This window comes from Crocodylus siamensis, chromosome 4 (genome assembly GCF_052110815.1).
Source record: "Crocodylus siamensis isolate JL-2025a chromosome 4, ASM5211081v1, whole genome shotgun sequence".
NCBI lineage: Eukaryota > Metazoa > Chordata > Crocodylia > Crocodylidae > Crocodylus > Crocodylus siamensis.
Window position 1 is genome coordinate 63,825,125 of NC_143398.1, and position 275,428 is coordinate 64,100,552.

Genomic DNA, 275,428 nt, shown 5'->3' on the forward strand with positions numbered 1-275,428 from the left:
CCTTAGGGGCTGCACGTGGCTCCAACCATGCCCCAAGCCTTGCAGATGTACCAGACGTTGTCATATCAATTCTCCCCTTGGCACCCTCACGTAATGGCCTGCACCCTCACGGACGCTCCCTGGCTTGTCTCAATCGCCTGCGCCCTCACAGACGCGCACTGGAGCCTTATCTGCAACTGTGCCCACACTGGGGTTCCTCGCCTGTGCCGACTCTCGCCCGGGCTTTCCTCACGCCCACCTGCACTGGGGCTCCTTGCAATTGGGGCTCAGGTGGCCCTAGCCATGGCTGGCCCCCAAATCCCCGCCTTGGGTCTACAAATGCCTGTGGGGCTCAGGCAGCCTCAGCCTTACCTGGTCCCCAATCCTCTGTGCCCCTTCTCAGGGCTGGGCTCAGTGCACCCCTGAATGTTGTTCCCTCTCTGGTACTGGGGTCCCCACACTACCGTGGAGCCCCTATGAGGCCTCATCCAACCCCTATTACCCTCACCCAGTCCTCCGGTCTTATAAAACTACAAAACAGAAACCTCAAGCCCCTGGGCTACAACGTAAACTCTAAGCCATCTGGCTAACCATCATTCAACTCCCTACCAAGGCTTCCTCCACCCGGTATTCTTAGACAAAAGCTGCTCAGACCATCAGGCTTTCCTACTCTGCTTACCCCAGCAGAGCTCCTTCTTCCTTGGCTGCAAGTGGGGAACTGCTTCTCTGGCCTCAGCCTGGATTACATTTATATAGGTCAGGCCCTGCCGCCTTCCGGTCAGCTGACCAACTGCAGTTGCCCCAGCAACCGGCACCTGTATCTCTTTGTAGGAGCAGGGCACTCCAGTGCCCTGCGACACACCTCCCCCCTTAAGTTTGAGACTCACTAGGAGCAGGGCACGGAAGTGTCCTGCAACAGCTGATAAAGATATTAAGGACAGAGCCTTGGGGAATGCCACTGGTCACAGAGCACCATAATGATTAGCTTCTATTGACTACTACTCTGGATCCGACCTCAGAGCCAATTTCCCAGCCATCAGGCTGTGATGTAGCTGAGGCCACAGTTGGCCAATTTTTCCATGAGGAGATCATGGAACACCAGATCAAAGGCTTTTTTAAAGTCCAGATATATTATGTCAATCTCTTCTCCCTTGTCCAGGTGATACATCACCTGTTCATAGAAGAAGATGAGATTGGTCAGGCAAGATCTACCCACGACAAACCTGTGCTGGCTGTCCCTCAGGATGTTGCCATCAGCTAGTTTATCAAGAACAGTCTCTTTGATAATTTTCTCCAGAATCTTACCAGGGACTGAGGTCAAGCTGCTCAGCCTGTAATTCCTGGGATCTCCTTTCTTAAAGATGGGTACCACATTGGGCTTCTTCCAGTTTTCAGGTACTTTGCTTGAGCGCCATGAGTTTTTGAATATTTTTGCCAATGGTTGGGCTATGACACCTGCCAGCTCCTTGAGTACTGTAGGGTGTAATCTGTCAGGACCAGCTGACTTTAAGGTATCTAGCCTCTCAAGGTATTCCTTTACAAGGTCTACACTGATGCTGGGCATAAATATGTCCTCACCCTGGGCAGTCCCTTTGGGCTGATGAAAGACTGATGTGAAGTGCCCATTAAGCAGGTTGGCTTTTTCCTGGGTGTCAGTTATCAGTCGTTCCATTTGGTTCAGCGGGGGCCCAATGTTACCTTTGCTTTTTTTCTGACTTCCTACATATCTGAAAAAGGACTTTTTATTATCCTTGATGTGGGAAGCCAGATGGAATTTGGTTGCAGCCTTGGCTTTCCTGGTCCACTCCCTGCAGGCACGGACCAGTTCTGAGTACTCCTCCTTGGTGGCTATTTCATGCTTCCATCCTTTATAAGCCTCTCTTTTTATGCATCATGGCGTTTTGCAGGGGTTCGGAGATCCTAGGTAACAGCCCTAAAACAAAGGTCTGAATAATCATGGCAGGGAGGCTAGTTTCTGGGTCCTGACTGCCAGAATGTACGTTAAAGGTTTGGCGAGAATAGTAGTCAGCAGGATGTTCTTCTGGCTTTTGCTTGCAGGTGGAAATTGTGGACCAATCTGTTTTTTGTGGGGAGACCCTGGGGATGGCCTCAAGGACCTGTTTATACAGGTTCAGCAGATGGTCTTTGCTGGGGTCTTGAGGAGGCCAGTTGGCCGCTTTAAGGAGAGTGTCATTCTGGTCTCCAGGAAGAAGACCACTCAGGAGCATTTGAATATTGCCATGGGTTGGCTTATAAACCTCAAAGACGGTTTGGAGTTTTTGAGCAAACCTAGTAGGGTCATCGCGGAGTTCAGGGAAGGTAGTTGACCAAAAGACGATTTCTGATAGTGAGAAGGGGGCATGGACCACCACGGGTTGCCCCCCTGGCACAGGGTATTCTCGGAGGGGATACTGTGTCCCAACAAGCTTTCCGCCCCGGTGAGTCTTCCTTACAAGGGATCTCTGGCAGTCTATCTTGGTGGTGGCATTATTTTGGTTCCGCAGGGTCAATTTGACCGGGATATTCTGCTGGTCTAGGGAAGCTGAATGTATGGTCCATCCATCTTGATGGTCCAGGGGGATGTCAATTCTAAACCAGTCCCCTGTGGGAGAATCAAAAGTGATGGTAGCAATGGGAGACAAAGGACCAGGGATAAGGGTTGGTGGAGTTGCCGGGGAAGCCGGCACAGCAGACGCAGCAGTGCCTGAGGCCACGGGACTGGTGGGCGGTGGTGGGAGCGGGACCCAATGATCCAACAAATCATCTCGGGGTGGGTCATCTGATGGTGGAGGCAAAGCAAGATAAAGCCTAGCCAGATATGGTGAACAAGGGGCAGACAGGGTCGGCCCTTGACACTGGAGATCTTTAACCTGATTCTGAAAGTGATCAATTTGCTTCTTAAATTTTTCTTCATTATCCTTATAGGAAGCCACAAGGGAGCGCTCATGGCGCTTTTCAGACTCGTCTTCCCATAGGTACCAGGCTTCCATTTGAACAGGGTACTTGCTTTCCAAATTTTCTTGGAGATGTTTGAGGATATGATGATCCTATGACGCATCTCAGGGCCAGCGCAATCTGGGGTCACCATTGGTATACCGGTTTCATTTTATTAAGTACTGCGTTGACCGGGACCCATATTTCAGATACATAAACTGGGTGGGATCCCACAGCAGGACCTTACAGGTCCTGCTACCCATTGTCACGCCTAGGACTTAATGACGCTGAAACAAGCAGGTACTCACCTGGCCAGGGATTTTTCCAGAGCCAAACAGACGGATGGTAGATCAGGGTCCAGGGTGCGGAGGCCGCAGAGCTGAAGAACTGAGTCAAGGATAGCCTTCTCGGAGCAACAGAGTTGAAGTGCCAAGACAAGGGTTCTACTCGAGGCGGTCTGTGTGAGGACACATCCTAGACGAGCCCCCAAGATGATGAGGAAATTCAGACAGGATCACTGTTTGGCTATCAGAAGCACTTTATTTTGCATGGCCATGGGAGAACAGCAAGGGGCAGCTCGTTCTCAACAAAAACAAAGCACAGACTTCTTTATATACTGATAAATCACATACAGATCAGCCCCCTCGTAACATACTCTTGGCAGTCTGACAGCGACTCATCTTGCTGAACCAGGCGCGTTTTCTCCTGATAAGCTTATCCTGAAGGCCACTGTGTTGTTCTCGCTTGGCCTTCACCAAAATCTCCCACCCTATCTCGACACGTATACACTCCTTTCAGTACTTTTCCATTCCTCATCACCCTCTGGCCTTCCTCCTGGGGGTGTGGTGGTGCTGGGCAACTCTATGCCTGGGAGGGTGCTTCTCTGTAGGCATGCCCTGCAAAAGGGGCAGCCCTTGTTTCTGGTCTCTGGCTGAGTGGCCTGTGCCTTGTGTTTCAGGCCCAGAAGGTTGTGAGCCCAAGGCTGGGGGTGTCTGTGGCCAGAGGGCGGTGCTGGCCATTTTTTTTTCCCCTCCCTACCCCAACACATGCAAGCTGCTATGGGCCCCAGAACCAAGTGGACTAGTGGCAAGGCTCCAGGCTGGAAAAGTGCGGGCACAGAGGGAGATGATCCCAGTATGAGGGAAAAGTGGGCAAGGAGCTAAAAAACTTCCTTGGCTAAACAGGGAAAAACAGGGAATCCTAAGGGCAAAAAAGAAGGCTTATAGGCGGTGGAAGCATGGGGAGCTACCAAGGAGGAATATATCCACTTGGCCCACACTTGCAGGGAGACAGTTACAAAGGCCAAAGCAACTACAGAGCTGAGGCTGACAACACAAATTAAAGACAACAAAAAGTATTTTTTTAGCTATGTAGGGAGTAAAAGGCAGGTACAGGGCAGCATAGGACCCTTACTGAACAAGAAGGAGCAATTACTGACAGGGGGGACAAGGCTGAGCTATTCAATGAATTTTTTGCCTCCGTGCTCTTGAACAGGGGTCAAGATAAGTCTCCAAATGGGTTCTTAGATGGGCATCAGTTGAGGTCCCTTCTGACCCTACCATCTACGAATCTATGATAGTGTTCAAATACACTGCATTGTCCCTGACAAATGAGGAGTTACGAACCACCCAGGCAGGTAGCCAAGAAAATAGACTTAAATCAGCTGTTCTGTGAACAAGGGGCTTCCTGGAACAAGGAAGTTTTTGAACCCATATGTTTGAATCGCTGCTAGAAAAGATTGAGCTGGACACATTTTTTGTTACCTCTCTAATCTTCTTATTAAATTATACTTACTTATACAAAATTGACCCCCAAAATGCATGTGATTAGCAAACCTTGGTTGAGTTGGGTTTTGTGAATTTAGGGATTTGTGTAGGGGCTTTTTGGTGAGGAAATACAGAGGAGAAAGGACAGTAGAGGATATTGACTGAGTGGTTTTACCAACTTGCAGTAACTAGTAAGAAAGATTCCAAGATTATACAAGTATGTTGAAACAAATTAATTCAAATTTCGGCTCAGTGGAAGTCAATGGAAAATTTTGTGCTGACTTCAACCTGGTCAGAACTTCCCTCGTTAATATATCATCAATTTATATAAATTAATCCTATAAACCAGGAGTGGCCAACCTATGGCACGTATGCCACAAATGGCCTGGGCAAGCCCTGTGTGTAGTGTGATGGGCTAGCTGGTAGTGACTTAGCCCAGGGGTTTTGACAGTGCAAAAGATGATCGGAGGACTTGAGATTTCCTTTCCTCACCAATCTGGTAATGATTTGGCCCAGGGGTTTTGAAGGAATAAAAGATGACTGGAGGATTTGGGATTCCCTTTCCTCACCAATCAGGTCCCAGAGACTCACCCTCCGTGTCCCCTGATTGGCCCCCTGGGTCACCTGGAGGGGGATAAAAGGGGCAGCATGGCTGACTCAAGGGAGACCAGCTAGGGACCACAAGGAAGGAGCTTCAAAGAGCTGGCAAGAGCTGGGCTAGCGGGGTGGGAGCAGTTGCCCCAGAAGCACCTGAAAGAGCGGGACCTGCAGGCAGCAGTTGGACCCTCAGCAGCGCAGCGTGCAGCTGGCAGGAGAGGCTCCCCAGCTCCAGCAAGGATCTGAGCAGCAACCTGAGAGGTTCCCAGCCCTGCTTCCAGGTCCTCCAGTAAGAGGTGAGGCAGCTTGTAAGGCCAGGGCTCCAGGAAGGCTGAGACCCCTAGCAGCTTGGCATGGCACCAGCACTAGCGGTTGTGTGGTAGAGTTTCTGCACACCACGTGGGAGATCTGAGTTTAAGTCCTAGCTGTGGTGGCTTGGGGTGAGTGAAGGAATAGGGAGAAGTCTGTCTTGCAGTTCTCATTGTATTCTTCCTCTCCAGGTACCTAGGCCCTATATTCCTTGTTATTTGACATTTTGTGCTTTTTATATTTCGCCAACCAGTAGTTTGTTCTGCTGTTTGTGTTTTATGTTGTGTTAACCCTCTCTTTTGTCAACTGGATGAATATGTCTATGATTGTAAGTGTCTAACCTTTGTTGAATCCTGCCCCCTCGGGATGTTGTAGTGTCCCCTTATATTCCCTGGTTTATGCCTGTTATGTTCCCAGTACTGTTCTCTCATCAAAAGGTATATGGTTATGTCCCCATTAGTGATCTGGCTCTGCTCTGTAGGGGGGGACAGTCCCTACACCTCCCACAGCGCTTGTGCACCTGCTTTGATCCCTTCAATTGGAGAGGGGGTTACAGTAGCATATGGTATATCAGGGTGGGGCCAGGCAGTACATTGGCACATCATACCCGGAGAAAAAAGCAGAGAAGCAGACCAGGCAGGCAACACAGGGCTGAAGCAGAAAGCCAAGTAGCAGATTGGGCAGAGGACACACACCACAAGACAGGGAGCAGAAGCAAAGCAGCAGACTGGGGAGGAGTAGGGGATTGGTGTGGTGCTGAGAGGTTGCAGGGGTTATTTGTGACATGCCTGTCAAAAAGATTGGCTCCCAGTGCTATAAAGAAATGAGCTAATTGCAGAGGGGATACTCAAAATACAAGAGGTCAAAGAATCGTAGTGATGACAGACATTTTAAACATGTCTGAATTTGAAATGTGGATAAGTAGAGATGTTTAAATCATAAAATCATAGAGAAATAGGGCTGAAAAGGATCTTCCAAGGATCATTCCTATCCAAAACATCCCATGCAAACTATAATCTAAACTCTACATAGGTTGTGCTGTAATGCTCATCTCAGAATTTTTTCCTGTCAACCGTGTAGTTATGTGCCAAACTAAGCATCCAAATACAAGATGATAATTTTGGTGGGGTTACCATATCTGAACATTAAGTTTGGTGACACAGCAGTAACTGAGATGGGCTTGAAATAAAAAACTTGATCTGAATTTCTGGGGTTTGCATTCTCTTCTTTTAGCTTAGCTGCTTCTGTGACAAGTTAGTAGTCTGCGTTAGACTCTGTTCCCCCACACATATCCCAAGGTGAAATCCTAGCCTTGCCAAACTCAGTAGCAAAACTCATAGGCCAGGATTTCTTTGCCAGTGCTGGAGTGTAAACATACCAAGCAATAAATGCCTCACTCAGCGAGATGGAAAAGAACCCTATAGATAAATGACAGCATTTTCCTGAATTACACCCATTTTCAAGTCATTACAATTTTATTTTTATAAATGTTCATTTTCTCTGTGACAAGTACCAAACAAGCTGTCCCAACTTAATACTGCTCCTAGACTCACCATTTTTGCTATAATAAGCAAATGCTTTCTTGTTTCAGTGAAAGCATTGCTCCTTGAGATGCCATGTCCAACAGTAAGATGACTGAGTCATTCCAAGGCATAGTTAATTATTTCTGTCTTCAATCTAAAGAAAATTAGTGCAGGGTTTTGTCATTTCAGGAGCTGATGTGTTTCAATTATGGGTTACACAGAGTATATCTTAGTGATACTCCAGAAAGAGCAGTCAGTTATAGGGTCTATTTTTATTAGTGCCACAAGAAAGCAAGAACTGCAACAGCTCATCAGGATGTGAAAATGAAACACAATAATGACATTCTCAGGCAAACAGAAACCAAAAAGCCATGTGGCTTTTTTTCTCCTTTTTGCATTTATATTCATAAGGTATTGTAGGAGATACCGTCTATTTAAACAGATCTTTGCTTTACCATACATAATTAAAAATCCCCCAACGCTCTATTACTCTATGCTGTACATTCAGGTGGAAAATAAGAACACAGTATAAAAGTACTGTACCATAATTCTACTTCTGCAGTACCCTACTCAATTTGTATTAGTAATACAATAGTGTTGAACTGCAACATATGTTCTTTCAATCAGCTTTATCATAATGCTTAAAATATACGCTTTCCAAAGATTTAAGCATGCTTTTCAAACATTAATTTAGAGCACAACTACTGAGTAGGCAAGCATTGCTAGCTAAAGGAACAGATGGGCCTTTACACTCTCGCTTACACCAGTGTAAATCAGGAATAAGTATAATGATGCAGGGTAAGTGAAAGCAGAATCAAGATTACTGAGTTTATTTCTACATTAGAAATGAACCAAACCCATTTCTTACAAAATTAGTATGTATGTGTGTGCAAGGTACATATGTTAAAATACGTGTGTTAAGTTTACACAATACACTACTACCATTAGGACAGTATTCTGTGTCTGACAGGGCTTTAATTTATTATCCAGTTCATTTAAGGGGGAAATGAGGAAGCTTATTTTTGACAGGTAAAATTACAGAATGCTACATTGAGAAACAACCTAATCTTGCTGCTTTTGTCATTGATGGGAGTTTTGCACAGATGTCTGGAGGAGGAAAGCTGGGCCCAAAGGCAGGTTTAAAAAATGGAGATTTGTTTTTAAGGTAACACCTTTAGATTTGGAAGTTTACCTTCAAAGAAGGGCCTGTCTAGTGGATGTTTGTTTGTCTGAAGGCTGGGGGAGTTGTATCTTAAAAAACAAAAACAGAAAAAGAACACATTTGTGTACTAATCTTCTGTGCCGAAGGCTATTTTCTCTGTACCTCTATACTGGTACATGGTATCACAGAAGGCAGGGTAACATAAAAGCCACAGCTCTGTGGGGGCTTTTGCTCTATGATGGCAGTTTTTTGCAAGGGGCTTGCATGCAGTGTAAATCAGTGCAGAATTTAGCCCAGAGACTTTGAGTTCCCTCAAATATCTTAAAAGATGTAACCCACGTAATAACATGCAATCCTTTCACAATCCAGCCAGCTCATCCTTGTTGCCCTGGATTCTGAGTGTAACTCGGAAACCAAAATTTTCTCTGTAGCTCCCAGGGAGCTCTGACTCCCGGCTTGGCACACTCCCTGGCCTGCCAGGGAACAAGAAATATGCAAGAAGACGTACATCTCCCCATGCCCATATATGGAGGTGGCTGCCACACCAGCTGCAGAGCTGAGCTGGCTGAATGAAGCAGCAGTCACATCCACACGTGGGAGAGAGCTCTCCTGGGGCCTGCTACAGATTCTGCATCTTCACAGGCAATTGCCCTTTAAGAGAAGCATGCATGTATCTGCTTCTGCTTCAGCAAGCTCTATCTTGCCTGTACCAGACAACTTTGCCCATCCCTGCTGCTAGCAATGGTGTCAGTAGTAGTGTGGTCCAAGCATATTTCCCCATGTCATGAAGATCAGATGCATCACTTATACAAGGTACAACAATTTCTAGTGTGGTTTTATTCTCAATGGCCAGCTCCTTCTGCAATACATAGCTAGACCCCACCCCAGTCCTACTTCTGCCTAATGGAAGCAGAAGGCAGGGGATGGTCCTGCTGAGCTGCCTGCCAGCTCAGGTGTAACTGGCACATGAGCATCTCCCTTGTCTTTTCACAGAGAAAAGAGCCTGGAGGTCCTGTTTCTGTCATGATTGGCGCAGTCTTGAGCTTTTTTCTGGGATCCTGACTATAACAGGGGCTTACAGCAGGCTCCAGACATCCCAGCAGTGATCAGATAGGCGGGTGGGAGAAGCTAACACACAAAGATTGCTCAAGCTGTCAGACGTGAAGATAAGAAGAGCTAGAAGCTGTGGTTTATTAAACTGCTAAGCGATGACACTGACCGCTGTGACTTGCAAAGAGGGAGAAGACATGAAAAGGAAGGAGTGGGCTTCAGCAGCAGAGAAATGTTTGAAAGGGAATCAGATTGGCCTGCCTGGAGGAAATGAGCTAACTTTGTCTTGATCCCAGACGTGGTTGAGTTTTAAAGGGGGCTGGGGAACACAATTAAAATGCTGCTTTTTTGGAGGCAGCCCTGTGTTGGGAGATGGATTTGTTTTGGATGGATTGTTTGTGGGGGTGGGGAGGTTACTGGCTTATTGATTTTGTTTCCCTTGGACCTCTGGTCAAAGAAGGCATCTTATTAAAGTTGTTTTCTCTGGCTAAGGTAGGGATTTCCAAAAGGAGGGGGAGGAGGAAGAATCTGTGGGACCTTAGCTTTCAGAAATAGGCTCACACTGTGTAAGGCAAGCGTGAAGGTTGTGTGCTAAGATGGGCCATCTGGACGTGGCTACAAGCAGCCAGGAGACAAAATGCGAGCATCAAGTGTGTGTGAATGGAAATCGGGCCTAGGTGGGAACACTGAAACATCTGCTCTTCTGGACTCCTGTCTCTTTTGGGAGGGATAGCATTTATAGGTCCAGCTCGGAGTGAAATCTGCTTCAGAAACATCTTTGCCTCCAGGGGTTTGAAAGGGATGTTTTCAGTCAGGCTGGACTGGGAAGGAAGTCTGGGTAAATGAAACACCTGGATAGTGGAAGAAGAGGAGACAGGAGAAAAATATTGAAAATAACTAATGGTACTGAAAAGGTGGGATGGGAACCCCTACTGGGGGGAAAAAAAAATTCAAAGTCCGGTTGCCTTGGGGATGACAGTGACTACCATCTCCTGGTAGCCTCCCTTATGTAGATGTAAAGCAAAACTAGACGTCTCTAGCAAAGCAATAAGGAACCCCTATTAGGCCTTCCTTACTTCACAGGAACATGATTCATGAAACCAAAAGGGGGCAAATTTAATCCCCAAGGCAGGGGAATACTTCTTTTTTGGAAGTTCTCAGGTGACTTTTTCATGGCAGCAATGGAGCCAAGAGAGCAAGGTCTGTACAGATATGGAGGGATATCCACCTGATCAGGATAAACACGTCACCATTGTTCAGAGGGTGGAAAACCCTGAGGGTTTATAACTGCAGCTCCGATTTCTAGGGCCGGGATTAAACCTTCCCTGACTGCAGAGGATCCTATAACTTCCTCCTGCAAAGTTTTACGCTTTCCTCCCTAGCACTGGGTGACGGCCTGGGCCTGAGCTGACCGCTGCTCGGGTGGCTTTTCTTACGAGGTGGGGCTCAGCTCCTCAGGTAGCCGGCCAGGGCCAGGAGCCTCCTCCTGGGGACAGCAGTGATGGCAGCGGCCTGAACTTCCCCGAGGTGTCCTGTCCGCAGGCTCCCCCGCACCCGCACGTCCTGGCCCCTCTGGCCCGGGACCTCCCCCTCTGGCCCCAAGCGGCCCCGCCGGCCCCTTCACGCCCCTTCCCCGGGCGCCACAAGCTCCGAGGCAGCGCGGGGAGGAGCCGCGGGCGGGGGCGGGGGCGGGGGCGGAGGAACTTCATTGCCGGGGCTGGGAGAGCGGGGGCCCCTCCCTGGCGGGGCCGGGCCGGGCGGGGCTGCAGCCGGGGCCGGCCGCGAGGGGGCCCCGCCGGGGAGCAGTGGCAGCAGCAGCAGGACCGGGGCTGGGGCCGGGCGTTTGTTGTTGTGCCCTCTGCTGCCGCCGCCGCCGCCGCCGCCGCGCCCCGCCCAGGGCTGGGACCGCCTCGCCCGGCCGCCGGCGAGAGATGATGGTGCCGGCGCCGGGGTTAGCGTAGCCGACCCCCTCCTCCGGCAGCCGGATCGCAGTCACCGCCGCCTGCGGCTTCCCCGGCGCGGAGCGGGCAGGCAGCAGCGCCGGAGGATGTCCGCCCCCGGCCGCGGCAAGAAGGACAAAGAGATCATCGCGGAGTACGAAAGTCAAGTGAAAGGTGCGTGTCCGTGGGGGCCGCCTCGGCCCCCCGTCGCAGCCAGGCTGGGGGGAGCGGGGCGAGGGGCCGTTCGCGCCCCCCGCGCCGCGCTGCCCCTTCCCCGCCGGGCTTTGAGGCAGGGGCAGGACGGGCAGAGCCTCCCTCCGCTGCCTCCTGCGTGCTCCGTGGAGCCGCGGGGCTTGGCTGCGCTGCGGGAAAGGCTGGGCATTGAAAGGGACAATAGGAGCCTTGCCCCTTTCCGGACCAGCCGGGCTACAGCTGCCAGGGCGGCTTCTTACCTAGGCGCTGGTGAGGCCAGAAGCCCTGCACCCGGGCTTGAGGTGCCTCATCCCTGGGAGGATGGCTAAAGCCAGGAGCTGTGCCGCTGCTCATATTCCTCAGCCCTTCTTTCTTTGCCTGTTAGCGTCTCTCGGGAATTCCTCTCTTCCAGCGAACATATTCGTACACGTGCATTAACGACAGTGTCCCTTAGTACCTGCCGGTTCCCCGCTACTGATGCTTGTCAGTGAAGATGGAGGTGAAGAGCTGTTCCTTTTCCAGGCCAATGTTTTATGGTCAACTTGTAACATGTACTCCGGACCGCGGATGCAGACGTGAAATGCTGGCTGTTAAGTTCTACCCAGGTCTCTAACAGGGGTTTGTGTTCCCAAAATGACGCTCTACAAAAGCTTGCATTTGGGCTCTTGATTCTGTTATGAGACGTGGGTCCTGAATACTGCTTGTGTACATTCAGCTTCGCAGACTTCAGGAGCATGGGTGGGATTGGGACTGGTGGATCCAAAAGAGGGTTTTGGAAAACTGGGTATAGACCTCTGCAGCTGTGTATGCACTTCAGGAGTTCTGAAGTCCATCTGCTCTTGAAGGCCATCTGATCTCCTGGATCCTGCAGTGAGGTCAGGTTTTCCAGTGACATGGCTCTTCAGGTTCATTTGTCAAAACCATAAGCCTTCTATGAGAATTGTACCAGTCTGGTTGAACTTTCTCTAGGGAATATTTGTCAGGGTGGCAAGAGTCTGCTCCAAAGTAGGCAAAGCGTCAGAGGTTTGGTTGCTCGTAAGGGCGTGTGAGAACAAATCCTTCAACCATGGGGCCTTTGACCATTCTGAGGCGGCTTGGTCTCTGGGCTTTCACAAAAAAGCTCTGGAAGGTCTTGGATTTGTCCTGATGTAGAATGAGAACATTTGGGAAACCTCTCTCTTGCAGGATATGCAAACAGTTGTAGTTGTAACAGTTACCAAATGTGTGCAGTAGCTAACTGTTTACCACTTTTATTTTCCTAAATAAGGAGAAACTGCAGGGACATGGAGATAAGGGCCTATGCACTCCCCTGTCTATGCATTTCAAAAAAACCATGCTAATTTTTAAACTCCCTCTCACTCTGCCATCCTCCTTTCTAATTGCTGCTCCTCCATGCACTTGTAAACCGTGTGTATTCGGTACTTTGACTGGTTCACCTTTGTGATGTCTCTAAATGAATATAACGATCGTCTTGAAGCATTTATGTAGTGCAGTGATTCTCACCAGGGTCCCCTACAATCAATATTAGCATGGTTAGGTATGCAAATATCTACATGGGATTCACAAGATAAGCCCAGAGATTTCAAATAGGAATCCATAGTGTCAAAAACATTCTGACCTGTTGTGGTCTTTCTGAATTCTCTGCAATAGAAGAATTGCTCTGTTATTTTTCCGTAGTAAAAAACTGAGCGAAAGAAAGCTAAAAGCTGGGATTTTCTCAAGGGGTGGCAAGGTTCAGAACCACTCACATAGTAGGAAAAGCTTTGTAGAAAGTCCCTCTAGGACCTGTGGTTGTAGGAACAAACTCTTTTTCTGTAACCTGTATCATTAAGATATAAAGTCTGTCTTTCTTATCGGAACTCACTTTTCTTAATGTTAAGTGTTCTTAATGTTTTACCAAAGCAGAACTTCTATGCTAGATAAATAAATGTAGACACAAATATTCAAGGGTCAGAGTCTGGTCCCCAGTATTGTCTGTCTTGTCATGAGATACCAAGATACCGTAAAGTGTCCTAAATGAGTTGAGATTCCAAAAGGGATAGAAAGATGGATAAGTTTCTTTTAGTTAATGTAACACCGGAACATCACCTGTAAATTATTTGTCTAGTGCAGGGTGTTATTGGGGTGTATTAGGAAAAGTGGCATGGTCCAAGCATTTCTGCCTCCAGTGTTTCTTGATCAGTGTCATTATGGAGGGGTTATTATTATCAGCACCTGCTTAAGCTGCCTCAGGAATATAGGGAGAAAAAAAGTGGCAACCTGGCCACTTGCATTTCCTGGTATATGCAGAGCTTGGGCTCGGGCTTGGGCTTGGGCTCGGGCTCCCGCTCCCTTTGCCCTTTTCTGTATCTAGGTTCTCAGCCCAGTGTAATGAGATTTAAGGATTTGGGTCCTAAACACTGAACGTTTTGAAGCTACAAGCGTTCCAGAATTTGCCAACCTAATAACGTGTGCATTTGCGTGAGCCTTGTTGAAAGTTGTATTTGAATATGCTTCTGAGCAAGTGGGCCTCTATTGTACTTGACAAGTATACATGGGTGCCATATATGGAAATGAGGATTTACAGTGTCATACTTTACATATCTTGCTGTGTTGCTAATGTCTAATAGTTCTGCTTCTTATTCTAGGAGTTTATGGTGCCAGTTATTTCTTTGGTGGTGTGAACTGACAGTTATTGTAAGCATACACTTCTAGTATTATCCTAGAGTCATTGTTATAGGTAAAGTCCAAACGGGAACAACAGAAAACCTGTAATTTTTATTTACTTGGGTAACCAAATAGAAAGGGAATTTTTTCAGTGATACATGTAAATATACCAGACCAGTTTCACCTAATTGCACATCTGACATGAAGTATCTTGAGCTACTACTGATTCTACTCTGTTGTCTTTTAAACATGACTTCTATTAGCAGGGGTAAAATGATGAACTCTAGAAATAAGACTCTGTTCACCTTAATTCCTAAATGCTTTGCAAAGTTAAGGCTACAAATTTTTGTGTCTACATTCTGAAATTAAATCCATTTAAACAAATTCTTCCCCTGGTGTTAAGTCCCCGGGCTTTTTGTGGGTGTGTAACTTGTTGATTCATTGGAGGTGAGACCTATTGGCATGATGAGCAATTTCTATTGTATTGTAATTTTGATCTGTCAGAAATAGGTATTTCTGTGACATTAAGTAGCTCTCATGAGGACTAGTAGGAGTTTTTTCATCTCAAGTTTATTTTGATGGTAGGTTTTATAGATGGTCTTAAATTACTAGTAAGAATATTTGGCAGTGTGTCTTAAAGCTCCTACACTGGTTGGATAACTGAGTGAAAAGGTTCTGATGCTTTTGATTATCTCTCTTACTGTGGACCACACATTGCTGCAAGTTCTATGAGAGCTCTTGAAGACTTCAAAACTTATCTTTTCTGTTTGTTTTTACTGAGGGCAAAAAGCCTTCAAAAACTGGTGCGTTCATTTTTAAATAGATAGCATCAGTGTAAGGTACATAAAGGTACAGCAAAACACTGATCTCCCAAATCCTAGAAAATTCTGTATTTTCATTTTAACACCGTATTAAATGTGCTCCTTTAAAATGCATTGGGAGAAAATTCTACTTAGTGAGATTTGCTTTTGACTTTACCAACAATAGTATTACTCCTCTGGAGCATCCGAGAACAAATCCCCTTTCGTACCTCAGAACTATGCCTGGTACTCTTGAGCACCGAGACACGTGGCCAGCGCCTGCTCTGATTCATTCTAATTCAGACAAGTTGGAGCAGACTCAATTAATTGAGTCTGCTGGAACATGCTAATTAGTCTGTGCATCATGTGTATTCAGCATCCCTGCTCTTCAAAATGGCAGCAGGGGCACTTTAACTAAAGCTTGTTGAACGAGCTTTAATTAAAGTGCCTCTGCTGCCATTTTGAAGTGTGGGGATGCTAAATACACAACATGCTGTGGGTGCTTTAATTAGAGTGACTCCTTAAGTGTGTTCAATTTGTACTACATGGGATTCAGTATCATTCCTTCCTCCCCCTTCCCCCCCCCCCATAAATTCTGAATAAACAGTAAATTTGCAGTGAAGAAAAAAATGAAACAACATTTTGATTGATCTGAAACTTCATTTTTTATTTATTTAATTTTTTTTTTAGAGCTCTGTTTTGTGGTAAAGTGTTTGAAATTTAGGCTGGATAAAATAGCACTTTTATCACAGTTGAATGATATGTCAAGGTCATAAGGGAAGCAGTGCAGCAGAATCAGGAATAGGCATGAAGGCTTACAATGTTTAGTCTTGCACCTTAACAGGGTGACTAGCTTTTCTTCATTCTTGTTTCTATCTCTTTTTTTCAATGGACTTTAGGAGTAAGTGGAATCCTAGTTACCTCAAGAACATGTGAATAGACAGCCAGTGATGATGAATGTGCTTGGTCAGATAATCATCTTTATTTTTATACAATATATAAATAACATCAGTTCTTAATAATTGATTGTGGATATAACATTTTATTATGTTTATAATTCTTGTTTATAGCCATGGTTTTCTTGAACATTAACAGTTAAAGATACAACTTTTCTTGCTGTGGTTAAACACTATTTGAAACCAATGCAATTTGGATCCTATACAGTGGTTTCTTCTGATATTCTTTCCAAGTGTTCCTTCTCCACAACATTTCAGCATAGCATGATTTACAACCTTACTGTGCAAAGGTTCATTTAATGTCTTGCCGTTATCTTTTATTGGTAACTTTTTATGAACTAAAGTACCAGTTGCTAATAAAATTAGACTTACAGCTTGGTAATGGCTGTGGTAAGACAGAATGGCTTCTCAATTTTATTTCCTTCTGCTTCAAATTTTTGCTTAGGTTAATTTTGTTTTTTATGAAAATTGGTTCCCTTACTAATCAGAGGTAGACATTAGCACTAGAAAAATTTGGTCAGCAGTATGAAGACAGAATAAGAAATCTGTTGACCATTACACAGGCTCTTAGGTCTCTGACCATGTCCTGGCAGCATCGAAAGTATGTCTGTTTTGGATGGGACACCTCACTGGGATGATACACGAGCACAATGAGGAGCAACAACATATTGTTCCATTAACAATATGTCCATGGCTTCTCACCTAGGCATTCCCAATGCTACTCCAGTATTTAACTGGTTCAGTGTCTCACCTTTGGCCCCTCTGGTCTTATTAGTGGAAACTAATGTTGCCACTAACTTGTATTAAATTCATTTAGTTTCTAATCTGTTCTTACAGCTCAGCTTTCATGGAACAGTTTAGCCTTTCAGAGTACATTGTCTTGTTTTCTCTGTCAACAGCTTGCATAATCATGTTCATGTATCAGGATTCTTTGCGATCTGTGTGCTGATTCCCTTCACTTTCTTGGGTTCTGTTGCAGCATTTCCTCATAGCCAGTTTTTCTCTCTCGAGTCAAGTACCGGTCATAACTGTCTTGAGGCCTTTTCTGTGTTGTCTACCTCAGTCTCAGCTGTGTTCTGGAGGCCCAGCATTTGTGGCAGGCAAGTCAAATCACCATTCTTATCCCTTCATCTCAGGGTTAAAATGAATGCAAACTGTGATGGCAGTTCCTCTGTGGAAGCTGGGCCAGAGGTAGAGGCTGGAGATCAGCTCTTTGTATGGGTCACTTAACTGGTCTAGACTAACAATCTTCATCAATTTTCAGAAAGCAGAAATGGGGTGGGGGGACCCCTTGTCACCTCTTTGATTTTCCTACAAGTGTGGGATTGTTCCTATGGTACATTTTCTAATATCTTAATCCAATTACAAATGTCTTGTTATATGAGGCTTTTATTGCTTGTCTTGGAATATTCATCTGAACCTGAAGAACTAACTTTATAAGGATGTTTTTTGGGTTTTTTTTATTGAGTTTATTCTGCCTAATTTTTCTTTTTTCCCCCCTCACCGTTTACTCAGGATGTTGAGGTTAAGGAACCTTTTTTTTTTTCTCTCTTCCTATAGCCAGTCCACTGAGCAGTTGATTCTGGGTGAACTAGTTTTCACAAACTGAAGAAGATATTGTCTTGAGTGCCCTCAAGCCAAGAAATGCTGGTAGCTTGGAAAATACTTAAATACATATATGTTGGTAATATCCATGTGATAAACTGAAGAATTCTATAGGTTACTGCACATTATACTTTGGAATAATGAAATCATAGAAAATTAGGGCTGAAAGGGATCTCAGGAGATCATCTAGTCTAATGCCCTGCTCAAAGCAGGACCATCCAACGATATCATCCCAGCCAAGGCTTTGTCTAGCTGGGTCTTAAAAACTTCTAAGGAGAGAGATTCTACAACCTAGAGCCTATTCCAGTACTTTATTGTCCCTTGAGTGTGTATGCGCTTCATGTTGGCACGCAGTAATAAACCTCAGTGCCTATGGTGCCAGAGTTTATTGCTCCTGGGCATGCTGTTGGAACATTAAGCCAGGTCAGAGCAGCCCTGCCTGGCAGGGGACCTAGGGGGTCAGCCTGCCAGCTCAGGGCTGCTCCGACTTGGCTCAGCATGCTGCAGAGGGACTGACTGGAGACATGAGGATGCTCCAGTGTAGAGCTAGCCAGCAGGAAGCCCTTGAACTGAAGCACCCTTTTGCCCCAGCCGGCCCTGTCAGTGTTTACATGTATGCTGCTGCAGAGTTTATTAGTTTCCTGCAGCCTAATAGGGATGAACATGTAGATATGAAACATTTACTGAGGAGCTATTAGTCTACTCTGCAATAAATGTCTTATGTAGATGCATCCTCTAACAGAGAGATTTTCCTAATATCAAATCTCAACTTCCCTTGCTGCAAGTTGATATTGCTGTTCCTTATTTGTCCACATCCTTTCTGTAGTGGGGAGCCCAAAACTGGACACAGTACTCCAGATGTGACCTCACCAGTGCCAAATAGAGGGAAATAAGCACTTCCCTCTATCTGCTGGTAATGCTTCTACTAATACAACCCCATATGTTGTTAGCCTTCTTGGCAACAAGAGCACACTGTTCAGCTTATTGTCCACTATAATCCCTGGGTCCTTTTCTGCTGAGCTGCTGCTTAGCCAGTTGGTCCTTAGCCTGTACTGGTGCATGGATTTGTTCCGTCCTACATGGAAGACTTTGGAAGTGTCCTTATTGAAACCCATGTGAGAGCGTTTGGTCCAATGCTCCAAATTGTTGAGGTCTCTGAGTCCTAACCCTACCCTCCAACATATCTACCACTTCCCCCCAGTTTGGTGTAATCTGCAAACTTGCTGAGGCTCCCATCTTCCAGATCATTGATGAAGATCCTTAACAAAATCAGCCCCAGGACCAACCCTGGGGCATTCCACTTGACACTTGCTGCCAAATAGACATCAAACCATTGGCATCTACCCTTTGAGCTTGACAGTCCAGCCAGTTTTCTATCCACCTTACAGTTCATTCTTCTAACACATACTTCCTTAGCTTCCTTATTGTGGGAGATGATATAAAAAGAGGGGGTAAAAAAAGGGGGTAAAAAGAAGGTACCGGGTAACGTGGGGCCTCTGCAAAACATGCTAGGAAATCTGGTCATCACACCAGATGACAAAGCTAACTTATTTAACAATTTATTTGCCTCCATTTTCCTGATCAGGGACCAGGTCACCCCTCCCACTGGGACCCCAGCAGGCCTCAGGGGAGGTGCACCCAGGCCTAGGGTCAGTGAAGATCTAGTCAGGGAATTTCTGGAGGGACTGGATGTATTTAAATCAGCTGCTCCTGATGATCTCCACCCCAGGGTGCTGAGGGAATTAGCAGAGGTCATTGCGGGACCCCTGGAACAGCTTTACAAGCACTCGTGGTGCTCTGATGTGGTGCCAGAGGACTGGAAAAGAGCCAGTGTGTTTCCCATTTTCAAAAAAGGGAGGAAGGAGGACCCAGGAAACTATAGGCCAGTTAGTCTTACCTCAATCCTGGGTAAGCTTTTTGAGAGAATTATCCTGGCGCATGTCCATGCAGGGCCAGCAGGGGAGATTATGCTTAGGGGAAACCAACACGGGTTCATTAGAGGCAGGTCCTGTCACACCAGCCTGCTGGCCTTCTATGACCAGGTCACCAAATGCTTAAATGCAGGGGTAGCAGTGGACATAGTCTTTCTGGACTTTCGGAAGGCCTTCAACACTGTCTTTCACCCCAGTCTCATTAAAAAACTAGGGGACTGTGGCATCGACACCTACACAGTCAAATGGGTCTCTGACTGGCTGGAGGGCCACACCCAGAGAGTGGTGGTGGACTGGTCATTTTCGACCTGGAGGGATGTGGGCAGTGGGGTCCCCCAGGGCTCGATCCTCGGGCCCACATTGTTCAACATCTTCATCAGCGACTTGGACGAGGGGGTAAAAAGCACCCTGTTCAAACTCGCTGATGACACTAAGATGTGGAGGGATGTGGGCATGCTAGAAGGGAGGAATGGGCTGCAATTGGACCTAGACAGGTTACAAGGGTGGGCGGATGAGAATAGGATGGGATTCAACACTGATCATTGCAACGTGGTGCCCCTGGGGGGGGGAAGAACCAGCAGGATACCTACAGGCTGGGGAACTCCCTTCTCATCAGTGCAGCGGCAGAATCATTATTGATGCCAAAATGAACATGGGCCGGCAGTGTAGGGACGGGGTCAGGAAGGCCAACCACACCTTGTCATGCATCCACAGATGCATCTCAAGCAGGTCCAAGGAGGTGATCCTCCCCCTCTATACAACGCTGGTTAGGCCGCAGCTGAAGTACTGCATCCAGTTCTGGGCACCGTGTTTCAGGAGGGATGTGGACAACATGGAAGAGGGCTACTTGCATGATAAAGGGCAGCAGGTCAGGCCCTATGAGGAGAGGCTACGGGACCTGAACCTGTTCAGCCTCCACAAGAGAAGGCTGAGGGGGGATCTACTGGCCTGTTACAAACTAGTCGGGGGACCAGCAGGCATTGAGGGAGTCCCTGTTCCCCTGAGCACTGTCAGGAGTGACTGGAAATAACAGTCACAAGCTGCCAGAGGGTAGATTCAAACTAGACATCAGGAGATGATGCTACTTCACTGTCAGGGCGGCTAGGATCTGAAACCAACTTCCAAGTGAAGTGGTGCTGGCTCCTACCTTGGGGGTCTTTAAGAGGAGGCCTTGCTGGGGTCGTTTGACCCCAGTACTCTTTCCTGCCATGGCAGGGGGTTGGACTTAATGATCTGCTCAGGTCCCTTCTGACCTTACCAACTATGAAACTATGAAAAAGCCTTGCTAAAGTCAAGGTATATCATATTGGCTGCTCTCCCAGCATCCACTGAGCCAGTTATCTCATCATAGAAGGTAATCAGATTGGTCAGGCATAACTTGCCATTGGTGAATCCATGCCGACTGTTCTTAACCACCACCTTCTCCTCCAAGTGCCTAGAAATGGATTCCTTGAGGACATGCGCCATGATTTTTCTGGAGACTGAGGCATGAGGCTGGCTGATCTGTAGCTCCCTGGATCCTCTTTGTTCCAGATGGGCACTATATTTGCCTGTTTCCAGTCATCCGGGACCTTTCCCAAGAGCCATGAGTTTTCAGCAATAATGGCCGGTGGCTCTGCAGTCACACTGGCCAGCTCCCTTGGCACCCTCAGATGCATTGTGTCTGGCCCCATAGACATTACACACCCAGCTTTTCTAAATAGTCCCTAACCTATTCTTTAACCACTGAGGGCTACTTTCCTTCCCCGCAAACTATGCTGCCAGGTTCAGTAGTCTGGGAGCTGACCTTGACTGTGAAGACTGAGGTAAAAAAGGCATTGACTACTTCAGCCTTTTCTGTATCATCTTCATCTGTCACTATGTTGCCTCCCATGTTCAGTAACGAACCCACACTTGCCCTGCTTTTTTTCTTGTTGCTAACACACTTGTGGAAACCCTTCTTGTTCCTTTCACATCCCTTGCTAGCTGCCACTCCAGTTGTACTTTGCCCTTCCTGATTTCATCCCTGCCTGTCCAAGCAACCTTCGTACACCCCTCTCTCTAGTTGTTTGTTTCCCAAGCTCTGTGCACTTTTGTACAGACACCTGGGATAACCAGCTAATTATCCTACTTTCTCAGAAAAAATGAGAGAGCCTCCCCTGTTGCCCCTACTTTTTGTGCCTCCTCCAGGTCACCCACTTTGGGGTGTTGGTCTCCATCCCCCTGTAAACCTAGTTTAAAGCCCTCCTCACTAGGTTAGCGAGCCTGTCTGGGAAGATGCTCTTCCCTCTTCGTCAAAAGGATCCTGTTTCTTCCTAGCAATCCTTTTTCTTGGAACAACATCCCATGGCTGAAGAAGCCAAAACCCTTCTGGTGACACCATCTGCACAGCCATGTATTGATCTTTAGGATGCGCCTGCTTCTGCCTGGGCCCTTCCCCTTGACTGGAAGAATCAAGGAGGATGCCACCTGAGCCCCTGTCCCCTTCACCTGTGATCCCAGAGCCCTGTAGTCATGTTTGTTCGGCTCAGGGTTGCCCCAGGCAATATCATTGGTGCCCACATGGATAAGCAGCATGGGATATTGGTCACAGGGCCAGATGAGTCTCAGTAATTGTTCCATGACATCTCAGATCCTTGCTCCAGGAAAGCAGCAGACCTCCTGCAACAAAGATCAGGGCAGCAGATGGATGCCTCCATCCCCCGCAGAAAGGGGTCTCCAACCACCACCACCCATCGCTTCCTTTTGGTGGCAGTGGTCTCAATCCTCCCAACCTTGGGGATGCCTGGCTTGGCATCCTCTGCCAGTGGAACATGCTCTTCCTCTCTTGCTAGGGTGTTATATCTGTGCTTCAGGCAAATTGCTACAAGTGGGGATGACAACTTCCTTCTGTGGCCAAGGTTGTAAGCTTCCAGCTTCCACCTTTCCTGGGAGTCCATACCCTCTTTTTTCTCTAGCACTGCCTCTGGCATTCCTTCCTCTGCAGTCCTAGGGTCTCCTTCAGCATCAAATTAATGAAGTTCTCATGGCAAAGGATGCTTTGGAGCCTCGCCACCTGCTGTACCTTTCTCATCTGCTCCCTGAGGGACACTACAAAGAGGCACCGCTCACATCACAGACACTCTCCCACCTGGATGTCACTGGAAGGAACCTGCAAGCTGCCGTCTCCACAGCGCTAAACTAGGGCGGAAGCCTGGACAGTGGCTGGTCCTGCCTAGACAGACCTCACAGCTGTAAGCAGAGAAAGAGCTGGTAGTGACAATGGCTCTGGCATTGCAACATCCTCCCGCCATTTCTCTGGGTCTCTGAATCTGCTGCCTCTCTCTGTCTGCCCCCTCTCTCTAAGCAAACCTTACCTAGCAAACTCCCCTGTAAACTGTTTACTAATCCGTCTCCTTCAGGGCTGTTCTGTCTGCTGAAGTCTGTGGGGTTTGGGGGTTTCTGTTGTGACTTTTTAATCTTAAAAATATACCAGCATACTAGGGAAGTAGAATGTCATGCCCACCCTCTCAAATGTGACATTCTTCAGACTGAAATGCAGAGTAGGTGGTAGGCAGTTTTTTGAACCCTAACACTCTTCAGGTCCACTATCAACACCCTGGAACTAGAAATGGGGACCTTTTATTTCATTAGAAAGGGAAGATAAACTGTATTTGCTTCTAGCTCTGCTAAGTTCTGGAATATTGGATCTGAAAATCATATTATGGAGAAACATTTGTGTGGCTCAAAGCTGCATCCTGGCAAATTAAATATTCTTCTTTCTGAAAGGTGGCTTCCAGGGATAAAGAAGATCTTCAAGTCCTCTGCCTGTAGGGTGGACAAACACACTGTGCTCAGTAGTTCTTTCTCATGAGGTGAACTTAGTTCCATTCATAAATCAAACCTGGGTAACAAAGCAATCTAGGTTTAAAGGAATAAGTTGATTCCCAAGACACTGTCACTTTCTTTCACACCCTGCACCCTTTTATAGCTTTTCTTATAAACGCTTGTGCAAGAGAAGCTCTCCTCTGTCAGGAAGGAAAGCTGCTACATGATCTCCAGTACATATGTATTAATAAGAGCATTAAAAATTCTGTTCTAGAAAATATAATACATAAATTGTGGATTATGGCATGATATAAATGTCAGTGGCATGACTTTGGAATAATCTGCTGCATGCAAGAGATCCAAAAGATAATTTTGCAGGGCATGTGACAATCTGAACAATGCTGGTGAAATCCTTATGACACTACTTAACTTGATTATACTTTTTTGGAGAGCATCTACATGCATCTTAAGATGCTGAAGGGGAGAAGGGTGAGTAATTATTAACTTGACATTTGGAGAAAAGCTGTTGGTTTTTTTTAGTTTACCTAAATTGGTAGAAAAAAGTAATCATGCCATATACATTCTTTAGTCTCTTTCTGGTTCATAGCTGACTAATAAGAGACTGAAACAAATTTAGATTGTGTTTTAAGAGGTTTTCCTACAAATGTCCGTTCCCAAGCCTTCATACTACTGAGAGGTACTGCTATCAAACACAGAACATGAACAGGAAAACTCTTAAACTTTGAATAGATGCTCTACTTGAAATGACTTGGAAATATGGAACATGACTATATTTACAGGAACTGCCATTAGAACCTTTATGATACAGCATTTCCTGTAAAGCTTATGTAAAACAAAAAACAAATGCAGCTGACTTATGGAATGATCACTTCCAGGAAGTAATGATTGTGACCCCTTATATTTTTTCTCCCACAGTGGCTAATTATGTAAGTGAACATGACATTTTCATGTAATGGACTGTCCAGATTGCTTAATGAACATGGTTTTTTGTTTTGTTGACATGTACCACGTGTGGTGTCCTATAAGCAGCATATTATTTATTTCTGTAAGGAGCTTTGAAGTTTTGTCACCATGCTCCTGTGATCTTTTGTTTTTATTTATAGGCCTACTAAATGGAACAATAAGTAGTTATGTAACTGGGGAAGTTGAAAAGAAAAGTTGATAAGGAAATTTAGTGGTTCTTCATCCCCCCTTTTAATCAAGGTACCTTTTAATGTGGTAAGTGGATAGTAAGCGGGAGGTCATTTCAGCTCCCAAAATTGCCTGGGTGAAAACCAGAAGGACCAATACATTTTTATGACACTAGCAAAAAAAAAAGTGTAAAACATTACAGCAGAAATTATCCCTGTCTCTTACTATGTTAGTTTAAAACAGCCACAGTTGTTTTCATTCAACTCTCTGCATCCCTAAGTCCTTTTATTTCATGCATTTCTTCTCAAACCTACATCTTGTTTCAGTAATTTGTATAGAGTATAAGTTTAAAGAACTGTTAATTACTAAAGAAATATTAATTACCCATAATTAGTTTTACTTGGATTTCAGTTAACATGGTGAGGGAAAGCACTAAATTACATTGATATGGATGTTTAATGTTTTTTGTCTTGTTGACAGAGTGTGGAAGGAGAAGAAATTGGAATATATCCATCTCCGGTTTAGAATCTTCCAACTTTCCTCACTGTTCAACAATCAGGTCATGTTAAAGAGAATATAGACGATGCATAATTGATAGTTTTATGAAAAAGATGTATGATGTGGGTACTGACAATGAGAGAGAGGTTGGTAGTCTCTTAGTCTGAAGTTTAGGTAGGGGCTTACCTTCATAGACTAACTGAATCAGATGCATAAGCTTTTGTGGCACAGCTCACTTCATAAAACACTATGATGAATTGAGCTGTGGCACATAAAAGCTTATGCACCTTTCTGATTCAGTTAGTCTATAAAGGTGTGCTGTATCTTGCCTTCTACAGTGATGGAGAAAGGGCTTGATAGCCCAAGAGGTCCCTTCCAGTCTTATATTCTCAGAAACTTCCCTATCATTGCTTGTTTTATGACAGCAAGGTTATGCACCTCACCACTGCTGTTCCCTGCTTACTAGATGCTGCATAATGCATGTCTTTTTAAGTAAAGCAAACCTGGGACTAATGTAAGCTTATCAACTTTACTGTTGTTCTTTTTTAAACGTATTTAGTTACATATTCAAATATGTAAAAAAAAAAAAAAAAATAGGGAACTCTTCCTCTCTTGTGATACTTAAGTATTAACTTATGTTTCAAAGGTATACCAAATAAAATTAATACCTGTCATTAGTCTTATGGGATCACTGGGTTTCATATGTATTTAAAGGCTCACATTCTGATGCTTATGCTAGTGGAAGTTTAAATTCCAGTTATAAGAATTGTATATAATATGTGGCTTTGTTCATAATAGTTTCCTTTATTGGTGGTGTTCTGTTTTTCCAAGTAACAGTTTACAAAATTAGTCAGATCCTGAATGTCAAAGCAGAAAATAGAACAGAAGTGTTAATCTCCTCAAATACTCTTAAATTAAAATCATAATGAATTGCAGACTGGGGAAAGGTCTGCTGCCTAAAAAAGAGCGATTAGAGAGTCTAGCAGCAGCAGGTTCTATATGCAGAAACGTGGCCACTGATTGTTTTCCCCCTACCCCTACATTATGAGCTTATTGTCCCCAAAGGAGATGGCTTCTTAATAGCTCTTGCTTCCACTCTGCCAGATGATTTCTGTTGCAACAGAGCTTCATACACGTCCCTGTATATCTGTCTTGTTTAGTTGAACTCATGATATTGACTTCTATAATCCCTTTCTTGTCAACCATTTGTGCGGCCAAAAATCATTATGGGTCAAATCCTTAAGTTATTGGGCAAAACTTCTATTTGTATCAATGCAAGTTTTACCTGAATAGAGGCAGAATAAGAATTTTAGTGTTTGCTCCAATGATTTTATTTAGAAATAAAATGACAGTAGGGGACTTGTGTACTGTAACTTTCAATTTGTCCCGATTTTAAATTTATAGTTGCCAGTTGAGCCCTAACCTTCCATTCACATACTGCTATACCTGTAACTTCAAAGTATCACCAGAAACTGAATCTGAAGAATGAAGTTGCCAAAAGAGTATTTTATTTTTCCACATTTCTCTTTCCTTTGTATTGCTGTGTTGCATCCTTCTTTTGAGGCGTCTATCATACTTTCAGATGGCTAATGTTATACAGTTGTGCCTCGAGATAAAGTCTGGGGAAAAGATGGTGAGTTAAGAAACTGAGTATCTGTCTCGGGGCGGGCAATTATTTTGGGCATATTACTGAGTTTTGGCAAGCCATCGAGGGCTGCATGACAGGCAGCCCATGGCAGACAAATATTAATTTTCTAAATTTTTGAGGGGCCCCGTGGGCCGGATAGATTGGCCTGGTGGGCTGCATCTTGCCCCCGGACCGCATTTTGCCTGCTCCTCATCTATCTCCACATAGATGTCCATAGTAAAGCAACCCCAGAAGAAAAATACAAAAATAAATACAGCAGAAATGTGTTTTTAAGATTTCATTTACTTGTATCGGCATCTTTTCAAAATGCTGTTTAAGAGGAAGTTGAAACAGACGCATAGTTTTGTTAATGGGCATTTGTGTCTGACAGTGGATATTTAATTCTTAAATGCAGCTTATTGGCACACTTTAGTATCCTTTTTGTTGTTGGACCTCTTTTAATAATAAGAAACTTGATTGTTATAAAGAAGTTTGTTTATGTATGAGATGCCTGTTGTAGGTATACTGTATGACTTGGAGAAAATCTCCACAATGTAGCATTTGGTATGGCTGGGGGCTAGTGAAATAACAATTTTTTTTCACTAGTACCAATGACATGAAAGTAATTAATATGTGAAAAAGAACCTTTTGTTAAAAAGAAGCTTCTTGCCAATATTGCAGAGAAGAGCTCTGGCCTATGAAACCTTAACAAAGTCCTATAAAGTTATAAAGTTGATTTGGTACAGCAGAGCAGGAAAACTAAAAGTTTTCCTGAGTAGAAATGAAAGCTCATATTTCATAGGAGAGTTGAAGGTGGACACTTTACAAGATTTTACCACCGTCAACTCCTGTGAAATATGAACTTTCATTTTGACCCAGGAGAACTTTTACAATCCTTTCTCTGATGCCTGATGAAGGGCACTTGTGCCCAAAAGTGTGCAATTAAGGACTTTTTTTTGCAAAAATCTAGCTGGTTTAATAAAATATATCACCTCTACCAGAAGTCTTGATTGCTTTTTCCTGTAGACCAATATGGCTACAACCTAGATACCTTAAAGTGGGAAGACAGAGTACCAAACACAAAGGTATTAGATTTATTTTTAGTGTATGACAATGCAATGATTACAAAGAAAGGAAAAGCATATTTATATTATGTCCAAATTTTGCAGTCCGCTGATTGCCTCAGGTGTAGTATGTGCAAATTCAATACAGTTCCATTTAAATGCATGGAGTAGGCATTCGAAAGTGATGTGGTCCAAAGTCTGAAAAGGAGCACCACAGTCACAGTTCACTGAGCTAGTCCAGCCCCATTGATGTAACAGAAATCGATGTCTGCTGCGTCCTGTTCCGATTCAGTTGAGAGAATACCAAAGATGTCTAGGGAGCTGATCCAATGGTGGGATTTGTAATAATAATTTCTGTATTAAGGAGTGAATCGAGCCACTCTTACGTCCAGGCATCTTGGATGTTAAATGAGTTTTGTTCAAGTTGAATTGCTGTCCTCCAAGGGGGGTGTCTAGTTTATAATCTTGGAGGCCGTGGGTTTAAAAGATCGTTGTACATAGGCAGCTGTTGGCTATTTTTTATTTTAGTCTATAATTTAGTTAAGGCATCTTTTTCTTCTTAATGGGGGAGGATTCATGTTACAAAGAATAGGGAGCCATTGAAGAGAGGTGGATCAGATTGTTCCTGTAATGATTTGTGGTGTTTGGTTGAGCTGTATGTCAACCTTATCAGTATGAACACTGTTTAACCAGATTGAGGCACAATCTTCCACCAAAGAATAAACCGCGCTAAAGCTGTTGTTCTAAGTGCATTGGTGTCAGCTCCCCAAGAAGTCCCAGTGAATTTCTGGAGCAAATTATTATGGGTTTTTTTTAATTTAACTGCTGTCATAGTTAAATGATTTTTAGAGGACAATGTTCTTTCTAGGATGATTCCTAAATATTTAGGAGTACCATTATAATGTAGGAGCTGGTTTTTGAAAACAATAATGACTGACACACTTAGAAACCACTATCAAGAAGATGAGGTTGCGATGGATTGGCCAAGTCTCCTCCCATTCTGACCATATTTCCAAGAATATTTTGTACAGTGAGATTTGAGACAGCTCTAGAAAGCGAGTTTGTCCTCTATGGTGGGACCATGATGTATGCAAAAATTATATGAAGTCATTCAGCATCAATATAGAAAGCTGGGAGAAGTGTGCAGAATCCTGTCCAATCTGGAAGAAACATCTGGCACTGGGTGCAACTCATCATGAAGCGGCTTTGATCCAGCGGATGAAAGCAAAGTGAGAAAGCAGAAAGCAGCATGCTGTAAATTGGGATTCCAGCTCAGACAACATATGGATCTGTGAAACTTGTAACAAGCTCTGTTGCTCCCGAATTGAGCTTGTCAGCCACAAATGGATTCATCAGGCATCTGACTAGACCTCTTATGTGTACATCCATGATCCAGAGGATTGATGGTTGCTTACTAGCAGTTTTGCAAAATGATTCAGAAAGGCCAAGGACTGAATAAGGACTTGGGGCCAAGTTCATTCTTCGGGTGTTTGGGTGCTACTTCAGGTACCCAAACCAACATTCAGGTGCAGCTGACATGATCAAAACTTTCTGAGCATATAGCTAGTCGAAGAGATGCATGGCCTTTTTTTTCTTTTTTTCTCTGCTAATTTTTGCCACGTGGCATGGGTCAAAACAGCCTAATGTTGACATTTCTGAGCCACTCAAAATTGTAAGTCTTGCCTAAACCCCAGGCGGATTCTTAAGTAAGGTGCTAAATCACTCCACTTGCCTGTAGGGGCTGATCTGGTATATATTTTTAGAGCATTCTTGTTGGCCAGAATGGTTGACTGTGCCCCCTTACCCATAACTTGGTGGTTGGAACACTTGTGTAGATGCAGCCAGTAAGAACCTATGTGCTTTGTTGTGGAGTAGACCAATTAGCTGTAAAGTAAAGTGTCACTGTCTACACATGTTATGGTATTAGGTTGCAGTAAACTAATTTATAGTGTGGTAAAATAGTACTGTCTCTGATAGTACTATCTTAGGCCAGGGTAATTTACGTGTAGATGCTGACCACAGGCATAAAATGCGCCAAATTCCTGCCAGCTGCCTAGCTGTACAGCTTTGCACTTTCAGCACCCTCGTGCCCTAGCCAGCCTCTCTGCAACCCAGTGCTGTCACCTGGAACCTGGGGCAGAGCAGGGCAGGAGGGGCCCTGGCATAAACTGTTCCACTCCAGCTCAAATTGCTGCTGTCCTGGGTGCATATGTAGATGCTGTGCCTGGGAGTAGTTTACTCTGGCTCAAACTGCTCCAGAGTTCATTCCTCTGAATTAATTGCACGTGTAGACATACCCAAGCTGACTAATTTGGAGCTAGACTTAAACCCATGTCTCCTCTGTCTTTTTTTGAAATTGTTGCCAACAGCATAACTGTAGAGTGTTTTGGGGTGGCTCTCCTGTTCAAGCTGTTTCACATTCTGTGTCTCAATAAATATTTCATTATGCTATAAAGAGTGAGGGTGATTCTGTAGCTGGGTTGTTAGGACACTCACAAGGGAGAGTCAAATTTCAGTTCCTGCTCTAATGGGCGTGTGCTACTGTTCTACTTCTCTGGGTATATAAATGGACTCCCAATTCAAGATAATTGTACCAACTTTTAAAGTAAAAGATAATTTTGCCTTGTAAGTAAACATTTTATTTATTTTACTTAATAAATTAGTATGAAAAATCCAGAGGGTGCATTACTTATTCAGTGAACCACTGAAAGTAGCAATGTCCAGAATAAGTGATAATGGAAGTAAATCCTCTAGAGAAAAACCTCTGCATCGATTTAAGACTTCTGTTAACATTAAAGCACATAACTATAGATTGTATCTAGATTGAAATAAATGGGTAACTGTATTTATTGGCAGGGGGCTGGTTCAGAAGTGTGTGAACTATTATTTGTCTTTGCACAGATTATTAGCACCTCTTTCTTTGTATGAAATTCACAAATAAAAAGGTGTTCAAAATTAAATGAAAAGTCTCTGTAATTTACCTCTCTCTTGTCTTGAAGGTTTGTTGTATTTGGTTTGTAATTTGCTATTCTTACTGCAGAATCAGTTACCTCCCATGTGACCAGTCTGCCCACTGATTGCCTGAGTCCAAGGCTCAGAAACAGCCCTCTTGATGGTGATCAAAATCTTCTGCCGCAGATGCTGTCCCTTGTTCTAGTTGGTTTCGGTGAGCAGTCCAGCAAACAAATTTATCCAAATAAATGTTTGTGGGAATTGGAAGAATGGAAATAGCTTGCAAATAATTTTGAAGCACATTTGCAGCATTTACTTGATCAAATAACAGCATTTGTTTGTGGTAATCATCCAGCTATAGTCATAAATGCTTTTAGTTGGAGGGAGAACTGACTTAAGTGACCCTTCAGCAGGCAAGGTTCTTTGGGTAGATGTGATATCTTTTATTAGACCATCTGAGTAGTTGGAAGAGAGGTCTTAGCAAGCTTTCAGGTGCAATCACCCTTCTTCAGGCATAGGGAGTCTCTGCTGTTTTGAGACTCCAAGGAATGAAAGAAGCTAAAAGTGTGACAGGATGTCTGTGAGACTGTAAATAGGTAGAAATTAGGAAAACAAAAGGTAAAGCAGGGAAGGGGGAAAAAGGCATGGGGGAGGAGCCAAAATTAAGTGACCCTTCATCACTCATGACAATTAACCAAGATTGTGACTTTCAGAATTGTGCCATGGGAAAGCATGCAGTACTTCCGATTCCAGCTATATTTGAAAATTGATCTATTTTGCAGATCTTTTTTCTTCCTAATAGGATGCTCTTTGTTCCCCAGCCTTAATTCTACATGTCCAATGTGAAGTAACTGAAAAGCTGTGTGTGAAGTGGCATTACTCAAGTGCATGCTTCAATATCAGGAATAGACAAGGAGAATGAAATATCTGAAAAAAAAATTAAAACCTGTAGAGAGCTTTGAAAAGACATTTTGGTATGCTTCTGAATCACTGCCTTCATGTTTCTGTTCTCAGAGTATGCTTTCTTTATGGAAAGAAATGCAAAACTCTAGAACTCTTGGTTCAAAAGTGATACCTTTTATTAGACCAACTAAGAAATTGTAAAAAACCCGTCTTTTTCTGCAAGCTTTTTTGGGCATACATGGCCTTCCTCAGGCTCAGGGAAAATTAAAGATGGTAAAAAGTCCCCAATAGGTAGAAAATAAACTTCATTTTGCACGGAGGAAATTGAAGACGGAAGTCTGTTCCTCTGCGTCCATGAAAGTGTCTTTGTGCGTTGCTCTTTGATGGAATTTCTTTATGGAAATTTATTTAATTGCAAATTTCTTTTTAGAAAAATATTTTTAATATTACAGAGACATCTCTTCTGGGTCAGTAGCAGTTCTTTTTATGGTTTTTTCTTTTAACTATTTTAAATCTTAGTCCCTTTTCTTCAAGTAAAGTGATGAATCCAACTTTATTATCTCTCTATATGCACTCAAACTGTAAGGATTTGTTTTAACCCATTGCTTTCTGAACTAAGACATCAGACTTGCAGAGCACCTGGGGGTCACAGGATGTTGGCTTATCCTTCTTGTGGCCACCTGTTATCTTGCATTCAGAGAGCTAAAAATATACTACTTCCAAATACAAGCTTTCTAGATTGGCAATTTCTGTAGTTGCCACAGAAATGCTATTTGATTAATAGGAGATTAGTAATATGAGGAATCATAGAAGAAATGCTCTCCTAATCCTTTAGCTGGAAGCAAAGCTGGAGGCCAAGTCCCATTCTGTTGGCAGGTCTGTTGTAAATACCTTTGAAAAGAGAGAGTATTTTTAAGTGTAGAAGCAATGTGTCCTTACCAACACAGTTGAACTCTTAGGTTCATATATATTTTTAACACTATGAAATATAAAGCAGTACAGTAAAATCTCCACTGTCCGGCATTTAACTAACCAGAAATTCCATTAACCATGGGGCGGGTGGGAAAGCTTGCATGCAGTGGCTGCCACTGCCAGCCACCCTGCACTGTTGCTCTGCGTGCAGCCTCCGCCACCCCACCTCCTCTGCTCCATGTGCGGCCGTCACCCCCATTTCCCCCTGCTTCATGTTTTCTGAAAACCCCTGCTGGGGGGTTTCGGATAAATGGACTCTTTACATAACTGGCAATCCCCTTATCCCAGGGATGCTGGATAATGGAGATTTTACTGTGTTTTATTTTGATGGCATCCTTAACATGGTTTATTTTTCTCAGTGGGCAGTCATTTAGAATTGCTTTAGCCCCTGTTTTTCAGTGCAGTGACACTGATGCACGTGATGCTTCAGGTGCTTTAACTAAAGCAGCTCTTGGACACCTCCCCCTCCTCTCCCGCTCCAGAGCACATGTATAAATGCCCTGTCAGTCAGTGATTCTCAACCTTTTCAGACACAAAGAATGCCTCAATATTTTTTCTAAATTTAACAGCATCCCATTTCAAAAATTGATGTCATGTATTGACTGTGAAAGATTTAATAGAGCAGTTTTTCTGTTGCAAAGAACTCAGGAAGACCACAACAGGTCTGAAAGTTTTTGATGTTGTGGATTCCTGTTTGAAATCTCTAGGCTTATCTTGTTAGATGTGCAGAGACCTACACCATATATACAGTGCTAATATTATACATCACCTCATGGCACCTTTATCAGGATGTCGCACCATCCTTAGCTGAGAATCACTGCTTTAGACCAGAATTGAAACAAGACAAGAACTACTACTTGACTTTTGATGCAACTGTAAGAGTAAAATGCGCTAGCAGTGTTGTGAATACATTTGTGTTTTATGAAATCTTTCGATTACGGTTGATATTGCCTATTTAAAACAGTTGTATTAGATACGTTTTAAATGTGCTGCATGCTATTTTACTTGTCTGTGTGTACAGTTTACATGAAATAGTCTAAGAAAAAGTAAGCTTTAAAAAGTAAAATGACTTTATCAGAGACTATTTGTGGAGCTACAACAGAGAGGAGAAGTTCATAGGTTTCATAGACATTAGAGCTGGAAGGGGCTTCATAAGATCATCAGGCCCTGCCCAAGGGGCAGGAAGTCAGTTAAGGTCAAAGGATCACAGCAAGATAAGCATCCAGATGTTTCTTAAAAGTATCCAGAGTAGGTGCTTGCATTACCTCTGGAGGGAGTCTGTTCCAGGCCTTGGGGGCTCGGACAGTAAAGACGTTTTTCCTTATGCCCTGCCTAAAACAGTCTTGCAGGAGTTTGTGACTGTTGGACCTTGTCATCTCTTGGGGTGATCTGGTGGACAGGCGTTCCTCTAGATCCTGATGCACACCCCTTGTGTATTTACATTCTGCCACCAAGTCACCCCTGAGCCTGTGCTTCTCCAGGCTGAAGTCCCAAAGCTCACATCCTTTCTTCATAAGGCCTGTTCTCTTGCCTTCTGATCATGCATGTGGTGCTCCTCTGAACTCTTTCAAACTTCTTAGCATCCTTCCTAAACTGTGGAGCCCAGAATTGGATGCCGTACTCCAGTTGCGGCCTCACCAAGGCTGAGTACAGCGGGAGGATGATCTTGTGGGTCTTGCTTGAGATGCATCGGTAAATGCCAGCCAGAGTTTTGTTCACTTTGCCAGCTGCAGCATCGCACTGGTGGCTTGTGTTCATCTTGTGGTCATGACCCCCAAGCCTCTTTCGATCATAGTGCTAGCAAGTGTAGCACTACTAAGCCTGTAAGTTTGACATGGGTTTTTATTCCTGAGGTGGAGCATCTTGCATTTCTCTGTATTGAATGCTATCAGGCTTTCATTTGCCCACCTTGTAAGCCTTTCGAGGTCAGTCTGGGTTACCAGCCTGTCCTCAAGTGTGAACACTCTTCCCCAAAGTTTACTGTCATCAGCAAACTTAGCCAGTCCGCTTCTGACACCAGTGTCCAGATTGTTTATGAAGACATTAAAGAGTACTGGTCAGAGAACGAAGCCTTGGGGGGCACTGCTTGTCACTAAGTGCCATGTTGATTCGGTTCCATCAATTACCACCCTCTGGGTCTGACCTTGGAGCCTGTTTTCCAGCCATCAGACAGTTGAGTAGTCAAGGCTGCAGTTGCCCAATTTTTCCATGAGGACATCATGGGACACCAGGTCAAAGGCTTTTTTAAAGTCCAGATAAATTATATCAACCTATTCCCTTTTGTCCTAGTGATGCGTCACCCGGTCATAGAAGAAAATGAGGTTGGTCAGGCAAGACCTACTTGCAACAAACCCATGCCTCAGAATGCTGCCTTCTGTTAGCCTGTCAAGAAAGGTTTTTTTGATAAATTTTTTCCAAAACCTTCCCAGGGATTGAGGTCAAACTGACTTGCCTGTAGTTTCCGAGGTCTTTTTTCGTCCCTTTCTTGAAGATGGGCACCACATTGGCCCTCTTCCAAACTTCAGGTAATTCACCCAAGCACCGTGAGTTCTTGAATATCCTTGTCGGTGGCTGTACTTTGATGTCTGCCAGTTCCTTTAACACTCTTGGGTGCAATCTATCCAGACCAGCTGATTTGTGGGGTCCAGCCTCTCAAGATGCTTCTTCACAAGATCCACACCAGTGGTGGGTATATATTCATCATCACCCTGGTCATCCCACACCACATTAGGCAGTGTGGTCCCTTTGGTCTGGTGAAAAACAGATTCAAAGTAATTATTAAGCAGACTGGCTTTTTCCTGGGTGTTGGTAGTTGGCTGCCCCAGCTGGTTTAGCAGGGGTCCAAAGTTACCCTTGTTTTTCTTTCGACTCCCCACATATCTGAAAAAGGACTTTTTTTCTTGTCCTTGATTCATGTAGCCTGTTGGAATGCATTTGCAGCCTTGGCTTTCCAAGTTCACTCCCTGCAGGTGCGGACCAGTGCAGAATACTCCTCCTTAGTGGTATTTCCTGGCTTCCATCATTGATAAGCTTCTCTTTTTTGACATAGGAGGTCCTTGAGTTCCCTGTTGAGCCAAGGGGGTTGTTGAGCCCTTTTACCACCTTTTCTACAGATTAGGATGGACTCCCCTTGTGCTTCTAGGATCGCTTCCTTAATGAGCAACAGCTCCAAATGAACTCCCCTCTCTGTGAGATCATGGCCTCTCAGGGCCTCAGGAACAAGCCTCTTGAGCTTATGAAAGTCAGCTTTCCTGAAGTCGAGGACTACTGCATTGCTGGCTGACTTGCCAGCTTTGCGATGAAAAGTAAAAGTGATCAGCTCATGGTCACTGTCACCCAACTTCCCTTCAATTCTTAGTTTGGCCAGTACCAGGTCCAGCAGCGCTTTACCTCTTGTTGGCCCATAAACTTCATAAAGTATTTGACCATCACTTATATCTGTGTACAGCAAAATGTGAAAAGTACAGTCATGCTAACCAAAAGGCTGATGTTTTTGACATTTTAATCTCTTAAACCTTCAAAACATTTGTGTACATCAGAGGACTTTTAAATCCACTGCATAGTGTTTTCACTGTCTCAGATAGTGTTCAAAAATTGTAGCAGATAAAAAAGGAGTGATCAGAAAGCTTAATGCAATCAGAACATCATGACCTGTTATGTAAAGCAACATTTGGCAAGGCCTTCCCAGCTGCTGTAAATGAATGCTAACAGTGTTTTATCAGATGCTTTACTATCCTTATTACATAATCTGAATATTTATGACCCTATTAATATGTTTAGCTGTGAAATTACAATGTTGATGGAACAAAGAATCCATATAAAATGAAGAAGCCGAATTATTCTTGCATGGGGCGGAGTGAGAGAGACCCTGTGCATGTTAAAACACTTCAAGTTCATAGCTGAGAATGAACTTGTTAAACATCTTGAATTCTCTAACCATTTCAGACAAAAGGTACATTTAGTAGAAAAGCACTGTTGAACATCTATATGTACAATATTAAAATATGTAGGTCACTAATATAATGTAATATTCTCATGCAAGCGAACTCCCCAAACCATGTAAACATCTGTGATCTACCAAATATCCTTTTGCTCTACAAAATTTTATTTTAATCCACTCTTATCAAGATGCTTATGACTCTAGTAGTCTAGTATCCTGGTGCCTCCTAGCTATTTAGAAATGCAGATTTCTTCCTTCACATTCTTTAAAATAAATTTCTTGATTAGTTACAGGCTTGTGGGGGGGGGGTACTGCCTGAGAATGGCTTAACTGAAAACTGAGTTTTATATTTAGCTGGAAAGTGGTGAGGTCCTTGGTCATTTTTATCTTACATGGGTCAGTTCTATGGTCTGATATCAAGCAGCTCCTGTGAATGTTTTTGTTCTGCATTTTAAATCCTTCCATTATTGGTCAGTATTTTTATTTCTTTTGTGAAATGTAGTTGCCATAAAAGTTCATGTTTTGCAGAAGAAGAGGGAATCTTTTAGAAAGCCAGTGACAATTCCACAGAGTGCTCTGATTGATAGTGTAGAGATACAGGATTTTTTTTTTACTACAGTGTACCTATTACCGAGATATCAGAATAACAGGATTTCTGGATGCCTCTTCTAAGTTTTGTGGTGTTCTCAATTTTTATCTGCTATTTGTGTGTCTGTGCTCTTATGGGAAGGTTTATTTTCATTCAACTAAAATAAGACATTAGAAATATGAAGAAAACTAGTGTGTTGTCAGGGATGTTGGATTTAAAAGTAAAGTAATGAATGAGTGATCCTTCTGGATTATTAATCTCTCTCCCCCCCGCTCCCATTTTTGGGCTCCAAGCCAGTTCGTTGCAGCTACTGTGAAGCTGCAAAAGGGCTTTCTTCCTTTATAAGGATTAGAGATTTAAATATGTATTGTTCTTCTGGGTACTATTACTGAGCAGTCAAGAAAGGTTCATAATAGAACAAAGAAACCTGTAATTAAGATAGGAGTTTCAATTGCATTCCTTCTTGCTTTGTGTAAAAGAAACTTGCACTAAATCAGATAAATAAAAACACTGACTAGGGTGGTAGAACCTTGGAAGTAGCACATCTGTTTACAAAGTTAAGTACTGAGTTTATAATAAACCCATAATTTTTACTCGGAAAGCTCTTTACTGTTTCCAGCTCTGCTCCTTGCCCCTCCTCCCCAAATGGCCATGAGTTCCAGCTTGGATATTTTTTTCAATTAAAAATAAAAAAATGTGTGGGGGGAGAGTAAAGAAGACATTCAATGTTACAACCTCTATTTTCACATTTGTGGTTTTAAAGCTACATTCTGTAGCATTTTCTTGAGCATTTAAAAAAAACAGACAATAAATTTGGCTTGAATTTGATAATATGGTACTGTGTACCTAGTACATTCTGGGTACAAAGCTCTACTTTAATGAAGGCCCTGAAGTCAATGAGGCTCTGTGCAGCCTCTGCAGTCTGTCCTTGTGTAATGAATTGCAGAATTGGGGCCTCTGAACAGTGACATTTTACGGAACCATTGAGGCCTTTTAACTTGTTTAAGCCACTTTTTTTGCAGAAATGTGGACTATAAAGGCTCAGCAAGTTACTGAATTTGGGAGGAGTTTGGCAGTTCTTATACTTTGGATTATTTTTTAATAAACATTTAAGTACTTTTATGTGGATTTTTCCCCCCTGCATTTGCTTAACTACTGTTGATGTTGCTTTATTTCATGTAGTTAACTGAGGAGTTATTTTATTGTCTAACCTGGATGTGTTTTTGACTGTTTTACCACGTTGGGCATCCCACAACTGTTGTTCTACTTGTCTCATTCATGTGACTGCTCATTCCTATGGTATTTAGATACCAAATACAGTAATTAGAAATAAATATCGTCAGTTTGAAAACTACAGCTGATTGTATTTTATTCCTTAAGCAGAAATGATTTATCTGTGCTTGAGAGAAGGACAGAATTAGAAATGAGACGCTCCTTTATACATTTTATTGCCTTTTCTTGATAGAGAGAACTGCCTCCTCTCAAAAGAGATGTCTTAATGGCCTTTTTCAAGGGACTAATCAAGCTTCCACTGAAGTTTAAAGATTGCTATCGACATTCCTGAGCTTTGGATCAGGTTTGAGAGGAGGGAAGTAGAGTTTCAAAACCTTGTACCATAAATACCCCAGCAGTAAAGCAGAGCTCCTAGCTCCAGAAGCTAAAATTCCCTGTGGACAGGAATGTATGTACTGGGAATGCAAGTTTTTATTTTTATTTAAGAACAATTCCTCTGTGTTAAAGGCAAAACACAATGCTGTCTCACTCATGGAGTTGCTACAGTGCTTGCAAAATTAATAGTATTGGGAAGCCTGAAAACATTCTCCACAATATTTTGTTGCATTTGTTTTGATTTTGAATTAAATTTAATTTGAAATGGTAAAGTACTGCAGGGTTTTGTTTGAGTGTTTCATGTTTCTGAAGTGATGTCAATATTAACAGATGATGCCATCCCTTTTCTCAGTTTTTCTTTTATCACTCTATAGAATTTCTTTGTGTGAGAGAGAGTGCTGTAACATATTTATAGGGTGGGTTAAAATAAGAAGCTCTCACTACACTACATCTACTGATCATAAGATATTTCCATAATGGAACAGCCATTTTGAACAAAAGGATCTGTGCATCTTCCATATTAAGTAATGTTTAGAATTTCAAGCCTGCAAATTGAATAAGACTAGAATCTTTATACATCTTGTCAGCAAATTGGAAGCTATCAATCACAGCCACAGATGAAAGCTAGCAAGACCTACATCTGTCATGTCATTACAATGACGCTGGCACTACAGTTCCATTGTTTAGATTTAGGGTCAGGCCTGCTGAGTTCTCTTGTTCACTGTATCCTGAATGTATCCATTTTCATTAAGTTTCTCAAAGCGACAGTGAAAGACTCTGCAGGGCTAGATGCAGTGGTGTTGAACCTAAGGTAGTTTATAAGCTGCAAGAGTGTTTCACAGTCACAGACGGTCACACCAGCCTACCACCAAAACTGCTATTGAACTAATACAAAAATTAGGTACAAAAGGTCACTTTTTACTAGCCAGTAAATGAGCTGAGTTTACTGTTGCTGTGAGCTCACATTGTTAAAGGCTTTGTGCATGAGAAAAATGGCTGTTGACAATTTAGTTTCCAAGCCTGAAAATGCTACTTGTAGTTCTGAACTCCAAGTACTTCCCTGGGTGAATAATACTATCTGACTAATAGTAAGTGGCATTTTGCAAACTATTTTCATTCAACGTGCAGATGACTGCTATACCAGGATATGTCTAGCACTGACAGCAGTAAGCAAAAGCTTGTTCACAGGCTAAACAAGGCGTACTTCTGTTCTACAATTCCATTAAAGGAAAATTTCTTTGACTGTATACAGTTAAAAATATTGGGAGCATTAGTCACTAAGTGTTTTATGTTGGACAGACTCTAATGCTGTTACTAGTGCCCTCATGTAGATTTGGTACAAAAACTGCTCAATTTTCTGACTTAATAAAATGCCTAATTTCATATGATTATCACCTGCACTACAAGAACATATAGAGCGTCAGAACTTTAAATGAATAGACTTTCCAAGTCTCTCTTCTATAGTAAATATGTTAATATTTTTTCCTGAATTTTTATAGAAAACAAGTCATAAATATAGATATGTCTGTGAACAATGGAGTTGTCGAGACAAAAAATACTTTCCCTTAACAAGATGGGAACAACTTGCAGCAGTGGGGGAGGTTTGCTTTCTATTATGTCTTAGCTAAACCCAGCGTTGCTATCCTTACAGTTGAGGAATACTGGCAGTGGCTTATCTGTGAGCCTATCGGCATAAATTCTTAATCAGATAGTTTTCACACTTGAGCTTTAAGACCAAGCATGCTGCCTTTGCATCGCTTGCAGCTAAAAAATATTCATTTGTATCTTTGTACACTGTCTACTATATAGTTATTAATTAGTTTACATGAAATCTCTCACAATATAGATTTCTTCCAGATGATGTTGGTTACCATTTAGTCACCTGGACCTGTTGTTAAAGCATGTTTCCTTTCACTTGATTTGTGTTTTTGGTTTTTTTTATTAAATTGCATTTCCTCCTCCTCTTCCCCCAAGTGATATGATACTCTTGGTAACAATACAAAGTCTTTTAAGGGTGTTTTGTTGCAGTGAAACTGTTAAGGAAGATCCTGCCAGAGTAACTCATGTAACTTCATTAGATTGGATCATTAATAATTTTAAAATGTTTTAATACATTCTTGTAAATGGTATAGAGGACAACTTGGTTGCAGGACTCTTTCATGTTATCAGAAAGCAAATATTTTACTTTCACATTTTCTTTAATTGGATGTTTTTAAAACTCAAACTTGTAAACTCTTAACTACATTTTAAATTCAGTATAATCTACCCATACTGTGGCAGGCTTAGGTATTCTGCCCTCCCTGGACTCTGGTACCCCTAGGGGCCAGACTAGTTTGCCTTTGTTCCCCTCTTTATCTGACCGAGCCCCCTCAGCCCAGGCCCTCTTCCTCAGACTCCAGGTTCCTAGGCCCCAGCTCCCCTTGTCTCTAACCAGCCCAGGTCTTACAATCAATAGCACCCCGGCACCCTGCCATGTATTCTCCAGACTTTCTTTATGGCCACAATCCAGTCCGGTGGTCACAGACCTAAATGAAGAAGAGAAAACCAACCCACAAAAGGCTAACCATCTGATCCTAACTCAAACTCAACCCCCTTAGGGCCATAAGCATTGTTACCTTCTTAAGGAGTAGCCCCAGCCCTAGGATATCACCTTTTCCCCTGGCAACCACCTCTGCCCCTAACTCCTTCCCCTGCATCCTGGACTACCCACCCTTGCGTAGAGAGCGGGCTTAGCTGCAGCCAACCCCACACCTCCAGTCAAGGGAGTGCTGCCTCTGGAGATGTGCCTGGCAGTTCCTACTAAGCCTTACAAGATGTTGGGCTGTTCTTGCTCTGTAGCCTTCCCATGGTTCTTAGCAGGCCCAGGCCTCAAGGCTAGAATTTTTGTTGGGGCTGGCTGTTGTAGCCATCTGCCTCTGTGGGCTACAGGAGTCCTGCTCCTCCTCTGTTTGCAGTCAACCAGGTTGGGGTTCCCTGTTACACAGGTATCAAACAGGCATCACATTTGTCTTGAGACAAAAACAGTTCATACATCCATGTCTGTTGTCTTGGGATTCTTCTTCTTCTTATGTCTCTGCCTACACTTGACCATTTTGTTACACATGCTTGTGCTTGTTTATTGTGCTTTGCAAGATCTTTCATTGTACGTGTACCTTCGAGTAGCTGGCATTGTAGCAGGTGTTGCGTAGTGTCAGGCTGTGTGCCACAGGTGGTTGAACCAGTGTTATAGTCACCCAACCACTAACTTCATTAGTTCCTTCAAATATCTGACTCTGGTACATAGGTAGTTGAGACATTGCCACCTTTGCCATGGTTTGTCAGCTCCTAGTGGTGAAGACTCAGCTGCTGGAATGTACATATTTTTGCTGTTAGGTCTTTTCTTCAGCCTCTTGTTCCACATCTATAGTTGTCTCTTTAGGCATGGCATCAAGAGGTTGGCAGCTTGTGAGGAAGCTCCTGTGTGACTTCAGACATTTGTGTGCTGTGGGACGGTTGTACAGCAGGTGTCTTGTATCTTCAGTTTGTCGCCATTGGTGCGCCATTGTGTGCACAGCATTAAAAAGTTATTGAATAGCATGATTTTTATTGTGTGCAGCTGCATATGCGCACAGCTTAGAGAGAACGCTTCTCACAATTCCCCACACACCCCACCATACACACACATGCACCCCCACACTCCACACACAATAGAAAAGAGTAAGACTGTATTGTTGAGTTATGATGCAATCCCTTCTATATACACGAAACTAACACAAATCTGTTCTAGGAGGTATTTGACTTTAAGTGTATGATTTGTTTTCTTTCTGGTTCTAAGAAGGTAACCCTTTCTCCTAAAAGGAGTATTTCTGGGGGTCAAGGGGAGGGATTTCTGGTGGCAAAGATCAGAGGTTAAAGGGCAGGTCTTCTGGTCCCAATATAGTGTCCAGAGACCCATGTGGCCCTCAACAGCTCATCCAAACTTGTTAAGCGGCCCTCCGCTTGAAATAATTGCCCAGGGGCCAAGCAACAGTTTCTGCCTGGCACTGCCATATTAGCATTGGTGCTTTGACACTATTCTGAATGATAGCTTCCAGTGCATCACGGGATGTTTGAATCCTACCAGCCTAAACACTGTATACCTGCTGGCTGGCATCACCTGGCCTGACATCAGAAGAGCATTGTCCAGCAAGATAGAATTTCATAGACATTAGGGCTGGAAGGGACCTCAGAAGATCATCGAATCCAGCCCCCTGCCCCAGGGGCAGGAAGTCACCAAGGGTCATAGGATCCCAGCAAGATAAACATCCAAATTTCTCTTGAAGATGTTCAAAGTAGGCCCTTGAACCACCTCTGGTGGCAGGCTATTCCAGACCTTGGGGGCTCAGACAGTAAAAAAGTTCTTCCTTATGTCCAGCCTGAAATGGTCTTGGAGGAGTTTATGACCTTTTGGCCTTGTCATCCCTTGGGGCACTCTGGTGAACAAATGTTCCCCCAGATCCTGTTGAGCACCCCTTAAACTTATAGGCAGCCATCAGATCACCCCTGAGCCTGTGCTTTTCCAGGCTGAGGAGTCCCATAGCTCTCAGCTTGTCATCGTAAGGTCTGTTTTTCTGACCTCTGATCGTGCACAGCTCTTCTCCGGACTTGCTCAAGCTTCTCCAGATCCTTTTTGAATTTTGGAGCCCAAAACTGGATCCTTGGATTTGCTTGAGAAGCATCTATGGATGCAAGCCAGTGTTTTGCTTGCTTTACTAGCAGCAGCATCACATTGAATTGAAAGCTTATGTTAATCTTGTGGTCAATCATGATCCCCAAGTCCCTTTCATCCGTAGTACTAGCCAGCGTAGCACTGCCAAGCCTATAAGCATGCTGCGGGTTTTTCTTCTCAAGGTGGAGAAACTTTTAGTGTCTAAACACCATCAGGTTCAAATCCGCCCATTTTCTGAGCCTGTCAAGGTCAGCCTGGATTATCCTCCTGTCCTCGGGTGTGGATACTTTACCCCAAAGTTGGGTGTCATCGGCGAACTTGGCCAGTCCACTTCTGACTCCAATGTCCACATCATTAATGAAGATGTTGAATAGTATAGGTCCAAGGATAGAGCCTTGAGGGACTCTACTAGTCACAGACACCACGATGATTGACTTCCATCAACCACCACACTCTGGGTCCAACCACAGAGCCAATTCCAGCAGCCAGTAGATTGTGGTGAACCCAAGGCTGCAGTTGGCCAATTTTGCCAAGAGGTGATCAGGGAATACCAGATCAAAGACTTTTTTGATATACAACATCAATCCCCTCTCCCTTGCCCAGGTGATAGGTCACCTGGTCATAAAAGGAAATAAGATTGGTCAAGCAAGACCTACCCGCAACAAACCTGTGCTGGCTACCCCTCAAGATGTCGCCATCGGCCAGTCTGTTAAGAATGTCCTCTTTGATCTTTTCTAAGACATTCCCCAGGATAGAGGTCAGGCTGATGGGCCGGTAGTTTGTCAGATCCATTTTCCTCCCTTCCTGATGATAGGCACCACATTGGCCATCTTCCAATCTTCGGGCACTTCGCCAGGAGTTCTTGAAAATCCATGCTAGGAGCTGAGCTATGTTGCTCGCCAACTCTTTGAGTACCCTGGGGTGTAGACTGCCAGGGCCGGCTGACTTGAAGGTGTTCAGCCTCTCGAGGTGTTCCTTTATGAGGTCAGCATTGATGGAGGGTAAGGAATCTCCCTCACCTGGGCCTCCCCATCCCGTAATGGGCAGGGGCATCCCCTGGGACTGGGGAAAGACCGATGCAAAGTACCCCTTTAGCAAGCTGGCTTTTTCCTGGGTGTCGGTTGTCAGCTGTTCCATCTGGTTTAGCAGGGGTCCAGTGTTGCCCTTGCTTTTCTTCCGGCTCCCCACATATCTAAAAAAAAGGACATTTTATTGTCCTTGATACTTGTAGCCAGTTGGAGTTCTGTTGCAGCTTTGGCTTTCCTGGTTCAATCCCTGCAGGTCTGGACCTGTGCAGAATAATCCTCGTTGAAGATGGATCCCATCATCCATCCTTTGTAGGTCTTTCTTTTTAGATGCAGGAGGTCCACTGGTTCCCTGGAGAGCCAAGGGGGCTGCTGTGCCCTTTTGCTGCCTTGCTGTAGAGCTGCCCCAGCCCCTCTGCGTGTCCAGGATGTGAGTGGGCGCATGGGGTGTAGCAACAGATGGGCAGGAGCACGGGGTTCACGCTGGTATGCCGGAGCCAGTGCAAGTGGAGACCGGAGCCAGGCTGACAGGAGCTAGGCTGGGCTGCGCCAGCAGGGAGGGGGGCAGCTGGGCCAGTCCCTGCGCTCCTGCTGCCCTGCCTTGGGCCCCACTTGCACTGGCTCCAGCCCAGCTGTTGCTGTTCTCTGCATGCCTGCTTGCTGTCACTTCCCTACCATCTGCCACACCCATCCTACAGCTTTTTTGCCTGCAGCTGCCACCACTCACCTCCACCCCCTCGCCAGTTGCTTCAGCACCACGTGGTTCCTGGCTGCAGTGCTAGGACCGCAGCACCCAACCTGACCCTGAGGACAGGGGTGATTGCCCACGGTCCTCCCCTGTTTTTTCCCACCTCCCCCCACCCCCTTATCTGAGTTTCCCTCCAGTGCAGAGAGACGGGAACATCCCCAGGGTCCCAGGCCAAGAGCCTGCTAGGCACAGCCTGGGACTGGCTGGCGGGGTGGGATGGGACTGGGGGTGGGGGTGGGGCACAGCTAGCCTTGCTTCTACAGCTGTTTGGTCCTTCTGGCAGCTTCCCCTGGGTCCTACTGCCCCTGGCTCCTGTCATCTTTGACAGGCAGCCAGGGCAGATAAATATTGATTTCCCTACATTTTTTAGGGACCCTGCAGCCAGGTAGAATGGCCTAGCGGACCATATTTTGCCTGCCCATGGCTTAGCACGTTTATATTTCTCCCATACAGGGATTAATCTCGGGATAAACGCTTAAAAAATTTTATGGGCTAAGAAGTCCTAACAGTTTATTCTGGGAGTTGCAAAGTACATCTGAATAGTTATTTTGGGATTGAATCAATGGCAGAAAAGTACTGGTGCATTTAGCTGCTTGCTAAACCTCAATTAGAAGGGTGTTTGTGTGAGCACACCAATCCCTGGATAGTTCTGCTCAGGGATAGACACTAGCCCTAGTGTTCTACCAGCTAGAGCTTTGTGTACAGGATAAGTGTGTCAGAAATGTGGAAAAAGAAGATTTGGGTACTGGTTTGAAGATAAGTGATACATTGTTAGACAAGTAGGAAAAGAGACTGGCCTCAGGCTTCTTGCTTCCTGGAAGGATGTCATAGAGACATATTGATGGCTTAACTTTCTGTTTAGTTTGTGGGTTTGTTTTTCAATGTTTCCACCTTATAAAAGATCCACTTAGTTGCCCTTTGTCCCGGATATGCTTGTGTGTATGAAAGTAACTTAAGTTTATATTTCATTGCCCTTGTGTTAACCTCAATACTAACTCAGAGCATTTTTAAAAGAAATATTTTTGGATGCACTTTCATGTAAAATTCACAAAATAAAAAGCACAAAAGGGCTCCTAACCCCGTGCTGAATACGTTTAAAAGTCTATGAAAAGAGGTATTCAGGGACATGATGCAGTGTTGTCTTGCATCCTCAACACAGCTGCTTAGCAGTGATAAGGAAGCAATGCTCTATTCAGGCTGACCTTGTTTCCAAAGCTGCCTTGTCCCATGAACTACTGAAAATAAGGAAGAATTTCCTGTGACATGTTGCTAATGCTGGCATTTAAAGGGGAGTAGAATGAAATCTCTGAGCATGACACATACTGTGCCTAACCACACAGGATTTCCTGTGCTGGAATGGAAGCTTAGTGGAAGCCACATTTTTCTCTTCCTCTTAATTCATTCAGAAAAATAGAGGTCAGCAGCATGAATTGATATGGCTGCTGTTACCGTTAAAAGCTTAAATCAGCAATTGCTAATGGATGTAAGGTAATGCCAGGAGGACTGCAGGGTAACATTCTTTCATTGTAATAGAATAAAGGTGCATTGCATCTGATTATATTTAAAACTATTTCATAGATTTCATAGACATTAGGGCTGGAAGGGACCTCGGAAGATCATCGAGTCCAGCCCCCTGGCCAAAGGGCAGGAAGTCAGCTGGGGTCATAGGATCCCAGCAAGATAAGCATCCAATTTCCTCTTGAAGGGTTCAATGTAGGTGCTTGAACCACCTCCACTGGCAGACTGTTCCAGACCTTGGGGGTTCGGACAGTAAAGAAATTCTTCCTTATGTCCAGCCTGAAACGGTCTTGCAGGAGTTTATGACCGTTCGACCTCGTCATCCCTTGGGGCGCTCTGGTGAACAAACATTCCCCCAGATCCTGGTGGTCACCCCGATAAACTTATAGGTGGCCATCAGATCACCCCTGAGCCTACGCTTATCCAGGCTAAAGAGTCCCATGTCTCTCAGCCTATCATTGTAAGATCTGTTTTCCTGACCTCTGATCACGCGCGTGGCTCTCCTCTGGACTCTCTCAAGCTTCTCCATATCCTTTTTGAATTGTGGAGCCCAAAACTGGATGCAGTACTCCAGCTGCGGCCTCACCAAGGCCAAGTACAAGGGGAGAATGACGTCCTGGGATTTGCTTGAGAAGCATCTATGGATGCAAGCCAGCATTTTGGTCGCTTTACTAGCCGCAGCATCGCATTGCAGGCTCATGTTCATCTTGTGGTCAATGATGACCCCCAAGTCTCTTTCTTCTGTAGTGCTATCCAACGTAGCACTGCCGAGCCTATAAGGATGCTGCAGGTTTTTCCTCCCAAGGTGGAGAACCTTGCATTTTTCGGTGTTAAACACCATCAGGTTCTCATCTGCCCATTTGCTGAGCTTGTCCAGGTCAGCCTGGATCACCCGCCTATCTTCTGGCATGGATGCTTTGCCCCAAAGTTTGGTGTCATCGGCGAACTTGGCCAGTCCACTCCTGACTCCAATGTCCACATCATTAATGAAGATGTTGAACAGGATGGGTCCCAGGACAGAGCCTTGAGGGACCCCACTGGTCACAGGGCACCATGATGAGTGACTGCCATCAATTACAACCCTCTGGGTCTGACCACGGAGCCAATTTCCCAGCCAGCGGATCGTGGTGGAGCCAAGGCCACAACTGGCCAGTTTGGCCAAGAGGTGATCATGGGATACCAGATCAAAAGCTTTTTTGAAGTCAAGATGTATGACATCAATCTCTTTACCCTTGTCCAGGTGATAGGTCACCTGGTCGTAGAAGGAAATGAGGTTGGTTAAACAAGACCTACCCGCAACAAACCCGTGCTGTCTATCCCTTAGGATGTTAGCCTGGGCCAGTCCCTCAAGGATGGCCTCCTTAATAAACTTTTCTAAGATCTTCCCCAGGATAGAAGTCAGGCTAATGGGCCTGTAGTTAGCTGGATCCACTGTCCTCCCTTTCTTGAAGATCGGCACCACATTGGCCTTCTTCCAGTCTTCAGGCACTACACCAGAGCACCAAGAGTTTTCAAAGATCCGTGCCAGGGGCTGGGCTATGACGCTCGCCAGCTCCTTGAGTACCCTGGGGTGCAGATTGTCAGGGCCGGCTACTTGAAGGTATCCAGCTTCTCAATGTGTTCCTTCATGAGGTCAGCATTTATGGATGGTAGGGGATCCCCATCACCCGGATCTCCCTGTCCCATAGCAGGCATGGGCGTCCCATGGGACGGATGAAGACTGACGCAAAGTACCTATTTAATAGGTTGGCTTTTTCCTGGGCGTCAGTTGTCAGTTGCCCCATCTGGTTTAGCAGGGGTCCAATGTTGCCCTTGCTTTTCCTCCGGCTCCCCACATATCTGAAAAAGGACTTTTTGTTGTCCTTGATGCTTGAAGCTAGTTGGAGTTCAGTTGCAGCCTTGGCTTTCCTGGTTTGCTCGCTGCACGACCGGACCAGTGCAGAATAATCCTCCTTGGAGGTGGATCCCATCCTCCATCCTTTGTAGGCTTTCCTTTTTAGCTGTAGGAGGTCCGCTAGGTCCCTAGAGAGCCAGGAGGCCTGCTGTGCCTTCTTGCTGCCTTTCCTCTGTGTTGGAATAGATTTGGCTTGTGCCTTGAGGATCGCTTCCTTGAGAAGCAACCATTCTTCTTGAACTCCCATCTCCCTGGGGTCATGGTCCCTGAGGGCCTGACTGACAAGCCTCTTGAGCTTGTCAAAGTCGGCTTTTCTGAAGTCAAGGACTTCTGTGTTGCTGACTGACTTGCCAGCTTTACGGCGGATGGTGAAGGTGATCAGCTCGTGGTTGCTGTCACCCAGCTTCCCATCGATCACTAGGTCGCCGATTAGGTCATCCCCCGTAGCCAGTACCAGGTCGAGCAGCGCTTTGCCTCTCGTTGGCCCATAGACTTCTTGAGTCAGGTAGAGGTCATCCACGCACGAGAGACAGCTTTGCGACCGCTCGGATTTTGCTGAGTGATCTTCCCAGGAGATATCCGGGTAATTGAAGTCACCCATGACAACCAAGGTCCTGGTGCAAGCGGCCTCAGTCAGTTCCCGGGCAAACTCCTGGTCAAGCTCAGGACTTTGAGTGGGAGGTCTGTAGTAGACTCCCACCGTTGTGTCCCCTGTGCCGTACTCCCCACGAATTTTTACCCAGAGAGTCTCTAGCTGTCCATGCCGGTCGCCAACATACTAAAAGAATAACTGTGTGTGGATTGACTTCCAGAGAATAAATGTTGAAATAATTAAAAAAACCTACAACACTAAAACCTAATTCAAATTGGATAAAAACACATAGTATATTATGTGTTCATCAGTTTGAGGCCATTGGCTGCATTGCATTGTAAGTTATTTCAGTGATATAAAAATCACATAATTGAAGCAGATGTTATAAGAGTATGATAGAATCTTATATCATTACCAGGGTTACTATAAGACAATTCACTAATTTGATCCCCCACCAAAATTCAAGTTGGGGCTTTTCCCCATTCTATAGGAGCTTTAGTTAACAAATTGAATCCCCCAATTGTTCTTTTATTTTTGGCTGATTTTGTAATATCTGCTTTTAGTTTTTCATAACTAAGCCATTGCCTATGGCAAGTAAAGTAAATGTAGTGCTGTATATATTAGACAGTTTGCATTTATGCAACTGTCTTGGATTAGATGAAGTGCCTGTGGTTTTAATTGTGTAAAATGAATTGAAAAGATGGTGGGAGGGAAAAATTCTTCAGAGGGCCAGCAAAAGATGTATGTCCATGCATGTAATCTTTGGGAGCTTTTGTGGGTGGTACAGAAACTTAGTGCTGGCTGTCTGGGGTACATATAGACTCTAGGAGAGGTGAGATTGAGTTAAATAAGGCCACCTGATCTAAAATAAATTGAAATGAAGGGTGTGGGGGAACTTGGGGAATTAAGGGGAGGAAGCAGGGTCATGAGGGCGCTGGTGGGGTCTGGGGTTTGGTGGGATGTGGGGTGGGGAGTTTGGGGGGGTAGGGGGCTTCTTTTTCCCCTCTCCCCCCCCCCAACCACTCTCACCCCCAGATGAACACGGATGAACAACACCTTTCCTCCCACAGCTAACCAATCCCACCTGCCCCCCCTCCCAACTTGCTTCTTGGCTCCCAGCACCAGCGAACACCAGTAAAACCATCACTAGGAGCACCTTACAGGATGGGGTGGGGGCTGACTGGTCCAGGGGGATGGTTGCCATCTGGGGGTGGGCCAAGAGGCTTGGGAAGCTAAAAATAGCTCAGTGCCAGGGGGCAGGTAAGAAAAGTCATAGTCCTGGGGCCAGCAGCTGGCCTGTCTTAGTCCCCAGGCTGCATTGGGAACTTCATAGAAGTTCACTTAAGAGTTTCATGGGACCTGATCTAAGTTAGATGACCGCCGAGGTATAGTCAAACTGAGATCAGGCGAGCCATTTTTAGATGGATCCAACCTTCCCAAGTTTTCTGTACAGTTTACACTTAGATCAACCTCACTAGGCATCTAAATGTAGGATGTGCACCTGCGAAAACTAAATTAGATTGGGTGGCCATTTTTAATGCAGTCTAATCTCCCTGAATGTCTTTATGTACCACTTGAGGTGCTTGTATTTGCAGGGTATAAAGATTGCTTGAGAATGCTGGTATAGTTTTCATCCAGTGATTCAAGCAATTTTTATTTTAATTGTTATCATTTTCATGGCCATTAAGCTGGAAAAAATTGTCAGCCTAAGGTTGGAATAATTTTACTGAACTTGAAATAGCTTTTATTTAGCTGTAGAAATTCTGAATAACAACTCTTGTGGAACTTACATGTCTTAATGATTCACAGCGTAAATGCAACATTTCTGTTGCTGTTGTCATTTCTTCCTCAGCATCGGAGGAGAAATTCCAGAGTCCTAAGATCTTAAATTTTCAAAAGTGCTAATGAACCCAGTCTCGGGAATTTTCTCTGGAATCATGATTAAGACTTCATGGTATGCAGGGTTTGCAGGAATGGGCTCAGTCCTGCTTGGCACTTTTCCCCCATGTTATGCTAGCCAGAATGACCCCCTTCCTTTTCTTCTTTAATAAGCCTAGTTTTGTTTTCCCTTAGCTAATCAAATTGGATTATTGGAAGGATATTAGAAGCTAATCTTTATTTAACCTCTGTCCATCTTGTTTTCACATGAAAATATTTAGATGCAACTATTTTGCATATACAACAATTCCCTTTTACACAAGGATTTTAAAAATGCCACTTTACCTATATTTTGGTTTTGTACTAAATTAAAAAGAACAGAAGCATCCCTTGGAACTATCACAGATCGATCAGTATGCAAATATACTTACTAGATTAGCAATTGGATGATAGGTTAAAAAGCAGATTTTAAAACACATTTTTTAAACAAAATATTATTTGTACTTGCTTTCCCGTAATCCCATCATGAATTTATTATTTTAACAAAGATCTATTTTGGGGGTTCTGATATACAGGATGGCCCAAAAGCCAGTACCCATAGGCATGATCAATTTTTTCTTTTGTCCTTTTTCATGTGAAAAATGCACATTTCAAAAGAGAATTGCGAAATGTGTTGAAGTTAATGGTAGTCAGTTTGAACATTTATTAGAATAAATGTTATAATGCCCATGGGTCCTGACTTTTTTGTCACCCTCTACAGTAGACAGAACATTGATTTAAGTTTTTAAAAAATCTTAGTTATAGTCTCTTAAGCCATTGTGAAGTAGTAGAGATGAAAGAATGAGAGCTTTAACATGCAACTTTATAAAGGTGCTACACTTTTTATAAAATTGAAAATAATTTTAACATGAATGACTGTATATAAAATTTATGTAAATACATATGCTGTGCAGTGCATTTGAAATACCTAAAAAATAGGTGACAAAATTTATTTAATGAAAATCATACCATTGTATCCAAAGTAATGTATTGCAATTTGAAATGCAAAGATGGATGTAAAATAGAATATTAATAATACAGATTAACATATTCTCTCTTAACTCGTAAAAGACTGAGGTGTTGCTGATGTGCCAGAGAAGCAGTTGTAAAACTTGAGGTTAAATTTATACATGCTCTGTCTTCTTAAAGCAGTGGTTTTCAAATTTTTTTTTGACTCGGCACCCCTCATTGGACTTGAGGCATCCATCAGAAAATGCCAGCTCTTAGTTTTTTCACTTGTTTTTTGCCCACAGAAAAAGAGTAGAGCAGTTTTTTTGTTACAAAGAACTCGGACCACAACAGGCAGAATGGTTTTGACAGTATGAATTCCTATTTGGAATTTCTGGGTTTACCTTGTGAATCATGCTTGCACACCTAACAGTGCTAACGTTGGTTTGTGTCCCATAGTACCCTTGAAAGGATCTCAAGGCACCCCAGCATGATGCATAGGTCTGCCAACTGTTTGAATCTATTCCAGGAGGTTTCTGGAACACCAGTGTGCCTATGACACAACGCGAAGGTGCCCACATGCTTGTGTGTATCAGTTACAGATTACAGTGTGGAGAATTTGTCAGGAAGGCAAATGTATGTTACTGTTGCATTTTAAAAACCCACTGGACTACTGTATAAATTGGATTCAACATTTTAATATTTATTTTAATGAATGCCCTTATCATTTATCTCCTGGGTAAGACTCAGCAGTCTCCTGGAGATTTATATCTAATTCCTGGAGACTCCAGGGCAATCCTGGAGGGTTGGCAACTCTAACGCTGCAGCATCTTGCTTGAGAATCACTATTAGTTTCTGCTCAGCCATGATTAATATGGTTCTTACTATTGCAGTCTTAAATTGCTTAGCACTGCTTCTCAATTTGCGGTTTGGTTTGGTCACTAGAACTCCTCTATCGCTGACAAAGAGGCCACATCTCTAACCAGTTGTGGATTTTGCAGATATCACCAAGGTCTTCACAACTGTTTGCTTCAGTTGCTTCTGGTGCAAATGTCCAGAATGTAACTACTCAAGTGGGTGGAAATATACTCTGTTTTCTGTATTTGCTGCAGAAGTTCTAGGTATTGATCATTTGTACACAGAGTTCCAGATTGGGACCAAACTATTTTCAGAACTGACTTCCCATTTTAATCCACCAAATAAACTATGGTCAAACTTACTCCCAAGGATAGAACTTGTTGTTACAAAGGCAAGTCATTTTCAGGGGTGGTTCCATTTCCCTTGAGATAAGTGAAACAGACTTGGTTATGTTGAAAAAGCTGTAACAATCCACAACCTCTTTGTTTAGGGCTTCACAATTGATTAAACTGTTTATTCTTGACCTCCTATCTGACAAGTCATTTTTAAAAGTAGCAAACAACTGAGAAGGGTGTGACTGTGATTTTAAGTTGGAGTAACACATATTTACTTGCACTATATATGTACCTTCCCCCAAAAATTAGTCAACCAAAATTGGGGTGCATATTTTAAGCAAGGAAGCTAACTTACATGCTGGAATGGATGCATGGGGTGCTATCATGGCTTCTGGGAGCTGTGCTGCCTCTTCCCAGCTAAATGGAGATGGTGTGAAGCCTGCTGCTTGGGTCATGCACTCTCCCCTTGCAAACCGGGGAGCCCAGGCTTTAACCCCATAGCCTCTGCCAAATGGGCAGCAGCTGTAATGGGGTTAAAGCTCGAGTTGCAAAGTTTGCAAGGAGAGGGTGTGTGATGCATGTGCCTGGGAGCTCCCTCTGTGAGCTCCAGCTGAGGAGTGTGAGCAGCATGGCCACTCACTGGTTGGTAAATTTTGCTGCAGGAGGACCCCCCCAGTTGGCGCAATTGGCTGACTGGTCACTGTGGGGCACGTGCCCCCTCCGACTAAGGCGGCACCAGTTGCCCATGCTGTTGATGCCTGTAATCTTGTAATAAAAGAAATTGCTTGAGAGAGAATGCATTTACAGCAAAGGTTCAGGTTAGCTACTCGAGTTGATAAAAGGGCCAAAAGGAGGTTTTGGGGAAAAGAATTTAGAAAGTAGTGAGCCTCTCTTTTAGTGGGGGAAATCCAGTACGTTGCTTAGTGCATGCCTTAAATTACATCAGCACTCATTGCTTTGGTTGTGTGCTTTTCTTTCAATGATGTTTAATGAATGAATTGCCAAGAATGGTTTTGCATCTGTGGTTTATGAATGAAACATCTGATTGCATATTATCATAGTGTCCTTCCTGTTTGGCATTATGGTTTTTCTTTATTAGAAACTAACCCCTTCTCCCTTTGATTACTACCCTTTAAAAATCATATTTTCAGATAAGAAAGAATTTTTTTTGAAGAGAAAGTTGTTTTTAAATGTGTGTTACCTGACTTTACCCAAGGCTGTAGTATGCCATACAGATAAATCTAAAAACACAACATACTTGAGAATTCCATGCGGATAAAGTATGTCCTTGGGTTCTTAGCATGCAGATGTTATGCAATTGGGCTTTCAGCATGTAATTGCTATTTCACCATGCAGTTACTATCATCTTGAAATTGTGCATACAAAAGACTGGTTATACCAGTGGTCGATTGCGGAGCCTCTGACCGTCAGTCTGTCTGTTAGAGGCTTCATGATTGCGAGCAGCAGGATGCACATGGCTGAACTGAGGCATGCCCCCTGCTTTCTGGGCCAGGCTGGGTGAGTGGGGTCAGAGCCTGGGTAGCTTGTCTGGGAGGCCAGTGGGGCAGGGCGAGGGTGATAGATCCTGGGGTGCCCTTTACTTACAAAAAGTGATCTTCACCATGAAAAGGTTGGAGACCATTGAGTTAGACCCTAAACTAAATGGTTGTGAGGGCAGTTACTTAGAAAGTATGCTCAGTCATAGTTCCTTTTGTGCCCAGTTTTTTCTCCTGCCCAGGCAGGGGGTCAGACTTGAAGATCTACAAGGTCCCTTCCAACCCTACTTCTATGATTCTATGAAATCACATATTCCTAGATGGAAAAATTCTTGATTCCTATTATTAAAGAGATGAAATGCACTGTGGTACAAATGTGTGTCTCTCTGTTACATGTGTGTGACTTAAATCACCATGTTAATGGGGCTGAGTAGAAGAAAGATCAACAAATAACATACAGGCTGCCCAACAGTAGCAAGTGTCATCGTTGTCTCCCCCCACTCCCCTTTTTTATTTTATTTATAGACTTTTCGCTTTTTCTCTTTCATAAAATTCAAGTACCACAGCAGTTTAGCCTGGATGATTCTTTTATATTGTCAGTAAAAAGTAATGTTTATCAATAGTTTTCATACTTTATGCGTGTACATGTAGTAAGTGAAAGATGAAAAAATGCACGTAAATCCTTAATGTAGCCTCTTACTACTATGGGATAGTAACATCATTCTATCAGCATTTGAACTGGGGAAATTACTGGAGACTTAATTAAAATTACCAGTGATGTGTTTAAAAGAAAAAAAAAAAGGCTTCCTCCCAGCCTTGCATAATTGAAAAACAGGACTGAAAGGGTCATGAGGCAGAATCATCATTTTTTTTTTCCACTATCCCAAACACATGTGGATACATACAGCCATTCACCACACCTGTTCTACGTTCAGCCACACAAATGTAGACTGGGAGTGGTATGTGCAGCTGTTTGTAGTGCCATAGCTGTGTGGCAAACCCAGGGAAAATTAAATTGGGGGGAGGGGGGCAAGCAGGTCTGCAGCTGGGTTGTCAGTCCAAGGGTGGGGTGGATCAGGCTCAGAAAAAGCCCAGTCAAGATTAGTGGAGTAAGAAGAGAACAACCCCAGGGCTGGGGCCAATGGCTGGGCTTTCTCAGGCCCAGGGCTGCACTCTGAATGTGTACAGGTATTTACTAGATAAAGCTAACCTTTTCTTAATTTAAGCTCCCTTCCTCAGGTGAACTTAGATTGGACCACCATTTTTTGCCTGATTTAACTCCTTTAATGCCTACACAAATGGGTATTTAGATCAACCTAACTCATTAGGTCAATCTAAATGTAACAGCTCTGCATACCCTTTGGCTAAGTATAGATGGTCAAAAAGTCTGAGGCTGAATTGATTCAATCTTTGCAGGTTAGTTTAAGCTGCAGAGATTAAACTGAGAAGCAAGTGAACATGCATTCACTTCTGATTTGGAAAATGCAGCCACATGCCTGTACTAGCTCAGGCCAGAAGCCAGGGGACACTAGAGCATGCCTCTGAGCCTGCCAGGCACTGCCAGAGGGAAAAGACTGAAGCTCCAAGGCTTGTCCTTCCTCCCTGCTTGAGTGGAGGGGGTGCAGCAAGGCCCTAGCCCAGGGTTAGCAAACTGGAGGGTGGACCCCAGTCCGGGTCTACTTGGGCAAGGGGACAGTGCCTGCAAGGCTTCTGCCTCCCCACCACCCACACGCCCCTGCTCCATGCTTGAGAAGAGGGCAGCTTCTGCCAGCAGGCTGAGGAGGTGGTGGATGAGGAAAAAGGTAGTGGCACTGAATTCGTAAAAAACTTGAACAAGAATAGTCCTTTCTCTGAAGCAAGCATGTATTGAACACAGTAATTTGCAACCTCAAGCACACAACAAAGAACAACCAAAAATCTTTGCCTAAGCTAAGATACAGCCCAGTAAAACACAGTGAGAGCATACATAACTTTGTCTAACTTAAAATGCAATGTAATAAACCAAAAAGACAAGAGAAAGCCTTGCGTAAGTCGTGCATAATCCTGTTCTCCTTACAGCCAAGAACTCAGAAAGTCCTTTTTAGGTAGTTTTAGGTGTTGGAGTGGAGATCCCACAGGCCTCATCTATACTTAGGTTTTTACAGGTGCACTTAGACTCCCTTCTTCTCCTTGGGTGCCTTAACATTAGTAAGCTTGTCACTGTCACCTTTGGCAGGACTCTCGTGCCTTCAGTGTCTTTTGTCTCTGCTTAGGTATTCCAGTATCCCACCTTTTACAGGTTCTACTTTATAATGGAACTGTAGTTTTCTGCTTTCTTTGGTCACACCAACCCAAACAGTCTGGGACCCTCTCCTGTTCCTTTAGCTCCATCTCCGGCACATACATGTGATGATTGTGCCAGATCTTTGCCAACACTTCCCACTACTCAGTCTGGTCCTGCAGGGCTTGGCTCTGTGCTCACAGGTGGCAGGGGACCGGTCCCTCCAGCCCTAGTTCCCCAGCCTCTTCCTCCTCCCCCATGGCCTGGGGTAGGGTTACCATATTTCCAGTTTCAAAAAAGAGGGCACCTGCTGGGGAGTGGGGTGAGGAGAGGGGGAAGGGGTATGTGGGGGAAAGTGATATGCCCCCTGCCCCTGCACTGCTGTCAGTGCCTTGTGTTCCTGACCCACAACCCCATGCCCCCCCCAGCCCTGCTGGTGTCCTGCACTCCTGACCCGCAGCTCCCTCCTCCCTCCTAGCCTTGCTGCCTACACAGTTCATGTGTGCGCACACACTCTTTCTCTCTCTCTCTCTTGTCCAGCACGCAGAGCATGTGATTCCCCCACAGCCAATCAACTGCCCCCAGTCCCACACAAGTAGTGGCAAAGGAAAAACCTGGACAATTGCTTGCATTTTAAAAACCTGCCCAGACAATGAACAGGGGTTCAAAAAAGAGGACATGTCCAGGAAAAGCCAGATGTATGGTAACCCTGACCTGGGGGAGCTGAGGGGAATTGCACCCCCTCCCTCTCCCCTTATCAACTACTTGCTTCACTCTCTGCCAGAGGTGGGAGGGAGTGAAGTCTGCTGGTCTCCTGCCGGCTCCCTGCCAAGCAGACCCTGGTTGGGGTCCCGTGTGGGTGAGAGAAGGGATTTAAACCCCCCATCTCTCCCCTCTACCTGAGCCTACCTGCCCACACCCCTGCCCCCTCCACTCCATCACTCTGGTTAGGAAGCAGAGGGGCAGGGTCAACCTTGCTGTCTGGAGCAGATGGCCCAGCCCAGGGCTGCAAAGCATCCTGGGATGCTTTGATTTAACTTGAACCAGGAAGGGGTCTGGGACAGAAATTTCATAAACCGATTTGACCTAAATCAGTTAAGCGTGATACTCAACCAGGCTTATCTTAAACCAGTTTGTCATTTTGAAACTGGTTTATGTGCACTGAACTTCTGTTCTGTTACAAGTATAAACCAGTTTATGTGTAACTTCTGTCACTAGCCTGTGTCTAACCTGCACTTAAACTTCTAATGAAAGAATTTACAACTTCTCTATGCAAGCTGTTCCAGTGCTTAATTATTTTCATAGTAGGGAGCTTCTTCTGCTTCAGTCAATCTACATTTCCTTTGTTTCAATTTAATCCCATTACTATGGATCCTGTCAAATATGGACACAGAGAATAATTGGTCACCATCTTTTTCTTTTTTTTTTTTTTATAAAAAGCTTTTTTGTATTTAAAGATTTATCAAATCTCTCCTCTGTCTTTTCTCTACTTCTCTATAAATCTTGCCCTTTATGAAATTTCACAATGATTAGACACTTTCAGAGAGAAATAGGAACTTCTGCCTCCATTTTAAGACCCTTTTGAAATGCAATAGGGAGAGAGATGCTAATGATTCCATAGCTTCTTTTGTTTGGTATTCTGTCTTTTCCCCGCATTTCAAAGGGAAGTGCTTTTTATTTCACGAAGTTATCAAGAGAAGTATCATCAGTTCTCTTATTCATCACAGAGGTGAATATTTCTGCTAGGCAAGGTTTAAAAAAAAAGGAGGCTGTGTTAATAGCATCCTGGGAAAGAAAAAAGTAGTACTTATTATTTTGAATGTCAGATGTCCATTTCCTTCATTGTCTATACTCCACTTTTAACTGAATAGCCAGAGAAATTTTAAGAATTCTTAAGATCTTACACCATGTGTGGGCAGCTATTTGAGCTGTTGCAAGTCAAATCAGCATCCCTTCCTCTGGGTGTCCCCCCCGGTCCATAACAGCTTACCAAAACTCCCTAGGTGGTTCTGCCCCCAGCTCCAGGCTGTCACCACCCGGCGATCCTGGGGTCTCCATAGAGACCAGCCCAAGGCAGGGCATGCTCGGCCAGATGGATGGGATAGGACCTTGGGCAGGTGGAGAGCAGTGTCCAGGAATGGGGCAGGTGGACAAGGCCAGGGCTGGAGCTGAGACCATGACAGTGTGAGGTTGGGATCTGGGGCAGAACTGTAATCCTCTCCCCATACAACCCTGCCCACAGAACCGGTGCCTGTCACAGGGATGTTTGGGCAGTGGATTGTGGCTTTGTCCTGGGCTGCAGCCCCACACTGTCACTGCACCATGATCCCAATCCCAATTCCAGCCTTAGCCCTGCCTGCCTGTCTTGCTCCCAGATGCCACTCCCCCCACCCACAGCTCCATCCCATCTGCCCTGCCATGTTCTCTGCCTGCACAGGTCTAGGGCCAGTCTCCATGAAGACCCACCTATCAACTCTGTCCAGTGCCCCCAGCGGTGGGTACAGGGCAGATGGGCTGGGGTGCCTGGGCAGTGGACTGGGTCTGGTGGCTGCGGAAGTGGAGACTGGCAGCCGCCGGGCTTCCAGGAAGTAAATCTGGCCATGGCGCTGCCCCAGCCCCACTGCATGCTCAGGGGCTGTGGGACCAGCCGCACATGACATGGCCTGGCTCAGGTGGGGACTCTCTGCAGGCCAGATAAAATTCCTTGGTGGACCAGATTCAGCCTGTGGGCTGTATTTTGCCCACTCCTGTTTTCCACATATTACAAATTTATTTTCCATGGATCAGTCTGTCTCAGGCTTTCTACATGCTGCAGTCTGTGATTATTTTTGTGTGGCCTTCAGAACTTATGTTTGGTTCATTGTCCTTTAAAAGGTATAGCAGATAGACCTCCTCTTGTGGTTAAAGCAGACAAAATCTGAGAGGAGAACAGAACTGGAGCAACTTTGTAATGTGATACTGAATAAGGGCTCTGCATCTCTCAGATATCTGGCAAAATTCAAAGGCTGCAAGAGCTCCTATTACAGTGTTGTTGTTTTTTTCTTCCCTCCTCCCCCCCACACTTAAAGCCAGATATTCTCAGAAAATAAGTTTATTGGTTCCCGAACCTTAGAAAAAATTGGTCTAGCTCTTAAACGGGATTAGGAAAACATGCAGGAATTATATAGTACTTCACTCAAGTTCTCTTGTCATGTTCATCAGTATCATTGTACCTGGCATAGTTCACCATTATTTTCTAACTTTTGTTTTAGCTTCCCAGTTGTCTTAAAGTTGTACTTCCTGATTTAAACACTTCTCACGCCTTGACAGGGTTTTAATGTGCAGCACAACACCTAGGCACAGGATTATCAAATTAGCATACGCTATCTCATATAAGGTTGTGCAGTGGCACAGTTATGCCCCCTTTTTAGACCATGCCACCAGAGCAGTAGCTGGAGACTTTAAGTCTCTGAATAAAGTAAGAATCTACCCTCTCCTTTTCTCTCCATGTTTGGTAGCAACTCTTCTCCCCACGCCCACCAACCACTGCCACTGTCACCAGCTTCCCTGGGGGCAGAAAAGCTTCAGAGCTGCTGTTGCTCTGCCTTGGCTGGGCTACACAAGGAGCCCAGCTCAGCTAGGGACAGCAAAAACAGTAAGCAGGTTTGTCCTCCCTGCCTAATACTCTTGAGTATACCCTGCCAGCCTGAGCAGGCAGGAGGAACTTGCACCCCTGTTGCTGTTTCCAGCTGAGCCTGGCTCCCTGTGTAGCCCAGCTGGGCAGAAGTAGCTCTGCCCCTCCTCCCCCTCCCAGTTGGAGACAGCAGGAACAAGGGGCAGGGGACAGAATGGGAAGAGAGAGGAAGGGACATGCTGGTGAGCACAGAAGGGAAGGAAGGAGGATACTGAGAGCTGGATGGGGGAGGGGGAGAGTCTTCCCTGATCTGGGGACTTTGAAAGTCTCTGGCTGCTCTTCTGGTGGCACGGTCTACCCATCCTAATGGTGCGGGGTAGAGGTGCAGCCATCCTTGCAGTACTGGTTGCTACTTCTATACCCCGCCTTACAAGATCCTCAGTTCCCCCCATGCCTCCCCTGTGAGTGCTGTGACATCCTTTTAAGGTATGCCATGCAATATTAGCACTGCTAGGTATGAATGCCTGCACATGGCTCTCAAGATTTATACCTAGAGATTTCAAATAGGAAGCCATTGTGTCAAGAAGATTGTAACCTATTGTCATCTTTTCTGAGTTCTTTGCAACAGAAGAAGTGATTCAAAATCTATTATTTTTCAGAAGCTAAAAAGCCAGCGAAAGCTAAGAGCTGGCATTTTTTGAGGGATGCTTTGAGTCTAAAAAGTTTGAGAACCAGTGGATTAGAGCAACTGCCAGTTCAGTTACCTCTTCTGCCTCAGGTGATTTATACCTACATTGCCTACCTTCCTAGAGGTGTTGAAGTCCCTGAGAAAAGCCTGATTTCCTATTGGGTAGTTTTGGTGCCTTTTCAGTGAGCTGGTGGTGAGTGAATCTTTTTCTTAGGCCTCTAATTCTTCCAGACATGATATAAGGAAGTATAGGCACCTAACTCAGGGCTGTGAATTCTGCTGTGGCAGGAAAACACCAAAACCGTAAGAACCTCAGAGCTGAGTTTTATGACGCTGTAGACCTTTGAATGTAGGCTAAAGTTAGTGTTTTAAAGTGCTTTTAAATGCAAGTTGCCAAACCAACAAAGTATTTGGATATGTGGTGTCCATGTTCCAACTCTTGAAAATGTGACTTTCCCTGTCCATTGCCTACAGTTACTTTAATTTCCCACATCAGGCTACCATTTGTGAATAACCTGGAGCTGATACGGCCTTCAGACATAAAGGTTGTACTACATGTATGTACTGTACACACACAGTGATGTAGCTGGTAGAAGTCTTTCTCTCTAGTAGCTGTTTGGTCAGTAGAAGCAGACTGCTAAATTGCTTCCTTATCAATTGAGAAAACGTCTGCTCAAGCTTTTTTAACTGGATATTGTTGTATCATGTAGGTACATTTTATTTCTCTACTAGGAAAAGTATGAATGAAGGATGAATTTGTATATTCTGGGCCAGTGTAAAGTTTTGCATTCCGTGACTCTTTTTCTACTACAATTCAAATTGTATCCAGTTCAGGTTATTTTAAAACTGTACACTTTTCCATTAGGAATCAGTGGTGATAGACTCCAATCATGAGGGAAAAAAACTAAAAAGTTATAGTATTGAATGGCAGTTGCTCCAGTGTATTGGGACTCAACAGGTAAGGACCACGCTATCCTAACATGTCACTCTGTTACACCACAGAGAGGTTTGATAAGCCTCCTAAATCATTCTGGCAAACTGGATTCACAACAATGTGAGTTTGTTTCCAATTACGATTAGGCGTGATTTGCACAATGTTTCAATTCTGGATCTGAAGGGCAATAATCAAACTCTCTCGTGTTGTAGATTAATTCAACTATCTATTAATCATTTCCTTTCGTAAAGCAAGTAAAATAATCTCCCACTCCCACTCCCCAAGGAAAACTTTGAAGCTGAAAACTGCAATATTTTATTCAAAATAGCACCACCTGGGTAATGACAATTGTAGATTCCTTTAGGTGCTGAGTTCTTCAACCAGACAAAATCCTGTATGATTTTATTCCCTTTGTGGGGGAGGGAACACGTGATAAGAGTTCCTGATCTGGGTGAAGAATGAATTGGCGAAGAATGAAGGGAGGCATAAGGCATCCAGTATAGTTTGCAGGGGGTACTGTGGTGAGCCTTTTTATTTAAATATTACAGGTTTTAGTTGGAAAATTTTGTTTTTTGTTTTTTTAACCAAAATACCAAAATGTTCCATGGACAGCTGATGATTTTTGCAAAAAATCCTTTGTTGAAACCAATTTTCCATCAAAACTGAGAACTGATGGAAGAGTCTCATCTAGCCTCATCATTTAGGCTATGGATAGAAGTTGCACATAAACCAGTTTAAGTGATCAGAAACTGATTTAAACCTGTAACAGAACGGAAGTTCAGTGCACATAAACCAGTTTGAAAATGGCTGAAACAGGTTTAAGATAAACCTGATTGAATGTAGTATCAGACTTAACTGACTGAAGTCAAACTGTTTTATGGAACTTCTGTCCCAGAACCCTTCCTGGTTTAAGTTAAATCATAGTCCCCGAGCATGCTTTTGTGCCCTAGACTAAGCTGTGTTGTGCTGTCTGCTGCAGAGAGCAGGGCTGGCCCCACCCCTCTGCTCCCTAGCTGGACCATTGGTGGCTGGCTCCCTGGCCTCACTGATACCCTGTGGCAAACCCCAGCTGGGGTCTGAGGCCAGGGTGGGGGAGTTAAATCCCCCTTTCCCTGAATACAGAGCTGCCCTGCCCTTCTAAAACTGTGGACTACAAATCCCAGAGCCACCTGGAAGTAGGAAGAGGAAGTAACGAGCAACCCTGAGAGTCCTGTTACTGTGATTGTAGACTGCAAATCCCAGATACTTCAGGGCAGCAAATCCTCCTGGGCAGAGCATGGGCTGGGGCCTGGCCATGCCCCCTCCATTCCAGCAGGGAGTGGGGAAAAGTCTTGGAGGGCTCTCTTCCTTTGGGAGTGGCTGGCATGTGCACTCTAGCACCACCCCCCCCCCCGGTTTTTGGTTTTTGCTGCTGCAGGCGTGTGGCTGCATTTCCTGAATCAAAAGTGAATGTGTGTATTTTTGCTAATAAGTTCAATATCTGCAGCTTAGACTAACCTACAAAGACTGAATCAATTCAGCCTCAGGCTTTTTGACTGTCTGTACTTGGGCTTAGAGGTGTGTGTGCTTCTGTGTAGATGTTCTGAAGCTTTCTGCTGGTGATCATGCTTCAGTATTCTATATGGACAACCTTTTAAATCCAGTGTATGTCCAGTATATTTGGACTTGCAAGCAATTTCCCATGCAGCAGATCGGTGATTGGTTACAAATAAGTTTTTTAACTCTGTAAACTTGCCTTTGTGTTAGATTGTCTTCAAAATTGGCAGACTATAGTTCATCAGATGCTGTGGAAGGACAGCATAGAGCAGTGTATACAGTGGAGCGAGTAATCTGAATACCAATGGTGGGAAAACGGAATGGGGGGAAAGGGGGAAGGATCATGGTGGGTGAGAGATGCAAGCAAAGAACACACAGGAACAAAAGCTAATCAAGATAGTGGAATAAGAATCCCTAGTCTCTGTTTAAACCATACACAGTCCAGTTTGTAGATGGTTTCTTGTTCTGCAATTTCTTGTTCAAACTTAAAAAAAAATTTCTGACTGCAATCCTGAGGCCAGCAATGCGTTTTGGGAGGTTAAAGTGTTCTGATGCAGGCCTTTGTCTTTCTGCAGTTGATGTCAGAGCAGTGTTCATTCATTCATGCATTTGGAGATTGCCCTGTTTGTCCAATGTAGACAGCAAATGGGCATTATAAGCAGGTGGTGGCGTATGACATTGGTAGATTTGCAGGTGAATGAACCTCAGCTGTTGTACTTCTTGTTATTCAGTCTGGTGATGATGTGGTCTGTATTGATACGGGGGCACAGCAGGCACTTCTTGGGTCCATTGCAAGGCCTGGTACTCTGGTGATGATGGGAATTGGTTATTCCTTTGTGTGGAAGATGTCTTCTGAGTGCACTCATTCCAAAATGTAAATATGTTCTAGACTAGCCAAATATAATCATAAAGACACTGGACCAAGTTTTCTTACAGTGTGTTGGACTGGTAGGAAAGTTACAGCATGTTAACATCAATCATAAAATATTTTGGAACAAGTAACTTTTTCTTTAAATCATCTATTCATTTAGGTAGAATTCTGGAAGTTGAACTGTAATATTTATATTTATGGAGAACATGAATTCAAATATATGTAATTGCTGAAGATGTAACACATTAAAATACTGAAATGTTTTAGCAACAGAACAACCGATGGGACCAAGAAGATGAAAGACACATTATTTTAGCAAATGAAGAAGCATCCTAAGTCTCTCTAGTCATCAACATCTTGCATGTTTTGAAGCATATGTGTTTCATTTCTCAAATTAAGTAGAAAGGAAAAAGTTAAATGTGAGTGCATTTATGCTGCCTGAGTAATATGGATTGGAGACATGAAGGCAAATGTGCAATTACAGGAGATTAGGCTCTTAAGGTCTGATGTTTAAATCAATGGAAACAATCTTATTCACTTTATTTAAGTTGGATTGGGTCCAGGAAATCTAATTCTACATGGTTTTGAGCCTCTGAGAGGTACTCGGTATCTTCAGGCCCCATACAGCCAGTGTAAGTTGTAGAATATTTCTCAGCCTTGGCAGGCGGTGATCAAATTCTGAAGGTCTTTCTTTCTAATCCAGAATATTCTCTTAGAATGTTAAGCAGTCTAAAGCTAATGAAATGGACTCGCAGATTCAGATTTCACAGGTATATGGGCAAGAGAAGAATTCTGTGATTTGTTTTGTAGAAGCAGCAACAGTGACAAAATAAATTTGGGGTCAAGAAATACTGTATGAAAGGCAGTACAACCACATTTTGAGCATTACTGGTGACAAATGTTGAAAGTGATCATAGCAACCATCACCAGGGCGACCACTGAAATTCTGAAAAATGCTAAGGTCAGATGTGAACACTAAAAGAAATTCCATCTTGATTAACAGCTTCTGGACCTATCAATCTTCCTCTCTCCAGCATTCATAGTATAACTGAAGTAGACAATGTAACTTGGGAGAGAGAAACAGAGTGGAATTTCTTTAGAGTAAAGAATAGAAATATATACTGAAAAAACTGACAAACCAGAAAGGAAATTGTACACATGCACTCAGTATCTAAGGCTAGAATGAGGTTGGCTTTCTAATTATGTCCAAAGGCACACAGTTGCAGCAAGCTGCCAGATAAATGACTATGTTACATAATTGTGATGGATATTGTTACCATGAAGGAAAAAGTACTGACAGGGCCAGTCTAACCATTAGGCCAACTAGGTGGTCACCTAGGGTGCCAGAATTGCGGTGGGGGGGCAAAATTATATGTAGAACAAAATAACAGGAACATTATTCTAAATAACAGCCCTGGCTGGCTGTTTATAATTGTGTTAAAGTTAATGAAAAGTATGAAACAATCAATCATTGTTTTTGTTTTTATTGTTTTATTGTTCATTTCCAATATCAAATAAGTACATGTAAAAGTTTATTCTAGACTTATTTTCTTCTCTACTGAAAGTGGAGGGGGCACCGAGGTATACAATTTGCTTAGGGCACCAATTACCTTTGGACCGGCCTGAGTACTGGCATACACACAGTATAACAATTTGTCTATAATGTAATAATATATAAACAGTTTTCTATGATAAATCTAAATATTAAAAAAGCAAACTTATCTTATGAAGTTAATGATCTCATGCAAACTATCTTCTCTCTTGGGTGTAATGGGACTGTTTCCTAACACCTCAAGCTTTGAGATTTGGTTAAAGAGATTTTTGCTTTTTATTCTCAGTTTGCCAGTTGGGAGGAAGCATCTCTTTACAAATATATAAGCATCTCTTTACAAATATATAAACTTATATTTACTCTATGCCAGTGTAGAGTAAATGGAAAATTGCAAATCCTAGACTTGTTTTTCCAGGCCCGAGCTAATGGTGACTGCTGCTTCCCAGCTCCATTGCTGTCTTTTGTCAATTGCTTTAACAATTGTAAAATGACCTACCACCCCAGAATTTCAGGGACAGTGCCTGTTTCAGAGCTGCATCCCTTTAGGGCCCCCTGAAATAGGACTTCTGTCCTGAAATTGAAAAAATGGTATTAACTTGACTCTAGGTTAGGGGCGGGCAGTTATTTTAGTTAGAGGGCTACTTAACAAAGTTTGGTGAGTTTTTGAGGGTCCCATGGGATCGGAAGTTGTGCCCCTAACCCCTGACCTTTGCCACTGCAAGTTCCTTCCCTTGTATCCCAGAAATACTCTTTTGAGGGGGGAAGGGGTTGCCATCTTTGAACCAGGAAAAAAACAAATACTCTAAAAGTCATACACCTGCTATAACATATTTTAATTTTATTTTTAAAAAATTGTTGTCATTATTTGAGTTTGTGTACTATATATAGAGGTGATTTGCATAATTATTAAAAATGTTTTGGTCTTGTATATTGTGTAGTGGGGTGTGTGTGGTGGGGGCTGTTTGGGGTTTATGAAGGGTGTGGCTGTGTGTGTAGAGGGCAGTAGGGTATGCTGGGGGGTGTATGTGGGAGAGTTGTAGGGGCAAGATGTGGGTGTGTGGCATTTGTGGTGTGTGAGGGATGGTGGGGGGGGCAGGGTGAGGACCTACCTGCAGTCCCCCCCATGGTGCGCAGCCCCTGCAGTTGGCAGCAACAGGAGCAGCAAGCAGGGTCACTCAGGGCACTTGTGCCTGGCACAGGTGTTGCTGTCTGGCAGCATGCAGCTCCCACCAGCGCTACACATCTCAGCAAGGAGGGCAGCCCGCTGGGCTGCCTCTGTCACCAGGGCTCCCTGCGGTGCACATGCAACTCCCATATTTACACACCACTGGAGGGAAGCTCCAGGACTCCACCAGAAGTGGAGGGGGAGCCCTGGCCCCTGCTTCCCCACGGAGTCCCGGGACCTGTGCAGCAGGGAGCAGCAAAGGCAGCCAGCTCCAGCACGTAGAGCTTCCCTCAAGTGGCACATGAGCGCAGGAGTTGCATGTGCACAGTGGGGAGCCCCAGCGATAGATGCAGCCCAGCTGGACTGTGCTCCTCACAACAATGTGCAGCATTGGCTGGAGCCATGTGCTGCCAGGCACCAGTGCCTGCACTGGGCACAAGTGCCAAGAGCACCCCTACCTGCTAGGCTGCTGCTGCCACCGCCTGCAGGGGCTCCATGCCATGGGTGGGGGTTCCCCCCCCACCCTCCCTCATAGCCATGCTATGCCCACCCAAGCTCCATGCTGCCGCCACCCCACTGAGTACAGTTTCCATTCTGCTGCCAGCCCCAGCCCCATGCTCCACACTCCTGCCCAGCTTCAGCTCCCCTGCCTTTGCCCTCACCTCCTGCCACTTCCCTACCTGCTGCCAAGGAAGCTGAGTGGGTCCCCCAGCGACTGCAACACTGGCAGCAGCATCCTTGTCCAGAAGCTGAATGCTAGTTGGTGGGTCCATCTGCCTACAAGGGTGGGAGGAGGTGCAATAGGGTATGTTGGCGATGGAGGTGTATATGTGGGTGCCTCACTCTTGCTTTCGTAGGTGGAAGGGCTGGGCAGGGTACAATTAGTTGGTGGGTGCTGCAGGCCAGGTGAAAGTGCCCAGTGGGCTGGATGTGGCACCTGGGCCATATTTTACCTGCCCCTGCACTAGATAGCATTTTGCTGGGGGGGGTTTCCTGAGAAAGTCACAGCATGACTTAGCTTGGCACTGTTTCTTTTAGGTGGGAATGTAGCCAGAGGTTAACCCCTGAACCAGATGTATAGCTGCATTCATGTAACACTGCACTCTGGCTAATCAGCGTTGCCTTTCCAGCAGCACGTAATGGTGGCTATGCTAATCAGCTCTTTTGGGAAAAAATTACTAATCAGCTCTTTGCCTATGCTGTGGACTGTGTGAACTTGGAAGCTGCTAAGTAATCTGTCTGTGACACCACATCATGACAGCTACATGAATCGGAACTAGAATGGTATAAATCAGGGGTTCTCAACCTTTCTTTTTCCTGTGGACTGGCATGGGACCAGGATGAGCTGGCTGCCTCCCTCCTGGGGCTATCCCACCACCCAGCTTTAACCCCGCATGCCCCAAAAGCCGCTTGCCCAGGCAGACAGACAGGTGGAGGCCTGAGCGGAGGCTTGTGCCATGACCCGGCAACCAAACCTTTGTGGCCCAGTAGCAGGCCATGGCCTGGGTGGTTGGGAACCTCTGGTATAAATGACTGCTAGTTCTAGGGGTCTGTGAAGTAACCAGGACCGTGTTCCAGATCTTGCTTCCTGAACACTGGTCACTTGACCTATTATTTTGGTAGTTACGGCAGTGTTATCATCAGACTGATTTTTCTTTATGGCTTCAATGATGTCTTGCATGAGAGCTGCTTTGTTTGCTGCTTCATCATGCCTCTTTATTAACCTGTTCTTTTTGAAGTGTATTTTGGTAAATTCAGTGCTTCAGTCCATGCATTAGGTTATAACAAATTCTAAATGTATTTAATTAGTTTGAGATACACAAATATATAACTCTTGCTAATTTTATAAATAACATACAGGGATGCTTGGACTGAATCAGTCCAGGCTCTGTTGTTAATTATAGGATGTTGACTGCCTGGAGTTTGTCATATCTAGTAAACTTAATGGTCTTCTTTTTAGGTTTCAAATTGAATGCAATAAATAGGCCCCTTTGCTAACCAGGTGGGATGGTTGAATACAGCATTGACAAATGACTAATGCCAATGACTAAAATCTTTAGCATGTGTACAGGTGAACTAAAATGAGACAGTATAGCTATTTTAATATATTTCCAAGGTGGATAAAAATCAACAATTTTTTTTTAATAAAAAAAAATTGGATTTTTTTATTTAATAGTATTTTTTTGTTAAGATGCTTTTAAAAAAAATTAATCTATATAAATATGGTCTTAATTTAAGATATGTTAAAGCTCAAAGATATCATCCTGGAATAAGGATTATAGCTTTTAAGTATATACTATTTGAGACAATATATTCATGTAACCTTTTTAGAAAAGTTTTATAAATAGGTCACAACAGGCCATGGGCTATATTAGGGGCCCAATCTTATGGGGTTCCCAGAGGCTCCTCTATAAGGTAGTAAAGATTAAAGAAAACCACTCTAACCAATGGGACTCAGAGCTCAGTCTAGAACAGTGGTTCCCAAACTCTGACAGATTGTGCACCACCAATTTAAAATGGTACAACCTTAAGTACCATGAGCAAATTTTTGTCATATAAAGTAATTAAAATAAATCTGTTACTGCGTACCACTGACAAGTTGTCTGTGTACCACCGGTGTTATCTATACCACAGATTGGAACCGCTGGTCTGGAAGATCCCATTAAGCATCTCTAGGATGCTTGATTTCAGTTCTCAAATTGTGGATTTGCGTCTCCAGAGATAACATCCTTGTTAACAGCAGTTTATGGAGATGAGAGATAACACACCTGATTACCTACCAGTCAGCTCTGTTGTCTCTCTGCAAGTTTGTGTACACAGGCAAACCCTTGCCTCTCTATAAGTGCTAAGTTTCAAGAAGTTAAATGAGTAAAGAATATCAAACAACAAGAATGTACGTTTTGTAGAAAACCATGATTAAATCGAGACTTCCTGACCAGTGATTTAAATCATGACTAAAATCATGATTTAAATCAAATTCACCCCGTGCATTTCTAAAATAATGACTGCTGCTGTGCTGTGCTGTTTATATCTTCACTGAGGAAGTGTGAGAGGTAATCACGTCTGCTGTGAGAATTATCAGGTTTGCAGATTGTGGAAGTTTCTAGTAGATAATTAATGTTCCAGATTCTAGGTGCAATTCATTTTCTTTATTAGTTACCTATTCATCAGTGCTTAAAGTGAAAGAAGAAAAATAGTGGCACTCATACCTTAGAACTGTTGCAAGCTGTTTAGCAGAGAGCAGGACTGAATGTTGTGGTAATGTTGGAGCAGATGCTTGGAACATAATTCATTCAAGAGCCAAATTAAATTTCATCCTTTGCAGACTTTTATTTATTGCATTGCTTTAGTCTCATGTGAGGCATGATATTTTATTTTTCCCCTACCTCTGGGAAAAATGCTGGTATTCCACTGTTATTTGGGCAGAAGCATTTAACATGTGTGGGCTCTTGTTCGCTCAAAGCACTGCCATGGCTGTTAAATCAGACAGATCTATAATATGGTCACTTACTGAATTAGTGTTTTCTTACTCCCTTATATTTGTAATGGTTATGACATGCTTGAGACTTTAAAACATTGCCATCACGTTTTGCCTATTAAAAAATCCAAATGTAAAATTTTATTTCTTCCATTTGTTTCTTCTATAGTATCATTCTGTAGACTGTAGTAGAAATAGTTTTAATTTCATCTGAAAGCCAACGTTCTGGTAGCCTAGATGTAGCCAAGTCCCATTTTATCTGCGACACATTTCCCTCACCCTGCTACTGGAAACAAGGGAACCATTTTTGCCTTTTTACTGTGCCCAGGATCTGGCCTTTCTGCATTCACAGACATCCTTAATCAGTTATAACCTTGTGTCTATTGTGTGTATATATATGTTCCCTGAATTAACTATATCCACAATGTTTCTACTATGTGATGCTGCTCTGAAAAATGGCTATCTAAAAATGGCACCAACTTATTTAACAGATCAGCTCCCATATCTATTTTTCTTCCTTGTAGTAATAGGAGTAGATTGTACTCCTGTCAGTGTCAGCCCTGTAAAACTAGCAGATTCTAGAAAACCTAGACTCTTTTTTACTTTAATCCTGGCTCATAAATCATGTTCAGTATTGTTAAATAAATTGCATAGGTGAGGCTGTTGATGGATCCTTTTTTCTTCAGTTATGTTCTCCCTTTACTTGTGTAACAACATGGAAAGCAATTGGTTTATGCAGGTGTAACTGAGGGCACAATTTAATGACAGAAGGTTTTCACACATGTAATTGAGGGCACACCTGGAATGCAAAATCTTTTGTTAGTGATGCCCTAGAGCACATCTGGTTTCTCAGGTTGTCTTCACTGGAGACTTAGTCTGGGTTCTTTTTCAGGTATTACCTTTAATCCCCACTACCCTGTACACTTGCAGACATCTCACCAAGATGAGATGAACACTCAGTTAGGAAAACGGGGAGATTGAAGCCCAGATTCTTCTTTTACTCAAGCTAGTAGCTCTCTAATCCCACTTTGCAGTGCGAATGCAGGTTAGAGTGCGTGAGTACTGATGGCATCTTCTTCCTGTGACCAAAGAGAGAGACACGATCTCTCTCAGTTCAAAGAGAAAGAATCATCAAATGTCATAGATCACAGTGACACTAAAGAAATCCTTGTGAAATGCACAAGGTAGCACTATAAAGGATACGATAACTTGGTCTCTCACATGGTCCAGGGAACTTTGGGTGCTAAGGTTCAGGTACCTATCCCTGGGCTAGCTGTTTAGGAAAAACAGATCCTAAGTTAAGGCCTTGAACATGCAAAATGCTACACTCCAGCTCAGTTAAACTACATATAGGCACAGGTGTCAATCTATGTAGCTTTTTTTTTTTTTTTTTTTAATTTCATGGGATGGATAATTATGCTTCCTGTGCTGGCAATTTAAAAATAAATCACTATTTATCTGTAAACTGACCAAATTGTAATGCGTAATATCTTGATTTTATTGATGTGAAGTAGGTCAGGATTCAGTTTTAGACATAAAGAGGAGATAAAATGCAGCTTTTGACTAATTTAAGTTGCTCACAGGTGCAAGGAAAGGCCAAATTAAAATGGAATTTAAGATGGGATTAGTCACAGAGTTCCTGCTTGAACTGCCATTGAGTCAAGTACAGAACAGTTGGAATATGAAAATAAAGCCATTGTCATCTGCAGCAAATGATGCCTTAACACTGTTTCTTTTTAAAGCATTTCCTTAGCTCTGAGGTTTTTTGGTCTTCAGATATTTTACCTGGGATTTTCATGAAATCTCAGAGGGAGCTGGGTACCTACCTTGCCTCCCCAGGGTATTTTAAGAATCTCAAAATTCTATTTTAGAATGTTCTGGTTTTGTCTAAGTTTCCCATTTTAAATTAATTATGTTGGTACATATTTACCACCTTAACCTCGACCTAACAGAGGGTTTTGTTCTGTGTTTTACTTTTGAACTCTCACATTTATTACTACTTATAATGGAATGCACTGAATCTTCAATTATGTTAATTGCAGAATAGATAAATGAAATGCCAGCTGGGCCCTGCAAGTGTGGGGCCCATTCCCTCCACACCAGCTGCAGCTTAGGGGTCTCCTAGCACTGATCAGCACTATCATGAGCCAGCCACTCTGTGGGCCCCACTGAGTCACCCTGCCCATCTCTTGCGCGCGCGCATGCACACACACACATGCACACACACACACATGCACACACCCTCTGTCCCCCATGACTCTGCAACTCCCAAGAGCCCTGATGACAGGGTAGGACAGCATGGAGGCCCACATCCAGGCCCCATACTCTACATGCAGAGGCCAGATCTGGCTTGGAGCAGCCCCTGTGTGATGCCCCACAGGCTCCACTAGCCCATGCCACACAGCCACATGCCACCTCCCCACTGCCAATGGTAGGTGCCTGCAGAGGCCATGCATGAGCTGTGCCTTGGCAGCAGTCACAGCAGCAGGGCATGAGGTTCCCAGACATGGGTGGCCATCCCAGCTTGCCCCATGCAGGTGCCTGAGCCCTGGCCTTGGCGCCCTCCCCCAGCCTGTCCTACCTTGGCCAAATCTACACCCCAGACAGGAGGAGCAGTGCTCAGCCCAGCCTGTCCCTAAGCCACCTGTTGTTGCTCAGGAGGAGCTGGCTCAGCAAGTGTTGGTGGGGGGGTGCCAATCTAGGACTTCTTCAATTTTCACTCAGTGGCTGGGATTACAGGAGGGCCTATGAAACCTGGGACTGTCCCAGCCAATCCGGAACAGATGATCACCATAAGAGTTAGGTGCCTTAAATGCTGATTTTTTTAAAAGAAAAAAGTCAAAATAAAGGAAAAACTCTGAATCTTCCAAAGAGAGAGAGAGAGAGAGTGTGTGTGTGTCTGGGTATATATTAAAGAACTCCATATGAATATGAGTGTATGTAGATGATAAACTTTTATAGCAGTGTTCTGATTTCTTAATGAAAAGATAAGAGGCAAAAAATAAGAAATACTTTTTATATGACCTATATAGTTTTCTGTAATAAACTCATTCCAATTCATCTCAACCTTTTTCTAACAAAACATGACATGAGCTATCAAACATTTTTATAATATTTCATAACTTACCCTCAAAGTATAATTCTTCCCAATAACATTATATCACATAAGACTATATGCTTAGTAACAGGGAGAATAGGTTGTTCCTAAAAGAAAAGGGTTGTTTGTTTGTTTGTTTTTTGGGGGGCATATAAACACGTGTTAGATATGACACGAGCATAAAAAAAATACAATTTTGGATTTTACCCATATGGACATAGAAGGTAGATAAACTTAAGCTAATGACTTAATAAAACTGAATTCAAAATCTTCATTCCTACATCCATTAAACTTCAACAGGAGCCTGACTGGACGCTAGCTCCTTATCTTGTCCTTTATTGGGAATCTTAATTCTTCACTGTCTTGAGTTTTGTTTAGGATTTACAGCAAAGTAGAGTGGCTATAAAGTTCCTTCATCAGCTACAAGAACTTGGTTTTTACAGAAATAGAGCAGCATTGTTGTAAATTAGTATTTTAAATCAGAGTGTTGGGCTTCCACCCCTAGCACACACACAAGGGCACTGATATATGTTAAGATGTCTGTTGGCATTAATAACATTTGTATAACTATACCCAAGAGAGAAAAATACACCTGTTGAAGTTGGTTGTATGTGCAACATATTGGAGAAGGGACTAATCTAGTTCCTTCTCTTCCTACTAAGAGTAAGTTGCTCAGGCTGTAACTCTAAGGATCCTGTAATAAAGGAAGATAAAAGTGAATTAAACTGTTATATGGAATTGAGTGCACTTTGAATTTCAGTGTATGAGTACTTGTGTGAGGTATGATATACATAAACTCCATATCCACTTGGGCACTGAGGAAAAAGAAAATAAACACATTTTCTCTGAACAGTTTAATTATATGCTGTCACCAGGCTCACTAATACTTTGTATTGCATACCTTTATTTGAGTATTTATTTGCAGTTCTCTCCTTTCTCTATAAAAGATGTATTTTGAATATAACATTTCAGTTCTGGTGTATCAACAACTACTAAAATGATAGATGACATGTCATTTCCATCATTACTTTATAAAAAGTGGGGGGGGAAAAAAATCATAGGAGGAATTTATGTTGGTCTCTTAAGGGTCCGAGCTAAAGTAATAAATATTGTATACTCAGATACGCTCTTCTAGTAGTTCTTAACTTTTCCTATACTAGGAGCCCCCTTCCATAGAGCTGGGACACAGCTGGACTCTGCTTTTCTTTTCAAATATATGGAAAGGCCATAGTAGGGATGCGCTATCTAAGGCTCACAAGCAGACGTCCAAATTACAGTCTCCAGGCAAAAGACCTATGCTTTAAGCTACAAGAGTGTGTCAGACCACCACACCACACACAATTCTCCTGTGTGTTACACTTTTTAACTTCAACTAAGAAAAAGACCAAAGTAAATGTCTTCATCTGTATACTTTGAAGTTTTATGCAGTTATGGAAGACATACTGTGGCAATATGGGACTCCCTGCCTAGCCACAGTGCCTCATCTGCCACACCTTGTTCTTAAATAAGATGTTAATTAAGGTAGAAGGCTGCCTATTTGTGCCCCAGTGCCAGGGGGCACTATCTGTGGCTCCATAACTCCCCTACACTGCAGCCCATGCCTCGCAGATGGCATCTACTGATGTTAATCTCACCAGCCCCACACTGGGCCCCAGAATCTTCTAGTTGAGACCCCTCTAAGGTCCCTCCATTCCAGAGGCATACCCCACCTTCATCAGGCTACCTGGTTCCCTGAAACTATTTCCCCTCTCAGGTGTGGTTTCCCCCTGCCCCCCCCCCCCCCAAAGACCTTTGGCCATACAGGCCCTGGCCTCACCTCCAAGGCCAGTCAGAAACCCCAGGCCCTCCTAGCTCTGGGCATCCCTTGCGGTGGGCCCCTGGCCCTTTTGAGTGGTCTGGTCCTGGCCCCAGCATTGACAAGTTGAGGGTATTCTATTATCAGGTCTCTGAGCCTCTAGCCCTACTTTCTCTCTGGGGTCTGCCCTCTGGACCCTACTAGTGTGTGACCCACCCAGTTGTGGGAGCTGGGGTTACAGCACCCTGACCTGCCTTTCACCAGGGTGGTAACTGGCCTGGCATTTCCTGGACCACTGAGAGCCCCACCAGGCCACCCACTGCCAGCAGGGTGCAGTTTTAGGTCGTGCCCAGGGCTAGGAGCCTCCTAGCCATCCCCTACAGCTCCTCCCTTACCTCTAGAGTGTTCCATGAAGCCTTGCAGCCAGGTAGTGTTGCTACCTCCTCTGCCAGCAGCAAAATGCTCTGCTTATATAGGCAGCCCAGAATCTAAAATGGCTGCCACAATCAGGCACCTACTGCCTGCTTGGCTTAGGTCTTAAAGTGGCAGGCACCAACAGTGCCCTGCCACACACCTTCCCCCTTAAAATTGTACCTGGGGGAGGTTTCCCCTACTGCTCCTCCAAAGCAGGCTCACCTTGGAGCCTGCAAGAGCCTTCAAGGGGCAAGCACACCTGAAGGTGCCCTGCCACATACCTCCCCCCCGTTAGAATGGAATCAGGGGGGCTTCACTTGGCTGCCTTCCCTCCTGGGCTCTGCCCCAACCTACTGCAGCACCTGCCATGGGGCGAGCACCCCAAAGGTGCTCCACCACACATACTGAGGCATATTTATGAAAGATCATTGCAGGCTTGTCTCTTTCCCCAAGAACCATGATAGGGAAAGTTTTGTAACTTATGTATTGGAGAGAGAGTAGACTCACTGCATGAACTTAGGGAATCATTCATAAGCGTTGCATGTGACTCAGCTCACATCAAGTGAACTTACATAGTCATTTATATATTTTAATTTGGTTGCAATACATTTAAAAACTGTTGTTGGGGGTTTTAACTGTATTGCAGGCATTTCTCTACATAGTTGCTCAGCTTTCTTTGTTGCTAGTCCTTTGAGCATCGAAAAATATAAATGTATACTTAAGATTTATGCAACCATCTAATAAACCTGAGGCCAGGGTGCTGGCTGCATACTCAGACTTGGTTGACAGCACCTCAGTATTGGCAGGCTGACAGCATGGTGCCACACCCACTGTTTTTCAAGGTGTGGAGTCTAGAGCTGATTAGCTGGGCCAGGAGTGCTGGGTTACGGTGAAACTGTGGGGCTCCCTGCAACCTGGAAGGCTGACTGCCTTATCCCACACAGCTTACAGGGAGCTGCAGAGGAAAGGCACATGATGGCTCATCCTGGCTGCAGGAGCCCTTAACTAGGGAGAGATTTTTCTGATCCCGGGGCCCAAGTGCCTCTAGGCCTTTTAAAAACCATGTTTTTTAGCCCAGCTGCACAGTTGGTTTTCTGACAACTCCAGTGCATGGGGACCTTGCAATCAGGGCAGCTTTCCTAGATCATGGGGCCCTGGCATGCTGGGACCCTAAAAAACCTTATGTGCACCTGGGCTATACACAGAGTTTTCTGACATCCCAGGGCATAGGCCTCTGGAGGCTGGTTGGAGATTCTGGTGCAGTCCTGGAGCTGAGACTGACAATCAGCTGATTGTCAGGACCTCACTTGTTCACCAAGCACCTGGCTTTCAACATGCTAATATGGAGGGGAGCTTGGGATCATAATCATGCAATGGCGTGATTAGGGTCTCATCCATGATCCCAAAACTGCATGTCCTGTTATGCATGTGTGGCATGGCAGGAGGCACAATGGGAAGAGATCCCATTCTGTCATTAAATGAATGTGTGCCAGTAGCCTTAATGTCTCAGTTACTCGGTCATCTGCACATCTGTCCCGTCTGGACATCTCCCAGTATACCTTTATGAGACTCAAACTCCTACTTGAGCTGTCCAGACCACTCTCAGGGTGGAATTGCACAATTCATGATTCATAGATTGTTAGGGGCTGGAAGTGACCTTGCAGATCATTGGGTCTAGCCCCCCTGCTCTAGGCAGGAAAACCAACTGAGGTTAGGTGACCCCAGCAAGGTGACTCTCCAGTCTCCTCTTGAAAACCTCCAGGATAGGTGACTGCACCACCTCTGGAGGGAGTTTATTCCAAAGTCAGGACACCCTGACTGTGAAGGAGGTTTTCCTGGTATTAAGCCTGAAGTGGCCTTCCAGGAGTTTGTGTCCACTGGTCCTCGTCTTTCCCAGGGGTGCCCTAGTGAACAGTTGTTCATCAAGCTCCTGATGCACTCCTATGATATAGTGGTAAGCCGCTATCAACTCCCCTCTCAACCTTCTCTTCTTTAGGCTAAAGAGGCCCAGGTCCCTCAGCCTTTCCTTGTATGACTTGCCTTGCAAGTCCCTGATCATACGAGTGGCTCTTCTCTGGACTCTCTCAAACTTTTCCATGTCCTTATTGAAGTGCGGCGCTCAGAACTGGATGCAGTACTCTAAATGCAGTCTCACCAGAGCTGAGTACAGCAGGAGTATCATTTCCTTAGTTTTACACAAGATGCATCGGTTGATGCATGCCAGCATGTTATTTGCCCCACTGACCACCGCCTTGCACTCATGGCTCATATTCATGTGATGGTCAGTCATTATCCCTTGGTCCCTTTCAGCCATGTTGCAAGTCCAGCTGTCACCACTGAGTCTGTATGTATGTTGAGGGTTGTTTGTTCTCCCACTTTCGGACCATGCTTGGAATTGTAGCCTCCCAAAGTGTCAGCTGTGATCATTCCAGCAGGCCTGACTTGTTCCTAGACCCTGCAATTCTCTTTCTGTTAGGAAAATGATGAACAGTTTCCCATGGAAAAATGGGGGAAAACTGTGAATTTTCCCCTTTACCCAAGAAAAACACAGATTTTTCAGTTTAACAGAGAAACACGTAAATTTTGTTCTTTTGCAAAGAGCTCTGTGCAGTTTGGCAGAGTTCCAACTTGCTGGGGGGAATGGGAGGAGGGCGTTCAGGCAGGGGTGCCATATCCAAGGGTCAAAAAAAAAGCGGGGAAAAATCAACACAGCACCCGCTTGGGCAGTGCACCCTTGAAGTGTGGAGGACACCTGACAGTGTGTATTTGCAGTGCCACATACTGCACGACTGCACTCGTTTGGATGAGCCCGACGGGGCTATTGGATGTAGTGATTTCCTATATGCTCTTCTGCAGTGCTTATCTCTGTGCTGCCTTCCCTCCATTGCTATCAGCTCCCTGGTGGGTCTCAGTATAGCAACTTGTTTCTAGCAAAGGGGAACAAAACATTATAGTGCTACAATTTGGTAACTCCATTTTTTTGCAAAACTGTGTTTGCAACTAACTAGAGGTGGAAGAAACAAGATCTTTGAAGCAACTTAGCCCATTGTTTTTAAAAGTGGACTTATTCTCTGGGAAGCCGTTGCTTGCTTGCTTATTTTAACCAGTATATCTGTTGCATTTGAGCATTATAGTATCTAATAATCATTCCATTTGAGCATTATAGTATCTAATAATCATTCCATTGCCCCAGTGGTGCCTGCTCTGAGTAACTAGGCTACATATCCATATTCTTTAACTTCTTACTTGTGTCTTTTACAGCATCTATAGCCATTGCATCCCTCTTAGAGCTGACATCCATCTTTTGGATTTTGAGCTGACAGGTTGAAAGTTTTCCTTTGAAGACCTAGAATAGCTTCCTTGTGGGACTTTAGATTAGATAGTGTTGCAACTTTATGAAAACTTGTGAAGTGTTGGGTTTGGCTGGTTGGTTGATTGTTTTTTTAATGGTTAAAAGTATTGCATGTTTTGCAGACTGGTTCCAAAAACAAGAAGCAATTTCTGTATGCTCTTTGGGACATTGAAAGGCCTACCGCTGAGAGCAAACTGTTTGCGTCATCTCCAATCAAAGCACATTAGTAACCACTAAAGTAAAACATTCAGAACAAAAGCTTAAACACTTAAAACTGGAGCATAATGTGACAAAATCCCATGAAATTTATAAAATGTTAATGGAAACTAGGCAGGAATTTAATGAGGCAGTCATCCAATTTGAGTTGAACTAGTGGCTAACAAAAACTTGAAGTAAATAATTGGAAAAAATAAGTTGAAAAGAGATTGGCTTAGCAATTTGGAGAAGAAGGGAGAGAAACAATCATACTTTTGTAAGTAGTGCAATTGGAATAGGGAGAGACTTTTTTAGTTCATTTTGGGACTCCTTGTGCCTTGGAAGACCAGAATACATAGCCCACAGCCTGAAAAAGATCAGACCTAACTCCTTCTGGAAACTTGGGTTCTGTTGTCAGCTCTACCATTTTTTGGGCAAGACAATCTCTCTGTCTCAGATTCCCAACTGTAAAATAGGGATAATGCATCCTTATTCTGTTCTTACTTTGATTATAAGCTCTTTGGTGCAGCGATTGTTCCCTATTATGTATTTGTACAGAGACTAGCATAATAGGACTCCATTCTCAGTTAGGATTGTGAGAAGTTATGATCGAAATAATAATGTAGGTACCACTCAAGATCTGAGTGTTGGCATAATCTAATTCTGTAGCTGAATCAGTTACTGAGTTGAGTCCATCTTTGGGAGTTAGTCTTCTATTCCATGTCCTTTATAAACAAACAGAAAGGTTAAATTTGGAGTACTTAGCTTCCTCTGAATCATGAAAAACATTTTCATTTAATGCAAAATCATGTGAAATATAACTGAAAAGAGATCATGTCAAATCCTTTTACCTGCAGCTTCCTCTTTAAGGGAACGTGTCTGTGACCTTCTGATGTAGCATAAGCCAGATCCAAAAAAGCAAAGAAATCTTTTAAAAATAAATTTTAGGGATGGCAGTTTTATCAGTAACGCCTTTTACCATTTAGTTGTTATCATCCAGGATATGATTTGTAGTAAACAAAGTATCAGCAGTAAGATGAACTGTTTCTAGCCGTAACAGGGCACTGGGATGTGCCTGATTCTTTAAATCAGAGGCTGCTTGCAGGTGGCAAAGGGAAGCTAATGAGAGACTCACTTGACTGGAAGAGGGCTCATGCTTGAGCTATATAAGCCCAGGGCTTGCACTGGGCAGTTAGTCTTGTCCTGGTAGTTATGGAGTGAGGAGCAGAGCACCAGGACTCCTGAAATGTCAGTGGCTCTGAATGCAAAACTGCAATGCAGGGAACAAGGGAAGGTACCTGGGACAGAGAAGAGCTTGGTTATATGGGCAAGTGGCCCTGCTTAATGTTAAGCCTAGAGAAGGCTTTAGAGCCTGCCAGAGAGCAGGTGTTCATTATTAAGTTGCCCTAGTAACTTAGCCCGGAGCCCTGCAAGGTCAGGCAAGGCTGACTTAAAGGGCCAGCAACCCAGCAGGGGCTGATTGGGGCTCAGTCATGGGTGCAAGGGCCTAGAGAGTAGGAACCCAGGAATCCATGAGTCCCAGGCCTGGAAAGGGCTGGGAATGTGATCAGAGGGTCCAGGGACATGCAGGGCTGAGAGAGCATGAGACCCAAGAAGGTCCAAAGACAGGAGAAGCACCTGATTGTGGGACCTGGAGGTTCAAGAGCCAGGGACTGACAGACAGTCAGACCAGAGGGTCCATGCATCCAGGGACAGGGAGAGGGCTGGACGAGGGTCCATGAGTCAGAGGGGCTGTGAGCTGGATTTGAGGTCCAGGAGCCTAGAGAGATGGGCTGAAAGTTAGACCTGGGGTCTGGGAGCTGTGAAAGGGCTGAATATGGGACCACAGGGGTCAAAGGGCCAAAAAGGGCCAAGGGTGTGAACTGAACATTGTAGTGATAACAGCTGAGAGGCATGGGTCGTAGTGTAGGAGTGGAACAGAAGAATGCAATTTGCCCTTAAGGCTACAGGTGCCCTAGAGGGACATAGTCAGGCCGAGAGCACCTATCAGGCCTGAGGGCTGGATTAAGATTAGTGGGGTCCAGGAGAGACCCAGTGGGAAATGGTTAGACTCAAGGATCACTCTAAGGCCTGTGGGCAGCTTCCCTTAATCAACCTCTTAATAATAAGAACAAGGCATGCCAGGCGAGCAATCTAGGGACAGCAACATTAGAGTCCAAGCCAGGCAGGAGCTGCAAGGCCACTGGGGGCATCACAGCCGCCCTGTGGCTATGAGCCTGTCACAATAGCCATGAATAAAACTAACTGAAAATGTATCCAATACAGTTTAGAAATTTGCAAAAGGAGTGAAGAAGAATGGAGCTGTTCATTTATAATATTTAATATTTGCTAGAAATTGTCTACTGTCTTAACTGTCCCAGCTCCATCAGGACATTCCAGTACTTTTAATTACTACACAAGTTTTTAAGCAATGTCTTATGGCTACATCCTTTAATGAGGCTTCCATTAAGGGCTTCTGGACCCTACAGTTCCAAACCCTTTGAAATGTATCAGGCAGTTATTATGTAATATTATCTGTTACCCCAATATAGCCCACTTATTATCTGAAATAAAGGCTATTCGAGTCCATCTTCTACTCCAGTTCCTGATGTCTTCTGGGTTTTTTTAATCATTATTATTATTATTTTACACTTGCCAATGCCAGACTAGCTTCCTCAATGACAGTATCAAGTTTGCATGTGGATATTAAAATTATCTTGGTGAATAGCTTTGTCCAGGTGCTGTTGTCATATGGGTAGTTTTTTACAAGTAAAATTGTTATAATACCAATACAAACATTCAGGTACAACTAGTGTGTTCTTTCCCACTTGCTTTAGTTGCTTTCAGGTATCTGAGTTTGAGTTCCTTTTATCATTATTATTTATTTTTAGAGGTGCACCGTTACATTGGTCCAATATTCGATTGGTACTGATACAAAGAAAATTGGCTGTATTGGAAATTGGCCCAGTGGGGCCAATAATTTGGTTGATAAATGCTCTAGCATGCACTCAGCCACAGCACAGCACACAGGCAACATGGAGAGCTGCCTCCAGCTGGTAGGTCCATTGTGGTGGAAGGGGAGGGGGGAGAGAAGAGGTGTGGGGGGGGGCAAATCAACCTTCCCCAGTGAGGGAGAGGGGGCAGGAGCTGCCCAGCCAGAGTGGGACAGAATGCTGATGGGGGGCGGGGGTGGCTTCTATTGCTACTTGCACCCCAGGAAGGCATGGGGGGGCATGTGCCCCCCAGATCTGGGGGGGGGAAGGGCAGGCCAGGCTTTTCTTGCTGGGGGCTGGGCTTGGGGGAGGGGTGGGGGAGGGGGCTGCAGCCACCCCAAATTTCACCATAACTCCCAGTGCAGCTACCGCCTGCCCACCTGGCACAGCCCCGGCTCCTTCTAGCACATGAGGGGAGGCAGGGGTTGATCCAGGAAGAGCCAGGTCTGTGTGGGATGGGCAGGTGGTGGCAGAGCTGGGTGGGAGTTATGACAAAATTTGGGGTGGCTGCAGCCCCCTCCATAGCCCCCTCCCCAAGCCCAGACCCTGGCAAGATGAACCTGGTGCAGCCCTGGCTCCAGCCTGCAGCTACAGCCCGCCTGCCCCGCACAGATCCAGGCTTCCCCTACCCCCCATGCCCTCCCAGGGTGTAAGCAGCGGTGGGAGCTCCCCCCTACAATGAGTGCCCCACCCTGGTCATGCAGCACCTGCCCCTGCCCTCTCCTCCAACTGCCACACCCCTTCCCTTGCCCCTCTCCTTCCACCACAACAGCCCTACCAGAGGGAGGCAGTTCTCCACACTGTATTGGAAATCAAATTAGTTTCGACCAATATGCCTCCTTAAAAATGCCTCCCCAAAAGTCTCTATTGGTGCACCCCTAAATATTTTTTTCTTAAATGAAGTTTAAATATTGCCTGGCACAATAGAAACTTGTTCTTAAAATGGTAGCAAAAATCAGAGCTTGAAAAATTTAAAATAGCACCTTATAAGATAATATGATGAAGGTGAAAAATGATAAATGAGGAACGATCCTGCTCCCACTGGAATCAGTAGTAAAACTTCAGTGTTGCAAAATTCAGGTTTAAATTAATAGTGTTCTGTCAGTGTATTCTATAATAAATTACTTTGACCTTTAGTTTGAATTGCATCTGTTCTATTATCTAAACTTTGAAATAAAAACATATCTTGCGACAATTGCATCAGTTTGCCCAGAGGCGGATCAAGGTGAGGGGGGCAGGGGGAGGCTGCAGTTGCACCCCCCCTTTGATTCCCATTCTTCCCAAAGTTTGAAACCAACTGCCTGGGAGCAGAGTTTCTATTCAAGCAATAAGGGAATCAACTGGCTTCATGGCTTCACAAGAGAAGGCTGAGGGGGGACCTGATGACTGTCTATAAACTCACTAGGGGGGACCAGAAGGGTTTGGGGGAGACACTGTTTCCCCTAGCGCCCCCTGGCATGACAAGGAATAATGGACACAAATTATTGGAGAGTAGGTTTAGATTATACATCCGCAAGAACTACTTCACAGTTAGGGCGGCTAGGAGCTGGAACCAACTTCCAAGGGAAGTGGTGCTGGCTCCTACCCTGGGGTTCTTTAAGAAGAGGCTTGATGCCTACCTGGCTGGAGTCATTTGAGCCCAATTTTTCTCCCACCCCAGCGGGGGGTCAGACTTGAAGATCTACAAGGTCCCTTCCGACCCGACTTCTATGATTCTATGGCTCATTATAACCTACCGTGGTTCCCAAACTCTGACAAGTTGCACACCACCAATTTAAAATGATAGAACCTTAAGTACCATCAGCAAATTTTTGTTATATAAAGTAATTATAATAAATGTGTTAATATGTACCACTGACAGGTTGCCCATGTACCACTGGTGTTACCTGTACCACAGATTGGGAACCTTCTAAATCTGTCATTCAGCAGGTGTTAACACCCCTTTCTCTTTTTTAATAGTTTTGATGTTCCACTAATCAAGCTATTCTTTATTCTGCAATTCTGATGTCTGTTAGCTGCTCCTGAATATCTAGCTGTTATTCTTTGCAAAGATGTTTTTAACTCTAGCTAAAAACAATTGAACATTAACTGAGATGTGGAAATAACTTTTAGTGAGGTACTGCTAACATGCTCAAAAAGGCTAGATGTTGTTTTATGAATCTGAAACTGGTATACATTTTATTCTAATGACTACATATTATACTATCTTGTCCTTTCCAACCAGTGACCCCATGTTCCAAATGAACTTTTATTCTTATGATGTAGGAAAGGAAGAAAAATAGAGTTGCTTCTATTTTCAATAGAATTAAATAGTTATTTAAACTTGGGGAACGTTGTGATTTTGAATATTTTGATATACTAATTATTACACCTTTTAGAGTTTGATTTGTTTCTAACTGGAATTTTTTTTTTACTCTTATAATAAGCCATTCTAAATAGTTTTCCCCCTGTAACATTGTCATAGGTTTACACTGAGCCCTCAATAATGCCTTACGTTAGGGGTGGCCAACCTGTGGCACAAGAGCTACAAATGGCATAGACAGCCTTTGTGTATGGCATGCAGCAGACAAGAGAGGGGACAGGTAACACAGCAGCAGATAGGGCAGGAAACAGAAGCTGAAAGCAGAGCAGGCGATCAGGCAGGGAGCCCAGGACAAGAAACATAAAGTGGAGGAGGAAATGCAGCATGGAGCAGAAAGCAGATTGGGCAGAGGAAGGAGATAAGGGCCACTTTTTGCCCATCCCAGTATGAATGTATCTGCCTGCATAAACATCATGGGAAATCGATATAATCTATCTAAAATTGACAAAATCCTAAGGTTCCCTCTTGCCACAGGCAAACTTTCTAGGAAAGAAAGTATTCTTGCCCCAGTTATTCTTTGTATTTATATATGTGACATTTGTGAAAACAAACAGAAAAAACATAATGGTGCTTAGGGCAATTGGATGTCTGATTTTGTTGTTGTTGTTGTTTTATTTATATCCCATGCATCATTACCAGTGTTTTGTGGGTTAGGCTTTTTGATCCGTGACTCAACTTTGTCAGAGATAAGGCACCCCCTCCATTAGACTGAAGAAACCCCTCAGAAAATGCCAGTTTTTAGTTTTCACTCGTTTTTTTTTTTTTGACTACAGAAAAAATAATAAAGCAATTCTTCTGTTGCAAAGAATTCAGCAAGTCTGTAATAGGTCAGAATGTTTTTACAACTGTGGATTCCTATTTGAAATGGCTGGGTTTGTGTTGTGAATCTGATTTGTGCACCTAACCGTGGTAACATAGCATGGCACCCTGAAAGGATCTCAAGGCATCCCAGAATATTGTGGCACCCTGACTGAGGATCACTGACTAAGTCCCGGATCAGACAAGCTTATGTAAGTGCTTTTCCAGGGCTAACTACAGACATTTGCAGACGTTAGGGGGAGGTTAAATCAATTCAGAATGGCTGCCTCATCTAGGGCTAGCAGGGGGTTGAGGATCCAGCAGGCTGAAGGGGATCAGGGATCCACCAGGTGATGGGGGCAGGCTCAACCCATGGGTGAGGTGGGGGGGCAGATGTGACCCATGGGTAGGGTGGGGGTCCCTCCCCAGCAAACCTTCACCCCATCCCTCCTGCCCCTCCCCTCCCTGCTCTGGGACTTGCTTGCTGATAAAAGCAGTTGCACCCCAAGCAGCTTGTGGGATGGTTGAGAGTGCTGGCTGGTGGGGTGCAAAATTTGACCAGTTATGGGAGGAGGAGAGAGTGAAAAGAGCAGCCCCAGGGCTGGGGCCATCAGCTGGGTTTTCCCAGGCAAGGCTCTGCAATTTTTAGACCAGTTTGTACATAGGACTTCTGTACAGTTACTGGTTTAGACTGATTGCTGGTCACTGAGACAAAGTCTATAAATGTAAGTTTGGCGTCGGGGGGGGGGGGGGCTACATTTTAAACTGGGCAGATGTCTTCCCAGATGTGTGTACTTAGCCCAGAAGGTCTTAACCCGTCCACTTCAATGTGACTGTTAAATTACTTAATGTTTACTGTGTAAAACTTTTCACAGAATCAAAGCTTTACCTTTGTAGTGTGCTTGACTCAGTTGCATAAATATAATGTTATTTTTAATTCAGTTTCCAAAATCCCCCTCATAACAAATACATGTTATGCATTCAATCTTCTTTTAATAACTATTGGAGGTTTTTAATGACACTCCTGCTCTGTAAATGAGAAAAAAGAACTGGCTTAGAACATGTACCTTGTTTCAGAGTTCAATTTCATACCTCTTCCTGGGTTTCTGAATATATACTGTAGCCATAATCCAATGTTTGAATTTTGCTAACACAATCAAGCTGATATTTAAGAAACAGTTTTAAAAGTAGCCCTAGTATACAGAAGAGTTACAGAAATGGCAAAATGGTTGCCCATTCTGTATGTACACGACAGTGGAGAAACTACACAACAGCAGGGAACACTGGCAGCATTGTTGAACACACCCACAGCTATATGGAGAAGTGATGTGGTCCAATAAATGACCATATTGCACAACATGGGTTTTATTTCAAAATTGCTATTGGGTTCTGAAACACCCTTGTCCAATATTATATTCTGTCTTCCTGTTTTTTTCTTATGCAGCCCCCCTGTGCTCTAATACAGTTCTTGTTTAGCTTTTAAAAATCTTCACTTCAGACTTTACTAGAAAAGGAACAACATTTCTTTGCATCCTTTTTCCTTTAATATTTTTTCCTACTCTATATTGTTCCTCATTTGCTTCCTCTCTTCGAACAATACCAATCTCTCTAGAGATCATGTTATTTGTCATCCTGTTGTTTTGGCCAATACTTTTTCTTTGCTACACAGCTGCTTATCTTTTTAACTTTACTCACTTAAAAAATTATGAATTCTTCTGTGAAGTCATGCAGGGGATAGGGGAGAAAGTGGACGTCACTATACAGAGGGCACTGAGGTTGAGGTCTACCAGGAAACAGGAAGCACAACTTTTTATTTTTTCCTGACATCGCAGGGATGCTTCAGATATACAGTCTGATCCTAAAACCATTTAATTCAAGCAAATAACACTATTTTTGTGAGAAATCCCAGTGAAGCTGGGGCGGGGGGAGTAGGGCTGCTCATGTGCACAAGGATATATTGCATTGAGTCCTGGGTTTCAGTAAATGTTGATTTTTACCTCCTCAAAATGTACATCAATAGAATAAGCCTATGTTGTGTTATTACCCTGAGCAACTGATGTAATTTAGTGGGTTAATCATACTTAAAAGTTTAGCCAACCACTAAAAACAATCTTTAAGCCAGTTATGTTATGGGGATGGTTTTGCCAATTTGTTTTTAAATGTTAAATATATCATAATGTAATTTATGAAGATATGCCTTCAAGTGTTACCATGAACACTTACTGGGACATTTGTTTCAGACAGCATATGGCATCACCTATGAATTATGCACAGCCAACATACGCAGAATGGAGATAGCCTAAGGAAGTGATTAGACCTGTTATCATAACAACAGTTGTACATTATTTTCACATGACTGGAAAAATGCAGTTTTACTGTAGACTGGGGCTGCAATTGTTGCTTCTAGGTACAATACATAAGTACATATGAATATTTAATGGTTTCTAGGTACTATAGTATTTTAATACCTTGTTAGTTTTATTAAAGCTTTTCAGTGAACTGAGGTTGTATTTGTCTTCAGTATTGAACACAGTATTTAAAAAGAAAACTAAGATGTATTTGAAATAGCAGTGGCATAAAAATAGATGTCAGTTAATATTAATTTTTGTTAATGTTTTATTTTAAAACGTAAGTTATGCTGTAACAAAAATCACACTCCAGATGGGCACAGGTCTGAAACTACTAGTTTCTATTTTTCTTTATTTACGAAGTAATAAATATTATTAAAAGTTGTTTTTGCCTTGAATAGAAACAGCTTATTAATTATTCCTGCATTCGACCAGTAGGAGCGGTCCGTCTTTCAGTGAAAACTGCAGCCCTAAACCCTGAGAATTCCTTAGCATTTTGCTAAGGTTGAGGTATACTTCTCTGGGAGTGTATGTCCCAAAGTGCACAAATGCTCTAAATTGAGAAAGGGAGGCAAGTTTCATTATTTGTTTGCCTTCCATAGATCTTTTTTCCCAGAGGAAAAAATAACAGTAAAGATAACACTATAATCACAATCATACAATTGTCTCTGGGCACCTGGCACCTATAAAGTTTGGACTAGTCCAAAGGGATCAGGTTTGAGTGATTTTGCCATCTTAATAACATCAATTGGTAACATCAGTTACCAACAGGGGAAAAAACCATGGTGAATTAGATTTAAATTTTTTTAAAAATCTGAACTTTGTAATGGTGAAAAGCCTCTTAGAGAACTTCATTTGAGTGATTTGATTAAAATAAAACTGCAAGGGATGGAAAAGAAAGGAAAACTAAGAAGGCAAGAGAATGCGTGTTCCCCCTTCCTGAGGTTTATTTCCAGTCCAGCCCTGTAGCATTTGCCTGACCTAATAGAAATTTAAGCACCCAACAGTAATGGTGCAAACTCTTAATCTGAAGCATTTCTCTTAGCACTTTCTATTAATTAGTGTTAAAAAAAACTGCTGCAATCTACTAACTACCAGATCCAAGAACTTCACTGCATATGAACGGGTGAAGGGACCACTGAAACTGCTGTTTTGGGGGTGGAATGTTTCAGGCAGCTGATAAACTGCGTATTAGTGTTGGGAAGGGAATATGACTAAGGACACTTTTGGGGAAACCCCTGATCTTGAAAAAGAGTGATAGCCTGTTTGGAGAAAAGTGTCATATTTATACATCAGCTTCACATCCTTAAGAAAATCCAAATTAACTTTCTTGCTGAAAAAGTTGCAGAGTTAACCTATCTTTTCTGCCTTTCAACTAGATCGGGGCTAGCAAAATAGTGGATCCAACTGGTGATCAGGCTCTATTTCCCAGCAGCCCCTTCCATGTGGCTGGGGCTGGTTTCCACAGAAACCCTGGCCCTGCTATCACAGCATGGCTGCTGCTGGGGTCTCCATGGAAACTGGCTTTAGCCATGTGGGCAGGGGCTGCTGGGAAATGGAGTCTACTGCTGGTTGGATCTGGCCTGCAGGCCAAACTTTGCCCACCCCTGAAATAGATTTTAGTATTGCCCTGGCTTGCTCTGCACAGGCATCAGTTAAAGCATATGATGTATACGTGTCTCAAGACGATAGTATGCAAACCTCACTTTGGGGAGAGATTTTGATCTCGGTTACACAACTGTAGCTGGAGCAACTCTGAAGTCTTTAGAGATCATCTGGCTTTGTGTTGCTGTAACAGAATTTGGGCAAGGCTCCAATCCAATCTTTAAAAAGCCCAATGTCTCAGAAGTTTCTCTCTTGTCTATCCACAGCCCCATCTGTAAGCATTAAAGCACTCAAATTATTGTGCAAGAAGACCAGAAGATTCAGTTGCCCAGTGTTCTGAGCAGGTTCCATGTCCATCCGGTTGATTTCCGAAATTACTCAGCAAGCGCATCCACTTGTGCATTCCCATTGTGGCCCCATGTACTGCACTTCCCGCTCCTTAGTTTCTCTCAACCAGCCACCTTGGCTTGAGATGGGACTTCTGCATTCTCTCTAGACCAGTGATAGTTAACCAGTGTGCTGCAGCATCCCAGGGTACTGCCAGGTCCTTTGAAGGGTGGTGTGAGGAGATAAGCACAGGGCAAGCAGGTGAGCACTGGACAATATAAATTACTTTTTGAAATGAGGTGCCACTGAGCAACAAGGAGCTTCACTGGGCCAGGCACCTGGAAGCTGTGCCCACATAGCTACCACTTCTCCCCTCTACCCTCACTCTGTGGCTGCAAGGCAGGCACAGCTTCCAGCTGGTGGGGAACCCAGCTAGAGTTGGGCAGGTTCTAGCTGCACCTGCACTGCAGCTGGGAAGTGGAGGTGTAGGGGAAGAGAAGCAGAAGCAGTGTGAACATAGCTTCTGTCTGCCCAGCGTTGGTTCAGTTCCCCACCAACTGGAAGATGTTCTTGCACTGCAGCTTCAGAGTGCCAGGGGTGGGGACAAGTGGCCGTGGCATGAGTGCAGTTTCCAGCTGCAGCATAGCTCCCCTCTAGCTGGAAGCTGTGCTCAGGACTTAGCAAAGAAGCAAGGATGTGGGAGAAGCAGCAGCAACTTCGACACAGATACAGGCACAGGCAAACCCTTCCCAGCTGCTAATGTGATGCTGAAGCAACCCATTCTGCACTGGACTGGAGCTGAATTATTCCAGCCCATGGCTTATGAAGGTTGCCAGCCTATGATCTAGACTGCTCTTGGCCTGCAGTCGTTTAAAAAATATTTTTGTTTTTATTTTAATTTTATTCCTTGTATACCTACCTTTTGGAAGTATTCTTTTTTTTTTCCCCCCCCCCTTTTAATAATTTTTGCTACCTTTTATTGTTTTGATCTCTGTCCTTACTGAGGCCTAAGGCTTCCGTAGCCCACAATGCATGGCACTTTTAGCCATCTGAAGCTCCATTTTCTTCCTTGCATTGACCAAGATATGCTCTCACTCTTTTGGTTTTCTTGTTTTTAATTCTTTTGGCTCTTTTCCACTCTCCAGGACTAAAGCTTTTTCCATTTTGTGACAGACATATGCTGTCTTCTGAGGGAGATGCTAAGTTCCTCTTTGTTTAAGGAAGACCTATATTCCCAGAGAGTTCTCCACCTGTAAATCTTTCACATTCTGGATTAGAAATGACAGATTCTAGGTATACATTTTAAATAGGTCTATGGGTTTAGACTCTGATGCTAAAACTGTAAGGGACGTATCTTCCAGAGGTACCACTTTCCTGTTGAGACTGTCTTCCTACTCTGTACCTGCAGTGTTCTCTGAGTGCAGATCCAACCCTTCCTAATGTTCCCCCAGAAGACCTTCTTGACCATCTCCTCCTTCCTCTTATTTTAAGATTCATAGTCCTATGAAGCTCAGCAACATCTCAGTGTCAGGATCCCAACATTAATTCTTGGTTCTGTTGAAAATGTCCCAGTGATGCTCAGGAAACACAGGTGCCTAAGTCATCCTCAGCCTTGCCTAAACCAGGCAACGTACCTCTTGGGTCTTCAGGTTACATGAGCAAGCACCTGCGCATCTTCCTGCAATGAGTGAGAAATTAAAGCCTCTGTTCTTCAAGTACTCAGAGATTTCCGTGTTTACTTTAGACAATAACAAAGCTCTGACTTTTTGTTCTGCAGTGGTGGGAGGGGACCTCAGCCCTAGCTCAGTTTATTCATCCTATGGTCAGGAAAACTCTTACATCTCCTCCTTGTGTATATCTCTGATGTCATGGGCACTGCGTAAGGTGAGGCAGGACTCTCCTTTCTGTCTGATTACACTGACTCAAGTCATCCTTCTTGTTCCAAGAGTTCCTTCAGCTGTCAGCTAAGAGGCCGTCTTGCTGCTCCCACACCTGCACATTCTGCAAAGGAGGGCAATACCTAGATCTACATATGCTGCATCTCACAGTCCGGATACTGTTTGGCTATCAGTAGTCATACATTCTTATACATAGCGGGCAAGACTACTAGCCATACCTATCTAGCTTATCTGTGACTAGGTTGGTTTTTTTTTCATATTCTCCATCTCAGTAAAAAGGGTGGGTAAGATCCAGGTGCTGATAAGCTAAAATACTGCATACCTAGACAAGATCTCCTTACAGCTTTGCACTGAGATTCAGATCTCTGAATTCAATCTCAGCCAACAAATTCACTTGCCACTTTTTTTTTCTTAAAGCATCACTCTTGGTGTTTAAAGGAGTTGGTTCAGTACCTGGATGCGTAGTTCAATTAGTCGTCCCACGAAGGTCCTACGTTCCTGAGGGCTCCACCACTCCCTACACCCTCACCTGTTCCACCAGCTCTGATCGGCCGCTTGGTCCTTCCACGTGACCTCCATCCCAAGGAGAAAAAAACCAAAACAAAAAAACCAAGCACTCCTGGCCTGGATTATTGTTCCAGCTCCTGTTAGCAGAGGACAAACAAAATTGACATTTGTGAGGTCAGTCCCTCTTTTCTTCCACTACTGTCTCTATGGTGGCTCTCCCTGAGCCTGTTATTGAGGTCGTCACGATTCCCCTCATCCCATTAGGTCCATCTGTGACACCATTTTTTCTTGCGCCCCTTTTAGGGACTTTACAGTACCAAATTTCTAGAGTGCCCCTCTATAAGAGACTTTATGGTACCGTACTCTGCTGGGCTCTGCTGGCTCCCACCTGGTAACAAGCAGTTGTAAGTACTGCCAGCTCAACAGTCCTCTCTCTAGGTTCCCTCTGGGGAGCCTCACTCTCTGGAGGAGTCTCCTACCAGCTCTCCAGGTTGCTCTCAAGGTTCCCTGCAGCGTGGCTTGACTCGATCCTCCTCCTCCCGGTTCCACACTCCCTCCTCTTGCCTGTTCCCGGCTCTTCTTTATACTAGCGTTGGAGTTCCCAGCCCCTCCCCTCCAGAAACACCTGGTTAAGGAGGGTCTCTTTGAGGCTGTGGGTCTAGGGCCACTGACCCTAAGTTTAGCCCTCATGCTTTTGAGCCCTGTGACTCTCTGTCTTTCTCACAGGACTGTTTAACTTATGTGCACATTCTATGTTCTGTCTACCATCACCTCTTCCTTCAAGTCCTTGACAGTGTGATTCTGTGGTTTAGAGGAAACTGAGCAGGAAATAGCATGGTCTACACTTTGAACTCCTTCACTGGGGGTTAAGGAGAGGCCACGTGCTTCTGTATAATATAGGTACTGTTAGGGTTAATGTGTCAAGCTAAGGTGCTTGGGCCACATGTATACCCACCAGGATGAAATATGCATGTGGACAAGACATCTCAAAGAATGGTAAAGAACTGCTTTCCTGTCCCACAGAAAGCTGAGGTTTTGAAGCTTTAGTTTTGTTCCAATTAAGGAAAAGGTTGGGATCTTTCAGAAAACAAAAATCCTGAAAATGTTAAGGCTCTAAAAAGTCAAAACAATAACAGTGACCAACTTCTATACTGAAATATTTGAGGATTTCCCACAAAAATGCTGACAAAAAAGTTCTGTACATAATTTCAGTTGTTGGATTAGAATTTTCTATCAGAAAACTGTTTCCTCATAATATTCAGCCATCTCTAGTTCCTTATCACACAAAGTTCCATTGTAGAGGAATCTGGAAAATGACTGTCCTTTAAAGATTCAGTCACTTTGAAAAACAGCTATCTAAAATGGCACTTTCGTACTTATGTCACCCCTGTTTGCATTCTGTCATGTCAGCACATTTTCATGACACAGAAAAGCTTTTACTCCTTGTTTTACAAAAAACCAAAATAGCTATGTGTGTGTGACCTGTGGATTCACTTCCAAATCTGCATTACTAACAGATTTATTTACCAAGTTGTTATAGCTGGTTATATATATTTTTTTTTAAACTCAAGGCATTGCAGGTCACTGAGGGGCTAGTTGACAAGTGATGAGATTGCAAAGATGTAGTGTAGTCTAATTCGATCCAAAGAAGTTTTGTATGTAAATGGGAATGATTGAGCTAAATGCTTCTTCCTTCTCAGAACCCATGGCTAACCATTAGGAAAGCATCTTTACTTGTAAACTGAACGTATTTGGTATGGAAATCTCTAACCCCACAATGCCAGTTTCAAAAGCACTACCATGTGCGGCACCGACGGGTGAGCCTGGAGCCACGCAGGGCCCAGGCTGGCAGTGGGGCTGGTTTACAAAGTGGTGCTGAGTGCAGGGAGGCCGAAAAGCAGCCCCATGCCCGCCCCGTGGCTGGCACCCCGCACTGCAGCCACTTGCAGCCTGCCTGGGGCTACTTGTGCCTGCTCCAGACAGTCCTGCGGGAAGCCTGCCAGTGGCCAGAGCCCAGGGCAGTCCCCATTTGGGCCAGGGGAACAAACAGTGCCTGCTCCACTCTTCCCAATCCCAGAGAGAGTGGAACAGCAGGGAAAGTGCTCTGAGTCTGAGCCTCTTCCACTCTACTCATGGTACTTCTTACTGTACTCTTCAGAGTCCTCAGCCCTACCAGTGCCTAGCTTGAAGGAGGGGCTAAAAGATGTGTTTTGCTGCTCCCCACTCCTCCCAGAGCCCACCCTGCGCAGAGCAGCTGCTCCTCTGCTCTGCGGCTGGTTTCAGGAACCAGAGCAGAAGGAGCGGCAGATCAACTCCCTTCCCACCACTCGCTTCTGGGACTCCAGTGTGAAAAGCAGACAGGAGGCTGGCAGCATTTCTCTCTGCTGGGCTCCCAGTGTCAAGGTGTGGAGAGGATGGAGTAGTGGGGCAAAGCCCCCACCTGCTATGCATGCCTGGGACTCCCATGTGAGGAGTGAGTAGGGGCTTTGCCCTGCTACCCCAGGAAGAACCTTCCGGTTCCTTGCCAGCAGCAACTTCTTTTTGCCCACCCTGGCCACTTGGCTGAGTGGCAGAAGGGGCAAATTGAAGCTGGTAGAGGACACCACCGCCCCCTGCATTTGACTCCTGGTGCCCAGCAGTGGAGGGGGCTGTGCAGCAAAGCTTCTGACACTGGGAACTTGGGTAGGAGAAGCAGGCAGGGAGCAGCTGGGAGCTGCTCCTCCCAGCTTTTGCATGTGACATTGCTGGGGCTGCCTACGTGAGAGCCAAGGTGCAGTGCATGGGCACTTGAAAAGGAGGAAATGTAGCCCTCTCAAAATAAGTTTGACACCTCTGCGTAGAGCATCTGCAACAAAGTCAGTCCTCAGTTTAAGTGTGGGAACATGAACAGTTATTGCTGTATGGGACTGCATGAACTGACTGGTTTGTAAGCATGGTTACAAAAAAGAAAAATTAGAGACTAGAGAGCGTTAATAATAACAGTTTTAAAAAATCTTCCCATTTAAAAACAATCGGGAGCTAGGATTTTAGACTGGAGAGGTTAGAGGATTTTAGGGTATCTCTTATTGGACCAACTGTGTAATTGGGAGAGAAGTTTGACAAGCTTTTGGGCATGTTCTGCCCTTCTTCAGGTCTTTCCCCACAGAACCTTTGCCTCTCATATTTCTTGGACTATCAGCACTACAACAACAATTTTGGGCTTGCAACCAGGAATATACAAAATGTTTGCATCTTCATTCCTAGAATCTTCAAAAGACTAGAGACAGACATTCACAACTGATATCTTCACAAATGCAGATTAGCTGAAATTTTGCCATGTCAAGTTAGAAGCTTGTCTCACAATTTAAAGGAAAAAATAACAAAGAAACAAAACATTGCTGTGGGGTACTCTAGTTGTTTTGTTGTTTACATATATTACCCTTGGGGGGGGGGAGGGTTTCCACAGGAGAACCTCTACATGTATCCTGAATTGTAGCTCTTATTTATTTCCCTTCCTGGTCCCAGCTGCAGAGAATAGAGGTAGACAGCTGTAGGGCTCTCCTGCTTTTGAACTTGCACAATAAACTGTTTGAGACTCAGCAGATGTTTATTTTGGAAACTAAAACAGCATAACATACAGTTTCCTCTCACTGTCCCAGGTGCAGATGTTTGTATATTTGAATGCCAGAGGTGGACTTCCCAACACCTAGAACAAAATGCTTTCCTACTCATCCAAACATGAAGTAGTACAAGATAGTGTACAAACCACAGTTTGAGTTTTGAGAAAGATTAATCTAAAAGCAACAGAAATGTTAAAGATGCTGTCACTCTTTCTGGATTTCCTTGACCATTTGTTCATGACAGTGTGTACATATAGTGTGTGTATATATATGAAGTCTGTAATTGGGCACATACAAGTGGGAAAAGATATTTAGACTACAGTTGCCCTGGCTTTTCCTCTTTGTCTTGCCAGCCACTATGTTGCATGACTCTACCCTTGCCATAGGGTGTAATTCAGAAAACCACTTAGTCTTATGCTTAGGTCCATTTCTGTTGAGAAAAACACAATCAGTTATGTGATCTCAGGCAAGTCATTTTACTGATCTGTCCCTCAGTTTCCCTATGAAAGGAGTACTTGCTTTGAGATCTATGGACAAGGATCTAGATGGTGGCATTAACTATATGCTCAAGTTCATGTGGCTTGATAAAGGAAGTTTTCCTAGATTTTGGGACCTTAATACACCTATATTATCACTTTTGCATTGCTTCTCTCACCTGCAGGTACAAGGAATGGAGAATACTAGAAGGGGAAGGGGGATTTGAACTTAATCTTCAGTTTAACCCTGTAATTTTCATACTTTCAGGTCTGTTTGTAGTGGAGGTTGAGATTGTTATGGTTGTGTCGATGAATGAAGAGTCTTTGATCCTCTCACCATGTTGGAATATGTAGAAGTTAAAAAAATGAAGAGCATCTTCCTGTTCCTTTCTCTCCTTTCCCCATGATGTAATAGCAAAAGGGAGAGGGACTGTCACGTCCTTATTCCTTCTTGATAAAATAGGGGCTACAAGAGATGCAGTGTGCAAGCTACCTTCTACTCCTAAAGGCCCAAAACCTGGAAAACCTGAATAAAAGACTTTAGAGAGAAATACTTGGCTCCCTCGTATGAGAGGACAGTGAAATAATGTGCTGCTGTCAGGAAAGGAAATTCTTCTGTCATGGAACTCTGTTCACAGGGTGAAAAGCAAGCAGAATGCTGTATAGGATATCAGAAGGGTACATATTAGCAAGAAGCACTGGGGAAAAAAGAGCGATAACAAAACATAAGAAATGTGGGACAGCTTGTGAGAGGGGGAGAGAAAATGCTGAAACGGGAACAGTGGCACAAACTGGGGGCCACCTGGCATTTTGCCATTTGGTCTACACCTGTAAGCTGAGTTAGAGGATACACTGATTTAAATGACAGCAACTAGTTTCAGTGCCAGCAACAGCGACTGCCAACAGTGGTGATCCTTTGGGAATAACAACAGTGGGAAGTTCCAGGGAAAAGAAGGTCAGACAGAGCAGAGAGAGAATCATCTTTCTCTCCCTCTCGCAACACATGTCTTTTGTGAGCACTTTGTGTAATCCATTTTGTTTTTCTTCCACATAGCTAGTTTCTCCTGTTTGTTTTGTATTTTTCTGCATTGTTTTATTCATCAGCAGAAGGGAAAAAACTTTTTTTTTTTAAGTAAAGGAAAAATGTAAGGATAACTTCACAGAAATTGGCAGGAACAAAAGCAGCAACTGAGGAAATGACTGACATTTTTGGAAACTGGCTGAAGTTCAAGTTGGTGCTGTGCCTCATAAGGCCAAAGGTAATCAAAACTTACTGGGGTGGACAGAACTGTAGCAGAGGGAACACCTCAGTGTTTCAGGTCCATAAAGGAGATTATCTCCAGATTAGGTGCTTTGGGTTATTCCATAGTTGTTAGTTTTTCGTTACAGTGTTTGACCAGCTATCAGCTTGCTCCTGGAAGGTGTTTCTACAGGATCCAACTCCTAGTGGCATTCTTTTGCATTTTCTGCCTGTGGGAGTTGCAGATCTGTTGAATTGCCCATGGCTTCTATAATGCTTCTTAGCTCCCCCACTCCTGAAACATGACCTTGCTTTGTTTTGTGATCAAATTTTGTGCTGTGATATGTCCTTTTTTTGATGTGTGTATTTATAGATTAAATTATTTGGAGTATAGAGATTTTTAATTCCCATAACTACACACTTTCATGGCAAATGGCTTTCTGAGTCTTTGCTCCATTTTTGTAAGTATTATTTATATTAGAACTTGTACTGAAAACCACCTATCTTATGATCTACTGTATGTAATGGGAAAGAAGTGGATAGCTATGTTAGTCTGACCAACTTGTTGCCTATGAAAGTTCATGCTTCTCTAAACCAGTCAGTCTCAGGTGCCACCCTGTTGTACCTTCTACCTGTATGTGATGAGTCTTTTCAGTTAACGTAAGGGGTTCTTACTTTATCGCTTTTCTGACTCAAACAGGATGCTTTCTATCCTGTCTTCGGAAATGTTTTGGTTAGAATCATGCCCTTGTTGAGGTGTGAGTGGCTATGGTAAGGGAAACGTTGCCATTCTCATACAAGTCAGAGGTGGCATCCAGTTGGTGAAGGGCAGTTCGTCTCAAGTCTGGTAGTTGTAGCCTGCGGTAAGTGGACATATTGCTACTGCTTTGAAAATGAACAGTATTTGTCTCTACCTGTTCTGCGTTCATTATCTATGTAGGGACCCAGCTAGACTTCCAATTGCTGAATCACATCCCTTTAGTGCTTTGGGGAATACACCTGAGCCATAACCAGTCCTCCCTGAACAGTGCTAATATTTAAGCTTTACTGTAGCTAGGAATTCTACTGCTCTGTTGACTGGGAAATCAGGGGGGTAAATCTGGCACTTGGATTTCTCTAGTTCTGCCCAATAAAAATAGCCAGTTTTGCAGGATACAGTATTTCCTTTTCCTGAGAAATTAGTAACATCCTGACAGGCTTTTTACATCTCTCTACCTTCACGCACAAAGGCAATCACATAAAACACTGTTTCCTCCCTAGCTGTCCCTGTGATTTACCCACTTGCTATATGACACTCTTACTGGTTTCTTTTCATGTAGTAAACCCTAACCCTAACTGCAGGTATGCTTCTTTGCAGTCTAGTATCCAGAGTCACAATTTCTTATGAACATTATTATTCCTGTGTACCTTGAAATCGACCAGCAAGATAAACTCATTAAATGATTGCCTTGCCAGGAATAAAATTGAAATGAAATTCTTACACAGGAAATGAGAATATACAGGAGTGCCAGGATTTGCTGTAGCACAGATCTTTGCTAGAAGCCAAGTGCTGCCAAGTACATCAATGAACCCATCCTTCCCTCATCTTCCTTCCCCCCCCCAAAACAATGGAACCTATATGTGGAGGTGGAGGAACCCATATGAGGTCAACTTCTTTCCACCTGTCTCCTTCCCTAGCTGAGACACCCTTATTTTACATGTGCAGGACTACAGAGACTTTACCCCACCCGCTAGTTATCTGGAACAGCATGCCTCTAAGGAAAAAAAGTCCCACTCTATTTCTTGACTATGTTCCTTGACTGTCAAAAGTACTATTATAGTTGAATATGGATACAGGGCAACTCTCAAAAGTGGTTTGGGCCTTGGACTACAACTTTCAAGCTCCTTTTCTCTTGCCTTTGTTTTACAACTGATAATTCTTTAGCATGGATATAAATATATTTTTTTCAATGAAGGTAAGATAATTGATTCTCTAAAATGGATTCAGGGGCATATAGGGTAACCAACATTTTTCTTTTTGTGATACCATCCGCACAGACCTTAACTAAAATGTTCGATAACATTCATTGTCTCTTGACCACCAGTGATAATGGAAATCATTTCAGCATTACATGATTTCAACTGGAAGACAGTGATGCACTCACTTTAGTACTATTACGCTGCCAAGACCCTGGCATGTCATTTGTAGAGAAATATATTTTAATTAATGCTGCATGCAGATGCCTACCACATGTACCACTGAGAAATATGACAGCCCCTTTGCCAGCCAATGGAACAATAATGAAGCATTTGATCAGATTGGAATTGAATTATACAGGATTAAAAAAGGTTTTCTTATCTCTGGTTATGTGCATGAAAAAATATACAAATGACTGTAGTAAATCTTATCTTTGTGCCACTGCACCTATGTGTATATATATTTTTCTTTTTAATCATGTGTATAATACTAGTACATTCCTGTATGTAAGTTGTCTTCTCAGACAAAAAGGAGTAAGGGTTCCTATATCCTTTAAGAATTCTAAATCTGTTTGTTAACAGAAAATAGATTGTGCATGGAGCAAGTATTGTCAAAGAATGTTTAATGATTATAGATCGTTGTTCACTTATGCAATTGATTCACTCAGATAATTTCCTCTAATTCCTGTTAGATCTAAAAGTAAGTCCTGGGGCCACTAGAAAAATGGTATATATTTTGCAATATACTGTAAAGTCTGAGTTTCTTTTTCGAGGTTTCATTGTTTCAGGATTTCATTGTTTTGTTTCTGAAAAGGTGTAAATATGTTGTGAAACTGCAGAATACTTGAATATTTTAGTGATAATCAGTCTAAATATCTAGATGGAACATTTGTCAATCTATTCTGTGCTGTGGTAATCAATCTCGATAATATTAAAGCGCCATATATACAAAATATGGGTACCATCTTTTTGCAATTAAAAACAGAAATGTATGTTGTGGGAAGTACTCATTGTCTTTTTTAAAACCTTGCAGCTTATTCCATACTACATTTCATAATGTTATTGATAAATCAGAGATTTAACAATACCACTAACCATCATAAATAGAATGGCTGCTAGCTGGTTCTACATAACTTATCCTTGATTTCAAGAGGCTAAAACATCAGTCAGGATCATCCCTCTCCTCTTGTTAAAATGATAGAATCCTATCATTTTATAATGTTAGGTGCTTTATATTCCCATTATGATCAGAGTTCAGATGCAAAGTGGCAGACAACCTGTGTCCTTTAATGGATAAAAAGATTGATACATATTGCTGTTTTACATTGGAAGGCATACATTACTAAATTAGGCAGATGTTTACATGGAAACCTTGTCAATTTGATACCAGATAGTTCCAGGTATTGGATACTTCAAAGCTATTGTCACTCCCTAGCTCAAAGAATAGGTTTTTGTATGCTTTACAAAATGGAATTCAAAATACATCTGTTTTGAAATTTGAAGCCATTTTCTGGTCCCTTGAACCAGGAAAACCTCATTAAGTATATTGTCTATCATTATATTGCTGCCAGAAGCAGCATCCACTCATTCATGGAAACCATGTATGGTGTTGATTCAATGCCGCCTACGCTGAACATGCCTATAGAGCACCTGGCACAAGACCAAGGTTCACACAAGTAAAATATAGTGGTGGGAACCTGCCAAAAGGGTAGGTTAGTGCAGCCCATCCAAATAAGACCTGGAGCATTGTGTTGTCCCCTCAACATCAACTCTTTTTTTTCAGACATAGAGTATCTTCCTCTTCACTCCCACAGCTGAGCAGCCCCTTTTTTTTCCCATTGCCAATGATTCCTATTTCTTCACCATCCTTAAATGCCTAATAAATATCATCAAATGTCTATGTAGACAAGAGGCTGTGTTGCTTCCTCTCTCAGCCCATCACATATGACTGGTGTTGCCCTGCCCTCTGTGGGAAGGAGCTGGACCAGGCAGCACAGCACCTCATCTGCACATCCATTTTTGGAGTGTCTCAGTTCTCGTGACAACACCTTGTTCCAGCTGTGAGTGTGGGGCTAATTATCATGTGGATCTTTTGGGGATGGTATCTGGAGTACATATACATACTGTGGGGTCACCATGGCTTGAAATACTGTTGACTCTGCTGGGGCCATCCCAGTGAATTATGTTGTAAATCATGAGCCCTTTGGCTTTGAACTAATATCATGTATAGTCTGCATATGTATAGCAGATACAAAAGTGCTGCTTAAAAGTGTTTTTTATGGAATACCAGTGCTGAAGCTTGTAGCAGTTTGCAAAAAGATAATATGTATCAATCCTGGATGAACTAAGTCTGTTCCCATTATAATTTGCATATATGCACATTACTATGGGTGTGTTTATATCAAACCCATTTATTTCCCCAGTGTTTTGAATTAACGAGGTTTTCCTGTAATTAGATTTCTTGGCAGCAACTGTAAAGTTACTTTAAAATGCAGCTTGCATCATAAAACTTTGTACCCTTACGTGCAGCTTTTTTTTCCTTTTGATTCTGAGGATCTTTCTGGGTATTGCTGAGTAAGATTCCTCAGTCATGGGGCTGCTCGTTACTGAATCACAGAGAAAAAAAATATATTTGGCCTTAGATTTCATAGGCAATCAGTGATGAGCTAAGGAATAAACCCTGATCTCATCAGTACTGGTACCGTTCCTTCCCTCCCCTCACCAACACACACTTCGTAATCAGTCATGTAGTCTCCTTTCAAACATTATTTGTATCTGGTTTCAGACTGGGGGGCTTTTTAATATGAGAGAGGAAGTATAACCACACCTTATCTTTGCAGCATTTTGACTGGAGTACAGTTTATGAGTTAAGTGTAGATGATAAGTTATTGTAAAGATCACCATTTCCTGACATACAAGAATATACAATAAATTGCCCCTAAGCTAGTCTATTCAATACAAGAGTTATGATCTGAAAATGGCTTCCTGAGACCTGTTCTTAACAAGGTCTATCATATGCAGTGGGATACACCATTATCCCTTTGCATGTAATATCAGTTAGCTATAGTTTTACATATTAAGTTGACCTTATTTATTTTTAAGTAATGCACCAGTGCTGAAGCATTTGCTGCCATAAGTTTGATAAGAAATGCCCTACAATTTTCAGTAATTTATTCTACATTTCTGCTGAAGGGCTGGGCTATTGAAAAGCAAAAATGGACACCTCATGATTTACTGAACCAAAAATTCTATATTCTGCTGTGTTCAAATGTTTATCCATTACAGGCAATTGCCTGTAATGGAGTAAATGAAATTCCCCCAATTTATGAAAACATATGGGAGCTAAGAGGGGGAGCATATGGGTGTTAAGCAGAACACACTGGTAAACAGAGAGGAGTGCAATACAAGTCACAGTATTTTGGGTTCCTGTCTGATTGTTGTCTAAATGGATGATGAAGGGATTCTTTTCTTTCTTTTTTTTCCCCCCTGTCATTGCTTAAGACTCTTGCTTTCCCCTCCCTGTATTCAAGGGATCAATTTAAGGATTTTCACCTAATTCTCTTCTCTGGAGGACTTAGGATGGAGGCATGTCTGCTGGAATGGGTAAGGGACTTATGTTATGAGCCACCCACAAACTAATTTTGCAACATGACCAGAAGCTAGCGTATGCAGTTTTAAAGTGGGTATGGATCCAATGCATCTCTGAGCTTCTCTGTTTCAAATTTAAAACTGTCCTCTCACAGTGGATTCTCCAGAGAGAAAAAGTGATGATGAATCAAGCCTGTGAAGGAGGAAGGGATTTGTTACTGTGTATGAACCACTGCCAAGCTGTGCGCTTTCTTGCATAGTTAAGATGAAACAAGTGCAGGATTCTAATAAGACTGAGATGTGTTAGAGAACTTTGAACTGATTGAATGGAAACTGAGTGACTGCACAAGCCACAAGGACTAGCTATTTTTTTATTCCCTGAACAGAAATATGCAACTAAAAATGTAAATGGTAAATCATCTGAGACTCATGAAAGCAATGACAAGTTTATAAGGTCTCCCAGTTCCTAATATGAACTGCCAAGCTGCTTTTTCGCCTGTGACATATGTAATGACTGCTTTTGCCTTTTATTCTTCTGGCAGTAGTAACTGGGGGAGTGATGGGAGAAAGGACGGATATTAAGCAAAATTCTACAGTTTCCATAGAAATTATGCTGACCAAAGATGGTAAAAATAAGAATTTCCCTGCATGAGACATGCTAATATGTCAGTACTTTGTTTTTATTTTGAATGGGGTAAAAATCAAAATATTGAAACTTTTGCAGAATAAACAGTTTCAAAAAATTGTTTAATAAAAGTTATTATAAGCATTTAGCATTTTCAATCAAAGTGAAGCCTTCAGATGTTTTTGAAATTTTAAATATATTTATTGTTCCAATGAGTTTAGGAGTACCTCCAGTGATCATTCCCGGGTGTTACTTCATCCAGAATCTAGTCTTATTCTTAAGTGGCTTTTCTATGTAGTCAGAGAAGCTTAAGCAGCTATATTAATGTTTGCGGTAGAAGCTGACAGGCCAGACAAAGAGTCTTTTAATTTTGGAGCTGTCTTTCATCCAGCTCATATATTTGAGCTTCCTGTCTATTGATGTTTGGCAAGTGGCAAATCATAAAACTAACTAGATTAGAATATGGCCATCTGCCGTGGGATATGAGTGGAGCTTTTTGTCCAATAGCCCAGTGTTTAAAGCACTCACCAGCACGTGAGAGACCAATTGAACCCCCTCAGGGCGAGAAGGCAATTGACTATCCCAAGCAAGGTCTCTCCCATCTCCCAGGATTGCTCCAACTGGCATGCTCAAGGGCATTCTGTGGGCAGAGGGTCGTTCTTGAATTCACTTATTGACTTTTTTTTTTTTGTAAAAGGAGTAGAGCTCCAGTGTTTCACCTGTCAGTTGTGTCCTTATCACTAAGCTAGAAAGTCATTAGTATTTAAATATTTTCTGCAAAAGAGAGCAGCTTCAGCTGGAGTTGTGGGAGACCCTCCTCAAAATACCCCGAAGTGTGCTGATTAAGGCAGCCAGCTGAGAGATGAGAGACCTTGCTTCAAATGTACTCTGCCTAATTCATGGCAGAGATTTGAACCAGTTTCTTAACATCTGGCTGAGTGTCCTAATAACTGGTCTGTAAGGTATTCTAAAGTGGGTTTCTCTTTCTTTTCCTCTCTTTTGAGAGGCTGTCTTTCTTTGTATTAAGTGTTAATTGAGCTAGATGCAGAATGCAGCTTTCTAGTCCAGTAGGTAGGGCACTCACCTGGGATGTGGAACACCTGGGTTATAGTCCCTTTACTAAAAGAACAGCATCAGTGGGAGGGAGACTGAGTATCACCTCGCCTAAATATAGCCTGTAGTGTGGTGCTTAGAGATCTCAACTCCTAGGAGAGTAACGTGGGCTCAAATCCCCTTAGACAGAGGAAGGATCTCACACATATTGGATGAATGCTGTTTAGTGAAGGGCAGTGCTCCTAGCACCTCTTTCTTCAGCAGTTCTGTGAGTCTAGTCCTGAAAATATTTTTTCCAGTCAAAATTATTTGGCTACTCTTGGTTATACTTGAAAATAGCTTCAAGATTATATTTTTCAAAGAATTTACAGTTTATGGAGGGAAAAATTGCCCAGCTATAAGATCAAAATTGCCTGCACCTCTAACCAAGAGATTAGGGATGCTATAGTTGGCCTGGCCTTTCTGACGGCCTTTTCTGCAAACAATCCATCTATTGTTTTGTTATCTCCGACCTAGCGTAAGAATGGAATGAGAGCTTGGGGTTTGCAGAAATGAGATAGGGAGCCATCAGACAAAGTATGTGGGACTTGCAATATAAAATTCTCAAGCATTAAGCAAAGATATCACAATACCCTTTCCATTATAGAAAAGAGAAAAAGATTTTTTTTTCATGGTCATGTGTTAATGTCTCCAAAATAGGTAGAGAAAGCAAATCAGATTTAACCAAATTTGGGATTCTTCAGTTTTTCCTGTCTTCATGGAACTGTCGTTCCTGTTTAACTGTACTCTCCTTCCCCTAGCACTGTCACAGACAAAATCTATATGTAAGACTATTAAAAATCCTCAGGCAACCATATTAAAACAGTAATGATACTGTTTTAAGAGGACACATCCCTATTGCTAGCATTCAGACCCTAAGTAAGCAATTTTTATTATGTGTATTGCAGTGCCGCATAGAAGCCCCAGTCCTGGTCCACCAGGACACCATTTTGCTAGGTGCTGTACAAACAAAACACAAAAATATGGTCCAAGTTTTGGAGCTTGCATTCTAAGTAATTACACTTTCAAATTTTTCTGAATTGGCATCTATGTATATATTCATAAATGGGCCCTGCCTCCCTTGAACAAGCTGTCTTGAGAATCACCCTTCCTTTTAATGATTACTCAGTATTTGATATATGTGTTCTGTTTGTGTCTAATGGCCACAACCAAGGCAGGTGTTTTTTTATAGTGAGCTCTATGCATATGTACAATAAACAATAATCCTATTTCTCACATTAGGGACAGTGGCCAAAGTGGGAAGCTATCTGCTGTGTTCCTGAAAAAGGAAGAGCTACTTGTGAAACTTGCTGATGAATGAAGTTATAGCTAATGATTTCTAGCAGATGAGGAGGAAGAACTCTGCAGTACTTTTCCTCCCCTTGCTCAAACAATGGATAGCATGAGAGAAGCAAAATACAGCCAAAGTTCAGGGTGTGTACCTAGAGGATATCAATCCTCCTCCGACTCTGGAGGCTGGTTATTTTTATTTTTATATTCATTAAGAGTTAATAGGGTTTTAATGGGATGGGAGTGTAATAATTTATGAGGATATGGATTACAGGTAACTTGAAACTGACCTTGCACTAATAAATGTAACTGGCATAGGGGAGATGGAGCTTAACCTTGAACTTGAGAGAAATATGATGGGGTGGGTCAATACAAAATATCTAGTTCTCATTTGGGAAAAAATGGGTTGTATGCATCCCATAACACACCTGGATCAAAATTTTACCCTAGTGTAACCAAGTAATTCTCATTGGCTTCATGACATCTCTGTTCTTGCTTGACACCATGGCTACTTAAGTTCCTCAATAAAAAAAACCCTTGTGAATGTTTGGAGTGGGAGAGAGGAAGGAGGAGAGAGTTAATATTAAATTTCTAGTACAAGCACACTTTATTTTGCAGAAATCCTGTTTGTTTCTTCTTGGGTCCTTGATCTAGTTTTTATATTTTTGTTGCCTATTTTTAATTATAGTTTCAAGTAATTTATTATATGCTAAAATAAAATTTACCACCCCATATTCCCTAAGATGACTTCAGCAGCTTTCCTTTTTCACAAGATGAGGACACTTGTTTCCAGTTCCCTGTTCATAGCAGCTGCTTTCAGTGGCAGACTGCATGTTTTTTGTAGGCAGTTCAGCCACTCTTAAGTTTATTCAGTGAAGTTGGGTAGAGACCCACCAAGCCTGGTGACTTAGGGCTTGTATACTTGTGCTCCGGGACCATGGGAAGCACTTTACTTAGAGCAGCTCCAAAAACAGCTTTAATTAAAGTGCCTGGAGTGTTTCATGTCTCAGCATCCCCACACTGAAAAATGGTGATGGGCAGTTTAACTGAAGCTCACTGAATGAGCTTTAGTTAAAGCACCCCTGCCACCATTTTTCAGCGTGGGGACGCTGAGACATGAGACACTGGAGTGCACGATAATCACCATGTTCCACTAGACTATTTAATTGAGTCTGCTCCAACACACTGTAATTACAGCGCATCAGAACAGCCTCGCTACTCATGTATAGGCACCCTTATCAGTTTGTTTCAGCACTTCTCCTGAAACCTCAGTCTCAGATGCTACCTCCATCTTTATCTCCATGTAAATGGTAGGCCCAGTGTAGCTGTATCTTCCAAACAGATTCTGTGGTAAAGACTGATGCCAAGAAATAATTTAGCTTCTCGGCAATGTCCTTATCATCTTTAACTGAAGATAAAGGCCATGTTGGCAAATGGTCAGAAATCCATCAGATGCATTGAGTTTGCCCGTTTATTTCTTCTGTCCAAATTTCCTTATTTTTTCCCTTTTGCCTCTTCATCTGTTGCGTTTCTTTCTTCCAAAGGTACCTTTTTTTAATGTCACTTGCCTGTGATTGGGCACAGGTGGGAGGGGGTTCCACTTTTGCTATCTCTCCCAGCTGTATGTCTTCTGCAAGGAGCCTGGCAACTAAATTTCATGGCAGAAAGAAGTTGCATAGTGGTTTTCCTTAAATATACTATAGCCATGTTATGGATGTACTGTCTCATCTGACTTACCTGCTAAATGGATTATCAATGATCTATTATCTACAAAGAGCAGGTTTTAACTTCGGCTTTGGAGAGTGGGTGGGAGTTAGTGTGGTTCCTCTGCCAACAACAGCCTGCAAGTGTGAAGAGCATGCTGCTAAACTGCTATTCATAATGTTTATACCATCTTCTCCAGATCATTTACCTCCAATTTCACTTTCCAAAAAATTGACTTGTTCCCCCAAAGAGATCCCTTCTCCCTTGGTTCTTCCCTGCTAGATTACTAAGATGACTACATTAGTTTATTACAGCTATTTCTTGTGTCTTCATGACTATAGGGCAGTCATTAGAACTATCCATATGCCTGTCTGGAGGCACTGTGTGTTTAGACTGGAAAATTATTGCTGGATTCTCAATCATGTAGGTCCTCAACCAGGACCTTCGACATGTACACCTAGGCAGGGGTATGGAGTAGTGGAGGCTGCCCACACCTTCCATCTGACCTTTAGACCATTGAGATAAAATCCAAAGGCCAGCCCAAGTCTGGACATTCATTACCTTTGATAGCTGTAGTTATATGCATGTCTGGGAATCAAGTCCAGGTCCCTCATGTGACATACAAGGATTCTACCATTGAACCATAGTAGCTGCTAGAAGACCATGCAAGTTCTGCAATTTAACAGTAACTTAGCTGGCTCAAGTGTATCCTCCCTCTTAAATGCATATATATTATATTTCTAGTTGACATGGGTTTGACTGTACTTCAGCCCCCAAGGGGCAACCCAGGCTTCTCCCTCTACACAACAGCCACCTGGTCTCTTCCCTCCCCTTGCACTTTGCTCCTAGAGCTTTTAACCTTCTTTGTGTCACCACCTTAATTTACTAATCATTAGTTGCACCTGGTTCCCAGCCTTCCGGACAGGCAGATTATTAATTGTTACCTACCTGCAGCTGGGGTTTCAGACCCCCCCCCCCCAAGTTGATCATCTTCTTATATATCTGTTGTCTCCAACTAGTTCCCAGCACAGGGGGCTGATATTTAACCCTATATCCCCACAGTAGGATCCTCAGGGGAGCCATTCTCTTCTTCTGCTATAACAATTGAAGCTAAATTTAATTAAATGTGGTTCTCAATCCAATTTAAACTTCCCTGTAGTATGAAGCTAGAACAAAGAATCTTCCCCTGGACAGTCAAAGATTTATTTTTTTCAGCTGCAGTTAGTGAACGTTGGGCTGTCTCTATATAATTGAGTTCAACCTTGCCTTAAAGCATCCCTTTGAGAGAGATGCTTTATTTTCTCAGTTGGAAATTGTCTTTCACTGAATCAGCACAGAGTATATTTTATTTAAAGCTTAGGAAAATATATAGCGTCTTATGTGTAGGTGATATATAGAAATGCCTCTGACTTGTTATAAACTTACTACTCCATGGTAGTTAGTTATATTGAACCTATGACATGAAATTGTTACCTTTATTGCTGGCATTCTCATGAAACAAATGCAACATTTTCCCTTATACTAGCAGTTGTTGACTTTTAACTTAATTCCAATTGAAAAACTCTTACTTTAAAAATGACTTGTGTTTTTAATTCCCAATATGCAATGATTTTAATTTTTTAATGATTCATGTATTGCTGGTTAATCTTGAACATAAAAGAGAGAGGTCTTTGAGAGAATAAAAAACAATTGTACTCTAAGTCTCAGACTAATCAAAAAAGAGACCCCAACCTTGCAGTCATTTATATACCTCAATGATTTTATCATGAGCAAAGTTGACCTGAGCAGTCAATGAAATTATGGGCATTTTTACAAGTGGTTTGGGATGCAGTGCCAGGCACTTTAATTAGTGAGCTTTGCTAATTAAAAGCACCCACACATCATGTGCATGAGCTTCCCCATGCTGAAAAAATGGTGGTGAGCACTTTGAATTAAAGTTCATCAAACGTGTTTTATTTCAAAGTGCTCCACTACCATTTTTTCAGTGCAGGGACACATGGGAATACTGATGCATGTGATACAGAAGGCTGCCAGAGCGCATCAATTTCTGTGCTCCAGCAGACTCTATTAATTGAGTCAGCTCTGACCAGGCTGGGTTTCCAGCGTGTCAGAGCAGGTTTCCCGCACATCTGTAGGAGCCCCATAAGACCAGAGTTTAGTCTTATGTTTAGCCCCATAAGACCACAGTAAAGTTAGTTGTTTTTCTTATGAAAAATGTGGAAAGAAATGACTATCACTATAATGTTATCATCATGATTTTAGTCAAAGAAGAGAAACAAAGCCCACAATAGTTTTAATAATTAAAACCTATGCTTCTGTAGAAAAGTGCCTTAGTGGTATCTATTAATAGTTTGAAAGAATATGGCAATAGCATGACAAAAGAGCTACATACGTAAAAAATGCACGAGGGGTGTACTCCCTTAAAATCTAGTCCTATGGAACATTGCTGTATTCCTCAGAGGGGCCAAAATTGCATCCTATGTCTTTAAGAACATCTAAAAGTTTTGTTTTTTCCTTCACATTATGGCTATGGCAAATATAAACCTTACTTATATATTGAAGCATATTTCATTTTAATCAATTCTTTACTTAGTTTTGATACTTTTTTAAAATATGCCCCATAAATCAATGAAGGTATCTTCTGCAGTTATTTAATCCAAAAGTTTAAGAAGAGATATTACTCAAATACACAATAAATTATGTGCTTCTTACATGCTGGAAACTTATCCACAGATAAAGCAGGACTGTATTCTGTTGAGCTTTTTAACCATCTTGCTGCAGAAAAAATCACACCATTTACACAATTTTTCCAAACATATAAGTAGCCAGGGTTCATCCTGAATATTCTAATTCCTAGAAACAGACTCAAAGAGCTTGTATTTAGCAACCATCCCCCCTAAATATTAAGGATTGAAAGGGTTTTGATGTTGTGAGCTTTAATAAAAGAACATGGCCATCATCTATATTTAGGAAGGCTTTAATTTCTCCTGAGGCGAGGGTGATGTTTCAGTTCTAAGTCTGAAATAGTTTCAAAAAAGCATTGGTAGACACTGCATCATCAGTCTATCGCTATGTCGGTGCTGCTGTGCTTGACGTATCTTCCTCACAGTCCAGCCCTCTAGGACATTTGCCCTAGCAACTAAGTCAGATTTAACCCATCTTTACTGAGTTTAGGAGCAAGGAAGCTGATTAAGATCATTAGGTTTTCATTACTAGTCTGACCATGACCAACTGATACTTGATTTTCTTCCTTTGCTACATACTTGCCTTCTACACAATGTTTTAAGCTTTGATGAAAAAGAACTTTACAGAGGTTACAGTTCCAATATTATAATTCTGTATTTGTGTTCATTAATAAGACATGTTTCAATTAAACACTGTTGTACTGCCATTCTGTCTTAATATCCTACCATCAGTTGAACCAAAGGCAAAACATTACAACCTTTGAATTTGTTGAGAGGCAAGGATTTCTTAGGGTGATATCTTTTATTGAACCAACTGCATAGTTGGGATAGAGTTAGATTGTTGGAGTGGTGGGACAAAAAAAGGGTGCAAGAAAAAGGACCTAACTAAAGCGTGTTCAGACAGTAGAAGACTGTCATGTAAGGCATATTTCACAGCATCTGGGTTTCTTCCAGTCTATGCTAATGCTGCCTAGGTGTGATTTTAAAAAGGTTGTGTGTGTTGTAGTAATGCCCAAAAGCTTGCAAAGAATTTTTTCCAACTATTTAAGTTGATCTAATAAAATATATCAGATTTACCCAAAGAACCTTGTCTGCCTTAGTAATGCGTACAAATGTTGATCTGTTGTTTCTCCCATTTACATATAACTCTGAAAAGTTATATACATTGGTATGTTGGTAGGGCTGTGACTAAATGCAACATTTGTTGAAAACGGTGATGACACATAAGAGAAATTCCAGGGCAAGGCTGGTTAATGGAAATACCTGTCTGTATCTTAGTAATGACTATGTTGATGATCCCAAGATCTTGTCTAGCTGCCTGTGTCCAGGCTTTGCCTGTTCATTGCACTGTCAGGTATCAAATTGCCAGCTGTTGTTTTGATTTCTCTATCCTCTCTCTAACATCTCCTCCTCTATCTTCCACCTTTTATCCCTCCCTATCCTCACACTAGCGTGCAGGTTTTCAGACTTGCCCTTGCTACAACAACCTGTCTTATTTCATAAGGTACCACTTACACCCTATCATGTGATACAATGCTACGAACTTTATAAGTGATATGTAACTTTTTATATTATTATAAAGAAAAGGGTTGGTTTTGTGAGTCTGCTCTTGTCTACATTTCAGACATTGCTGCAAAGAAAAGGATAAGCTAAAGGAGAATAGTGTAAGTACCTTCTTTCTTGGTTGAGCACTTCAGTAGCATGAAGTGACTTTTTTCATATGGGCTTCAGGAATTTAAGCCAAATTCTCATCCAACATAAGCGATTTGGATAAATTAAGAAATTCCTTAGAAGCCAGAAAACACGTTGTCACACAAATCCTGAAAGCCCAGGTGGCCTAAATGGATTTTTAGACACCTACTGCAATATTATCTGTCTACTTGGCAGACACAGTTGCCCATTGAATCCTTGTCTATCTTCTTCTTCCTTCCTTTGTGTCCTATATATTTTTTCAAATTGGTGTTTATATTTGCCATAGTTTTTGTTTCTTATAGGAATTTCTCACAAATTGTTTTACTTCTGTTTGGTAGATTTCTCTGTCTCTTGTTGAGTGGTGAGGTGGTGGGGGTTGTTGTCGTATGAAGTTGTAGGGTTGAGTTCTTCCATCTGTGCCTTGCCTTCAGGCCAACAGATTTTCTGAAGAAGGAATTTTAGATGACCTCCCCTCCCCCATCAATTATAAGGGACAGGGGTAGGTGTGGGGAGCAGGCAACTGAAGGTGCTCTCTCCTCAGGGGAGAAGGCTTTGCCCTTAGATTCCCATTCTTTGCTAGCCAGGCTGCTATGATGAGTTTTAGGGAAGATGTACTGCAAGTACTTAATTGCTGGCACGGTTGAGAAGCTACTGCAGGAGAGAGAGCACTCAAAATGTTATGCAGGCAGCTTGCATGCCTAAGCCCATGGTCACTTGGCACCAGTGTTGTGGCAGAACAATCCAAGCAAGTTATGAACAGGCAAAATGCCATCCATTCAAATGGGTATGGCTGTAGGCAGCCAAATGACCATCAGCTGTGGCTGTGAATAGCAGGGCTTTTATCCATGGACAAAGAAAAAGCTTCTGCAGCTACATATAAGTGTACTTCTTGGCTCCTGTTAACATAGCTTTTATGTTGCATAGAAACAAAAAAGTGAGAGGCGTTCTAATGGAGTCTCTGTCCCCTTTCTGATTTTATGTGCCAGGGTCATATGGGCATGAGAAAAGATGAGCCACGGTTAAGAGGATGCATTACTGCTAATCTAGTTTCTGGATGGTTTAGCCAAAACTCAAGAAAATATTTGTTGTTGTATAAAATTCAATTTACCTTGCACAGGGAAGAGAGAACTTGTTTTCTATTTTTACCTAACTATTACATGGTGGTTATTAAAGGGAATCTGTAAATGCTCATTTCCATCATTATAATAGGTTTTAAGCTAAAATTTCCATTAACAGCAAGAGAAGAACATTTCATTTTTGTTTTAGGTAATGTAAAGCTATATACTGGTAATTACTGTAATGGGTTTGATTTATGGTTTTTTGGAAGTAAGGACACAGGTTTCAGCAGAAGTTCCAGTGTCCATCACCTTTGGCTTTTTTCAGAAACCTTTCAGATTCAAAGTAGCTCCTGGATGACTTGCAATACCATCAGCATGCCTGCTATAGTGCTGGATCAGTTGTCAGAGTCTAGAACCATGTTCCTCCGAAGAAAGAGAACCTATCATTTTTGCCAAATAGAGGTTTAAATTAATACAGAAGAGAGATCCTGTCCTATGGTCTACCGTCCCCTGCAGAAACACCTGCAACTTCTGCAGATGGGTTCGTGGCTCAAGGATTGAACTGTTAAGTCACATCAAGACACATCAGTTAGCTGTGATCTTTCTTCAGCTGAAGGACTGCCACTACCAAAATTAGAGGGAAGTCCAGAAGCAGAGTCCATAACACAGTCTACAGTCAGGATCTGGGGATCAGATGCCGAGTACCAATCCAAGCAGCAGTCCACAGTGCAAAATCCAAAAACAGCACCAAACCAGAGTCAGGAGCCAGGACACAGATCCACAGGGAGATCTAAAGCTGAAGTCCAGTAATAAGCCAAAAACCAGGGTCAGGGACCATGAGGCTTACCATAGCAAAACTGTTAACTGATCTGCAAACCCAAAGCCCCAGCTGATGTTAAATGAATAGGTAACACTCCCAGCATGCAAGCAGGCTCCTTGCTGCTGAACTGGGGCAGAGTTCACTAACTAGGGCCTGCTGCAGGTGTGGCTGCTAAGGTACTTGATCTAGGCTGGTCTGCCTGACCAGACTCTCTGGCAATTAGGCATTTGCCCAGGGACCAGCTGCACTGTGACTTCTCTCAAAATGAAGAAGTTGTGGGATTAGTGTGTCCACACATCACCCTTCCAGTTGGCTTTAAAAATTGGCTAAATGCACCACTGCTCTTCTGCCAGCAGGTGACAGGAGCATGAGCAAGCACACATCTGAGCTTGCTTTGCGTTGGTCCAGTGTCTATAGGTTCCACTGCCTGCCAGTGCTGAGCAATGCATCTGTAAGGTGCTCAAATTGCGGGTGGTGAAATTCTTGTGGGAGGAATTTTGTTGTGATTCACTGCACAATTTGTGTCCCTGACCATCTACCTGTATTTCCAATGCATTTGGGCTGCCAGTATTGTCTGTGACACAGAGCAGCAACTACCATCAGCTACCATGAATCCATATGTGGTCATTTTTTCATGGACATTGTTGGCCTGGCATCATGATTGAGTGAAAACACAGTTAAGTAGGAAAGATGATGCCAGAGGGTTCTGGAAGCAGTACTTGTGGGAGAGAAGCTTGTATGTGTGTTCACTGCCAAATTATGGGTGGCCACGGCTATGTGGGAGGTATGTCTGAAGATCCAACAGGTCATGGCTCTGCATATCAAGTACATTTCCAGCCTACAGGAGATTGTGGATGGCTTTGCTAGTCTGGGATTCTCCAACTCTCTTGAAGCTATTGACACATCATCATCGTCTTCCTCCCATGCACCTTGGCTGGGAATTCATCAACTGAGAGGGCTTATTCTTGATCATTCTTCAGGCAGTTGTGGACCACTGCAGTCATCTCATGCACACAAATGTCAGCTTGTTTGGCAGGATGCATGACTCAAGATTTTTAGGAGCTCCCTCCTCCTCGAAGTGATGGAATGGAGAGAGTTTGCCCCGGCATACCTGGTATCCAGGTGGAGGAAGTGACTGTACCCTGCTACTAATGAGCGGTCCTGCCTACCTACTTAACTCATGCCACTTACCATCCCTGGAAGTGAAGGCTGGGTCTTCTGGAGCACCAGGTAGCTTCCTGGTAGGAGAGGGCTACCTGGGATGCTGAAGACAAGGGAGGACAGGAAACTCCACGCCCTTGTTGTCCAAGCCTGGGTCCATTTCAGAGTCTGTGCCGCTCTGGCAGATGGCTGGGGAATCAGCACAGCTTAGCAGAATAGCCAGGGAGACTGCAATCTTGTTCATTGCCCAGGTTGCTATGCTGGCCTTCAGGGGCTGTGTCTTCAACCATGGTTGAGTTGAAAGTCCTCATTGCACTCCTGAGTGTAGTGGGGTTGCTGTCTTTTCGGACATAATTATATCAATGACTCTGAAGAAACAGGACGGTTCTTCATAGTGGGTTCATATAACCCTGTGCATGCCCAACACATGGTTGCCATTCTCTTTTTTCATGAACTGCTGCCTCAGTACCTTGCACTTGGACTGGCCTTGTGTCCAGTCAGTCGAGGCCCACAGTTGAGCATCTTGCAAGATTATATCTTCAGGGAAGCAGAATTGCAAGTTTAATTACTTTCCATTATCTTTTTAATTAAAAACGTTATGTCAGTCACCAGATAATATCCAGGCTGAAATAAATGCAAAGTAATTAAATGGCTGGATATTTTTCTAGGTAAACTTCATCTGGATATAATAAAAGCAATAAATTCAAGAGATGTGGAGATGGATGGTAGCTGAGTTGGGGCAAACACATTTACTTTAAAATGCATCAGTGACTAAATGTTAATGTTTCTGGAACGTAAGCTCTTAACACTGTCATTGAGATTTTTTTCATACTTTAAGTTCTTCTGGGAGATAAAATGGAAAGAAAATGGGTACATTATGTAATTCCATTGTCTGAACAGATAAAAGGTCTTGTTTTGTAGGCACCTGTCTGTGAGATACCATCTGTATTCTTAAGTAGTTGTGTCTAACTCTATCATTGTTAGCGCTATTGAATAATACTGTTTATATTATTACCCAGTGGCTGTGTGTTTCATATGATCATATATTGGTTTAATATATTTATGTATTTAATATGACTTGAATACAAAACCTTCCCAGACAGAACTGAGAAAATGTGTGGGAGACATGCACTGCCACCATCCGTGGTGCAGCTGCTTTGTGAATCAAGAGGTATAGGCAGGGCTGGATTACCACACAGGCATACTAGGCATATCTAGTGCTCCAAGTAAAGCAGGGGCCCAGTTGTACTTATTTTACATATTATAATTATTATTATTTTACATATTATAATTATTGAGTGAAAAAGTAATATAAATATACAGTATTAAGTAGGGGCCCATGAGTTTGTTTACCTAGGGCCCACTAAACGGTCTTCCGGCCCTGGGTACAGGAAATCTCTTGCTGCTGCCACCTTGGCACTTTTCAGGAGCATTAACTAATCTGAATGAACAGTAAAAATAAGAACCTTTTTCTGCAAGTGGAAAAGTTAAATTTATTTAAAGGGTCAATATTTGTGGTGGAGTTGAATAATCTTAAAATTTACCTAGTATTGTACATATACCAAGTGCACAATTCAGCATCCATTAAGGTTTATGGGAGTTTACCATTGATGTTTCGGGAATATTTGATTTGTTTCAAAATAGCAACATATATTGAAGTTAGGATAACAGGTATAATTCTCTGCTGGGCTATTGCTGATGTGATCTTTCTGTATCGGACAAGAGTATAATATACTTGGTCATGCTCTTAGATTATCAAATGTTGCGCATAGATGTATGATTGGTATAACACAGTCTACAGTATAATACTCTGTATTGCTGCAGTGTTATATAAGTAACTTTTAATAATATACATTCAGTGCACAAAGTAAAGGTAACCTTGACAAGATTATTTCTGGTTATGAATTGGCTGATGTCAGTAATTCAGCTTCATCTACTCTGTATTTAATTCTTAAAACAGTATGATCCTACCTTCTTACATTTTTTTAATAAATTGATTTAAACCTCCCATCAGAAAAAGTATCCACTGGAGGATTATAGATGATATCATGAAGCCTGACAAGAGTAAAATCTAATTTTGTACCTAATACTCTAATTGTTAGGGATGGTGTCAATCAGTCCATACATATGCAACAGTATTTTTTAAAATATGAAAATACTTGAGAATATAAATATTTTCTAGGTAATATCTGATGTTAAGGTATGCTGAGGCAGTATAATACATGATTTTTCATTAACAAAAGATTGTGACTAGTACTCAGTAAGAAGAGAGTGACTCACAAGAAATCACAGAGGTTACCAATGAAATCCTGGCCCCTGGAAGTTTTGCTATTGATGTTACTGGAAATGAGACTTGGCATTATGCACCCTGATTGTAATGTTTTATCTGTTGCTTGTTATTGAGGTTTATAGCCTGGGAATCTTGTTAGAGTCCAAGCTGTTTCTGAACCCACGAGCAGCAGTCACCACAAAGGTCTCTTCTTCATTTTGGGTTTGGGCAGAAGATTTATTTCCCTCTCTTCTCCCCCAAGGAAGATTTGTATCTGGGTCCTTGTTACCCCAAGGTTGAAAGACTGCAGTGTGAAAATGGAGTTGCTTGTGAAGATTATTAGGGAATGAAAGCCCACACAGAAAGTGATTATCTGCTTATCAAGCTATCAGAAGGCTCTGAGATTTGCACTGGCTGGCACTTGGTTTCTCAGTACAGTTTTTAAGATGCTGGTTTTGACTTAACCTTTTATGGCTTGGGCCTTGCTAAGCTGAGATGTTACCTCTCTTTCTAAATGAATGAGTACATTATATGCTAGTGAGAATGTGAAAGAAATCAATGCAAAAACTTAAGTTACAACTGAAGAAGAAGCCTTGTTTGAATTTATTGCATAATGATGGTAACAATTACATATTGAAAAGTCAGTAATAACAATACTTGTGATGACTTCTCAGATTAACTTTTTCTCATATTAGAAAAAAGTCACCTGGCCTCTGTGAATTTCCAAAGAGGATAGCCAATGGCTCCAAAATTCTCAGCCATATCCTGTCTAGCTCCGCCAGAAAGCATCTAGCTTCTTTAAGTAATCCCTAACCTACTCTGCCATTCATCTAAGCTGTTCATCTCTCCCTATCACTGCTGCTAACTGTACTTGTCATCTGGTAGCTGTCCCTATTTGTGAAAACTGGAGTACAAAAAGGCATTAAATCCTTCAGCCTTCTCTGCATAGTCTATAACTAGATTGCCTTCTGTATTCCCTAATGGATTTATGGAATCTCTGGCCTTTTGACATACCTAAAGAATCCTTTCATTACCTATGTCCCTTGCCAGCTGTATCTCAAATTGTGCCTTGACTTTCCTAATTTTCTCCCTGCATGCCTGTGAGATGCTGTGATACTCTTCCCTAATATTCTGACCAAGTTTCCACTTCTTATAGGATTCCTTTTTTAAGTTTCAACTCCTTGAAGAGACCGCTGTCTAGCCAGGCTGGTCTCTTATTGGACTTCCCATTCTTCTGTCTCACTGGGATATCTTGCTTCTGCAGTATTCAGAGAGCCTCCTTAAAGAGCAGCCAGCTCTCCTGAACTCCTTTTCCCCTCAGACTTACCTCCCAAGGGATCATGCCTACCAGGTCCCTGAGTTTGTTAAAATTTGATTTTTCTGAAGTCCAGGATCCTGTACTCTGGTGCTCTCTTCCTCCCACCCCTTAGGTCTTAAACTCCTAACATTTTCTGGCCACTGTCACCCAGGTTGCCCTCCATCTTCACATTCCCTATCAATCCCTCCCTGTTTGTGAGCAGTAAGTTGAGAAGAACTTCCTCCCCTTGTTAGCCTCTCTACCACCTGAATAAAAAAGTTGTCCTCAAGAGACTCCAGGAACTTGCTGGATTGTTTCTGCACTGCTGTGTTTCCCTCACAGTAGATATCCCAATAATTGAAGTCCCCTATGATGGCAAAGGCCTGCGATTTGAAAGGTTGGGCATCATGTTTAAAGAACATCTCATCTACCTCCTCCTCTTGATTTGGAGGCCTGTAGCAAACGCTCACAATGACATCCCTTCTGTAGCTGTGCTGCACTTCCTTCTCATCTTTGTGCAAAGGATTTTACCTTCCACTTCGTACTGCGCCTCCAAACACCTGTACATTGCCTTTATATATAGGGCAACCCCTCTTCCTTCCCCCTGCCTATCTTTCCTGAACAAGCTACATCCATCTATGACCATACTCCAGTCATGTGAACTATCCCATCACATCTCTGTAATCCCAATTGCATCATAATTCTGTGATTGGGAAGTTCTAGTACAATTCTTCCTGTATGTTCTCACATATAAACATTTCAAGTGTCTAATTGACCGTCTTATCCTCTCCCTGAGAACAATGCTAAGGTTTCCATTATTGCTTCCCTTTACTAAGGCTTTATCCAGGTCCTTCAGGCTTTTTACTTACCTCTGGGCTTTTGTTTCCATCCCCCAGTGAACCTAGTCTCACTAGGTAAGCAAGCCTGTACATGAAGACAATAGGTAAGGAAAACTTTTTCAACCTAACGATTACTCAGCTTTTCTAGTTCATGAAGTAGTAGCATAAATGAATTAGATTTCCTTTGAAATCAGTTTTTAACCATAAAGGTGGTGACTGTGACTCAATGTTAATATTAATAGAAAGAAGCTGCTTCATCTATTGAAATGCATCCACCACTGGTATGGAAGGCAACAATGGCCTAACATCCTATAATGAAGGAAGATGGAAATTCTCTATTATACCTGGTATCAGTTGAGCTTTGTGTACACTCAGAAGAGAAGATCAGATCATCAGGGAGATCCCTCAGACTCTTACAGGTGCCCTTTCCACCATGGCAGACTGAAGTAAGAACCTTAGCATGGTGAAGCACTTTTACTGCCTATACTATACCTGTTCTGCATATTGATAAAGAGCTTTTGTTTCTAGTGCCTTTAACCTTTTAACAGTCATTTATATACTTTTTTTTAGAATAAAGCACAGTGATACTTCATACAGCCATCTGTGGTGCTAGGGAATTCACTTACACTGATTGGTTAAAGATGATACTGTTGTCTTGGTGAAGTTTTCCATAACAGAAAGTCCATAGTAATTAGTAGTCCTTTGGCATTTACTGCTGACAAACAATTATGAGGACTGGTTTTGTTGTATCAGGAGGCTTTTTCTAAATCGCAGCTTTGCCATTACCATTTTTGCTAATCTATTTCCCTCCTCCTCCTCCTGAAAAGATCATCTGCACATTCTGCTAAAGGAGGGAATAAAAGGCAAAAGTTCAGGGGCAAAAGAAATAGGTGGGCTAAAGAAAAAATTTTGCTCCTTTAAAATCTGTTAGAAAACATCTTAATCCACTTCTGTGAGTGGAGGTCTCCATGGCCTTTGTGCAGGTATTAAAAATTGTCACATCTTCAGCCCTTGCCTAAGGACCCTACCTGCTGAATCTACCGTAGCAAATTCTAGTCCATCACCCTCCTTCTTGCCTCCACCATTTGCCTCCCCCCACCCTTCCTTGAGGGGCCTGAGTATCTGGAAATCACTGAATCATAGAAAAGCATGGCTGGAAGGGATCTCTAGAGATATTCTAGTCAAAGGTATTTAATCTGTGGTTTCCTTGACAGGCAACCATCTTAGTAATCATTGGGTGCCTATACACATGCAGCAAGGCTGCTCTAACACATTGCAAATAAAGATTGAGCAGCAAGGTTGAGCACGGCTGTAATTACAGCGCATTGGACCAGACTTGATTAATCGAGTCTGCTGGAGAGTGGTACTGTGCTCCAGCAGACTCCAGCGTCATGCGTATCAGTGTCCCTGCACTGAAAAATGGTGACGGGCACTTTAAAGCCCATTTAAAGCACCCCCACCACCATTTTTCAGCATGGGGGAACTGATGTATGTGATGCTCTGGGAGCTTTAATTAGAACAGCTGTCAGAGCCTCTCTAATTAAAACACCATGCCCCCTGCACTCCAAGAGCATGTGTATAAATGCCCACATTCTAGACTACATTCTACCCCACAGTCTGAGATCATTAGCTGTTTTATTATTCAAACACCACTTTCTATTTTTAAACATTTAAAACGAAGTATGTCACAGCGTGGGTTCCTAGAGGTGGCCGTGATCTCCCCTAGCGCCCCCTACTGTGCCAAGTTCACGTTAAAGCACCCTCGTTCTCGCCCACATCTTGATCTTTTATATGTATAAGGGAAGCTGCCTCTTGTCCCCTTGCACACAGTGCTCTGTTGTATCCTGGCCCCTGTTCTGTATTGTGCGACTCAGTGCACCCCAGCCTTATGGGCTAGGCTCGTCTCACAACCCCATGCCCCACAAGCGCTTGGGCTCGTCTCGCAACCCCCTTTGCCTCGGGTTACCGCAGCCTTGGGGTTCAGATGGCCGTAGCCATGCCTGGCCCCAAATCTTCTCCTCAGGGTCTCAAACCCCCTGCAGGGCTCAGGCAGCCTCGGCCTTACCTGGCCTCCAATTCTCCGCTTCCCTTCTTGGGGCTGGGGTCAGTGCACCCTCAAATGCTGTGCCCTCTCTGGTGCCGGGGTCCCCACGCTACTGTGGAGCCCCTATGAGGCCTCTTCCAACCCCTAATAGCCTCACCCAGTCCTCCAGTTGTAAACAGTAAACTGTCAACACAAACTCAGCCCCTTGGCTTTACAACATAAATTCAAGCCATCCGGCTATAACTACATTCAAGTCCATCACAGGGGTTCTCCCCGTCTCACTCATAACAACTGCCTGTGCATCCTGGCCTTTTCCTTTTCTCACTCCAGCAGAGACCCTACCCCTATGGCTGCTGGCAGAGAACTCCCTCTCTGGCCTCAGCCTGGGTTTATATATACGTCAGGCCCTGCCCCCTTCCGGTCAGCTGACCCACAGCGGTTGCCCCAGCAACCAGCACCTGTGCATCTGCATTACTACTCTGGCTGCCCTGGTAACCAGCAGCTGGGCTCCCCACTCACTGCTAGGCCTCTCTCTCCCTAGCTGTTTCTGCTGTAAGGAGCAGGGCACCTGTGTGCTCTGCGACAAAGAAAATATTGAAAAGTTAAATAGTTTCAGATACAGCACTTGCTCTCTGCTTTGCACCAACTTTTGAAGAGTTCCAGCAATATTTTTGTGTTCTGAAAATTTTTTTTCTCTTCTCTGCTGCTGTGGAAAAGACCTGCCCAAAGGGAGTAAATTACAGCAGCAAATCAGTTGTCCTGCAGTAAAATAAGGATCTTATATTCTAAAACCATAACTTTACTTACAGTCATTAAGAATATCCCCAAGGTTTCAGAGGTGGTTTTGTGGCCATAATAGACTAAATACACTTGTCTTCATCTGGCCTTTGAAACTATGCAGTCTTCACCCTGACTGGTATGTGAATGGGACACCACCTCAGAATCCCCGGTGTTATACGATGGAGGGGGCCGGAGGGTCAGAGCTTCCAAGCCGCCACAGGGTTTCCACCCTTTGGGAAACTCAAGCTGCCCTGACTTCCCTCACTGCAGATACCCAGCCCTTCTGCAGTAAGAGTAAGTAAGCACGGGTAAGAAAGAGCAGCAGGGGTGGCTGCTGAGGAGGGTGCTGTGGAAGGGATAGGAGGCTTGGTGCAGCTGCCTGCTGCCTGATCCTCTGTACCGTCTCAAGTCAGACCTTCCTAGGCTAGATACAACCTCTTTATGGGCCAGATCCGGTGAGGGAGCCATCAGTTGCCAACCCATGCTGTAAGATACAAGCTAAGCGGTTGGGCTTGAATACTTGGTGAATATTAAGTTATCAAAATTGAACAAGTTGCAAGACTTCATTTAGCCCTATTGTTACTAATAAAAAGCAAGCAACACATTTTGGCTGTATTACAATTTACATGGATCAGTCTAAGGATTTGAATTTAGTCAATGAAAATCACTGCTCCAAATATTGAAAATGGATTCATAAGTTACTTAAGGAATTGTGTGCAAAGTTTCCATAAGCCCAGTACAGGCTTGACAAACAGTGGACACATTAGATGTCTGTTAATAACCTTCCAGGTCCAATGTGTTTTCTCCTCAAGGCATATGTATGTCATGGGTACAATATTGTATTGCATCTTCTCATCCTTGTTTTAGGTATGATTCTTTTCCAGTGACTTGATTAGATATGAACTCATGATCTTTGGGTTCACTCTAGAAATGGATGGTCTCATTAATGATTAACATAGCTGCTGGTGCCTCAAAGGAGAATCAGCAACTGAAACATTCCCTTCTCCAACAAGTACACTGATTTAACAGTTTCCTGTGCTCATTCCATATCACTTCAGTATGTATGTTTGAATTCCAGTGGTTTCACAGGTTATATCTAGGACTTCATACATCATCTAAGACTCATTTGGATGCCTTAGATTCTAGTCAGAATCAGAGATGAAATAAATAATTTTGGTTTTATTACTACTTACAATTCATAGTACACAATAATGTCACTATAGCATTAATAGTGTAATGCTCTTCTATTACATATATCAAGCATGCTAAACACAATTCTGTTTGTTTATCTTCCCCATATGGCTCAGAGTAGCTTACAATAAAAGACAAAACAACTTATATAAAAACAATATTTAGTGATGCATTTGAGATCTCCTAATGCTGTTTTAACAATTAAATGATCACACAATTAAAGACCAATTCATAGAATCATAGAAAATTAGGGTTGGAAGGGTCCTCAGGAGGTCATCTAGTGACCAATCCCCTGCCCAAAGCGAGACCATCCCTAACTATATCATGCCAGTTGTCTAGCCAGGTCTTAAGAACCTCCAGAGATAAAGTCTCTTATATAGCTTCTCTGGCTAACCTGTTCTAGTGCTTTACTACCCTCCTAGTGAGGGAGGTTTTCCTAAAATATAACCTAAATTTCCCTTGCTGCAGCTTGAGACCATTGCTCCTTGTTCTGTCATCTGCCACTACTGAGAGCAGTCTACCTTGCTTCTCTTTAGTACCCCACTTCAGGTAGTTGAAGGCTGCTGTTTAATCCCCTCTCAGTCGTCTCTTCCAACTAAACATTGAGCCATTGATTACTAACCTTTGAGCCCAATCCAGCCAGTTTTCTATCCACTTTATGGTTCACTTATCCATCCCATACTTCCTTAACTTGCTTGCAAGAATGTTGTGGGATACTATCCAAAGTCTTGCTTAAAGTCAATCATAACGACTGCTCTTTCTGCATCCACAGATCCAGTCATCTCATCATAGAAGGCATTCAGGTTGGTCAGGCATGTCTTGCCCTTGGTGAATCCATACTGACTAATTCTAATCACCTTCTCCTTTTCCAAGTGCTTAGAAATGGGTTGCTTGAGGACCTGATCCACAGTTTTTTCCAGGGACTGAGGTTAGCCATGACTTGCCCTTGGTGATCCTGACTGATCCTAATCAACTTCTTGTTCTCCAGGTGTTTAGTAATGGATTCCTTGAGGACTTGTTCCATTATTTTTCCAGGGACTGAAGTGACGCTGAACAGGCTGTAGTTCCCTGGATCCTCCTTCTTCCCTTTCTTAAAGATGGGCACTATATCTGCCATTTTCCAATCATTCATGACCTGTCCCGGTCACCACAAGTTTTCAAAGATGGTATCCAGTAGCTCTGCAGTCACATTGGCCAACTCCCTCAGCACCTGAGAGTGCATCACACCTAGACCCATAGACTTGTACACATCCAGCTTTTCTACATAGTCCCTAACCTGTTCCTTTGCCACTGATGGCTACTCACCTCTCCAAACTGTGCTTCCAGGTTCAGTACTCTGGGAGCTGACCGTGCCTGTGAAGACTGAGATTAAAAAGGCATTGAGTACTTCAGCCTTTATTGCACCATCTGTTACTAGTTTGCCTCGTCCCCTTTGGTAAAGAACCTGCACTTCCCCCGATCTTCCTTTTGTTGCTGTCATATTTGCAGAAACTCTTCTTACTCTTCACATCCCTTGCTAGCTGCAACTCCAATTGCACTTTGGCCTTCCTGATTTCATCCCTGCATGCCTGAGCAATACCCCTTATACTTCTCCCTAGTTTGTTCAAGTTTCCACTTCTTGTAAGCTTAATTTTTGTGTTTTAGCTCACTGAAGGGTTCTCTGCTAAGCTAAGCTGGTATTCTGCCATACTTACTGGATGATTCATTTCTGCGCCCTCAATAAGTTTTCTTTAAAGCACAGCCAGCTATCCTGGACTCCTGTCCCCCTCAGACTGGCCTCCTAGGCGATCCTACCCATCAGTTCAATGAGTGTCTCAAAGACAAATTCATATCTTTTTAAAGGCTGTAAGATCGTTGACCTTGACTTGATAGGCCTGAGTCAAGTCCTACTTATCTCTGCTATCAAAAAAGTCCCTGTTATATAACTACTTCTCAGAGTAAATGAAATGTGGTTCCCATTGCACTGTCCCAAGCTGGCTTGTTTATTACTATGTTTTGAAATTTAAATGAATAAGTGATAAAAATAATATGAACAATAACGATGAAATATAATGATAATTGAAATTCATTGAAATATTGAAAATCTGGGGATTTTCCCAGTTAAAGAAATACATGGATGTTTTTAGTATAGTTATCCAAAATTTTAGAAAGATGTACATAGCACTGCAGAAACATTAGCACAGTGTAAAAGTACCAGATGCTAATTGTGCTTAAGCCAATGAACGAAAAGAAGAGTGGTTAAAAATGTGAAAGGAAAGCTGTTCTCTTTTTTCTGCCTTTCTAGATAAATGTAATTAAGAGGTGTTAGTTTTTTTAATTGATTGGTTTGTTTTGCAATGAGTAAGTATAGCATAATGTCAGAGAGTGTGCACATCTGTGATATATTTTGATTTACAAAAACATGTTTTGTTCTAGAGTGGTTGCTACTACAAATTCAGTATCTGCAAGCAGCTGACATATCCATGATACCTCAGTTTATCTCTCTCTCAAGAATAGGGAGTAATTGTGGAATCTCACTGATGCGCTGTGATTTACTCCTTTGTTGAAAATACTAAATGTCTAGATCCTATTGCTAAATTGCTCGCGTTATATCAAGAGTGGTATACATAACTTTAATTGAAATTTGTCCTTATATTTTTGGGCTTGATGCAAAATGTTTAGTAAACATTATTTCTAGTGCTTTTTTCCTGATTGTACTGACTTTAGTTATGCACATTTTCTTTAGAAATTCGAGCTCAACTGATAGAGCAGCAAAAATGTCTGGAGCAGCAAACTGAAATGAGGGTACAGCTTCTTCAGGACTTGCAGGATTTCTTCCGCAAAAAAGCAGAAATAGAGACGGAGTATTCCCGAAATCTAGAAAAATTAGCAGAAAGATTCATGGCCAAAACAAGAAGCACAAAGGACCATCAGCAGTACAAGTAAGAGGGGTTATGACACTCAAGCTTGTCTAGCTTTCCAGTATGAAAAGTGATTATTTTTCTTTTTCCTTTTTCTTTTCTTTTCTGTTTCTTTTGTGTGTTTTTTATTTAATTTTTCCAAATGTCCAAATGCTGTGTAATCTGGCTGCTCTCCTGCACTTTGGTTTGTTGACTCCTAGTACCCTAAATTGGTTATTATTCATATGCTACTATGACAGATTGAAACAGTCTCTTCAAATTTAGAATGCATAAATATTATCCTGAAAACATAAGTGTGTGTAAAAACAAAATGTAATAGCTGGAAGACAGCTATGCATTTTTGCAAGATGTGCACTGATTCTTTGCAGTGGAATTCCCAGAATTAGGAAGTCTTAATAACAAAAATTGGTCAACTTTTACAGGAGGTGACAGGAAGAGTGAAAAAGAAAAATGAAGGAACTGTTAACATTCTGTGTATTGCTGCATGTACACTCTTGCTTTCTCTTGATTGCTGCTGCAGGTTGAAACAAGGAAGTGTAAGCCAGTAATAACAGTGAGCTGTAAAATAGCCAAGGGAATAGTCATTTGCAAGTCAAGGGAAATTATTCCTCCTCTCTTTTGGGTACTGGTGAGGCTTCAGTTGGAGTACTCTGTCCAGGTATGGACATCACACTTCAAGAAAGATGTGGACAAATTTGAAAGAATCAGGAGGAGAACTACAAAAATAATTTAGATGTCTGGGAATCATGACTTATGAGGGAAGGCTGAAAGAACTGGGATTATTTAGCTTGAAGAAGATAAGACTGAGGGGAGATTTGATACTGGTCTTCAAATATCTGAAGGATGGTTATAAAGGAGATAGAGATAGACTATTCTCTGTGGCCACAGGAAACAGAACAGTGAACAGTGGTTTTAAACTGCAGCAAGACAAATTTAGGTTGGATATTAGGAAGAACTTTCTCACTTAGAGGGTGGTTAAACACTCAAACTTACTACCCGAGATGTCATGGAATCTCCATCCTTGAAAGTCTTTTGGAGGAGGCTAGAAAAACACGTTGCTGAGTTGGTTTAGTCAGGGGTGATTCTACCTTGAGCGGTGAGTGAACGAGAGGATCTCCTGAGATCCATTCCAGCCCTACTTTTCTATGATTCTATTTTGTACTTCACTGAGGGAAAACATGTGAAATGTGTAGCTTTTGTGCACTACAGAGCTGGTCAGTTAATAATTTGTTGATTAATCTATTCAGTGAAAAATCTGCAGAGTATTTTAAAATCATTTTCAAGACTTTTTTGTGCCTGACTTAGGACAGGACTATATAGATTCAGAATTTTATGTCTAGTCCATTTTTAGCAACTGCAGGCTCTGTGACATGTTTTTGATATTCCCAGATAGATTGTAACGTTCTGAATTCTTATGCTTTTTTCTAGTTATGCCTCGTGTTTTGTAAAACACATCTGAAAGTACTATCTAAACCTTGACTATTGATTTCAGTGGGTCTACTTCCATGTATGAAGGGGAACAAGACTTGGCTTGAATTTATATTTGCAGACATGTCACACATCCCTTGCAAAGTTGAACACTTTTTTTCAACTTTAAATGTAAATTTGTTGGGTTTATGTTTTTGCGTAACTGGTATTGCTGTATGTGATATGAGGGTACTTGTGATATGTTAATTATGTAATATATCTATACATTTTAGGAAAGACCAGAATCTCTTATCCCCAGTGAATTGTTGGTACTTACTACTGAATCAAGTGAGAAGAGAAAGCAAAGACCATGCAACTTTGAGTGATATTTATCTGAACAATGTTATCATGCGTTTCATGCAGATAAGCGAAGATTCCACCAGGATGTTCAAAAAGGTAATACATATCACATTTGATTTCAGTTAGCATTGGAAGGGAATGGTCTAACAGGTGCAGTTTTAAAGCAAGAATCAACAGTATACAAAGGAGTGCACTTGAACACATTAATATGTTCTCCAAAGCATTTTTCCACGGAGAAAATTGTTAGTGTAAAAGTAGTATGGAAAGTGCTATCTGTCATGACGACCTTGATAATGGAACAGTTTTATATCCAGCAGGCAAAGAAGACGTTCCCTTCTTTGCTCAAAGGTGTGTTTGTGTAATCAAAGGAAGGAAAAAATAGTTTGCAACTTTAACCTAGATGTGTTGTAGTGTTATTGAGCTGTTTGTAGAAATGTTATTTGGCTTTGACATGAGAGAAATTCTGATTCAGGTAGTGAGGGTCTTGGATTCCATGAATTAGGCTTGTGATCCTGAAAGTGATCTCTGGAGGCAAGGAGACAGTCACATGCTCTGCTTCCCTCAGAATACTGTCTTTTCTTCCCTTTTCATGTTGCTTTTTTTTTCAGCAACACAGCTACTGGAGCTTCATTTAAACTTTGCTTTGTACAAGTTGTACAGACATTTTTGTTTAAAAGATTAATAGTTTCATAAGACAGTGCAACTCCCTCTCTGGCACAAAGGCAGTCTCAGTTTGATGTTTGTTCGTGTGCTGAGTCTGTAGCCATCATCGTTATAGAGTTCTAAATAAAAATAGAATGTAAATACATGATAATCACTCACAGACTGATTCTGTAAGCATGCATGAAATTTACTGCAAAAATGAGTCCTCAAAGAGCAAAGTTTAAAGATACACAATCAGAGATTCAATGATGGCATTTCCTAATGGTTATCAGGATACCTGATTCTGATTACAGAATTGGAATTCATTTGACTGAGAGAGACTTGTCACCTTCTAGAAAGATATGAATAGGTAGTGACAAGTTTCAAGAATTTCTTAGTTAATAATGAAATAGTACAAATGAAAGAGTAAGTGAAATAATGTTAACCAAATGCATTGTTATATAGTAAACCTGTGGCAAAAATTAAACTAAAGTTGATTACTTTCTCACTGCTTTGTAGCTCACTCACAGAATGTCCTCTTAGATGCATAAATCTGCTCTGCACAAACTGCTGTACTAATTAATAAGAAAGTTATTATAGATGTTTAAAAAGAAAAATGGGAAAGCATTTTGAACAGAGTTCAGCAAAAAATCTACATGCTGTTTTCTCATTAATTTCAATAATAATACAAAGTGGTTGGCTTTCAGTACTGGGTCCTTTTGATTAATTTAAATATTTATGATTTAAATTTCATAAATCTGAGCTGTTTATGGTCTATATTCTTGAATCTAACACTGAAGCCCAGTCTACAATAGTTCTGACTATGCTAGCAAAACCTTCCTAGGGAAATCACAAAGTATACAAAATAGAGAGTTTGTATGAACAGCTTATACCAGTTTGGCAAATGAAACCACTTTTAGGCCATTATTACTGCCTCTGTCCTAGGAATTTTGCCAGCACGTAGGTGTAAAAAAAAAAAAAAAGAATCACATCTCACCAACATGACTATGAATGGCAAATTTTCTAATATTAAGATTTTCTAATGTTAAGTTGTTTAATAATATTTTCAAAAGCATGTACAAGCAAGGTCTTATGTTAACACAAAGCAGGGAAGGCTGACACCTTAGAGATCAGCTAGTTCAGAGAGGCATGAGCTTTTGTAGGTGACAGCTACATCATTACATATTCTAAGGTAGTAGGCACCCACTTTTTTGGCAGTTGGGCCACAAATTAGCCCCTCACCTTCCACGCCTGCCACTCAGATCCCCTTCCTCTGCCCAGTCTGCTGCTCTGCTTTTCCTATTCTGTGATTCCTGCTTGATCGCTTCCTCTGCTCTCTGATTCTTGTCCTGTGCTCTTTGCTCGATCTCCTGCTTTGCTTTCTGCTTCCAGCCCCACCTGCTGCTGTGCTTCCTGTCCCCTCCCTGATCTGCCATACACACAGGCTTACCATGTCACTTCTGGCACTCATGCCACAAGTTGCCTACCCCTGCTGCAGGGTGCTACTCTCCCCTGCCTTTTGCCTGACTTCACACCAACACAGCTAAATACTTCTGTTAAATAATGGGACTGAAAGTGTTATTGTTTACATATTCTACCTAAAAGTCAAATTAACTATCCATGAATTGAACCCTTTAAAGGAGTTTTGTTGAAAAGTTACCGTTACTGGTCTGCAGCAATCGCCTATATCGTTCAAGCTCCACATTACAAGGGTGCATAATGAGAAATGGTGGGGAGAATGGATATTTTAAAAGCATTTGTTTTAATGTATCATTTACCATATTTTATGGTGTAAAAGTCAAGTTTTGAACCCAAAAAATTATACCCTTAAATTTCCACCTTGACTTATACACCATATCAATACTTCATCTGGACCCCACACCAGCGCCCTGCCACACAGGCCTTTGGGATCTCAGGAAGCACACAGCCTGGGGGGGCACTGCCACTGTGGAAGGAAGGACTGGGCCTCACCACAGCTCAGGCTGCCCGGCCTGGCAGCAGCTAACCCCCCAGCCATGTGAGAGGTAGGCAGGCTCCACCGATTGCAGAATTGGGCCCCTTGCTGCTTTTGCCTTCAGCAGGCTCCTGCAGCCCAGAGGATGTCTGGTGCCACCTGGCAAGGGCCTGCCTTGCCCCCTGGGCAGGACGGGGGGGCACCATGAGGGTGTCAGAGTGTGCTGGGAACGGGGATGGTGTGCAAGGTGCTGAAAGCACAGGCAGCACCCACCCCTGCTCAATACCCCAAACTGCCCATGGGGCGAGGCAATCCCTTCCTGGGTAGTGTCAGGCATCATGTGGGCTGCAGGAGCCTGCTGAAGGCAGAAGTGGCAAGGGGCCTGATCTTGCTTTTGGTGGAGCCTGGCCACCACAACCTGCAGACAGGAGGCAAGCTGCTGCTGGGTCAGGCAGCCCCTGAGCTGTGGAGGAGGAGGGGTGCTAGGGTCCATTGCCATCCCCACTGCCTTCTCCTCCCACCAATGTACCCAGCCACCCTCCTGACACACACCGCCCCCCAAGCAAGGCAGGGTCAACTTATACACAGGATCTACGAAAATCCAAACTTTTTGAGCAGAAATATGGGGTCGACTTATACAGCATGTTGACTTGTACATTGTAAAATACAGTAGCAACCCCCCTCTGGAGTCAGGAATTATTTTTGGATGTTAAATGGTCCATATATCATTTAACCCTGACCTACTTCTAAAGATATTTTTGCCTTCCCCTTTATATAGAAATCACCAGGAAAAATTATTTTGATTAACTGCTTCCACTGGGTTTCCCTGTGCCTATCTGCCTCTCAAGCACAACACCCCCTCTTTATATGTACCATTCCTTCCGTAGCCACATGTAAACTCAATATTAAGTGCAAAGTTTGGGGGAATTTTTTTGCTCAGAAGACATAATTTTTGCAACTTTTTGTAGTCCTAAGCTGTCCTTAGTAGTTCAATAATTATCATTTAAATAAAGTATTTGTTTTTAAATAAAAAGTAGAACTTAGGAAGAAGGGAAGGATAATACTCAAATGAAGTCAGTAATACTAAGCATTGTATGTGGGATAGTAGGGGTTGTTTTTGGGGGGGATTCTTTGGCCAGGTGTTTTTTTTTTCTAGCGGTATAAACCACAAGTCTTTCCTGATTAGGAGACACCTCTTGCCTTTAATACAAAACAACAGCAATTATACCACATTTCTAAAGGTATCATTTGATAATGATAAAATCTTGTACTGTACCATAGCTTTTAGTTTACTCTTAAGGAATCTTATTTTCCTGTTAAGATCATAAATACTTTTGCTTGTAAGGGAACATGAAAACAAGTGTCTAATCCCTTCCCAATTTAAGTAATATAAGCTCTCATTTACTCTACTTTTCACAGTTGTACAATTAATTTCATGACTGACAAACATAGAAAAAGAGCTACAAAAAGAAAACAGGCATAATTAGATTCAATTGGTCTTTGAGCTTTGATCAGACTCGTTCATTTCAAAGCTCTTTCCATCAAGGTGGCAGCTGTTGGCTTGGATCATCTGTCTAGGCAGCAGCTCACATAGGTGTTGACTGGCTGGCAGAGTCCAATTAGTGCTACAGGTATACTGGCATCCATTCATACTTCAGCAACAATGTCAGGCAGTTACAAGTTTTGTATCATTCTTTTAAATCACAGAAAGCTTCAGGAGGTATTACCGTAGTACATTTAATCTTTCCATTTCAGTCCAGCATAGACATCCAATTTAGGGCCAGAGTTTCAAGAATATATACTTTGTTGTCTTTGGGCCCAAGAACCTAGCTTCTCTCCATCAAGAGGAAAATTAGGAGAGTCCTAGGAAACAGGAATAAAGAAACCAAAGAAGGGAAGTAAAAAATGGAAAATTCTCCATGGAGCTTGGAAACGGTATATGTAGCTTTGAATTGTTCAGTTGTATACACAGTTCATGGCGCATTACAGACTTGTTTCGGTACCATGAGATAATAAGCAGTACCATTCACAGTCATATGGATACTGCCTGTATCTGACCTTGAACAAATGGGCCTTGTAGAAACAGTGGAACTAGTTTTTTCAGCTGAGAATGCAGTGTCCAAGAATTTTTTCCTTTCTTCTTTAAGCTTGACATAGCTGGCATACCTCTCTTCATCTTAAGAAGCGAAAGTTCAGATGTTTGTTGTTGGGATTCTTGCTTACCTTGGCTCCTGAAGTGCTGTACAAGAGCATCTCAATTAAGCCTTCTTTTTTGAGGCATGCCTTTATTCAATCCTAGTTCTTAGGTAAGATTCTGATGCTTTTTCCCCATTGGTCAAGAAGTAATAGTTATATAGACAATTATGTCATGCATATATTATGGTAAGGGCAGTGTCACATCTTCTAAGTACTGACATAATTTTTTCTCAGATTATATTTCTACTTTGAATTCTTTCATTTCTAACCTCATATCATTTTGTATGAAAGAAAGAGCTGTGTTAGTCTAAATTCAGGCAGAACCCAGGCTACAGATGCAGTTTATAAACTAACTGAATGAGAGATGCATACTTTTATTAGCTTCTGATGAAATAAGTGTTTTGCTCATGAAAACCTATGCATCTCTTAGTCTACAAAGTGCATCTGTATCCTGCCTTCTGCCTTATTTTATGTTTGTCACCTGTATTTAGATTTTCAGGGTTACAAGTGGATTAATGTAATCTAATATAGGGAGTGCTAGGTAAACTCTAAGGTAAAGGCACTATGGGATCTAATGCATAGGGACCCCTGAGGTGCCTCTTCAGCTGGGAGTTTGGGTCAGCTGATCGGGCTTCCAGCCACAGAGCAGCACATGACATGCTCTCATGACTGGGAACTCTGGCAACTGACCCAGGCTCCAAGCTAGGGAAGCTTCCTTCTTCCCAGAGCCCCTGTGGCAGGTTGACTGTAGTTGCTACGATCTCCCAGCTTCAGGGAGCTCCATGCATTCTGCAGCTGGGAGACAACAGCTGCTGTGATCTCTGAGCCACTGGGGGGCTTTCCACACCCCCATATCAGCAGCTGTCTCCCAGCCATGGTGGTGCACATGGGTCACCCCAGCTGGGAACTCTGATTAGCTGACAGAGCTCCCAGCCAGCGGGGCCCCTAGCCACATGTTCAGTTAATGGAGTAATAGGAAGCAGTTATAAAATTATTCCATGTATTTTGTGGAATAACTTTGTAGCTTATTCCGTTTTTTATCACACCATTAATTGAACGTGTGGCCAGGTGACCACTTAAGGCATGATTAACTGGTTGACCGTGTCACAAGTGTAATATGTAAAGGGGGCCTTAAGTAAATGGTATGACTGTTTTCTTTTCAAATTATTAACATTGGGTCATTAGGTTCTGTCCTAGCAAGGAAAAACAACATCGGCCAAGTCACTGTGTGAGAAGATCTTGGAGGACTCCCATTGTTGAAAGACTTAGCAGGAGCAGAAATGTGACTGGAAATGGGCAGCACAGCGTGGGTGTGACTGGGCTTTTGGGTGTGTTAGCAGAGAACATGACAGTGGCTCTACTGATATTACAGTTCATTCTTATCACTTATTCACAGGACTTGTCTCTTTGGTATTTGATACCAACCGCAAAATATTATCAGTTGTCTAGGTATGTCTGCCAAGTTCCCAGGCATACTGTTTTTGCCACAGTTTTGTCTTCTCAGTCTAATGAAGGATGGGGATGGGCTTCTTATGTTCCCTTGCTCTGAGTAACCAGCTACAGAGACAGCACTTTCTGGAACAGCGAGGGAGCTCCCAGCTTCAGCTGTGGGCAAAAGAGAAGTGGGGCATTGAGCCAGCCTAAGTGAGCTGCCTGGGCAGGCAAAGAGCAGAGGTAGGCAGGAGCTGGGGGTGATAGAAAACAGTGAATGAGAAGGAAGCAGTAAATGCAAACTGCCAGTAACTAAGCTTAGCACTGTATCCAGACATTCAGTTTTTAAAGCAGTTTCGGCCAAATCTACATGAGCTGCCCAGTTTACAGTACGTCACAAATCATTTCACAACATGGAAAGAGCCAACAATCTATTTCTACCAGGGACCTGAAAATTAGGTGCATTATCCATGATTTTATATTACAGCCTAGCTTCAGCTTTTGATACTAGGGCTAAATACAGGTGCACTTACAAGCAGCTAAACTAAGGAAGGCTAAAGTCTTTGGTTGTCCTGTTAGATACATTTTAGGCTTTTGCATGATAGTTTTTTCTATCTGTCCATTGTTGTTGATTTCCCATACTTGTATTTTTGTTGTAAAGTTACTAAATGTGTACTGTTAACGGCCCCTTTCTGAGCTATGATGCCATCTGCTGGGTGTCCTTAAATGTTTTGACCATATTTAGATATGTGAAGTTTTATTCTTGAGCACTTGCTGCCTCTCCCAAAGATACAAAGCAGAACAGAGAAATTTTGAATGAGAAAGGAAATGCAGTTTTTCTTCTGTCAAAATAGAATTTAATAAGGAATTATAACCTTTCAACATGTGTGTTTAAGCCAGCTGCTATCACTTTCTATAATGGGTTTGAAAATGCTGATGAAGTGTTAGAGGGATTTCTGTAGAATCTATTGCTTTCATTTCATTCCTATTACATTCTACAGGATATGTTCATTGTACATAAGGGTAGTAGGCTAATTTTTACAGATCATGTCCCCTTTAAGAACCTCCATGCTACAACTGCAATAATAATGAAGTAATCTATCCTTCCAAACAGTGTGCTGAAGAATAAATTCTCTCCACTTTTTCGGTCTGCAAAATAGCAATACTAGTAATAAGTGTAGTAATACTAATACAGAGATGGAGTTTGTTAAAAATAAACATTTACAGTATAACAGTTTAACTGCTCAGTGTAGTATATAATGCAGTATATAATGAAGAATAGGAGATGCATCCATCTGGCATTTATTTACTTTAGTAGGCTCTAACTGTAATTAGCCTTTATACACTACTTTATACTTTTCAGAGTTCTTTACAAATATCACCTAGCTTCTCCCAGACCCAGAATTTTATGTAATTCGTTCTGTCACTTCCATCCACACACTTCTCAATATACCCTGCCCAGAAAATAATAACTAGGCACCCCCATGCCTACATCAGTTCTGCTCCCCACTACTATACTCTGCTCCTCCTTCAGCGCTCATGTACTCACTTGTCCACACTCATTCTCTCTCTTTCTCTCCCCCTTCCTCATCCTATTGACCAGGTCCATCTCCAAGTGAGTGATTACCTGCTGATCTGTCATCATGTGATAGGGGGTGCAGAGTAGTGAATCTTTTGATTAATAGACTTGTTGCATTGTCCCCTCCTCTGAAAAAGGTGTCTTAACATCTATGGTTAGTCAGTACGCAAGTCTAAGTGACAGCAGGGAGTTCCATGCTCTCTCTGGTACTTTGGTTCACCTATAACAGGCCTGTCCGCATCCAGACAGCTATTTCCAGATAGCTGAGAGTCTAATGCCACTCAGGCCACAGACTCAAAGTCTGCACATCATGTAGGTGTCTCCTTTTCCCCACTCCCTCCCACTGTGTGGCATGCCTAGCACCCCTATCCCTGCACAGCATGGACAGCCTGGCTGCCTCCCTTTCCCAGCTGCATGGACCATATGGGCTGTTCCCCTACTAGAGGCAACTTGCCTCTCCCCTGCCATGCATGCAGCACCTGTCTGTCACCACCTCCTCCCCTTGGCTGCATGCACCACCCAGCTGCAGTGCAGGCAGGCTCCCTTCTTTGCCATGTGTTCAGCTTGGACACTTCAGCCCCTCCCAGCTATCACGGTAGGAGCAAACAGGGAGGCAGAATAGCAGCCAGGCAGGAACTCACAGGCCACATGTTAACACTTTAGGGGCTGTGAGCCCTGTGGGCTGCTAGTTGGACAGTCCTGATCTATGTTTTCCTCCTGACTCACAACATCACCTGCTCTCTTTTTGCTGGTTCTTTCACTTCTGCTTGAACTTACCCCCATTTCTTACATGAAGTTCTCTTGGGATGGCTCAATGTTGATATTAGGTTCTAACTCATTTACTCTGATTAGGCCAGACTAGGATATTATATTCCTGCGCCTGGCTCTACATAATTGTCCCATTGCTGGTCCTGTCCTGGCTCATTTAGATGTATTGTATTGAATATCTTCACAGACATCTGTTCTGTCTTTCATTACACTGGTCCTAACTCCTGTGCATTCATCACTACTTTGCTGGGGTCCAGACCCAGGTGAAGTTTAAGTTTATTGTAATGCAGTTAATGCATCCAAGAAAGATTCTCGATCAGGGTAGGCAAAATGGCAGATCTGGCCAGCAGCTAGATTTCATTTCCCAGCAGCCCCTGCCCACGTGGCTGGGGCCAGTTTCCTTGGAGACCCCAACCACAGCTGCACTGTGATAGCTCAAGAGGTTGCCATGAAGAGCGGCCCCAGCCATGCTGGTAGGGTATGTGGCAGGGCAGGGCAAGGGGCTGCTCCAGAACTGCTGGGATCTGGCGGCAGGGGCAGCTTGATCAATGCCAGGGCAGAGCCCTGATCTGCAGCATGCATGCTTGGGGCAGGGGCACAAAGGCAGCAGATCATGGCTCTTCCCTGGCTTGGGACCATGCTGTCACTGCTGCAAGGAGCTGGGGCAGAGCCTAGAGCAGTGACAGCATGGTTCTGAGCCGGGGCATAGCTGTGATCCACTGCCTGCGCGCCCCCGCCCAAAGCACGTGGGCTGCAGATTGCGGCTCTGCTATGGCCCTGACTAAGCTGCCCCTGCTGCAAGATCCCAACAGCTCCAGAGCAGCCCCCTGCCCTGCTCTGCCAAGCCCTGCCAGTGCAGCTGGGGCCGGTCTCTATGGCAACCCCAGCCTTGTACTGCCACAGCACAGCTGTGGCTGGGGTCTCCATGGAGACTGGCCCCAGCCATATGGGCTGTGGCTGCTGGGAAATGGAGTCCAATGCAGGCCAGATCAAGCCCGTGGGCGAGACTTTACCTGCCCCAATCTAGATTTACAAAATAGCTCTGATATTTCATTGATCATATCGTGTGGAACCTCATGTTTCCCACTGAGTGCTAACACTCCTTTTTCTCTTTGGTTGCTGGTATATACATACAATAGTGTTTACTATTTTATAAGCTGCTTGAAGACCAACATAAGAGCAAGCATCGAGTAGCAGAGCTGAAGCCTATGCTTCAGGTGGCAAAAATGGCTGCATAAAGAAGAGCTTTTTTTACAGAGCATTTTATACAATGATGCTGGCTGTGGCTGCATTAATAATCAAGTGCATAAATACATATACACCAAACCCTTAAGCAGATTTGTATATCTATAATTTATAGAAACTCATTTTCTTTGGACACAAACCATAATGAGCCAAGATGAACATATCTTCCACTGTTTACAGTAAAAGGCATTCAAGAAGCCAAGCACAATAAATATTTTAGTTCCCTAATCTTGCTATTAACAGGAAACATGACTACCTGCCAGCTCTAGTTGAAAGTTATAGAAATGGAGGTTAGAAAGTGAATCTCTGTATCATTTTCTCAGGTCATTAAGATTAAGAGGAATTATGCCAAACAATTAACAGCTAGCAAAGCTATTCATCACTGAAAACTGACAGATCTGGGCCAGTTTTTACTCTACTTTAGTTATCTGTCTATACAGAATCATTACAGAGGGCAAAAGTTTCCTGTTAAAAATGGGTGACTTCTTTAGGGAGTAACAAGCAGAATCATTTAAGAGAAATATTTGCTGAATATTGGCACTGACTGCTCTAGAGGGTGGTTGCAGAATATGTCTCAAATACAGGAGCTATGGAATTCCACAAAAAAAAACGTAATTGGCTATAAAATTTGAGTGCAAGCCAGTCAAAAAGAGCATTGGAGTGCAATCCTATTCCAGCTGAAACTGATGGGGAAATCCTCATGGACTTCAATAGAAGCAGAAACAACAAGTTTGCAATAATATTTTTAATCTACCCTGCACAAACAGGATGCTTCCTAAAAACGCGATGTGCTGCAGTTATGCATACATGGTACATCTGTCTAATATTAGGTGCAAGTGTCATTAAACAAGTGAAGTATATGTTGTTTGTATTTAAGAATTCAAGTAATTGGTTCTCTCTTGCTGTTTTGAACATCGGGGTGCCTATACATGAGCACGGTGGCTGCTCCAATGTGCTAGAATTCCAGCACATCAGAGCAGACTCGATTAATTGAGTGTGCTGAAGCGTGGCAATTACTGCATTCCCACTGTCATTTTGAAGCACTGGGCCATGGGTATATAAGACACTCTGAGTGTTTTAATTAGCGTGGCTCTCAGAGCCACGCTAATTAAAGCTCCCTCCCTCCCCCCCACACAAGCATGTGTATAAATGCCCCAGGTGCTGGACTTTCCAGCTTCCTAGAAAAAGAAATCCCTTCCTTTGGCAATTGACAGAATACATGTTTTAGAGTAGGTCCTAATTCTGGTATACTTATGCATATGCTTAATTATAAGCATTCAATTACTCCTATGACTTATGTGGAGCTACTCATACGCCTAAAGTTAAACATGCACAGAAGTGCTTGAAGAATCAGGACTCCAATTTGTACATTTTCTGGATCCTCCCACATATAATTATTACCATGACAAGTAACAATAGAAGCACTAGGAACAATAGAGATGTAATTGTTAGCATTCATCGGGACATTATCTTCAAACGATCTATGAAAACACTTTGGGCCAGATCCCAGGTGCCTTCATTTAGGCATCAAAATGCCTAAAATTTACGTACCTTGTCCTGTGAGGGAGGTTCAGATCAAAAGGGGTAGGGCCCTAGGCTTCCTATATGGTAAATAGTATCTGCCCAGGTGCCTCTTGAAGTCATTCCAGACCACCTCAGGCTTACCTTTCTCCCAGCAGCAAGAACAGCACCTCTGCTGGGGGATCAGAGCACTCTCTTTACAGGTAGGGAGGGGGAGGGAGGGACCTCGCAGTGGGGGGAGATGGGGTAGCGCTCCAGTTGGCTGGAGCACTCTCTGATGCTCCAGGCTCCAGAGCGCTGTCAGGGAGAGCAGGGCTAGGGGGAGAAGTGGAGCGTGGTCCCTGGCCATACAGTCAGGTCGGCAGGGATCCACTCCGCGCCTGGCCCCGTCCTGAGTAGGGGTGCATCAATGGGCCCCTAAGCATTTTCAGGGGCCAATCTCAGAGGGTGGCACGTGCCCCCAGTGCCCCTCTACCAGTTGCCAGTGCTCAGCAGTCCCTGGGGTAGCTGGAGGTAGGTTGTTCTTCAACAAAAAGGGATAGAAGGTGCCTCCTCCAGCCTGGTGGTCAGGGCATTCTCCTGGGGAGCTGAAGATGTAGATTTGAAGTGAGGAGAGCCCAAAATCCTAGTCTCTTATTTATTGGGTTAAGGGTTTCTCCCATGACACTGTTGGGCAAAAGGTATATGCAACTGCCCTGGCTGTGTTTTTTGTTGGGCTGTAAGTTGTGCTGTCACCAGCAGATAGTTCTGCGATGTGATCTGTCCCCACCTAAGAAATTGGGACTTAGATGGATTTTAGATGTCTTCCACACCAATTTGGGAGAGTAGGCACTAGGCAGCTGTCCTGGCATGCAGAGTAGCCCAAGTCTAGGTGCGCAGGGATCTTTTCAGGCGCAAATGAAAGCACCTAATGAATCTCTGAACCTGAGTGGCTTTGCTGCAACTAAGAAAGGTTTCTTTGGATTATTACTTGTAATTTAGGCACTTACATTCCATCCAAGATAGAGTTACCATATTTCCAGGTCCAAAAAAGAGGACATCTGTCATGTTGGGGGGGGGGGCAGTGACATGCCGGTACCCTGCCCCTGTCTATTTTGTTGCCCCTCACTGCCAAGCCACAGTGGGTTCATGTCTCAACCAACATGGGTTCATGCCAGGCTGATCCTGCCTGACTAACCTGGTCTCTTTCTATGACCAGGTAATAAAAACCTTAAATGTGAAGGAGGAAGGTGATGTCATCTTCTTGGGCTTCCAGAAGCCCACTCAATTCTGGTGGGCAAGCTAAGGGGCTGCGGCATTGACAAATACACAGTCACATGGGTGGTAAACTGGCTCCAGGGGTGCACCCAGAGGGTGGTGGTAGACAGGTCGATGTCGACCTGGGAGGGTGTAAGCTGAGGAGTCCCCCAGGGCTTGGTCCTTGGGCTGGTGCTGTTCAACATCTTCACTAGTGACCTGGACAAGGGTGTAGAGAGCACCCTGTTCAAGTTCGCTGATGACACCAAGCTGTGGGGCAAAGTGAATGCACCAGCAGGCAGGGACCACATTCAGGCAGACCTGGATAGGTTAGAGAAGTGGGCAGATCTGAACAGGATGCAGTTCAACAAGGACGAGTGCAGAGTGCTGCACCTGAGGAGAGGGAACCAGCATTATGGTTATAGGTTAGGGGCTGACCCTCTCGGCAGCACAGAGGCAGAGAGAGATATCAGAGTCATGATTGACTCCAGGATGAATATGAGTCGCCAATGCGATGAAGCAATAGGCAGAGCCAACCTCACCCTGTCATGCATCAACAGGGGCAACACTAACAGGTCCAGAGAGGTCTTGTTCCCCCTCTATGCAGCGCTGGTCAGGCCACAGCTGGAGTACTGTGTCCAGTTCTGGGTGCCGCACTTCAAGAGGGATGTGGAGAACCTGGAGAGGGTCCAGAGGAGGGTCACTCGTATGGTTGGGGGCCTCCATGGCCAGCACTATGAGAAGAGGCTGAGGGACCTGAATCTCTTCAGTCTCCGCAAGGGGGAGATCTTGAGGGGGGATCTTGTGGCTGCCTACAACCTTATCAGGGGCCAGCAGCAGGGACTCAGGGAAAGTCTGTTCACCAGGGCCCCCCTTGGAGTCACCAGGACCAATGGCCACAAGCTGAGGGAGGATAGGTTTAGGTTAGATATTGGGAAGAACTGCATCACTGTAAGGGTGGCCAGAGCCTGGAATAGGCTTCCCAGAGAGGTGGTGCTCTCACCTTCCCTGGAAATCTTCAAAAGGGGACTGGACAGGCACCTGGCTGGGGTCTTATGACCCCACCCACCCCCAGTGCTCGTTCTTGCCCATGGCAGGGGGTCGGACTCAATGATCTGTCTACGTCCCTTCCGACTCATTGATTCTATGATTCTATGCTGTAATTTGGCTTTACTGGGGATAAAATCCCAGAAGAAGGCAACCTTGAAGAACTCTGTAAGAGTGAAGAATAAGTAACAGGGCCGAGGAGTAGACAGAAGCTGTTGATAATTGAAAATAAGTCCACTCCATGTCTGAGGGGTGTTGGTTGTAGCTGTATTCATCTAAGGACATGGGCAGACAAGGTTCTTTGGGCAAATGTAATGTCTTTTATTAGACCAACTAAATAGTTGGAAAAATTGTTCTTTGCAAATTTTCAGGCACAAACACCCTTCTTCAGGCATAGGGAAAGTCTGTTGGTATTTTTGTGCTTTCCTGGGTAAAATAGAAGCCAAAATGCAAAATGCAGGTCTGTGAAATGCAAATGCATCGCAGTAAGGTTCAAAGGAAATGGGAGACAATAGGTATGAAAAGGTACTTGGGGAGGAAGGGGAAGAAGATGATAAAATGGATGCTTATCTTGCTGGGATCCTATGGCCGCAGCTGACTTCCTGCCCTTTGGGCAGGGGGCTGGACTCAATGATCTCCCAAGGTCCCTTCCAGCCCTAATGTCTATGAAATCTATGAAAATGTAGCTGGTGAAATGCAGACAGGTTACCTGGGGTGATCAGATGGCAGGCAGCTTATAATGTGCCATAAACCTGATGTCTGTATTTAGTCCATTATTTTTTGTATCCAGTAGATTTATGGTGAAGTGAAGTTCATAGTCTCATCTATGAAAAGTATTTTGTAAATTCCCTTTGAGTATTAGAAATGAGATTGGAGAGAGAGAGTGGTTGTCTTGTGAAAAAAGTGCACCCACAAGTAATGGGTATTTTTGTCCTTGAATGCACATAAACAATATATCATTCTGGTATCCATGTCTGAGCTTCACACACAATACATATAACACACTAAAAGCATTTTTAGTGAATTTATGAGTCAGTATTTCCTGATGTTAAATGCTAATGCAAGACATATTCATTCTTAAGAATGAATCTATTGGATTGCCTATGTCTGGGGTTAACCAAGTCTCTTAATCTGGCACAAAACAAAAAATCTGATTCCATTTATTTCCATTCATTTGTTAGCCCTGTTGTGTAGCCCTTCCCAGTCTGTTTTTCTCTCTTATAATCTTGCATTTTGACTTCGTATTTAGTTTCTGTTTTAGAATCCATTTTTTAAGCTCCTTCTATCTCCCTTCTCCAGAAGGCCATTTACTGCTTGGAAAAGGAAAGGAAGAGAGGGGTTGCACAGTGTGTTCATTGGAAGTTCTGACAGTGAGATGCATGTGCCCTTGTAGCTGGGTTTAGTACTACAGCGACAGATCAAAACAAGACAAGTGTGAGCCTAGGGAGCTGCTAGCAAGCCAGTGGTCCTCTGGGGCTAGGGACAGACATTCAAAAAGCCTAAGCCTGAATTGATTCAATCTTTGCAGATTAGTCTAACCTACCTAGGCTGAATCAGTTTGTACTTGTACAGACATCCCCTCTGGACTGAAAAAATTCAGGCACATGCCTGCAGTGGCTCAGGCTAGAAGCCAAGGGGCACTAGAACAGCCCTCCCTTCCCTTCTACAGTGCTGAGCTGAGAACTGGGGGGGCACGGTCAGGCCCCGGCAGGATGCTCTGGTTAGGGAGAGGTTCCCCCCTTCTCTGGTCAGCAAGGAGCCAGCCAGGATTTATGTAGCCTTTAGTTACACAGCAGGGAACATTTATCACCCCAACAGCAAAACAAAAGGATCTCTCCATTAGTTCAAGCTGTTAAACAACTAGTACCAAAGAAGGAATGGAGGAATATTACCAGCTTAACTATTGATTAGCTCCAAAGAGCCATAAGCAACACAGTCCTGTCTGACTTTGTCCTGTCTGCCACATCACAGACTGTAGCCAGAATGTGGTATGCTAGCTAATGCTGAGAGGTGTCTGTGTATGGCAGAGGGGAGAGGGGAATCCCTGCTTAGGAGGGAATGATGAGAGGGGGGTGGTGGGGGAGTATGGGAAGGCCAGGCAAATGCCTGCAGTCTCTGCCAGAGCTTTAACCAGGAAGCAGAGGGGAGGGGCCACCTCTATGGTGCAGCAGAGAGCCCAGCCTAAAGAGAATGCCAGGAAGCTGGGGAAGTCTGGTTTAACTTAAACCAGGAAGGGGTCTGGGACAGGCATTGCATAAGCTGATTTGACCCAAATCAATTAATTCTGATACTATATTCAACCGGGTTTATCTCATAGTTTCATAGTTTCTAGGGTTGGAAGGGACCTGAACAGATCATCTAGTCCGACCCCTGCCATGGCAGGAAAGAGTACTGGGTCAAACGACCCCAGCAAGATGTTCATCTAACCTCCTCTTAAAAACCCCCAAGGTAGGAGCCTGTACCACATGCCTTGGAAGTTGGTTCCAGGCCCTAGCCGACCTGACTGTGAAATAGCGCCTCCTGATATCTAACATAAACCTACCCTCTGCCAACTTGTGACCATTATTCCTGGTCACTCCTGGCGGTGCTCGGGGGAACAGTGACTCCCCCAATGCCTGCTGATCCCCCCTGACTAGCTTATAACAGGCCACAAGATCCCCCCTCAGCCTTCTCTTTTGGAGGCTGAACAGGTTCAGGTCCCATAGCCTCTCCTCATAGGGCCTGCCCTGCTGTCCCCTGATCATGGGAGTGGCCCTCCTCTGGACCCTCTCCATGCTGTCCACACCCCTCTTGAAGTGCAGCGCCCAGACCTGGACACAGTACTCCAACTGCGGCCTGACCAGTGCCGCATAGAGGGGGAGGATCACCTCCTTGGAGCTGCTTGAGATGCATGACAAGGTGCGGTTGGCCTTCCTAACTGCCTCCCCACACTGCCGGCCCATGTTCATCTTGGAGTCAATGATGACCCCAAGATCCTTTTCCGCTTCCGTGCTGACAAGAGGGGAGTTCCCTAACCTGTAGGTATGGTGCTGGTTGTTCGTCCCTAGGTGCATCACCTTGCACTTGTCTGTGTTGAAACCCATGCTATTCTCATCCGCCCACCCTTGTAACCTGTCTAGGTCTGATTGTATCCTGTTGCTTCCTTCTAGTGTGCCCACGTCCCCCCACATCTTAGTGTCATCAGCAAATTTGAACAGGGTGCTTTTTACCCCCTCATCCAAATCACTGATGAAGATGTTGAACAGTGCAGGCCCGAGGACCGAGCCCTGCTGAACCCCACTGCCCACGTCCTTCCAGGTTGAGAAGGACCCATCCACTACCACCCTCTGGGTGCGGCCCTCCAGCCAGTTGGCGACCCATTTGACTGTGTGGGTGTCTACGCCACAGCCCTCCAGTTTCTTAATGAGAGCAGGGTGAGAGACAGTGTCAAAAGCCTTCCGGAAGTCCAGGAAGACTATGTCCACTGCTACCCCTGCATCTAATGATCTGGTGATCTGATCGTAAAAGGCCACCAGGTTGGTCTGACAGGACCTGCCACTGATGAACCCATGCTGGTTGCCCCTAAGCATGCAGTCCCCTGCTGGCCCCTCCTGGATGTGTGCCAGAATAATTTTCTCGAACAGCTTGCCTAGGATCGAGGTAAGACTAACTGGCCTATAGTTTCTCGGGTCATCCCTCCTCTCTTTTTTGAAGATGGGAACCACGTTGGCCCTCTTCCAGTCCTCCGGTACCTCTCCAGAGCACCAAGAGAGCTCATAAAGCCGTGCCAGGGGACTTGCAATGACCTGGGACAGTTCCTTTAGAACTCTAGGGTGGAGATCATCTGGACCGGCTGACCTGAAAACGTCCAACCCCTCCAGAAGCTCCCTAACTAAATCCTCGCTAACCCTTGGCCTAGGTGTGCCTCCCCTGGGGCCCGAGGGGGGCCCAACAGGGAGGTGGCTGTCCTGGTCCCTACTTAAGAAGACAGAGGCTCAAACTGGTTTCAGCCTTTTTAAAACCAATTTATGTGCACTGAACATCTGGGCTAGGGACATTCATTCAAAAAGCCTGAACTGATTCAATCTTTACAGGTTTTCATAGATTTCATAGACATTTGGGCTGGAAGGGACCCTGGAGGATCATTGAGTCCAGCCTCCTGCCCCAGGGGCAGGAAGTCAGCAGGTATCATAGGATCCCAGCAACATAAGCATCCAAATGTGTCTTGAAGGAGTTCAAAGTGGGTGCTTGAACCGCCTCCGGCAGCAGTCTATTCCAAATCTTGGGGGCTTGGATAGTGAAGAAGTTATTTCTTATGTCCAGCCCGAACCAGTCACAGTGAAGTTTGTGACTGTTCAATCTTTTTATCCTTTGGGGAGCTCTGGTGAACAGACGTTCCTCCAGATCCTGATGAGCACCCCGATAAACTTATAGGTGGCCACCAGATCACCCCTGAGCCTGCACTTGTCCAGGCTAAAATGCCCCATTGCTTTCAGCCTCTCATCATAAGGTCTGTTTTCCTGACCTCTGATCATGCACGTGGCTCTCCTCTGCACCCTCTCAAGCTTCTCCACATCCTTTTTGAATTGTGGAGCCCAAAACTGGACACAGTACTCCAGCTGCGGCCTCAAGCGGAAGAATGACGTCCCAGGATCTGCTTGAGAAGCATCTATGGATGCAAGCCAGCATTTCGCTCGCTTTACTAGCTGCAGCATCACACTGAAGGCTCATGTTCATCTTGTGGTTAATCATGACCTTAAGTCCCTTTCATCTGTAGTGTTAACCAGTGTAGCACTACCGAGCCTATAAGCATGGTGCAGGTTTTTCCTCCCAAAGTGGAGAACCATGCATTTTTTGGTGTTGAACAACATCAGGTTCTCGTCCACCCATTTCATGAGTCTGTCCAGATCTGCCTGGATCACCCTCCTATCCTCAGGTGTGGATGCTTTACCCCAGAGTTTGGTGTCATCGGTGAACTTGGCCAGTCTGCTTCTGACACCAATGTCCACATCATTGAAGAAGATGTTAAACAGCATAGGCCCTAGGACAGAGCCTTGTGGGACCCCACTGGTCACAGCGCACCAAGACAGTTGGCTCCCATCGACCACCACCCTCTGGGTCCTACTGCGGAGCCAGTTCCCCAGTCAGTAGATCGTGGTGACATCAAGGCCGCAGTTAGCCAGTTTAGCCAAGAGGTGATCGTGGGATACCAGATTGAAGGCTTTTTTAAAGTCGAGGTATACAACATCGATCTGTTCCCCCTTATCCAGGTGATATGTCACCTTGTCATAAAAGGAAATGAGGTTGGTCAGAGAAGACCTACCCGCAACAAACCTATGCTGGGTATCCCTCAGGATATTGCCTTCAGCTAGTCTGTTAAGGATGGCCTCCTCGATGATCTTTTCCAAGACCTTCCCCAGGATAGAGGTCAGGCTGATGGGCCTGTAGTTTGCCGAATCTACTTTCCTCCCTTTCTTAAAGATAGGCACGACATTGGCCCTCTTCCAATCATCAGGCACTTTACCAGAGCACCAAGAGCTCTTAAAGATCCGTGCCAGGGGCTGAGCTATGATGCTCGCCAGCTCCTTGAGTACCCTTAGGTGTAACCCATCAGGGCTGGCTGACTTGAAGGTATCCAGGCTGTCAAGGTGTTCCTTCACAAGGTCAGCTTGGATGGAGGGCAAGGACTGTCCCTCACACGGGCCTCCCTGACCCATAGTGGGCAGGGGCGTCCCATGGAACTGATGGAAAAACTGAAACAAAGTACCCATTTAGCAAGTTAGCTTTTTCCTGGGCATCAGTTGTCAGTTGCCCCATCTCTTTCCTCTTTCCCTTCCGACTTACGAGCTGGAGGCAACTCTCCACGCTGCCAGCTCTGCTCCATGATGTACTGCAGTTGTGCGCAGCACAGGCATTTATAGGCCAAATTATGGGCCTCATCAGGCCAGTATCCGATATAGGCAATTTTCTTTTTATCGGTACCAATCCAATATTGGACGGACGTATTGGTGCACCTCTAGTTTAATACAATTTCTGATCATTTAAACCGGTTAATGTGTAATGTCTGTCCCTAGCCCAACTGTTCCCATGGCTGCATTAAGTCCAACAAACAAGCAGAAAGGAAAGGTATGACTTACAAAGAACTTCCAGGTGCTTTATTTGCCACAGCATTTGCAGGGGGCAGGTCAGACTGGGATGCTTTTTATTTCTTCTCCACCTGAAAAAGTCTGTTCACTCCCCTTCCCTTATTCCCTGTTTAGAGAACTCTGCTCTAGAATCAAAATTGCTACATTTGGGTTTTCATTTGTCATTTTCACTATTCATGCAGCAGAGGAGGCTGATAAACATGGATGCGTGCACTGGGGACAGATTTCATTTCCCAATTTTTTCAGGGATTTCTTTCCAACCTCTGTCCCTGATTTATAGTATGGCTTCTGCTATATTATGCAAATATTGTGTCCCTTTTCCTGCAAAAGTATTTTTAAAATAGACTCTTCATATTTAGTTCTGCAAAAAGGTTTCCCATGGGAAAACAGATGACGTTCACTTCTCAGTTTTATGATATGTACAGAATATATCCCGTTATCATGAGCCACTGCAGAGCAAGGCTATGAACTGTTAGGAGAGCATACCAAGTAAAGCAATGAAAAGTAGGTTAGAATTTAAAAAAAAAAAAAAAAAAAAGGATTTACTTCATTTCAGGGTAGTGGTTCACAATTTATTACAGTATATCAAGTTCCTTTACTTGGACTGTAAATTACCCAGCTTGTAATACAAACCCTTTATTTATCATAAGATAGATGCTATCAATTTGGCTTTTGCAAAAATAATGAAGTAGTAAGTGCTGTTTGCTATGCAATAAAGAGGCAGAAACTAGGGATAAAAACATGCCAAACTTTAAAAAGCATAAAGAATGGTGCTGGTTTGTACCACCAATACTAATGCCTGGGAAACACTCATATGCAAGATGGATCTCACTGTGCCTTTTATATTCTTCAACCTTCTAGACATTCATCTTTATATTCAAGTTATCTAGTAAAAATTTGAAAATTATCATCTAGGTGTAGATGTAACTTTAAACTATCAAAGGTCAAAGATGCATGAAAGAAGCTGTTCCATACATTTCTTATTTCATTTTCTTTGAAAGTAAACATGATGGCATGTATCCTATTTTTCTTCATGGAACTTGGGTGTAGAAAATGTGGTCAGACTCAGTTATTCCTGCAGGTGTTCCACTGGTAGCTAAGTATATGGTAGTGGCTCTGGACATGACTTGTGTCCAGTGGTTTTTCTTTTGTCTCATATACAAGCAGTTCAGGATGTTATCCGCTATAATACTGTTTTTTTAAGAGCGGGCGGTGAATATCAGTTTACTCACAAAAAGTAAAAAGTCTCAAGTTACCACATTGTAGCTTGATTGGATGCTATGATGATTAATACTACAGGAAAAATATAGATCAGCAGTTTGCCAGAGCCTGTGGATCTTTTATGTACTTGCTTTCCAAAACCTATTTTACAAATTCCTGCAACACTTGCACAGTTGCCACTGTTTTCATCTGACTGCACTGTTATATGGAGAAATAACAGAGGAATATATTTGAATGAAACTCTAAATTCTCCTATTTTGAAACAATTGCTTCCTTTGGCTACCACTGCCAAGTATTTCTTTCTGGGACAGAAACAAAGTAAAGACAAAGTCCAGAGAATCTAAACAAAGCTGTTTTAGCTACACTTTCTATGAAATATTATGCAACTGGCTATCCGTTTCAAAGAGGATCCATGATTATGTCTTAAATAAATAATTAGATAAAGAAATAGTTGTATGTACTGAGAAACAAAAGCTACACTGGTGATAAATATGGATAGGATATCCTTCTAGAATGTCATGGTCCAAGTGGTTTATTGTATCTATGCATCATAATAGCTGTAAAGAGGAGTGTATGTTTTTTCCATTTTGAAAAACCTTATAACATTAATCTTAAATGTAAGCTTTTTGTTGGCACTTAATGTCCTGATGGGACATGGGAATCGCACTCTTAAATTACTTCTGTGTCTCCCATCAGAACTTCCTTGTTCAGCTATGGCCTGTTTGCATCACTGAATCTTTTATTTTATTTTTTTATTTTTATTTTTTTTAGTGTTCTGGGCTGCTATCAAAATGCCATCTTTGCAATCTCCATTGTGTTGGTTTTCAAATATCAATGAATGCTGAATAGAAATATACAGGAGCAAATTTCTGTTGAGATTTAAGTGACACTTTCTAATAATTTCTTTTTAATTACAGAGCAAAGAGATTGCATTCCAGCTTCATGAGGATTTAATGAAAGTTCTTAATGAGCTTTACACGGTAAGCACATTTATTTAGCTTCTGTTGCAAGACTTTCTGTGTTATGTACTTTATAACATAACAATTCACCACACAAAAATAACACAACGTTTTTGTGAACACAAAGTTAAATCATTCTTTTTTCCACATAATATGCTTACCTGAGCTGTATGCATGTCATGAGTTGCAGTCAGATAAGGTTAGTGCAGTGAACACCTTAATTATGGGTTGAAATTTTCTGCTTTATCCTCAGTACATTTTCAAATCATTCATCAGTTTTGTAGGCATTTACCTTTCAAAGTTTCAGACCTTTTACACACTCATAGTTTCATAGTTGGTAGGGTCAGAAGGGACCTAATGAGATCATCAAGTTCAACCCCCTGCCATGGGGACAGGAAAGAATGCTGGGTTCAAATGACCCCAGCTAGGTGATTATCCAGCCTCCTTTTGAAGACCCCCAGGGTAGGAGCCAGCACCACTTCCCTTGGAAGTTGGTTCCAGATCCTAGCCGCCATGACTGTGAAGTAGTGCCTCCTAATATCTAGCCTGAATCTACTCTCCATCAACTTATGGCCGTTATTCCTTGTTACTCCTGGTAGGGCTCAGGGGAACAGGGACTCCCATAGCCTGCTGGTCCCCCTTGGCCAGTTCCTAGGGCCACTAGATCCCCCCTCAGTCTTCTCTTGTGAACAGGTTCAGGTCCCGTAGCCTATGCTCATAGGGCCTGCCCTGCTGCCCCCTGATCATGCGAGTGGCCCTCCTCTGGACCCTCTCGATTCTGTCCACATCCCTCTTGAAGTGCGGCGCCCAGAACTGGACGCAGTACTCCAGCTGTGGCCTGACCAGTGTTGCATAGAGGGGGAGGATCACCTCCTTGAACCTGCTCGTGATGCATCAGTGGATGCATGACAAGGTGCGGTTAGTCTTGCTGACCACATCCCCACATTGGCGGCCCATGTTCATCTTGGAATCAATAGTGCCTCCAAGATCCTTTTCTGCCTCTGTGCTGATAAGAAGGGAGTTCCCCAGCCTGTAGGTATGGTGCTGTTTCTTCCTACCCAAGTGCAACACCTTGTACTTGTCCATATTGAAACTCATCCTGTTCTCATCTGCCCGCCCCTGTAACCTCTCCAGATCTAGTTGTAGCCTGTCTCTCTCCTCTAGCATGCCCACTAGTCCCCACGTCTTAGTGTCATCTGCAAATTTGAACAAGGTGCTTTTCACCCCCTCATCCAAGTCACTGATGAAGATGTTGAACAGTGCAGGCCCAAGAACCGAGCCCTGGGGGACCCCACTACCCACATCCCTCTAGGTCAAAAATGACCCATCCACCTCCACTCTCTGGGTGCGGCCCCCAGCCAATTTGCAACCCATCTGACTGTGTAAGCATTGACGCCACAGTCGCCTAATTTCTTAATGAGAATGGGGTGAGAGACAGTGTTGAAGGCCTTCCTAAAATCCAGAAAGACTGTGTTCACTGTGACATCTGCATCCAAGGATTTCGTAACCTGGTCGTAGAAGGCCACCAGGTTGGTCTGACAGGACCTGCCTCTAATGAACCCGTGTTGGTTGCCTCTAAGCATAATCTCCCCTGCTGGCTTCTCAAAAAGCTTACCCAGGATTGAGGTAAGACTAACTGGCCTATAGTTTCCTGGGTCCTCCTTCCTCCCTTTTTTGAAAATGGGGACCACACTGGCCCTTTTTCAGTCCTCTGGCACTTCGCCAGAGCACCATGAGTGCTCGTAAAGCCATGCCAGGGGTCCCGTGCCAGGGGTCCCGCAATGACCTCTGCTAATTCCCTCAGCACTCTGGGGTGGAGATCATCAGGCCCTGCAGATTTGAACATGTCTAGTCCCACCAAAAGTTCCCTGACTAGGTCCTCACTGACCCTGGGCCTGGCAGCACCTCTCCTGAGCTCGTTGGGGATCCCAGTGGGGAGGATGCCCCAGTCCCTGCTCAAAAAAATGGAGGCAAAGAAATTGTTAAAGAGTTTAGCTCTGTGGTGTGGTGTAACCACCAGATTTCCTAGTGTGTCCTGCAGAGGCTGTACGTTACCCGGTACCTTCTTTTTAATACTCTACAAACTTAGCTAAGCATTTTTTTTCAACTGGATATCCTAAACTTGACTCCCATGGCTGTATAGAGCCACATGAGTCTCAGGCTGGGAAGGACCAAACTACACAACTGGGCCTTCAGTGCCTACTGCCATGAATTGGCTTATTGCTACTTAGGGTAAGAGCAGACTCCAGACTGGTGTCATAAGCATCTAAATAGTGTCAAGATGGAATTTCAGTACCTGAGTTTTAAACGGTGCCAGATTAGCCAAGTTTCATCAGCCCAAAAACTCAGTAGATGCTTAAATTCTTTTGAGTCCTATATTTTGAACTCCAGAAATCCAGATAGATAGATAGATAGATGTCAGCTTCTAAACACATCCAGACTTAGATTCTTAGCACCTACCTAGGGCTTGTGGCAAGCCAGAACGTGTCTTAAATCCCTAGAATGCCCTGATCCAATAGGCATTCTCAGAGTACGCCTAACTCACACTGACAGCAGTACAGAGTGCAGCTGGCATGGTCATTTTTATTCCAAAATGTAGGAGATGAGGGAAGATGAGATGGTGTCCACCTTTTGCATAATTTCTTAGTGTTAGAGCACTTGCCTATGAAGTAGGAAACACTGATGAGGGCATTCTGCTGGGAAGAGTGAGCCCTGGGTCCTGGTCCCTTCTTCCAGGTTTATTTCTGCTTTTTAATCAACAACCATCTAATGTCAAATTCAGGAACATTCCAGGAAGCAGGAACCAGAAACCTCTCCCAGCTGAGAAACCTCATTGTTGCGCTACAAAGTCAGGCTTCCTGGTGCTTGTTCTCCTTCTCTGTCCACGACTCCTGTGCGCTTGGTTGCATACTGATCCGTCTTCAGTAAGATGAATGGTAGACACCCTCTGCTCTAGCACTGTGGTTAGGACACTTTCTTAACAACAGGGAGATGTGGGTTTAAGTCCCCTCAAGATTCAACCACTAGACTTTTGAACAAAATACCACTGCTGCTGTCACCCACACCCACTGGTCCCACTGGAGGCATTTGATGAGTCAGGTGTCTATGCTCTGGAGAAGTGTAACAGTTCAGATACATCCCTGTGCTTAACATTTCCTACTGGCTAGCTTTAGATACTTCTGCATGGTACCCTTCAGAGGATGCTTCATTTTCTGTGTACCTCAGATGCCTATTTCTGAATCATCCTTTGGAGGCTCCGTTGATCATATAGGCTCCATTAGGTTCACCTAACACTATCTAATGGAATTCATAGAATCATAAAAAATTAGGGTTGGAAGGAACCTCAGGAGGTCATCTAGTCCACCCCCCTGCTCAAAGCAGGACTGTCCCCAAGTAGATCATCCTACCCGAGGCTTTGTCTAGCCAGCTCTTAAAAACATCCAGGGATAAATATACTCTGGGTAACCTATTCCAGTGCTTTACAATGCTCTTAGTGAGAAAGTTCTTCCTAATATCTAACCTACACTTTCCTTCCTGTAACTTGTTCCCATTGTTCCTTATTCTATTGGCTGCCACCACTAAGAGCAATTGAGCTCCATTCTCTTTGGAATCCCCTTCAGGTAGTTGAAGGTTGCTATTAAAACCCCCCTCGATCTTCTCTTCTGCAGACTACATAAGCCCAGTTTCATCAGCCTCTCCTCATAAGTCATGTTCCCCAGCCACCTAACCATTTTCATTGTCCTCTATGACTCTCTCCAATTTGTCCACAATCTTTCTGTAGTGGGAGGCCCAGAACTGGACACACTACTCCAGATGTTGCCTCCTAAGTGCCAAATAGAGGGGAAGAACCGCTTCCCTTGATCTGCTGGTATTGCTACTACTAGTGCAGCCCAGTATGGCATTAGACTTCTTAGCAAAAAGCACACACTGTTGTCTCATACTCAGCTTATTGTCCACTGTAACCTCCAGGTCCTTTTCTCAGAGTTGCTGCTTAGCCAGTTGGTCCCCACCTGTACCAGTGCATGGGATTGTTCTGTCCTAAGTGCAGGACTTTATACTTCTCCTTATTCAAACTCAAGAGATTTCTTTTCGCCCAGTCCTCCAATTTGTCAAGGTCTCTCTGAATCCTAGTCCTACTCCCCCTGGTTGGTGTCATTCACGAATTTGTTGAGGGTGCTCTGTCCGAGTCACTGATAAAGATACTGAACAAAGCCAGTCCTGGGCATTCCACTTGACACTGCCTTCCAATTAAACATCAAGGCATCGACTGCTACCCTCCAAGCCCGATGATGCAGCCACTTTTCTATCCACCTTACAGTTCATTCATCCAACCTGTACTTCCTTAGCTTGTTTGTGAGAATATTGTGGGAGACCGTATCAAAAGCCTTGCTTAATTCAAGTTATATCATAACCACTGCTCTTTCCGCATCCACAGAGCCAGTCATCTCATCATAGAAGGCAATCAGGTTGCTCAGGCATGACTTGCCCTTAGTTAATCCATGCTGATCACCTTCTCTTCCAAGTGCTTTGAAATGGATTCCTCGAGGACGTACTCCATGATTTTTCCAGGGACTGGGAAGAGGCTGACCAGTCCATAGTTCCTTGGATCATTCTTTTTCACCTTCTTAAAGATGGTCATTATATTTTCCCTTTTCCAGTCATCCAGGACTTCTCCCAATCACCAGAATTTTTCAAAGAAGATGGCCAGTGGCTCTGCAATCACATCGATCAACTCCCTCAGCACCTTTGAGTGCATCTCATCCAGTCCCATGGAATTAGTCATTTGAGGCCAAGCATTTCATTTTTAGGTACTGTAGTTCCTAAGTGCAAGTGCTAAATTGGCCAGTCTGGGAGTGGCTCTGAAGACATAATCTTGCACATGTTGAAGTTGATAGCAAAACTCACATTGACTTGAGCGGCACAAAATCAGAAGCATTTGCCTAATGGCTTTACTGAACCAGAAGATTATTGCAGGATGGGGCATAAGTATTTTATTTTTGAGTTTTCTCTGATTATATTTTTTCCATTGTCACAAGTGTTTTCTGTTCCCTGTGATAGTTCCATACAGTATGTGGTTTCTTTTTTAAATCTTATTTCATAACTCATTTTATGAAAATTCTGTTGGAAAATAGTAAGGCATGGGTTTTGTTTTAGGAATTTTGTAATGGGAACAATCTTGGAAGTTTATGAAGCGGAAAATGTTTAATTATTTAGACAAAATATGGGTGCTGGGTTGGAATCGTGGGGGCATTCATTAAATAAATGATTGACTACTGCAGAGGAGTGTTTGAAGTGGTTAGGTTGGTTGGGCCCCATCCCAGATGGTGTAACTTTGTTTTTAGTTAGCTGCATTGCAGTAGTTCAGTTTAAAGAAATGAAATGGTGAGTATAACTAGAAAGTTTTTAATCACTGTCAGCCAGCTAATTAGACTGGCTGGCAGTGGGGAAATGCGCAGAGGTTTACACATTTGAATAGTTACATTTTTATTATGTTTGTTGTAAATTGAATGTAGAAACCAATTAAAACTGAATGATTTTAATTTAAAAAAAACAACTACTAATAATTAGTTTTTACACAGCTAGCCATGCAGGTGTACCCTATCTTACTTCTGTGTTAGGTGTACCAATTAGTGTTTTTATTGTTAAACCTTTATTTTTTTTTATTTTTTTGAAAAAACATGTTATTTGACTTATCTTGCAGGTGTGATTTACAAGGTTCTTGAAAGATTTTGCTTATTTTTTTAGCAACCTAATGGAGTTTCTTTACATTACAGGAAGGGAGAAGAAAGGGGGAAACCTGGTTAGATGCTGAGATCTTATTATTAAACTAGGGGGGGAGGAGACCTGCTAGAAACTGAGTTCTTGTTGAGCTAATATTTTGCTGAAGTCTTAAATGACACTGTTAGAGTGCTAAGCCCCTAGACTGTTCAAATATTAGCTTCTCTTTGGTCAGTTTTGTCATTGTTGATTAAGGTTTTATGTGTAACATAGACGCAGATCAATACAGAGATATAGATGTAATATGTACAAATATGTAATTTTAATTTAATTATATAAAATAAAATATTATATTTGCCTGCCTAGACCAGAAAGACTTTGTAACACCAAACATGTATTTGTAAACTTCAGTTGATATCTATTTTATAAGGGAACTTACCTTTATATCTGGTCAGTAATCAAGAACCATAAACAAAAGTAATAAAATTATTGCAAACTTGTCAGCATGAAAAAAGGACGATCTGTGTCTACACTTCACACTAATCAAAGGTGGAGTACTATGGATAGGTCATTCCTGGTGATTTGTTTCTTACCATGATTTTTCTTTTCAATGCAGTCCTAGGTTTCTAAAAGTGCAGTTGTAAATTTTAAATCTTTGAATACTGACTGGCATTTAGACACTCTCATGTATCTCCAAAGTACTTGTGTGAAGAAAGAAGGATTAGAATTTGTAATATACTGAAATGCCATATGAGCAAGGGCTTACCTAATAATGTTTACAATCTGTAGCATAGTTGATTATTTTATAAAAAAGGGTCTATAAAATTAATTGACTCTCCTGGATAAAAAGCTTCTGTGCTGAAAGTTGGATAAAAAGCATAGCAAGAAGAGAGTGAGATAGTATAGAGCAGGGGTTCTCAATCTCCGGGCTGCAGTGGGTTAGCTGCTGGACTGTAAGTGGCCATGGACCAACAAACCGCGGCCCTCCCCAGAGCCAGGCAGAGAGGCCACGGCTCCTTCTGCAGGGCCCACAGCAGTACAGGGTTTGGCCCACCTCCCCGCCTGGGAGTGTGGGGGTACCCTCACCTGTCTTCTGGCTGGAAATCCAAGCCATGGCTGGCTATGACTGCTGGGCTGCAGTTTGCGAGGCCGCAGCCACTTCGGGGCCGCAGTTTGCTGGGTCACGGCGTAAAAACTTTGGGAACTCCTGGTACAGAGACAGCTAGAGACTGACTCATTAAGGAAAGTAAGTTACATTTGAGAATTTCGAACAGTTCAGTGTCTTGTTACGGACTAGGTCTTGTACGTGGATCTGTTCAAGCACATGTGTCCACTTCTCTGGATGCCCATTGAGTGCCCAAGTGAATCCATATACAGGGTCTAGCCCTGGATATAATTTTAGCAAGCCTTAAAAAAACATTGCTTTGCCAGTGTGTTTCTTGTTGAGGAATTTTTAATACCATGCTGTGTTAATTACAGAATCATAGAGAAGTAGGACTGAAAGGGACCTCGATAGGTCATCGAAGGGAAGCTGGGTGACAGTGACCATGAGCTGATTCACCTTCACCATCCACCATAAAGCTGGCAAGTCAGTCAGTAATACAAAAGTCCTCAAGTTCAGGAAAGCTGACTTTAACACACTCGGGAGGTTTGTCAGGGAGGCCCTAAAGGGCCACAAGGGGAGGGGAGTTCAAGATGAGTGGTTGCTCCTTAAGGGAACAATCCTGGATGCGCAAGCAAAGTCTATCCCATCTCGGAGGAAAGGCAGCAAAAGGACACAACCACTTGGTACTGGCTACGGGGGACGACCTAATCAGCGACCTAGTGATCGATGGGAAGCTGGGTGACAGCGACCACGAGCTGATCACCTTCACCATCTGCCGTAAAGCTGGCAAGTCAGTCAGCAACACAGAAGTCCTTGACTTCAGAAAAGCTGACTTTGACAAGCTCAAGAGGCTTGTCGGTCAGGCCCTCAGGGACCATGACCCCAGGGAGATGGGAGTTCAAGAAGAGTGGTTGCTTCTCAAGGAAGCAATCCTCAATGCACAAGCTAAATCTATTCCAACACGGAGGAAAGGCAGCAAGAAGGCACAGCAGCCCTCCTGGCTCTCTAGGGACCTAGTGGACCTCCTGCGGCTAAAAAGGAAAGCCTACAAAGGATGGAGGATGGGATTCACCTCCAAGGAGGATTATTCTGCGCTGGTCCGGTCCTGCAGGGAGCAAACCAGGAAATCCAAGGCTGCAACTGAACTCCAACTAGCTTCAAGCATCAAGGACAACAAAAAGTCCTTTTTCAGATATGTGGGGAGCCGGAGGAAAAGCAAGGGCAACGTTGGACCCCTGCTAAACCAGATAGGGCAACTGACAACTGACGCCCAGGAAAAAGCCAACCTATTAAATAGGTACTTTGCGCCAGTCTTTCATCAGTCCCATGGGACACCCATGCCTGCTATGGGACAGGGAGATCCGGGTGATGGGGATCCCCTACCCCCCATAAATGCTGATCTCGTGAAGGAACACCTTGAGAAACTGGATACCTTCAAGTCAGCCGGCCCTGACAATCTGCACCCCAGGGTACTCAAGGAGCTGGCGAGCGTCATAGCCCAGCCCCTGGCACGGATCTTTGAAAACTCCTGGCGCTCTGGTGTAGTGCCCGAAGACTGGAAGAAGGCCAATGTGGTGCCGATCTTCAAGAAAGGGAGGAGAGTGGATCCGGCTAACTACAGGCCCATTAGCCTGATTTCTATCCTGGGGAAGATCTTAGAAAAGTTTTATTAAGGAGGCCATCCTTGATGGACTGCCCCAGGCTAACATTCTAAGGGATAGCCAGCACGGGTTTGTTGCGGGTAGGTCTTGTTTGACCAATCTCATTTCCTTCTATGACCAGGTGACCTATCACCTGGACAGGGGAGAAGAGATTGATGTCATATATCTTGACTTCAGAAAAGCCTTTGATCTGGTATCCCACGATCACCTCTTGGCCAAACTGGCCAGTTGTGGCTTTGGCTCCACCATGATCCGCTGGCTGGGAAACTGGCTCCCAGAGGGTTGTAATCGATGGCAGTCACTCATCGTGGTGCCCTGTGACCAGTGGGGTCCCTCAAGGCTCTGTCCTGGGACCCATCCTGTTCAACATCTTCATTAATGATGTGGACATTGGAGTCAGGAGTGGACTGGCCAAGTTCGCCGATGACACCAAACTTTGGGGCAAAGCATCCACGCCAGAAGACAGGCGGGTGATCCAGGCTGACCTGGACAAGCTCAGCAAATGGGCAGACGAGAACCTCATGGTGTTTAACACCAAAAAATGCAAGGTTCTCCACCTTGGGAGGAAAAACCTGCAGCATCCTTATAGGCTCGGCAGTGCTACGTTGGATAGCACTACAGAAGAAAGAGACTTGGGGGTCATCATTGACCACAAGATGAACATGAGCCTGCAATGTGATGCTGCGGCTAGTAAAGCAACCAAAACGCTGGCTTGCATCCATAGATGCTTCTCGAGCAAATCCCGGGACGTCATTCTCCCCTTGTACTCGGCCTTGGTGAGGCCGCAGCTGGAGTACTGCGTCCAGTTTTGGGCTCCACAATTCAAAAAGGATGTGGAGAAGCTTGAGAGAGTCCAGAGGAGAGCCACGCGCATGATCAGAGGTCAGGAAAACAGATCTTACGATGACAGGCTGAGAGCCATGGGACTCTTTAGCCTGGAAAAGCGTAGGCTCAGGGGTGATCTGATGGCCACCGATAAGTTTATCAGGGGTGACCACCAGGATCTGGGGGAATGTTTGTTCACCAGAGCGCCCCAAGGGATGACGAGATCGAACAGTCATAAACTCTACTGCGACCGATTCAGGCTGGACATAAGGAAGAACTTCTTTACTGTCCGAGCCCCCAAGGTCTGGAACAGTCTGCCATCAGAGGTGGTTCAAGCACCTACGTTGAACACCTTCAAGAGTAAATTGGATGCTTATCTTGCTGGGATCCTATGACCCCAGCTGACTTCCTGCCCTTTGGGCAGGGGGCTGGACTCAATGATCTCCCGAGGTCCCTTCCAGCCCTAATGTCTATGAAATCTATGAACCCCCTTGACTCTCCAGGGAACTAGCAGACCTCCTATGTCTTAAAAGGAAGACCTACAAAGGATGGAGGACTGGAACCACCACCAAGAAGGAATACTCTGCTCTGGTCCAGACCTGCAGAGAGCAAACCAGGAGAGCCAAGGCTGCAATGGAACTCCAGCTAGCTACAAATATCAAGGACACTAAAAAGTACTTTTTCAAATATGTGGGGAGCCGGAGAAAAAGCAAGGGCAACATTGGACCCCTGCTAAACCAGTTGAGACAACTGACAACCAATGCCCATGAAAAAGCAAACTTGCTAAATGGGTACTTTGCATCAGTTTTTCACCAGTCCTACAGGACCCCCCTGCCCACTCTGGGTCAGGGAGGCCCGGATGAGGGAGATTCCTTACCCTCCATTGAAGCTGACGTCATGAAGGAACACTTTGACAGGCTGGATACCTTCAAGTCAGCCAGCCGTGATGGTTTACACCCAAGGGTACTCAAGGAGCTGGCAAGTATCATAGCTCAGCCCCTGGCATGGATTTTTGAGAACTCCTGGTGCTCTGGTGAAGTGCCTGAAGATTGGAAGAAGGCCAATGTGGTGCCTATCTTCAAGAAAGGGAGGAAAGTAGATCTGGCATGAACATGAGCCTTCAATGTGATGTTGTGGCTAGTAAAGCGAGCAAAATGCTGGCTTGTATCCATAGATGCTTCTCAAGCAAATCCCAGGATGTCATTCTCCCCTTGTACTCGGCCTTGGTGAGGCCGCAGCTGGAGTACTGCATGCCATTTTGGGCTCCACAATTCAAAAAGGATGTGGAGAAGCTTGAGAGAGTCCAGAGAAGAGGCACGCAAATGTTTAGAGGTCAGGAAAACAGACCTTATGATGAGAGGCTGAGAGCCTTGGGACTCTTCAGCCTGGAAAAGCGCAGGCTCAGGGGTGATCTGGTGGCCACCTATAAGTTTATCTGGGGTGTTCACCAGAATCTGGAGGAATGTCTGTTCACCACAGCGCCCCAAGGGATGACGAGATCGAACAGTCATAAACTCTACTGCGACCGATTCAGGCTGGACATAAGGAAGAACTTCTTTACTGTCCGAGCCCCCAAGGTTTGGAATAGACTGCCACCGGAGGTGGTTCAAGCACCCACTTTGAACACCTTCAACACACATTTGGGTGTTTATCTTGCTGGGATCCTATGATCCCCGCTGACTTCCTTCCCCCGGGGGAGGCAGCTGGACTCCATGATCCTTCAGGGTCCCTTCCAGTCCAAATGTCTGTGAAATCTAGTCCAGCCCCCTGCCTGAGGCAAGATCATTTCTATCCAAATCATCCTGTGCAAATCCATTGTCTAAACTCTTAGAGAAAATTACACCATCAATCCTGAAAGAACACAACCCATAACATCCTAACCTGCCACAAGTAAAGTAGGGGACTATGGCAGCCAAGATCTGCTTCTGTTAAGTTTTTAATATACATTCAAAAGATCCCAGGAAGAGTGCCATGCTCCCACTACAGAGGTGTAAGAGACTGGGACATATGCAGTCTGGCCTACTGGTTAGGCCACCAAGAGAAAGCAGGGCCTGCGGCTGGGTCAGAGGGCAGGAATTATGTACAAAAGCCAGAGGGAGATCAAGAAGCAGAGTCCATCACACAGTCCAGGGTCAGGATCCAGGGATCATATGTTGAGTACCAATCTGGGAGGAAATCCACAGGGGGAAGTCCACAAACAAAGCCAAACCAGGGTCAGGAGCCAGGAAACAGAACTGCAGAGAAATCTGAAACTGAAATCCAGAAATAAGCCAAATACCAGGGTCAGGAACCAGGAAGTTTGCCACAGCAGAACTGTTGACAGACCTGCAGACTCAGGCCTCTAGCTGGTTAAATGAATAGGTGGTGCTCTCATCAACCAGTCAGGATGCTTGCTATTCCTAAACTGGGACAGAGTTCATAAGCTGGGGCTTGCTGCAGGTGGGACTGCTGTAGTATTTGGCTCAAGCTGGCCTGCCTGATTAGAGCCCCTGACAGCACTGGGCCCAGGCTGGTCTGCCTGCTCAGCGTCCCTAACAAGAGGAAGTCAAACCCTCTCTCTATACCAATCTGACCATGCGGTAAAATGACCTCCTGACCCCACATGTGGCAATCGGTCTGACCCTCTAGGTTTAAGTCCCAGAAGGAGCATTGGCACAGGCCAGTCAAAATCCCCACCCTTGGCTGTAGCCAACACCCAGTGCCTCTGAGAAAGACTTGAAAAACCCCAGACGCATGTAGCAGCAGAGGATATGGCGGGGCAGGGGGCAGTACAAATCCAACCCTTAATTTGAAATTAAGGACGAGAACAAAGATTTTATAGCTATATGACACATTTCTACCATCCACTCCTAATGCCATGGCATTCAGGCAAGCCTGACCTTTCCTTCTTTCAGAATATCCAAGCTGTGTATCAGGGTTGGGGTGGTGTTGTAGCCAGGGTGGTCTAGGAAATATACAAGAGGCTAGGATACAGCCTCATTTATCCAAAAGTGCTGAGGGACTTGCAAAACATTTTGATAAGTAGTGTGTTCGTTGCAGCTCTTTTATGGGTATCAGTATTGAATTTTGCAGAAAAATTTACACGTAGAAGTTTGGAAAATTTAGACTTAACCTAGCCTGCCAAATTAGTAAGCAATTTGTACTAGATTAGCACTGGCAACAATGCTGCGCCACGTCTTAATCTTTTGTATCAGAAAGTGTTCCAGAAATTACAGATCATCTCATGACTCTTTACTAGAAATTGAGTCTTAAATGTCTTCCTAGGTAAGTTCTTTTTAGCCAAATCATTATTGGCCTTTTAAGGCCTGGTCATTCCTGTCCAAACCATCCTATGCAAATCATTGTCTAATCTCTTAGCAAAACTGCAGTCAACACTGACACAATACAAGACATAATACCCTAACTTGCCAGAGGTAAAGCAGGGGGCCTGTTATAGGCATTGGGCACATCTGCATGTACATATTAACACACAGCAATAAATTCAGGCACATATCACACCAGAGTGTACTGCTTGCAGGTGTTGCATTTACACATGCTGTGGAGGGGCTGGCTAACAGATGAGAATGCTTCAGTGTGGGGCTAAACAGCAGGTAGCCCCCTCATTGATGCACCTTCATGCCCCAGCCAGCTAACTTAGCATCTACATCTGCATTGCTGTGCATGTTAAAAAACTCCTCAGCAGGATAGTACTTGTATTTACAAGTCCTAACCTGCTGCAAAGTTTATTAGTTTGCTGCAGCCTAATAGGGCCAGATGTGTAGATGCAGAGATGTTTACTGCAGAGCTAATTAGACAACACCACAGTAAACGTCTTGTGTAGACACACCCAGTAGGAATATTTGCATCGATTCCAGTGGCCTTTGGAGCAATTCCTTAAAGTCAATAAACAGTACTGTGTGGCCTATAAAGAAGAAGGTGAAAAATTTTAAAAAAAATCATGTTAAAGATTCCAAGACACTTGCCACCTCCTTTTGAGAAAGTTTCCAAGAGCATAAAAATAACTTTTTTTGCTCAAGGGTATTTTTAAGTATGTGAATGTGTTAGAGTAAAATGAAACTCCAAACTCAGTCCTTTGAGAGAGACTACAAAGTGATTCTGGTGAAAGTTCAATATGACAAAGCTCATAACTGAGGGAAGTATAAATTAAATGAAATAGCTTCAAAATCCAGGCATTCTCTGGAATATTAAAAACCTGTTGATACCTTTGGGGAAAACAATGTACCTAGAGACCATTCTGCTGATTTGTATTTTCTGTATTTTTGTTTTCCAGTTATCTTGCTTTTATGTGTCTGCCCTTCATGATATTTGTTGCTTAGGATTTCAGCTGCTCCACTTTTTTGTTTTGTTTTGTTTTGCCATAGTCATCCTTAGTTGGTGTTGTAAGTAGAGTAGTAGGCATCTACTTGTCTCACAAGACAATAGAATTACACTGACTGAGAGATTACTTCTCCAAACTTAATCCTAGTTTGAAAATAAAGTGAAAATGGGCAACATATATGGAGACATCGAACTGCTCACATACCAGTGGCCCCCTTTTGGCTTTGCTGGCTTAATCCAAAGGAAAGGCAGGTACCAGTACACCTGGAATCATCTTGTATAAGTAGCACTGAGTTACTAAATAGTTACCGAGTTACTAAATAGTAACTCATTAGCACTGAGTTGCTGAAAAGTACTAATAATACTTTTCAGCTTGGAGACTGGGGGAATACGGTAAAGGTCTATACAATAACGAATGGCAGGGAGAATATAGGGATGTATTATTTACTATCTCTCTCAATACTAGGCCAACAGGACAAATAAAGAAATCAGGTAGCCTGTTAAAACAAAATAAGGAAGCTCTTGTTTGTATAGTGCATAATTAACTTGTGGAACTCATTGCCACAATATGTCGTAGAAGCTGACAATTTAACCAGGTTCAAAACAGGATTAAATACATGCAGGATATGTCCAGCAGTCAATACTAAATGTGATGTTAGGGCTGCAACCTCAAAATTAGGATTTCCTAGGCCTTTAAATACCAGAAGCTGTAAGGAAAGAGGCTGGGATAGGCCCTGCATAAATCTTCCTAGCATGTGGTCTGTGCCAGTGTGACATCAGTTTGGTCTGACCCAGTATGGCATCTCTTATGTTCTTAACAGTGCTAAAAAAGGGAAATAAAATGTGTTCTATAACAGTTAATTTGGGGTCATAAACAGGTTTGTGCTTACCAAGACCTAAAACATTGATATTTTTTTTAATGTGCATCTTAGCTTAGCTTGTAAGCAGAATGGCCTAGATGCCATTCTTGCTTTAAGAGGTGTAAGTGGCTCTTAAGCAGATTTTTAGGAACATGAGTTACTAACCATAATCATATTCTACCCCACACAGCAGCCACAAAATGGGTACCAAATACATTTTATGAACCTACCTTTTGTCCTTAAAAGATTGTTCAATATCTAGACTTGGTTTACTATGCACGCTAAGAAGCAAGTCAGAACAACCACTTAGTCTCTGTCAAAGCTCTGTTGTGATCCAGTTCCGTCTGGGAAATATAAGTCCCTGATTCTCAACGATTGAATCACTGAAGCCAAGATAATGCATGTAACTCAGTGGAAGAAGAAAACTTAAAGGTTCCACCTACTTCTTGCCCAGTAGCCTAGTGGTGATGGAACTTGTCCAGAAAGTAGGAGACTTAAGTTCTAGGCCCTTCTCTTTCTGAGAGAAGAATTGACCTCATATCTTCCATTTCCTAGGAAGGCATCCTAACCACTAAGCTATGGGTGAGGTGGGGCTACACAAATCCTCTAGTCTTGTTGAAGCCGGGCCATTAGACAACCAAGCCTGTAAGACTCATGGAGTCAACAAAGCAAGCAAAAGGCAGTGTGACTATAACCTTGTGAGATAAACCCTCTCATAGGGTAGGAGCCCTGAGTTTTGGCCCCCTGTTGCAAGCATTTTTTTATCCAGTGCTTATTCATTGCAGGATGCATGCCTCCTTGTCGTCCTTCTGTGCATCTCTTGACATAGAGGTCAATACTACTATTATGTAGTGATTCAGAAAGTAAGAGAGTTATTCATCTACCTGGGCAGAAGAGAATCACATTTTTGAGGGTAGCAAACACTTACACATCTTAGTGGTAAAACAGGATCTAGGCCAGTATACTTTTTACATTTGTTTCTGTTCAAGTTTGGCTTATGACCATTTTTCATAGGGCTGGATAAATGAGGCTACAGTGTAACAGTTCACCTAGTAGCAAAAAAAGCTAGAACTTTTATTTTTGAATTAAGCCTTCAACGTATCTTGGAATACATAATTTTCTGTCACGCATAATAAAAATATTGCCAACAATTCCATGCCCAGCACATGTGGAAGTACACACTGATACCTCCCAGCCAGGCTCCTTACAAATCAAACTAGATCCGCCAATAGAAAGACCCTTTGGTCCATGTGTTCTGGATATACCGGGTCTGGTGATCCCTAAGTGTAACCCATGCCAATTGCCTGAAACCATAGGCAACGTGTTGTGGGGGGGAGAAAGGGGTATGTGCCCCCCCCGATATTGGCTGCCACTGACTTCTGTGGGTGGTTGCTACTCACCACCTCCTCTCCTTCCCCCTCTCCCCCCTCACTGCCTGTGGGCAGTCCCTGCTTGTCACCCCTCCCCACCCCACCCCGCCAACACTGTTGCCAGTGTCTTCGGGCAGTCCCTGCTTGCCACCGATGCTGCTGCCTACAAATGGTGTCCTCCCAGTCTCAGGAGGCACCAGTCGTTCATGCCTGAAACAATTGCTTTGCCTTGTGCACCTCGGTGAGCTCAGAAGTGAGGTCATGAAGCTGTAACACTGTGTGTAGAGCTCCAGATTGCTTTCATCCGGTTTTAGCATTTAAGTGGGTTAACTTCAGTGAGCGGTAGACCAAGTTGTCTTAAAACCTGGATTTGAAATGATTCCATTTGTGCTTCTCCATCCAAATAAGATCATTTTGCAGAGGGAGTTACTATTAAGGACAGGCTACGACTACTGGGTATACCAAAGGGCAGGAATCCTTTGGTTAGTTTTTTTTTTTACCTTCTCAGCTGTCCAAACCTGAAGCGATACATTACTTGTGAAAATTTTGAAGCCAGAAGATTGTGCCATCCTGGAAATTGAAAGAGTGGGGACTATGGAAAACAGATGGAATTAAATACACTTTGGGGTAGGGCAGTCTATAGCTCTGTGTGCAGTTTGTCATTTCACATATGGAAGACTTGCACTGTCAGGCATCAGATCTTTTCCAGCCTTTCTTATTCTGACATTGTCCATTAGAAATCTTTGTTTTAAAAATCATATCTAACATAAAGAACCTGCTAAAGTAGCAAGGGATAAATGTTTCATTTAATTATTTTTAAGGAGACTATTTTGGAATCTAAAAATATTTGTCAGATACGGAACAGGATCACAGCATATCTGTCATGGTGACAGCCCAGCATCTGCAAAATTATGGCCTTGCTCTTTCTCTTCAGTGAACACTTGATGGCTGATCAATAACCACTTTGGGGACTAATTAAAGTCACTATAGTGATAGATACTCTGATAGCATGTTCTGTCAATTCAGCAATTTGCCGGGTAATTGAGAGGGATATTGTACATTTGGCCAAAATATTTCTGGTTTGAATAACAGATTGAGAACCTGGGTCAGAACTCCTTACACACATGGCCAATGTACAGGGAGGCAGGCTTTTGTCCCTCTCAATATTTAGCATGCTGTTAGAACCATTGTTGCAAAACAGTGGTATGAAAGTAAAAAAAATTAAGACAACACCACTCACCTACTCCCTTTCATTATATGTTCATTCCTGCATGCTGTCTCTCCTTTTAGTTTTGCTGCTGCTGTTACTGGAAAACACCCAGTGGCAGAGCCTGAAGAAAATGGTGTCTTTCACCTTAGGGAATTGCATGAAAACAATGTCATTGAATGAATGTACAAGACAGAGAAGTGCCATCAACAAACCAACCTAGGCATAAGTCAAATGTATAAAGTAAGATCTGATTGATACATACTTTGTGCACTGATTTGACTAGGAATCAGAACTCATGATAGAGGTGATATTTTTTATTAGATTAACTCAATTTTTGCAAAAAAAATTCTTTAATTGCAAGCTTTTGGGCACAGGCACCCTTCTTCAGGCACAGGAGAAAAGATTGTAAAAGTTCTCCAAGGTAGAAATGAAAGCTCATATTTCATAGGAGAGTTGAAGTTATGGTAAAATCTCCCATTTGGAGAAGTTCAATATATATGCAGACTAGGCTCATATAATATGAACTGCCTGTAGACCAATATGGCTACAACCTGGATACCTGATTTAACTAGAGCTGTTTAGAAACAGGATTGTTATAGCAAAATAATATACTAGTGTGGACACAGCTATACCAATGTATACGTATCTGTGTAATTGTATCACACAAAGTCTGCCCCAATTTTAACTCCACCAATTTCTAAACTGATGTAATTCAAGTACTGCAAACTGTTTTGGGACTAGCATACTGCTAAAACAGAAATGTTCTTCTCTCGGTTCTCAGAATCTGAGGTGTTCATGTTACAATAGCAGGTATACATTTTTCAAAGACAAAGCAAGATTACCAGTTTCCTGGGAGATGGTCAAGGTTATGCTGTGTGAGAAGACAAAGTTGAGAACATTGCTTTAATTTAGTGTATACTGGCACGCTGTGGATTTTATAGCCCTTGCTGTGGGACATAGGCAACACATAAGGGGTGATGGGGGACGGGGCACATGCCCCCCCTTGAGATTGGCTGAAGCTACCCCTGGCTTCTGTGGGACGCACCAGTCGTTCATGCTGTGGGTTAATGGTAGAGGAAAAATAGACAAGCAGAGCTCCAGCACTGGGCTTATTGGGATTCTCAGGAAGAGCTTGTTTTAAGTTCTGGGGTACTTCATTACCGCAGATAATGGGGCTGGCTGAATGCACCAGCTTGGTTTCATATATGAAAAACTGGCCAAGAGAGAGACTTATGCTGCATCTTCTTCTCTATAGAGGTTCACGGGGGGAGGTGGCGGGGGGTGACAGGAGAAATTGCTTCAAATCTGTGGGTTTAGTTGGTTTGTAAAACAGAACTCACGTGATTAAATACTTAGAGATCCACAGCTGAAAACATGCTAGGTATAGTTAATTATTACTGTGCCCTTTTCATGGGTGGAAAAAACTGACACTGAAAAACTGCATGACTTAATGCCATGAGTATGATGGTGATCCTTGAGCCAAAAAATCCTGATTCTCTGTTTGGGGCTGGAACTCTTCCGTTAAAAGCAGAGCTCTAAACCTTCTCTGTAAATGTATCTTGTAAAGAAGAAAAAAGAAAGGGCACAATCTCTACTTTTCCTTTTCCTTTTCATGTCTCTTTTTTAGAATATTGTAATTTCCTGTTATTTTTAGCATTCGTTATACAAAACACAGTTCTTGATAAAAGGACACAAATGTAATTTTTTTTATTTTGTCTATAAGGAATCTGAAGATTTAAAGTTCTTACTTGCTATTAGAAATGCTTTTAGCACACCCAAAATGAAAGTAGTAAAGCATAACATTCAGTTAAACACATGAACTCCAAATCTGTAGAATCCAACTTTGTCACGGATATGCTGTGCCCCTGTTTCCTCTTCCAGGCCTTTGTCTTGCTTATTTAGTTTCTATGCTTTTTGGACACATGGATAGTCCCTTTTATTATGTGTATATACAGAACACAGAACAATGGGGAACTCCACATTTCGTTGGGTGTTAGTGTTAATGCAAAAAATTACAATATATCCATTCTACAGAAGGGCATAGCAACTGTGATCATATGCTTGTAAATATGCTCTAAAAGCAACTAGTTTTGAAATGCTGCAAGTTTTTGCCTTAGCTAAGGAGGGGGGAAGTGAACAGTTTGCTATTTTTTTCGAGAGAGTTCACATCTTAGTTCTGCCAATAGCTTAAATTATTGAACATTTTACATGTGCTATTAAGGATTCCCCAAAGGCTTTTTGTTTGTTGCCCAAAATTTTAAATACGAGTGTTCTCATACATGTATTCTATAGCCACCTGGAATAGCATGCAGCTGGTTTCTGAGAATCATAATATTAAGGCATATTTCCATTGTGGGGTAAGATTAATTTACCTCTATCCATCTCTGAGGCCTCCTGAGTGCCAACATATAGAAGCTCTTTAGGCCTCCCGATTATGCTGCAACAGAAGCTGCTTCTATGCCAAGAGGGTATTTCAAGGCACCTCCCTAAGAATACCTCTCTTACTGTATTCTACAACATCCTGCTGAGGCAGGAGCAGCCAGTGTATTTCCTGGCTGGCTGACTCAGAAGCTGTAAATGGTCTGCATGGCATTGGCCCAGAAGTGACATCTGCCTGATTGACAGCTTTGTCATCCTGGAAAGAAAAAAGGAGGCCACCAGCGTTGAGGATTCACACACATAGTGTTCTCTGAAACGAGTATAGAAACCTGAAACCAGGTGGTCACTTGAGCGTAGAAAGGGAGCTCCTCCACTCATTGAGAAAAGGTCTTCCCTGCCTGATGGCTGTCTGTAGCAGTGATGGGATAGGAATTATACTTCTGCTGCAAAAAGGTTAGCTTTGAAGCTTATGTTATTTACTGTTGGTGGGTTTTGTGTTTTGCTCTTCTTTTTAAGAAAGCATAGTTAGTACTGTCCTGTGTCGGCTCTTGGCCTATACAGGCAGATAATTCCAGAGAAGGGGAAACCTCTGTGAGCTGCATAAGAGAGGAGAGATTAATGGGATTAGCATAGAGAATTAGGGCGGGGGAAGTTCACATACCATTTGTTTATGTAACCTCTCCTTTCCCAACTCTCATCTGATCTTTAAGTCTCTAGATAGATTGCTTTAACCCTACGCAATAGAGAATTCTGGCTAGTCAGCAACTGCTTCATTGTAGGACTAGAATGCTCCAGCAAATCATGAATATATTCTTCAGAATCAGGGTCTCTACTAGCTTTGTTTCCTTCCCCTTCTTCTAAGAGCAGTCATTTAGGTTTGTTTTCAAACTTTCTTTTTCAGTAATCAAAGATAAGGGCTGTTAACATGCGCATGAAGATGTAAACATTTTTAAAATTGAACATAATCTAGCCCTGTTTTATTGTGCGTAGTATATGTATATGTTTGAAGTCATGAGTTGCTTTTGCTGCTCTAGAAGTTAATGATATAGATTTGTTCTTTCATCTAAAATCAATTTGTATACTGTATGACTTCTCATATTGTTTCTTACAACCTGTTGCTAAAAGATTATATTCTATTTTAATTTTGTCTGAGATGGTTAATAGCTTGATGCCAAATTATGTAGCAGCATGTTTCAGTATATCAACTATACATTGAGGGGAAGATGAGAGAGAAAGAGAAGCTAATTATTCTGCTTGCTCTCAGACTAATGCTCCATCACCCTTCGCTTTATTGAAAAGATGTTTCACAATGCTTTGAATACCTAAAGTGCTACAGAAGGATATTTACTTAAACAGAATAATAGCCCCTTTAACACTGGATATATCCTTCATTGAAAATAACTTGAGAGCAAAGCATACAGGGCTGTTTTTAACTCTTGAGATGAAATTCCACAGGAAAAAAGAAAAATAAAATCCATGAGCCTCAGACCTTGTTGGCAAAAGAACGTCATGTTTTTAAGATGATGCTTTCTCTCAGGGGCCCTGCAGTTTTTCCAAGACTAGTTTTAGATTACCATTGCCTCTTACCTTTCCTGTGCCTTCTACAGGTCATGAAAACATACCATATGTATCATGCAGAGAGCATCAGTGCAGAAAGCAAGCTGAAGGAGGCGGAGAAGCAAGAAGAAAAACAGATTGGGAGGTCAGGAGACCCTGTGTTTCATATTCGACTAGAGGAGAGACACCAGAGGCGGAGTTCTGTGAAGAAGATTGAAAAAATGAAAGAAAAAGTAAATAGTGTTTCTTTAAAAGCTTGTTATCCTGCTTCACTTGAAGTAAACCCAGATTTGTTCCAAGATCCCTTGAAACTGTAGCTTAGATTTATACAGTTCAATACTACAACATTAAACAGATGAGTCCATTTTGGAAAATACGTAACATATAATGAAATGACATTAAATAAAAAAATATGTAATAAATTAGCAGTAGTTTACAAAAAAACTTAATTGCAAATGGACTTGAAATTCAAGGAGAAAGTATTTTTTCTCCCTGCAGTATGCTTATTACATGGGTTGGTCATATATGAGGTTAAATACAAAATTATTTTTTTTCTAGAAAGGTTTTTGAATTTGTGTTCTTGGTAAGTACACAGCAGAAAGTAAAGGTTCTTTCTTGTTAACAGTAACAATCAGTACTTTTTTGTGTTTTGCTACATGATAATACTGAGGTACTGTAATTCAAACTTTCTCATAATAATATTCAATCTTTTTCTTAGCGTCAAGCAAAATACTCTGAAAACAAGCTGAAATCTATTAAAGCCCGAAATGAGTACCTACTTACCCTTGAAGCAACCAACGCTTCTGTTTTCAAGTATTATATTCATGATCTTTCAGATTTAATTGATGTAAGTACTTGATGTTTATCTATTTATTCTGTTCAGGAATAATAAGGAGCACTTTCATTGCATCTTTCATCTTCAAAGAGAATACATACAATAGTTGAAGTATACTAGTCACATACCATATAATATGTGGATCATAATAATTTTTTATAATGTAATCAATAAATTTTCCTTGAATTTTGTATTTAACCAAAAAAAAGTCTGTAGGCAACTGAAGTCGTGTCTTTAAAAATTAGCAAGCTAAGTTTTCTCCTAGGTGCCTGCAGAAAACATGTTGCCTTCTGTGTGGGCAGGTAAAGAAGCAATAGGATCTAATGCACGATTCACATACTCATACCTCCTACCATGTCATACATACACGGCAGGAGGCACAATTGTGGGATTGCACATGAGATCCCATCAGGTCTTATGATCCTGGGCTCCCCCTGCACCCGCAAGAAGCAGGTGGCCCAGAGCTCCTTCAGCTGAAGTGGATCCCAGCTGCAGGGGTGCACCACATTTCCCATTGTTGGGAGATCATAGCAGCTGCAGTCTCCTAACTGTGGGGTGTGTACCATGTTCCCCATGGCTGGGAGTTCATAGCAGCTGCAGTCCCCCAGATACAGGGTGCATGGCCAGCAGATCTCAGCTACTATAGTCTCTCATTTGTGGCTATGTATGGAACCGCCCTCCATGGCTGGGAGATCACAGCTGCTGCGATCTCCCAGCTGTGGGGGTGCACAACATACCCCTGGAGCTGGAAGATTGCAGCTGTGGCCCAGAGTCCCGCAGCCACCAGGCACTGCTATGGCTGAGTCCGCTTGACTGTGGAACTCCCAGCCCGTCCTGGGCGTGGTGCATCCCTGGGGTTGGTAGCTGCTAGCCACAGGGGAGATGCTGCTACATATGCACATTAAAGGTAGAGAGCAACCAGCTATAAAGTTAGTACACACTTTAAAAGTCTAACTTTATACCTGGTTGGAGCTTCATATGGTGAGATAGATACTTTGCACATGTAGCTGGCCTCAGTTTAGTTGTGCTGTTAATCAGTTAATTGTGCAGTAGCTATAATGTGTAGAAGGGGCCAACAGTACATAACATAGAAAAGTTTGGACACTTCCAGCTTCTGGAATAATAATGAGATACTACAAGTTAAACTGTAAAGCATTGTTTTATTCTATAAAGCAGACATATAAAAATGGTAATTTCCTTGGAAAAGCTGTTCTTTTCATATATCTAAAATAATTTCTGTTAACTTCAGTGTTAAATGTTTTTATTGTTTCCTACTCTTGTCAGCATTTGAAAACTAGCAAAATTGAATAAAATTAATCACTTATATCAGCAACAGAACCAGTTACTGATGAATTACACATCTGAAAAATGCTGAAAGCAGTGAGGCCGCACAGATATATAAGAACAGCTACAGTGGGTCAGAGGAAAGGTCCATCTAGTCTACTACCCTGTCTCTGGCAGTGGCAAGAATTGGATGCTTTAGAGCAGAGGTAGACAACCTTTTCCAGCTGTGAACCAGAATGACCCATCCTGGGTCAGAGTTGAGCAGATAGGAATGTACTGCAGCCCCCCTCCCTTGTCTCTGCCGGCATAGGGAAAACCCTTGCAGTCAGTGTTTGTTCCCAGGACAGCACAGGTAGAGCACTCACAGAAGGTGCCCCTCATCACTGAAAACTGCCAACGCCCCACATCCATGAGTCAAATCCAAAGGTTCCATGGGCCAGATCTGACCCATGAGCCATAGGCTGCTGGTCCCTGTTCCATAAGAGAAGCTTGCTAATGTAAAGCTTGAAAAAATTATGAGACACTTAGTAGACAAAATAAAAAACTCCCCTTCAGCTTCAAAGACTAAGCTGTTCAGTCTTGTGGTACTATGTTTGATTGCAACGTGGAGAACCAGCTTTCTTCTTTATATATCTTTGTAATGGAATTTACACAATCAAACTTGCTTTTGTTAGAACTTTTCCCTTCCTGGCTTCATTCTACTTTTTCTTCCTTCCTTCCATCTTACAACAGATCATGGTGGATCTTTTCTTGCTGCATTTTCAGTATTTACTATCTCTCATTTCCTCCTCCATCTTTCTTTTTCTCTTCTTTTTTTTACGTCTGTTGATTGCTCTGTTTTCTTCCCCCTGTATTCCTCTTGACTTTTCTATCTTATACTATTTCTCTTTCATTTACTCGCCATGATTCCTCCTATTCTGAAAAAATTACCAAAATTGTGAGATAATTAAACTAAAGGACTCAAGATGAGACAGAGGCAGCACACACATGTCAAGATGTCCCAGCTTATGTGCTTGCTCTCCCTGGCTGACCCTGCTTGGAGATTCCGTCATTTGTAGGCTCTAGTTCATAGACGTCTGAGAAATCTAAAGCTCCTTGATCCTTTCTTGATGCTACGAGGAAGAAGAATATCTCAGTTTTTGTCCTATTGTTAATCTCTCCCTCCTCGGGCTTTTGATTTTGAGCCCTCCTCCCTAGAAGATACTTCAAGTGTTTGTTTCCACTTTGGTCAGAAAGGCAGCCTATTGACATGCTTCATTGCATTCTAATTGGAATATGTCAGAGCAGACTCAAGTAATCGAGGTTGCTCTGTATTCTAATTAGACTGTTTTAGCGTCATCACAGTATCATGTGTATTAAGGCCCCCTGTGTTTCAAAATGGCTGTGGGGGCACTTTAAAGCTTATTTAATGAGCTTTAGGTAAAGTGTTCCACAGCCATTTTTAAACCCGTGGGGGCTTAATGCATGTGCTGCTGCAGCATTTTAATTAGAGCAGCTCTCTGGGAACTGCTTTAATTAAAATGATCCTTCCCCACTCTTGAGCACATGTATAGGCAGCCAAAGTTCTCAGCTCCAGACTGGGAAAACAGGCCTGATTCTTGTCAATTGCACTGATGCCAAGGGAGTTTTTGATAGCAGTGGTTGAAAACTGACAAGACAAATCACGCTACTGACCTGGAGTTTTCCAAAGTGCTCTGCAAAAACAAGACTTACAAAGTCCACAGACTTACAAAGACAACTTCATTAGATAACACTTGAGAATCACCAAAAAGTAGGGCTAGAAGGGGCTTCAGAAGGCCAGTGAATCCAATATCCTGCTCATCCAAAATTTGTCTAACCTAGGGGCATCAAACTTGCCCTGCCCTCTGGGCCAAGTTAATGCAGCTGTCACTTGTCCCCATTGCCGACTCGCATGCTTGTCAGGCTCTGTGCCTCTGATTCTGGTGGCAAGCCCTACTTCTGCTTGTGTCCAGCCCCTCTACCAGCTCCATAATTCAAGTGACACAGCTCTGCAAGCCAGATCTGGCCCACAGACTAAGTCTGATACCTGGTAAAACTTATTCCTAAAACTTCACAAACAGCAGTCTCACACAACTGCCAGGCACAGTGCCTCAGAACATGAAAAACACCCCAACTTGCTACTGGAGACAAAGGTACCATCAATGTCATGCCACTGCAAAGACTGGATTTTTAATTATTTTTTTAGGAAACCTAAATTTTACACAATTTGGCAGTACTTGAGTGGAAAAGATGCCATTAAATCCCTAAAGACTTTAATTAAAGGTATGCACCATTATTCACAGGTCTTGGTCATAAAAAATTGTAACCAGAAATTGGTTCAGAGCCCATTTCATCTAATTATGAGGTAGTTTAAATGAAGCGTCTTTCAGATACTCCTATTGTAATCAGAATATAAATTAGGAAAGAAGATAACAGATTTTTTTAAGTGTTTACTACTTGACAAAGGAAATACCTTTAGTAAATGGAAGCATTTTAGCAAGGTTTGGGGTTATATAATCAAAACGTGAAACATGATTCTCATTGAGTACATGTAGTGGTGAACCAGAAAAACCTCATGCTGTAAATCTACTAATGGAACATTACACTTCTGACTTCCAGATTTATGATTATTTCTTCACCCAATAATTAGATTCTGAACCTGGAAAATAATAACAAATTTATAAATTTTAGAATCTAATTATTGGGAGTCATCTTTTATTTGAGTAAATACAATATATAATTTGCTATATAGTCCATTTGCCCAATATGGGCAATGTGTTTTATAGTCATGCTCAGTGTTGGCTGCATTTAGTCAACTTCATAGGTGGTTTCCATTAACGAGCCCATGCTGCTTTTGGCAGCAGTTTAATGATCGACAGTGTATTTAATGAGGTTTCTTTGTCTGTGAATGTAAGGTAGGGCCTTTTTCCCCATGCTTATTGGAGGGGAACCTCATCTTATATTCAAGTAATTACAGTGGTTTATTATCCATTTATGCAAATAGGATAATTTTATGAGTTAACTTATATGTTAGCTTTTCTACCTTAATGGATTCATGTTATAAGATGTATTTAAATATGCTTAGTATAATCTCAATCATGCATTTAAAAAGTTCTACAAACTAATTCCTTTTGGAAGCATTGAAACATAATGAACAAGGGGTTAGGAGTCATTTTTTCCAATAAAGTTGGCACCTGAACTTTTGTATAACTTTATTTTCTCAAGTTCTTATGGAAGATCCTAAATTGCAGTTCTTCAGCTAAACTCTGAACTCATTCTGAACTGTTCAACTCACTTATTTCATTAAGAAAGCTCAGTGCTTCTTACTTAACCTGCTTCTGTATTAACAGTCGTATTAATCTTCATGATAAAAGCCAGATAAAAATGAAGTCTGAGCCTTAAACCTATGTTTTGGAGGAGCATTTTGAAAATGTAATGTTAGAGCCAACCTTTATAAAAGGAGTGGTGGGATAATTGTTGTTTTATATGTATGACTGCTTCTATTCCATTTTTATTCGGGCAGGGGAATTGGAATTATCCCTCAAATAGATTATTTCCTCCACTGGATGAACAGGAAGATTTACTTCAAATGCAAGACAGAGTGTACATTTGATTTAGATTGTATGGAAAGTGACAAAGACATGTTTTTCAGCTAAATTAAGCAACCTTTGTTTCATGTGTTGGTTTTTGAATTACAAATGTAGATCTCTAAGCCGCAGTATAGTGTACACTCCCTATTAATCTGCCTGTTTGTACTAACATCCGTCCATATGGTGAATATTATTGTTGTGTTACTTGAAGATTTCCATGTAATTAAGATGTGCCTGTAAGGTGAGAGTTCAGATTCAGATTTATAATCCAAAAGTAAATTGCTGGGCAAACAGCGATCAAAACAAAACAGCATTAACAACAAAGCTGTCTGTGGTCAGAGAACTGGAATGAATAGAATATTTCAGCTTTTGATTCTTGTCTGTTGTGGTGTTTGGGATGTGTAGGAGTTTAGAAGATGTTTAAATCAGTGTTGGTATTGCTTCCAGCCAAACCTTCAGTGAAGTTAATTTATTCTTTAAAGACATTTTGGCATGTGCTTCATTAGTCATTCATAGGTCAAGTTTGAAATTAGGCTAAATTATATGCAGCTCATCACCTTTATTACATAAGTTTCCTAAATATATGTACACACAGATCCATTTGATTTTAAATCTTAATGTCCAGATAACAGTGTTGATTAGAAAATGACCTATTTAGAATTCAAGGTCATCTTATGAATTTGCCTGCTTTTTAATTACAGTGCCATTGGAATTTTATTCTAGCTCATCAGAATAAGAGCAATCTGGTTGCTTGATTGTACTGCACTGTACTGCACTTTTTATTCAGGCCTAAATGTACTCAGGATGGGCATGAATAAATTAATTACTCACAATATTGATTCAGATTTACTTCCAAATAATGATTAAAATGCCAAATTAAATGCCACATACAAAGCTAATTTTCCCATTCCTCCCAAGTGTGTCTCTCATTAGCTTTAATCTTCCACTGCCAAAGACTTTCCAGTGGGATCTCATATCCCCCAAACGCAGTTTCTTATTGTCTACTTTTTACATCCAATTTAATCACAGACCATCTCATTTGCCCAACCTCAGTGGTTACCTATGAAAATCTTAGGCACAAGGTCCTCAACTTTAAATTATCAATGAGACAACCTTAAAAGAATCAAAAGTACAGTTTGTGTAAACATTAAGTAGCTCATTTCAACTTTCCAGAACTCTTCCTCTGAAGTTTAGGCTGAAAATTGAGAGAGACTGTTAATTAAGAATCAGTATTTACAGTCCATCATTATCCAAAAAGTGATGGATATACTTTTTTTCGTTGTTTAGTCACTGATGGTTGTTGAGTGCATCTAGATTTAAATCACAGAAAACTTCGTGCTGTCAATGGACAGAGACTGGGCATCCATTTTCCAGCTACCTCAAAATTCCATGGGCTTGTAATTGTCGTGGCTTTCTCTGTAAATCAGTGCCTGATGTTGCTAATACAAGTCTGGAAGTTCCAAAACTGAGTTTGTAGATGCCTTTGGGTTTATACCAAGTGATTAGATGTGCACCCTAGTGAAAGCAGCATTGCCTTCAATTTCTTTCAGTTTAATCTTCTGTGAGGTCTCTTCAGAATTAGTACACAAAAAAAGAAAACATCTGGCCCTATCTCCTTTCTTACCAGCATTTTAATCTATTTCTTTGCATCCAAAATAATAAATTGACTCTAAGGTTTTATTTAACACAGAAGAAGATAAAATTGAGGGCAAGCACTTTCTTTGCAAACACCTGCTAACAGCTGTATTATTAGGCTGGAAAGCTTTAAAATATGGATGTGATTAAAATAAATTCAGAACTCTGCCTTTTTTTCTAAATATAACACAAACTTGTACAGATACAGAGGGAAAAGGATCTGGCTCTACATTCTTGATTAAGAATGACATTTCTGGGGGAAATAGGGGATGACCAAAATGGTCCATGTATATAGTGCTTCTACACATGTATATGAACCATCTAAATTCATTTACATGGTGCATCTACATGTGTACTTTACTGCATAGTTGACAAATTAGCTGTGCAGTAAATCATCACCATCTACACATCTGCCGGTATTAGGGCACAGTAAGTTAATTAACTCTGCCATAAAATAGTACTGACCGTACTATCTTACGGCAGAGTCATTTACTGCACAGAAAATCACATATGGATAGTGATTGGGACCATAGCACTGGAGGGTCAGCCACACAGCCCCACTGTTTTGGCACTCTTGTGCTCCAGCCAGCCTGATGCCCCCATCCAGAGCCCAGGGCTGACTCCCCAAGCCTACTGCCAGCCTAGGGCTGCTCCACTTTGGCTAAAACTGCTGTGGTCCAGGGACATGTGCAGATGCTGCACCCAGGAGCAGCTGACTCAAGCAAACTGCACCAGAGCTTATCACAGCACATGGCAAGATGTGGGAATTATGAAGAATTTTCACATGCAAATATATTTGTAGTACATATTTAGAACATTTCTTCTGAACAGAGGTGAGAAAGGGAGCAAATGAAGAACAGGCTGCTTCAGGGCATTCTCCACTCTGTTTCCATCACTCTATAAAACTGCCTTCCACCTACAAAATTCATAGGCAAAGTGCTACAAGAGTACAAAATGATCATTCCCTTCCTGTGTCCCCCATGCCAGAGGAAGGAATCAAGTCCTTCCTTTGCACCCATCTCCCTCATAATGAGTTTCCCAAAGGATTTAAAAAGTTATCGGGCTTGATTCCTTCCTCTGGCATGGGGGAGGCAGGAGGGAAATGATAATTTTGTACTCTTGTAGCACTTTGCCTATGAGTTTTTTTGCAGGTGGAAGGCAGTTTTATAGAATAATGGAAACTGAGTGGAGAATGCTCTGAAGCAGCCTGTTCCCTATCTGCTCTCATGACACACTTTCCCTGACTGTTACAAGTCTTTCTCAAGACTACAGTGTTCCCTTGCAGGCATCCTAGTACAGTGAAAGATCCTGATGTTTTGTTGTACTGCAAAACCCTCCTTACGTGTAGTTGTGGTATAACCCGGGCTTAAATTAATTAAAACATTAATTCATTTAATTAGTTAAATTTACTGTAATTATTAAAAAATCAGCACTGATGAATGGTATCACTGGTATGCTGCTGTAAGCAGACCACCATCCAGATAAATAAGAGTAGTTGCAGTATGATTGCTTAGCAGACTCTTAGAATATTGTTGATTGAACACTGAAAAAAATGAAATCACCATGTATGCTACTGGCGTTCCACTTTTTGTAAATAAATTCAGCTGTTACCTAAAATAGGAATAGCTTAAGCCAAAGATGTTTAATTAAGCAACAAATTTAGTTTACATTTTACCAATTAAATTTCACTTAGTTCTAACATCATCATAACCCTTAGAAGAAAGGAATAAATTATGGGTTTTTCAACATGACATTCAGTGCTGGATTTATCTAAAACATGGAATATAGTATATATATGCTAAATAGGCAAACAAGGTTCTTTGGGTGAATCTGATCTCTTTTATTAGACCAACTTAAATAGTTGGAAAACTATATATGCTAAATATATATTTATTCTTTGTTTAGTGGAGAATTTGTTTTCTTTTAAACCAAAACATCTCAGACAGAGGGGAGTCATTACCTATTTAATTTAAGCACAGGAATACCAAACAGCCGCTCTGCAGTTTTTAATGCTGGCTTTACCAAAGTGTAGCTGGGTGGTCCCATACCCTGAGCAGCAGCAGCAGCGCAGTGGCAGAGGCAGCAGCTGGATCAGCAAATTGGCACCTCTGATGGCACCCTGCCTCAAATTGGCACCTCTGTTGGTGTCCCAGTCCCACCCCCCCGTAGTTATGTTACTGGGCTACACAGATTACTTGCTGTATTATCTTGGAAAAATCATATATGGCTGGGTTTTAAAACGAATCAATAGGTTCAGTAAAAAAATTAAATTGAAATCCCCGTGAGCATTACATGCTTTTGTGTGTGAAGCTCTGTTCTCTTCCAACACTTTCTTTTAATCTTCCATTTCTTCCTTTGTAAAATGGAGATAGTTATTACTAACTCTCTTGGCATTGCGGTTGTGAAGGCTGTTATTTGTAAAAAGTTTTCAAGGATGAAAATAATTGTGACACTATAAGTGCTAGTGGTTATGTACGCTTTTTTTTTTATGTCATAACCAGGAAATTTTGTTCCTGATTTTTGTTTCCCCTTCCTTTTTTGTGTTATTAGTGTTGCGATCTTGGATATCATGCAAGTTTGAACAGAGCCCTAAGAACATATCTCTCTGCAGAGTATAATCTTGAAACCTCCAGACATGAGGGTCTAGACATTATTGAAAATGCTGTTGACAGCTTGGAGCCACGAAGTGATAAGCAGAGATTTATGGAGATGTACCCCACTGCCTTTTGCCCACCAATGAAATTTGAGTTCCAGTCTCATATGGGTGATGAGGTAAGTAGTTGGTGACTTCTTGGAGAAAAGTATGATCAACACAAACAATAATACCTGTCTCCCACCAGGGAAGTTTTCATGTCTATAGAATTCTGTTTTCTTTTCTTCAGGAGGAAGCTTTATATTTACTTTTACAAAGAGTCTAGCCAGTATTATTACAAAGACATGTGTAAATCAGAAAATGAAACCTTTTGAAGACTAAGAAACATGCTATTCAGAGCTACTCGGAATACTTCTCACATAAAACAACCCTTTTTCTTATGTTTTATATGCCACAATAATACTTTCTTAGAAAGTATTATTGTGGCATATAAAACATAAGAAAAAGGGTTGTTTTATGTGAGAAGTATTCCGAGTAGCTCTGAATAGCATGTTTCTTAGTCTTCAAAAGGTTTCATTTTCTGATTTACACATTTACACACAATGATGGTGGCCAAAAATTTCTTAATATAGCATATGATAAAGTGAGCTTTATCCCAGGAACTCTTGTACTATGTGTAACTGTTTATGTTGATTAGGTTACAAGGTGCAAATCTACCCTGCCTTCTACAAGATTTTCTTCTCTAGTCAAGCTGTGTTCAACACAGGAACAGAGGAAATATTGAGTAGGGGTGTGTTATCATCACTACAGCTATTCCTATTCTGGCCTTTGTATGTAAACTTAAAGCAGTCTCAGACTTGCTCTAAACTTTGCTTGACTAACAGTGGCCCCGCTGGACCATTTTATGATCTGAATGTTACCAGGACACAAAGGATCTCCAACTGTTCCCTATTTCTGTTACACGAGAGGCCAGTTGCACAGAGCACTGACAGCTGAGGATTTCCCTTCCAGTAGGGAACCTCCTGAGATTACATGGTTAGGTGACATTGGAGCAGCACAAAGCAACCATAGTGGAGAGAAATATCGATGCCACTACATATATTTAGAATATATCTACAGCTTATAATGCATCTGTGATTTGAGGGTTGGTGACCCCATAAGCCAGATCTCTCCACAGTTATCTCTTCACTACTAATTTTACCTGATTGATCTTCAGTTCTGTCCACTCCCTTATGCTGCTTATCCACACTTTTCTGGATCATAGGAGAATAGGTCTGGAAGGGACTTGATGAGGTCATCTAGATGAGCCCCCTGCTAGATCCCCTGATCATCCCTGACCCTATTTGTTAACCACATGTCCAAAGAGTTTTAGCTTCTTTTTCTTAATGGTGTTGCTAAAATCTCCTGTCACACCAGTCTTCTCCAATATCCAGTCATTAGATGATTGCTATCCATGGAATTCTCAATGTTTTTGATGTTACTGTGCTTCTAGTCTCTGAGTCTCTCATTTTTTCAGAGTCCAGCTCCCACAACCATATTTTTTTTTTAAACTAAGTTTTGCATGTTTGAATCTCTTGTTTATAGCTTAATTTATATTTTCAGTAGATTCTTGAGTTTTAAAGACAGTAACCCCAGCTTGTGTTGGTCAATTGAATTTTTTTTCTTGAGTCTCACAGCCATTTTTGCTTCTTTGATAGGTTTGTCAGGTCACTGCCCAGCAACCAGTACAAGCAGAGCTTATGCTGAGGTACCAGCAGCTACAGTCACGACTGGCCACACTTAAAATTGAAAATGAAGAGGTGAGATCTGTGTCTGTTTATAACATGTAATTAACAACAGCTTAGGAGAGTAGCTAGTTTCTCCAGTGTCAGAAGCTAAGAAAGATAATGTAGATGACAATGGTTTAAATCTATACCATTTTTATTTAAAAACTCTACACATTTGAGTTTTTAAAAACTATACACCAGATGCCTTTATATTCTGCCTATGCAATCCCAGTAATTTAGGAATTGTACTAAAGATACATCAGTGCTGGATTTAGTCCAATAGATCAAAGAAAGGAGGGCTGTAGTTGTTCCAGTTGTTATCTGTAGTAAGGAACCAGAACGAAAACACCATTGTTTTATGCACACGTCCTTCATTCGGTTAGAAAAGGCCCTACTCCAGATAAAGTAGGTGTTTATAACAACTTAATGGCAACTTTTCAAAGGCTTCCAAATCCTGAAAGTGTACAATTTGTATTGATTTAGGTCACTTAGCTGCCTTTGGGCCCTTTGAAAATCCCATCTATTTCCCTTCAAAATGGAAAAAGCACTAAAATTTGTGTTTAAAACATGTCAAGTGCATATGCAGTTAAGAAGTTTTGTGCCAGGAAGCCACTGCATTCAGAATAACTCTCACGTACTTGCCCTCTCCCCATCTCCTAACCATGGATTTAAACTAAGAGAAACTGCTTCAAAGGATGAAGGAATTTCAACTCGATCTTTGATAGCAGAGGCAGAATCATTGCTTTGTTCTCAGGTAGAACTATATACATGTCTTGGTTAATGGCATACATAGTAAAAGAGCAGTAAAAGGCAGTCTTAGCATAAGTGCAAGTCTGTCCCCAAAAGCTGGATTATTTTCTTGCTCTATTTACAGCATGAATGCCTGAATCAGAGTCAAAACACTTCTGTTCACCTCATATAGCCAGTAGACTAATTAAAATTAAAATTTAGATAGCAGATCAAGTTCACAGTTGGGAAGATATATAGGCGAGAGAAGGTAGAAGTGCAAGATCAGGAAGGGCTTTTGGTTATTCATCAAATCAGTGCAAAGACATAAAGAGAAGCAGGAGCTCATGGTGGTAAGCCAGAGTACACTAATGAGGGAACATTCACAAAGGGGAAAGTGCCTCTAGAAAAGGAAATACATAGAAAAAATGTCTTTCTGGAGGCAAGGAGGTCACTAGCTTCACCTTCCCCACAGCAGACCTTAGATGTTTATGTACTGGCTTGCAGATTCTTTCAGCTGATTTTTTTACTGCAGAGATGCAGAATATCTCATTTCATTTCTAATCCCTGCTGTCTCCTATCTACCTAATTCTGCATCTAATGGTAGATGCTGTGAGAAGTGTGGAAGTTGCACTTTCTTCCATTTCCTGTGCCAAGTTGCACCCTTAAGTCATAAATATCACTATTATAACATATTTCATCCCGTATCAGCACTATGGCACTGCTGAACTAATTTTTCTCATGGGAGTGCATGTGGTACTGTCAGCTCCAGCAGCAGGGATACTTCTGCCTTCTGGACAGCTGACAGTACAGATCAGTGCATCAAGTCTATTTCTGTTGATTCAAATGCTACTTATGGCTACTCATTAAATAACCGTCACATTTTCCCACTTTTACTTTAAGAGACTAAATCCTGATGATGATATTAATCAACAAGTGAATAGCTCATTGGTGGGCAAAATACAGCCCATGGACCAGATCCGGCCCGCAGAAAGTCTTTGTTTGTTTGGTCTGCAGCGGGTTCCTCAGTTCCACCTGGCCCATGTGCCATCCAGCCTGTGGCACATCCTGCTGCCCCCCTGGGGCTGGGGTGGCTCTGCAGCTGGACTGCCTTTGTAGGCATCTCAGGTGGCAGTGGCTCTTTCTGGCTGCTGGCACTACCTCTTACCACTGCCAGGCAGTTCTTGCTGCAGCCAGCTGGACTGCCCTGCTGCTCTTGGGCTGCCCTGCTGCTCTTCTGCACTGCCACCACTGCCCCATGGGGCAGCCCAGAGGTGGCAGTGACAGTGGCAGAGAGGACCCATGGGGCAGCCCGGGTGCGGGCTACAGGTGGCTGCCAGCAAGAACAGCCTGGCAGCAGTGAGAAGAAGGGGCTGCTTTCCCCTGCACCAGCAGCAGGTTTTGCTCAGCTGCTGCTGTGGCTCAATATGGGCAGGCAGTGTGGAGTAGGCACAGAACAGGCCAGGGTGGGGCTGTGTGCACAGTTTCCAGCTGATCTACTGCGGCCAGGGCAAATCTGGAGTGGGTGCAGGCGGCTGTGGTCAGGGCTGGGGCTGTGTAATGTTGGTGGTGGCAGGGAGGAGCCACAGGGCACACGGGCTCTGGATAGTTGTGAAGGAGGTGCTGACGGGATTGGGATGCACCCACTGACTTGCTTGTGCACATGTGGCCTCCCCTGGACCAGCCCCTTTGCAATCAAGCCTTCTCCCAGCAAAGCCATGCTAATCCTGGGGCTTGGAGGCGGCAGCCCCAGGAGCTCATGTATACCGCACCCCCAAGCCTGGACCCTGTAGCAACCAGGGGGCTCATTGGCTTCCATGGCAACAGTGCGGGAGGTGGGGAGCATGGCAGGCCTGGGCCCTGGTGTCCCCACTCTAGTCTCCAGCGGTAGGCAGAATGGAGGCTCCAGTAACCAGGGCTGCGGGTGCTACAAGCCACTGTCAGCAGCAACAACATCCCTAGGGCTCAGCAGGCCTGTCTGCCCTGCACACAGGGAGGGCTGTCACCTTAGGGTGCATGCATGCCTGTGTGTGTCTGTCACACACACCCCACCATACCCACACATGCTTCCCCATAAACACCACACCCCCTCACACCCCTCCCCACTCACCCCCCCACACCTGCACACCCACATGGCACACCCCACACACACTCTACCACATACACATCCAGCCCCCCAACCATATCCCACACACAATATACAGAAGTAAGACTTTATTTTGAGCTATTTTGTGATTGCTTCTATATACACTACACAAACACAGGTAAGTAAGGACAAAAATATTTTTTTAATTAAATATGATACAGCAAAAGCTTTGTTATCTGGCACCTAGAGGGATGGGGGGTGCCGGATAACAAAATATGCCGGTTAACTGAGGCCCAAACAGGTGTCTTTGCCTTTTCAGGCCTCTCCCACCACATCCTGGGTGTCGCCACCCCCCCTCCTGCCACATCACTGCCACATCGCCATCCTTCCTGCAGGCCCCAAGGTACAGGGAGGTGGGCCCTGCAGGCTGCTATACCCCAGGCCATGGGGGCTTAGCGAAACTGGAAGTGCCATGGTGGACACTTCCGGTTTCATTTTTACCTTACAAGTCGGCATGCCAGTTAATAGAGCATGCCAGTTTGTAAGGTGCCAGTTAAGGCAGCTTTTACTGTAGATGTTTGATTTTTAGCATATGATTTGGTTTTTTTCTGGTTCCAAGATGGCAAACCCCCTTCCCAAAGGGAGTAATTTTAGGGGCAAGGGGAGGGACTCCTGGTGGCAAAGGTCAGGGGTTAGGGACAGGATTTCCAGTCCCAAGATGGCAACCAGGGATGGGTTGCACCTGTCAAAGGTAAAGGCTACCCTTGCGGCCCTCGACAATTCACCAAAACTCATTAAGTGGCCCTCCAGCCAAAACAGTTGCCCACATCTGCTATAGCTGCTTTTATTGTACCTTATTAAAGCCAAGACCTAGACCAAGGACCTGGTGATCTCATTTTGTTATTTCTCGACCAGCAAATAGCATCTAATTTGCTAAATGAATACACTATAGTTCATTTAGAAAGCATGCAACAGTGAAGTCATTTTAGTAATGAGTTTGCCTTTTAAGCGGCTTCTAGGATTTATTTTCCTTTCTCTTTAACAAATTGTGCTTTTAACCTCAGGTTAAAAAAACCACAGAAGCTACTTTACAAACAATACAGGATATGGTCACCATCGAGGACTATGATGTTTCGGAATGTTTCCAGCACAGTCGCTCTACAGAGTCCGTGAAGTCAACAGTCTCAGAGACATACTTGAGCAAGCCCAGCATTGCAAAAAGAAGAGCTAATCAGCAAGAGACTGAACAGTTTTATTTCATGGTATGTCTGGTACTTTCTCAGCCAGGTGACAGAGTGGAAACACCTGTAGGAAGCATCTTTTTCCAAAAATGAATCCTGAAAAGATCCTGGAATTTAAATGACATATCTAATAATCCCTTAAATCTTCATCTCTGCAGAAATTCAGAGAATATCTGGAGGGGAGTAATCTTATCACAAAACTTCAAGCAAAACATGACTTGCTTCAGAGGACTCTTGGAGAAGGTAAATGATGCAGAATAAACTGAAAAATTATTCTAGGGTGTGTGATGAACCCAGTGAAATATTTAAAGTTCGCATTGGAGGAAAGTACAGCCCCAGTGCCCTGTTAATGTAGGCCTAATCTCTTTCCCAGTCACCATTTTGCTCCAGTGATCAGACTATAAGATATAAACTGCCTTTATTTCCTCATGAGAGGTTTTTTTTTCTGTATGAACATATCTGTGGCCAAAATTATATTGGGAATGGAGCTTATTGAACAAAAGATGTCTGTTCTGATTTGAGACACAATACGCTACTGGACATACTTTGATACTAGTACTGTACAAAAACATGCTGCTTTTTCATCCCAATTTTTTTTCAGATATTTTTGTATGTATGGAGATAACATTTTCTGAATGCCCTAGTCTACATTTAGGTCCACTAGAACAGGAGTCTGCACCTGTGAATAAGGTCAGGGTCTAAAGACTGAAAGGGTGACAGTCATCCTAACAACCACCACCTGTGTGCTTCTGCTGATCAGCTGATCCATGGTACCGGGCAGAGGACAGCACTTCCTGACAGCTCTCTGCTAGACGGGCTATCGGGGAGCCAGGGGAAGCAGGTGCCTCTGCGCCTTGCCATAAGATGGAAAACTGTCTAAGCTGGAACTTTTCCCCAGCCTGGTGCAATTCTGTCTTAGACAGGTTTCACTGTATTTGGATTTTGGGTAGTATGCTGAATTCATTATTGTTCCATTGTTATAGAGAAGATACATGGATAAGTAGCTTCATTTATTGCAGATGATTCTTATTCACTCTTACTGTCTAGCCAGTGTAAGAGTTATCTGGATTTTTATAAATTACAAAGAGCACCATCCAATGCTCTGAATACCCTTTGACTTTTTTACTTAAATAACACTAATAAATAGATTTTTAATTACTCCTAGCCAATCAAATAAAATACAGCAAGAACTAACACCCCCTCCATACCAATTCAGAACCAGCCTTCATTTCATCCAGCCTCATTTCTTCAACATGGGCAAGTACCTGAAGCATCAGAGGAAAATGCAAGAAACTTCATAGGCAGATGTGAGATAATCTGCTCTTCCCAATAGGTCTCATCCTTGATTTAATAGATAGAGGGTAGGTTTAAGCCCTGGAATCTCAGATTTTTAACATCTTTTCCAGAATATGCTACCATTAATTATTCTATTCTGGGTATTCTTGTTATTCATGTCAATGTCCTTCCCCTTTTAAACTCTCATTAAATATTTTGCTTTACTGACATCCTGTGAGAGTTCTACAATTTCAGTATGCAGTGTGTGTGTAAGAAGTGTTCCCTTTAATCACTTCTGAATTGACCATCTTTTCGTTTCTCTGAAATGAATTAAGGAGAACAGAAGTTTCTGTCTTATGTGTAAGGATCACCAGGTCCAATAAATACAGTGAAGGAGAAGAACTAACAGCAAGTTTAATTGTGGAGCAGTGAATCAGCATCTGAGATCTTTCTAACTAACTACTTTAACTGAGGGACCACCTCTGAATTCTCAACCCCCATAGTCTTCCTAGTTAGGGAGCACCTCTATATATTCTATCACTACACTACCTTCTCATTATCATTAATTATTTTGCCTATTTTGTCACATCCCCTCTTTCTTATGTAAACCCAACCTTTAAATCTTTCATATGAAAAATTTTCCAAGGTTTTATTATTCCCAAGTTTAGCAATATGCTTTTTGAGACTACCTTGCACAAAGCCCTCTAAATAAGGCTGCACCACTGCGATGCATACCATGCAGCAGAACAGTATTATATTTTTTTGTGTTATATTTCATCCCATTTTTTATGTGTTATAGGTCTTTCTATACTACTCAGTAATGGCAGCAGGCAGCACTAGACTGAGACATACTGCATTTGCTTTACATCCTCTGCTGCCAAATCAGAAGTTGTATAGCCACCTCTCAAGCTTAGCATGGCACAGCATGTGCACCAGGAAGCAAAATGATTGTCTTTTTTTTTCATTCAGTTACTGAAGTGTTCAAAGAATTCTAACCTCTCATTGCAGAAACTATGCGTGCTAGATCTTGTATCACGACCATCATGGTGTTTTACTATTCATTTTTAATTATCCTTTTAACTAGTTTATATGGGATGGATGCAAGACTTATTGACCTCTGGTTCTCCAGATTGCTCCACTCTATATCTTCTGGATCTTCTTGCGCTTGTGCTGCACTATCTTGTGCAGATGTTGTATGATTTCACTTAATGTTAAACAGCATTGACGCTGGCGAATATGAATATAATTGCATACAAAAACAAGTTCCTATGTCCATAATCTACAAATGATTTTTTTTCTTCTTCACTGGACTCATTCAGGTCACAGAGCTGAATACATGACCACAAGGTAAGATGTTTTTACCTCATTTATTTTGTAGACAGCTACAGAGATAATAAAATTTAAAAATGGAAAGAATTAACAATTCTTTATGAAGCATTCGATGACTACAAAAACATTATGATGAACCAAACTAAAGCAGTTTATGCACTCCACATTTTAGTATCCAAGATAATGCTTTTACAGCAAGCACATTGATAAAGGTCTAACCAATCTATCTATTCCTGGAATTATAAAATATCCTTGTGAACTGTTTGGACAGTGTCAAATATGTGAAGTGCTGAAATGCAGCTGTTGGAGACTTAGCTTTTTTCACTGGGGAATAGGTAAGAAATACTTTTGAATAACCAAAAACTTTTCTGCCTTCTTATGTTCATCTGAGCATGATATACAGTTGAATGAGAACCAACATGGGGAGGGAGTGAGAGGTAATCTGCCCCTTCTTGAATTTAAAGCTGAGGAAGGTGCCATCTGCCCTGACTTCCTTAGTTCTCCTGTAGCAGGTATTTTAATGCGTCTACTGCAAGGGGTTACAGACATCCCACCATACTACCCATAATTCTACATAGATTCTGTTCTGCCCATCAGTTGTCTCTTTCAAATCCTTTTGTCCTCTTCCTCCACCCCATGAGCAGGTGGACTAAGAGTGCCAAAGGGGGACCACTTTCTGCAAAGACTTCAGCAAAATCCCTGGTCTCCTTTACCTCTGGGAACTGGTCCTTCTTGCCTTGATTCACACTCAGCCCCAGCTGCAGGCTGTGACAAACTAACCATTTCTGCAAACTTCTGACATTATTGTCTAAGCGCTGCTTCAGTTAATTGCCTCCCAGATTTTGCAAAGAAAGTGAAAGAACCACCAGGCCGCTACAAAAAAATCCCTCCTAACCACAAAGGAGGGATCAGTCACAGCTGTAACATCTGAAGACACAACTCCTATACTACAATCAGAGACAGTGAGGGAAGGTCAATATGTTCCAAAAAGGCCAGTGCTTTAAATTAACAAACTGAGGAGTTGGAAAGGCCAGTCAGCTCCGCCTTACTCTGGCCAGGTAGTGATGGGTAGAGGTCTCAGGAAATATGCTGTATACCCTGCATTCCAAGCCAGCTTTCCCACTTCCTTGTGGTTTAGTCAAGAAAGATCCTGCCTTGAGCAGAGAACTAATGATGTCCCCTCAAAGCTTACTTTCCTGTTTCCTGTGAGTCCAGGCAAGTCTCCCATCTGATAGCAATGGATGGAAATAGTCCATACTGTTTGTTTCATAAGGCAGCTAGCTCTGCTCTGGTATTGTTTTTGCTTCAGCTAAAGCACTTCTGTAACAAAAACATCTTCAAGGGTAGAGGCCTTCTTTAAAGCCGAGTTAAGTCATTCTGAATAGTACACCAAGCCAGATACCTGGAGCCACTTTTTGAAGTATAATAATGTTCTCTGCTCCTGCCCGAAGAACCACAGAAACCAGTTAATTTGATTGGCTCTGTAGGGGAAATGGTCATTGATTAGACACGCAATGCTGTCAAGCGCACAAACTAAACAAACTGAGTTAAGAGAGAAACACTTATTTCTGTAATCTCTTTGAGTTATAGTCATCAGATGTGTTTTGTGTAACGATACTGGGAAGACATCTTGCAGACAAAGATGTTGTGTGGGGGGTTGTTTTTGCTTTTATGTTGCTGGTGTTCTTTAATTCCTCCAGCTAATTTGCAAAGTGTTTCTTTCCTTGTGAAAAGATGTTGACTCTATGGATGTGGGAGGCTAAAGCTGTTTAACAGTTACTTGGAAATGTCCACAATTTTGTTTTTGAAGTGGGGGAGGGGTGTGATGAGCAGCTCTTATTTGCATTTAAAGTTTATCCAGCTTGAGACAATTTGTCCGCTTGATAAAAGAGGTGCTTAGCAGACTGGTGGATCCTGCTGGGGTTGGCAGGCTGGGTGGCAGTTACTGCTGCATGGTTTATGCATGGCAACACAACATTAAGCTGTTTCGGTCATTCAGTGTTTGAAGAAATGGGTAGAGTAAAACTATAGCTCAGGATTTGTGAAGTATGTCGGAATTATCCATGAGGACATTATTTATCACAGGGTTTTTTCCTCCTCTTTAACTAATTATATTACACTTAAATATTGTGAAATGTCTTTATTTGACAAATGCTGATTTCGTTTTCCCTTTTCCCCATCAGCGTTTTATTGTATTGTCATGAGCTTAATGGATATTTTTATATTATCACGTGACTTAATTCTACCTTGCTCAGTAATCATATTACCTTCCCTTAGGCCTCCAAATCTTCCCCCTAAACCCCAGAAACACAGGAAGCCCAGACCCCGATCACAGTATAATGCTAAGTTGTTTAATGGTGATTTGGAATCATTCATCAAGGTACTGGCACCAGCCATCTGGGTGGCGACTCTCAACACTTCTTACTATAATGGTCAAAACCTCATGTGAGCTGAGGTAGATCATTATGTTCAAGTCTTTCTTGGGGTTCTTTTCTTTCCCCGCTGATCAATATAATACTTCCTGAAGTCAGAGGGAAAGAGGAGAATACATTATTTACATTTACATCCCTTACCGTTTCTTTAATCAAAGTACAGATGGTAGTGACTGGCTGGGGTTGGGGTTTTTTTGGTTTTTTTAGGAATCTGTGGCTCATTAAAAGAACAGATGTAATCTTATATTCCTCTAACTGACATGATTTACTGTTTGCAGATTTACTTGAATTAAATTAGAACCCCACATAAAACCAATATGATGGTGGTTCTGAAATCAGGTTTTGATTTCCCATGACTTTAGGAATCAATTATATTGTGTGGAATTTTGAGGATCACTATTCTGTGCCTTGTATCTTTGCTGTATTTACTATCTTCTTCTTTTTCATGCTCCTATTTCTAATAATACTTCTAGTCGAGGACGAAGGAATTCTCACACCAGACATCAGGTATAGTTCTAGTGGAAACAAAGCTGCCTCTTCCTCACTATCGGATTGCATTTATGCCTGGCTTGAAATTAGCTTTCCTGATAACCTGGAAGGGGAAGTTTGCATTAAGAAATTAGATTGGTTCAATTTTGCCTGCTGTACTTCTAGGTCATGAGGTGATGAGCTTCCAATTATAAATAGTCTCTCTTACATTAGCTTCTAATCACTGATCAAAACCTAGTGGTAGACTTGCAGTCAAATGTTCCATGTTAAAGAAGAAAGTAAGCTTCCAGTGAATAAGGGGCACAGGATACTTAGCATGTGTTTTACTTAGATTGTGATGGGCATTACCATGCTGTATTAAAAGTTATATATGTTCTAAGCAGTCTCATGGTAGTGTTTACTTCGCTGTGCTAAGTATAACATGTGACAATGCGACAGCACCAGAGCCGATTCAAGACTCCAGTGTGGTGTGGGAAATGGGACTGAGAGTCATCTAATTGGTCCCAGCCCTGGCATTACATTGGAGCCCATTGCTGGTCACAAACCTGGGGTCTGGTTCACAACTCTGGTGCAGTGCTGGAGCTTGGACCAACAACCAACAAACTGCTGGTATTGTTTCCATGGGGTGGTAGCACAGTAAGTGAACATGTATTACTATGATTTGGAGATGCTCATCCCCCAAGGAATCCTAACTTTGCTACAATACAATCACACTTAGAATGATCCAGTTGTAATTACCATGTGTTTTACTGCTTGAGTGTGCAGATGTTCACATTTTAAGTGCAGTTAACATCCTAAGTGTGACGTGTTCTAAAGCCCTATGGTTTAGTTCAGCAATTAAATTTTAAAAAAGGTTATCTTAGCTGTCAACCTTCCTTTCCTTGTTATGTATCATCACTAATAGTAAATACATACTTTGCAGAACACATTCCACTTTCAGTTGCACCACTGCTGTCCGACCATCTTCTGACTGAGCTTTCAGTAACACTGTGCAACTGTACTGGAGACTGATGATATTACAAAAATGTCTTTGTGTGATAGAGACATGCAGTATAAAATACAGCATATTATGCAAGAGATAAACATTAGTTCATCAAAAATTACCTATACAGAAATAAGAGTAAACCAGGAATTAGCACACCCAAATTTAAAGATAAAATTTCACGATCATTACTGCCCTACACCGCAATCCTGCTCTTGAAATAGGAGCTCTTGGAAGAAGTCAGTAACAAAGCTTAACCCCAAAGGAAGAGCCAGTTCTAAATAATGCCAGCTCTGCAGGGGGGTAACGAAAATCCTAATGACAGATTATTCAATAACGTTTGGGGGGCAGTGTCCGACGTCAAAGGCTAAACTTTTACTGTGGAAGAATTGAATCATTTTGACCTATCCTACAACAGGTTTACAGCTAAAGAAGAGTATTTCTTTATCACATAACTGACTTGAGACATGATTATCAGTCTACAGAAGGTATCTGTTCGTAACAAATATTACATCTGAGTTCATATGGGTGGCAGGGGTCAGTGTTTGGGACACCTAACAAAATCAGATTCATAACAAATTATTTTCCAGCAAATAGATCAAAAATCTCAGAGCCATTACTTTTGTTTAGCAAAGGAGCTGGCCAATTGTGGTAGTATGGACAGAGTCAACATTTCAGCTCTGTAAGAAGGCTCTAAAAACTGTGCCTTACAACAAAGTCATTTTTATGTTAGTAATTTCTTACTGCAAACAACCCCCTTTTAGCAGTTTTACATTCTTGCGTAGTAATGTGCTAACAGTAAATGTGCCGTATGTATTCTAATGCGCTGTTCTTATACACTGACAGCCAAGGTACTTGTTTTTAAGGACTGCTGTATTCCCAGATTAGCAACTGGATTGTTTCTTATTTTACTGGTACAGAATTAATCTAATTGTTGCCAAATTGCTATACAACCTAAAACGTGATTTTGGGTGCAGGTGCTTTTGTTAATTCATTGCTATCCAGTTTTCTCTAGTCTTAAAAAAACAAAGCAGCTTTTTAGATTTTTAAAGTAAAATATGGAAATTCCCATTATTTAAAATAGCCTAATTGCTGGGATCAAGAGAGAGAAATCCAGTAAAGCATTACAATTAAGCACACCAAAACAGTAGTTAAGCCATTTCATCAAGTATATTGTACCAGATTTCACTATTTTTTTCATGTATATAAAAATATCTATATTTGCCTATTCCTGCCAGTAGTAAATTGGACAGAAAATTGTAGAGGCTTGGCTTGGAGGGTCTCTGCCTGGCCTTAATCCTAACCCTCCTTCCTTTCCTTTTAATTTAGTTTTGTCACAGAAATGAAGGACTCATGTGTAAAAGGAAAAGAAAAAGGGTGTATATTTTGAGATGCCAGGTTTTTTTCCTTTGTTTTATTTATGCTTTTGTAACTCCTTTTTCACAACTGCTTTAAAGTGAATTCGTTCATAGACTAAACAATTAATATTTGCAATTTCTTTTAAAAAATTGATTGCTTCCAAGATAATTAACCTTTGAAGGTACCTATTCATTATAAAAAGGTCATTTTTCAAGCATAAACTATAACATATTCTGAAAACTATCTTTAATTGTAATGATTCATGTCCTCAGTTCATAACTGATAACTTTTTCAGAGCTATTAACATCTCTATGGTAAATAGTATCCATTTTTTTTTAAATTCCAAAATACAGAGACTAAAGACTATAGCAGCCCTTTAAAATGCTTTAGCAAAACAGGCAAATAATACTTCTGGTCAAATACTGCCTTTCTGCCACCCGCAGTTCCTTTTCTTAATGATCGTTCTTTTAATGAAACAGAATTAATTCCACGGTAGTGATTCAGGTTGCCAAAGGCAAAATACTTTAGAAATGGGAGGTTCAGACCCTTCAGTATGTTCCATATCAGTATCAATTCCTGTTCATAATCCCATTAAAATGAATTGAGGATCAGCCTCAAAAGAGAGAAAACAGTGCATCTCACCTCTCTTTTAGTCTAGGTTCTCCTGACACTAGAAACACATAATGGATTTCCACAGAGGAGGAACATGTGCTTCTAAAGCTACACATTAATGTGTGCCCCAGGATGGGTCCAGGGCCATGCAGCCACACCCTCTTTCTCCACTGCCACCACAGATATTAGTGCAGAGGGAGCCCCCAAACTGCTCCTGTTACATTCCGGCCACAGGCTGTGATTGTGGAGGGTCTCATGCCCAACAGGGGACAACAGCAGAGACGCACAGGTTCCTCCTTCCAGCTCCCACTCCCTACCTGTCCCTTCTGCACTGGTGTCTGTCTCCCCCTCCTCCCCACAACCGGTGGCTGGGGCCAGATGCTGGAAGGAGGAACCTGTGTGCCAGCACCACTGTCCTGAGCTGATGCAGGCACAGGAAGCCCCAGAATCCACGCTGAAGGGAGCAGCTCTGCAGGGATATGGTCTTCCCATGGACAGCAGCAGCAGTGGCAGGCAGGTTCCTACATCCAGTGCCTGCTCCCAGCCAGCAAAGGACACTGAGTGGGAGGGCAGGCAGGTAGCAAGGGCTGGAAGATAGAAACTGTTCTGCTGCTGTTCCCAGCCTGGCACCCCATGTGGCTGCTTCCCACAGCTCCCAGTTGGAGCAGCTTTGCCCCCTCACCCCTAGCCTCCAGGGTAGCTAGCAACAGCAGTCATGACATTGGTGGGGGCAGGTTCCCCAACCCTTCCCATTTATGTTTCATAGATTTAATAGATTCCATAGACATCAGTGCTGGAAGGGACTTTGACGATCAAGTCCTGCCCCCTGCCCTGGAGGCAGGAAGTCAGCTAGGGTCAAAGGATCCCAGCAAGATAAGCATCCAAACGTTTCTTGAATGAGTCCAGAGTAGGTGCCTGTACCACTTCTGGAGGGAGTCTATTCCAGGGATTGGGGGCTCACACAGTAAAGTAGTTTTTCCTTATATCCAGCCTAAAATGGTCTTGGAGGAGTTTAGGACCATTAGTCCTTGTTATCTCTTGAGGCACTCTGGTGAACAGACGTTCCCCCAGATCCTGATGTACAACCCTTATGTACGTGTAGGCAGCCACCAGGTCACCACTGAGCCCGCACTTTTCCAGGCTGAAGAGTCCCATGGCTCCCAGCTTCTCATCATAAGGCCTATTCTGTTGCCCTCTGATCATGCACGTGGCTCTCCTCTGAACTCTCTCAAGCTTCTTGACATCCCTTTTGAATTGTGGAGCCCAGAATTGGATGCAGTACTCCAGCTGCAGCCTCACCAAGCCCAAGTACAGCGGGAGGATGACATCCTAGAATTTACCTGAGAAGCATCTATGGATGCAAGCCAGAGTTTTGTTTGCTTTGCCAGCTGCAACATCGCATTGGTAGCTTATGTTCATCTTGTGGTCAATCATGACCCCCAAGTCTCTTTCAGCTGTGGTGCTAGCAAGCGTAGCACTGCCAAGCCTATAAGCAGGCTGCAGGTTTTCTTCCTGAGGTGGAGTACCTTGCATTTTCTGGTATTGAATGTCATCAGGTTTATATCCGCGCACTTACTAAGCTTATCCAAGTGAGCCTGGATCACTAGCCTATCCTCAGGTATGGATGCTATCCCCCAAAGTTTAGTGTCATTGGCAAACTTGGCCAGTGCACTTCTGACACCAATGTCCACATCGTTGATAAAGATGTTAAAGAGAACCGGTTGAGGGACAGAGCCTTTCAGGATGCCACTGATCACAGAGTGCCATAATGATTCGCTTCCATTGACTACTATTCTCTGGGTCCGACCCCAGAGCCAGTTTCCCAGCCATCGGACTGTGGTGTAGCCGAGGCCACAGTTGGCCAGTTTTTCCATGAAATTGTGGAACACCAGACCAAAGCTTTTTTAAAGTCCAGATATATGATGTGTCTGTTTCCCCTGCCAACACCAGAGGTTCAAGCCTCACCTCAGTTTCATACTGCCCATCTAGGGTCTGAGGGGACATGCTTAATCTACTAAGCAAAGGAAGTAGGACAGCCTTGCATAATGGTTCTTGGTGGCTCTTGTCTGTGGAGAAGCTATTCTGACTTGCCAGAAGCACTATAGCACTAAATCCCATTTCCCAGCCTTCCAAGCCTGTCCCTACAAGGAAACACCCAGAAGAATTTGGTCCAATAGCATGTAAAATTCACTGCTGTTATTAAAGAGGAGGAGAATGAATGCACAAGCATCATGTTCATTATGTTAACATTAATAATCTATTGAAAATCCAGGAAATTCATTGCTTAACTCATTTTGCTTTAAGAATCTAAAATACATGCATGAAAGTCAGTTTTATATCTTTTTATATGTCTTAAGTTAACCTGATGCAATAAGATAAGCTGAGGATGAAGTTTCAGCTGGCACTCTGAATTTCCTTGATTTGATGTTTTTCATCAGAATCCTATTACTTTTTTGCATCCTAGCAAAAGTGAGGGAGAAATTTATTTGCAAGTCTTTTTTTTTTTTGATTGACCCTACGGAGTCTGTCTTGAATTACAGTACTACCTGTTTTCACAGACAATTTGGGGGAGGTTCTGTTTCAGTTTGCAGTATCTTCTTATAATTTTGTTTCCCCAGGATTCAGGACAAGTCATTCCCCTCATAGTGGAAAGCTGTATCAGATTTATCAATTTATATGGTAAGCTCTGAAATATGACATGTCATTCAATTACTGCCTGGCCATTTTGTACAAGGCATTTATCTTGTTGTTTTTACTCTACTTTTAAAAAAGTATTTTTAATAAGTTCTTGTTTCCCCATTATCCCTCCCCACCTTTTTTTTCAGGTCTTCAACATCAGGGAATTTTCAGAGTGTCTGGTTCCCAAGTGGAAGTCAATGATATTAAAAATTCATTTGAAAGAGGTAATTGTATTTTCGTTGGTATCAGTGGCCTGAGATACCATTCTTGAAAAAAATCTGTTAAAATGTTAGTAATTCTCATGGATTTGTAAGTTGTTTGCATGTTCTCTATATGCTGAACCTAGCAATTTGAAGATCTGTATTTTTATTTCTAGGGTAAAATAATGATTTATTACATGTTTTACTTCCTGTATCACCAGGAACATACAATTATGTTGTGTTAAACGTGTAGACAAGCCTTGCGACTCTTGCTTTAAAGTTTATTTTGCCAGTGATGAACTGCATAAGATGCCTTCTCTTTGACTTCTTTCTATTTTAAAAATTCTCAAAAGGGGAAAGATTTTATTTTTAAATGGATATTCAGAACAATACTTAACACAGTTTGAGGCTGCTGTAATTGCATCTTGTAACTACTATACCTTCTAGTTCCATTGCCAAAGTGACATCACGAACAATGCATAATATTGGTCAGAAAGAAATTATTCTATTTTAAACCACTGTTTTCAGTCCTAAGGAAACTTCAAATCCAGAGAATATGTACAAAAGATACAAGGAGATGAACATAATTTAAGAAGTGCTATACTGGGTCAGACCAATGGCATAAGTAGATGGTAGAGAGAGAGCACTGAACTGAATAGATCTGGAGTGATCTATCCCCTATTCATTACCTTCTGTGACATCCATTATCATTAGTTTAGAGATGCCAGAGGAAATAACTCCAACCAATCTGTTCAGCAGCTGTTAATAGATCTATTATCCATGAGTTTGCCTACTTCCTTTTTGAATTTTCCGTTGGCCATGCTATCTTCCTCCACCACCTCCTGTGACAATATATTCCACAAGTTAACTATGTGTTGCATAAAAAATACTTTCCTTGTTAGTTTTAAATCTATTGTAGTGGGTGTCCCCTAGTTCTAGTATTCTGGGACTCGGTGAACAGCAACTCCCTGTTTGCTTTGTCCACACATTTCATAATCTTACAGACCTCTATCCCATCCCTCCTCAGCTTTCTTTCCAATCTGAAGAGTCCTAGCCTTTTTTAGTCTCCCTTAATATGGCAACTGCTCCATACACCTGATCATTTTGATTGCCATTCTCTGTACCTTTTCTAATTCTACTACATCCTTTTTGAGATACAAAGACCAAAACTGCACACAGTATTCAAGGTGTGAGTTCACCATGGATTTGTATGATGGCATGATGATGCTTTCTGTTCCCTTCTTAATGATGCCCAACATTTTGTTGCCTTTTTGGTTGCTGCTGTACAATGAGCGGACATTTTTAGAGACCTGTCTGTAAACCTGAATGGTGTTCAACCTGCCTTAGTCTACAATTGTTGTCTTGTCACAACTGGCAAAGGAATTGGAATTTGAAGATAGAAATTCTAAGCTTGTGTTAAAATGGGGCAGTAATTACATTTTTATAAAGCCACATCCTTTCTCACAGGATCTTACAAACCATTTTTCAGTTTCCAGGAAAACGATTGTAGATCACCTTTTAATAAGAGAGCCTTGGAGAATAACTGACTTGTAACTAGCAGCCAGAAGGAAGTGTAGATGATATTTTTACTCTTGTGTATGAGCTGCATACCTTGTAAAAATCAGTTCTGATACTTGAGTAGACATTTGCAGTAGTTTTTTTTACATGAGAAATGATGCAGTACCCTCTCTATGTCCACATTTGTAGTCTGTCGCTTTACTGAACTGTAACTGTTTTCCTAGGGAATCATTGGACTGGAAGCTGTGTAATAAATCTATGAATCTTTTAGAATACAATTTAGTCTATAAAATTATACGTTCTTCAGTTATGCAGTTTGCTTATAGAGTTATGCAGTGCATATATTCCTGAATCTTCTTACTTTTGAACCCCAGAGAAATCTTTTAACTTTATGTATAATGTAAGTTACTAAAGAATAGTCTTAAGTTCTGTTTAAGTGAGAACACTCAATTATTTTTTATTTCACTAGCTAAAAATCATAATGTGTCCCAAAAATATTGATTCTGAACTTCATGACCTAAGCTATGTTTGGTTTAATTTTAGGGTGGAATTTCCAGACCAGTATTTATTAGATTACTTCTGTGCGACTTGCCACACAGTAAAAAAAAACAAAAAACCAAAACCCCCCAAAAAACCCAGCTAACTAAACAAACAAGCTTCATCATTTATACAAAATACTATTAAGCAAGAAGCGTTTCTTCTGTTTCACTTACTTTATTTTATTTTCAAGGTGAAAATCCTTTGGCAGATGACCAAAGTAACCATGACATTAACTCAGTTGCTGGAGTACTGAAGCTCTATTTCCGAGGGCTGGAAAATCCTGTCTTTCCTAAGGAAAGATTTAATGATCTCATTTCTTGTATCAGTAAGTAAAAATTCCTATTTCTTTCTCCACAGAACTTTTTTTTTATGAATAAAATAGTTGCCTAGAAAAAATGCTAACTACACTGATTTTTCTGGGACAATTTGTTTGCCATCTGCCACAAGACTGTGTCAGTTATTAGTCATACTTGCAGCTGTGACCACTCCCTTTTTCCATTGGGATTAATGTACAGTATGAGTCTTTGTTAGTACAACAGGAAGACACTCTTTCTTAGTATACAAGGGATATTTAAATTTACAGTCTCTGTTGGGGAGGGTGTTTATATTAGAGCAGACCAACTGAATGAAGTTATAAATGTGCAAAGAGACTATGTTGCATTTAACAAGGGTTTTCATAGCCTGTAGTCTGAGGCAAATGCTAGTGAATAACTAATTTATGGCCCACCATTTCATGATTCTGCACACAACCTGTGAGTGCTCCTAATTCCCTTGTGCTCTGTGGGAATTTGGAAAGTTCAGCACCTTCCAGATTCAAGCTTTTAGGATGATAATGGTTATATATTCTAGGTGATGCCTTTGCTGCTGTACGCTAGGTAAAAACACCAGTGCAGCAGAAGAGAGACTCAAGGCCTTTGATCCAATGCACGGAAACTTTACACAATCCAGGATTTGAGAGAGATGGCTGCAGGCTATCTTCAGAAGACCCCTTCATGAATTCCAGAATATTTCAGCTTAACCGGCTGGCCAGTGCAGAAGCAGAATGGGAGGCACTGGAGTTGTAGCATATAATGCTACAGCAATTCTGGGTACTAGTATTGCCCATAAGCAGGCCTGGACAGGTTGCGGTCATTTGGGCAGTTTTCCATGGCTGCCTGAGCTAAATCCCTGGGATAGCCCAGAAAGAAGAAGGCACAAAATGTGGCTTAGTAAATTCTACAGTCTAGCTCCCCTCTGTGGAAAACTTTACTCCTCAGAATTTCCATCTACAGCCTGAATGTTTCCACCAAGTTTAGGTGTCATCGGGGGAAAAAGACAATTTCTCAGATAGCTAGGATCAACCCCAGGAAGTATTTTTGTTAGGACAGACACATTGAACTTTACTATATAGTCAAGTTATAGGAATGCAGCCCAAAAAGGAGAACACCAGAGTGATGTGCAGCAGTGACCAGTGTATGTTTAACAGATTGTGGTCCATGTTCTGTACCAGGCAGAGCTCAGCATGTGCAATTTTATTTTTAGGCAGGATAATCCAGCCTGGAGGTTATGAACGTGTATGTCACTGTGCCCAGGTCTGTCTCACTTAAGATTTGCCAAAAAGTTGCACACTTTCACAGCCAGAGGTGGGAATTCTTTTGCTACCATCACTGTTTAGGCATATTAGGCCAGACAGGTCCCTCTCAACTAATTAATTTAACAAGCTACGGGCAGATAGCCACCATAAAAAAGAATCATGGAACAGACCTAAAGGGATCATGGGTCTTCTGGCCTTGGAACCTGATTTTTGCTACCTTATCAATATGGATCTACCTATCTTGAGGAGGCTGCCAGCCAATTTTGCAGATCATGTGGCCGGCTGCATTTTTTACAGGCTGAGGACAGTGAGCCCCCACCACGCCTCTGGCCAAGCAGCCCCAGGGACCTCATCCTTCCCTGCAGATTGCCAGATGGCCTGAAACTATGGCTTAATTACCCCAATTCAGCCTGGGGAAGCCATTAATCCACATATTGCTAAGCGTGGATTAATGGCTTCCCTGGGCTTAGGGTAATTAAGCCATGGTTCAAGGTCATCCCCAAGCAGCTGCACCAGCCTCCATAGAGTCCTTTCTAACAGTGGGTGCATGCACACTTTGGGCAGCAGCAGGGAAGGGGCCAGGGTTACACTGCCTTCAACCCCTTCTCTGTAGTCAGCCCCAAGGTGCATGTGCACCCACTGCCAGCATGGAGCCTGGTGCAGCCACTTGCAGCCTACTGGCTGCTTGCCACAGCTGGACTGGGCCCAGGCAAGCCCCTGCTGCCAGCCACAGAACCCAGGCTGCTCACAGAAGGTGGCAGGGAGCCTGCAAGCAGCTGCCTGCCATAGCCAGCTGGGGCCTGGGCAAGCCTCTGCCACTAACTATGGAGCCCACACTGCTTGTAGCCTCCCCGCTGCTTGCTACAAGCAGCCCTGCCTGCCCCCCACCCCCCTCTTCCCCTCTCCTCCCCCTACCCCTGTGCTCTAAGACTTGCAGGGCTTCCCTCTGCTTGCCATTAAAAGCCTTTTGGGGTTTGTTTAGCAGGGGAGAGGGGCATGGCTTTTGTTTTTTTGCAGCTAGCCCACAATTTTTCTTGGGGAAACACCTGTTTTCGCATACTCTGCAAAAATCGTACACTTTTGGGAGGTCCCTGCTTATCAGTCTGCTTATTTGAGAAGACTGAGGTTGTTTGGGCACAGGGCAATAGCATATGAGATAGCTAGCATCAAGCAGTAGTTTCTTTAGAACGGTCTGACTACTGCCTGTTTAATGGTAGTCAGTAGATTCTGTTTCTTCAAAGGTAGTGTTGACAGTCACCTTTATAGTGTGGGTCATGCAGGAAGATCTGAGTTTAGTGGGGCAGATGGCTGTGATGAATTAATGCTTTCTTTACTACATGTCTGAATAGAACATATTCTTGGAAAGACAGCGTGGTGCATTTGAACCTGCTTTTGGCTGATTTTCTGGGTAATTTTGAAGCTATGCTAGATGCATTTGATCTTTTTGTAGTGATTCAGCAAAATAAGAAAGATTCTATGTTTTACAGCTGAGTGTAACTGATTTGTTCTTGGTTTTGTGAGCCAGAAGAGTCCTCCTGGTGCCTTGATTTTGGTGCTGTGGTGACAGACGAGAGGTTGGCTCCTTTAGCTTTCTTCACAGTAATAGAAGTGGTTCATAGAAATTCTGTGTCTATCTTCAACAGTTTCAGTCTCTTAATTATTTCTTCCACAGTTTTTTCTAAGAAAGATGACCATCTGCACAGATGGGAAAGGATGCTTTATTCTAAATAGTATTTAGGAGCTTTCACAAAGTCATTGTAGTGCCTTGCAGATTCATTGAACCCTTGATCAAATTTGGTTGAATGGAGTTTTCCTCGGGTGGATTTTGGAATTTGGCAGAATCCAAGAATCTTTCTGAGCAGATCTTAGTGATTTTATATTGTTTTGTAGTGATGAGCATTTCTGTCATTGCTTGTAAGACTGGCAAGGTCTGATCAGGATACAGAAATGGTTCTTGCACTTTGCATTTGCATCCAGTCTACAGTATTGTCAGTTTTGAATAGAAATGTATAGGTTACCTGTGAGAAACCTCAGGTAGGGAATCAGGATTTTTTTATACTTTAAAATATTTATAAATCTGTACTGTTGGACTTTTTAAAACTTAGCTGCTGAGTGGCCATAAAACATGTGATTTGCATGAAACTTATGGCCATCCTTTAAATATTCTATGTATTACAATATTCATGCACACACAATATTTTTTATGTTTGCTTGTTTTTATTTTTTCCATGTCTGCTGTGTTAAGATGGAAATGAATATACCAGGGTGTACGAAATAAATTCTGATAAAAAATTCTATGCTTGCATGTTTCTTCGAAATCTAGCTTTCTGATCTAATGCAGTGTCAATTCTATGGCCCATCACAATCCTTAAAGTCAGCCAAAAGCAACCTCCTACAAGTGCCATCAGTACACCAGGTCTGCGTGATGAAAATGAATGGGAGATCAGCAGTCATTTCTCAGCTCTGGAGCTTCCTCCTTCATGAGGCTCACCAGATCCCAAGCCTTGCCATCCTTCAGATGTGTTTCAAGACTTTGCGATTTGGCCAAGCAAAACTAGAATGAGATGTTTTATTATGATTTTTCTAGTTCTCTTTTAAGTTGTGTTACTCCTCTTGTCCCTTTCCTGTTTTAAAGTTATTCTGTGTTCCTATTGTTGGTTGCCCTGAGCCATTATTGGAAAGGGTGGCATTATAAATCAAATAATAAAATTCTAGTCCCTCAGCAACATGTATTGGTATCACACATGAAGACCAAAGAATGCTAACGCAGACTGAGTCTTAAAATGAGATTGATTTAAACTCAAGGGAGCATAAAGAATTAAAATCATTACTTACATTTTAGAATCACATCACAAGAAAAACAGCATTACATTAGTGTAGATTTTTTAGTCCTCCAAAGTTCTACATCACACTAGGGAGTGGAAGATTTAAATACCTGTACTTTGCATTTTGTTTCTCTGCGGTCTTGATGGACCACAGTAGTGGTACTTTTGATTAATTTTGTTGGTATGAGTTTCAAGACCTGTTTTGTTGTGATTTTGTGTTTCAGTTTTGGGGGGGTTGTCATCTCTACATTTATATACCCAAGTTGTATACTCTTTTTATAGTGTAGTATGTAAGAGTGTTCATAGTGTAAAAGAAACTCACTGGTGTTTAGAGTTTGCCTCCCCTGGATTTGAAAGCACCTATATATTTTATATTAATACAGTCTGAGTTTAGTTTCAAACACTAGAGATCCACCGATAAAGATTGTTTTGGCTGATACTGATGGCTGATTATTAACCAGACATATCAGCTGATACTGATGCAATTGATGATATGGAGCCCAGCAGCATAAAGCCAGTAAGTCTGTGGGGAGGGAGGAATCAAGACCCCTGAGGTAAGGGAGGGAGTGGGGCAGGGGAAGGCACTGCCCAGTTGGGGGAGGGCAGGGTGCAGGACAGAACCATGAGAGTCTTATCTGGGGGGGGGCTCCCACAGCTGCGCATAACCCCTGGGGAGGCATGGTGGGTATGTGTTCACCTGGATTTGTGCATGGGACAAAGGCGGGCTGCCTGCTTCAGGGCCAGGGGCTACACCGGCCTCTTCCCAGTGACGGGTTGGACTGGGCTGCGCACAGAGTGAGCAGAGACGGCGCTGGGACCATGGGGCTATGGGATGGGCTACAGCTCCCCCTCCCAGCACCGCTGCCACTCACCCTGCCCCTGCCCACTCCCAAGTGCAGCCCCAGCCCAGCCCACCAGGAAGAGCCCAATACAGACCCTGGCCCCAAGCCCGCAGCAGGCAGCCCACCCTTGCCCCATGCACAAATACAGGGAACACATGCCCCCCCGTGCCTCCCCCAGTGGTGTGCACAGCAGTGGGGACCACCCCTCCCCATCCACACTCCCCTGCACTTCCCAGATGAGCCACCCATGGCTCTGTCCTGTGCCCCACACCACCCTGGCTGGGCAGCACATGGGGGCCTCTATTGGCTCCCCCCACGCCCCTTCCTTTCCCCACAAACTTTCCAGCCAGACACTGCTCTCCAGGCTGCCGGGCTGCATTCTAGGCCGTGTGCATGCTGCGTCTGTGCACATGCATGTGGCATTTATTGATGACATTATCAGCCACATTGGCCAAAACAAGCCAATTGCCAATAATGTTAATTTTCTTTTTATTGGTGGCAATACGATATATCGGTGCAACTCTATCAAATACAGTTCTTACTAGTATCAGCTAGTCTGCAAAATGGGAGACAGTCAAGCTAAATCTTCCTTCCCCCTTTAGTCAATAAGCTCTTCAGAACTGGGATAGTCTCTTTTCTGTGTTTATGCTGCCAGATTGAGACTTTGAGGTACCATCATAACATAAATATTTACTAATACTGTTACTAGAGGCAGTAGGAGTTTTGCCAATTATTTTAACAGGACATGACACAGATCATTTTCCTGTAAAAGACAGAAATGTCTGTAGCTTGATTAAATCCTAGTATAGTATGTACATTCTGGAAAGCTTTTTTTAAATTAAAAGTTGCAAATGCTCCCACTCTTATTTAATATAGGTTTGTGATAATGAATGTATCCATTATCACTTGGTATCTTTCTGTATAATCTGTCAAGATTAATACAAATTTATTCTCAGTACTGTTTACAAAGATCAGTGTGTTTTACAAAAAAGCAGCGGGAGGGAGAAAACTGATTCACAGAGTAACTATTCATTTTAATATGGGAAAGGGCAGAATGTCACAGATTTTATATAAAATATAATGTTCCTAATGAAAGACCCTTGGATATAGAGAATTTAGCTATGAATGTAACGCATATTTGAGGCTACTGCTATAAAATGAACCTCTTCTCAGTGAAGCCACTAAGGAATTTCTTTGCATTTACGCATACATTCCAAAGTAAACTAGCACATTGTGATCCAATGCTTTTCCTTTGGCAAGTATTTGGAAAGGGTGCTACCAAAGAGCCTATCCTTCCAGGCATTTTTTATCAAATAGATCTATAGTTACAGAGCCATCTTGTTTTTGTTTAAAACCTTTTAAGCTTAAATTGAGGCCATGTTATTGTTGCTCCAGAGCAAGTTTTCAAGGAGGGATGGGGCATACGAAGCCCATACTATTGTGGGCTTCTTTGTGTTTCTAAGGCCCCTGCCACATGTTACATATATTACCCAATTAACTTCTCAACCACACAGTAAATTTAGACCAACTACACATGCAAAGACCAGGCACACGTGCAAAGTATTTATCAAGCAATTAACCGGTTAATCATGCAATAAATTTAGATTGGCCACAGGCACAAATTAATTATCATGCCATAAAAATGTCTATCCAGCTATAATTTGAACAGGGCCCGTACAGTTGTAATTCAGCCTGAGCAGAAGGATAGCTACGACTGCTGTCAGTCCCAAGGGGTAATTCTGGAGGTATACATTCTGACATTTGTCCTCCCCATCTCCTTCCAAGGTGGATTGAGGCAAGTAAAGGAGTATTTCACTGTACCCTGGTCTCCAGAGTCATAATGCCCTCACTGCTTTGAGAGTGCATCTTCTCTCCTAAGCGTGTGTCCTTGAACTTGTGAATTATGATGGATTTTTACTATGCAATGCAGCATCTGGCTCACCTCTGTTAAACAGAAAATTTAGCCTATGTGTTGGTTATTGTAAGCCTTCCCATGCTCACATCCATCTCCTTCAACTTGGAGTTGATACACTGACAGGTGTTCATTGTGAACACAAACTTGCATATTTTTTCTTCTGGCTTACATTATTTGAATCCCTTGAGGAGAGCAGTCTATATTTCCCTATAGGCATAACTACCTTGCCTCTGAAAGTCAGGAAATTGTTTTGCTGTGTTACTAGAATACTGCCCTGTTTTTCAGAAATAAAATACTAGATTATGAACTGTCAACTTTTCCTGAAAATGTATCAGCAAAAAGTAGCAGTAAGTTTTTCTTTTCCCAAGAGATAGTGATAGGGTATTTAATTGGATAGTAACAGTACTCTGACATCCTATAATATCCTTCAAAAGCAGATCTCAGAAAACTGTAACAGCATTAATGAATTAATAAATACGCCTCTGTGTTGGGTAAGAGTGTCCATGAGCCACAAAAATGGAACCTGAAGCACAAATTGCCAAATTCAGTCATGTCATGTATTTGTGCAAGTTGTGTCAACCTCAGATTGGTCATAACAAGGATTATATATACAGTATTGTAGCCAGGTTCCTGCTGACATTCAGTGGGTGCAAAATGAGTAATAAGTTTTGGCTTCTGGGTGTTTGGCTTCTGTTGCAAATGCACTTGGACACCTACATGTCTCTATTTTGGCATGAAAAGTTTCCTAGGTATGTAGATGGAGATTTGTATTTGCAAGCAGAAACCATCCAGTTAGGTGCACACAACTTCCGTCTGAGGTTTTTTGCCATCTCTATTGGTGATGGGAGGTATTTAAACTGTACCTAAGAACCCCGTATGTCAGGAATTTGCAGATTCTGCCCAATGCCCAGTAGATATTGACAGCAGTGTATTCAATATAAAGAGCAGCCCTAAATACTTGGCTGTTTTGCAGAAGGTGGGTGCCACCACCACAGCCCACTGTGTTCAACAGTGAAAGTTGCTGTAAGTACTAAGCTTTGTTCTGAATTCAGTACAGGTGTCAGTGCAGCTATGTGCCTCCTCTCTGGGCACTCTAGATTCCAAGATAATCAAGGCTCCTAATGTGCAGCCTTGAATCGGGTATAAAGACAGCACCACTGGAGCTACTCTCTGAGCTGCTCTAAAGTGCTTTCTCCTGCCCCTCCAACTCCTGGAGCATGTGTATAAACACCCCTATTTTTGACCTACACTCACATTGGGAAAAAATGCAGTCCCTTTGTGACACTTAGGCCCTGGCAAACATTCAGGTAGAGACACTGGGACCCAGTATGTGATCCTAACAAGCACACTTCCTGTGCATGTGCATGGCAGGAGGTGCGATTTTGGGACTGGGAATCAAATACCAGCGTTGCCATATTGCTGGTGTTTGGGAAGCCCATGATCTGTCGGGAGTTGGCAGATTTTCATAGATTCATAGATTTCATCAACATTTGGGCTGGAAGGCACCCCGGAGGATCGTCAAGTTCAGCCCCCTGCCCCAGGGGCAGGAAGTCAGCAGGAATCATAGGATCCCAGCAAGATAAGCATCCAAATGTATCTTGAAGGCGTTCAAAGTGGGTGCTTGAACTGCCTCCGGCAGTAGTCTATTCCTAACATTTGGTAGATTTTGCCTAACGTCTGGTAGACATGGACAGCAGTGTGTTCACTACAAAAAGCAACCTTGAGCACTTAGCTGTTAAGCGAAAGGTAAGTAGTGCCACTGCAGCCTGCCACAGCCCTGGCACTGGCAAATAACAAACCAGTCAGCTGATCCCTGCTCCCTGCTCCCAGCCTCAGGGGGGTATTAAAGTCAAGGGCCCAGAAAGGGAAGGTGTTTGTCTTACTTCACTAGGGGGCAATGAGAGAGCAAGCTGTGACCTCCATTGATAAGCTCTAACCATACATAGGACCAAATCCACTTACCATGTGCTGACCATTTTGTGGGGTTTCCTTTTAAGCTGCTTCTGTTCTCAAACACGCAAGATTGTAGAGAGATCTTTGACTGTTTATTACCTGTTGCACGCTTCACTACTTTGGGATTATTGCTTAATTAAACCTTCAGTTTGCCTGATGTTTTCTTAATGTGCTTTAGAGGGGATATATTCCTGTCTTCATTTAAATTTAATTCTTGTTTTTTCTGCATTGCTCCTTCCCCTCCTCTGGTTGCCTTTATTCTTTTGATGCAGGTTATTCAGGCATGTTCAGGGGCAGTTCCGGGGGGGTGCAGTGGCACAGTCGCACACCCTCTTCTACAATATACCTCACATGGTTGCATGGCTGGAGCCTTGAGCTACAGTGGGAAACCTGAGGGGACTGAGCAGGGAGCAGATGAGGAAGAGGAGAACCACTGGCTTCCTACTGCTCCTGCTGTACCCAGCTAGTCCAGGGTGGGAGGAAGCTCCTGGACAGCTCCTGTATCATGCCAGCCAGGGGCTGCAGGGAGCAGCTGTGCAGGGTGCCAGGTTTGGCACAAATCCTTGTTCCTTCCTCCTCCAGTTCATTCACCCTGGGGCTCTTGCTACAGGGAGCAGGTGTGCAGGTTGCCAGGCTTAACTAGGGACAGCGGTGGCAGGTGTATAAAAATGAGTGAACACTCAGAGTTGGCAATTTGAGGGCTATCTTGAATCTAACAAGGGATTCCTTGTGTCTAAAATGCTTGAGAATCACTTGTGTAAGTATTGAGTGAATTCAGAGGATGGCCTGTAAAAATACAACCACCCAAAGAAAGAATGGAGCACAGGATAGTCAAGTACCTGACAGGGTTGAGGAAGTAGGACTGAATTATGGTACTGGAGAATCAAGGTAAAGAAGGCTTCCAACGTGTAAATCCTGTAAAGGAAGAGATATTGTACCTGGCACTAGCACAGCCAGTACTTCCCTTCACTAACTAACCTGATGGCCTTTGAGTTATGGACACAAAAGCCCAGCCTGTATCAGACACACCTTCTTTGGCAAGATAACCTTTGGAGACAGAGCAACGCTTCCTTTTCCTCCTATGTGGCAAGCAGCAGAGTTATGAATCCCTGCTGTCTGGGTCCAAAGGGGTTTCTGCATTCACTTTTCTCCTCCTTTCCACCCCACCATGGAAGCAGTCATAATTTAGCCCTTGATGTTTGAGATCCTCAGGTAAAAATGTCTTTTATCTACACTGGAAATGGAAACAAGGTGCTTCCAGAATAAATTGGTAAGTGCCGCAAGTTTACCATTTTACAACGTTCAGAGTCACAAGTAGGAGGTGCTTTCTCTAATGTCATGCTAGTAGCAACACAACTGGGACCAAAGTTACTGGGACTGAGTTAAAAATATGCCCAGCACTGCTGCCACTGTAGGGCATTTGTACATGTGCTTACGCTGCAGCACCAGGCGCTTTTAAAAGTTCTTTGCACTGCGGCACATACAGTTGTATAAGTGGCAAAATGCACATCAGCACTGAGAAAATGGTGGCAACATGCTTTTGAACTAAAACACGTCGAAACTGTTTTAGTTCACAAGTGGACTGCCATCATTTTCTGTGTGCTGACACGGATATTGCCGCTTATACAACTGCAAGCAGTGCAGCACAGTGCACATCAGCTCATGTGCAGAGCAGACTCAATTAATGGAGTCTGCTCCAATGTGCTGGATATCTGGCGAGTTGCAGCATGACAATATATGTATATAAATGCCCGTAGTACCCTCCCCAGGTAAAACATGTCTGCCTTTACAGAGAGGGAAGGGGGAGATGGGAATTTCTTCCTGGGCACAAAAGACACCCAAGGAGCCAATACAGTGCAGGATGTACGCAGCCTTTTTACCACCTTATCTCAAATCCTCCTGCTCCTCACCATATAAGTTCTGCTGCCAGTGCTACTTTTGTGATAATTTCTGCAGATGCAGGAAAAGGGGTGTTGACCCTGAGATCACAAAACACAAATGGTTATCTTTAAGGAAGAACTTTTCTAAGATAAACGCAAATCTTGATGCTGTGATGCTTAGCTTGTGTTTGGCTTATGATACAAAAATATTAGAGCCTAGAAATTGATGGGCTGGGTTTCCACAAAGGAGAAATATTTAAACATCAATAAACAAACTTTTCACATCTAAAGATCAGTTCCAGTTTGTATAAAACAAGCAACGGGAACTATCTACTATTAACACACACTGACCTCTGAGGGCGATGACTATTTGAAATGGCTACTGGAGAATATCTTGTATTCTGTAACAAATGCTTTTTAGCTGTTGACTTCACCTCCTGTTCCTCATTTCCCTGTTTCTGAATGTTAGCAAATATCCATTTCACTGCCATTAGGTAGCATGACACTAAAATTCTACTAAAATGTTGTTTAAATTATGTGACTTGCATTATTATTTTCTGGTAGACTTAAGAGCTTTATTGAAACATTAAATTGCTTTTAGCAGCGTCATTTATTTAGAAAATATTTTGAGTGAAGGGTTCAAGGATTTCTTATTCAAAACAGAGGTTAGCTGCTTTGAAAGATCACTTCCATTTGAAGTCACATATTCATTCTTAACAATGAAGAAAATAACATTTACTGTGGGGGTTTGGGAGGACTAGGAACTGATGTTGCGTGGCCCTCAGTCCTGATCAGAGTTGTTTTGCCTGTTTCAGGAACACATTTTAATAGACCAAAATGAAATGATTTGGGGAAAACATACCCCAAATACTTTGTATTTATGCATTAACTTGTTCTAGATATGACTATAGATTTACAGCTGGAGTCTGAAGAGATGGTATCAATAGAGAAAAATATGTTGGGAAGGCCTTAAAATCAGTGATGGGAAGGGTATTCTCAATATGCAAATTTAAACAGAACGCTGTTTGAAACTGATAGCACGCTTTCCTAGATTCTGAATAGTACTTATCTATCCTTGAGAGAAAAGTCCTCCATTTGAAATTTTGTGGACTACTTTAGCTTAGCTTAGAAAACTGTCATAGAGTTTCTCTGCTGATTGGCTAGACATAATTAAGAGCATGATTGTCTGTTCATTACTAAAACAGTACTTTCTCCTCCTCCAAATCACAAAAGCAAAAAACCCCTGTTTTTCACCACCCACCAAAATGTAAAAAGATTGACCAGGAACTTGTGTTAGAATCAGAGTGTCACATTTCAGTTGAGTGTACAGGCTACATCTTACTTTAAACCAGTATGTCAACAGGAGCTGAAAATATTACCTCTTTCCTTACAGGAATAGATAATCTCTATGAGAGGGCTCTTCACATCCGCAAACTCCTCCTGACTTTGCCCAGGTCAGTCCTTATAGTGATGAGATACCTCTTTGCCTTCCTCAACCAGTAAGTACCTTAAGATTCCTATCAAAATACTGTATTTTTATTTCACTTCTTTAGCTGGTATAAAAATTCTTTGTGTTTGTCCATAGTATATGTGAAGATTACATTGAAGTTTCATTTAACACAGAACTTGCAACAAAGAAAGGAGAAAAACACTTAGTTTTCATGCAAACTGAAATTTCATTTCTACTTAACTGAACAAGGTTAATAAGACTTACGAAAGTGTTGTCTTGAATGAAGGAATTTGATCTATTGCTAGAAAACACCAGAAAGGAATTGCACACAAGTGATCTGCACTGAAAATAAGTTGTGTGATTTAAAAGCAGAGTTTTTGAGAGAAATCCCCATCAGGCTTATTTTGCCCTGATGTTGGGGAAAAAAAAACGGAGCACACTCAGACAACCCAGTCACCCACCAGTAGTTACTGGATGCAGTGTTCTGGTAGAGCAGATCACAAATATTATCTGATGTGTCCACTGGGGAATGGTCATAGAGCCACAAGTGCCAAAGAACGCTTGCCCATTTTCCTTTGCCGTACGGCAATTGGATTTTCAAACTACAAACTGGGGCAGCCGATGAGAAATTAGGCTTATCAGGAAAGGAAAAGGGGGAAAAACTGAGAGAAAGTGAAAGATGGTATGGGAGAAAATTCTGTTTTACCCCTGCCCTTTCTTTTTTTTCCTAATCCCAGTACTTTCACTGTATTTATACTTATGTCATGTTCTCTGTCTGGTGCAGCGCTGCCTGCCTCCTGCAATTTCTGTTTTCTATTTTCCCTTTTTTCACCTTTTCCTTCTTTTCCTTCTTTTGTCCTTTTCTCATTCTTTCCTGCTCCTTTCTCCTTCAGATAACACCTCAGTTGCCTCCCTCACTCTCCAAAATGCAGTTCACCACCCACATTCACTCATCCTTCCATATCATTACATCTCCATTTATGCTGTGGTTCTGTCTTGCTGCTGCAGACACTTCTTCTGATGTTGTGGATAATACTTCCATCACCTCTTTGGGATTTTGAAGGGTAGCAGTTAAGATGGGAAAACATGCTTTTATTAGGGAGCCTGGTTTGATGATTCCTCTCTTACTACAGTAATCAAGTGCTGAGCCTAGGACCCTTCTTAGGCTAGGTACAGACATTTAAAAAACCCAAGGTGGAATTGATCCAAGTCGCATAGTTTTCTGTAAGTGGTGTAGTTTAGAGTGGTAGCGAATAGAACACACATTTGCCCTTGGGGACAGCGGGTGGCAAATCTTGGACCAGGTTTCACCATTTTTAAATGAGTCTATATGTGCCAAATTTCTGTTCTGTTATGGACATAGAGTGGTTTCCAGTCACTTATACTGCTAAGTGTAATGTCTGTACCTGGTTTTAAGTGTTAATCTGAATTAGCTGCTCAGAGGCCTGGAATCCTGACTGCTCTTTCTACTGCCTATAGCTCATGTACTGCTGGAAGTCTTGAGTCTGGAGGGTCTCCTATTCCAGCTGGAGTCTCTACATGTATAGATTATACTTTACCCAGCAGTGCACTATCCATGTTCTGGAAGTGCCTACAGCATAGTTAGCAGCAGCCTGGCTGTTGGTGGAAATGAGTTTCACTAACTTGTGATGACCAGCAGCACCTTGGAATAGCAAAACAAAAGAGAAATTCCTTATAAGAAATGTATAAAAGGAGCCTGGTCAAAGTTTTTTAAATATTTTGCCTTTTCTGCTAGAAATTGTATACCAGCACCTGTTTCTGGTCAGTTTTTATTTCTTTATTCAGTCTGCTTTTGAGCTAAAAATGGATGCATCTAGTTTTTGCTTCCTGGTTCCAGTGTACCTTTCACACCTGAATCCATTGGTCTACATATTCCTCCCTTCCTTCTCTCAACTCCCTGACATATGTTTGGGGTTGATTTTATAGATTCATAGATTGTAGAGTCGGAAGGGACCACAAAGGATCATAGTGTCTGGCCCCCTGCCCCTGGCAGGAAAGAGGACTGAGGTCAGATGACCCCAGCCAGGTGTCTGTCAACCCTCCTCTTGAAGACCTCCAAGTTAGGTGACAGCACCTCCTCTCTTAGAAGCCCATTCCAGATTCTGGCCACCCTTACTGTAAAAAAACTCAGTTATATCTTTTAGGACAGCAATTCCCAAATTCTGACAGACTGCATGCCACTAATTCAAAACGATACAGCCTTAAGCTACCACCAACAAATTTTTCATACATGTAGGTAACAGAGTACGTATTAAAACAACATCAAAACCTTTAGTAATTATAAAACATTGTTTTATCAGTTACAGTAGCCATATAAAACAGTTGTAACTTGGAAAAAAGACAGTGTAAACTTACCTGTCCAGAGATGCTTTAGTGGGCGGCATGAGCTTGCTTGACAGAGCCCAGTATTCAGATGTCTGGTAGGGGGCTGTGGGGGTGTGTGTGGTGTCTGGAGTCTGGGGAGAGGGAGTGTCTTTGCATGCCCTGGCAGGATGCAGGTTACTGTGGGTCAGGAGCTAGGGGCAGCAGCAGGGCTGGGGGGGCTGTGGCTTGGGAGTGACACACACACACACATGCACACTCCCCGCACCTAACAGGTAAGTCTGTGGAGGGGTAGGAGTGGGGGGAAAGGGTAAGGGTCAATCTGTACCCCTTCCTTCTCCCCAGCACACTTACCTGCTGGGTGCTGCTCCACATGCAGTGCTGCGTTCCTGGCTGTGTGCAGCAGGCTGCGTGCTGCAGGCCACGGCTGGACTCTGTGTGCAGCCTTTCCCCCGGTGTACCTCTGCGTACCACTTCCAGATTGTCTGCGTACCACTAGTGGTACACATACCATAATTTGGGAACTGCTGTTCTTGGATGTGAAAACTAAAATGTCTAATTAATTATCTTTAATATTAATGTATTAGGTCTACAGATGTTTTAGCAGGTTGAAAAGTCTCCTGTTAGGGAGACCTTTCTAGGGGCTTGTCCCATTCATATTCTTTGTCACCAGATAAGTGATTTATCAAACATACACACAAAGGCCGTAAATATAAAGATTTAGATCCAGGTTCTTTCCCTCCATCCTTTTCCACCTAAGAAACCTGAGCATGATTCTAGTAGCTACACTCTACCCCACCAGCAACCCAGTTCTCTCTCCTGAATGTAGCTGTAATAAGGACAAGATGTACCAGCACTAGCAAGAATGGTCCTGTACTCCATTATCCATGTTAACCAGGGTTATAAAAGGTTATACCTCTCATATGGTCGGGGTCAGTATTCATTGACCTCTGTGGTTAGTATTCCACAGGATCAGTGCTTCACTTTGTAAGTGTCATACTGCCTGCTTCAGATTCAACCTGGCAAAATCTTAGTCCCTCCTCTGCAACTTACTTGCTGTTTCCAACAGTAGTGGAACTGTCCCCCACCTAGCAGAAAAATCTCCATCAGGAAGTTGCAGGTGCTTCCTCATGGTACCAGATGATGATGTGTTTTTAGTAAATGAGGGGATCAGGACCCTAGTAAGTATCTTCCCTTCTTTGCCCCTTTCCTTGTTCCTGGATTGAATGTGTAGGGAACCACACAAAACCACTTTACTTAGCACATGAATAATCACAAGGGTAATCACATGTACAATACAGTTTGCATCTCAGAGTAGCACACAGCACATTAACAAAGCATGGCAGAACAAAGGGAGAATTGGATTTATTTTACCACCAGATTTTGCAGCCAAAAGCTACTGTCAGTTTGGCAGCAGCTGTGACAGCAAGGGGGCAGCAAGTGATGCTGAAGAGTGGACTCTGTCCCTGCTGCATATGGCTAGAGGTGAGCACAGCCCCCAGCAGCCATTCCATCGCCCTGTTGGATAAAAGACCAATGCACGGATTCAGCAAACCAAGGTTTATTGCATAGCATATGGATTACTGAGGCAAACTTAGCAGCTTATATAAAAATTACTCTTACTTATTTATACCATACCATACTAACCATTTACACTAAGTTACCTATCCGCGGCACTTGGAGTCATGCTGTGGTGGCCAGTTGCAGACTTTTTCAAGGTGGTGTTCAGTCAAGAGGGGCACTGGCTTTAATTTTTTCGATGTGTGGGTGGGTTGGTGTTGCTGGTTAAGACATCCATCTGGGCTCAGCCTTCACTGCCCTTTTATTTTTCATGAGACAGACTTCAATCGATGCCCAGAGATTTTTCCACCAATTACCACTTAATTCTTTACATGAGCTCATCTTTTGGACTCAGTTACTGATTACATGTTGTCTTTCCATCCTAGTCTGTTTTTTTAGTCCTTATTCATATTATTTTCACATTTCTGGACCACTACCTCCACTTTATCCTGATGGTTATCGTCGTTTACATCAAATATTTTGTATTAGTCTGCTTAATACTTGCTGCAATTATTCAGCTATCAATTACACATCCAAAACATACACACACATTCTTAATTTTTTTTGTGGGGTTTTTTACAAAATGGAAGTACATTTTAAAATGGCAATTTAACGTAAGTATACCACAGTACAGATGCAATATATTTTTTAACATATTCTAATGGCCCCCCATGCTTTCATGCTAGCACGGAAACCAGCCTCCTTGCTTGGAACATGGTTTGGGATGACTACTACCCAATTTTGGATGGCTAATTTGGGGGGAAATGTGTGTGTGGTATGCTAGTAAGTATGATGTATGTAGGTATAGCTTTTACAGTTAGGAGAAGTACACTAAGCAAGTGCCTTAAACTTTTCCCAGAGCTGAATCTAAGGCAAGAATGAACAAAAATAGTAGTGTGTATACAATAAATTTACACACTGTTGTATATTGCCAGGAAGTAAAGCACTTTCTAATGCATTTGTTGTTTCATTATGTTGTGTAAGACTAAGTGTCCAGGAAGAATGTTTCACATTTTTAGGATCTGGTTTTCAGGACAGAGATGATCTCAGAGAAAAAATAGTCTGTTTTACTCTACTATTTTTTTTGTAATAGTCTTTCACAGTACAGCGATGAAAACATGATGGATCCTTACAACTTGGCCATTTGTTTTGGTCCAACCCTGATGCCTGTTCCAGACATACAAGACCAGGTGTCGTGTCAGGCTCATGTGAATGAAATAATCAAAACTATCATCATCCATCATGAGGCCATTTTTCCAGATGCTAAGGAGCTCGATGGCCCAGTTTATGAGAAATGTATGGCTGGAGATGACTACTGGTAAGTTAGAATATTATCATTTCTGTCTTGATCTTCAGTCCATAATCATAGGACTCCACTTTACCTGAGTGACTCCCATTCTATGAGATGTGGCCACGGTGCTCAATATACAATTAAGACTATATGGATACTCTCTATCTTGGAGTTGCCCTTGGGTCTGCTAAAGAATTTCAATGCCTAATGATTTCACTGTGCCTCTCCCATCACCCCGTGTCCCTCTGTCATCTTCGCGCCGCCCCCCCCCCCCCCCGCAACTAATTTCAGTATTATTGAAAAGGAAGTCTCCAATAAGGAAGAGTTTATAATATTTAAATACATGAAAATAGTATCTAGAGGGAAGAGATGTTCATTTCTGTAGTAATTGTGTTCATGCCATGGTCTGAAGATGAAATCACATCTGGCTCTAATTATAAAATATTAATATTTAATAGTATTTGCTTCAAAAGAAAATGTCATTGATATTAGCTATAGAAGTGGATACTTTAAGCTTGGCAGCCTACTGCCTACTTCATGCTAAATTTATGTATCCATTAAGTGTTGCTTCATACTCTAATTGCCTGTATCTGCTCAGTATTGCCTATCTCTACAGTGACAGTCCCTACAGCGAACATGGTACATTAGAGGAAGCAGACCAGGATGCCAGCACAGAGCCTCACACCAGTGAAGATGGTATGTCTGTTATATTATTACATTTACCATTGACATAAATAACTTTTACAGGTGTTGCATACAGGAAGGTCTCCATTTTTCTCACTGTTTCAGTTGAAATTAAAGAATTTCATGCATGGCATTCTGCACCTTATGCCTGCATTTTTTGTCTTGTATTTTTTGTTTGTTTGTTTTTCACTCTGATCCATTTGTGTTCAGCCACCTGTTTCCTGACACCTTCCTTGGTTTGCCCGGTTACAGGAAGGGCAAGTGAAAAACTACTTCGGCCAGCACAAATTATTTTCTGATGTAACGTTCTATTTTTAAGTAACCTTTTTAACAAGATGAACTGATTAAACATGTGCCTTCAAACATTTTAGCTCAGATAACTGCCTTCATGCAGTTTAAAAAGCCATGCCTTCTAGAAGATGTAAGGATATCATTAAAATACAAAAAAAAAAAGCTATCAAACTGAAGCTATTCGTTGTAAATTTGACCAGCAAAGCCATGGCTGTCAGCACATTTTCCCTGTAGATAGACCTTTCATGGTATATGGTCTGTTTCTTTGCCACATCTGGAGCAGTAAGGAAGGGCTGGCAAATTCTAACCTTCAGGGGAGTTTAGAGAGGTGCTGTGATGGGGCGGAGGAGAGAGACATTTTAATTAGAGCAGCTCCAACAGCCGCTCTTATTAAAGCACCCAGAGCATCTCATGTATCACGTCCCTACCTCCCCAATTGATGAAGAATGGTGGCGGGACACTTTAACTAAAGCTTGTTGAATAAACTTTAGTTAAAGCACCCCCACTGCCATTTCTCAGCACAGGGACACGGATACACATGACACTGGAGTCTGCTGGAGTGCAGTAATTACCATGTTCCAGCAGACTCAATTAATTGACTCTGTTCTGATGTGTTGTAATTACAGCACATCGAAGCAGCCTCACTGCATGTGTATAGGCACCCCGGTGGTCAGCTTGGAGAGGGAGGGACTCTCATTGTTCAGCAACAGGAAAAGCAGCCAAGGGAAGAAGAGAGATGCAGGCCAGGGGGACAGGGGTTGTTTCCTGGTAAGATGAATAGCATGTTGGTTCATCTTCACTAGTTATATAAAGGCAAAACTGCCTACACAAGAGTTGGCCAAAGGACTGGTAACTATCATGTAATAACACCTAATTTTTCCAAGAAAGCATCAGTATATTCTTCCACTGAAAGTATAATGCAGGGCTGCAAGAGGCAGAGATTCACAAGAGTCTGAGCAGTTGAACCCTACCTTGTCATCAGTGCCAGGGGCATGAACAGGGGCAGCTGGCCAGGAGTCTAGTCAGAGCCAAGGCGCTGACCAGGTTGTGATACAAGGAAGCAGCAGGTAGGAACTTGACCGAGCAGAAAAGGAAGGATAGTGGGACCTTGTTAGCTACTGGTTTACCTTGTTAGCTACAGCCCACAGAAGCTGTTGAATCCTACAGGAAACTGTAAAATATTAGATGGGATCCAAAAAACCACAGCTGTGCAAATCTTGACTGTGTGAAGCAAGTATGTGGCATGCTGGCCAGTATGTGACTTTACATGAATGCTAGGCATGTTCGCTAAAGTGAAGTGGTACAAAGTATTACATTGCTTGAGGCTTATGAGGATGGCTAGCAATTTAATTATAGCTTTTGTCATTTGTTTAACTTTTATGAAATTGTCACGTGTACTTTGACCAGAGAAATAGTCATTAACACAAAACAGGGAATGCTGGGGCAGGGAGGAAGACAAGATAACTAGCACATCTGGTCCAGTTCATAAAACTGTTGAGGCCTTCAGCCAGCTAGTCCTAAATCAGTCTTTTCACCAATAAAGGTTTACCTTTTTATAAGCAGCTTTCTACAATGAAGGGGGAAGGTATGTGAATTGGCCTTCGCTGGCCTTCACCAGTGTCATTCACTGAATGTTTTTTGTCCCCCTGACATTTCATAGATTTCATAGACATTAGGGCTGGAAGGGACCTCGGGAGATCATCGAGTCCAGCCCCCTGCCCAAAGGGCAGGAAGTCAGCTGGGGTCATAGGATCCCAGCAAGATAAGCATCCAATTTACTCTTGAAGGTGTTCAATGTAGGTGCTTGAACCACCTCCGCTGGCAGACTGTTCCAGACCTTGGGGGCTCGGACAGTAAAGAAATTCTTCCTTATGTCCAGCCTGAAACGGTCTTGCAGGAGTTTGTGACCGTTCGACCTCGTCATCCCTTGGGGCGCTCTGGTGAACAAACATTCCTTGTATAAACTGTTCAGAGTGCTCACCATTAGAATGGATGACAGTTTTATTGTTTGTTTTTCAACTAACCTAAGGCTTGACTAATTATTTTTTTTGTGGAGAACAAGAAAAACCACTACAAAAGGATATTTTTAATAATTTGATCAGAAAATGTATTACTGCACTGGTGTGAGTCTGACTACTAATATGTGTGCATGTGTGGGTAAGAGAGAAGCTATGTGACTCTAAGCAGCTGCTATTGATTGGACATAGTACTTATACACTGCCCTCTGTTAGCAGCTGGATAAAGCAGATTCTAAAACTGTAAATCTTTATTTTATGTTGTAAATCTGATTAGTTTTATGCTGAAGTGTTTTTCTCCCTCTCTCAAAACTCATACCCCCATAGGAATTATTGCGTTATTGAAATGTAATCTCAAGGCTATAATGGATTTGGTTTTACTTTGGTTATTTTTATTGAAAGTATTACTGTATAAAGTTAAATTGCAAAAAAGTCTCTTCAGGCCTATGAGAAATCAGCAGCTAACATGGCCAGGCTGGTCAACAGTGGAAAAATGTAAGGTACAGGTCCACAGTGGGACTTTGGCATCACAATGCTGAGCATTGCCACAGCCGTCTTTTAGGCACCCAGCTCTTGCAATGGATTCAGAAACCCAAGTAAGCTACCCGAGTTCTTTATGCAGTGAATGGGAGAGTTAGGCACCTGGGAATAGGTTGATAGTCATCATACTAAGTGGAGGTGGCAAAATACCTGAGTTAGCTGATGGAAAATGTTGAAAAGGGGCCTGTGTGAAATCCTGCTTCTCTCCTGTATTTGCGTGCTTTTCTTCAGCCCTTGGTTAAAACAGAAGTGACTGGAATTCACAGACCCAAACCACTTCCTTGACTTAGGCACCTAAGTCATTCTTTTGGGTGCGGTGGGTCAACCCTGTAAAGTGTGGCAATGTCTATCTTTATATACTCATCCATGGGTTAAACAGGGGTAGGCAATTATCTCAGGAGAAGGGCCACTTGCGGGGTTTTGGCAAACAATCAAGGGCTGCATGACAGGCACCTGGGACAGATGAATATTAATTTTCTACATTTTTTAGGAGCCCTGCAGGCCAGGTAGAATGGCCTGGCTGGCTGCATCTGGCCGACGGGCTGCATTTTTCCCACCCCCGGGTTAGAACATTCACACGGGAAGTGGCAGCTGTAGGTTTGAATCCCTCCAAGCTAGGGAGCAATTCGAACCTAAGTCTTCCACTGTAAATGCAGGTTCCCTAACCAGTCGGCCATTTATGTTGTTTTCAGAATGAAAGTGGTTGCTTTTTGCTGTGTTGAACTCACTCCTGTTGATGTGTATTAGGTATGGTCTAACAAAGGGCACATCTCATGGGCAGGGAGAAGAAAGGAGCAAAATTCCTCACCCAAGTTCTTTTTTGGATCCAGCCATAACAGCTTAGGTACTTACAAAATTAAAAGAAAGTATGTAAGCGTCTCTAAAGGTAACATTGGCTTATTTTTCTGATAGAGGATTTGGGCCTAAGAAGTTGAAACATCCAAACTCGTAAATTTTAATCTTATGAGTAATCACATAGACCAGTGGTTTTCAACCTTTCTTGGACTCAAGGCATCCCTCGGAAAATGTCAGCTCTTAGTTTTCATTCATTGAGTACAGAAAAATAAGAATAATGCTTCTGTTGCAGATATCCCAGAAATACCACAGCAGATCAGAATGATTTTAGTACTGTGGAATCCAGTTTGAAAATTTGGGGTTTAGCTTGTGAATCATGGTTGTACACCAAACAGTGCTAACCTTATGTGGCACCCTTCAGAGGGTCTCAGAGTGTTGCAGCACCCTTGTTGTGAATCAGTGACATGGACTTTATTTGGGTTATTCACACACTTAAAGGTAAAAATATGTTTATATGCTTCTTTGGATTGGAAACACAGCAAAGCTTTCTGTTAGGGGGTAGACTCTTCACTAAGAAGTTCTCATTATGTTGTCTACTACTGAAAAAAAAAATTCCTCCCCTCCCTTTCTCCTCCCCTCCCCTGCCCCCCAAAGTTTCCCCTTCTGTTAAATCTGAAAGTAAAATCAAATTAATAAGTTTCTACACAATCTATTTAGCCGTAATTTTACTACAGAAAACCTTGGCCTGAAAGTTCATCTGAGAAAGGACTTGAACATTTAGAGAATACACTGCTATGTTTAATTTAAGCAGTTCTCAGATTATTTTATTCTGAGACTGATGTTGAAGATATTTTACTTTAGTTGGCGCCATGTAAAAGTTGACTAGATCTGTGTTCATGGGAAATGAAAGAGAATTCCCTGAGGAAGTCTCAGGCAGACCGAATTCCCAATGTAAAAATACAGTTGTTGTTGTTGATGCTTAGTGATACCTAATAAATTTATAAGGTTTTAATAAAGTTGTTCTCTTGGGAACAAAAGAAAGGATAAATAAGGCTGCAAATTATATTATTCCTAAACAAGTTGCGCTCTGATCAGCATTTTGACAAATCCAGCTATAACAAGTATCCCATAGACTTGTTTCGTTTTGATTTGTAGTCAGAGCTCTGTTCTCTCAGGGGCAGACAATCCGGTGGTGGGACGTTGACAGGGACTCAGGCTTCAAAATATGCCTCATTGCAGGAGCTTTTATGGATTTATTTTGCTTCAGACAGACAGCATGATTAGGGGAGCACAGATCAGAGTAGTCTCTGCTATTCCACCACTGAAAGGAGCAGAAGATGCCCTCTGCTGGTTCAGCTTTACCTGCCCAATTAGGGTGGGTGGCTAGGGTAGGCATAGTGCCACCTTAATCCCACCACTTTGTGCGGAAGACTTGTACCACAATTGGCTCTTAAAGTGTAAATACAGTGACTAGTATTGACATTTCTTACATCCTGGGCACGTCTGCATGAGACACTGTGTCACTGTAGCAACAAGCTATGGTGACGTAGCTCATCACTGTGGCAATGCAGCGTCAGCAGGCACTAAGCGTGACACCACCAATGCTGCATAGTATCTCATCGTTACTGCGCAGTAGGGTCGGAAATGACCTGTGCGCTGCCAGGACTGCACAGTACCAGCAGGGACTGTGCAGTCATTTAGTACTTATTAAATGGCTGTGTAGTCCTGGCTAAAGGAGAGGTCCTGTGCTAAAGCAAGTACTAAATGACTGTGCAGTACCAACTGTGTGCAGTGGGGCACACCTCTTTCCTTCACTATCTAGCGAATCTGTACACATCTAATTACAATCTATCCCTTTTCTTAAGTTGGAGGGACTATAATATGTCACTGCATAGCAATAACGTTATTAAATAGAATTTGGGGTCATAAGTGCCAAACTGAGAAGAGTTTTCTGATTAACATAATCCCTAGATTTCTTCCCATAATTCTTCAGTTTGTCCTAATTTTCCCCTCTATCTCTTTGCCTCGATCGTTAAGGATGATAATTGGCGATATCTTAGATGTCATCAGATATTGCTTGCCATGGTAGGCAAATGCCTCCAGGTATAAGACAGAGCAGTACAATTATATTTCCCTCTGAGCTGTCTTAATTATCCTGCCAGACCCCATGGCTTAGAATCATGCCAGATTCGGTATATATCATAGATTTTCACTGATTAGCTCTATATATACTCTTTCATTTACTTGAGAAATACCTGCCTGCATTGCAATAAAATCTTTTGCTCTTTTTTTTATTTCCAAGATTAACTGTCAAGATACTGTGGCTTTAATGGTCAGAGTTTTACCTGTTAAAAGATATACTAGTATTTAAAAAAAAAATTGAGGCCTGCCTGCTAAAGTGTGTTGTCAAAGTAAGGGGCACCTTGTTAATCATAGAAGTGCCCCTCTCAAAATAAGAGGAACTTATTAAGAAAAGCATCTGTGCTTGCTGAGAAGATAGTATTATTACACAGAAACACATAAATAGCACTCCTGGAAGTCAAGTTCCTATTGATTGTTGGTAGATTAACAATTCACACAGTCATTGCTGATGGACATCTTCCCTCAGACATCAAGATACAAGAGAAAGAAGAACACAAAAAAAATGGGCCCAGTTCACATCTCACAAGTATGCTACATGTTTGTAACTCCACCAGCTTGAGGGAGTTGCTTTTAACTTACTCATTTACATTTTAATGGTAAATGAAAGGAAATTGGACACGATACTGAAGTCTATATATCACTGATAATAGAGATTCTGTTCAAATTAACATGAAAGGCCACATGGGAATTTTCCTATCTGATCAGTCTGTATTTCTATCAGATCCAATACTGTTAACCACTACCAGTTGCTTTAGAGGAAAGTGAAAGTTGAACTTTACACGAGGCAATTAGTCTCCTTATTGTGAAGTCTCTTAATCTCCATTTATTAGGTGACTCGCACCATGAAGCCTCAGAGTTTTATACCTCCAGTTTATTGACCCACTTCTTATCTAATGTAACTGCATGTTCCCATTATTCACACAAGTGTCTCATCCTTCTTTTATTCACACTATCTTATTACATATTTTGACTGAAAGGAAGAATGTCCCACTCAGCAATATCATCTTATGAGTTCCAGGGTAATTATTATGTGATGTGTACATAAATGTTTTCTTTTATCAGTGCTTATAAGTTACTGCCTTTCAGTTTCATTTAAGATCCCTCTCTACTACTGTTATGCAAGTTTAAAAGATGAGCTTAATTTACTTTCTCTTCAGATGGAAGCCTTTCCATGCCTATAATCATTCTGTCACTTCTCTGCTTTATGCTTTTATGTATATTTTAGTAAGAACTGAACATGGGATTCTAGATAAGAGTGTGTTGCTGTTTGATATAGCAGCAATAAAACATTGCTTACAGTTTTTTTTTCTATAAACATTTTGTTTGTTATATCATTTTCTTTGGGTTTTTTTTTTTTTTACTTCCAGTGCTCAATAGAACAAAGACTGTCATTGAGATATTCCTAGCAATACCTACAACCTCTTTCCTAAATGTTAATATAGTTTATCTCTTGGGTCTAAAGTGTGTGTAGGTGATTCCTCCTAGTGTACTTTACCCTGATTTTTTAATACCAGGTTTCTCCTGCCATTGTGTTGCTTTTACCTCCATGTAGCTTTCTTTGTTCCTTCTGAAACTATTCAGTCTTTGCTAGCCTGGACTAACCTAAACAAATTGTACTAGTTCACAGATACGGGTTATTAACCTGATTAAATAAAGATAATGAGCTATGGGTAGCCCCTCACAGACTGGATGAGTTCTAAGGAAATAGCTGCAAACTGTAACTTTGATAAGGTACTACGGCTATATTTTAATAGTGCAGATTAAATTAATTTTTAAAGACATTCCAGCACAAAATACTAATTATAAAGAGCTGGTAGCTTTTATGATAAACCATCCCCTTGAGCAGATTACAACTCAGCAGTTTTCATTTACACAAGTCTGGAACTTCATATACCAGTTTAAATGTTAATTTCTTTCTAAATATTGCCTTAATTGTATAAAGGCACCTTTCATTTTAGCAAGCCTTATTTTTGCATTGCTCAAATCAAAACATGTAAATGGAAAACTGACGTTCTTACTGTTTTTGACCCATATTTTGATATTGTGATGATAAAAAAAAACCTGGCAAATGTGAGCTCACGTATATTAGTCTTTCATAACATTTTGAACAAACTAGGCAGAGTTGAAATCATAGCTATTCTACCAACAACCAGCTGACTAACAAAAGATCAGTTAAGATGGCCCCAGTGAGATCTAGTTAGGTACACAGAAAAGTACAGCAGCTCCCTGATATCAGTAAGTGTTCCCACTTAATTGCATTTCTAACTATGGTTACAGTGTTTGAATACATGACATGGTGCAGTGCTATGTGAAGCCACCCAAGTTTTCTGAGTTACCATAAGCTCAACAGTTCTGTTAGGGTTGCCCTTGCCAGAATTTTAGCCTGGACTGAGCACTGCACTAAAGCAGTGACACTGCTTCTGGTACTTGAGCTAGCTTATTCGGAGTTATCTTGAGTGTCTTTACTATGTCACATAGGGCCATTGGCAAGACAGAGTTTGATTAGAACAAAGGTGTTTAACCCCTGGCCTGCAGGCCAAATCCAGCTTGTGGATCTATAGCATCTGGCCTGTAGGGCTCCCCACGAGTTGGGAAATTTGGCAGCAGCGGAGCAGTGGCAATTAATACTCCCGCCCCTTTGCCACTGCCAAATTCCCTAGCCCCAGGCAGCATGGTCAGGACTGGGCCACACCCCCGTGCAGCTGGATTGGAGCCAGGCTGCTCTCTGCCCCCCTCCGTGCGACTGGATTGGGTCCCACCACACCTGATCCAAGTACCAGATCTGGCCTGTGAACAGACCAGACCCCACCCATCCAGCCCGCAAGACAAAAAGGTTCATTAGATTAGAACGTACCGCTAGATTAGAATGGTTGGGATCATTTCCCTCCTAAAAAAGAGACACTATAAAATAGATTTTTTTTTAATATAAATTTATTCTCCTAGGTGTCCACATACATATTCCTATGCATGCATGTGCAGGAGGGAGAGTAGGGCAAGCACTGGGGCTTTTGTCCAGAGACATTTTTACTTTAGCAGTATGCATACAGGCTGTTTCAGTTCTCCCACCCCCACAATGGCACAAGGGGATAAAGGGCATAGCCCTCAGTTGCCCTACAGCTATCTGGCTGAGTCAGAGCAGCCTCTTGTTAGCTACTATTCACAGTCTACACAACCCATGCCTAATACTATTTTGTCTGTCTTTTTGTTGATTTGGTTTCTTCATTCTTCTGTGTGTTCTCCAAAAAAAATCAGGTGGCAGCATGCTTAAGTAGCAGATATGCCTTCTCTGTGCTCCTCCAGACCCTGCTTAAAATACCCAGATTAACAGTGCTAAACCTGCTTTTACAGTCTCACCACTCCTCTTTATTGACAATAAGATGAGGAGCAGCCAGAGCAGTCTAAAATGACTTTAAAGGATTTCTATAAGCACTCCAGCTCCACACAGTCTGCTAAGGAACAGAGCCCTGCAAACAAAATGGAGATGAGCCTGGAAGAAGAGGGAGGGGCTGGCTGGTAGACTGCTATCAGAAATGAAAAAAGAATTAAAAAGTGTTCAAGCTGCACAAAATAAGATTATAGCTGACGTCTCTAAAGTTAAGGTATCTGCTAACAAAATCAAGGACATGACTGATGCCATAGAGTCTAAGATACAAAATACAGAAGTCAGAATTTCTGACCTGGAAGATAACCACAATGAAAAAAGTAGTGTTGGAAAAAAAAGCAGAATTCCTCTCTGATAAGGGTGAGAATCTGAAAAACAGAACTTGGAGAGCTAATCTGTGCTTTGTGAGGTTCAGGAAAGAGATTGAGGAAGACAACTTCATAAAATTCATACAGAACTTAATATAGACTGAAATAAAATTATTCTCCTCACCCAACCCTCCAGAAATAGCATGCACACGAGGCTATGGGGCCTGTAGAAAGTAAACCTCCTAAAGCTGTCTGAGCCAGATAGCTGTCAGATCCAGGACATGTGGCTGTCCTATGACATGGTCCTTCACAAATACACTTGAGTTCAAAGCAATCAGATGGCCTGCCACATGTTCCTGCCCTCTATTTAGAGCTGGGATAAAATAGAGCAGGGTGGCATCTGAGAGACTTAACTGGCTCAGAGATGCATGAGCTTTTGTTGGCAACAACCTGCTTTATCAGACCTACTGTCAGTCTCTTAGGTGACACCCTTCCCCTACCTTCTGCCTGGCTTCAGACTGACATGGCTAACTATCTCTCTGCCATTTGAAGCTGCTTCATGATTGACAACGTAATGTTAACTCTTTGGGTCTTATGTCGGCTTCAGTCTGGGTTCCCTCTCTGATCCATTCCTGACGCCCTCATGCAAGGGCCTACCACATGTCTTTCCTCCAATTCCATTCCAACCACAAGTCATTGCAAAAGTACAGTAAAAACAATCCCAAGACTTTGTGGCACCACCAGCTTGGTCCCAGGCAACACTAGTTTCAGGACTTTCTACACTTACTGCCAAGCATGTATGTTCTGCTGTCTCTGCTTCTCTCTGGGAAATGACAGTATACCACCCAGCCTTGTACTTACTCCATCTGACATGTGCTTTTCATGACGGGGAGTGCACCTGTTCCACTCACCTTTGTTATATCCTAGCATAGCGGGAAAGCTTTCCTGAGCCAGACCTACTTTAAAAAGTAGTATAGATTCTCCCTGTGGTGCTGCAAGTGAGAGATTTCTCCACTGGTGTCACCAGTCCCAGAATTGAGGTCTATCAGTATTTTCTTCATTCAATTAAAATTAGGTCTGAAAGTAATCTTCACTCACCAGGCTTAAGTTAAGAGCTGACTAGTTTTCCCCACATTGGGGTTTCTAAAAGGGTGGGCAAAGGCTTGTTCATGTTTCAAGGACCCAATTCCCTCATCTTTATGATGTTAATGCATCCACCGTTTGAGCCAATGGCATCCTGCTCACTCCAATATCTATCCATGCAGATTGTCTTCCTGGTGGAGACAAGTGAGTGATTCAAGCTCTAAAGGCAGATCCTTCTTAAAAGACCTATCAGGACATGGTGCTCTGCTCCTCTGTCACCATCCCACAGTCCTACCAATGGTTGTTTCAACCTCAGTCAGCAAACTTCATTTTCCCCAAAGCTTTACATTTCAAAATCTGAGGGCTTCTCTTCCTGCTTCTGGATGTGAAGAAAGCTCTGGCCTATTATCTGCAAAGGATCAGAACCTTTAGGATATTCCCGTGCCTGTTTGTGACTGTAGCTGTGAGCTCCAAGAGGTCGGCTGTTTCATCTCAAAAGACTCTCCAACTGAATTTCCAGTTGCATCAGACTGTTATGAACTCACACATAAGGAATCTCAATCTGTGATTCAGATGCATTCAACCAGACCTCAGGCTACTTCTGCTACCACCTTCTGCGTGATTTCAGGTCAGACATTTGCAGAACAGCAGCTTGAAGTTTGGCTCACATTTTTAGTAGGCACTATATAATTGTGGAGGCCTCCTAAAGAGACAGTCCCTTTGGTAAAGTAGAGTAGAACCCAGTCATTATTTGCCTGAGGAGACTCAAAGGCCAACTTCCAAGTGTTGTGAGCTCTGCTTTGGAGTCACATACATGTGAGAATATGTACATGGACAACTACTGCTCAAAGGAGAACAGAAAGTTACTTACCAGTAACTGGAATTCTTTGAGGTGTTCTGTTCATACACACATTTGAAGGCCACCCTCTTCCTTGAAGCATGTGGTTGAGATGAAACAGAGAAGCAAGGGCATGCAGAGAATAGCCCTCCAGTTCCTGTATCCCCTTGTGGACTGGGCTTGAAGGGAAGAGCTGGAGCCGTCTGAACAAGTAAAAGGTAAGGTTAAAATGCGTATAGACAAAAGGCTTGGGCCGAGTCCGTCCACATATGAGAATATGCATGGGCATCATCTCACCAGGATCTGGGGGAACGTTTGTTCACCAGAGTGCCCCAAGGGATGACGAGGTTGAACGGTCTTAAACTACTGCGAGACTGTTTCAGGCTGGACATAAGGAAGAATTTCTTTACTGTCCGAGCCCCCAAGGTCTGGAACGGCCTGCCATCGGAGGTGGTTCAAGCACCTACATTGAACACCTTCAAGAGCAAATTGGATGCTTATCTTGCTGGGATCCTATGACCCCAGCTGACTTCCTGCCCTTTGGGTGGGGGGTGGACTCAATGATCTTCTGAGGTCCCTTCCAGCCCTAATGTCTATGAAATCTATGAAATAACTCCACTGACTGGGAAATTACTTCTTGTAGTGGGAGAAGCTTAACATTACCTTTACACACGCACGTGCACGCACACACACGAAAAGCTGATAACTTACGAGTGGGTTCAAAAAGGCATGAGGGTCCACTCCAGCAGCCAGTGACCACTGGGGCACAGGAAGACATAGTTTTTTGCCCTTTACAACCACCTAAAGCAGTGATTCTCAGGCAGAGTGCTCGGGCACTCTACCCCTTATCCCTGAAAGGATAAGCAGGGAAGGGCAGGCTCAGGTTCCAGGTGTGAGGAGATACGGGTGGAATCAGGCTTTCCCTGCCTGGGTGCTCTGCTGCCCTACACTGCCTGACCCCTCTGCAAGGAGGTAAGACCTGTAATAAATAAAGAAGTTTTTTAAATGGGTGCTGGGCAATTCACAAAAGTGATGGTATCTAATGAGGGGTCTCTTGAGTCTAAAAATGTTGGAAACCACTCATCTAAAGGGTGGTGTAGCAGACTACCATTAACAGCTGTATGCCATATGGGAATTTCTCTTACTCAGAGGTAATATTGAAGGGGCTGGATCTGTTGGGTATTTATTTGATTTGTACAGTTAGAGCATAAAAGGTAGCTAGCCGCAAGATCCAAGAACTAGACTGTGTTTGGTGAAACGGGTTTATATTAGGTTTGTGCTTTCCACGTCTTTTCTGAATTTCTCACAACTTCTGCATTCTAAAGTCATGAAGCAGACCTATCAGGCAGGAGATGCCTACCGTTGCTAAAGAAGCCCCTGTCCATCCCTCATTTCTTTCTCACTGCTAATGATACAAAGTTTCTCCCATTTACCATCGTTAAAATGCACCACTTTCCTGTACCTTTTGCTTGTTCACTTGATTTCCCAGTGCTCCTTAGGTGATCCTTCTAGCGTGCAGCTATCTTCTATCACATGCATAAAATAACTTGCATAAGGAGATGAGTTTTACCATCTTTCAAACACTGAAATGTTCAGTGTTGAGTATGCTGGGTGGTTCCTTGTTCTGTCTGTTGGGAGGTTTTAAAAACAGGCCTAGCTATTTTCCACTTGGGGCACTGGTAACTGAGCCCCTCACACAGAGATAGGATCACTGCTTGAAATCTCTCTCAGCCATGGCAGACTTCTGTCAATTTGGTTACTCCATATGAATATCCAAAGGATGCAATAAGCACATTTTATAAAAAATGAAGCAGGTAGTCAGTTCTGGAGTATAATATCTTATGTTTTTTATCTCCTAGAATGTGAACCAGTAGAAGCTATAGCTAAGTTTGACTACATGGGAAGATCTGTACGAGAACTCTCCTTCAAAAAAGGAGCTTCCTTACTTCTATATCATCGAGCATCTGAAGACTGGTGGGAAGGAAGGCATAATGGAATTGATGGCCTTGTGCCTCACCAATACATAGTGGTTCAGGACATGTAAGAAATGTCTGGTTTAATATGTCTGCACTTTATTGGGATGTGTTGGGTAGCAGGATAACTGCAAAACATGGGAGTGTTTTGAGGGCTCAGCAACACTGAGATTTTGTCTCTAATGGGGATGGAACATTCTTTGCTTCATTTCCCTGGAGTAGTTCTCTTAATGTCATCCATGAATCAGAGAATGCCAGTAGGCTAATCAGCTATATCTTTTTTAGAACCAGTGCCACTATGTTAAAAGGAGGAGTATGCTGCTTTACTGTTTTAGTTTTACCCTCTGCTTGTAGCAACTGTTGTCATTAAGCATCTGAGTAACTGCGGCTAGATAAGTACACTTTGTATTTTTATTTTTCTACAGCACTCAGAAGTGTGCTAGGCACAGTTCAAAGATGACCTGAAATTGTTACAAGTTAAAGTTTAAGGAGGTGGCACAAGTGAAATAAAAAGAAGCATTGTTAGTGGTTATTAGGAAGAGTTAAGGTGGTTGCAGAGACGCTTTTGTTTACTTTTAATGGTACAAGATGATAGAAGCCATGATGCCTTCTACCCCTGAGAGTGACCTCTCAGTATATTTTCAGGGATGATACATTCTCAGATACACTGAGCCAGAAGGCTGACAGTGAAGCTAGCAGTGGGCCAATAACTGAGGACAAATCCTCATCCAAGGACATGAATTCTCCAACTGATCGTCATCCCGATATATATTTAGGAAGGTAAGCTGAACACAGCAGTATGTTTGCATTGCCTCTCAGCCACCAAATTATTCCTCCACTCATGCATCGCCAAGATTTCTTCACATGCTTTGTGTTCATAATGCAAACTTGTTTTATGGTTTCTATGTTTGTGCAGGCAAAGAAAGAGATCCGAACCCCCAGCTCCTCAAAGACGCCCCGGAAGAACCAATGATGGTCACTGCCCTGTACATCCACCACACACCCTCAGCAACTCATCAGTGGAGCTAGGTTCCCCCAACACTGGAAGTCACTGCAGTCCTCGAGCCCTCCTTCAGAATCGTAATCTCAGTGCAGATAGTCCTGAGAGAAGACGAAGGCCTGGGCATGGCAGCCTTACCAACATTAATAGGCATGATTCACTAAAGAAAATTGATAGCCCTCCAATTAGAAGATCAACATCATCTGGTCAGTACACAAGTTTCAATGACCATAAACCACTGGACCCAGAGTCAATAGCTCAGGTTAGTATCGTTTTTTAATGTGCCTAGGGGAACATGTCAGTGACATCTTAAGGAAGAGCATAATGCAGAACAACCAGCTTAATATTCTGTTGGATACAAAAAATCCCACTGAAATTTCTAATACAGAGCGTGGGACAGGGAAGATGAACTAGAGGATCATGTATGGAAAAGCATAGGAATAAATAGAAATTGCAGTACCAGTAAAAAGAAATTATTTATAATGATGCTGCATTTATTTATTTAATTGCCCCTGCCACTTAGAGTATTAGAAAATGTACAGCTGTAGTTTCTCAGATATGTAAATCCTTGTGCTTTGTTGAAGGTTGGTCTAGTTTGTTTAATTAATGTGCTGTTATATCAGAAACTTAGGGTGTTTCCTACCTTTGCCTCAAAGTATTGCCCATAACCATTTGAAACATGCAAATTTGATTTCAAGAGTTGTTTTGTTTCTGTATCAATGTACCAATTTAACTCTTGTAGCTGTGCATAGGTAACCTAAGTGTGAATGCAAATAACCCTGATTATGCTGACACTGTACATGTGGGAATGGTGGCTGGTCTTCCTCAGCAGTGCAGAACCTGAAAGGCACAGCTTGAAAAGGGGAAAAGAGCAGACTGTATTTACTCAAATCTTAGATGAGGGTTTATTTCCCCAGTCAGCATGGGGGGAAAGCTCCTTGTCTTATATTCACATACAGAGGTGAAAGGTGGTGGCAGGCAACTGCTGTGGCTCTGCCTCTGGCCCTGAGTTCACATTGGGGCCAGAGTCAAACCCAAAGTAACCTACTGTTCCCCCTCTGCTTCCCCTCTGCAGCTTCTGCTCCCTCCACTTCCCTCTTCCCCCTCCTTCCTGTCAGGCGTAGCTCAGCTCTGACTCAGTCTGGGTTCTCTCCCAAGCACGGAGTACATGGAAACTCTGTGCCCTACCTGGCCTGTCAACAGTGCTGAGACTGCTGCATGGCCAGCAGTGCTTCCATGTGTTGTGCTCCAGGAGGAAACACAGCCCAAGCAGCATCTGATAGTAAAGGGTGAGGGGAAGGGAGGGGGAAGAGGCAGAGACTGGAGAGTGGGGGAAAGGGGTAGATATTGTGAGCGGGGGCGGGGAGGTGGGCAGAGGCTGTGGGGAGCTGGGTGCCAGTGATGGGGGACAGAAAAGCTGCAAGGGGAAAGGGGGGGTCAGAGGGTAAGCAGGCCATCTACTCTTCCCAGCCACCTAATCTAGCAGTGCAGAGGGTATGAACTTAAGACACCATTCGATCATTAGATTCTACACCTGAAAAAAATATAACAAATGTATACATTTTCCATACGTAGAATCTAATTTGGGGGGGGGCTTAAATTCAAATCTGACTTAGATTCTAATAAATATGGTAATTCCATACAGGAGCCCTGTTATTTTGTGTTACCTCCACCCATCATATCTTACCTTCATCAAAGCTCGAGTCATTTAAGATATTATGTGAAGAGTGCACAATCTGAAATTACCACCAAATTACAAAAGCATTTTAACATTCTGCTCTGAGGTTTTAAGATGTTGTGTAATTATTGCCACCAAATTAACTGTTCATAAAAATGTTGGGGAAGAGAAAGTCTTGATCTTTTTTTTTAGCTTTTCTTTGGCTACCTAAAATCAAAGAGAAATTACAATTGATTATTCCTAGCACTTTAAGTACTAGGGTAAGAAATATTTACTGTTCTTTAAAAGTCATACACAACCCTGTGCAAATATAGCTCAGCTTATTCACACCTAGACCACTGATATTTTGTAATGGTAGAATCTGTACTTCGAATATGCACACACATATGGTTGTGAACCAGCAGGAAACACCTGCTATTTTTTTTATATAACCCACTTGTCCCTCCACACCACTGACCAAATCTTGGCTTGTTTATTTAGCAGATGTTCTTTAAATTCAAATATGCAAAATAAGTAACAGGAATTATTCTTTAAGAAAGGATCTTGTTAAACAGCATTTTGCAAAATTACTGTTGAATTGTATCTAGTATCATGCTTTTTCCACCTGAAACATAAAGCTACAATGATAAGGACACTATGGACACATCATTTATATGTAAAAACACTGAATGAGCAAAAAAGGAGAGCTTGTTGCTACCAATATTTCTAAAGCATATGCAGCATTTTTAGAAAATGAAGGCCATAATCATTCAAAATGTCTCTAATTTTAATTCCAATACACATGCCTTTCTTCCATTGAATTTACAGATTGGAAGGCACTATATTCAGTGTTCATCTAAATCTGTCAAGGCAGCTTTGAATAGCTTTGATAGAGCTTTCCAACTGCAGTTTTACCTTTGTTTAAAAACCCTTATTTTAGAATATTGATCCTGAATAGTTTAGGATGAGATAAGAGAGATAGCCAATTAAATAGCTAGCAGCAGATGGGCTAGAATTTTAACAGTTGTTGATATGTGAACGGATAGAAGATTCAGACTTTTTTAAAAGTGCGTGTTGCCAGCATACCAACAAATATTTGTACTCTTATAGTGTGGGAGTGAAATTGTAAGCTGTGATCGTCTAGGAAATATGTGAGAGGCAAGGATTTTTGTGGATATCTTTCATTGGACCTACTACATATATGGGACAGGCTTAGACAAGCTTTTGAATGCAATGCATTTTTCCCTAAGTCTGATGGAAAAAACAGGCAGAGTCTTTTACGAAATATATACATTTATATAAAAATTTACAGTCTGCAGGGTTGTGAAATTGAAGTAAATTCCTAGGGGTAGCAAACAAACAGCTCACAGAAGAAAGGATAGCTTGTTTACAAAAAGATCAAGACCTTTCAAAAGGAAAAAAACCTTCATTTTCACCTATACAGTGAAGAATGATTATGACAAGTCAGGTAGATTATAGTATGTCATTAAATCAGTATTGGTTTTTAGACCTTGGTTATTAGTATGCAGCCACCTAATTAAATTTGTGTTCCCAAGCTCGACATTTGAAGGTGTTCTATGAATTTCCCTTGAGGATGAGGATAGTGAGGTCAGAAAGCGTGTGGTTGTTCTGTGAAAAGTGTCCTCCGAAATGTGTGCCCATCCTTTCTTTTTCTTGTGCTCAGTTATTCTGATGCATAGTTTTAATCTAGTTTCACGCACCCTAATTTCAATGACAGCGCACTGGATGAGATGTGACATGTTTTGGGATACACACATATATAGGATCTGTGAATTCTGATGGGGGCTATTCTGGGGGAGGGCTTTGATTGTTGTAGCAATGGAGATGTTTTGACAGGTTTTGTATTTGTTGTTAAAGCAAGTCTATGTCCCACTTGACACAGCAGGGAGTTTGCTTCTGATGATGAGCTGAGCAAGGTTAAAAGGTTGTGTGAAAGCCAGGAGCAAGGGGACAGGGAATATTTCTTTCAAGGTCTGATTGTTGTTGAGTATAGGATGCAATTACTTTGTCATTCTTCTTAACCATTCAAGTGTAGAATAGTAGGTGACCACCAAAGGTGTGCAGTCACAGTACAGTTGCTTTTGGTACAGTAGCAGGTTACTTACTGCAGGGTATTTGAATAGCTATTTAAAAGATTCAGTCTATTTCTCTGCTGGAGTGTCTTTGTTGCATAAAGGCAAATTTCAAGTCAGCAAAATGGGTGTTGTAGTCTCCTCAGAGCAGATGCAGTGGTACCCAAGGGCCTGATTACATTACAGATCTTTTTTTGTGTTTGAAATGATTGCTGGTTCTATGGATGCAGTCATTTAAACAACAAGAAAATGTTTTTACTAGCTTGACTGAATTTTGACCCTGAAGCATCATGGAACAGATTATAGACATCCTCTCACTTTGTTCAGCCAGACATTTTATCATTTAAGGTCATTTTTGGTACTGTAGTGTAAACAGACTTTAATATCATCCAGTAATGAAAGTAGATGGCTTACAACTTATGTCACGCATTTTTTCAGACCTCCCTGCCTCCTTTGTAGTCAATATTCATTTAATAACTTGCTGCTTTCATTCTCTCTCTCTGCTGTAACCAGGATATTGAAGAGACAATGAATACAGCTCTGAACGAACTTCGTGAGTTGGAACGCCAGAGCTCAGCAAAACATGCCCCGGATGTGGTGCTGGATACATTGGAACAAATGAAAAATTCTCCCACCCCTGCCACCTCAACAGAATCCCTAAGTCCTCTCCATAGTGTTGTATTAAGAAGCACTGAGCCTCAGATTCGACGTAGCACTAGTTCTTCCAGTGATACAATGAGTACTTTCAAGCCCATGGTAGCTCCTAGAATGGGAGTGCAGTTAAAGCCCCCTGCCCTTAGGCCAAAACCCATTGTTCTTCCAAAAACAAATCCAAGCATAGGACCTTCCCCTCCTTCCCAAGGTCCAATGGACAAGTCTTGCACAATGTAAAAAGCTAGGCAACCCTCATAAGGTAAGAGGGGGCCATGTTACTGAAAGGAATGGATTAGTGATAGAAGTCAGGGGTTCCATAACATAATTAGTTCATGTTTATAACTGGAGAGGTTTTGTTTTTCAGTGTTTTTGAATGTAACTAGCTACATTAACATGGGCATTGGTAATTTCTATTGTTTCAATTTTTAAAAAACTGGACAATTGTCTCATAAAAACAAAACACAGACTTACTTGAAAACTTGATGCTGCACCATTTGTAATAAAAGCAACACAAATCACAAATAGCTTCCCACATTGTACCATATTTCACGGTCTTACTGTAGTTTATTTAAATGATCCTGTGCAAAGGTAATATGAAAGGATTCATAAGGGGATGTGGAGCCATCACCAGATCACTGGTTCACATCCCAAACTGGCTTGTGAAAAATGGAAGTTAGTATGTGAGGCTTTTTAAAGGACTTGTGTAATGGACAGGAAATTTCAGTCCACAGAATTATTTAAAAGACAAAAATAAAACCAAATGCCACACACATCTTCACAATTGGCACAATGTATTTAAGCATCCTTGCTAGCAGTCTACTGAATTGGTATGCAGACTGCTTTACTTTCACTAATATAGTACCACTTCTGGTCAGGGTTAAAGTATATTGCCAGGATAGTGTGGAGAAGTTTCTTATGCAGTCACCTGGTGTCCCTTTGCAGTGAAGCTAGAACTTTAGTTCTTGGGGCTATCAGACACCTTTCACAAATGCTAAATTCACTTAAAGTTTACAGTTCAGTGAGCCGAGGATCTGGATGCATGCAAATCTGTGGATCTCTGTGCAGAACTAAAACAAGAGAGTAAAAGAATCAGCTAAACTATCATTCAAGAAAATGTTCCTCGGAACTTATTACTCGGTATTTAAAAAACTTAAGTTGAAATAATTACAGTTTCCAGCTGCTGTAGCTTCATTAGTTAGCCTACACAGTAACAATATAGTTACACTAAAGTGAGTTCCTCTTGGGAGCTGGACTGACTCCTTCCAATCATGCAGGGGCTTGGTCAAAGGATAGATGTTTTATGTTCTACTGCCTAGGATCAATGTGAATAAAGTTTACCAGAACCACTTTTTCTCCCTCGTGTCCATATATGAGTGAAGCCTTCATTGACTTTGCTTAGTGCTCCGTTGTTTTCTATGTTACATGTAAACTAATTGTACAGCTGTTTGCACATTGTAGACTAAGCCATAACATTATTTCTGTGAATATTTTTTTCAATGCTACCTGCCCAGTCTGTTGGGTAATTTGCAGCAGGTTAGGCAACCATGAAGACTGATTTATAAGAAGAAATATCTTACTGGTTGCTGGCTGAAACAAAAAATCCAGCTGATATTCTGCTATAAAAATAAAACTGGTTTCACATGCAGGTTGTCTTTCTACATAGCATTCTTTTCATCTTACCATTCTTTCCATGGAACATTTTACGTTGTACCACTCACTATACCGAAAGCTAACTGGGGAGGGAGGAATGTCAATGACTCGTTACAAAGGTTTGGTTAGCGTATTGGAATCTAGGTAAGATGACAGAGACCATGTCTGGTTGTCATTTGAAAATTATTTATTGCTGCTGGGGTTTGCTAATTACAGCTAAGGGAACACAGAGCCCAGAAGATGACGAATATCCCATAAAGTACATTCAAGAACAAGACTATCTGGGTCATTCCCATTGTTCCTGGTACTTGCACCCTAACTAGGGGATCAAGGAATCTATAAGCACATCTGTTTGGGGGAGGGGCTGTCAGATATTTAAATTCTTAGCTACCATGGTGAACCGTGAGGCACCAGTCAGATCTACTGAGGTAACAATTGTGCACACAGTGTAACAATCTGTCAAGTTCATGTTTAATTAGACATTTCTTGGCTGTGCCCTGTAGTTGTAAGTTCCATTGCAAGGTTCTAACTGAGGCCAGTCTCAGCTATAGGCTAAATTTAGTCTATAGTTATGTTCACCTGTCAAGAGCTAGAAGTTATCAAATAGTTTCCACATTTACTAGGATCAGTGGAACAAACTGGAATTTCAGCTTTCATTTACGTGCAGTTCTTGTCTAGTATTTTTTAATTAACTTATGTGGCATAATTGAGATGGATACCTGTATCTTTAAATTACATAGGGAATTTTGTATGTTTAAATAACTGTACTGGACTCCATAATGCTTATATTAGAAATTGTTTAGCAAAAGAAAATATTAGAAACAGTGCATTTAGTGAATGCATCCACTTAGAGCATTCACACAAGTTAAATGTGTAGTTTGATGGTTATTATAGATACTTAAAAGTATAGTAAGTGGATATGTAACAGGAAAGACTGATACAACTACAGACGCACTAAAGGGTAACTCCTGCACACCTAATCAAATCAGTATTGTCCTTTACTGTCAGTTTGATAAGTTGCAGTACTGGTAGCTGCCTGCTTGTTGACTGTTACCTAATTGTGTCTATGTACATCTGTAGTATGTACATGTGAAAGTGCCTTTAAAATTTTAGAGGAGCTTTAGCCTTGCTCTTGTACTGTTGCATTTCCATTGCGTTCCTCCTTGCTCTTATATTGTTGCATTTTCATGAAAATTTCCCTGCTCTTGTATAGCTGCATTGCCATTGCATTCCTTCCGTTCTCAAAGAACAAAAAAAAGTTGAATTTACACAATTCTGGAAGAAAAATGTACTGTTAATCGGTTGTGACAATGCACTTTTATGTATAGTACTGTACATTTTGGCATGTACCATTACAAGCTTCAGTATACATTCAGATTTGTTCCTCATAGTGTATCTTTATAATAAAGAAAATAGTTCTGTCTGTGTTTGTGTAGTTTTAGTGGTGTGACCTTTCATATACTTTTTTTCTTGTATGCATCTCCCCCAGATTACTTTTCCTCTCCTAAGTAATGTGAAGAGAAGAGGTTTGGAGTTCCTCCAGTTCTGCAGGGCAAAATTAATTGGGTGGACAGAAGACCCTTTACAGATGAGACTCTAGTCAGAGATTTGACAACAGGATTTGAGGCATAGTGACAGGTCTCCTCAAAGACCTCTATTAGCATCTCTCACCCTTTCCTGAATGAACCTACTGTTGCTTTGGATGGGATTTCATAGAGAAACACTGCTGGCACACTTTTAGATGAGCTAGAGAGGGTTTTAGCTGAACATGAAGTCTTAATTTGTGCACTATGCTTTAAACTCCCACTGCAAAAAGGGTCACACAATCAAACTTGTGTGTTCTCAACAGGGTAGCATTACTAATATGCATTTCAGAACTTTTAGGAATATTTATTGAAATTGAAATTATTTTGTAGATATATCACAAATTCAGATCAAGTATCTTTGGACATAATTCGTAACATAACTCTAACTGCTGTAGGACTTAAGGAGTTAGCAATATTGTCTGGGCCAACTCCATCAGTGTTGTTTTCTGAGTATTAGTATTATTTAGGATCACATCAGGCTCCCTCAGTGTGGATGATCTGTGTATTAGCCATCAGGACAGAGGCTGTGAAGCTGTACCCCAACAACCTCATTGTTAGAAGAGAAAGAGGTTTTGATTCTTAGTGGCAAAGAGCTCCAAGTTTATTGTCTACAAACAAGCCAAAACACTAGTATCCATGATCAGCCAGAACCCAGTGCTTGCCAGGTTATTTGAAGGCATGGTCCAGGCATAATATACAGTGGATGCAGCCCCTAAGCCCAATACAAAATATCAAAGGTTCTTAGGTCCCATTGATCAAAACAACTTCCTGTTCACAGCATATAGATCCTAGATCTTGCCAGTTACTAAAACATTGTTGGGTGACATCATCCCCATCCCAATTCTCACGAGTTAGTGCAACTTTCTCAGATACGGAAACCTGTTTACCAGGTCACTCTGATCCTTGATTTGGTGTCCTGTATGTGTGCATTATCAATTCCCTTGCTGTTGGCTTTCCAAAGTGAACGAACAAGTTACCTTATAACACTTCCGTGCAAGCCATATGTGATACGCCTAGCTTCATGTTTACTGAGGCCTATTTTGCTCAGTGCTACTAAGCAAAATATTGGTATGATTTGTATATGCACTGATCAATAGCTGTATTAATCCATACTCCAGTGAGGCCTATACTTACTTTCCATTAGAGAGGGGTTGAAAGATGTCCATTACCCTCATTTGCCTATCAATACTGTAAACATCTGAAATGTCCCATGGCAGGCCAGCTGGCAACACAGATTGTTTTTCTAAGGTAAGCTCTGTTATGCTTACTCTCCTTTGCTAGGAAGCTGAAGACCTCCCCTGAAACTAACGGGCATTTTTACACATACAACTGCTGCAGTGCCTGGCACTCTGAAAAGCACCCAGCGCTGCAATGCTTGCAGTTGTATAAGCAGTAAAATGCACTTCAGCACCGAGAAAATGGCAGTGGTGTGCTTTCAAACTAACACACACAGACGGTGCTTTAGTTCAAAAGTGCACCACCACCATTTTCTGCGCACTGACGCGCATTTCGCCACTTATACCATCAAGCAACACAGTGCAATGTCGCAGGACCAAAAGCATGTGTATAAATACCCACAGTGGCTATGGAGGTGAGAAGGCAACCAGTCTGTTAGCCCTGTGCACATTAGTTTTGTACTTGGTTTAACCAGACATTACAGAAAAGTTTCCAGCTAAAAACTGACTTTCCATTTCTCCCAGGACCATGTAAGAGCCCAGAATAAAAGGCATTAACACAAGCCCATTGTCCCACTTTAATTACCTGTGAAATATGGAAATAATGCTTCCTGTCCACATCCAATTCAAAGCTAATTCAAGTAAATTGCCATTCAAAGGGTGTGAATGACTTCCCCACACCCCTACCCCCAACTTCCCCTTCTGCTGTGACTCAAAGCCCAACCAGTCAGACCCCACCAAGATAAACCTAACATCTGGTTTTACCAACCCTATCTGTTTGTATTTGCAACCTCAATAGACACAAAATACTTTACAAGAGATGATGCATGGGTGTCATGGAGTGGGTGCAGGGCCGGCCATGATCCCACTAGCGCCCCCTGCCATGTCAACTTAGGTGATCCAGCACCCTCATATCCTCACCCGCCACATCTTTGATGGTAATTGGTTCAATTAGGGAGGCTGCCTTTATCTCCTAATACACAGCCTAAGTTGAACTGCCCCTGCTCCGTATGGGGTGCCTCAGTGCACCCCCGCCTTAAGGGCTAATGAGTGCCTCCAAACCTCCCCTTTAGCGCGCCTCAAGCCTCGCAACTGTACCAGACATTCTCTGGTCATATATTCACCCCTCCTGGGCTCCTATTCCCCTCTCGCCCTCTCCTGGGCCTACTCACCCCATCTGGGCTTCTGTACTGCTCTGTCAAGCTCTTATTGATCTGGCCCCTATCTAGATGTCAGCCCCTCTCCGGGCTTATACCGCGTGCCCACTCTTCTCCAGGGTTTCGTGCCGGTCGGGGACTAATTGCTCACTCAGGAGCCTCTTGTTCTGCTCGGCCCTCACTGGAGCCTGTGTCCGCTGCTCGCGCTTCCCTCGCCTTCTCCGGGGCTCCCGCCCTCTCCGGGGCCTGTGCCACACTTCCCACGGTCAGGGCTCAGGTGGCCATAGCCATGCCTGGCCCCCTGACCCTCCTTTGGGGTCTTGCGCCCTACTTGGGCTTTACTCCCGTTACTGCCCTGCTAGGCTGGGGTTGGGATACCCCACTAGCTCCAGGGCTCTTTGCTGCCCCCTTTTTAGCTCCGGGGCTGGGCCAGCATGCCCCCAAACAAAGCTACGCCCTCACCCTCGCCCTCTCTGGGGCCTGTACCACACTGCTCACGCTACCCTCACCCTCTCTGGGGCCTGTGCTGTGCTTCCTACGCTTCTCGCCCTTACTCGGGCTTCTCAAAGTTGGGCTCAGGCAGCCCTTTCCCTGCCTGGCCCCGGACCCGCCTTCTCGGGCCTAGCTCGCGCGCCTCTCGCGCTCATTGCCCCCTCTGGGGCCTATGCCGCGCCTCTCACGCTTGGGGCTCAGGTGGCTGCAGCCGTGCCTGGCCCCTTGACCCTTTCCTGGGTCATCTGCCCTACTGGGCAAAATACCGCCCTCACGGGCTGGGGTCCGAAACCCCACACACCGCGCCTCTCCGGCGCTCACTCACCATGCCGACCCCGGCACTAACCACCGTGCCCTTACTGGGCACCAGGAACCCCCCAGATTATTGGGGAGCTCCTGTGAGGCCTCCTCACACCCCTACAGCCTCACCCGGTCCTCCAGTATAATAATCACAACTCCACAAAACTATAAGCCAGCCGGCTATAACACATCATAAGCCCCCGAGCTTATAATACCAACTCCGCTCTATGCTGGCCCTCTCCCATACCTCTGTCAGGGTTCTCTCTACCCCTGCATCATTGCAGGTGGTCAGGCTGCAACCATCAACCCCAGCCCGAGGGGAACAGTCAGCTAGGCTCTGGCCTGGGCTGTTTATAAAGGCCCAGCCCTGCCCTCTCCTAGCCAGCTGACCAACATTAGTTGCCCTGGCAACCCTCACCTGAGCTGCCCTGGTGATTGGCAGCTCTCTTTATTACTATTGCTAGTAGCGAGCACCCTAGTGCTCTGCTACACACCTTCCCCCTTAAGTTCTTCACCATCATCAGGATCGGGGCACATAAGTGTCCTGCAACAATGGGCTATCCACAAACCAAGCAGGCATGTGTCTTCAAACTGTCAAAGAAAATCTCTGTGGTATAGGGCAGTGATTTTTCAGCTTTCATTTGTGGACCCCTAAATAGTTTTGAATGGAGGTGCAGACCCCTTTGAATTGTAAATGTGGGTACACTTTTATTGATCCTAGTCATCTTTTATGGACCCCTTAGACCAGACAGTTTCCCAAACTTTTTCTTATTGCGTACCTCCTTCCAGATTTACCAGCTGCCTGTGTACCCCCTACCAGCATACATTTTATATTTTAATACCTTAAATACAAGTTATTATAATGAAAATTAAATCTGCCATTACACAATTTCTCCTGCATCCCACCCCCTCACCCCATAGGTGTCTTGCATACCTCAGGGGTACACATACTAGAGTTTGAGAACCCCTGCCTTAGGTTGAAAACCACTGGTAGATAGGGGATACCACTAGTAGGTCTCCTACCTTTGTAGGCCATCCTTCAGAAAGATTATTTGCCTTCCCAATGAGCCAAGGGTTGTGTAGAAACAAGAGCTTGAATCAGAACTCCCAAACCCTGCCTTAAAAAAAAAGGGCAACAGCAATTTAAGCAAGTCCCAAGTCAACCCTTTTCTGACTATCTAGAGCTCATGGTTTATAATGTTTTGAATGCCAAGGAAGAAATTTCAGAGAAAAAGCAATGTGTAGCATTCCCCATGGAATGATCGCCCCTTGCTTGATGTTTCGAGGACACTGTTCAACAGGAGTTAAGCATTTGTTGCTGATGGTAGAAGATCTGAAGTACTGCGACTATTAGTGAGCTCATCTATCAGCTCATGTTGACAAGCTTTGTATCCCATAGTCCAATGACCTACTTTAAGTATTTCTTTCTGTCCCCTCTGCACAAAAGGCATCTAAAAGATTCAGGCAGGGAAGCCAAATGTCATGCTTTAGTCAAGGCCCCGCATACTCCACACCAAAGCTTGACATCAGTTCTGTAGAAAAGCCCTATATTGCAGGGCCTAAGAAATACGCAGCAGTTTCAGATAGATTTTAATTTGCAGCTTTTATTAAAGTAAATCATTCACCAGTGTCTCTCCCTGTTGCTGAACTGTTTTATATTAAAGTGATGCTGTTCTGAATGTTAATTTGCTACAGAATTATGCATTAGAAATGCCTAACTACTGTAGAAGTTGCCAGGAGAAGCCAGCACTTTTGGCAGGTAAGCAGACTCCGCTGGAACTTGTAGCACTTAGGAAACTGAGAAGCTGCTTAGTTTTCTGGGATAAGCAGCTAGAATGCTAGAGTGGCCAGCAATGAACTAAACAGGGGTTGCAATAAAAATTGTATGTTTAAAGCTCCTCTGAAAAGAATGGTTTCCTTCCAGTTCTTGTCTCAAGTGGGCAGGGAAGGCTAGCTCCTTAAGAACTAAAAACTTGTGTTAGTTCAAATCGGGATGCTGCCACAAGGGATTAATTCTACTTCAGTGAAGCCACTAAGTGTGCAAAGCTGCCATTTTAGAATAGTTCTTGTATGGTCATGAGCAGGCCTAACATCATGGAGAGGGTGCATACTTCTTTCTGTGCTATGGTAAGCTCAAGAAGGGGATTTAGAATCGATCCTGCAAAGTGGATTGTTTTTTAATACTACTGAGCATCTCAGAGTACTGTATTTCCACTTGTTCCATCTCAGCGCCAATTTAGAAGACAGATATTACACACAGATGAGAAAACTGAGGCACAGACGAAGGGACCCTACCAAGATCATACAGCACATCCATGGCAAGTAGCAATTGAAACCATAACTGTAACGATATAGTTCCAATAGATCTTAGCATTATACACAGCATCTCCTTCTTCAAAAGGTCCATATTAAGGAAGTGTTGTACATGGCACAGGGATTCAGCCTCCCTAATAGGACTGAAGACTAGTTCTATGGAAGCTGCTGCTACCGAGTTGCATAAAACTTGCAAACTCACTACTAGTGCTGGATCCTCAGTGGGTTCATCTACATGCTCATTAATGCGCCTTTGCTACTGTGCATTGTTTAGCATCTCTAATATGAGGTATTACATAAGGGTGCATTAGCCCGCACTATTGCGCAGTAACAAAGGCAAATTTTTTTTGTGATGCTAAATATGCAGGAGACTAATTTTACTGTGCATTAGTACCGTTTTTGCCATGATGCATTAATACGCAATAAAATAGAGTACTGCACATTACAGCATCCCATATAGATTCACCCAGTCCATACTTTTGCTAGGCACCAGAAAATAGCTCTTTTTGCACTGATTGTGCTATTTCCATCCCACCCTCTGCAATTAGGGTTGCTTTTAGATCCAATTAAGTGTAGAAGAACTTTAAAATACAAAATTTACCTGCACATAGCATGTGTAGAAGCTGTCAGTTTAATTCTGCCATGTGAGGTGACTAACATATTTGCTTTTATAGGTACCAAGCTGCATCTTAATCTGTTTATATTTCCTTAGTACTCCTATCCTTCATAGAACTGCATTATTTCTGCATCACATTTGCATGCTCTTTTTTAACCATTGCTCCCTTCTATACATATGACTCTGCTTGCTGTTCCTCTTTAGAAGAGGCAGCATTTTCCCTTTTTCTGCCCTAACTTCTCTTTCTCTCCCACTCCTGCTCCAAAAAGGTCAAGAGCTACATTTTTCTTTTAAGTTCTATGCAGATATCTGCTGGGGGGTCTGAGAGGCAAAGGGCAGAACCTGAGATGGGTCGAAATGTTGCAATTTAAGCAGTCACCCTGCTTCAATATGACACAAAATAAAAGAACTAGGTGCATTAATATTAAAAAGAAACAATACAAACTGCCACACCTGAAAGTACATATGCTCTCTTCTCTCCTTATGTTTAATTAGTAAAGGCTTCTAAAGCATTAAAATATGTGCAAAAGGGGTCAATATACCACTAAAGTGCTGCACCTTAAAATGGGCGGTTGGTGGGGGGAGCCTGAGGGAGCTATGGCCACCCCAAAATTTGCCTTAGCCTCCCCAGTAGCCACCCCTCCCAGCACTGCCCCTGTCCAAGCCCCCTGTCTCCTGGACTGCCACCACCGCCACCCGCCCCACAGGGCTGAGCCCACCCCACTCCTGCCCACAGCACTCCCAGCCCGGCCCAGCCCACAGGGCCCATGTCCCACCTTTGTCTGCACGGCCCCCATCAATTTTCTGCCTAACCCACCTCAGCCCTCCTCCCCGCCAGGAAGAGGCTGGCACCACCCCTGCCTTGAAATCTTTGATAATGCATTTCAACTAACATTTAAAGGTGCTTCCTCTCCCCCCCCCCGGGTCTCATCTCATTAATGTATTGAGCTATTTCCTTCCACTGGTGGTTCCACAACTGGAGAGGTGTAGTACTCCAACAAAAATTCAGTTCACACACATGTATACACACACACGACATGGGACTTTCCTCTACTTGGAAATTTCTTAACAAACTTAACTCTAACAAAAAAAAATGTGTTTAGCAGTAAAGCACCTGCATCAGTTTAGAAAGGGCAATAGTAGGCTGCAGTAACTATCAACTGATTATATATGAGGTACCTAATGCCTTCACTTCAGATGCGCCAAATCTGGTGGCAATCTATGGCTCATAAACTGGATCTGGCCCACAAAGAGACTGGATTGAGCCTGGGATAGGAGCAATTGGCAGCACATGGCAGCAGGGGCACTTCCCTCTGTCCTGCCTCGCACATTCCTCTGATCCCATCTGCTGCATTCAGCATCGCTGCTCTGTGCTAAGGGGTCCTTTGTCACCCTGCTCCCACCCCACCCCACCCCACTCAATTTGTGGCTCCCTGTCACAATTAGTGACAAATTGTTGGGAGGCAATGGCAAGAGCAAGTGAAATACAGCAAGCAGATGGGTGCTGGAGAAGGGTCTCAGCACCCCACAGCAATAGCTGGGTCACAAGAGGTGGCCTGTCATTCTTAAGGGCTGCCAACCCCCTGCTCTAGATTACTGCTGTCATCAACCCTCTGCCACTAATAGAAAGGGATTGATTTAGAAGAAGCCATTGAAAGGATGTGCAAAATGTCAGTGACTTCAAGGCAATAGTGCTGCAATAGAAAGCCCTAACAGCATCAGTTGCTCAGTCGTGCTACAGATGCATGGGGTACATGTACATGGAAAAACAAATTCAGTAGGTCAGTACGACTTGCAGGGAGAAAGTGAACAGAATTTGCCTGTAAACTGCGGATTAAGAAAGTGATCCAGCTCACAGAGTTATTTCACCTGGCCCACGGAGCTGGCAGAGGGGCCAGGAATCTCTGAGCTGGGCAAATAGTGGTGGGGCCTGCCACTGAAATCTGGGGCACAAAGTCCGGATCGGCATGTGTGTTGGCAGCAAGGCTGGGAGGTGAGTGACAGCTGCATTAACTCCTGAGCTGCCCCACTCTTACTGCCTGGTCCAGGTCAGGCCTGGAAGGCTTCCACAGTCCAGATGCAGCCAGCAGAGCCCTGCAGTCCAGATCTGGGTGAGTGTGACACCCCTGCCATAAATATTATTGAACAATTCATCTTTTCCTGCAATATTCAAAAGATACGTCAGAAAAAATAGATGGCATAAGACTTACCTCAGTAATCTCAGGCAGGCTAGTTTGCTCCCATACATTATTCAAGGACAATCTACCCTTGCTTCTACGCTGACCTGGTGATGCTATCAGTCAGTGTGAGCTTAGGTTAGTCACCACGAACAACTGAGGATTTTTTTTTAATTAACAAGCTATATTGATTTTTCCAGATATTGTAGCAGTAGAGTAACAGTACAAAGCACTTACTAAATCAGGGTCAACTGTAAAATAGAAGAAAGAAAAATTACGTTCTAGGAAGGCAGTCACACACTTTCAGGTTTAAGAGCAATATCCGATATATAGAACAGCTGCTTGCATAACACAAAATCAAAGAATGCCCATCCTTATTTCTACGGAGTATATTGATTCTTTTGTTTAATATCTCCTGTGTGCACTTTCAGTACCAGGCATCAGAATCTATAAGCATTGACCAAACAACATACAAGGGTGACATTCCCATTTATTTGAATGAATTACTTGTCAGGAGAAATGGGTCAGAGACCAACATTCTGCCTGGCAGTAGAAGAGAACAGCTTTTTTACAAATGTTGACTTTTTGATCATAAAGAAATAGTGTTAATATGAAGATTGTTACTTCAGAGTCTTTAGGATTGTATTTCTAACGTACAAAAGGTGAAGCACAGCCAGATCACTTCATAACTTCTGCCAGGAAATCATGCTGCGTAAACAAGATTCTTTGGCCACTGTAACATGCTCCCAAGTTTCATTTATTTCATCCCAGGGATTTCCAAGGCACCCATTGCTATGGTATGCACAACAGTGTGAAAAACAGAGTTATGTGAATACAACTGAGTGTTATTCTTGAATACTCTTGACTTCTAAACAGACCTGCATTTTGAATGCTCTCAGCCCTTTTTGCTTTTCATGAACATCACTGCTAGCAAATTCGTTTCCTGTAAACATTCATTGAAAGTGAATTTCATCCTGGTAGTCAAAATTTGTGTTTTTTAGTCAAAAAATAAAATTTAGCTTGTGGGCAAACTAAATCTGTTCTGGACAAGAACACCTTACAAAAGGTTAAAAGATCTAAATGCAGCAAAACATTATATCATTTGGATTTACCCACACACCTAATTCAGAATGGGAACACAAAGGACATTTTTACATGTGTTCCGGGGGTTGGGGAAAGTGGCACTTTAACCTGAGTGGGTCTCCAAGAGCTGCTCTAATTAAAGGGCCACCACATCTCCTGTATCAGCGTCCCCGCTCTTAAAAATGGTGGCAGGGGCGCTCAGACTAAAGCTTATTCTACAAGCTTTAATTCAAACACCCCCACTGTCATTTTTCAGCATGGGGATGCTGATACGTGAGCTGCAGGAGGCTGCTGGAGCATGGCGACTGTCACGCTCCAGCAGACACACTGAATTCTAGCACGTTGAAGCAAGCGCCGCACTTATGTATAGGCGCCCAAAAAGTTCAAATACTCACAAGTTGAAGTGAGTCATTCAACACAGTGTGAAAAGCTAAAGTTACTAAATATATATTTTGCTGCAAATTATTCAAGTAGCCCTATTTGAGAAAATAGATTATTGCCTAAATTAAGGAACACCGCTTTCTTCCTGGTGATATCCGATGCCATTCGTGGATGGAGACTAGTCTGAGGGTCTAACCAGGTTGAGAGTCTAATTATTAGTGGCTACAAGCAAGCCCAATCAACTTTTTGCATCATCATGGGCACAGACAGACATGACAATTTTTACCTGATCTGGCCCCAGAATGTGGTCTATAGCAGTGACCATACAGAAGTGCATGGCTGCAGAGCACTTCAAAAGGCCCCAATCCTGCAAAAATCTGAACCCTCATTGCATGCGCCTGCGGAGTTCCCAGCCTACCACTGTTTTCAGAATGGAAGGGGGAAAGAAAGCGGAGCTCGGTCTGGGATTTTTTCAGCTGGCACTGGAAGTGGGGCAGGCTGATTGGAGCCTCCTTCTCCCCCACCGAGGTGGGGAGGCTTCATTCCACCCACCCACCCTCCAATGTTGGCTGGGGAACCCCAAGATCAAGTTCCCTCTGTTCCCTTTCCCCACTCCTATTCTGAAAACAGCACCTAGGCTGGGAAGGGAGAGTGGCAGTGCTATGGAGACTGGGTCACAGGCTCTCAGCAAACAGCAGGAAGCCCCAACTCCCAGACCTGACAGCAAACTTCTGTTGAGTCCAGGGGATGGTTACAACTCATAGCACTGCCTGCAACATGCTATGAATTGCACCAGGGAGCTGCTCTTCTGTCTGTGCCTCATGTGCATAAAAGTCATAGGTTGGCCATGACTGACCCTGAGCTAGCTCTTCCAATTGCTTTGAAGAGTCCCTCTGAACTGACAGCTTTTTGCCTTGAGGTTACTAAAACAAAAGTGTGTTTAGGGAATATGTTGCCTTCCATTCTCACAGTGAAGCCAAAACCAGGCCATGTGCTTATCTGGGTTGTTTTGACTGCTCCAAGGTCTCAACATTTTTCCTCTTTACTAACCTTGCTCAGAAACAGAAGTGTAGCAGTAACACTATAGTTCACAGGTTGCATGCTTCAGCCATTGATCCTAAATGTTCTTAGCCTTTTTAACTAGATTTAAAAGACTTCATAGATTTCATAGACATTAGGGCTGGAAGGGACCTCAGAAGATCATCAAGTCCAGCCCCCCGCCCGAAGGGCAGGACGTCAGCTGGGGTCATAGGATCCCAGCAAGATAAGCATTCAAACGTTTCTTAAACGTGTCCAAAGTAGGTGCTTGCACCACATCTGGAGGGAGTCTGGAGGGAGCCAGGAGACTCTATACCATAGGCACCGAGTACATGGGGGCCCAAGGGCCCTGGCCCGCCTTGGGAAGAGGATAGGGTGACCACTGTTAGAAAAACAAGATGACCCGTGACAAGCACATGACCCTTGAGAAGCATATGACTTTCCCTAAGCTTAAAGATAGCCTTTTGCTGACAGTAAGCAAACTTGTTCTGTGTATTTTGTAACTCTGTAACAGCAGCCAAGAAAACAAAATCCCAAAGCTAGCGGAAATTCCCCAAAGATGCGCACGCATATATGCCTTATACCTATGTATACCTATATTTGCATATGTATAACCTGTTAGTGTAAAAGGTGCTACCAAACTCAGATCAGGGGAGCTCTTTGTCTACTAGGCACTGAGTAACCCCTCTGCAGAGAAATAAATCATCTTGCCGACACTCTCTCGTTCTCTGCCTAATTGATCGCAGCTAGGAATGAGCCCAGAGACGAGACGTGGCCAGTGCTCCTCAGTGTATGAGCACACCCTTCGGTGTATGGGTGCTACGCAGTAGCTGGCCAATTTCCCCAACACCACCCATTTCAGGTGGAACAGTCCCAAAGTGGGAACATCAAGTCCCAGCCTAGGAAAGCATTTGTCCTGTGTTCCCAGTATCATGCAGGATTCAGGTTTTCCATTCACTGCAGGAAAAAACAGGACATGACAGGTTTCTTTTGCAGGCTGACAGAGTTCCAGTCTGCAAGGGGTTGTGGGGAGCAGGATGCAAGAGCAGAATATGTGCACGCACACACATGCACATGGCCAACAATACAGCCCCAGGCAATGGTGAAAAGCAGCTCCCCCAGCTGCCTGCAGGTAAGTTTTGGGTGGGGGAGGGGACAGATTGAGGCCCCCACAGTGAGGGAGGGAGTGGAGCAGGGGCTGGGCCTGGAGGCTCTGCCCAGCCAAAGCGGTGCACGCTGCCTGGGGCCAGGGGTGGGGGTGGCCCATCCAGGAGGTGAAAGCAGGGGCAGATCCCTGCAGCTGTGTGCACTCCCAGGGAGGAGGGGCCAGATGCAGGCTGCCCATTGCAGCCTTAGGGCTCCCTGCCTTGCTGCCCTCCCCTTGGGATCCCCGTGTCGGCTGCGCCACCATGGCAAGGTGCCCCCTCCCACCCAGCAGTAGCAGGGGTGGTGGCACAAAGTTGTGCCTCCCACTGCTGCTGAGTGCCTTGCCATGGCACTGCAGCCGGTGTGGAGCTCCTGGGGGGAGGGCAGCAGGGTGAGGAGCCTGCAGTGGGAAGCCTGCCTCTGTCCCCCCACAGACTCTGCTTGGATCTGCTCTAGCCATGCCATGGGGGATTGGGGAACATCATCTTAGGCCCCCCTCCACCTGGCAAAAATAAAAAAGTCGGCACCTATGCTCTATACCATGTGTTGTGGCGGCAGCCCACCCTGCGCCACACAGATCTGGGGACACATGCCCCCCATACCCGCAAGACACGTACAGTGGCGGGAGCTGCCACGCCTCCCCACAGCTCACAAATGAGCCGTGGCTCTGTCCCAAGCCCCGCTCTGGCTGTTCAGGAAGAGAAAACAGAAAGAGCCCCTGCACATGAGGAAGGGCAGGAAATTCCGGTTAATAGAGTATTCGGGTTAGTAAAATGCCGCTTAACACAGGTTTTACTGTATATATGACTTCTGCTGATATAAGACATCTGCTTGCAGAAATGAACTAGGAACAGATTCAAAAGAGAGACATTCCAGTGGCAAATAAAAACAGAAGGCAGAAGAAGCCATACCTATGTAGGTAAGAAGACTCCCTGTAATTATATGAAGGAAAATATATGCTACTTTGTCATTAAGCTTGTGCCTAGGAACATTTTTCTTTTTAAGTGCTGCTTACATATTATAGTGAGTAATGACTCCAAAAATAAATCGGCTTTGTTCAGCACAGTATCTTGAAGGAAGTTATGAAATGATGTAGGTGCATTTCCTGTCCTGGAGCATTTGCAATACAATCTTGATGTCTGGAAGGTACTATTCCTCATGTCAGTTGTGTATTGATGCACTACTGGGAGAAAATACTAACAGCCTCTTCCTGGCTTCAGTATGTAACAAATACAGATGTCCTACTCTGCAAAAGGTAAGCTACATGAGAAAGGGGAACAAATTATGGTCTTACTAGTTGAAAACTAGATAAATATCCCTCTTCTACCTCTCAGACCAAATGAAGAGCTAGGAACACGAGTTGAGCTTGCTTTTCCCTAACCTACTGATATCCCCAGATTCTGACAACTTACTAAGTTAAATACAAGAACAAAAAATTGGCCCACTTGGAAGTTAAAATGGAGGGCAAACAATGTGGGGTTCATTTCTGTTTTGGCATTTGATACCATAAAATCCCAACCAAAGAAAATAATGTTCACTGGAGAGAACTACATTTTCCAGAATATTACTGTCAGATAACTTAAAATGAAGCTGCAATTAGAAGATTACTGTAGCTAGTAAAAAAGCTGCAACAGTCAGATTTGTTTCTCTTATAAAAGAGAGGTCATTTTATAAACCACCCAGTTAACAACACATACTTCTCACATGAGCACTGCTACATTTTGTCTCAACAGAAGAAAGCTACAAGATTCTGTCAAAAAACAATAGAAGATCACAGTAGTCACAGGTCGTTTCACAACTAAGTATTTTAATAAGATATTTCAAAGCTTACCATCATCTTCCCCCTAGTTTTGTTTGATCTAATCTTGTCATTCATATTAAAAGCAATGCTTTAATATTTGCCAAATACTAAATGTAGCGTACATTCTTGATATCCCTTACCTTATTGTTCAGTGCTAGATGTGTGAAATTATAAATCACTATACAGAAGACCTTTTTAGGCATTACAGAACCATATAGTAGACTGAGGCATAATGTCAGGAAGCCACTTACCACGAGGGGCATTTAAAATTTCCCATGCTGTATATATTTCTAAACCTCTGGTTAAATACGTATATATAGAAATGAAGACCTGGCCTCCTGGCTCATCGAGTCCAGTCTTGTGTATTTATAGGCAATCCCTTCTAAGGGTCCTCAAGAACTTCCACTCCAATCCCTTCGTCACACACCAGAGCCAGTGACCAGTGCTCCCCAGACTCCTCTAGCAGGGGTCATGTCCAATGCTCAAAAAGGGTGGAAAACAAACAAGCAAACAAACTGAACCCACAGCCCTGGCTCTGGGCAGCTGCTGCCAGCCCTGCCTGGTACAGCTAGAGAGCCGGGTGGCTGCAGCCCGGGCTGTCAGCAGCTGCCCAGGACCTGGGCCAGCTGCAAACACCTGCTGCCTCCCGGCCCCGGCCCCGGCCCGGCCCCGGGGAGGCAGCGCATATCGGCAGTGCTCCCCGCTGTGCTGCCCTCGCCGCCGCTCCTGCAAAGCAGTGCCGGCATCTGGCACTGCGGGGCACAGCAGGGGGCACAGAAAGCTGCCGGCTCCGGCTCCCCGCTGCCCTGCAGGCGGGGGCACAGCCGCGCACACGGGGGAGCCGGGGCCGGCAGCTCTCTGCGCCCCGCACTGCGCGGTCCCGGCGCCGCTTTGCGGAAGCGGCGAGGGCAGCGCGGCGGGGAGCGCTGCCGGTTCGTGCCGCCTCCCTGGAGCCCGCGGCCGCGAGGCGGCAGAGGTCTGCAGCTGCCCCAGGTCCTGGGCAGCTGCTGACAGCCACAGAGCCTGGGCTCGGGGGCAGGGGCTTTGGGTGGGGGCAAGGGGCACAAGGAGGGCATCCTGCTATGTACCCCCTGCCCTCATTTTGTTTTTCTGGCATGCCAGCACTCCCGCATCTTCCAAGGTAGGCGTTGTGGGGGGTTTCATAGACATTCGGGCTGGAAGGGGCCTCGGGAGATCATCGAGTCCAGCCCCCCCCCGGCCCAAAGGGCAGGAAGTCAGCTGGGGTCATAGGATCCCAGCAAGATAAGCATCCAAATGTGTCTTGAAGTAGGTGTTTGAACCACCTCCAGCGGCAGTCTATTCCAGACCTTGGGGGCTCGGATAGTAGAGAAGTTCTTCCTTATGTCCAGCCTGAATCGGTCGCAGAGGAGTTTGTGATGACTTGATCTTGTCATCCCTTGGGGCACTCTGGTGAACAGATGTTCCCCAAAATCCTGGTGAACACCCCTAATAAACTAAGATAACCGTGGCTGAGGCCAAAATAACACTGGACATTCCCAGAGTAATGCACGTAGAGAAATTCAGGGGCATGCAACAGGACTCTGCAAGGTGGAAAATCCCCAGCAGGAGAGGAGGGATTTTCTTGTGTATGGATTTTGAGAAGCTGTGATATCAGATACAAGCTCAGCCCAGTACACCAGCCAAAAAACGCTGCCTACCCCTGCCCTAAAGCTTCCAAACATCTTTCATTCAGAGCTAAGTTTCCTTTTAGTGTTTTCAATCTATCCTTCACAAGGGTTACTAATACAGAAACCCATAAGTGACATTCAAAGTATTCCTATTCTGTAACAATCTCCGTTCCATAAACCTGTCAAATTCGATCTTGAAGCAATCCAGTTTCTTTGCCCCAACCATTCTTTTCAGAAGACCAGCCTAGCTTTTACTAGAGTGCAGTTCCTTCTTCTAATTTCCAGTCTAAATTTCTTCACAACCAGTTTGCACCCATCTGATCTTGTCCCACTAGTGTTCATTCACTTAAAATGCTCTTTTCAACTCCATGAAGATATTTATAAAAAGTACCACACGCATTGCTGGTTCCATCCTTGCATCTGCAGCAAAGATTAAGCAATTGGTAGGTATGTGGAACACATCATGAGGTCAAGAAGGGGTGAAGAGGAAATAGAGGAGCCAGACTGTTTCTGTGGAGAAACATGTCAATGGGCATGTCTACACATACATTTATGCCAGCTTAAATTTACTGCACAGTAAATTACTGCACAGTAAGCAGGAATAGGCCAGCGTCTACACATGCAGGCATTAAAGCACGTTAACATTGTGTGTGGACTGACTTGGGTCTAAAGTTAGTCCCAAGTCAGTCCACATACACAGTGTTACTGCACAGTAAGGCATCTACACGTGCGTTACTGCACAGTAACTAAGTGGACATACATTTGATACCTGCATAATGCTCAAATTTACGCTCAAGTCAGTGTAAGTCACCATATTTACTGTTTAGTATGAGTCTGCATACGTAGACGTGCACCCATACTGTGCAGTACTTTCAGTTACTCCACAGTAAATGCACACGTGTAGACGCACCCAGTGGGTAGCAAACACAAGACCATCAGGAATGGAATAGGATCTTTTGGTTTGGAAAAATGGTTCCTATAGAAAGGACTAGGGAGCTTGGAAGGTTTTTTTCTCTCAGGAAGAATGTCAAGACCAAGAGGAAGGCAGGTGTGCCCCAGAGGGACAGAGAAGAGGGATTAAAATGTACTCATCCCAAGTCTCCTAAAATCGAATACCTTGTAATAAATACATTTTTGGATGACTGTTTACTCCAAATGCAGTGGTCATTTAATCCAAATGCAGCGGTCCTTTGAAAACTAGTCAACGTCATGTACCATTCCATACAGTATCTAGACTATGAATTATAAGGTAATTTATTTTAAGCTCTAGCCTGTACCTTAGGGCATTAGAACTATTAAAAATTCATAGCTCAATTCATAATAGTTGCTCAACATTTGCATGACTTTTCTGTAGAGTTTACCTTCTTAAAAGTGCTGACTGCATATTTCATGACCAAAGTCCTAGTTTTTGGCAGTTATTAAATTGCTCTTCCTCTTGAGCACAAGAAGAGAAGTCTCTTAAAAATGTCCAAGCAGAGAGCAAGCTAAAAAAGGTTTCCTTGTGCTTCAAAGAGTAAGTTTGCTTAGTTAAAAATAATGGACTTCTTTTGCCGGCTTTGTACTTTGACACATCCTTTTTTTCTGGGATTCTGAAGAATGGAGCTATTGTATCCCAAAGCAAAAACATTATACAAGTCCTTCAACAAAATCAATTTTAATTACAACTAACTTGTCTAATTATTTCATAAGTGATGCCAACTAAATGGATGCATATCTAGTATCAACTGACCCAAACAGTTCAACAGGTTCTGTGACACTACAATTACAGCTGTATCCCCACTTCTGTACAATTTACATTTTCTCTCCATAGGCTCCTTATAAAAAAAAAAGCTACACAATTAATTGCACAAGTCAGCATAGGGCAAATATAAATTACAGAAAGCAATGATTTGAAAATATTAAACCGTGAATATATATTAAAGCAACTGACAGATCAACAACAGATAGTGAAATAAATTAAGAAGTATTCTGTGTTTCTCCTTTAAAAAGCTAGATTCATTAATGCAAAGCTTAAAACACTGCACAGAAAAAGAGAGAGAAAACAAAAGAACCGTGGGGAAATTATAATTTTTTTTATAAAAGAGTTCTGTGTGTTAAACAAAAAACTGAACCCATTCTAAAATGCACAGGAAAACAAACACACAAAAAGCTATATTTCCCACTAAATAACAGTCCAAAAATTGTTTTTATATAAAATTGAAAGATTTTGTTATGATTTTTTGGCATTTCCAAATATTACAGTGCAACATAATTGATATTTTAATTTGAAAAAATATTGTGAAATGGTGTCCTGTTTTGATATCATTACAGGTTTTTTCCAAAATAAAATTGCATCGCAAGTGACAGGTTTGTGCAAAATACTTTGCTTTTAACAAGTCAGTGTTTTCTGAAAGAAGAAACCATCCAGGGTAAAATTTCAAGCCAGCCTTACGTACTGTTTCAGTCCCATTGTAATTTGAAATCCTAAGGCAGGAGTGGCAAGCCTGCAGCACAAGTGCCACAGGTGGCAGGGACAGTCTCTGTTTGTAGCACCCAGCAGATCAAGGAGGGGACAGACAGCGCAGCAGCTAATAGGGCAGGAAGCAGAAAACAGAGCAGGATATCATGCAGGTGATGGCAGGATGCAGAAAGATGGGAGGAGATCTAACAGGGAGTACAGAATAGGGAGCAGAAAGCAGAAGAGCATTTTGGGCAGAGAAGGGGATTGGATGTGGAGGGCACGGGGCTAATTTGCAGCATGCCAGCCAAAAAGGTTGCCCCCCTGGCAGCTGTCCTAAGGTATGGTAGGGGAAACACTAAATCTTAAACTTGGGTCCTGATAGACAAATATTATGACTGAAACTATAATACTGGAAAATTCAGAGGCAAAATTAGAATAGCAGGAACTGCTTTATTAGCAAGGATCCAGGTTTTCTGATCACATAGAAAAATGTGGTAAAATGTGGGTTTTCTCATTTTAAGGTGAAAAACACAGATTTTCTTCTTTATAGGAAAAAACCTCAGGGTACAGTTCCAGCCTGCCAGGGAGAGCAGGGGGACGGTAATCCAAAGCCCAAATTCAAATGCCAACATTTATAGGTATTTAGAGTTTATTTTATTATAGTGATTGAAGCACTGGTAGGCTTCAAATTGCTTTAAAATTGTAAATATATCAAGAAACTATTTTGTTCAACTGATACCTATATATATAGTGGCATTTCATTTTAATCATGGAAAAGTGCAGCTTTGGGGTTGTTAATAACTGTCTCCCACCCCATCCTCATTAAAAAATTGGGCAACTGTGGCACTGATGCCTGCACAGTCAGATGGATTGCAGATTGGCTGAAGGGTTGCACTCAGAGGGTGGTGGTGGATGGGTCATATTCGACCTGGGGGGAAGTGGGCAGCGGAGTCCCCCGGGGCTCAGTCCTTGGGCCCATGCTGTTCAACCTCTTTATCAGCGATTTGGATGACGGGGTGAAAAGCACCCTGTTTAAATTCACTGATGATACCAAAATTTGAGGTGAGGTGAGCACACTAGTAGGGAGGGAAAGATTGCAGCAAGACTTGGATAGGTTACAGGGGTGGGCTAGCAAAAACAGGATGCACTTCAACACTGACAAGTGCAGGGTGCTGCACTTGGGCAGTAGTAACCAGCATAAGATGGGAAACTCCCTTCTTGAGAGCACAGAGGCAGAAAGGGATCTTGGAGTCATTATTGACTCCAAGATGAACATGGGCAAACAATGCGAGGTCATGGTTGGCAGGGCTAACCGGACCTTGTCGTGCATCCACAGGTGCATCTCTAGCACCTGGGCCAAGGAGGTGATCCTCCCCCTGTATGCGACGCTGGTCAGGCCACAGCTGGAGTACTGTGTCCAGTTCTGGGCGCCCCACCTCAGGAGGGATGTGGACAACATGGAGAGGGTCCAGAGGAGGGCCACCTGTATGATCCGGGGACTACAGGGCAGACGTACAATGAGAGACTGCGGGACTGAACCTGTTCAGCCTTCACAAGAGAAGGCTGAAGGGGGACCTGGTGACAGTCTATAAACTCACTAGAGGAGACCAGAAGGGTTTGGGAGAGACCTTGTTTCCCCTAGCACCCCCTGGCATAACAAGGAATAATGGCCACAAGTTGTTCATAGATTTCATAGATTTCATAGACATTAGGGCTGGAAGGGACCTCGGGAGATCATCGAGTCCAGCCCCCTGCCCGAAGGGCAGGAAGTCAGCTGGGGTCATAGGATCCCAGCAAGATAAGCATCCAATTTACTCTTGAAGGTGTTCAATGTAGGTGCTTGAACCACCTCCGCTGGCAGACTGTTCCAGACCTTGGGGGCTCGGACAGTAAAGAAATTCTTCCTTATGTCCAGCCTGAAACGGTCTTGCAGGAGTTTGTGACCGTTCGACCTCGTCATCCCATGGGGCGCTCTGGTGAACAGATGTTCCCCCAGATCCTGGTGGTCACCCCTGATAAACTTATAGGTGGCCATCAGATCACCCCTGAGCCTGTGCTTTTCCAGGCTAAAGAGTCCCATGGCACTCAGCCTGTCATCGTAAGATCTGTTTTCCTGACCTCTGATCATGCGCGTGGCTCTCCTCTGGACTCTCTCAAGCTTCTCCACATCCTTTTTGAATTGTGGAGCCCAAAACTGGACGCAGTACTCCAGCTGCGGCCTCACTAAGGCCGAGTACAAGGGGTGAATGACGTCCCGGGATTTGCTCGAGAAGCAACTATGGATGCACGCCAGCATTTTGGTCGCTTTACTAGCCGCAGCATCACATTGGAGGCTCATGTTCATCTTGTGGTCAATGATGACCCCCAAGTCTTTTTCTTCTGTAGTGCTAACCAACGTAGCACTGCCGAGCCTATAAGGGTGCTGCAGGTTTTTCCTCCCAAGGTGGAGAACCTTGCATTTTCCGGTGTTAAACACCATGAGGTTCTCGTCTGCCCATTTGCTGAGCTTGTCCAGGTCAGCCTGGATCACCCGCCTATCTTCTGGCGTGGATGCTTTGCCCCAAAGTTTGGTGTCATCGGCGAACTTGGCCAGTCCACTCCTGACTCCAATGTCCATATCGTTAATGAAGATGTTGAACAGTATGGGTCCCAGGACAGAGCCTTGAGGGACCCCACTGGTCGCAGGGCACCACGATGAGTGACTGCCATCGATTACAACCCTCTGGGTCCGACCACGAAGCCAATTTCCCAGCCAGCGGATCATGGTGGAGCCAAAGCCACAACTGGGCAGTTTGGCCAAGAGGTGATCATGGGATACCAGATCAAAAGCTTTTTTGAAGTCAAGATATACGACATCAATCTCTTCTCCCTTGTCCAGGTGATAGGTCACCTGGTCATAGAAGGAAATGAGATTGGTCAAACAAGACCTACCCACAACAAACCTGTGCTGGCTATCCCTTAGGATGTTAGCCTGGGCCAGTCCCTCAAGGATGGCCTCCTTAATAAACTTTTCTAAGATCTTCCCCAGGATAGAAATCAGGCTAATTGGCCTGTAGTTAGCCGGATCCACTCTCCTCCCTTTCTTGAAGATTGGCACCACATTGGCCTTCTTCCAGTCTTCGGGCACTACACCAGAGCGCCAGGAGTTTTGAAAGATCCGTGCCAGGGGCTGGGCTATGACGCTCGCCAGGTCCTTGAGTACCCTGGGGTGCAGGTTGTCAGGGCCAGCTGACTTGAAGGTATGCAGCTTCTCAAGGTGTTCCTTCACAAGGTCAGCATTTATGGAGGGTAGGGGATCCCCCTCACCCAGATTTCCCTGTCCCATAGCAGGCATGGGCATCCCGTGTGACTGATGAAAGACTGGCGCAAAGTACCTATTTAATAGGTTGGCTTTTTCCTGGGCGTCAGTTGTCAGTTGCCCCATCTGGTTTAGCAGGGGTCCAACATTGCCCTTGCTTTTCCTCCGGCTCCCCACATATCTGAAAAAGGACTTTTTGTTGTCCTTGATGCCTGAAGCTAGTTGGAGTTCAGTTGCAGCCTTGGCTTTCCTGGTTTGGTCCCTGCAGGACCGGACCAGCGCGGAGTAATCCTCCTTGGAGGTGAATCCTGTCCTCCATCCTTTGTAGGCTTTCCTTTTTAGCCACAGTAGGTCCGCTAGGTCTCTGGAGAGCCCGGAGGGCTGCTGTGCCTTCTTGTTGGAGAGGAGATTTAGATTAGACATTTGTAAGAACTACTTCACAGTCAGGGCAGCTAGGATCTGGAACCAACTTCCAAGGGAAGTGGTGCTGGCTCCTACCCTGGGGATCTTTAGGGGGAGGCTTGATGCCTACCTAGCTGGGATCATTTGAGCCCAGTTTTTTCTCCTGCCCAGGCAGGGGGTCGGACTTGAAGATCTACAAGGTCCCTTCCGACCCTACTTCTATGATTCTATGATATGATTCTATGAATCAGAGAATTTGCCATTTTTTATCCAAGAATTTGTAATTTGTGAACAGAGAAAACCAGGATCCCTGTATTAGTTCCCACTTAAGAAATAGTTCCTATGCAGCTACACCTGGTGCCAGTGGCAGTGGCAGAAAGAGCTGCATTTGCACGGAGGCAGCTCCACATGTTGCAATGACAGAGTGGTACATCCAGTGGATGCCCCTGCTATGCATCATCTAGAGCAGTGTTCTCCAAAGTGGGGTGCACAAGACGATCCATTGGGGTGCGGGAAGAAAATATTAGAACTTTTATTTATAGTTATATTTATATAAATATACATATATTGGGGTGCATACTCAAAATTTTTTTACTGATAGGGGTGTGCAATCAAAAAAGTTTGGAGACCACTGATCTAGAGCAGTGGTCTCCAAATTTTTTTGATCACGCACCCCATGAGTAAAAAATTTTTGAGCCATGTGCACAGCCCCACTTTTTTTTAGACCATTTCTTTTTTAGATACCAGTATTTCCCAATATCTAATTTTGGCCCCACACTATTTGCAGTACAGAGACCCTTTTCACATGTGCCACATGCATTTTGCCATGCTTCAAAAGCCTTTGAGGTGCCGCAAAATGAAAGTGTGTGCTCATCCTTATATACCCTTTGAGTCATCTCCCCCACAGCACTTTATTGCTGTACCTCTACCAATGAACACATATCCATAGCCTATTTACAAATCCTGGTCTCACAGAGGTGCCTATCTCAGGGCTGCAGAAAGACGTGGAAATGCAAGAGAGATGGAATTTCAGCTACACACCTTTTCTCAAGCCTTCTTCTTGGCTGCCTTAGGCATCCCCCTGTTTAGTGTGCCAGCATAAATTACACATAAGTTAGGGTCCTAACTCAAGTATCATTCTACCCCAGGAGCTGGGTGCCATGAAGTTAGATGTGGAAACACTGAGCAGCAGCATTTCTAACTCAGTTTGTGGATCTGGACTTTAGCACCAAATATTTATTCATCCTAGGTAAATCAGCTGAGAGGAACTCTCTCATATAGGCTGGGGACAGAAGTTACACATAAACTGGTTTAAGTGATAAGAAACTGGTTTAAACCTGTAACAGAACAGAAGTGCAGTGCAAAATGCCTGAAACTGCCTGCATGTAGTATCAGACTTAACTGATTTAGGTCAAACCAGTTTATGACACTTCTGTCCCAGACCCCTTCCTGGTTTGAATTAAATCAGAGTTCCCCAGCATCCCAGCATTTTGTATTCCTGGGCTGAACTGGGCTGTCTGCTCCAGAGACCAGGGCTGGTCCTGCCCCTCAGCTCCCTAGCTGGAGCAGTGAAGGCTAGCTCACCAGCCAGCTCATTCCCCTGCCCTCACCACACAGGAAACTCCTGCTGGGGTCTGGAGCCAGGGAGGGGGATTAAACTCCCTTTTCCCTGAGTATGGAGCTGCCTTGCCTTGTTTACTTACTGCTGGCTGCAATTGTGGACTACTAATCCCAGAAGCACCTGGAAGCAGGAAGAGGAAGTAATGAGCAACCTGCAGAGTCCTGCCATTGTGAATCTGGACTGCAAATCCCAGGGACCTCAGTGGCAGCAGGAAGAGGAAGTGAATACACAGCCCATGCTGATTATGTACCAGAGAGCCATGATCTAGCACCCCCAAGTTTCTGGCTTGAGCCACTGCAGGTATGTGTCTGCATTTCCTGAATCAAAACTAAGTGTCTATTGGTTTTATCTGTGCAGCTTAAACTGACCTGCAAAGACTGAATCAATTCAGCCTCAGGCTTTTTGACTGTCTGTACTTACCCATAATAACTAAGATAAATCACATTTGCTATTTGTACCAGGATTCTGTACAAAGTACTGATGAAATGGAATCTCATTAATTCATGCTAAGGAATAATTTTTAATCATCATGTAAAAATCTGAAGCTCTGGATAAGGTTTTTAATGGCCATTGACTATGAAACACTTTTTACCTTTCAACCCCCATTTGTTGCATTTGTGGGACACTATCAATTCAACATTCTGAATTTAAACCCCAGTACTTCACTGATGTAAATGCTATATAGTGCATTTTAGAAATAATAATAAAATACTGAAATGTTAGCTATAAAAGACCTCACACTACATCTGTTATTAAATCTTTGCTGGGAGGTAAAGAGATACTACTAATTTTTTATGTAGCTTTTTCAATGGTTTTGTTAAGCACAGGTAAGCAAGGTATTATTGTACAGTGCATGATGTTCCTAACTACTCAGAAGTGTTAACCCAGTATTATGTTTTAGTATGATTTTTGGGAGTCATATGAAAGCTGTATAAGGGGAAACCATCATTGTAGTTGTTATTTTTATGTTTATAATGATGCACCAGAGACTGACCAAGAATGTGCACTCCAAGATATGCATCTGCAACTGAGAAAAGCTCTTTGAATTAATTGCATGTGGAAGTATACAGCTATTAGTTTCTTTAAAAAACAGAATCTTCTTTGATTCAGTTGTGCTTCCATTCTTAAATTTAATGCACAGTCCAGATTCTAACCTAGCTTTCTGCAAACCCAAATCCTAATAACAAAATTCTCAGCCAGTCTCTCTCCTATGCTCAGAAGTCATTAGAGTAGTTGCACTGGCAGAGCTAAGGTTTATTAGCTGAAAAATCTAGAATGCAGTAAGATGTTAAGAAATATTGGTCTATTAGTGTGCCTAATTTGCATACCTCCGAATCAGAATATTTTCTGTTCCCAGACTCCCTGATGTATGCAAACAAGAAATATCTTATGAAACCAACACACGCACTTCTTGCCTGAAGTACTGCCAATATTCTTTTCACACTGCCATTCAGAAGTATAGACTAGGAAATTTGAGTGTGGCGAAGATTTCAGAGACTTTGAAAATATGTTTATTAGCAAAGTAAATTGTTTAACTTGTTATAACCAACCATCAGTCTGGGCAAAAAAACATATTCTTTTACATAAGAAACAAATTTCATTGAAAATGCATTATATTAAATCTTTTGAAAAGGCTTCTATCCAATGAAAGTACTAGGCACAAGTAAAATTGAAATTCTGTAATTCTGTAGTATCTGAGCACTGAGAGGCTTTCTGTAAAATTATTACTAGTGCTATAGGACAGTTAGAATGCAGTTAGGAGTTAACTCAGCTGCATCCTATAGACTTGTTTCTTTGTAAATAAGAAAGGGCATTCTGGAAAATGCCCTTTTTTAGTGTAATACTTCAGTTTCTCATGCAGCTGAGCAAAAGCAGCTAACAACTATCCTGTTTCTTTTTAAGGGTTTAAAATATAAGCAGTAAGAATTAGTTATCTTGATCTCTTAAGGAGAGAGATTTTTCAACCAATACAATTTATGTACAATGTTCTTTCCCTGTTGCTGACCTACATGCACAAAAAACCCCAAGGGAAGCTGAAGCAGTGTCCATGAGTAGAGAAAAAACAAAATGTGGATACCATCACTGAGCAGAGGCAGATCAAATGAAACTGCAATTGTAAGAGATGTTTCTAAGACAGGGCACACAACACTGTGTATTACAAAAAGAAGACTTAAGGCAAAGTTGTTTGCTCAGTCTAAAACACCATGTTTTACTTATGTAATAGTAAGGGTTAACTCCCTTGTAATGTCATCCACAGGAAGTGGTCAGCCAATCATTTTGGATTCAGGGGTTGGTTGTTACAATAAAGGCTTAATGATAACAAGGAGTTTCCCTACCTCTCCCTAAGATCCAGAATACCACAATTTAATACACTGGGCGCATCTACACGTGTGCCCAACTGTGCAGTTTTTACTGCCATTACTGCATAGTCCCAGCAGCTCACGGGTTGTTTCTGACTACTGCGCAGTAGCTCATTGTGCAGTACCATTGGTGTCACGGTTCACATCCGCCAACATTATGTTGCTATAGTGATGAGCTACATTGCTGTAGCTGATTCCTACAGTGACGTAGCATCTCGTAGATGCACCCACTCTGAACTATTAACTAGATTGTAGCCAAATACAGGTAGGAAGTGCACACACAAGATGAACAAAATAGCTGAAAATAGCTATACTAGCTACATCTCTTGTTAACATACCTCGCTTAGTATAGTGTGTAATTATGTTAGGCATAGCAATTTATGGCTTTACAGAGGTGTTTGTAACCTTACAATTCTGAAACAAAACCTCAGGATTCAAAAACTAAGAAAATAATTGTACACGAGAATATGTGTGCACGCATATCTATAAGCACAAAGCAAAATGATCAAGTTGAGAGACCAAAAAATGCCCATATCTCCCTCATCTAAGAAATTGACAAAAAAATTGCCCTTTATCACCATGACAACTAGTGGTGCGTTATTGCCATGGTAACCGGTTGAATATTGCTAGATTTTAAAACATGCACAGTGATTGGGTGACAAACATACTAAAGAGAAATAGTTGCTAGTGTTACACACTTGGCTCATCTGAAAGGGATGATCAACATTCATATTTTACAGTGTAAAGCCCTTCCCCTCTTCTAACCTCCAAGAAAAGCATTTGAAACACCGTACATCAATCTTAGGGGGGTGATGGTCTTGAATACTAGGACAGTGAACAGAAGCTCCTTGTTTCATAAAATGCTTCTTGTTTCTTAATATCCCAGAAATATGTGCTGCCATGATAAGGAGCCACACCCTCTCTCATATCTTGTAGTTTAATACCAGCCTCACTACATGTTCTGGAAATACTAACCAATCTTAAAGCAGATGTTGGTTTATGAACAAGTTTTCAATCCCTAAAGGCCTTTATTATCAGTGTCCTTCACAGTTAAGACTATATGACAGTTCACTTTACTATTTTTCAATAAAATATCAGGCTAAGATGAAACATGAATGAATATATATCAGTTTGTTTTGAATCTCTAATTCCACCATTATAAAACACAAACTGGCTCCAAAAAGTACTTTTTTGAACAGCTCACCAGGTTAAAAATAAGAGTGGTAAATATATATATATATAATACACTATATATTTACCTCTCTTATTTTTAACCTGAGTTGTTCAAAAAAGTGGCATTTTTGAGCCAATTTGTGGGGTTTTTTATTCAATGTTATTATTTATGGAGATTCAGAATAAATTGGTATTTTCTACTTTGGCATTACAACACAATTCCTAGCTCTCATGTCATATTTTTCAACCTTAGCTTTCAAAGCATATTTCAAAGAAGACTTAAGAATCATTATCAGCATTTTACACATGGGAAAGCTGAAGCTCAGGTGATGATGTATGTACTTTCCTAAGATAACTCAAGGAGTCTATAACAGATCTTCTGTCTCCCTGCCCCATGCACCAGACTACATGCCATCATTGCCCTGGAAGAACAACAGGTCTTTCGCTCTCTGAAAACTGCATCTAAAGTCAAAACATTGTAACTTGGAACCAATTTTCTCATAAGAAACATTGTTATAAATGGGGGATTGGTTCCTGAACCAAGGCCCGGTACCCTATTTTCACCAAAAATACCCCATAATTTTGTACTTAATCAATTATAGATGAGTAATAGCTACATTAATGTATTTATATTGTAAATAGCAATCATATTGATTTGGAAGGACTTCTTTGAGGTGACTGCTGGACTTTTTGAAGGGTTCTTGGCTGGAGTCTTCTCAGGAGGTTTTTCTGCAGGTTTTTCTGGAGTCTTGTCTGCTGTCTTAAAGAAAGTGTCCAAGCAAGTTTGGACAGATGTTCTCCAGGGAGGTGAGTGACGCAGCAAACTTGTTTGCTAGCATGGCATCGCATCAGATCAAGCATTGTAAAGTCAAAACTGACATCATAAAGTTGAAACAAGGTGTCAATTTATAAACGTTGTAAGTGCGAAATGTTGTAACTAGAAACATTGTAAGTTGAGGACTGCCTGTACTGCAAACCAAAGAGAGTTAGGAAGTACCCTGCACAAGTCCCTGAGGGAAGATTGTGTCTTCGTATGTTCACCATCCACAACTAATTTATACAATTCTAATAGATCATGTTGAAGAAAGAAACAAGCAGTATGAAAGCTTTTTGCTTTTTTAAAGGCCAAATTAAGAGATGGGACATTTGTTAGATTGTATCCAGTTCAATGAACACCTGTCTTGCCATAGATCTGAATGCCTTTCCTTCCATCTAAAGGAAGTACCTCGGGAAAATAATTAAACTTTCCAGAGTACATTTAAATAGTTCAAAATGGGTTGACTGGAAACAACAGATCAAGCCTCCTGCTGAATGCAGCCAGTTTTAAACATAGACATATTTTCTCCTGCTTTGAAGAAATCAGAAACAACTCCTATTTATGGAGTCAAAGGTGAGTGCTTCAAAAACAGAAAAGGTTTAAAAGCTTTCTTAATGAACAAATAATTTGTGAATGATTCAATCAAAAGTGTTTCTTATTCACAAGAGAAAAAGCAAGTTCTTAAAGGAATTTCTTTGTGAAAATACAAATTAAATCGATTAATTCAAATTAAGGTCCTAAATATTATCATTAAGCTACCACCTGTCATTGCTGTCTGCAACTGAAATAGACTTATTTAAAAAATGTTTTTAAGCCAACATTTCAAAGTGTTACTACAGAGCACAAAGTATTACAATCCAGTTTCTGTAAGCATTTATAACATGATTTATTTTATTGAGAAAAGTGCTCCAAGGTTTAAAAGATTATTGTATTCAAACTGCCCTCTGGTGGCAACATCTATGTTGCACCTATTTAAAATAAGTTTAGCTTGCTGATTTTAAGTATTAAGACAAAGTATAAATATTACGAAGACTTGGTAGCCTACCAGGCCTGCATTTGGTAATCTCAGTCCAGAAGAACGTTAGAACTGCCATACCTAATAGGAACACTGATCAGTTTAGCTTAGCATCCTCTATCTGAAAAGGCCAGTGCTTATGCTTTATAGAAAACTGCAAAAGATGCCATGCAGCATATCTACATGGGATGCTTTACAGTGCAGTAGACCAGTTTACTACACAGTAAGAGTCACCACCTACACGTCTACATTTGCATTTTCCAGTGCAGGTAGAAAACTAACTGTGGAGTAGTTTCTGCACAGTAAGGCACATGTAAACAGCTGACTAGGAGCAAATTTGCTCCCAGTGAGCCAGGCAGCAGGGGGCGGGAGATTGCTTCCTGCCCCCAGGAGCTGTCTGCTGTTGAGGCAGCCTCCAATGAAAGAGTCCGGGCTCAGATAGTGTCCCCTTGCCCTGGCAGCAGAGAGTTTCTGGCCTTGTGTCCACGATCGCCCCAGCAGGAGGCAGCTCCTGGGAACAGGGAGCCCTCAGTCCAATCGCAGAGCTGGGGCTAGGAGCTCCCTGCATGGGGAGAGTTCCTCACCCAGCCTGGAGCTGCCTGGGACTTGTCCCAGACTAGGACAGTTTCTGGCTAGCCCCAGGCTGCATGGGGAAGTCTGCGTGTATAGCCCAGAGCTGGCTCACAACTGCCCTCTGGAGCAGCTGCTGGGGCAGAGGGACAGCTGTCTCCTGGACTGGTGCTCCCTGCCAGCCCCTGAGCTAGCACCCAGGGGGAGCCTAGAGCCCCCCTCAGTGGCGGCAGAGGCCCATTGCTGGGCTGCAGGAACATGGGTTCAAATCTGCTCCCTAATCTCCACATGAGTAGATGTCTGCTCAGAAAGATTTACACCAGATTATTTTACACCAGTGTAAATTTAGGCTGGAGTAAATGCATGTGTAGATGCTTCCCCTATGTATCACACACAACATGTACTATGTTTAAATAATATTTTTCATCCTGTAGCAACTTTCACCTGAAGAAAGAACCCTCCTCCCCCTCCCCCTTTCCTCTTCCTCCTTTCACTCCTATCTAGGCCAATGCATTAGAAGATTTTACCTTTAAAATAAGTCCTTTTTCTTCTGTTATTTCCCACCCTTTCCCCATAAAGCTGCTGTTATCTGCCCCAACACATCTTCCACAGCCTAGCCTGCTCCTTTGATGCAGCTTTACTATTCTTATCTCAGCCACATGCCACCAGGGTACATTCAGCATCCAGCTGTGACCTAAAGAACTTTGTGCCAGTTACTACAACACCTGATTTAAAAGCCAGAAACTGCAGTACAAGATACAGACTTTGGAAATGTACCTTTGCTCCATGTCACTGAACTGAAGAAAAGAGACCAGACAGCTGCATATTTTTTACAGTAAATAAAAGTAATGTTAAAAAAGCAGAAGGGGCTCCTCCTTGGAGACAGAATACTCTTCAGAGAGACACTGTGTACCCTTGATCCTGAGAAAGGAAGGATTTATTTATCTTTATGTCAATCCCCTACTGAAGAAATAGGGAAAGGCAGATCTAACACTGTGAAAATTTGCAGGGTCCTTCATTGCTTATGTGTATCAGATGTGCCCATGCAAATTCACTTAGTGGGTAGGGGGTAGCAACATTTTCTAAAAAGGGACTGGAATGATCCAGCTCGGGACTGAGAGAGCCAGCAGTAGGACCCCTCTTCTCCCCACTGCCCAGCTGTGTGCTGTGGTTTGGGCAACGCTCTCTGCTTCCAAATTCTGCTGAAGCCACAGCTCAATAGGCCAGATCCAGTCCCTGGGCCATAGTTTGTGAACTGATAAGCTAGGGGGGCCCGAGGCCCATCTCTGTCCCACAGCAGAAGATCACAGGTTGCTCTGGAGGCACCAGGTACTATCTACATAAATGAGAGATTCCTAAGTAGCTCATCTCAAACAGAAACAGCACCAGGGTGAGAGAGAGAGACTCGAAGACATAATGTGCAGAAAAGAAGAGATTTGTAGGGGCACCCTTAGGGGAAAACTGGCTGCTAGAAGATGGCCGTGAAATGATTTATATGCATTTCATGAGAAGATATAAAAAATTTAGAGTCAGTGAATTAGATAAACCTTGGGCTTTTGGAGCTTTCTGATGGGATACAGAGAACATATTTTTACATCATTAAAGTTTAAATAGGTTGAGGGTTGTGCTCATGTTAAGAGTTCCCTACAGCCCAACCTACATCATATTGCCAGTCTTAGCTCCCCAAATTCCATTTTCAGACCAAAGAGTAGAGCTGGAAAGATATTTTATTTAAGGAAAAAGAAAACACTGCACGTAGAAACACCTTACAAGACACAAGTATTAAATATGCAAGAGATCCAAGAATACTTTTTGCAGTTAAATCCACATCTGAAACAAGCAGTATTAAATTAAGAGCATCTACTAGAATCTTCATGGGCTCAAGTAAGTGACTGGGTATTCAGAGGTTAGAATACGAAAAGCTTTTAGGTTGCTATTCTAGGCAACTTGTGGGTACTGAGTAGATCAATGCTTCAATAACAATTTAAATCTTTTAAATATGCCCAAAAGCACTGGGTCTAACTCTGTTACCATAAGTAGATTTACATTTTGTATCTGATGCAATAGTTTACAAGACATCTAAAGTGCATTAGTATTTAAACCTTGTATACTTAATTTGGGGAAGTAGAATGGAACAGGTGGCAAGATGGAGTAGTGCAAACATTGAATTAGTCCACTAGGTCCTAAGGCAATGATTCTCAACCAGGATGCTTTGGAATCATGGGGTGTCTTGAGATCCTTTCAAGGGTGCTGGCGAGGTACCACGCATTGTTACCTCTGTTAGATGTGCAAATGTGATTCACAAGATAAACCCAGGGATTTCGAATAGGAATCCATAGTGTCAACCGCATGCTGACCTCTGAGTTATTTGCAAGAGGAAATGTCACTTTATTATTTTTCTGTAGTCAAAAGTTGAGTGAAAACTAAGAGCTGACATTTTCCAAGGGGTGCCTCTAATCTATCAAGCAGCACACTGAGAGTCTAAAAATGCTGAAAACCACTGTCCTAAGGTTAAGACTCTCTCTTATTTTTTAAATAAAAATGCCAACCGTGTATACATTTGCCAGGTAACTGAATAATCTTCTTGCTATCTTGTCACCCCCTCCTTCTGCCACCTTTTAATTAGTGTTACTTATTCAATGTATACATTACATTTGTATACATACAAATGACAGCTCTTACACCTTTGTTGCACCATTTGCCATTTAGAGTCCAAGGTCTTTAAGGCAGAAGCTATGTCTTATTCATGTCTATTTGTGGCTGAGCACATTTCTGGATACTTAATATTTCCACTTCCAAAATATAAAATTAGACACAACCATTCTCAGGTCAGCAAATCTGCCTGAATAATGCCACTCCATCATATTATTCTTATCTAATATTGCCTCAGCTTCACCTCTGCAGAATCCATACATTTACCTTGCATGGCATTTTGAAAACTCTTATGAGCTAACAGTTACTGAACATCATGTGCCAAATGCTGCACGCTGCAGCGTGTCATAATTCTAAGAAGTTCAGAGCTGGGCTTTTGTTTTGACCCATTGGAAACAGCCCAGATGCCAAGTTCAGAACTGGGCCTCGCCACAGTGGGGCCCTGGATTCAAGCTTTGCAATTAGCCATTCTGTATTTTTTTTTATATCAAGATGCTCAACCCCCAGCCTACAGGCCAGAGGCAGCCCAGAGGACCATATCATCTAGCCCGCAGGGCTCCCCAGAAATTTTTGACTGGGGAGCAGTGGCACCACTCCTCTCCTGCCAGATTTCTAGACCAGGGGTCAGCAATCCCTGGCACACAAAGCCATTTTGCTTAGCACACCACCACCAGCCACGGAGCCCAGGCTGCTCCCTGCAGGCGGCTGGGAGGCTGCAAGCCCTGCTGCACGCAGACCAGGCTCTGTGGGCCGGCTGCAGCCAGAAGGCTGCAAACAGCTGCTCCGGGCTACGGCATGTCGGCACTCTGGCACCTTCCAAGGTAGACATTGTGGGTTTTTTTGGAACTCCAGCCAAAAAATGTTGCCTACCACGGTTCTAGACTCATGGAAAACCCCAAGCCCCTGAGCACTGGATAGGCCCCCTGATTCCAGCATGCAGGCAGTGCCAGGCCCCATGGCCCAATCCTGGTGTCAAGGACTGTCAGGGGGCAGTGCCAGGCTCTGGGGGCAGTATCAGGACCATGGGACCCAACTGGGAGGTGCAAAGAGCTGGAGGGGGCAGCGCCAATCATGGAACACAATCCTGGCAAGTGGGGAGGCTGGAGGATGTGGTGCAGGAGCCACAGAATCCAATCCCAATGTACACAGTATGAAGGGGATGGAGTTGAGCCCCATGGCCCAATCCAGCCTGCTGAATAGCCCCACATGAGTAATCTGGCTTGCAGGGCCAAAAGGTTGAGCGCCACTGCTCTATGTCATTCTCTTCCCTCTCCCTACCCCTCCCTCTTACTTCTCTGAGCAGTCGGCCCTGATCACCTGATCCAGCATGACCAGTTCTGGCACAAAAGCAGCTGCTATTTCCACTCCCCAACATTTACTACCATGTATTTCTTTTGAAGGGAGTTTTCCTTTTGTTATACTTATGCTTAGTGACTGGGGAGAGGGAACAGTTCTAAGAGAGGTGGTGCTGATTCCTACCCTGGGGGTCTTTAAAAGGAGGCTAGATGAACACCTTGCTGGGGTCGTTTGACCCCAGTACTCTTTCCTGCCATGGCAGGGGGTCTAACTAGATAATCTACTCAAGTCCCTTCTGACCCTACCAACTATGAAACTCTATAGGCATCCCCATCATTTTGAAAGGAGCTGCTCCTTGGAGCATGGAAGGCAATCACAAGCACAACACAACTAGCAAGATCTGGCTACAAGACAGGAGGTCTTTCCCTTCATCCCGTACAAGGTTCGGTACTTTGATGAAGCCATATCCCTCAGCTCTGCAGGTGTGGATGTCTTACTGCCCAGGGACACCTTCCACAGCAACCAAAATGTACAGGGGGGGCTGCTCAGGCCACCTGCAAGGCCTGTCACAATCTGCAGTGTCCGTCCAACCTTTTTGGAAGCCAGTCCCAGCCACTGGCCCCCTGCACTGCACAGCTCCACTTGTAACCCTGGCAGCACCTCAGCCACATGGACAGGGCTGCTCCCAGAGTCCTGCAGTCAGAAGCAATGTGGGTGCTATCAAGAGCAGTAGTTGCCCGAGGAGTCCTCTCCTTACATGCCACCCTGGCATGACTCAAACCCAGTGGAGAGAATAGTGATGTTGCCCCACAACACAGCCCAAACTAGGGCTGGCAGGGGGAGGTGGGCAGGGGTGCAGGATTTGCACCAAACCTGTTGCCCAGCTGAGGGTGGTGGCATGTCCCAGTGAAGCATGTGGGGCTGGGTAGAGATCCAGGTGGATTAGGCAAGGGGGAGGACTGATGGCCCCTCCCCTTGCTGGGCTAGCTGCACATGGGGAGGGGGCAGTGAGGGCATTGGCCGATTTGTGACCCACCTGTCCTTAATTCTAGCAGTTTCCAGAGACAAACCATCTGGCCCTCGTGTAAACTCAGTTACCATTTCAAACACTAAAACAATGGCCTCACAAAGGGAAAAAGCCCAGGACACTTGCAAGAGAGAAATGGTGTTAGAACACAAGTCCAGTGAAATCTCAGTGGCGTTGTTTAATGCAGAAAAGGAGAAGCACTCACAGGTCTTGTCTTTTCAAAACCTGCAAGCAGTGCCAGCAAGACTGAGAATGGTTGCATTTGCATCAGGAGTGCAACACCCAGCCCAAGTCAATTGCCTGAAGGCAGCAACATCCATCCATAAGAGAAAAATGAAATCCAAATCTGTTTTTGGACTTCTTGTATTTCATTGTACTCCATCCAGTCTCTAGTCTTAAATGAAACCAGACAACTACAATTTGAACTTAAAATAACCTACTTCAAAGTAAATCTGCATGTTGCAGCTGCTTCCTACTTCTGAAGTCTGGGTCTGATTTTGCCAAACATATTCACATCTCACCTCACTCTGAGATTAGCCCCTATTGATTTCCAATGAAACGGCTTGTAAAGCAAGGTACTGCACGCAGTAAGGATGATAGGATCAGCCATTAAAACAGGACCACAAGTACAGCCAAATGAATCTTTCTGT

General features: G+C 43.0%; 1 protein-coding gene across 3 annotated transcripts; it reads left to right on the forward strand.

The window, feature by feature from the left end:
* The first annotated feature begins 11,050 nt into the window (after nucleotides 1–11,050).
* On the forward strand, nucleotides 11,051–240,616 carry SRGAP1 (SLIT-ROBO Rho GTPase activating protein 1). Of its 3 annotated transcripts, XM_090042433.1 has the most exons (23): nucleotides 11,051–11,434; nucleotides 24,809–24,887; nucleotides 126,418–126,613; nucleotides 128,293–128,455; nucleotides 150,242–150,304; nucleotides 171,336–171,518; nucleotides 172,004–172,132; nucleotides 181,180–181,401; nucleotides 182,920–183,021; nucleotides 186,865–187,062; nucleotides 187,200–187,284; nucleotides 189,636–189,663; nucleotides 191,923–192,025; nucleotides 198,138–198,198; nucleotides 198,345–198,422; nucleotides 200,647–200,781; nucleotides 212,838–212,943; nucleotides 217,891–218,115; nucleotides 218,705–218,784; nucleotides 232,026–232,206; nucleotides 232,785–232,919; nucleotides 233,056–233,401; nucleotides 237,403–240,616. In XM_090042433.1, the coding sequence occupies exons 3-23, from the start codon at nucleotides 126,471–126,473 to the stop codon at nucleotides 237,778–237,780; spliced, it is 3,144 nt and encodes a 1,047-aa protein (XP_089898559.1). In that variant the 5' UTR covers nucleotides 11,051–11,434; nucleotides 24,809–24,887; nucleotides 126,418–126,470; the 3' UTR covers nucleotides 237,781–240,616. The 3 variants fall into 3 exon arrangements, with proteins under 3 accessions (XP_089898559.1, XP_089898557.1, XP_089898558.1); XM_090042431.1 differs by lacking the exon at nucleotides 24,809–24,887; XM_090042432.1 differs by lacking the exons at nucleotides 24,809–24,887; nucleotides 191,923–192,025 and adding an exon at nucleotides 192,551–192,584.
* The last annotated feature ends 34,812 nt before the right edge of the window (nucleotides 240,617–275,428 follow it).

Coding starts and splice junctions, on each gene's coding strand:
- SRGAP1 (XM_090042431.1), top strand. CDS start 11,368: ATGTCCGCCCCCGGCCGCGGCAAGAAGGACAAAGAGATCATCGCGGAG. Junction 171,519..172,003: donor TTGAAAAAATGAAAGAAAAA/GTAAATAGTGTT, acceptor TCTTTTTCTTAG/CGTCAAGCAAAATACTCTGA. Junction 183,022..186,864: donor TTAAAATTGAAAATGAAGAG/GTGAGATCTGTG, acceptor TTTTAACCTCAG/GTTAAAAAAACCACAGAAGC.